Source organism: Marmota flaviventris, chromosome X (genome assembly GCF_047511675.1).
Source record: "Marmota flaviventris isolate mMarFla1 chromosome X, mMarFla1.hap1, whole genome shotgun sequence".
Taxonomy (NCBI): domain Eukaryota; kingdom Metazoa; phylum Chordata; class Mammalia; order Rodentia; family Sciuridae; genus Marmota; species Marmota flaviventris.
In genome coordinates this window covers 8,279,050-8,567,407 of record NC_092518.1, presented here as the reverse complement: position 1 = coordinate 8,567,407, position 288,358 = coordinate 8,279,050, and the positions used below count along the sequence as shown (strand labels likewise).

The 288,358-nt window shown below is 40.0% G+C and overlaps 4 protein-coding genes across 12 annotated transcripts; 2 read left to right on the top strand and 2 right to left on the bottom strand.

Annotated features, from left to right (window-relative positions):
- Positions 1-50,915: 50,915 nt before the first annotated feature.
- Positions 50,916-214,247, top strand: Gpm6b (glycoprotein M6B). 5 transcript variants are annotated; one of them, XM_027946542.2, is made up of 8 exons: positions 168,091-168,490; positions 176,963-177,082; positions 198,398-198,584; positions 200,395-200,551; positions 205,172-205,343; positions 207,672-207,745; positions 208,728-208,793; positions 212,213-214,247. In XM_027946542.2, exons 1-8 carry the CDS (start codon positions 168,430-168,432, stop codon positions 212,360-212,362), a joined length of 987 nt encoding a protein of 328 aa, XP_027802343.1. In that variant the 5' UTR covers positions 168,091-168,429; the 3' UTR covers positions 212,363-214,247. The 5 variants fall into 5 exon arrangements, with proteins under 5 accessions (XP_071462482.1, XP_027802343.1, XP_027802346.1 ...); XM_027946544.2 differs by lacking the exon at positions 212,213-214,247 and adding an exon at positions 210,684-212,185 and having other exon boundaries at positions 168,094-168,490; XM_071606381.1 differs by lacking the exons at positions 168,091-168,490; positions 176,963-177,082; positions 212,213-214,247 and adding exons at positions 50,916-51,044; positions 210,684-212,185.
- A 1,754-nt stretch (positions 214,248-216,001) lies between these two features.
- Ofd1 (OFD1 centriole and centriolar satellite protein) lies at positions 216,002-256,771 on the bottom strand. 3 transcript variants are annotated; one of them, XM_071606121.1, is made up of 24 exons: positions 256,596-256,771; positions 256,409-256,512; positions 256,173-256,271; positions 250,326-250,526; positions 247,659-247,727; positions 247,534-247,564; positions 241,757-241,864; positions 239,724-239,860; positions 239,224-239,397; positions 237,066-237,172; positions 234,401-234,520; positions 232,412-232,485; positions 231,559-231,650; positions 230,447-230,636; positions 229,204-229,334; positions 228,332-228,443; positions 225,932-226,585; positions 225,215-225,341; positions 224,188-224,288; positions 222,493-222,612; positions 218,132-218,289; positions 217,010-217,165; positions 216,540-216,607; positions 216,002-216,159 (listed from the first exon to the last, which is right to left on the bottom strand). In XM_071606121.1, exons 2-24 carry the CDS (start codon positions 256,418-256,420, stop codon positions 216,117-216,119), a joined length of 3,084 nt encoding a protein of 1,027 aa, XP_071462222.1. In that variant the 5' UTR covers positions 256,421-256,512; positions 256,596-256,771; the 3' UTR covers positions 216,002-216,116. The 3 variants fall into 3 exon arrangements, with proteins under 3 accessions (XP_071462222.1, XP_027802323.2, XP_027802324.2); XM_027946522.2 differs by lacking the exon at positions 256,596-256,771 and having other exon boundaries at positions 256,409-256,586; XM_027946523.2 differs by lacking the exons at positions 216,002-216,159; positions 216,540-216,607; positions 217,010-217,165; positions 218,132-218,289; positions 256,596-256,771 and adding an exon at positions 218,913-219,085 and having other exon boundaries at positions 256,409-256,586.
- Positions 256,772-256,856: 85 nt separating this feature from the next.
- Trappc2 (trafficking protein particle complex subunit 2) lies at positions 256,857-275,260 on the top strand. Of its 3 annotated transcripts, XR_011705572.1 has the most exons (6): positions 264,024-264,112; positions 266,577-266,704; positions 267,471-267,619; positions 268,327-268,408; positions 269,527-269,689; positions 274,889-275,260. XR_011705572.1 is itself a non-coding variant. In XM_071605990.1 (5 exons), the coding sequence occupies exons 2-5, from the start codon at positions 264,020-264,022 to the stop codon at positions 269,623-269,625; spliced, it is 423 nt and encodes a 140-aa protein (XP_071462091.1). In that variant the 5' UTR covers positions 256,857-256,963; positions 264,001-264,019; the 3' UTR covers positions 269,626-270,589. The 3 variants fall into 3 exon arrangements, 2 of the variants coding, with proteins under 2 accessions (XP_071462091.1, XP_071462090.1); XM_071605990.1 differs by lacking the exons at positions 266,577-266,704; positions 274,889-275,260 and adding an exon at positions 256,857-256,963 and having other exon boundaries at positions 264,001-264,112; positions 269,527-270,589; XM_071605989.1 differs by lacking the exon at positions 274,889-275,260 and having other exon boundaries at positions 269,527-270,589.
- Rab9a (RAB9A, member RAS oncogene family) lies at positions 274,101-275,187 on the bottom strand. Its single transcript, XM_034635251.2, has one exon. The coding sequence runs from the start codon at positions 275,185-275,187 to the stop codon at positions 274,582-274,584; it is 606 nt and encodes a 201-aa protein (XP_034491142.1). The 3' UTR covers positions 274,101-274,581.
- Positions 275,261-288,358: the final 13,098 nt, after the last annotated feature.

Sequence of the window (288,358 nt, the reverse complement as noted above, 5' to 3'; positions counted from 1 at the left end):
ATAGAATAATATTAGAATATGCCAAAACATGGGCTGGGTTTGTGGCTCAAGTGGTAGAGTGCTCGCCTAGCATGACGTATAAGGCCCTGGGTTCAATCCTCAGCACCAGATAAAAATAAAATATAGATATTGTATCCACCTAAAACTAAAATTAAATATTAAAAAAAAAGAATATGCCAGAACACTACTCCATGGAACAGTGAGAGAAATCCTTTCTCACTGAATGAGGCCTCATTTTAGCAGAGTTTATTGTAGGGGTCTTATTTGGTCACCAATGCCCTAGTAGTCATCCATGGGGCTTCAGTACAAAGAATTTCTCTCTGATGCCACATAAAGCATTTTTTGTAGTGAACATTTGTGAAGCATCTGCCATTTTCTAGGTCACAGGGAGATATGAAACAGATCAGAAATGGATATTACACGAATGTTATATAGTAAGAGAAAAAATGTAAATGAATAAAAATAGTGGAGAATTTGGGTAGTTAGAGGAATACAGCTATAGGATGCTACAGGAATTGAGGGAGAAGAGGGAGGATCAGGGGCTGCAGTGTGGGGGAGTCACATTTGGGCTCCACTTTCTCCAACGGATGGAGCTGGCAACTTAGAGGTGGCACAGACAAGCACTCCAGGAAGAGGGAACAGCGTGAGGCAGGAAATACCATTGCATATGGGAAACAGAATGTAGATCCATCTGCCAGACTCATGAGGCTCTCAGAACTGGTTCCATATTAGAATCATTTGGATTCCACCCCAGTGCAATAAAATCAGAGTCACTGGGAGTGGGAGCTCAGACATCACTATTTTTATTTTTTGTGTTTTATAAAGCTCTGCAGGTGATGCTAATACAGCTCCGCAGGTGATTCTAGCCACTAGGCCAAATCGTCTGTTTTCAATATGGTGTGGGAACCTACTGTTGTTCCATTTGAAGGGTGGCAAGAGCCACTATTTCACAAACGTTGGCACGTACAAGAATTTCCTGGGAAGCTCACTAAAATAGATTCTTGGGCCCCGCTGTCAGAGACTCTGGTTCAGTGAATCTAGGATGGAGCCCATGAATTTATATTTCCGTCCAGCCCTCAAGTAATGCTGCCACACTGGTTCATGAAGCCACATTGGGTAGCATGGATGTAAGAACTTTGATACATAGTAAAGGAGCAGGAAAGGAAGATTTGCAAGTGGTTTGCTTTCTTAAAGTGTATTTAATGAAGGCTGGGTGTGGTGGCACATGTCTGTAATCCCAGCAGCTCAGGAGGCTGAGGCAGGAGGATCCAGAGTTCAAAGCCAGCCTCAGCAACAGCAAGTCACTAAACAACTCAGTGAGACCCTGTCTCTAAATAAAATACAAAATAGGATTGGGGATGTGGCTCAGTGGTTGAGTGTCCCTGAGTTCAATCCCCAGTACCTCCACATAAAAAGTATATTTAATGATAGTAGATTAAAGTATTGAATAGGAGACAACATGCTGTCATCAGAGCAGCTATGCCACAATTGGCAAATATCCCACAGCTCATCATCTTTCATATCCTCTACATCATAATGGGGAGAGGGTTGTGAAGCCCTGGTCTAGAATTTGTTTATGAAGCAGATTAATAAGATAGAAATGTTGGGAGGGACCAGTTTCTGAAGGATCTTAGTCTGTTTTCTGTTGCTAATAAAATAATACCAGAGACCGGGTATATTATAAAGAAAAGAGGTTTGGGCTAGGATTGTGGCTCAGTGGCAGGGCACTTGCCTTGCACATGTGAGGCACTGGGTTCAATCCTCAACACCACATAAAAATAAACAAAATAAAGATATTGTGTCCATGTATAACTCAAAAAATATTTTAAAAAAGAAGAAAAGAGGTTTATTTGGGCTCAAGGTTCTGGTCCAAGGTCAACGGGCCATGTCTGGTGATGGCCTTCCTGCTGGCAGAATCCTGAGGCAGTGCAGGGCATTGCATGGTGAGGGACAGGAAGCACCCAAAAGATCTAGCCAAATGAACTTTTATAGCAGGCTTCCATGATTGGATTAATCCATTCATGAAGACAAAATCCTAATCACCTCTTAAAGTTTCTATCTGGTTCTACCTCTTAATCTCTCATAATGATTTTTCCAGCCTGAGTTTCAGAGGGGACAAAACATAGCAGGTCTTCCCTTCTAAACTGTAGACTCTGAGCAATGGCCAGGTCTTTACAAAGACCTGACTTGAACTGAACAAACCCACTTCTGACAAAATTTTGCAGCATCCATTTAAATGTGATTATAGCAATGAGAATCAAAGGGGCCTGACCCGGGGAAGTGGCAGTGAGAGTGGAGAGAGAAGGTGGGTGTGAGAGATGGAGTCAAAATGGCAACTCCAGCCTTCCAGGCAGCTCTTTCACTTCTCCAACCCACCCATCAGAAATCCTGTTAGCTCCCCCTACTACTCATATCCCACCACTGCCTCCATGCCCAAAGCACCACCATCTATCTCTTACCTGGATGATTTTGATAGCTCCGTAAGTACCTTTGCCCTCTTATAATCTAGTCTCAATCCAGCTCCTATAGAGGTACTTCTAGAACATAAGACAAGTCGAGTCCCTTTTCAGTTCCCATCTGATTTGCAACTCAATTTTCTACTGGCCTATAAACCATGACAAGATCTGGTCCTTTGTTATCTGTTGGGTGTCCATTCTTTGTGCTTGCCCACTATCTCATTCTGCTCCAGCCCGCTGCTCTCCTAACTTTTTCTAGAAACTTGCTACTCAAAATGTGACCCTGAGACCAGTCACATCAGCATTAACTGGGAGCTAGCTCATCAGAAAGGCAGAGTGTCAGGTCTAACTCTAGACCCAAGAATCAGACTATGCATTTGACATAAGTCCCCCAGGGGATTCCTTCATATCTTGGTATAAGGAACACTGATCCAGAAGAGCCTAGCATACTCTCAGCCCCAGGATTTTGCCCTCACTGTTTCTCTGGAAATGGTTTACCATCTAGGTGAGGAGCCATAGAAATCATTTCTTCCCTCTTATACTCAAATGTCACTTAGAGAGGCTGGATAATGGGAACCAAAACAGTCAAATAGGAGGAATTAGTTCTGGTATTCTGTAACACAGTAGGATAACTATATTTTAAAAATTATGATTTTATTACAATATAAATAGAAGATTCTGAAGGTTTCCAACCCATAGAAATGATAAATGTTTGAGGATGTGAAAATACTAATTATCTTGATTTGTTCACTACACATTGTATACATGTATTAAACTTGAACCGGTGTACTGTACCCCATAATTTAACATAATTTGTACAGCATTCTGTACAAATATGATGTCAAAAAATAAAATATACTTTTAAAAATAAATTAGAAATAGCAAGGCCTCCACCATCAGGGCATTCCTTAACACCTCTTCTCCTTTTATCACCCCTCCCCCCATGCCTATCACCACCTGAAAATGGTGGCCTCTAAGGGACACGATCAGGTGTGGAGAGATGGGGTAAGGGACTACATATTTTAGTCTGCCCTAAGTTATGTACAAGTAAATCTTTCATTCGTTGAGATTTAAAACTGCCAGAGAATAAAGGCATACACACTACAAATTGAGGACCCCATTTCCAAAAGAAAGTATCCCAGCACTATAGCTACTAGTCTACTGAAGCTATAAAGAGCCCAGGTGTCAAGTGCTGTGGAAACAGCCAGAAGGCTCAGTCTATTATGTCTTATTATTGTCTATTATGTAAGATTGGTAATGACTACTCCATCCCTTCTCAATGGGTTTGATGCAGACAGCCCAAATACATTCAGGGTCTATGCAGCCAAGACCTTCCAACTGAGGAAACTGAACATCTTTATCCAGTTAACTGTAGAAATAGAAATGGTTGGGTTTGTGAGGGAGAACACGCCTCAAGGCTGTGCACAGATTTCTGATCCTCTTCCCAGAGGCGGACTACACCAAAGGGTAGATGAACCCCATGACTTGCTTGGACCAATGAAATGCAAGTGAAGTCTTTGAGACCTGTGTATAATTTTCCCTTCCCTTCCTAGCAACAGCAGCTTTCAGATGATGTGTGGCCCTGGATGGTGAGCTCCATCAGGCTGTGCTAGAGAGGATGTGGAGGTCGGCCTCATCCCCAAGGTCAATGGCCATATAGTATGAGGAAGGAATAAACCTTAGCTATTTAAAGCCATTGACATTTCAGTCATTCCCACAGCCCAAACCAGCTTCTCCTGATGCTGCCAGGAGGGACCACAGGAGTGGGAGAATCTTGTTTTTTAAGAGTTAATAGGGATGATGCTTACTTAGTAAGTAGTCACAGCAGAACCACTTCTTTCACACAGGCTCATTACTCAAATTTATGGGATGCTAACTCTTGCTGAAAGGCTGCAAGTAGCCCACACTCATGCTTCATTTAAGATAGGATTTGTTTAAATATTTAAACAGGAGAGGCTGGGTGTGGTGGCACATGCCTGTAATGCTAGCAGTAGCTCAGGAGGCTGAAGCAGGAGGAGCTCAAGTTTGAGGCCAGTCTCAGCAACTTAACGAGGCCCTCAGCAATTTAACAAGACCCTGTCTCTAAATTTCAAAAGGAACTGGAGGGGTAGTTCAGTGGCAAAGCACCCTTGGGTTCAATTCCCAGTACCAAAAAGAAAAAAGAAAAAGGGAAAAATGAAATAAGTGTGTGTAATTTATTCTCCTATAGTTCCCACTACTCCCTGCTTCTTACAACAGCCTCACAAAATTCATACTTGCCTGCATAGACCCTGAATGTATTTGGGCTGCATCAAACCCATTGAGAAGGGATGGAATAGTCATTACCATTCTTACATAATAGACAAGAAAGCAAAGGCCCTGAAAGTTCAAGAGGCATCAAAAATGACACAAGTCAAACTGGGTACAGTGGTATATATCTGTAATCCCAGCAATTTGGGATGCTGAGGCAGGAGGATTGCAGTTTCAAAGCCTACCTCAGCAACTTAGGCCCTGAGCAACTTAGCAAGATCCTGTCTCAAAATAAAACGTAAACGGGGCTGGGGATGTGGTTCAGTGGTTAAGCACTCCTGGGTACGATCCCTAGTACCAAAAAATTTAAAAATTTAAACAAACAAACAAACACAAATCAGTCCAGTATGATGGCTCACACCTGTAATCCTAGTGACTCAGGAGGTTGAGGCAGAAGGATCACAAGTTCAAGGCCAGGCCCCAGCAATTTAGCAACCCTCTCTCAAAATAAGGAAAAAAAAAAAAAAGAGGCTGCAGATATAGCTCAGTGGTGGAGCATCTGCTTAGCATGTGTGAAGCCCTGGGTTTGATCCCCAGTGCAGAGTGGGGTGGGGGGGTCACACAAGTCAATGTCAGGGTTGGGCTTGAATTTGAGACTTCCAATGCCTTTGTACAGGAGATACCCTACCCTAGAAACTGCTGCGTTCTGCTGTGACAGTCATCCTGGGAGGCTAATGCACTGATTGCACACTCTATTGTCTAATCAGCCCACACACTGCCTGAGTCTATCACCAAGCAAATTCCCATTTGTTTTTAACAGGAAAATCACGCCATCCTGAAATGCCTTGAACCAAACTCCGCAGTCTCAACAAACAGCTTGCCTTTTAAATCCATAAGCTAAACACGAGGCTCTTTGCATTCTTCAGCCAAGCCATGGCAGCTCTTTTTCTCTTTCAGCCTGAACTTGTTTGTGATAAAGACAGCCAAGAAGAGGAAATTAAAGAAATGGCTCCAATGGAATATTTCCAAGATATGCTATTAAGTACAAAAAGTAAAGCACAGAAAAGTATGTATGGAATAAGCCCATTAGTCTAAATGGAAAAATATATATATTTACATATATACATATGCTAAAATATCCTCAAGGGCATGAAACAGTATGGTTGTCTGAAGAACAGACTGAGGGTCAGGAGCAGAAGAGGGCAGGCACTGTGTTTCCCTGTGTACTCAGGCCCTGCCAACCCAACCCTTCCTGCCCTGTGACTGAGGCCCTCTCAGGCTGCAGTGTCTTCCCCATCTATTTTCTGGACAGGTGGAAGTGTCCAAGAAGACACACCCCATTGGAGCAGCCTTTAATCCATGACTAGTAGGAATTAGTGGAGAGATACCCAACTCCTTCACCTCTTAGGCTCCATGTTGGTTCCCAGAATTCCCCAACCTGACTTAGCTCCAGCTGCCCCCAGGTCAGACCCACTCATTCATGACCCCTTTCCTGACTGTCTGCTTTTTCTACTCCCTTAGCCCTCCAAACAAATTCCAAGTCTAATCTCAGGGCTAGTTTCCCAAGAAACAGTACTATCCAATAGAACCTTCTTCAGTGATGAAAATGTTCACCCTCTGTATTGTCAAATACAGTAACCACATGTGACACTTAAATTTTAGTTTTTACAAATAAAAATTTAAATACAGTTTTTTAGTCACACTAGGCACATTTTGGTTGCTCATTAGTTACATGGACAGCATATCCATCATCACATGAAGTTCTATGGGACAGAACTGGTTTATAGTCAGCATTGGAGGAAATGAGTATTTGTATTATATGCATTGAGAAGCAAATAACTGTCTTTAAAGGGGAAAAGGATATGATCTACCTTTTGGAGTCTCTCTGAGGTTTGTGTGTGGGGTTTGTATGTGAAACCTGATTCAGATGCAAGTATTCCCTTAAATCTATTGCCTATACCTTAGCCTCTAGGTTACCAGCTAAGGGCAAGGGTGCTACTAGATCCTATGGCATTTTTATGTAAATAAGATCAAGGCGCCTCTCCCTCCCAACAGATGCAGCTCTGTGCCAGTGACTTCAGTAGGGTCAGTTGAGATGCAATGGGCCCACCTGACAATGCTGCACAAATCTGGCCTAAGGACCAGGCTTTTGAAATGAAAAGCCAGGAAGTGCTTCTTTATCACCCTGTGTTCTGCATCTCGACCCTTCCTCTTGTAATGAGCCCAGACAGAATGGCAGGGCTTGAATTTGGGAGTTAATAGGAGAGACAAAAGACAAAAGAAATACCAAGGACATTTTTTAAACACAACTAATAATACTGCAAGTCAAGAAAAATATGGGTTTTACCACCTACGTGTTAATTTTCATATAGCTCCATTATTTTTCTAAGGGAATTAATGGTCAGATCCCCCCTGTTTATTTATATGACTGGATAATAGTCTGGTTATATGATTATGTCCATTTAATGACAAATATGAGTCTCTAGTCTATTTGACTGAAGAGATGCTGCTCATGAGGATGATGAAATTATGGCCACATACAGTATCTGAATATTTTATTATTCCATCTAGTATATGAAATGTCTAGAATAGGCAAATCCATAGTGACACAGAGTACTGCCAGATGCCAGGGGCTGGGGGCTAGGAGGGGGAAAGAGGAATACATGCTAATGAGTGTGGGGTTTCTTGTGAGAGTGATGAAAATGTTCTAGAAGCAGTTGTGGTAATGGGGCAGAGGGTGTAGCTCAGTGGTAAAGCTTAGCATGTGTGAGGTCCTGGGTTTGATCCCCAACACCAAAAAAAAAAAATGCTGATGGTTAAGTAAGTCTGGATCTATACTGAAAACCATTGAGTGCTACACTTAAGCTGAATAAATTGTATGGTATGTGAATTATGGATTAGTAAAGCTATTACAAAAATACTAAGAAATACAAAGAAGGGCCCATCTATAGCAAGATGGAAATTTTACATTAAATCTATATTTGCATAGTCTTCAAACAATAAGCCAGGCACATTGGCGCATGCCTGTAATCCCAGCAGCTTGGGAGGCTGAGACAGGAGGATCGTGAGTTCAAAGCCAGCCTCAGCAACTTACCGAGGCACTTAGTAACTCAGTGAGACCCTGTCTCTAAAATAAAATATAAAAAGGGCTGGAGATGGAGCCCAGTGGTTAAGTACCCCTGGGTTCAATCCTCTGTACCAAAAAAAAAAAAAAAAAAAAAAAAATCTTTGAACAATAGACAATAACCTCTCAATCCTTTGTTAAGAGTTCTTTTCTTCATGTGTAAGCTTGAACTTTCAACCTGCTCTTACTCAGAGAATGACAATTGGCCTTAATTCAAGGGGTTCTACAACACAGTTTGTACGAGCCAGCTTTCAATTACTATAACAGAAACCTGAGCAAATCAACTTAAAGGAGGAAAAGTTTATTTTGGCTCAGTTTCAGAGGTCTCAGCTCACATGGCCACTTGGCCCCATTAACTTTGGGTCTATGGTGAGGTGGCACATCATGACAGAGGACGCTGCTTACCTTATGGCAGCCAGAAAGCAAAGAAAGAAGAAAGGGCTGGGGTCCCAAATCCCCTTAAAGGACACACCTCCCAATGATGTAACTTCCTTCCACTAGGTCCCACCTACTAAAGGTTCCACCACCTCCCAGTAGTGCCATGATCTGGGGACCAAGTCTTCAAAACCTGGGCCTTTGGGAGTCATTCAAGATCCAAACTCTAATACAGTTCTATTTTCTTTCAGGAAAATCAGAAACTTTGAAGAAGCAGAAACATCATCTCTCCAGACGTGATTATAAAGGTTAATATTCAAATCTGTTGACTGACTTGAAAGTTCCCTTTCCTGCTCCTAGAATAGGACCTTTACCTTTTTGGTGTGTTAGAAGCTGGAGCACTTGCTAAGTGTTAGTTGGGGCCTCACCCATGAGGCAAGATGCTCCAAAGTGTTCAACTATCAGAGCTATGAGGAACAAAGACTGGGAGAAAGAAGGTTCACGTGTCCCATCTCATGCTAACTCCCATGCTTAAGCTAGCTAGAATTTTCTGCACATTTAAATACTCCCCCCCCCTATTGTTTTGGCAAGGTAACTTCTCAAAGGTTGACTATATGGTAGTATGACTCCACTGTAGACTAGTGGATGATCCTTTGGGCAAACCTCAATTCAACAGAAGCCCACTTCACTTGTATTTTTCTTTGGCTTATAACTCCATCTTGTGTTTTACCTTACCTGTTAGAGAAAGTTAAGGGTGGACTGCTATCCAAAGGTAGTTGACTGAATAATAAGAGCTAGTCTTAACAAACTTTTATCAAATTTAATCTTGGGCCAGGGTTGTAGCTCAGTGGTAGAGCGTTTGCCTACCATGTGTGAGGCACTGAGTTTGATCCTCAGCACCACATAAAAATAAATAAATAAGATAAAGGTATTGTGTCCATCTACAACTAAGAATATATTTTTTAAAAAAATTTAATCTTGAGCCAGGTATGGTGGTATAATCCCACTGGCTCAGGAGGCTGAGGTAGGAGAATTGCAAGTTGGAGGCCAGCCTCAGCAACTTAGCAAGGTCCTAAGCAACTTAGTGAGACCCTGTCTGTAAATAAAATGCAAAAATAAATAAATAAATGACTGGGGATGTGGCTCAATGGGTAAATGCCCCGGGGTTCAGTTCCCAGTAACAACAACAACAACAACAAAAAAAAATATTTGAAAGCAGTCCTGAAACATATGTAGTATTACCTCCTACTTACCAACATTATTTTTTTATTTTTTTTAAAGAGAGAGAGAGAGATTTATTTAATATTTATTTTTTAGTTTTTGGCGGACACAACATCTTTGTTGGTATGTGGTGCTGAGGATCGAACCCAGGCCGCACGCATGCCAGGCGAGCGCGCTACAGCTTGAGCCACATCCCTAGCCCAACAACATTATTTTTTAAAAAGCAGGTTCAGAAGAGTTATATAACCTGTCTGAGATCACACAGCCAATGAGAGACTAAGATCTTACATAAGGCTACACTTCCAAACATTTGATCTTTATCCTTTACTCCCATTATAAACAACCATCAAGGAGCTGGGGTTGTGGCTTAGTGGTAGAGTGCTCATCTAGCATGCATGAGGCACTGGGTTCGATCCTCAGCACCACATAAAAATAAAATAAAGATATTGTGTCCACCTAAAAAACTTTAAAAATTAAATCAAAAAATTACATATAAAAAACAACCATCAATGATTTCATTGTAGAACTGGAAGTGTACTCAAATTCAGTAAATTGTAGTAGATAATAGAATAGGCTTTAGACCCAGACAGCTTGAGCTTCATTCCTAGTTCAGCCTCTCAATCAACAGTAACCCAGGAAAAGTAAGTTAATTTCACCTCTTGACTTAGTTTCCTCATATGAAAAATGAAGATAATAACATAACCTATCTCATAGAACTGTTCAGATATTGAGTGACAATATACCAAGTCCCAGGGAATAAATCATTTTTGTTCTAAACCAGCCATGGTCATCCATCCAGTGACTAAGTTCTACCCAGTAACTTGTTAAGAGGAGGGCAAACCAGGTGCTGTGGCACACACCTGTAATCCTAGCAGCTCAGGAGGCTGAGGCAGGGGGATCATGAGTTCAAAGCCAGCCTCAGCAACTGCAAGGCACTAAGGAACTCAGTGAGACCCTGTCTGTAAATAAAATACAAAATAGAGCTGGGGATGTGGCTCAGTGATGAGTGCCCCTGAGAGTTCAATCCCCAGTACCCCCCAAAAAAGGAAAGAAATAGAAATTGACATCAATTGCGGAAAATTTTCTTTTCTTTTTTTTAACATTTTTTTTAGTTGTAGATGGACACAATATCTTTATTTATTTTTATGTGGTGCTGAGGATCAAATCCAGGACCTCACATGTACATAGCAGGCGCCCTACCACTGAGCCACAACCCCAGCCAGAAAAATAACTTTTCATTTCTGTACATATGGACTGGAAAACCAAACTTTGAACTCACTACACAAGTAAATAAGCCATTTTATAGCATTACAGCCTGGAAATATTTGAGTGAGTTACCTCTCAGAGTCAAGGAATAGGTACAGCAGAATTCCTAGAACAAAAATAAATTAGAAATAAGGACTCAGAGTAGCTTATAACTACTAAATATTCTCATAATAATTTCAGAAAATAAACATTGGAACATGAAAAAAGAAAACTGTTTTAAAATCACATTGCACAAATGTGTTTACATTTCAATAGACTCCAATGAATACTTTGTTGTAGGTTAGCACCAATCCTAAGAAATGGCCTTTGGGAGCAACACATGGAGGGCACAGTTGTCCTCCAATACCTAATGTTCCATCTTCCATAGTAGTAGATGCGCTGATTTTTAGCTGGGTATGCGGAAAGACTACATTTCCCACTCGCCCTTGCTGCTAGATATGAATACATTCTGGCAAAAGAGTCTCATGGCTGCTGCCAAGCATCTCCCTTTAAAGACAGCTGGCACATGCCCATTGTGTAATTCATCCCTTCCTTCTGCTGCCCAGAATTCTTACATAGTGGCTGGGGTCCTGACCTTCACCTTCAACCACAGATGAAAGGTCACATTTTAGGAGTGGTAAAGCAGTGAGATGAAGAAAGTCAGGGTCTTCCAGGACTTCATGAAGCATAATAGCCACACCAACTCTGGGCTACCCTATCCTGATTTTTACATGAGAAAAATAAATTTCATTTGCTCAAGCCATTATGAATTGGAGTCTTTTACCTACAGCTGCACCTAATCATTTCTGACAACCACCAGTCATAATGCAAGAAAGCCCCACATCAGGACAGTCAGGATCTGAACTTTTCAAGATGGAGGAAAGCCATGGCAGATTCCTCCCCTCATGGACTCCCAACTCACGTCTCCTGTCCACCTCAATCACATTTATAATAACTTGCTCTGTCCAACTTTTCCATCTTCCCATAAGTAGTCAGTTTTCTTTCTATTTTCACTTAGAGCAATTTCATAAGATGTTGTAAGCTTTTTTTAAAAAAAAATGTACAGTAGAAATAGAAGTAATTACCAAATAGAAACAACACAAGAGCAGGGAATCTCATTATGCATGAACCTCGTTATATATCAAGTAAAAAACAAATGGGTCTAAGAATCAAGTTTCTAAAAAGAAACTATAAAAGGCATTACTGTTCTCTCATCTATGACTCCCTTCCGCTTTCCCAGGGCTAAATGGCACTCCCTATGCAAGTGTCTCTTTATGGTAGACATGCACATCTGTTATTTCTGTTTAGAAATGATATAGTGTCTCTCTCTAGGTCACAAAAAGCCATTGTTGCCCAAGTTATGAAGAGTATTAATCCATCATGATCATTTTCTAGTACACAGTACTTTTCTGTCATCTTTCCAGAAAAAGAGTTTTGTGTACTAGTTGGAAAAGCAGATTTCTGATACGATATTGTGTACTCTGTACTTGGTCTTGTTTCATATAAAGAAGTAAAATGTACTGAGCAAATATAGCCACAAAACATCCATTCTACAAACTGGGCATTGGTTGAGTTTTTCACAGTAATTTGTTAGGTTCTGTTAAGAACTTAAGGAAGTCACTCAGTCCATAGAAATAGTCATCTGTGCAATTTACGAGCGTAATAATTTGCAACCCTTTTTTCTACCCAAGTTCAAGGCTAATTGAAAAATAAATTCAGGTGTCCTACCAGTGGAGATGGAAATATCAGCTATGTTACTCATAACTGAAGAGTGTGGCTTTAAACACAGGTCCAAATGGACTTTCCAATACCTTCCTATTAACTTGAACTTAACTGTGGGCTCTGCTGTTTCTAGGCCAGTATTCATCCTGTAAGCTCCTCTCATAGTAGAGAGCAAGGCAGAATAAACCCTCTAAGTGGGCAGGCAAATCTGGAAAATAAATAAGCCAGGAAACCCTGACCCAAGCATGCTAATCTTCTTCTATTCACCAAATAGAAGTATCATCTTTGACTATGGAAGGAGTTATTAGGTGAGGGCATGGAAGGGAGCTAGACTTGTTCACATGTCCTCTTTATGCCATAGCAGACCTTGTTCTTACCCCAACTCCATCCATGAGGAGTTGTCAATTAAGGCTGATGTCCAACTGGCTATCTTTTGGCCCCAGGGCTTTTCCAAACCCATAATGCAGCAGCCCTCAACCAACAACTGACTCATCTTGATAAATACCCCAGCTCCCTTGCCCATCACATACGTGTATGTTCTATACTGTTTCCTAGAAGATTCTGACAGAATTAAAATCCCAGTCACTCACAGTGACAGACAGCTCAACAGCACATGCTTTTTGTTTGTTTGTTTGTTTGTTTGGTACCAGGCACTGAACTCGGAGGCACTCAAACACTGAACCATATCCCCAGCCCTATTTTATATTTTATTTAGAGACAGGGTCTCACTGAGTTGCTTAGTGCCTTGCTAAATTGCTGAGGCTGGCTTTGAACTCGTGATTTTCTTGTCTCAACCTCCTGAGCCTCTGGGATTACAGGTGTGTGCCACGCCACCGCGCCTGGCAATAACATACCCTTTATTGATTACTGCTTTCTATCTGTCTCACCTCTCCACACCCCTAGTATTTTCTGGGATCACCACCCAAGCAAACTGCTTGCAAATACTTACCTCAAGTTGTTGTTCTAGAGCAGGGCCAGAAAAACCTTTTCTGTAAAGAGCCAGCTAACGTTACAACTGCTCACCTCTAGCATTGAAGTGTGAGAGCAGTCATAGATGATAGGTCAACAAATGGACGTAAGCTGTGTTCCAATAAAATTTTATTTACAAAATTTGGTAGTAGGATGAATTCAACATGTTGGCCAGACCATGATTTGTTGACCTCTGTTCTAGAGAAATCCAGGATAAATATTCCCTGTATTGGTTTTCTATAGCTATAAAACAAATACTACAAATGTAGCATCTTAAATAAATTAATTGTCTCATTGTTTCCATGGGTTAGAGTCTGAGCACTGTGTGACGGGGTTTTCTGTTTAGGGTCTCATCAGGCTGAAATAAGAGCCAGCTGGGCTGCATTCTATCTGCGGTTCAGAGTTCACTTCCAAGTTCATGTGATTGTTGGCAGAATTTAGTGCCTTATAATTGTAGGACGTAAGTCCTAGTTTTCTTGTTAGCTGTCAGCCAAGGACCATTTTAGCTCCTGGAGGCCACTATTCTCTGCCATGTGGCCCTCTACATGATACTGCAGTTTGTTTTTCTTTCTTTCTATTTTTTTGGTACCAGGGATTGAACCCAGGGGCACTTTCCCACAGACATATCCCCAGCCCTTTTAATTAATCTATTTTATTTTGACACAGGGTCCTCAACAAGTTGCTGAGATGTGTGCCACTGTAACTGGCCTTTTTTTTTTTTTTTTTTTTTTGGTGGGTCAGGGTTGGGTGTGGTTCCTGGGGATTAAACCCAGACTGTTATGCAGTTTGCGTTTTTTAAGCCAACAGAACTCCTCTTTTAAAGGGCTCATTTGATTAATTCAGGCCCTCCTAGGATTGTAGTATCTCCCTTTTGATTTAGTGAGTCTACTGATTAGGGGCTTTACTTGCATCTGCAAAATTCCTTTACATTTGCCACATAATACAATCTAATCACAGAACTAGTATGGAACTAGGTAAGTTAAAGCCAGAATCTTGACTCTATAGCTTATGCTCTTAGCCATTTCTTCATACTGCCTGGCCTCTGAGCAGATTTTTTTCTTTCTTTCATTTTTTTAAAATATAAATTTATTTTATCTGATATATAAAAACAAAAACTGTGGGCTGGGATTGTGGCTCAGCAGTAGAGCGCTCGCCTCACACGGGCAGGACCCAGGTTCGATCCTCAGCACCACATAAAAATAAAGGCATTGTGTTGTGTCCATCTACACCTAAAAAATAAATAAATATTAAAATTTTTTTTAAAAACTATAAAATTATACATATTTTTATTTGTTTTTGCAGAGCTGGGGATTGTGCTCTATAGATAAGTGCTCTATACCCCCAGTCTCCAAAATTATATGTATTAATGGTGTTCCATGTGATGTTTCAATACATGTATATGTTGTATAATGGTTAAATCAGGTTAAACATATTTCCTCAAATATTTGTCATTTCTTTATGGTGAAAATATCCAGAATCCTTTCTTCTACCCTTATGAGATATTCAGCACATTATTGTCATCTACAGTCACCTTCCTGTACAATAGCATACCAGACTTCTTTCTCCTAACTGTAACTTAGCTAGGAGACTATCTACCTTTCCACACTCCCCAGCCTCGGGTAACCACTCCTATTCTCTACTTCTTGGGAGCAATTGTTTTAGATTCAACATATATGTAAGACTGTACACTATTGTCTTTCTGTGCCTGGCTTATTTCATTTAACATAATGATCTCCAGTTCCATCCATGTCATTGGAAGTGATAAGAATTTCATCCTTTATTTGACTGAATACTATTCTATTATGTATATGTAACACATTTCCTTTATCAAGTTGTCAGTTGATGGACACTTGGGTTGTCCCAATTCTTGGCTACTCTGAGATGGGTTATACAACTTACCCTCGATGACCCTGTAATAAGTGGTAGATTCATAGTGCAAACCTAACTTTCCCAGACTGCAGTATCCTTGGGGCTAATCATCTCTGAATTTTGGTTGGAAAGCAAGGATATTACTCTAGTTGGGAGACAAAGCTAATCTCATCTGACCACATAGACTTTAGTCAAGTCTCCATTTCTCAAATTCTCTTTTGATTCTAGTTTCCCTTGACCCACAAAGCTCTTTTTATTATTGCTCACAAAGATAATATGAATGGGGAATAAATTACCATCCGTAGTTGAGCCCTATTCCTTTACAGTCAGAACCATTTTTAGAGGGTAATTTAACCTGTGTTGTGTGGTTAGAATAAATGTAACGCATGCACATTAAATGAAAAACCAAGAACCATAAAGGGGGCCTATAAAATGAGAGGTGAAGTTTTTCCTATGCAAATACAGACTCAAGTCCCACTACCCAGAGGTACCATTATAATTCTTTCCAGGAAGTCTTTGTTCATATACAATAATATATATTAATATCCATTCTATTATAAATGGAAATACACTACATGTGTGGCTTGCATTTACTGTATCTTTTATCGTGTATCAAAACATATTGCATGAAAGTCGCCTGATCACTTCTCAAGTGGCTAGAGCATTTCTTTGCATGGATGCAGAATAGTTTACTTAAACCAGTATTTCCTTATTACTGGACAACTATGTTTTTATTTTCACATGCAAAAAGTGCTATCATATACATCCTTGGACATAAGTCTTTTTCACTCATTTGTAGGACATATTTGTGGACATGGAATTTCTATATCAAAGAGACATCCAACTTTACTTTTCTTTTTTTTTAAGTATTTAGTTTTTAGTTGTCGTTGGACACAATACCTTTATTTTATTTATTCATTTTTATGTGGTGCTGAGGATGGAACCCAGCACCATGCACGTTTTAGGTGAGCACTCTACCACTGAGCCGCAACCCCAGCCCCAGCTTTACTTTTCATAGACACTGCCAAAGTGCTAAGAGATGACTCTAAATTACAATGTACCCAAGGGTGGATGAGAGCACCTGTATCTCTTCTTTGCCAATATTGGCTATTGACTAATTGTTGAATCTTGACCAATCTGTTACTGGGGAAAAATGTATTTCATTGATAATTTAATTTGTATTTTTAAAAATATTTTTAGTTGTAGATGGACACAATGCCTTTATTTTATTTATTTTTTATGTGGTGCTGAGGATCAAACCCATTGCCACATGCTAGGCAACTGCTCTACCACTGAGCTACAACCCCAGCCCAATTTGCATTTTTAATATTATAAATAAAAGAATTTTGTCACTATTGACCATTGGAATTTCCAGTACTGAGAACTGTTTATTCATGTCCTGTTCCATTTTTCTATAGGGTCATCCATTTCTTATTATTTATAAGAGTTTTTTGTAATTGTAAGAAATTAATCTTAAATTAAATATGTTGCAAAGTTTTCCCCAGTATATGTTGTCCTTTGAACTCTATTTATGACAATTTCTCTGTAGGAACATTTTAAATTTTTGTTGAAATTTGTGTTTTCCAACCTCTCTCTCTCTCTCTCTCTCTTTTTAATTTTGTATCCTGCATAAAAAGGCTGTCTCTGTGATTGTAAATTAACTCCCCCAAATTTTAGTCTTGGAATTTTGAGTATGTGTTTTACTTATTTATTTATTTATTTAGGGATAATCAGTTTGAACCCAGGGGCACTTAACTACTGAACCATATCCCCAGTTCTTTTTCTTTTTTTTATTTTTAGACAAGGTCTTACTAAGTTGCTGAGGCTGGCCTTGAACTCATGAATTCTCCTGCCTCAGCCTTCCGAGTTGCTGGGATTGTATGCCCAGCTGAGTGTGTTTTATTTCATATATATATATTTGTGGTCCATCTGTATAGAGGGAGACAGAGAGATTTCCTTTTGTTTTTGCACAAATACCTAGACAGGTGCTTCAAAATCATTTTTTGAGTAATCCATCATTTCTTGTTTTGATTAATATGTGACTTGCCTCATATTTTAAATGATCATACAGATTTGGGCCTATTTCTGAACTTTCTGTTGTCTACTGCTCAATCTATTCTTGGTCCAGAACCAAACTGTTTTAATTATCTTTGTTGCATAATATATTTCACTACCCCTTACTTATTAATCATTCCCCCCATACACCTAGAGTTCTCCTAGCCCTTTTCACATGTTTATTTAGACTCATATATGCTGACTGAATACCTATGAAGTAAAAGAAAGTGGGAATAGAGCAGCAAACATAACAGGAAAAATCCCTTCCTGCAGGATATGTGCATCCATTCCAGTTGTGGGAGATGTAGATTTAATCAGCCAAATAGGTAGAGTGTCAGAGGGTTCTCAGCAACATAGAGAAACACAGAATAAGGAAGATAAGAGTAGGGGAAATGCAAAACCAGGTAATACAGGGCAGGCCTCAACGAAAACATGGCAGTCGAGAAGACAGGGTAAGCTATGCAGACATCTGGGGAAGACCAACAGGAATAGCATATGCAAAGGCCTGCATACCTGGAGCAAAGTGAAAGAGAAAGAGGGAGGAGGAAGAAGGAGATAAAGACAGAGAAGTAGCAGCAAGTGAAATCATAGAGGCAAATATAAAGATCTGGGCTATTTCTCCCCACCAGGTGGGGAGCCATTGGAGTAGGTTGAGCAGAGACATATTATGAGCTGACTTCAAGTTCCAAAAATTGATGCTATTGATATTTTGATTGGAACTGCACTGAAATCTTATGATAATTGATGGGGGATTGACATCTTTATAATCCTGTGTTATCCTATTCAAAATTAAGGTATGTGGCAATGTTATAAATGAACAAATTGACAATTGATCTACTTCTAGCCATGTATTCTACAGATGTCCACGCATATGTGCAAAATGACTTATATAGGAACAATGTGTATGATGGAAAAGATTGGAAACAATGTAGACATCCAGATTTCCACCAATGTGGGACTAGCTAAATGCATTTTGAAGCACGCACATGTTGGAACACTGTGCCACTTTTAAAAAGACTAAGGGGAATCTTTATATGCGGCTATAGAGAGATCTCCTAGATACACTGAGAATAAAGGACTGGGGTTGTGGCTCAGTGGTAGAGTGCTTACCTAGCATGTGTGAGGCACTGAGTTTGATTCTCAGCACCACATATAAGGAAATAAAGTCCACTGACAACTAAAAAATATATCCTTTTTTTTTCTTTTTGTGGTGCTGGGGGTTGAACCCAGGGCCTTGGGCATGTGAGGTAAGCACTCTACCAACTGAGCTATATACCCAGCCCCTTAAAAAATATATTTTAAAAAGAATAAAAGCAAAGTACAGAATGGTGTATATAGTACACTATAATTTGGGTAAACAAGAAAAGATATAATGTATGAATTTGCTTTTGTATGGATACAATATCTCTATAACTATATATCAGAAGCCAGGCACTGTGACTCATGCCTGTAATCCCATTGATTGGCGAGGCTGAGGCAGGAGGATTGCAAGTTTGAGGCTAGCCTCAGGAACTTAATGAGGCCCTGTATCAACATAAAAAATAAAAATGACTGGGAATGAGCTCAGTGGTAAAGCAGTCTGGGTTCAATCCATAGTACCAAAAGAGACACAGAGAGAAGGGAATGGTAAGAGGGTTATCGAGTGTGGGATGGGTATCTTGGATGAAAGAGAGGTATGCAGTTCTGAATTGAATGATTGGGAAGACTCACTAAGAAAGTGATATCTGGGGAAAGACATGAAGATGGGGAGGGAGCAGCCATGCTGGCATTTGAGAAAAGAGTGTTCTAGCAGAGGAAATAGCCAGTGCAAAGGCCCTGAGTAAGGAGCATGTCTGGCCTATTCAAAGGAAGCAAGGAGACTATTTGTAACTACAACAGGTGGGGTGGGGTGGGGAGAATCCCACAGGCTTTTATCAGCTCTCCTAAAGACACCACCTTAATAAGACAGGAAACCACTGGAGATTATTGAGTAGAGAAGGAAACATATTTGAAGAATGTCTCTCTGGCTACTCTGTTGAAAACAAGCTATAGAGAATCAAGTAGGAGCAGGGATGTCAGTACCAGAATGGTTCTCAGTTCACTCCCCCCTCACTATAATGGCTCCCTAAAGCACATTCTTAAAGCTATGCAAAGTGAAAACATGTGAATAATCTACATTTCATACACAAAGTCTTTACAATTCAATTGTTTCTGATTGTAAAAAATGCATGCTTATGGTAGAAAACTTGAGAAACTCAGAAAAATAAGGACAAGGCAAAAACATTTCAGTAGAATACCTCCCAGATACAACTACCATTGACATTTGCTATATTTCCCTGTCGTCTATGTGGTTTTCCATAGCTAGGTTTATAATATGCGCATGCTTAGATATTCCACTTAATCGCTTAACCTATTATAATAAGCATTTTACCACTAAAAGAATTATTTATTCTAATGAAAGCATAATATTCCATTTTATGAGTATATAAAATTTAACTCAACTGGTCCACTAAATTAATAGTCATGCAGGTTCTTCTCATTTTTTAACTGTTCTAAATAATGCTAAGTTATTTATGAATAATGCTTTAATGAAGATTTTTATGCATAAATTTTTGTCTGCATTTTGGTAGTTGCCTTAGGACAGATTCCAGAGGTGGAATTAGCAAGTCAAATAGAGAGCATATTTTAAGTTTTTGACACTCACTATCAAATTGCTCTCTAAAAAGGTCGCCTGCCTATATAAATTCCCATGTTTACTAAAGTCATAAACAAACTTTAAAAACCCCTCATTAGCATCATCCTCTTTATAAAGATTTCTTTTTAAAATGAGAAAGTGCTCGAATTTCACACATCATATGCATGGCACAGAGAGGGAAAATTAAGCTTTCTGAATATGAAAGAGTCATTAGGGTTTTTAGACCAAAGCTGTGGTTAAATAATGATCCAACTTGAAACCAAATGCACATTGGTATGCTTTATAGGCATAGAAGTAGTCATTACTAAATATATGTGGTTGCTAAGATACTGAACCGGAGACTAGGAATTAACTTTAACACATTCTCCTCAAATTGAGTCATTCCAGAACTAGCCTTCTCTTCTTTTTAAATGGTATAACATGGAGACATTTGTGACAAATGGGTGTTTAGCCAGATGGGGGGAAAATGTGCAGAATGAGGATAAGATAAGAAAAGTAGGAAGACAGTGGTTTCTAGAATAACTTGTTATTTGTAACTCCATGTCAGTCATTTGACCCTTTGAGTCAAATAAAGTAGAAATCATACTGACTGTATTGTCTACCTCACAGAGCTTTTATGAAGATTATAAGCTTTTATGAAGATTATAAGATGAGCAGAGGATGTTATAACCATATTAAACTCTCAGGTCCCCTGCTTTGGATACTTATATCAGAATCTTTCATTCTCCTCCAAAAGGTTTATTTTGTGCTTGATTATAGCAGATTTAACAATATGCTTTAGGGGAAAATCCATTCAAAAAGGGAAGAATGGAGCTAAGGTGGTGCCTGCCTATGATCCCAGCTGCTGGGGAGGCTGAGGCAGGAGGATGACAAGTTGGAGGCCAGCCTGGGCAATTTAGCCAGATCCTATCTCAAAATAAAAGTAAAAAGGGCTCTGGGTATGGTTCCATGGTAAAGGGCTCATGTGCAAAGCCATGAGTTCAATCCCCAGTACCAAAATGTAAAAAAGTAATAATAAAATAAAAAGGAAAGAACAGTAATCCAGGTCATAATCCTGAGCCCCTGACTAGACTGAAATGTCCCAAAAGGGCAAGGATCCACATTCACCCACATGAATAAGTGTCTCAAATCCATGTTAAGACCAAACAGGATTCACTCCTACTTTGTCTTGTTTCTCCATGGTGTATTATAGATTATAGATGAGGACAAGAAGGAGGTTCATGGAGGAATTCCTTTGCTGCCCCTGAACCTACCTTCCCCATCTTGCTTTTCCATCCCCTCCTGCACTGCCAAGCAAGCTACTTCTCATCTCTCATCTCAGGAAAGCCAGCTCTTCTGAACTTTTTCTCTGACCCCATCACTCTGTTAGCACCCAGTGGACTTCATTACAACACCCATTGAATGCCAGGATGTTCTTTTTCCCCACAGACTAGCCAGGCTCCACTAACTTTCCCTACTGTCCCATTCACCCTCCTATCTGCTTTGGTACCCAGCAGAGGCTCAGCACATATTCTCTGGAGAAAGGAATGGCTGGGTTTTCTAGAGCCCAGATCACAAAAAGAAGCAAATACCCACCTGATAAATATAAAGCCATTTTATCTTGGTTCCAGAAACATACATACATTATTATATACTTAAACATGTCTGTGCAAATGTATATCCAGTATTGTCTCCACATACAAAATGTGCAGAATAGTATAACAAGTTGGATTACTGAGGCCTGGTGCTCATCACATTGAGGTCTTATATTTGAATAGAATTGGAGTATACTCAGAAGAGCAGAGGATTTTTAAGATCTGCTCCTCTTAAATTCTCTACCAGAATTCTAATTCAGTGGTTCTCAGACAATCTGATGATTCTCAGTAGAAGTGGAAATTCTAATAAATTCTGAGTCCTGTGACTCACCCCCAGAGATTCAGATATAATTGATCTGGAGTAGGATGTGGCCATCTGTATATGTTAAAAGCTCCTCAGGGCATGGTGATGTGCAGCCAAGGCTGAGAACCACTGCTCTCAAGTGTCTGGGGTCGAGATGACTGATCTAGCTAATTAAACCTCAAGACCGAACACATTTGGCTCCTTGAACATCTGCATAAAGTCACCCGCTCACATACACAGTCTCCCTCAACTCTCTGGCTCTTCTATTTATCTGATGAATTGCTTTGTAATGATTCTGCTGTTTTTGAATTCAAGACAAACCCCGACCCTGATGGCTCAAATTGCAGCAACCTAGCATCTTTAAAATCCATAACATAGTAGTATAAATCATGGTCTATGAAAGGGCCTTTCCTCTACCTCAGCCTTGTGTTATATGGGCGGCTTTACTGATGGGAAGGCATGGGAGAAGCCCAGAAAGAATACCGATGTCCTGGGGTTTGTCAAACCTTTGTAATGTTTAGCTCTTGGAATCAGGCACAGACCAGGTGGGACACTATCTGACTCCCATGTGATGGATGCCAGGTAGTCAATAAGTATCCTAAGATTCTTTGAACCAATCCATTCCTGTCTTTTTATTTTGAGTCTCAAGTTCTAAAGGAGCCATGATTCTTGGGTGGAGGATGGACTGAGATATGTCTCAGTATCAGAGACGCAAAAGTGTTCTTTACATAAGATCATCATCCTTGCATGAAGGGAATTCATTGTGGGAAACTGATTATGAACTCCTGGAGGGCTGGGTTTCTCTTTCCTGTGGTTCTGATCTTCACTGCCTCTCATGGAGAGATGATCACCTAGCAGATGCTCAATAACTATAGAAGAAATACCTCTAGATCCTCAGTATTCCAATACACCACAGATACCCCTTGATTTGCTTCATGCCACCATCAGAAATGGTTTTCTTTGAGACTCACAGGCCCTGAGGTTTCTGCCATTGGCCTTCTTTGAGCTGCAAGATATGAACAACAAAGGTACAAGAGATAGGATTGAAATAACATGGAGCTTCTCTGGTGCCGTGTCACTTTGAGGAGGGACAAGATGTTCTTGAGATGTATTGATGAACACTTTGGGCTGCTGGCTGCCTGGTAGCCACCTGACTGGGTACTATCTAAGGTTCCCTACATGGATTGTCTCCCTGACAACCAGTATCACAGTATGATTCTGATAAACATTACTTTTAAAGCTCTGATCTCAACAATTCTCCCAGAGAGCTGCATTATCCTAGGAGCTGATTCAACTGGTACTCCACTCAAATTTGATTGCTACAATCAGGGCCTCAACCATCACAAGGATAAAAGAAGTAAAAATCCAGACAGACCATGACACTTTTCAGAAAACATCAAATAACAAAATTGTGCCTTGTCTTTTATCTCAGTGTCTGGATTCCATTGTCTTCTCCTGTTACTTTATTTCTTTTGTCATTACATCATATAACCAAGATATTTATGCTACTGTTTCCATTGCCTATAAAAGTGGAGGAGGCTGGTCCTAAGGCTTCTGCTGGAAGGAATCCTTTTTTCTATTTTCATTTGGATGGTTCTTCAAGTAAGCTAAGAGGATTTCTCTAGCCTACAAGGTTTGTCTTCTTGCCCCCCAGAAAGGCAGCTGATTCTCACGAAGATACATTTCATGGAATTTCATGAATTGAATTGGTGCTTTTTAATTTTTATTTTTCTTATTTTTTTTCTCTTCTTTTTTCTTTCTCTCTTGTTTCCTTTCAGTGGTGGAAATGAAATCCAGAGCCTTGTGCATATTAAGTATATATTCTACCACTGAGCAACACGCCAAGACCCTCATTTTTCATTTTTAAATATTTGGCTGAGGCTGGGGATATAGCTCAGTTGGTAGAGTGCTTGCCTCACATGCACAAAGCCCTGGGTTCAATCCCCAGCACCAAAAATAAATAAATAAATAAACAAACAAATAAATAAATATTTGGCTGAGTGGGTTGTTGGAAATTTGTATCCACTTAGAGTAGATACAAATCCCATGGAATTCCACGAAATAAATATAGTTCATCAGCCTTTTCCTGCAACATCATTTCTTGGTAGTGCTAGAACTCACCATTCCCCAGACAGATAAAAAAGACTTCTAATTACCCTGGACAGCCTGACTCAAAGCTGCACGTGCCAGGGCTGAGCTGCCAGAATGCCAACAGAGGCCTCTTGACATCCACACTCAATTCTGAATTTCATATTGCACCAGCTTTCCAGTTCCCAATTCGCATTGTAGCATCAGATTTTGGTTTTAATCATCTGCCAGAAATAAGCAGCAGTTTTCCAGGGTAGGAGGCTGTGGAGTTTTAGGAAACTCTGCCATGATGAGTTTTCAGAAATCTGTCAAACAGAGCAATGCATTGTTTCCTTTCTGTCTGCTGCTGAATTTAATTCCTAGATTTATAGACTGTTGAATTGGCCTGCATTAAACAGGTTTGCAGACATTGCTAATTGTGATAATAATAGTGACATTTAAACCAGGCGCAGTGGTGCATGTCTGTAATACAAGCTACTTGGGAGATTAAGGCGGGAAAATTGCAAGTTTCAGGCAAGCCTGAGCAATTTAGGGAGACACTGGGGACATAGCTCTGTGGTAGAGCAACACTGGGTTCAATCCCCAATACCAGAAAAAAAAAATCCATCTTTATGAACCAGCATTCCTATATCTAAAAATCCACGGACAGGAGCAAGAGCACTGGATACGGAGTTGAGACACAGGTTCTAGCCTTGACCTTGCCATTCCCCGGTTATATAGACAGACACTTTTATGAATCTACATTTTTTTTCCAGAGTTTGAACCCAGGGGCACTTAACCACTGAGTCACCTGGTCCCCAGCCCTTTTTATTTTTTATTTTGAGACAGGGTCTCAAAAAGTGGCTTAAGGCCTTGCTAAGTTGCTGAGGCTGACTTTGAAATTGCCATCCTTCTACCTCAGCCTCCCGAGCTTTGGGATTACAGGCATGTGCCAATATGCCCAACTTCTCTCCATCTTTCAACTTTTCTGAACCTCTATATCTTCATGGAATAGTTATGTGTTGGGCTGTATGGTCTGTTTCAAAACCTTTCCAACCTCTACAACTCTAAGTAGATCAAATTTCTAACAACCCACTCAGCCAAATATTTAAAAATAAAAGAAATGAGGGACTTTGTGTTTTGCCCTGGGTTCCTCCAGCACTGAAAGAGAGAAAGAAGAAGAGAAAAAATAAGAAGAAGAAAAATAGAAATTAGAAAGCCCCAAACTATTCAGGGTTTGCTTTTGCTAACCTTTTAGTTCTGTGACTATCATCTTTTTCTGTTATTTTAGTGAGAAGGAAAGAAGATTTTTAAAAGAAAAAGAAGAGAAAAAGGCAGAAATAGAAAGCAGAGGCACAGGAAGAGAAGAAACAGAGAGAGAAAGCCAAATAGCACAGTGACAGAAGCTGCGGCCCCCGGGCCTGCTGTTCCCCTCTTCTGCCAATAGCCCTGAGAACTGTGGCAAAACACAACCCCATGAGATGGTGGGAGCCCACCTGGCAGCAGTTCCCACTCTTAGAGGTCTTAATACAACTCACATCAACAAATATTTACAGAATCCCTTCTTGTATATGAGACACAACAGCCTCAGGCCTTAGGATCTTTCAGGGAGATGGCAAGACAAGATGTCACAGAGAAATAGTCCCAGGAAGCAGAGAATCCAGCCCAAAGCTGTATGGCGGGGACCGGATGCTGTGGGGTAGTCAGAGTGCAAGGGAACCCATATAGGCAGAGAAGCATCTGGGTAGGATATAGGGGAGAAGTGGAACTTGAGGTTTGGATGGTAGGGATGTGTGCAGGCAGGAAAGACAGGGAAGGACCTTCTAAATCCATCCATTTTTTTTCTCCTGACTGCTCCATCATATGCCAGGGGCCTTTGGGGTCAGTCTCCCCACTTCTGTTCAGATTCTCAGCTATCATTTTAAAGCAGTACCTTTTTCTCCAAAGGGACCATTTTTCCAACATGTGAAGCATTACTTTTTTTCTGTTAATGTGATACTCATTTCCTGACAATTTTTTATTATCTTTTTTTTTTCATTAAGATCTTATCCTGAAGTGGATTTCATCAAGCTCAATTGATAGAAACATTCTCTCATTGGGAGTTTTATATTGTTGTTTGCAAGATGATCCTGCTAATATGAATGATTTATTACCTCTTTTTTTCCATTCCTCCATCTCTTGAAGTCTGGGTTGAAAGACCAGGGGGCATAGAAGAGAGAAAATAACTCTGCTACGTGATGTTATTTCAGTTTCACGCACTGTAAGAATCAGATCCTCCCAGAGAGGCGGACAAACAAATGATCTGGTTTCTGTGCTGGAGGCCTGTTTTTAAAAGATGCTTAATGTCTGGATTTCACACATACACACACATGCATGCACAAACACACACAAAAAGAATTCTGGAAAAACATCAAAAATAAGTCTCTAAATTATATAGCTTCATTGATGTGTAGGCTAAAATTGTGCATCAGTGAAGACAACCCACAGAAATGGGAGAAAATCTTTGCAAATATACCTAAAAGGGAGCTAGCTGTGTGTTAGTCGGCTTTTTGTCACTATGACAAAATACCTGAAGAAATCACCTTAGAGGAGGAAAGATTTATTTTGGATCATGGTCAGCTGGCTCCATTGTTTCTGGGCTTATGGTGAAGCACAATATCATGGTAGAAGACTGTGGTAGAGCAAGGCTACTCAGGCAACCAGGAAGCAAAAAGAGAAAGAACAAGAAAAGGTCCTGGGACAAAATAAACCCTTCATGTACGTCTCCAGTGAATTCATCAGTGGATCGATGAGATCAGAGCCCTCATGATCCAAACACATCCCAGAAGCCCCACCTCTGAACATTGCTGCATTGGGGACCAATGAGCCTTTGGGGACATTCGAAATCCAAACCACAGCAAGATGGATCCAGAATACATAAAGGCCTCCTACAACTCAATAAGAAGACAGCCAAATTTCAAAAATGGGCAAACTATTTAAATAAATACGTTTTCAAAGAAGATATATAAACCATCAATAAATAAAGAAAGACAATACCATTAACCATCAAGGAAATACAAATCAAAACCACATTCAGAGGGCTGGGGATGTGGCTCAGTGCTAGAGCACTTGCCTAGCATATGTAAGGTCTGAGATTCAATCCCCAGTACTGCATAAAACAAACAAACAAGCAAAGAGGTACAAGGAATCCCCAAAACACCTCTCTCTCTCTCTCTCTCTCTCTTTCTCTCTTTCTCAAAATGATCTATATCCTCCGTTGAATGTGTATCTTCTTACCTACATAAATCTCGGTGCCTCTGACTGGTTGAGATTCTTTAATTAAAAAAAGAAAAAAACAATCAGATATCACTTCACACCCCCTAGTATGGCCATAATAAAAAAGATAGTGCTGGACACGGTGGTGTCGCCTGTAATCTCAGCAATTTGGGAGGGCAACGCAGGAGGATCAAGTTCAAAGCCAGCCTCAGCAACAGCGAGGTGCTAGGCAACTGAGTGAGACCCTGTCTCTAAATAAAATACAAAATAGGGCTGGGGATATGGCTCAGTGGTGCAGTGCCCCTGAGTTCAATCCCCAGTACTAAAAAAAGAGATACACAACAATAAATATTGGTAATGATATGCAGGAAATAGGACCTTTATACACCATTAGTGGAAATGTCAAGTTGTTTCTAACAAACACAAATACCAAGTTCGCATATCACCCAGCAATTCCACTCCCAGGCATGTACCTAAGAGAAATAAAAACATATTCATTCACAAACCTGTACAAAAATGGTCAAAGCAGCATTATAGCAGTAGCCTTAAACTGGAAATAATCCAAATGTTCATTGGGTCATTGACCCAAATGTTTATCAAATAGATAAACAAAATGCATTCTATTCATACTATGGAATACTATTCAGCCATCAAAAATGGATGATAGCTTTTGCAACATGGATAAAATTTGAATAAAATATGCTAAATGAAAGAAGTCAGACATAAAGAACCATGTTTTCTATGAATCCATCTATATGTAATGTCCAGAATGTGGCAAATCTATAGAAGGAAAAAGTGTATTAGTGCTGGCCAGGGGTTAGGATGGGGGACACTTGGAAGTGACTGCCATTTGGTCTAAGGTTTTTTTGAGAGGTGTTCAAAATGTTCTAAACTTGATTATGGTGATGCCTGCTATTGAAAACCACTAAAATTGTACACTTATTTTTTAAAACTACACTAAAAGTACACTAAAAAAATCTTAAATATTTGTCTCTCTTTTGACATGTGTGAAAAATGAATGATAAAAAATTAAATGACAATGATTTAATTGCTGTTACTTTTGACTACAATGCATTGAAATGGTTAAAAAATGGCACTCCTATTGGCATAAATAATCCAACGGCATATCCTTGAACCCATTTTTTTTTATACCGGGGATTGAACCCACAGGTGGTTAGCCACTAAGCCACATCCCCAGCCCTTTTTTCTTATATTTTATTTAAAGACAGGGTCTCACTGAGTTACTTAGGGTCTCACTGAGTTACTTAGGGCCTCACTAAGTTGCTGAGGCTGGCTTTTAACTCATGATCCTCCTGGCAAAGCCTCCCAAGCCACAGCCTCCCAAGCCACTGGGATAATAGGCATGCACCACCATGCCACCTTTCCTGAACTCATTTTGTTCATAGGGTAAGGCTGATGACTGAGGACACCATCCTAGGAGAAAAGAATCCCTGGTTGGGAGTGGGTCATCCCTCCCAACCATGTCATCAGGCATTTCATAACACTAGCTATTTTGTAGGCTGAGTTGTTCAGGAGACTGGGGAGAAATCATCACTCTGCTGTAGAATCTAGATGAAAAAGATTAGACTTCTGTGCTCAGAAAAACAAGTTCCCTGTTTACACACACACATCATCAACAATGTATCACTGAATTTGCAGGGCAGTCGGTATAGGGATTGAACCCAGGGGTGCTCTACCTCTGAGCCACATCCCCAGCCCTTTTCATTTTTTAATTGAGACAGGGTCTTGCTAAGTTGCCCAGGTTGGTCTTGAACTTATAAGCCTCTTACCTCAGCCTCTGAATCATTGGAATCACAGGGGTGCATTACTACTTCTATCTCACTCATTTCTTTCTTTTTTTTTTTTTTAAAGATAGAGTGAGAGAGGGAGGGAGAGAATTTTTAATGTTTATTTTTTATTTTTTAGCTTTCGGCGGACACAACATCTCTGTTTGTATGTGGTGTTGAGGATCGAACCCGGGCCGCCCGCATGCCAGGCGAGCGCGCTACCGCTTGAGCCACATCCCCAGCCCTCTCGCTCATTTCTTAACATTGTCTTTTTGGTTTTTTGAAAGTTTTTCCTCACCAGCAACCCAGCAATTCCACTTCTGGAAATCCATTCTAGAGAAATCATTAAAAAACAAATAACAACAACAACAACAAAAAAACCATGTGCACTAAATATTTATTAAAAAATTGTTTACATTAGTAGAAAAATTGCCTAAAATTTGGCAAAAAAAAAACAACCCCATAATCAAAAGGCCATTGAAGTAATGACAATACAACTTTGGTTTTTTTTTCTTTTTTTTTTTTTAAAGAGAGAGAGAGAGGAAAGATAGAGAATTTTTTTTAAATATTTATTTTTCAGTTTTCGGTGGACACAACATCTTTATTTTTATTTTATATGGTGCTGAGGATCGAACCCAGCGCCCTGTGCATGCCAGGCGAGCACATCCCCAGCCCCCAACTTTGGTTTTAATACAATGTTCAGTAAAAAAGCCTTTTAAAGGAATGTACAATGTAGTATAAATATACAATGTATATATGTGAAATATATAAAAACTGTTGACACGTGGGTCTTGAGAGGGCAAGCAGTATTTTCTGCATTTTTCTATAATGAGCTTTTATTACTTATAGAATAAAATAATTTAAATGTGCTAATTCATTAAAAGAACTAAAACAGCTTTTTCCAAGAAAATAATTTTAGCTATGAATTATAGACTGTATTTTTTGGTCATTTAGGACAGATACATCTCAAATTTTAATGTGTGTACAAATCAGACAGGGTACTTGTTAAAATGTGGGTTTGGACTCTGCAGATCTGGGGGGCCTGAGCACCTGCCCTTCTAACAAGCTCCCGGGGCTGCTGCTCCATGCGTTTGGGCCATGCAACACACTTTGCATTGCAAAAAGCCTATGAATTTCTTGGGGAAAATGGTCTAAAACAAAACAAAATTAAAAAAGAGGGGCTGGGGCTGTAGCTCAGTGGTAAAGCACTTGCCTTGCATGTGCGAGGCACTGGGTTTGATTCTCAGCACCACATAAAAATAAAGATACTGTGTGTTCATCTACAACTGAAAAATATTTTTTTTTAAAAAAGAAAGAAAAGAAAGTAGATTGAGGATTGCTAACATAAAGGAAAGGTTCCTATAAACTAGTACCATGGGGAGCTAAGTAGCCACTCTCCCGCCGAGTTTTTAAACCAAAAGACCAGGTTTTGTTCCTATTAAGTGACCTGAGTTCAGTTTGGATATTTCTGGAATCAATTCATGCTTCTTCCCCTTTCATCAAATTCACCCTCAGCTGTTGGCTTTTGTAGAATAAGGCAATCAAGAGTTAGGTGGCTTTTTCTGTGAAATGTACAATACTTGCTCACTCTTTCTGAAGTGCGTTTACTGGGCAATAACTCACCTGAACCTCCTCTAATCTCTACTGTACTAAAAAGCAGAAGTCATTTTCTGCTGTGCATCCCTCAAGTACAAAAACTCATGACTTCATAGGCTTATGGTGTAGCCCCATTATGCAGATAGTGATTGTATGAGTTTCCTGTTGCTGCTATAACAAATTGCCATAAATTTGGTAATTTAAAACAACAGAAATTTGTTTGTTTGTTTACATATGTGGAGGACATAAGTACAAAATCAAGGTGTTGGCAAGGCTAAGTATTTTCTGGAGTCTTTAGAGGAGAATTATTCTTATACCAAAGCTCATCATTCCCGACATCTGATTCCATCATTGCCTCTCCTTTTTCTGTCTCTGACCCTCATTGCCATCTGTGTGTGTGTGTGTGTGTGTGTGTTGCTGGAGATGGAACCCAGGTCTTGTACATGCTGAGCTGTATCCCCAGCCCCTGCTTCCCTCCTTTTTTTTTTTTGTACCAGGGATTGAATTCAGGGGTGCTTAACCACTGAGCCACATCACTAACCCTTTATACACACATACACACACACACACACACACACACACATATATATATATATATATATATATATATATATATATATATATATATATATATATTTGAGACAGGGCCTTACAAAGTTGCTTAGGACCACACTAAGTTGCTGAAGCTGGCTTTGAATTTGTGATCATCCTGCCTCAGCCTCCAGAGCCTCTAGGATTATGGGCATGCAACACTGTACCCAGCCCTCCTGCCTCCCTCTTATAAGCACTCTTGTGATGACACCTGGGCTCACCCAAATAACCAGAATAATCTCTCCATCTCCAGATTCTTTATCAAATCTGCAAAGTCCCTTTTACAATATAGACTAACATATTCACAAATTCTGGAAATCTTTGGGGATGGTATCGTTCAGTCTATCACAGTAGTCCATACACCCATAGCTACTTATCCCTTGTTGATTTTGTTTTCTTCTATTAATAGTTTCACTGATACCCAGAGTTAGCCATAGTCAAAGGTATCAACCACAGTGGTGTTATGTAAACTCAGGTAAGCACACAGCATTGATTTTCTATTGTGATGTAACACATTGTTACAAACTTGGTGGCTTAAAACAATGCCAGTTTGTGACCTCATAGTTCCCATAGGTCAAGAGTCCAGGCATGGCATGGATGGATTCTCTGCTCAGGGTCTCACTAGGCTAAAATTAAAATGATGGCAGGCCTACATTTTTTTCTGGAGGCTCTGTGGAAAAAAAACCATGCTTCTGAGTTCATTAAAGTTATTGGCAGAATACAGTTCCTTATGGTTGTAGGACTGAGGCCCCCTTTCCTCATTGGCATTGGCTGAGAGCCTCTCAGTTCTATTAGACAGCTCATATTCATTGTCATGTGATCCCCTTCATCTTCAAGCCAGCATTGAGGGTGTGAGTCCTTCTCAGGCTTCCAATCTCTTATTCTCCCATCAGCTGGCTCTCTGATTTCAGGGGCTCATGTTGGATCTGACTTTCCAGCTATGCCACATAACCCAATCATGGGAGTAATAGCTCATCACACTCTCAGGCTTTGGATTACCCAGGAGGTCTCAATGAGATCACAAATGTCCTTAGAAGTAGAAGGCAGGAACAGATGGAGGACAAGGCAATGTGGCTTCAGAAGCAGACGTTGGAGGGATGTGTTTCTAAGGTGGATCAAGGGGCCCCAAGCCAAGGAACATAAGCAGCCTCAAGAAGCTGCAAAAGGCAAGGAAAAAGATTCTTCCCTAAAGCTTCCAGAAGAAATCAAGCCTGCTGACACATTGTTTTTATCTCAATGACATTCATCTCAGACTCCAACCACCAGAACTAGTAGAGAATAAATTCCTGTTGTTTTTAGACACTGAGATAGTGGTAATTTGCAATAGCAGCCATAGAAAATTACCACCTGCCTTAACCCAGTCCATCAGCATACATTAGCATGCATGCAAGCACACCTCCAGAGTTTCTGATTTCAGAGGTCCCAGATGAGGCTGATCTGGGCATTGCCAATGAGCTCCTGGGTGATAATGAAGCTGCTGGTTCAGGTCCACACTTTGAGTAGCAATGGACCAAGAAACTTGTTAAAAGCTAGGTTCCCTGGCAGATACCTTTTGATTTGGGAGACAGAGTACCTGCCTGTCATAAGCATCCCCAGCTAATTCTATCATGTGTCTGTCAGTCACATTCAGAGATATAAATCAGTCTAAGGCCAGGTACAGTGACACAAGCCTGTAATACCAGCAGCTTGGAAGGCTGAGGCAGGAGGATGGTGGGTTCAAAGCCAGCCTCAGCAACTGTTAGGTGCTAAGCAATTCAGTGAGACCCTGTCTCTAAATAAAATACGTAATAGGGTTTAGGGTGTGGCTCAGTTGTTGAGTGCCCCTGACTTCAATCCCCAGTGCCCTGCCCCCAAAAAATAATTTAAAAAAAATAAAACAGCCTAAGAAACTCAGCATGGGGATATCTTGTTGTCTGGCAGGCCAATGGCAAGGAGAGACTTTGAAACTTCCTTGCACATAGAGTTCACTCCCTGTGCATTTTTTTTTTTTTTTTTTGTCTTTGTTATCTGGGGATGGAATCCAGGGCACTCTACCATTGAGCTACATCCTCAGTCCTTTTGAGTTTTTATTTTGAGATAAGATATCTCTAAGTTGCTGAGACTGGCCTTGAATTTACGATCCTCCTACCTCAGCCTCCCCAGTCGCTGGGATTATAAGGCTGCACACCACACTTGGTTCTTTTGTGCTTTTAAACCAATTACCCTGAATGATCATCAGATAGGTCACTGGGGGCCCCCAGTGTGTGCATATTGGACACATTTACAGAGAGCATGCTCTTTGGGACCAATAGACCTACTGCACCACTTGACCTCATACTAAAATGGTGGGAAGAATCAGGTAGTGGTGCCCTCTGACTCTGCAAGGAAAGGGCCCACAAGGGATGTCTGGCAATCTCTACAATGTGAGCTGAACCTGGTCAACACTGAGAATAGCATAAGAAAGGAAAATTGAGCCAGGTGGGGTGGAGCATGCCTGTAATCCCAGTAGCTCAGGAGGCTGAGGCAGGAGGATCACAAGTTCGAGGCCAGCAGTACCTTAGTTACACTCTGTCTCAAAATAAAAAGGACTGGGGATGTAGCTCAGTGGTAAAGTGCCTCTGGGTTCAATCCCCAGTACCAGAAATGAAAGAAACGAGAAAGGAAGGAAGGAAGGAAGGAGAAAGGAAAGGGAAAGATAGAAAGAAAAGAGAAGAAAAGCAGGGCAGGGAAGCAAACTGGGACTGGTGAAAATCTGAGGAGGAAATGGGAGCCAAAAAAAAGAGAGAGAGAGAGAGGAGGTGGTGGAGGAATAAGAAAAAGACAGATTGAGAACAGTCAGTGATCATGAGTAAGACATGAGAACAGCCAGGGAGACAACTGCTGTGGGTCCAAGCCAAGGACACCGTGGGGGTGGGAGAATGGGGTTTGAGCAGCTGGTGGCTTCTCTGTCAAAGCAAGCAGGCTGTGCCATGACACTCGTCCCATCTCGGGGTCCCCTTTCTACCCACGTGGACAGGCCTGGACCTGCAGTGAAGAGTGGCGAGCAACTAGATGGTCTGGACTCCTAGGAGAACAAACTCTCCAAAGCAAAATGATAGTAGTGCTGGGTTTAGAACTCCATTCCCGGCTAAAATGCTTGTGCTTGTGATAAAACCTTAATGAAAGGAGACGACCAAGAGAAACACCATTGGATGCTACCAAAAATGAAGAGCTGAGTCAGGCACAGTGGCGGCGCTTGCCTGTAATCCTAGCAGCTTGAGAGGCTGAGGCAGGAGGATCACAAGTTCAAAGCCAGCCTCAGCAAAAGAGAGGCACTATGCAATTCAGTGAGACCCTGACTCTAAATAAAATACGAAATAGGGCTGGGGATGTGGCTCAGTGGTTGAGTGCCTGGAGGAGGAGGAGGAGGAGGATTCTTTTGTACAAGTACATATACATGAATACTTAACATATATCTCTGCCTATCTATCTATCTGTCTATCTATATATACACATAAAGTGACAGTTTGGAAATCACCTTCCAGTTGGAAGGTGTCCTCAGGTCACACACACACAAGCAAACCCTCTGAAGCAGGCACAGGTGAGGAGTGAAGATGAGGTAGGATTCACACACTCAGGCCCTCCAGAGCGGCTCTGGCTGCTCAGAAACTGCAGTTATCCTGCCCTCAGCGCAACACCGTTACATGGCATTTACTCATCCTAACAAAGGGAAGTGTGGTTCCCCTCCCCTTCTACAGGGAAGAACAGCTGTTCAAACAGGCTCAAGTGTTACAAAGTGCCACTGCTGGGGTGAAGCCAGGGGCAGGATCTGAACCCCAGTACCCTGACTTTCAAGCCTGCCTCTCAGCAGAACCACTGAGCTAACTTCCCAGCTAAGCATTTTGCTAGAGCACACAAAATACCACCTGCTCTCCCTGCTTGCCCTTCTTGCTAGGATTTGATAATTAACTTCTCCAGGGAGGGAGCCAGCTCAAGTAGCAAAGGTGAGACCCACAACAGGCATCAGGAGCCTTCCTCAAAGGACCTGGCCCTGGAGCAGAACCAAGACACCAAGCCCTACCAGGCAAGGCTCAGAAACCCTGTTCTCAGCTACTGACAGGGGGCATCTCTTCCAAAAAGAAAAAGGAGCCAGGGTTTCTAAGACTCAATCTGCTCTTACCACCCACGCAAAACTCCTTAGCAAAGTATAAAGCAAATGCAGAGAGAGGCTTAAGCTTCAATAGCCGCACTCCTACATATTATTTCCAAGCCCTTTGCTATGCCACAAAGATGTACACTCTCAAAGGTCGATCAGCAAATCTGCTTCCTAAATGGCATTTTGTGTGATAAGTTTAAATCACAAAACCACCGTTTTCAAATGCAGGCACAGCAGAGAAACACAGGAGACAGGAAGGATAATGGGGGTGCTATTCAGTGGTGAAAAATAATGCTGTGCTTCATAATTGCTTCAGAATCAGTCATTTAACAGCACAAAGAAAAAAATTAACTGAGATAAAATTCCCTTTTGGGGATGTAATTATGATTATTCTCAAGCAATCATTATTCATTTTACTTATTAGGAAATTACTCCCCAAATATGACCTGTTTGGAGATAGAAAGCTACTTCAATGTAATTCTAATAAAGGATTCTGATTCTTTATCTCAAATTCAATTGCATTTTAAGAAATCAAAAGAAATGTAACAGATTTTCGAATTAGAGTTATGAAATTTGACTGCCTATTTAAAAAGGACATTATGTAGGTTGATTGATGGGCTCATATTTTATCCTTGTGTGTTCTATGCTTTTATTTGTGACCCACAAAACACAAGGGATATTTTTAAACTCATGATGAGACAAAGGAGAGACAAAAGATGGATGGAAGTAGGGTTTGGGGCAGATCAGGTGACAAAGAAAAGGCTATCTGCCTCCTGGTTAGCTTCTGTCTTTGACAAGGAGCGAAAAATTGAAAGAAAGAACAAAATGCAAAGTGGATAGCATTCTGAAAGGGGGAAGAATGCTGGAAAGAGAAAAATACCCAGTAGCTATTATTTAAATCTTGGTATCAGCTCTGCAAGGATGCTATTGTCCTCAACTTGTGGGTCATGGAACAAGCTCGGCTATTAGGGCCCAAGGCAGGATTTGATCCTGGGTCTGTGTGCTCATCATTCATTCATTCAACAAACATTTAGTGAGAGACTGAGGACACAGAGGATAACAGGAGAAGAGTTCAGCAGGGCTGGGAGCAGTGGTGCATGCCTGTAATTCCAGCAGCTTGGGCAGCTGAGGCAGGAGGCTGAGGCACTGAGCCAGCCTTAGCAATGGCTAGGTGCTCAGCAGCTCAGTGAGACCCTGTCTCTAAATAAAATACAAAATAGGGCAGAGGATGTGGCTCAGTGGTGAGTGCTCCCAATCCCTGGTACCCCTCTGCCCTGAAAAAATAAATAAATAAAAGATTTCAGCAGATATTTAGTGCAACTCCATGCAAGCTGGGAATGAACAACTCTGGTGTGGTGTGAATGTTTGTGCCACCCCGCCTAAATTTCTATGTTGAAAACCTAACCCCCAAGTTGATGAGCTTGGAAAGCCTTTAGGAAATGATTGGGTCTAAGGGCAGAACTCTCATGAATAGGATTAGCACTGTTCTAAAAGGAACTCCACAAAGTCCCCTAGCCTCTTCCACCATGCAAAGACACAAGGAAAAGACTGATTTTGAACCAGGAAGCAAGCCCCCAGCAGATACTGCTATTGCCTTGATCCCAGTCCCAGGCCCCAAAACTGGTAGACATAAATGTCTAGATTTTGTAAGCTACCTAGTCTATGGGATTTGACTATAATAGACTGAATGGACTATGACAACCTTCAATTCTTTTAACCCAAGTTCAAGATTTTGAACCTGTCAGTTACATCCCTGGATTTGCAGGACTTAGCAGACATGATTACAGATCCTTTGGGCCCCAGGGGACAGAAGATGCACCAGGAGACTGGATCGAAACGAGAGTCTACATCTTGAACCAAGTGAGTGAGATATTGATATGACACATGGTCATAACAGCACAAAAAATAGCAAGCATGGGGGAGGGGCCTTGCCTGAGCCACAAGTGTTCAAACACTCTCCAGTGAATCTGCTCACACCTGGGCAAGGGAGCATAGGCCAGTGCTATTCTTCTTTGCCTCTCAAGGATGAGGAAAGATTCAAAGGAATTAGGTGATATGCCCCCCCGCCCAAAAAAATAGCAGGTGGCCTAGTCAGTGTGTCTCTTTTTCTCTTCTATCCTTATTTGCTTCTTTTTCCTTTTTTGGTGCTGGGGATCCAAGCCAGGTGGCTGAAAACAATCATGCTTAAAGAATGTGGGTCAATGTAGGCAAGTACTCTACGACTAAGCTACATGCCCAATAGTTTTTGTTTTATATTTTGGGAAAGGTGCTTACTAAATTGCCCAGGCTGGCCTTGAACTTCAGATTCTCCTGCCTCAGTCTCCCAAGTAGCTTAGACTACAGGCATGTGCCACTGCACCTGGCTTTAATAGTCTCTTCTGCGAAGTTTTTTTGTTTGTTTGTTTGTTTCATATCAGGGATTGAACTCAGGGGCACTCAACCACTGAGTCACATCCCCAGTCCTATTTTGTATTTTTTATTTTAGAGACAGGTTCTCACTGAGTTGCTTATTACCTTGCCTTTGCTGAGGCTGGCTTTGAACTTGTGATCCTCCTGCTTTCAGCCTCTGGAGCTGTTGGGATTACAGGTGTGCACCACTGCATCCAGCTTCTGCAAAGTTTTGATTGTGCTTTTCCTGCTACCTCTGTTTCACCCACTGGGGAAATATTCAGTGTGCATCTACAGATGAAATATTCAGAGTGCATCTACGAATGTTTGGTAGATTTACAATTAAGGTTTGAGCATATTTTAAGACAGATGATCACAGAGAACTAGAACATATTAAATCATAGCAGTTTGCTCCCATCCACAACTTCATTGTTCTCCTGACTAGAGTTTCTAGATATTCTAGAAGAATAGGGACATGCTCAACATCCTGTCTGCACTTTAGGAGGTGCTGAGGCATACAGATAGTCATTTGCAGAAGACAGACCTGAAACTGCATCATATGGTCTTGTGGGAGTAGCAGAGACTGTTACATTGCACATGGTCCTTGACCTTGGTTGCAATGTGGCCTGAGAACCAGTTTCTTTTCCATGAGATGATTTCTGGGCATTGACATATGCAGTGAGTTGCATAATTGTTACAGCTGTTCCTCTTTCTGGGGTTTAAATGGGCCTTGCTCACTTGCATTTGGAAATCACCCCAGTAACAGGTGCCTTTCTCAGCTGCACAGCTGAATAAACCTAGGACTTGGTGTGTGCTAAACAGAGAGTGGTCTTTTTCCATAACAGAAGTTGTTATTTCCTTGTAGACAGCATAGAGAAGTGTGTGCTGCATGTCAGCCAAACATCAAGGATTATCCTGGTAGTTGAAAACAATTGTGTTTAAAGAATGTTGGTCAATGAATCAAGGTCAGCCTGAAGAGAGAATGTCAAGATTAATATCTGTATCTACAAGGTAGATGAAAATTGAGATGTAGTCACCAAAAATAGGAGGAGTAGCTAATATGTTAGGTAGAAGAATCAAGATGCAGAATGATGCCTATAAGGTGTCTTGATTTTTTTATATGAATGAAAATTTCCAAGATCTTTGTGTTCAGGCTGTGGATGCAGTTCAGTGGTAGAGCTTTTACCTAGCATGCCTGAGACCATGTTCCATCTCCATCACTGGAAAGAAAAAAGAAAGGAAAGAAAGAAAGTTGAGGTAGTAGCAAGACTGAGGAATTGCATCCACTGAGTTAGAAGGAAAACCAGGCATGTGTGGGTTCATGAGAGTCAAGATAAGAGCATGTTTCTAGAAGAACTGATGTGTGCAGTGCAAGAATCCCATCTTAGCACATGGCAGTCGTTTGTGGTTTTGACAAGAGCAGTGACAGCATCATGATGGGAACACTAGGCTTATTGGAGTGAGCTCCAAAAAGTGGGAGATGAGAAAAGTTCAGGAAGTATAGGTGACTCTTCCAGACGGTTTTTGCTAGAAAATGACACAGTGGCTAGAACATGGGTGATTCATTTGGAACCACCAGTTAAAAGGAAGCTATTGATAACCAGGCGCGGTGGTGCAAGCCTGTAATCCTAGCAGCTTGGGAGGCTGAGGTGGGAGGATCATAAGTTCAAAGCCAGCCTCAGCAATGGCTGGCAACTAAGCAAGTCAGTAAGACCCTGTCTCTAAATAAATAACAAAATAGGGCTGGGGGATGTGGCTCAGTGGCTGAGTGCCCCCTGAGTTCAATCCCTGGTACAAGAAAAAAAAATTAAGCTATTGATGGTGTAAGAGAGACAAAAGAATGTCATTGCAGGAGCAGAGTCTTGGGAAGGGGGAAATGGGACATGAATTTAGAGAACTTATGTCAAAAGGTTTTCAGATGTTAGCTACAAGTCTCATAGGTTTCTCAAAACATTTTTTATTCATTAATTTTTTTAAAATTTTTTAAGATGCTGATAGACCTTTATTTTGTTCATTTATTTATATGTGGAGCTGAGAATGGAACCCAGTGCCTCACACATACTAGGCAAGTACTCTGCCACTGAGCCACAACCCCAGCCCCTATTCATTAATTAATACTTTTTTTTTCCTTTTGGTGGTGCTGAGGACTGAACCCAGGGCCTTGTTCATGCAAGGCAGTCACTCTACTAACTGAGCTATATCCCCAGCCCTAACTATCACATTTGAATTACGTCCCTTAGAGTCATGGCTCAATAGAATCAAAAAACATATGTCATGCATTCACATAATCCAAAGTAGAATCACAAATGTGGCAGGTCCTAGGCAGGGGAGGTATTTGATGCAATGAAACCCCAATGGGTTATTGGACCCAGTGGGCACATCAAACAGGGCTTCCTTGGGGAGGTGATGTTCAGCCTGAGAACAAAATGATGAGGAAGACTTAGCCAGGCAAAGAGGAAGTGGGACTGGAATGCACAAAGGGCCTGCATGAGGAGCTGGGGGCAGAAGAGTGAGGCTGGAAGATTCAAGTCAGCCAAGGCAGAGCCTTGGAGGACACAGCAAGGAGGTTTTAAAATATAGATTACTAGGAATACCACCTCACACCCACCAGGATGGCTGTGATTCAAAAGACAGAAAATAAATGTTGGCAAGAATGTAGAGAAATTGGAACCCTTATACACTGACGGTGGCAATGTAAAATGGTACAGCTGCTGTCAAAGACACTACAGCAGTTCCTCAAAAAGGTAAATATAAAATTATCACATGATCCAGCAATTTCACTTCTAGGGAGGTATATGTCCCTCAAAATTGAGTCAGGCACAGTGGTGCATGCCTATAATCCCAGCACCTCCAGAAGCTGAGGCAGGAGGATGGCAAATTTGAGATCAGCCTCAGCAACTTAACAAGAAACTGTATCAAATTTTAAAATTTTTTTAAAGGGCTAGGAATGTACCTCGGTGGCAAAGTACTTCTGGGGTCAATTCCCAGTATTTAAAAAAAATTTAAAATCAGGGATTTCAGCAGATACTTGCATACCAATGTTCATAGCAGTATTGACCACAACAGCCAAAAGGTGGAAATGACGTCAGAAGGATGAATGGACAGACAAAAAGGACACCCATACAATGGTGTATTATTCAGCCAGAAAAAAAATGGAATAAAGTACTGGTACATGCTACAACATGATGTTAAATGAAAGAAGCCAAATAAAGACCACATATTATCAGATTCCATTTATATGAAATGTTCAGAAGATGCAAATCTACAGAGATGGAAAACAAGCAGATTAGTGGTTATCAGTGCCTGGGGAAGGGTTGAAGGAAGTGACTGTTTAGTGGGCTTGGGGTTTCACTTAGGGCTGATGAAGATGTTTTGGAACTAGACAGTGCCAATGTTGTTACCATATCATTAATGTACTAAGTGTCACCAAATTCTACATTTTAAAATGTTTAATTTTATGTTGCATGAATTTTATCTCAAAATTTTTAAAAATACATATTACCACAGTGTTTCCAACTCAAAGGAAGACAGAATTCTACCTGACCAGCTGGAGATTTAAACTTTACTCAGAAAAAAAAAAAAAAACTTATTCAGAGTTCCCTGAATTAAGTTTTCACCATAAGATAGCCAGGATGCTGAGAAATTATTTTAAAAAATTATTAAAGTTTATAAATCATAAAAGCCTTTTTTTTGTTTGTTTGTTTGTTTGTTTTTGTTTTGTTTGTTTGGTTTGGTTTGGTTTGGTACTGGGATTGAACCCAAGGGTGCTTTACCACTGAGTTACATCTCCAGCCTTTTTAAAATTTTTTATTTTGATACAGGGTCTTACTAAATTGTTGAGGCTAATCTGGAATTTATGATCCTCCTGTCTCAGCCTCCCAAATCACTGGGATTACAGGTATGCATCACCATACCTGGCAAAAACTTTGATTTCATAACAAAAGAGGTTGTACTAGCTTGGAATGAAAGAAACCTACCTCAGAGGGACAATGGAGTTTGGGAAACACAAGTAGCTTGGGATGGAAAGTGTTTTAACAATTACCATTGTTGGGAAATAATAGTAGTGAGCTCCCCATCCTGAAAAGCATTCAAACACTCCTGAATGACTATCAGCCATGGATAGAACACAAGGGATTGAACTAGAAGAGTTTTCATGTTCCCTTAAACCCAGAGAGATGCTATGACACATTTTCAAAAATCACTTAGGAGGATAGATAGCAAAATTCTAGCCCATACACACCTCCCAGTATCTTGGGAGGCTGAGACAGCAGAATCACAAGTTCAGAACCAGCCTCAGCAATTTAGCAAGGTCCTAAGCAACTTAGCGAGGATCACATGTTCAAAGCCAGCCTCAGCAAAAGTGAGGCACTAAGCAACTCAGTGAGACCCTGTCTCTAAATAAAATACAGTAGGGTTGGGATGTGGCTCAGTGGTTGAGCGCCCTTGAGTTCAATCTCCAGTACCAAAAAAAAAAAAAAAATCTAGCCCAAAGCAATGTTATTTTTGCCCAAAATGTTACCAAATTCATTATTACTAGGCAATTACGAACTATAAGAAGAGTAAGAGAAATTAATTGTGAACTAGTACAAATGGTGGGCTTGTTGAATACATTCTGAGCTCTGTGCACAGTTCAATTTTAAATTTCATCTGCAAAAACAAGGACAGAGTGTCAGATTAGCTATATTCTTGGGCATTCATTGTGAATTCCTAATGCAATGCCATAGAACCCAGATCTAAATTCACATATGTGGGTAACTCATCCCCAGTCGAAAGTATGGAATGGCTCATGAAAAACAAAAGCATTAGAGATAGACACAGCCTATACTTCTAGATTGAAATGCTCAATACAAATCAAAGAAAAATCACTTGCCAATTGCTCTGACTCACAGAAGACAGCATGAAATGACCTGTGTTTTAAAAGCAGGATCCACTTTCAGCCAGCTCTGAAATCTCAGCCCCCCTGGGCTGCTGCTGTTTTCTATTTTGACTGCATCCTCCTCATGCCTATCTAGTAGGCAATTCTATAAAACATAATGCAGTCTAGAGCAATTCTCCTGATTTTCTAAGTCACAGCCAAACTGGACACTGACTCTAAAAGGGGTGGAATGGACCCTTACACCTGTTCCCTGAAGCCCAGACTAGCAATTCTACAATCTGGAAATTTCTCCTATAGATAGTAACATGGTGGAATAGACATCTGGACTCAAATAAAAATGTAGAATTGCCATGAACTTAGTGTGTAACCTTGAATCTCTATGATCCAGTTTTCTCATCAAAGAAAACACGAGGAAAGGCCCCTACCCAATTCATAGCCAGGAAAGTATGAGGGGAATCTAGGGTACTCACTTGATGTGCACGAAAGTGCTCAAGAGAAAGCCAGGGACCCAGACACCCACAATACCTCCATCTGTCACCTTCACGTGACTGGAAAAGCCCACAGAAGAGTCACAAAGGGACAAACATCTTTTTAAAAAAATATTTTTATTTATACATGGACACAATATCTTTATTTTTGTTTTTTTTTTTATTTTTATGTGGTGCTAAGGATTGAACCCAGTGCCTCACATGTGTGAGGCAAGCGCTCTGCCACTGAGCCACAACCCCAGCCCACTTTTAAACATCTTGCAGGCAAATATAGAATATTCTTGTCTTCCCTCCATAAGTTGAACATAGTAAAATGTAGAAGGAAAAGTTCATCATCATAAGAGGGCTTTTAGTAATAATAATAAATAATATTAAATAATAATAATAATAAATAATAATAGTAATAATAATAAATAATAATAACTGTAGTACCAGTGGCTCGGGAGGTTGAGGCAGGAGGATTGTAAGTTCAAAGCCAGCCTCGGCAAAAACAAGGCACTAAGCAACTTAGTGAGACCCTGTTTCTAAATAAAGTACAAAAAAAGGACCAGGGATGTGGCTCAGTGGTTAAGTGATAATAATAATAGATGCTTTCAAAGTAATATCAGCTTCCTCTCCAAGGTCTTCCTAGGTCTGTCCCCCAAGCCCCAAACCCTGGCCCAGTGCTGGATTGCCTCCTGGGCCTCAGAGAGCTCTGTGCTTTCCATTGTATTTTCCATATCTCCTTCTTCCATTAATCTTGCCTACTCTCAGATGGGCGCAGTGGTGTACACTCATAATCCCAGCAACTCAGGAGGCTAAGGAAAGAAGATCACAAATTCAAAACCAGCCTGGGCAACTTAGAGAAATTCCATCTCAAATTTAAAAATAAAAAAGGATTGGTGGGAGGATTAAATGAACTTTAGATAGGGCAAAGGAGAAAAGGGAGGGAGGGGAAGGGTGGGGGCATAGGAGGAAAGACGGTGGAATGCGATGGTCATCATTGCCCTAAGTACATGTATGAAGACACAAAGGATGTGTGTTCTCTGGACATTCATATGGATGCAAAATCTGCTTCTAATGTTCAATGCCTAAAAAGTAACAAGATATTTTGGTATTGGCCAGGTGTGGTGGCGAACATCTATAATCCCAGCATCTCGGGAGGCTGAGGCAGGAGATTGCAAGTTCAAAGCCAGCCTCAGCAACTTTGTGAGGCTCTAAGCAATTCAGAGAGACCCTGTTTCTAAATAAAATACCAAAAAAGGCTGGAGATGTGACTCAGTAGTTAAGAACCCCTAGATTCAATCTCAGGTACCAAAAAAAAAAAAAGATATTTTGGTATTATGACATGTAAATTTACATGGAAGTTGAGGGAAGACTGCCATTTATTTTATTTTTATTTTTTGGTACCGGGGATTGAACTCAGGGGCACTCAACCACTGAGTCACATCCCCAGCCCTATTTTGTATTTTATTTAGAGACAGAGTCTCACTGAGTTGCTTAGTGCCTCACCATTGCTGAAGCTGGCTTTGAACTCCTGATCCTTCTGTCTCAGCCTCCCAAGCTGTTGGAATTACACGCAAGAGCCACCACTCTCGGCAAGACTGCTATTTATTTTGTGGGGAACTTTACCAAGTTGTTGACCATTTTACAACTGGTGGCTAGGACACTCTTGGTATTTGAATTATCAAAACATCACATCTTGGGCTGGGGTTGTGGCTCAGTGGTAGAGCACTCATCTAGCATGTGTAGGGCCCTGGGTTCTGATCCTCAGCACCACATAAAAATAAATAAATAAAATAAAGGTATTTAGTCCAACTACACCTAAAAAAAAAAAAAAAAAAAAAAACACACACATCTTGATCAGTAGTTCCATTAATGGGGATTGCACACTTAGGCTGTTCATTGAATGACTTCTGTACATCTTCCAATGGCACTGTGCCTGAGCATTTACACATTGACAAAGACACTATTACTTTCAGTTCTCCTTCAGAGTTACGAATTATATTGATTTTTTTCCTCTTTGGGTTCCATATCAGGAATACAGAAGGGATATTGCAAATGTTTATTCATACAAAATGTCGCATTCCGTGGAGTTGGGAGCAATGGCTCCCATTTTGAGAATATGCTTAATCCTTTCTTTCTTGATTAATCAATTTTAAACAATATCTACTGGTACCCTGACATGAAAGATGAGGATTATGTCACTTATATTATCCCTCCTCCCAAACCCCCATTCCTTTTTCCATCAAATTTTGGCAGTATCTTCTGCCTCCTTACTTGAGAGTAGAAGGACATTAATGAGTGCTGCCTATTAAACACTTTTGTACTTCTTTTTTTCCAGAACAGTTTTAGGTTCATAGCAAACGTGAGCAGAGTACAGAGTTCTCATGGGCCCCCAACCTCCACATCAGCACTGCCCACCCCCCACTATCAATATCCCACACCAGAAGTGCCATTTGTTACATCATTATTATCTAGTGTCCTTAGTTGCTGCTGTACATTCTGTAGGTTTTGGCAAATGTACAATGACATGTGTCTGCAAAACTACAGAATAGTTTCACGGCCTTAAAAAATCCTCTCGGCTCTGCCTATTCATCCCCTTCTCCCCACACCCCTGCAACCACTGACCTGTGAGGCCACTTTTGCTCATATTCTCCCGTATCCTGCTTGGTGTCAGCCATACTTTTATATTGTCAAGGTTTGCTAACATTTTCATGTAGTTGTAAACAGAGCTGTCATGACCAAATATTGAAACCCAGTTCACTGATTTTCTGTTAGGTTAAGAAGGCAGCCATTTTTTTGAGAGACAAAAAGAAGATATAAAAGAAAAAAAAAATATGTCTGATGTGCAGAGTAAGTAACTAGAGTAAGCGAGAGGCAGAGGGATTTTTTTAAAAGGCTTCCTTCTATTTTTTTTTTCTTTTTTAGTTGTAGATGAACACAATACCTTTATTTTATTTATTTATGTGGTGCTGAGGATCAAACCCAGTGCCCCATGCATGCAAGGCAAGCGCTCTACCACTGAGCCACAGCCACAGCCCCACAGAGGGATTTTTAAAAATCAAACATCAAGCCAGGTTTCTGCTCATACAGAGATTATGCTGGAGAGATAAGATCTCTAAGTGCTTATGAAGTAGGAAGGAATGAGACCCACACATGTGATTAAATGTTCCCCGAAAGACTATAGATAATACTGTACCTTAGACTTGCACATTGCTGAGTTTTAATATTTTCACTCTACATACTCACACAAAATGATAACTAGATGAGGTGATGAATATGTTAGCTCAATTGTGGTAATCATTTCACAATGTATACACACATCAAAACGTGTTATACATGGTAAAAATATACAATTTTAATTCATCAGTTATATTTCAACAATGCTGGAAGTAAAACATTGGAACAGATAAAATGTACACTTATGGTTCATAATTATTCTGTACTCCTTAGAAGAGACACTGAGGTTCAGTTAAATGTCAAATTCCAAGAAAAAATCTGTTGAATATGATTTTTATTTGTAGTTTAAAATTAAGCTGGGTGCAGTGGTGTATGCCTGTTTTCCATCCACTAAGGAGGCTGAGGCAGGAGGACCACTTGAGTCTATAAGACTAGCCTGGGCACCATATTGAGACCCTCTCTCAAAGAAAAAAAATCAAGTCAAACTATTAGGAGACTATCTTCATCATGGAGCCAGGTACAAATACATAAATGCATATATATTTCTACATATCTTTTCCTGATTATATAAGTAATACCATCCCCAGCACCAAGGGGAGTAGGGAGAATCTTGTTCATTGTTAAGTCTGGGAAAACACAAAAGGGTATAAAAATAAAAATTAAAAAAAACTCCATTAATCCAATATTCTAAAGATAAACCCTGTTAGAATGTTGGTATAGTTTAGTATTGTAAGGATAGGGTCACTGCTATAACAAATAAGCCTCCAAATACTCAATGACTCAAACATAATAACAGTGTGTTTCTGGGACACAAATGCATCCAGATCACCTCCAGGTTGTCAATATATGGAAGGGGAGAACACCCCCATTCCACAAAGTCATTCAGTGACCCAGGTTGACAAAGGCAATTCCACTTTCAGCATGTGGATTCTAGAGTTACCTTCGGTGTCAGTGTTTCTTTCCAGCCAGGAGAAGGGGAAATTACATAGAATCATGTGTGTTGGAGATTTTGTGGGTAAGAACTGGAAGCGGTAAATGTCATTTGGGATCTCATTGGTTAGAACTCAATCATGTAGTCCCACCTAACTTAAGGAGTCTGGGTTATATAGTCTAGCTGTGTAGCCAGACAGAAGAAATGTGTTTGTTGAAAAAATAATAATGCTAGCTGGGCACAGTGGCACACTCCTGTAATTCCAGCAGCTCAGGAGGCTGAGGCAGGAGGATCCTGAGTTCAAAGCCAGCTTCAGCAACTTAGCGAGGTGCTAAGCAACTCAGGGAGATCCTGTCTCTAAATAAATAAAATACAAAAAAGGTCTGGGGATGTGGCTCAGTGGTTATATGCCCCTGAGTTCAATACCTAGTACCAAAAAAAAAGGAAGAAGGAAAAAATAATAATCTCTACCTTAGTGTATTTTCTTTCAGCCATTTTCAATACATATATGTATATATGAATACAACTAGGATTATAATTTATATTATAAATATATTTAATATAATATATAATATATTTATATTAATTTAATATATAATTTTATATAATATTATATCATATAAATATATTTATATTATTTATTATAATATATATTTAATGTATAATATATATTTTTTATTTGGCTTAAAAAACTCTACAAGTAGCTGGGCACGGTAGTGCATGCCTGTAATCCCAGCACCTCTGGAAGCTGAAACAGGAGGATCATGAGTTCAAAGCCAGCCTCAGCAAAAGTGAGGCACTAAGCAACCCAGTGAGACACTGTCTCTAAATAAAAAATAAAAAAGTGATGGGATGTGGCTCAATGTCTAAGTGCCCTTCCGTTCAATCCCCTGTACCAAAAAAACAAAAAACAAAACAAACAAAAAAGCCCTCCAAGTCTTTCAGCATTTTCCCACATAATTCTTTACAAACTAGCTTACATTATATGCAATTGTATAGATCAGGGATTCTCAACCTCTGCATCATAGACATGTGGAGCCAAATAGATCTTTGTTGGGAGAAGGGAGAGGGCTGTCTTGTGCACTGTGGTTGTTTAGTGACATCCCTGGCCTCTATGTACTAGATGCCTGTGGCACTTGCCCACCTCCCCCATGATGATCAAAGTATTTCCAATTGGTTGAGGTGGTGCATGCCTGTAATCCCAGCTACTCAGGAGGCTAAGGTAGGAGGGTGCCAAGTTCAAAGCCAGTCTGGGCAACTTAGTGAGATCCGGTCTCAAAATTTTAAAAGGTGGAGGAAGGGATGGCTTACAGTGCTTGCCTAGTGTGTGTGAGGCCCTGGGTTTGATCACCAGCACTGCAAATAAATCAACGAATAAATAAAGAGACTCTCTCTACTGTAAATAAATAAACCATCTCTAGACATTGCAAAATGTCTCAGGGTTGGAGATAGGGAGGGCAAATCACCTTCAGTTGAGAATCACTGAACCAGCTTAACAAAAACTTAATCTGTTTCCTGTCTATTGAGCAATTGTTGCTTTCTTGTTTTATTTTGTTTGCTACTTTATCTTACCCTCTGATGAACACCCTTTCATATTAATTTTGGCTTTAACAGTTGTTATTTACTTAGGAGAGAGTCCCAGAAGAGGGATTATTAGGTCAGAGGCTATGAATATTTTGAAGTCTCTTAATACATACTGCCAAATGGCTTTCCAGAAAGCCCTGACCAATTTACTTACCCACCTGCAGTGCAGCTTGCTTTAATTTATAAACGTTTGGGCTATTTAATATGATAAAAATTATTATTGCTTTAAGATAGTATTTCTTTAAATAACAGTGAAATCAGTATGCTCATTTGCCCATCTTCTGTACGATACTAGTAGCCTTTGTTAATTTCCCAACTGCTGTTCTGTTTTTCTTAAGGATTTTAGGGACAATTGCTTGTTGAAATCAATCCACGAGGCTTCCAAAGTGAGGAAAATTTTCTATTAAAATGTGGCTTTCCTTTGACATTGTGTACACAATTGTTATAACATTTTTTTTTTCCTTTTAATCACAGCATCCCATTGTGACTAACTTCAATATTTGGACAGCTGTTCTTTCTTTTCTTTGACTAATAAAAAAAAAAAAAATCCAAGACTTCTAGGGAATGACAGAAAGAGGACCAACGGGTTTACTTTCTTCTCAGTGCATCAAATCTTCTAGTTCTTGGTTCCAGGGCGGTTCATTGAGGTTGTATCTTGCCAAAATACTACTTCAGACTGTCATGCCCAAATCCCATTCTGTCGTTTGCAGGGTCTCCTAAGAGCCTCCTAAAATGTAGGACCCAGTCAAACTGCTCTTCCCTAAACCAGGACTTAGCATAAATTCCTCTTCATCCTCACCTTTGCAGACAGTCTCAGTTACTGTCATCTGCGGCTGGATTCCTATATACACGTATACTCAGGAATTGTTCAAACGGATTACTTTCCTGTAATAGGAAGACAAAAAGTTAAACCTATGAACCCCTGCTGTTTTATTACTTCACAAAGATTGGTTAGGAATGATTATTCCCGTGGGATTGTGAAAATGAGCCAGTGATCCGCCTAGCACAAATCTCTGTCCTTTTATGTAAAATATTATTAGGCTTTCTTGAGCTCTGCCTTGATAAAATCTTTCCTAATCCAATAAATTTCAATAGATGAAATGTTTGCTTCCTCCTCCCTTTCTCAGTGCCAAATCCTCTCTATTCTGGCTTAAATGTCCCTTAAATGTACTATCTATTGTTACTGTTTATGTAACCCTCTGTTCAAGTATCACGATGTATTTTCAAAACAATAAAGGAGCACAACATAAAATATCAGGGGTAAATATCCGGCTCAGAAATGTCTCAGAAAGCATTAGCCATACAAAAACGGGAAGGGGTCTCATGGCTTTTCTAATTCCTCTGGAGACAAAAAGATTCTTCGCTAAGGAGACAGAAGGAATTCGAGCCCTGGACACTGTTAAACCATTAATTCACTTAAAGGCTCAAGTGCGAGGCCTGAGCTTCGGGAGCCGAGGTTGGCTAGAGTCTGCGAAGTCTCATCTCTAATATAACCTTCCGAAGATGAAGCGGACTGACTGACCATGGACACCACCAGATCTGGCCCCCTTCCAGATTGGAGGGTGCTACCTGTGCCCTTCCAAGTCATTTGTTATCCACAAGTAACTTAAGTCAGTGCTTTGCCACCTTGGAGTCACACTGGGGTCACCTGGGGAGATTTTGAAGTCTGATGCCTGATTCCCACTCGCAGAGGCCCTGATGAAATCGGCTTCCAAAATCTCCCCAATTGGTATTGATTCTAACAAGCTGCCAGGGTTGAGACCCGCTGAGTTAAGTCACCACTCATTCGTAGCCCACATGAGAACAAAAGGATCAGGGGATGCGAATTAAGGTAGCGCTGCCAAATATTGGGTCTTCTTGGGTCAGTGTCCCGAGCCTCAGTTTCTTTATCTGTACAATGGGTAGTGGTTAAGACCTCAAATCCCCCTCCAGCTCGAATAGTTTTCATCTGGGACGCGAATCGGCACCTCCGGGATCCTAGAACCCAGCTCCCCTCTCTCCCCATTGCCTTGCTGGCTCTTCCGGTTCCCGAGCCCCTTGCCTCCCGCTCGGGGGTCCCAGAGGAAGCCGAGAGCGTCGCGGGCAGTCTGGGAGTGCCCGCTGCCCCCGATCGGGCCCTAGCTCCGGGCTCACAAAGCCCCCGGCGCTGACGTCAGGGCCCCTCTCGGCGCGGCCGGCCCCCAGTGCAGGCGGAGCCGCGCGGCGCTCCCACCCCGGCCAGCAGCGAGCAAGCCAGCGGCCAGCCCAGCGCAGCCCAGCGCAGCCAGCCCGGAGCCCGGCCCGCGCACGTGCCCGCCAGACCTGCAAACTTGTGCCACCCGCTCTACCCGTCCCCGGGGAGCCCGAGAACCCGCGGCCCGCGCCCCTCCCGTCCGTCTCCAGCCATGGGTAAGCGAGCTTTCTGGCCCCGCGCCACCGCCACCGCCTCACGCCCCCGCCCCGCCGGGGGTCCCGCCCTACCCCGGTTCAGGTGGCACTTCCTAGCCTCCGCGGTGTCGGGGTGGAGACGGGTGTGGGGGGAATGGAGGCTGCAGGTGGGTGGGGCTTGGCGCAGGTGTCCAGATCGCCCAGGTGTGCCTCCCTGTCCCATCCCGGGGGCGTCCCCACTCCGGGTGCACCCAGGCTGCACCCCTCAGCGTGCGAAGCGCGGGGGGCCAGAGAGCTGGGCCCTCAGCAGGGCTCGCGGAGAGTGCAGACGGCGCGTCCCGGTTTGCAGGCTCCTGCTTTATTTCAAGGGGTTGGTGGAGTACCTTCTTGCCGGTTTCCCGGGACGATCTCCCTGTCGCTAGAGCTCCCAGCTCTGAGTCCAATCATGTCCCGCTCTGCCGTCCTCCTAGTCTCCTTAAACCCACATGAAACACAAGCTCTGTTCCCCAAACCCGGGGTCTTCCAAGAGCTCCTTTCGGAAACTAGGGAAGTGGGAGGGGAGGGGAAGGGAGGGGAACCCGGGTGAGTCTCTTCTTTGTCCCCTGTTCCAACTACCTAAATGCGGCCCGGGTGCAGGTGAAGAAGGTGTGAAGCGGGTTCCAAAGCAATTGGGGTAACGACTAGCAAAGGTGAAAGACTCGGCTCAGGAGAGTGAAAATCTTCAACCTGGCCCGAGGCGGGTGTTAGGCGGCTGTAGGATTCTTTCTGACACTTCTTAACACCGAGAAATGCTGCCGTCAGCAACATGTCGCTAAACGGGGACTCGATCGGAAGGAAAACTCGTGAAGAGTGCCTTGGAAATTAACCTAATTCCGCGGTATTCCTGGAAATGTATGTCTGAGAGCTGTGCTTGGGAAAGGTTTCCTCTCTCTTTCATTATCCTTCCCCAGTGACAGCTCCAGCCACAAGCGCCACAAAGACTGTGGAGCGCCCCTCTGAAGCATTTCTAATGAGGAAGTCTGTGGGTTTAACCTTTGCAGGTTAATGGTGAGGGCTTGGGAATTGCTTGCTGGCCCCCCTCCCACGTTCCTCATCTTCCCCCATCCCCTTGCCTCTGCAATGAAGTGGGGGGAGGGGGGGGAAGAGAGGTGGTAATTCTGTATTGATTATAATTTGGGGTGAGGCATAGTAAAAAAGGGCACTTATTTTGTTTTTAAAAAGAATCTCCAAGAATTTTATAGTTTAATTTTAAAAATTTACATTGCTCCAAATATGAAAGTAAGCCTCCTTCCCCCTCCCTGGAAAAAAAAAAAAAATCCGACATGAAATTTTCTTCCCCAAAAGTTAAGGATTAGATCCTTCTAGAAAGGACAAAATGTAGCTCTGGTTCCTGCTTCTTTTAATGCTCCGGTGTGAGTGGTGAGTAGTCCAATCACTCAAGGATCCCTTTTAGATGAGATTCCTTACACAAAAGTAGATGATGGCTATGGCTCACCCTGTGGCTGCATTTGCAGTAGTAGCAGCCAAAGATGTTGCAGTTCTGCAGAAGTACAGATTTGAGTAAAGCACGAATTAGTTGTCTTGAAATAAAGTTATTTTGGTTCTGAACAACTGGCTTTTACATTTGTATGTCCAATTTGAGCATAGAATGACCACATGGGGACCTTCTTCACATGCTTTCACAACACTCTGGACTTAATTGGGGCTGGGCTTTATTTTTCAATAGGTGTGGAAGGTAGATGAAATTCTCACGAAGCCAGTGTCCAAGCCAAAGGCCTGTTCTCAAGGAAGTACTTTGTGTCTTGGACAATTATTGGTTCTACACTTCAATCGCCAATTTATGTTAATTTGTGCATACTTCACTGGTTTTGGCAGTATCCTTGGTTTTTAGTTTTTAGTTTTACATTAAAAAGAAAGTTCCCTTCAAGCCAGAAAGGAAACATACTGATTTCCTTTAGATTCTTAGTAAATACACTGCAGGGCCATGAACTGGTTTTATTTTTCCAGATGTATTTAATTACTGAACATACCCTTCTGAATGTTTTAACTGAAATGATTTAATGTTGGGAAAATCCTGAACATGGGTCCATTGAATTGGTTTTTATACAAGTGACTTCCTTAGCCTGGTATGAACTGATCCACTGGTAAAATGGATGAGGCTTCTGGAAATAAAAGTCTCTCTGGAATCACATTTTAAGGTATTTGAAAATCTTTAAGTAGAAAACTAAAATAATGAACAGTAGTCTGTGTACAATTCTCTCTCGATGTATCTTAAAACATGCGTTTTCAAAATTGTTGAGACAATGATTTTCCCCTGGCTTTGTTTAGCTATAATTCACATACAGTTCGCACATTCAAGTCTCCCAGTCAGTGGGTTTGAATGTATTCAGAGTTGTGCAACTATTTCCACTATCTAATATGAGAACATTTTCATTGCCCCCCAAAGAAACCTTGTACCCATTAGTAGTCACTCCTCATTCTCCCCTCCCCCAGCCCTTAGCAACCACTAACCTACTTTCCATCTCTATGGATTTGCCTCTTCTGGATGGTTCATGTAAATGGAATGAACCAATTAATGTTTCAAGTATGTTTGACTACTCAGTAACTTTGGTTGTTTTACACAATGAGAAGATGTTGATGTATTGTTTGTATGTAATACACAACCTAAATGAGTGTGTTGAAACTATCTGGCTGAAGGGTTCCACATATCCCCCAACCTGCCTTCTCCCCACCAGTGTTAACTCTGGTTTTATCTGACAGAAACTCATTTAGGCCAACAGAATTTTGATAGTGTTACTCTGTTCACAGGCCTGAAGACATAGTAACTAAATGGATTCAATGCAGTAACTTCTTAGAAGGCATTTGTAGAATAGCCCTGATGCTTCCATATGGCTCATATATTCAGAGAGAAATGCTGATTTTGTTTCATTAGCTGCCCATAATTTTAAATTGAAAATTGCATATAAAATGATCAGATACAGAAAGCATCAAAATAATTGTTTTGACTCCTTTTGTAGTAAGGAAGATTTTTGTTTTGTTTTGTTTTTTCAAGATGGGTCTCACTATGTTCCCCAGGCTATTCTTGGAACTCTTGACCAAAAGCCATCCTCCTGCCTCAGCCTCCTGAGTAGCTGGAACTACAGGCCTGGGCTACCAAGCTCAGTTGAAAGGAAGTTTTTGTAAGGATTACAAACTTAGCCTGGAAATTTGGATGAAAAAGTGCCTGATTCAGTAAGCCTAGGCAGGGCCTGGGTTTTTACATTTCTTTGTTTCTTCTTTCTTTTTCTTTCCCCCTTTTTTTTTTTTTTTCTTTTGGTACTTGGGATTGAACTCAGGAGTGGTTTACCATGGAGCTATATCCCCAGCCCTTTTTATTTTATTTTTATTTTTTAATTTTGAGACAGGGTCTTGCCAAGTTGCTAAGAATCTCTCCAAATTGTTGGGGCTGGCCTCTACCTTTTGATCCTCTTGCCTCAGCCTCTAGAATTACAGGTTTTAGCCACCCACCCAGTGGTGTGGTTTCTGCAGTTCATAAAAGCTCTCAGGTGTGCCTGATACTGGAGCCAGGAAAGAGGGAAAAGCCTGGCAGGCCAGGGAGGCTTGGTGCCTGCCCCAGCTTACCCCCTAATTTGCTGTGTGATCCTGGGTGAATCATTTTTTTTCTTAACCGCAGTTTATTCTAAAATAAAAAAGATCCTGTGAAATTACTTCTTTGCACCCTTGCAAATCTACAAGTGTGTAATTTAGGAAAAAGAAATGAGAGAGTAATATTATGCTTGAAAAACATGGGCAAACAGCCTCCTAATTGTTTAAACACTATTTGGTTCCCTGAAGCCAGTATTACAAGCATCATTTTGTAGTTGGGTTAAATGCTGGCATTTTCCATGTGCCCGCCTACAGGATGGTGGGCTCTTCTCCAAGGAAACTGGTGGAGGAAGCCATAATGTGTACCCTTTTTAACACTTCCAGCTTTGGCTTCTGCCCTCTTTTCTTGAGAGCTGTCTGTACCAGAAGATCCTTCCTCACCACACATAGGCCTGTGCTCCAAAGGGAGTACTGCAGATGCATATGTGCAAGGCTTGAATCTAGAAATTTGCTCTGGAATTCAGATGCAGTTGGAAACAAAGGAATGGTCTCCCAATGAGTAAGGGCAGGATGTGCTAGCTGGCCTCCCTCTGAGTGTAAAGGTCTAATAAAGAGCCCACCCCTTGATGGTCTTGGAGAGTGTTCTTTCAAATCAGGGGGGCAGGCTGAAATTGTGAGTAAATCTCACAGTCCAATACCACAGAGTCCTGTTTGTCACAAACAGGAAATAATTAATTCTTTCCTTTATTTTTTTCTCTAGCAAAAGCTCTTGCCCAAACCACTTGGCCCTCCAAGGGCTTCCTAGAGGAGATGCTTCTCATCTTCTGCACTGGGAATCAAGGAACTGAATGGTTTAATGAAAATGCTAAAACGGTGAATCATAGAAGAGCCATATATATGTCCTAAACATTTGATTTAACTTGAAACAATCATTTGCTGACAGTTTGTTGTTGAGCCCTTGCTTTAGTGTGACATCCTCATTGAAGTTCCTTGGTTTTTCTTACATAAATCATAGCCCAGTTCATTGGCTTCTGATTTCCAGATTCAGATTCTTTTAAGGTAGAATGAGAACATAAAGGCATTGAGAATTGATCTGTGTACAGACACTTTATATTACCTACCCCAGTCCCCTTAAACGTTTATAATTGTCTTGCCCATAATTATTTTGGCAAAGACTTTCCAAAGCAATGAACATGATTTTCTTTTTTCTTTTTAATATTTATTTTTTAGTTGGAGGTGGACACAATATCTTTATTTTATTTTTATGTGGTGCTTGCTGAGGATCGAACCCAGTGCCTCACGCGTGCTAGGCGAACACTATACCACTGAGCCACAACCCCAGCCCGAACATGATTTTCAAAAAAAGAAAAACTTTGTTTTGGCACTCATTTTATTTATATAATATCGAATAAAATTTCATAATTATGATATGAATAAATTGGCCTGAACAGGTTTGGGAATGAACACAAGGGATTCTTCTTGAGAACATGATTCAGCTGGTGAGAGCACTACACAGACATCCTGCAGAAGAGTTTAGAACCCAAGTTCTGTGGACTGTGGTCAGTATGGTTTAGGAAAAAAAAAAAAAAAGCAGATACAGGGTAATTGGGCATGATACCTTAGGTGAATTATAGGTAAGAGAGCTTCTACTGTATTTTTGAGCCATTGTCATCCATTTAATAAATTTACCATGATTTTTCTGATTATGATTATTTGGCTTGTGTTTTTAAAATGCCTCCCTTTTGGATCAAATACCAAATTCATCAAGTGCAGAGATTGTTTTATTCATCATTATATCCCAGTGTTCATTCAAATGATTGGCGTATTGTAGGTGATTCATAGATGTTTGTTGAAAAAGTATGGATTTTGTCATATCAAATGCATTTTGTTAAGATCTCTCTATCTTATAATGTATTGATTGCAAGGTATATAAAATTATGCTTTTCTATGTATTAATTGTATGATAAACTAAAGTAAATGAAATAAGGTAGAAGACATTGTTGTTCTTGAATAATATTAATACTTTCATCACAGAATTTCACAGAATAACAGAATTTCAGCACTTGAAGTCACTTTAAAAGTAATTTGATGGCTTCGGGCATACACAGACCCGAAAACAATTTAAAGAGCAGCTTGAATGTTCTTCCATTACTTTTTATGCCTTTAGCTTTTCTACTTCTGATGTTATAAAGTATTTTCCTCCCTCTGGTGAATAGTACTTTCTTCTTGTCAGATTTTTAAAGTTAGGGAAAGCGTGGGGAGAAACACTTTGCTTAAATGGAACTCATTTTTGCCCTGGGGATTAAAAGGAAACAGAGGGCTGGGGATGTGGCTCTGCGGTAGAGCACTTGCCTGGCATGAGCAAGGGCCTGGGTTCCATCCTCAGCACAGCAAAAAAAAAAAAAAAAAAGAGCAACAACAAGCAGTTTTATGTTTCCTTCTTTACTGTGTGTATTAGAGTTAAATAAATATCAACTGCCATGCCATTGAACTTGGATGCACCCAACTCTAATTAGGGCTCTGTATTCCTGTTACATACCTATCACTGAGGCTCTCGAAGGAAGGAACATAACTTAACAAGCATTCACAGGGCCCTGATCAGGTGAGCCAAGGACTGTGCTAAGTCTCCAAGCAAAAAAAAAAAAAAAAAAAAAAAAAAAAAAAAAAAAATCAATAAGAAAGATTTTGTCCTCAAATGACCAGTCATTTCACAAAGGCAGATAAACAGTGAAAGTACAAGATCCTGTAGGAAAACGAAAAAGAACTAAGGACAAAAGAGGGAGGTGGTATTTCAGAGATTCCCTGGGAGGCGGTTACTTTTGAGTTTTGAAGGATGAGCAGGATGATGAGGATCAGGATATCTGGGGCTTTGGGAAAGAACATTCTAGGGTCTGGGTATAGATGTGCAGAAGTGGGACCATGACAGCAGCTGTCGTATGGGCAGCTTGAGGAGTTGGGAAGGGTCTGAATATGGGGGAACAGGGAGAGCTGAGGCCAGGTCATACAGTGACATGCCAGGAAAGAACTTGTTCATTATTCTCTTGGCTGTAGGGAAGGGATTTTAAGCGGGCAAGTGACAGCTGGAGGGAAATGACAATCTCCCAGAAGGAAGAAAAGAACCCCACTGAGATAGAGAATCCTTAGTGTCTGATTGTAAAATTCCAAATGAAAGAATAGAAACAGTTTTGGGAAGGGTGAAGCCTTGTGGCTATATGGAGCATCCCATAGGGATGAGAGTTATGTCAAGAGAATGGAAAAGACTGGGTAACCCGTGCAGAGAGGTAGGAGGGAGCAAGGTAGACTGGTGGGATCCTGAAGAAACTGGCCTGGACATGGCAGAGTAGGTGTGGGAGAGAACAGAAAATAAGATTTGATGGGAAGACTGAGAGCCACATGGGAGTAACAAATTTTAGTTGATTACATGGACACCCACAGATCAATCTTGCAAAAAAATGTTTAAATCTTATGGGTTGCCTCCTCCCTTTAAAGGATAGAGAAAGAAATGTGAGCTTTCTGGGATGGGAAGAGATATGGGTGATCTTTGATGTGCCTCCAGAAGGGATGGGGGTTGAAATGGAATCTCATCCTTATCTATTTGATTATTAATTTTAAAAGTGGCACTATTTGTCAGGCACGGTGGCACACGCCTGAAATCCCAGTAGCCTGGGAGGCTGAGGCAGGAGGATCATGAGTTAGAAGCCAGCCTCTGCAAAAAGCGAGGTGCTAAGCAATTCAGGGAGACCCTGTCTCTAAATAAAATACAAAATAGGGCTGGGGATGTGGCTCAGTGGTCAAGTGCCCCTGAGATCAATCCCTGGCACCACAAAAAAAAAAAAAAAAGTGGCATTATTTCGTCCTTAAATATTTGAAAAAAATTCACCCATAAAGCCATCTAGGTCTGGCATTTTCTTTGTGGAAATGTGATTTTTATTAATTATATTTCTTTAAGCGATTGAACGATTCGGATCTATTCTTTGTTTCAGTTTTGGTAAGGTGTTTTTTACAAGGACTTTGTCCATTTTATCCAAGTTGTTAAGCTTGTTCACACAAAGTTCATAATAATCTTGTTTAATAATCTGTTTAAGCTTATTGTGCACTGTAAGTGCACACTTTACCACTGAGCTACACCCCCAACCTCTTGCTGTTTCTGATGATCGATCTCATTTAAATTTAATTTTAGGGCTGGGATGTAGTTCAGCAGTAGAGCACTTGCCTAGCCTGAGTGAGGCTCTGGGTTTGATCCTCAGTACCGCAAAAAAGAAAAAAAGCAATTAAACTTGATCTTTTGAAATTTAATAGCTGTATGTCACTCGGTATATTTGAACTTGGTATAAGAAGATTCATGGTAAATGATCTTGGACTGGGAGTGTAGCTCAGTGGTACAGTGCCTGGGTTGATCCACAAGAAACATAAATAAGTAAATAACTGAGAGTAGATGTTCAATTGACCTTAGTATTTGTTTGTGTATTTATTTGGTTTCTGTAGGACTGTTAAATTCTACTTTCTTCTTTGGAACAACTGATGACAAGTACTGAAACAAATGAAGTCCCTTTTTCTTCACATTTAAATACACTTTTGGAGCAATATTTCTCAGTGTCAGCACCTTTGACATTTTGGCATGGAAGATTCTTTGTTATGGGGAGCTGTTCTGTGCATTTGAGGGCATTTAGCAGCATTACTGACCTCTACCCATTACATGCTGTAACATTTCCCTAGTTGCAACAGCCAAAAAACATCTCCAGAAATTGTCAGATAATAGGGAGAAGGGAGCAATATTCTACCAGCTCGAGAACAACTGCTTAAGAGCAGGAGAGATTGAAAACCTTCTGTGCTTCACAGTATTATAAACTCTGAGTAGTATTGTCACTGGGGACTTGCTTAAGCATATCTGTGGAATGGAAGGCTCTCTGATATAAGTCCCCCCCCCCGTTATAAAAAGGATCCTTGCCAGGTGCCGTGGCACATGCCTGTAATCCCTGAGGCTTGGGAGACTGAGACAGGAGGATTGCAAGTTCAAAGCCAGCCTCAGCAAAAGTGAGGTGCTGAGCAACTCAGTGAGACCCTGTCTCTAAATAAAATACAAAATAGGGCTGGGGTTGTAGCTCAATGGTCGAGTGCCCCTGAGTTCAATCTCCAGTACCAAAAATAAAAAAATAAAAATAAAAAGATGCTTGATTTTGCTAGCTAAAGAAAGTTTTGTTTTTAACCTTTTCCAACATCAATAGAGAATCTAGAGGTATCATGAGGAGTCTGGCAGACCACCTGATTTATTCTGTCTTTGGAGTTTTTTAAATGGTACCCAAACCATCCTGGATATCAGATGCTGTTTCTCTTGGTAACTTGTTCTAACATTTAGGATGCTTTCCCTCTGGAAAGGACTGAATCTATGAAGTTTGTTTGGTTACTAACATCATTTTCATCATCTTTCCTTCTCTTCATTAAGTAGAAAGACATGAAGGATCTAATCACATCCTTAATTACCGTGATGGCCTTTCCAAATTTAGAATTCATCTCCTTAGCTTTAATCAAATCTGCCCAGATTAAGCCTTTAAGGCAACCTTCCCACACGTTCTGTCCTTAGGTTATGTGGTCATGTCTTTATTACATTTTTCCATGTGTTTGAGAGATGCATGGATTAGAAGAGACAGGACTGATTTCCCCCTTGTTACTCTCAGAGATCCTTTTGTTATAGCCACAGATCTCTCTGCCCTTCCTATCTCCCTGCTCCTTCATCCTTAATTCCTCCCCACCAAATAGAGACCATTTGTTTTCTCAGGGATCTGAGTGCGTTTACAAAAGAGTGCTAGTGTGAGAAGAGAAGGAGCAAGGGCCTGGCATGGAGGCAGGAAGATCCCAAGTTCAAAGCCAGCCTCAGCAACTTAGCGAGGCCCTAAGCAGGTTAACAGACCCTGTCTCAAAATTAAAAAGGGCTGGAGATGTGGCTCAGTGGTGAAGTGCTCCAGGTTCAATCTCCAGTCACCCCCCCCCCCGCCCCGCCCCCCCCCCCAAAAGATTTTAAAAAGGGACACTGTTGGAAGTGAAGGTTAGATGGAACTTTGAAAACCTGCTATTTTATATGTATATCAGTCCACTTTTAGGTTTAAAAATGTGGTTTTTAGAGCAGCCTCCCTGAAAAGACTGTTTCAATGGCAGATTTTAAAATGGGAACTTAAATTCAGACATCTGTTCCTTCACACAAGGAGCGAAGAATGGAGGTGTAATTAGCAAAGTAATTCAAGCACTTAAGATAACTTTATTTGATGCAGCCCTTTATTTGATATTTTCCTTTTAGTTTTCTCATTTGGCATATTCTGACAGTTTCCATGGTAAGTAAAATAGAATTCAGTACATTAAAGGGATAAATTTCCATTACATGAATTATTACCATTTTGCAAAGCCATTGTACTGGATTCCCCCAAACTGTTTGGAGCTCTATTATATAATGATATCTTGTCACAAATATTTTTAGATGTTTTGTAAGAGGCATGATTATTATAAAATCATTTAAAAATTTGTTATTGAAATAGAATACATACACAAAAAGTAGGCAGATCATAAGCATACAGCTTGATAAATTTTTACAAATGTAACGAGATCTTACATTAAGAAACAGAACATGGGTTGGGTGCAGTGGCACATACCTATGATCCCACTAGCTTGGGAGGCTGAGGCAGGAGGTTCATACGTACAAAGCCAGCCTCAGCAATGGAGAGACACTAAGCAATTCAGTGAGACCCTGTCTCTAAATAAGATACAAAATAGGGCTGGGGAGGTGGCTCAGTAGTCAAGTGCCCCAGTACACCCCCCACCAAAAAAAAGCAGCAGAACACGGGGCTGGGGGTGTCACTGAGTGGTAGAGTGTTTGCCTAGCAAGCCTGAGACCCTGGGTTCCATCCCCAGCATGACATTTTTTAAAAAGCAAAACATCTCCAGGCCCTTAGACATCCCCCTCAAGCTGCCGTTCTGGTACCTATTTTAGTAATCACCCCTAATTTCTGCCAACACAGTTCTGCCTGGTTTTCCATTTTATATAAATGGAATTCTACATTATGAACTTTGGTGTTGGCAGCTTTTATTCAACATCAATAACATTATTTTAAAACTCGGGGATATTTTCTGTCACAGTAGCTGTGAGGACTTTGAAAATACTTGTCAAGAAATGAGATAGGCACATGAAAAACACCCATACAGCTGATTGTGAAGGTGCAGTATCTCCATTGTCCACATCAGAAATGGAAAATACATTTCCAAGGGTGGTGAATAAACAGGAAATGGTAGGGATTGCATATTTATGCAGGAAATGATCAATAAGAGTGTTTTTTGGCTTTAGGATATAAGGACATAATAGCCGTTGAGGCCTTCTCCTAGTTAGTCTTCTAAGAAGATGGAGTTCTAGGAGTTGTCTGAATTAACCATAGTGAGAAATTTTGTCTCCTTGTTGACCAGAGTGACTACAGTCAGTAAAATGAATCCTTGGTCTTCCCACCGAGCTGGCTTAAGTTTTATGCTATCACTGGGGCTTCAGTTTATACTGCCACCAGTAACATATGAGTACCCTAGTACCCTAGTACCCTGGCTCAGTAGTAGAGTACCCCTGGGTTCAATCCCTAGTACTGAAAAAAAAAAAAGATAGCTATAAAATGGTATTTCATTATCTTTTTTTTTTTTTTTTTTTGTACTGGGGATTGAACTCAGGGGCACTGGACCACCGAGCCACATCCCCAGCCCTATTTTGTATTTTATTTAGAGACAGGGTTTCATTGAGTTGCTTAGCACCTTGCTTTTGCTAAGGCTGGCTTTGAACTCAAGATCCTCCAGCCTCAGCCTCCTGAGCTGCTAGGATTACAGGTGTGCACCACTGCACTGGGCCCCTTTTGATTTTTCATTTTCAGACAGGGCCTCCTTAAACTGCTGAGGCTGGCTTGGAAATTATGATCCTCCTGCCTCCTGCTTTTGTGATATGATTTGATTTGATTTGATTTTCACAGTACTGGGAATTGAACCCAAGAACATTTTTACCAGTGAGCTACATCCTCAGCCCTTTTTATTTTATTTTGAGTCAGGGTCTAGCTAAATTGCTGAGGCTGGCTTTGAATTTGCAATCCTCCTGCCTCAGCCTCTTGAGTCACTGGGATTACAGACATGTGCCACTGTGACCAGCTTGTGCTTTTTATTTTTGCCTTATTTAAAAATTATTCCTGTCCCCAAGGTCATGAAGGTGTTCTTTTTTAAAAATTTTTTTTAGTTGTAGATACATACAATACCTTTATTTTATTTGTTTATTTTTTATGTGGTGCAGGGGATCGAACCCAGTGCCTCACGCATGCTAGGAAAATGCTTTACCACTGAGCCACAAACCTGTCCTGTGAAGGTGTTGTTTTCCTTTAAAGTTTTTCTTAAATTGTGCTTTTCATTGTTTAGTCTTTATTCCATCTTAATTTTATTTTTGCTATGAGGTAGAAATCTATTATTTTATATTTTCTATACATAAGCCACCACATACTTAATGATTCATCTTTCTGCATTGAGTTTTGTATGTTATGAATATATATATATATATATATATATATATATATATATATATATATATATAATATATTTCCTACTAAATGTGTGAGTATATCTCTGGATCCCATTCTATTCCTTTGGTCTATTTGGCCTGTGCTAATGTTACACTGATCTAGTTACTATGGATTTATAATAAGACTGGCTATCTCTTAGGACAAGTTTCTTCTTTAAAAGTGGTTGAGCTATTCTTGATCCTTGCTTTCAGAATCAGCTTTTCACATTTCACAAACATCCCTGTTAGAATTTTGAATGGGATTGCAATGAATTTATAGAACAATTTCCTGACAGTCAAGGTCATTACCATATTTATATTGAATATTCTATTTGTGTGTATGATATAGCTCTTCATGCTTTGACCTTTTACATCCCCCAATAATGTTTTTGCATACTCTTAAATTTATTTTAAGATCTTTTGTAGTTTCTGTAGCTTTATGTTTTTATAGGAAAAAATTAAATCCATTAAGGCCAAGTATAATTCTGTGGGATGTCATGCTTTCCTTCTGTAGAATTCAGAAAGTTCAGGTAGATAGAACATCTTAGTGAAATGAATGAAGAAACTTTAGGGGACACTGATTCTGAGTTCCCACATAACCATCCTGGTCATAAGAGCTGCAGATGGTAGCTGTGTGGCTATGTCCCTGGCCCTACTGATTAGCAAACATACTGGTTGTAGTAAATGCATGTACTTGCTTTGAATAGGATTTTATGTCTTTTAATTTTCTTTTTAAAAATTTTGTTCATTTTAGATATACATGACAGTAGAGCGTATTTTGACATATCTTACATACATGGAATATAACTTCCCATTCTTGTGATTGTGCATGATGTAGAGTTTCACTGGTTAGTATATTCATATATGAACATAGGAAAGTTATGTCTGATTTAGGCTGGGGATAGAGCTCAGTTGTAGAATGCTTGCCTCACACGCATAAGGCCCTGGGTTCAATCCCCAGCACCAAAAAAAAAAAAAAAGAAAGAAACAAAGTAATGTCCGATTCATTCTACTGTCTTTGGGTTTTATCTCTTTTTGAAAGAGAGCAGAGTCCAACCATCATTGAGGGTAAATTCAGTTTCTAAACAGTTTTTTTAGCTGCTTACTTACACTACATTTCCCAAATGGTATTATTTTCATCATCATATTGACACAGAATGAGAAGCCAAATCAGCTCTTCTGTTAATTTTAAGAAAGACTGTTTTACAGTGGAGAATATAAATAGTGGATAACACATCAATTTTTTTTTTCTTGCTGAGTATTTTCTCTAGGACTAGAGAGCCTACAAGTCTTGTTGAATGTTAAAACTCCTTTTTTTTTGGCAGTGTGGGGGTACCAGGGATTGAACTCAGGGGCACTCAACCACTAAGCCACATCCCTAGCCCTATTTTTTATTTTATTTAGAGACAGGGTCTCACTGAGTTGCTTAGTGCCTCGCCATTGCTGAGGCTGGCTTTGAACTCGCGATCCTCCTGTCTCAGCCCCCCAAGCTTCTGGGATTACAGGTGTGCACCACCACACTCAGCTTGAATGTTAAAACTTCTACAGCCTAAGAGTCACCATTTTACTAAGAAGGGACCTTATTAAGCTCTATGAGTCCTGAGGAAGGGGTCCCATTGTTTCAATATTTATGCAGAATGCAAGAAAAGAGGAAATAGAGTTTAAGTTAGATATAGAAAATTTCTCTCTATTGAAGGTGGTTGTGCACTGAGAGAGACTGTGAATTATAACATGCGAGTCCAGCTGGACGTGGTGGTGCACACACCTGTAATCCCAATGACCCCGGAGGCTAAAGCAGGAGGATCGTGAGTTCAAAGCCAGCCTCAGCAACTTAATGAGGGCCTAGAAAACTTAGAGAGACCCTGTACCAACGAAAAATCATCATGCACAGTAATGACTTTTATTGCTTTGAATAGGATTTTATGTCTTTTTTTCTTTTTATTCTATGTAAATTTTATCCATTCACTAAGTATTTATTGGACTAGTGCTGAGCTAGAGATTTAAAGATGGTTAATTTTTTTTTTTTAAAGACATGATTTTCACAGTAAGCAGCTTGGTCACATGATTACAAATTAAAGGTATGTATCCATGAACTTAGTATGTAGCAAGTGTACCTAGTATTGGCATTAGTAAGACAATCTCTCCCTTCAAGGTGCTCTGCTGTCAGTGAAGATGGTCAAGAAGTTAATGCCCGGAGCTAGGGATGTGGCTCACGCGGTAGCGCACTCACCTGGTGTGCAGCCCGGGTTGGATCCTCAGCACCACATACAAACAAAGATGTTGTGTCTGCCAAAAACTAAAAAATAAATATTTAAAAATTCTCTCTCTCTCTCTCTCTCTCTCTCTCTCTCTCTTAAAAAAAATAAAAAAGAAGTTAATGCCCAGCGCAAACCCATGTGACAAGTATTAAAGGGTACAACATAGGTAGGGACCCAAAAAGCTTCTCAGTAGAGGGAATACATGGAAGGAGCCTTAGAGGCTGAGCTAAAGTGATATGAGGTATTTTTATTTAATCCAACATTTGATATAAGATTAGAAAATAAAAATTCTCAGTATATTAAAATGTGTATTTTTGTTTGTTTGTTTTTAGTACTTGAGGTTTGAATTCAGGGGTGCTTTACTATTGAGTTACATCCCTAGCCCTTTTTATTATTTATTTTGAGAGAGGTGCTCACTAAATTGCTGAGGCTGGCCTCAAACTTGTGATCCTCGTGCGTCACCCTCCCAAATTGCTGGGATTACAGGCATGCACCACTATGCCTGACAAAATATGTGTTTCTTCTAAAAACAAATGTGACCCTATTTGTGTAATTACAAAGACCAAATTTTCATTGAAGATGCAAACTCTTAGTTAAGAGAGAAGGGGAAAAGTCCAATATTCCATTAATATCTTAATGCAATGCAGCTAAGGTAACCCAAGAGAGACTTAACTGTAGCCCTTCTGTTCAAGTATTCCTTCCATGTTTGGCAATGTTACTCATGAAAATGAAAAGTTCTTGGTTGATTTAAGCTTACCTAGTTTCCCTAAGTAATTTGATGGAGCACTTTTTGCTCCTGGAATATTTTACATAGCTGCTCACCCTGCGAAGAGGAGGCCAGCACTTGGGCTGTAGCACAAGCTTGATTTATTCTGGAAAGCAGCTTTAGTCAGCCGTCAAATGAGATTATGTGTGCGGCTGTTACCCATCACTTCACAGAAATATTCTTATTCCTCAATAAGGCCTCAAACTTTTATTTATTTATTTGAGGGCAACAATAATCACAAATGTAATTCTCCTACAACATGATTTTGGAAATGCAGTTTTTAATAGGGTGCATGGGTGATGAAGGCCAGGACCAAATGGTACTGCTAAATATTTTCTAAGTCTTGTCTGCTGTTGTACACAGCATTGCCCCTCACCAGTCCTCGTGTGTGTACAGTGTATATTTGGATCTCAGTAACCTTGAAAGGCTACACTCATAAGAATCCATTCTTACAATTAGCTTCTTTTGTCATATGCTTTTTTGTCTTCAGTGTAAAAACTTCAGAATATAAAAATGGAGTTTGAGACTCGGGGTGTAACCTTGGCAGAGCTTACCCAATTTACGTGAAGGCTGGAGTTCAATCCCCAGCACCAGTAAATAAGTAAATAAATAAAACTATAGTCTAAATATGGATGTGAAAGTTCTTTTTATTTCTTATCATCTTATTTTAGCTTTTAGGAATTTGTACAGAAACGGTAGTATATCTACTTTGTGATTGAATCACAGTTTCCCTAGCCTAGCATGACAAGTGACATATTAGAAAGAAAAACAAAGCTTCCGACAGAAGTAACTGTGACATAGAATGAGTTGCTGATTTGAAACCTCTACCTTGTTGGTGGCTTGAAGATGTGTGACTTTCTGCGGGTGTAAGCTCTTCCCTCTTACATAAGATTTGGGGATTCGGGACTCATTCTTTCAGAGATTGGGGAGAAATGGACATCTCAGATTTCTTCAGAAAGCAAAAAAAAAAAAAAAAATTTTTGTCTCAAGAGTTTGTCAGTTAGACTGATGGTTCTCAGCTGGGGTCAGTTTTGCCCTCCAGAGGACATTTGGCAGTGTTTGGAGACATTTTTCATTGTTAGGAGTGGGGGTGATGTTCCTGGCATCTGGTGGGCAGAAGCCAGGGATGTTACTGGAATTAAAGATCTGGGCTGCCCACCACTCAGAGGTCAGTGTTCAGTAGCTGAGGCATTGAGAGGAAGGAATCAGGCTTATTCAAGGATTGGCAATCTTGAGAAGGAAGAGGGCTACTGCCTCAAAGCTCTATCCCTTGTGGTTCAGGGTCACAAAGTGCTTTTGCAGGGAGGGCAAGGAGGAGCAGGGCAGGAAGGTCACAGCCTAGCAGGATCTTCATCATCCAGAATATATGTCTCCCTTTTTCTTGTCTGGAACATCTCAATGGACCTCACCATCCTGGGGGCCAGGTGTAAATTTTCAGTTGGTACCTCTCACATTAACACCTTTGTGAGAAAAATCAACAAGTTTTCACATACTGAGACTCCTAAATGGGCTGTTTGAAAAACTCATTTTAAAATTATTTCTACAAAATGGTTAAGCACTCATGAACGTTATTTGAAATGAAAATAATATTGTTCTTTGAGGGAAAAGTTGAGAATGCAGAAACCCATACCTTGATTTTCTAGAATTAAGAATTAATTGGAACACAAAACAGCAAGTACTTGTTATTCTAATACTTACTGATATTTGGAAGTGAGTATTTGTTCTTCAAAATATCAAATAAAAATCATAGGGCCACAGACAGGCCAGTCATCAAACTCTCTTCTTTCTCCCTCCCCCACCTCCAGTCCATTTGCCTAATCTCCCTTTGTGATGTGTCATCATGGTCTCATATTATTTGAAATCTCTCTGATAAAAAGTTTGACTGCTGTTGACCCTTCCTTGAAGGTTAGATGACTCCACCAAATAAGGAATTGAGGCAGGAAGGAAAAGAAGGTGTGCCCCACTGTAGATCACCTGCCCAGGGAATTGAGAGTTTTCTGTGTTTCTATTCTTCTGAGGAAGCATCTCAAAAAAATGCTTACAGAACGGCTCAACTGTTTTGTGATTGTCATAAGCAACTACAATGATACGTGAGGAAAAAGAAGATTGCTATAGCTGAGCCCAAGATCTGAATATCCACAGAGGTACTGTTTGAGGCATAGCTTGCTTTACTAGTCAGCTTCCCAAGTCTCATTGTGCATATTCATGGCCCAAGGGCAATTTTTCCTTCCTTCCTTCCTTCCTTCCTTCCTTCCTTCCTTCCTTCCTTCCTTCCTTCTTTCCTTCCTTCCTTCCTTCCTTCCTTTCTTTCTTTCTTTCCCAGGGATTAAACTCAGGGTCACTCAACCACTGAGCCACATCCCCAGCCCTATTTTGTATTTTATTTAGAGATAAGGTCTCACTGAGTTGCTTAGTGCCTTGCTGTTGGTGTGGCTGGCTTTGAACTCAGGATTCTCCTGCCTCAGCCTCCCAAGCCACTGGGATTATAGGCATGTGCCACCACACCCGGCCCCAAAAGGCAATTGTAAGTGCAGGGAGTACAGTGATGACAAGGCAGCCCTTGGCCTTGAAGAATAGTCCACAGTCTGGTATAGATATATCTGTAAGCAGAGAAATCATAAGGATGAAAAGCAAAATCATAGAATGTGTTCAACAAAGCATTTTCTTTTGGTGGCAGGGAACTCCTGCGTATGTATATGTTTCTCTCTTACATAGCAGCTGGCTATTTCAATGATTGTATTAATAAGTTTCAGACTTTCATTGTATATAAATGCTGCTGCTATTGGCAGTGAACATCCTGCTGGAACCTATTCAGTTGGGAAGAATCTGACCTTTTCAAAAGGGCATTTTCTGAGTATAGCAAATTATCATTGCTAGTTTAATGCAATTGGGAAACCAGAGATAGTTGGGAATAAAACTGATGAAATCCATAAGTTGTGTCACATAAATGATGTTAGTGACTATAATAACATGGTGAAACACAATCATCACCTGGCACCCCCTTCTTCAGAAGCCTGGCGTGAATTAAGGCAGTGTCTGAATGCCTAACAAATTCTGGTCTCATATATTTTAGTCTCAGATACAATGATTCATTTAACGATTGCAATAAATTTATTACCTGTGAAAAGTTGTCTCTGGGGTCTCAGAGACAGGTTATATGTTATTGTTCCCATGGTAACTTTGTACTAAAAATGGCAAGCTGTGCTTACTTGATTTAAAAATATCTACAGTTTGATTGCTATAAAAACCACTCTACCTAATTTGCTCACGTCCAGTGACTCACCCCTCATCTAACTGGCATTTCGGCAAATGACTTGATCACATAAGTTGTTTGGAGAACTCAGGTTATTGCAATAAAGCACTGAAGATATTTTAAATGACCATCATTGAAAAATTCAAATATTTAAAAATTAGTTTATGTGTCTTTGCCATGTAAACAGAATGAAATGGACTTGATGGAATGTTTCTCAATAATTTGTGGAAGCAGCACCATGATGAATTGTCCTTTGGTGTGACAGTGGGTATCTTCAAATCACAACGGTTATTGAGGCAGATGTGCCCATAGACTTTTCACTTGAGTCTGCACAAGGCTGTGTTTGAACAAGTCGGTCTACTTGGCTCTCCACTGTTATCCTGGAGGTCTCATAGCTCATCTGCTGCCATGTTTTATTTTTGTTTTTTAAGATGAAGTCTCTTTAACACACATAAATTAATAAACTAGTCCATGTTCATTCCAAATAAATTTAAGTGGTGCAGAAAGCCTCATTATTTTCCACTCAGTAGCCTGGAGAGGGTGCCCAGGAGTGCTTCTACCTCAGGAGGACGTGGGCTTCTTTGTGGTAAGTGTTGATCACTTGTTCTTTTTATACCTGACTATTTTGCAAATCGCTGAGGCCTGTAGAGCATTTCAAATTCTGGTTAAGTGGGGAATAATAATTTATGTAGGTATATATATGAGCATAAATTGCTTTGTGATTCCATATTGGTGTTATAAATATATCCTACTTTGGAGACATGAGCAATGACAAATCTGCTTCTTTTTTTTTTTTTTCTTTCTCCTCTTTAGATATCCATTCCCAAAATTTAGGGCAGCTGCCTGAGGCCCTTCCTGCTCTGCACCCACATGCTACATGCCCCTGCTGAGGCAGGGCCAGAGCAGCTGAAGATCCTGCTGTGCCTTTCAGAGCTCTTTGGGGGATAGTTAAATGGTAAATACACTTAATTGTTAGGTGTATTACAAAAGCAAGAGAATGAGCCCTGACAGTTTTTGAATTCAGGACAAAAGGACACTGGTTTTTTTTGGGGGGGGGTGGGGGGGTGTTATATTTTTAGTTGTAGATGGACACAATATCTTTATTTTGTTTATTTATTTTTATGCAGTGCCTCATGCATGCTAGGCAAACACTCTACCACTGAGCCACAGTCCCAGCCCTAAGGAGACTATTTTTATGAAGCAACTTGCTTTTCACAGAACTCAGAATATGTATGTGATATCAGTTAAGAAAAGGAGATATGTAGGGCTGGGGATGTAGTTCAGGGGTAGGGTGTTTGCCTAGCATGGGTGAAGCCCAGGGTTTGGTCCCTGCACTGGGGGAACAAAAAAAGAAGATATACATGTACACAATACATATAGACCTATTGTGCTAGCCAGCTTTTCTTTGCTGTGGTAAGTACCTGGGAAAAGCAACTAAAGGAGGAAAGATTTCTGTAGGTTCACAGTTTCAGAGGTTTCAGTCCATGGTTGACTAGCTCCATTGGTTTGGGCCTCAGGTGAGGAAGGACATCATAACAGAAGGGAATGATGGCAGAAAGCTGCTCAGCTCTTGGCAGGCCGAAAGCAGAGAGAGAGAGAGAGAGAGAGAGAAAGAGAGGGGAAGGAGTAAGAGAAAAGATATAGTCCCCAAGGGCATAATTGACTGATGAGGTCAGAGCCCCTCATGATCTGAACACTTGTTAAATAGTCCACCTCTAAACATTCCTGCATCGGGAATCAAGCCTTCAACACATGACTCTTTGGGGAACACTTCATATCCAAACCATACAACACCCATCATATAGAAGATGAGCATATATGACACATACGCATGTAGACATACATGCACAAATGTGTGTTGTGTGCATGACAGACACACCCACTACATATACACACATATGCATGCATGTATCGTACTTACATGATGCAAATGCATTTATTAAAAACATTTACTAAGTGTTTATTATGTGTAAGTACTGTTCTAAGTGTTCTACCCAAGAAACCATTCTAATCCTTACCATCTCATAGATGTGATAGTTAGGACGTGTCAAAGGCTATTATTTGAACTTGAGAACTCTGGCTCCAGTTCTGTGTTCCTTACATCCTTAGGGGAAGAGGTAGAGTTAATATCATTTAATAGCATGATTGATTTGGATTTTTTGAGTATTGATGCTATTGATTCTGCTAAGACACAGGGAGAGATAGAATGGAGAATGTAGTTTCTCCTACCTGTTTTCTCCTGCCATGCAGAGGAGGAAGTATGGGACCTTATTGCTGATTTTTAAGGTAATATTAATGGTGACACCTTCAGTGGTGAGTTAGATGTTTGGAAAGTTGACAGAATCACTTGGGCCAAATCTGATGAGTAAGCTGGGTGACCAACCTGAGAACTGCCATCTTGGGACTGAAAGATATTAGGTAAATTGTTTATCCTCTCAGAAACCACTTCCAAAAGAAGAGTGGCAGCACCATTGGATGCCATAATGGCTTGCAGTATGTTCTTTATATGGATGCTTTTGTAACTTTTTAAAAATAGAACAAAACACACATAGACAATTTTATTACTTTGTCCATATTGTATTAGCTAAAATATAGGTTTATTTGGTATAATAGAACTCCTCAAAATGTTAATAGCCTTCGCATGCCAGAAGTTTCCATTCCTCTGATGTAAAAGTGCTAACTGGTATGGTGGCACTCTTCCACAAAGAGTCAGAAACCTAGGCTCTGCCTTTCTTCTTCTATCATACTCAAGACTTGGCTTTAAAGACAGTTGCTGCAGTTCCTGCCATTGCCTTTACATTCCTGTTGAGAGGAAGAAGAAAATAAAGGCAGGCCCTTCTCTTTAAGGCCATTCTATAGAATTAGCACACGTCACTTCTCAAGTTCCAATGACCACAACTTGGTCATAGGATCACACTTACCTATAAGGGATTCTAGAAAATGTTACCTTTAGCTGGGCAGGCAGCTAAAAATATTATAGAAGAACAGGGAGGAAACAGTATTGAAATACAGTAAGCAGTGTTTGCCCCATTTACATGTTAAAAAGACAAGCAAAACTGGTAAAAAATAAATAAATAAATAAACCCTCAGATTTTAAAAATTCTCAGATGTTAAAATAATTTGATTTTTCTTTCAGGATAATACTCAGGCAATCCATGTTCCACATTAAAGCTGTTAATGTAAAACTTTTTAAAAATCCATGTAGCTTATGCTCTTAGTATTAGGAAATCCAGGATGGAGAAAAGAGTTTTTCAAGCAGTTGAGCATCTTAAAGCATTTCAAATATAAATTCCTTACTTTGTGAAATGCTCCAAAACTAAGACTTGTGAACTAGAGAGGACAAGTATGTGCTGAAGTCAAATGGTTAACTTTTGCAAGTGCTCACCTGCTGCTTTTGTATAACAAAATGTGTAAATTGAGGAAGGATGTGTTTTTGTGGTGTAAAATTATGCTAATAGGAATTTACATCCAACACTGAGGGCAAACCCTTCCTCAAAATCAGGTGTTTTGTAGTGATTTTAAAGGAACTGAAGCCAGGTGCAGGCTCACACACACACACACACACACACACACACACTTGCGCACGCACCTGTGATCCCAGTGGCTCAGAAGCTCCAGAGGCTCAGGCAGAAGGATCGCAAGTTCAAAGCTAGCCTCAGCAATTTACTGAGACCCTGAACAATTTAGTGATACCCTGTCTCAAAATTATAATAATAATGCTGGGGTTGTGGCTCAGTGGTAGAGCACTTGCCTAGCATGTTTGAGACCCTGGGTTTCATCCTCAGCATCACATAAAAATAAATAGAGATATTGTATCCACCTTCCACCTACAACTAAAAAAAATCCCAGATACCTAAAACCAAATTAATTAATTTAAAAAAAAATAAAAGGAATTGGAAGAGTAGGTTCTGCTGTGATTGTCTTGGAATTTGGGGGAGTGGGGATGGAACTGAGAGCCTAGTGCATGCATGCTAGGCAAGCGCTCTGCCACTGAGCTACATCCCCAGCCTGAAATTTTTATTTAAGGTAATAATTAACATCACCCTATGTAATAATTATATGTCTTTCAGCCACATAAACTTATCTGTTTTTTTTTTTGGGGGGGGGGGTTGTGTTGGGAATTGAACCCAGAGGTACTCTACCACTGAGCTATACCCCCAGCCCTTTTTATTTTATTTTGAAACATGGTCTCACTAAGTTGCTGAGGCTGGCCTTGAGCTTGCAATCCTCCTGCCTCAGCCTCCTGAGTCACTGGGATTAGATGCATGCATGACCATACCTGGTCCATACAAATTTTTGATTAAAAGTTTTAATACTTTTCATTAAAATAAAAAGTAACTAAAATATAATCTATATTTTCCTCACACTGATATAAGATGGAATCAGTGATTTTGCAGATCTTAAATGTAATTTTCTTCAGTCCAAGATATGGAACAAATGTAAACAGACTAAATGGGAAATTTTTAATTTTCTTCTCACAGTAGCCATATGAGGAGTCATTTTTAAGCAGCTAAAACTGTGTCAAGTACAGAAAGTGATAATTGTCTTAGTGGCATGTATAAGATGAATGACAGTTTCTCATGGTATCCTATTCTTCAACTGATGAGAGCAGGGATCTTGCCTTCTCTAAGCTAAGTACCCAAGTGTTTCTTTCATTGCTTGAGTTCAGCCCTCTTTTCATTCACATTTTTGGCTCTCCTGTTTAGATGAAGATTTAATTAATTTTTTTCAAATTTGAAAAAATAGTGACATTCTCCCAGTTGTGTCTATGAAAAGGTTTGCTTCAAAAGCATTTGTTCTCTAGTCTTTCACTGAATTGTTGTAGGCACAAGTCTCATATGAACATCAAAATAATGAGAAACAAAAGCAATGGAGGCCAGGTGCGCACACGTGTAATCCCAGAGGCCTGGGAGGCTGAGGCAGGAGGATTGCAAGCTCAAGGCCAGCCTCAGCAATTTAGTGAGGTCCTGAGCAGCTTACAGAGACCCTGTCTCAAAATAGAAAAATCAAAAGGGCTGGGGATGTGGCTCAGTGGTTAAGGGCCCCTAGGTTCAATCCCCTGTACCAAAAAAAAAAAAATTTTTTTTTGAAAGTAATGAAGTCAGGGCTGGGGTTGTGGCTCAGAGATAGGCACTGACCTACAATGTGTGAGGCACTGGGTTCGATCCTCAGCACCACATAAAAATAAAATGAAGATATTGTGTTCACCTGTAACTAAAAAATATATATTTAAAAAAATAAAAGTAATGAAGTCAGATCACTTTGGGGGTTAAAGTCGCTTTCTGCAATCTGATTTTAAATGCTAATCAATTAAACTTTCTGTGCAATAATAGCTTTAAACAGTGGAAACAGTTAAATCTTTTATTGACTCAGCATCCCTTTGCTTCCTGAACTGTAGAAAAAAAATTTTTTTCCTAACAGTAGGACATACATAAATACAGAAACTGCAGAAAAGCCATTGCCATGTTTTCTTTTAGCAGTGCTTTGCAGATGGGATTTTAGAGATGGGAAGGCACCATTTTGGATTCAGTTCTTAGCTTTACTTATGGATTACGCTCATGACTACTTGGTAAATTGTTCACCTTTATTCTACCTTGGCATTTGTTTTCTCATCTATGAGAAGACAATAGTGAGAGGACAAAGGAAATAATGAGCGTCCTATGTGGTTGGTGGCTGGGAAAGGACTTGACATCTTAAATGTTACAATTAATGGCAATATTTCGGGTCAATCAGGTGATTGGCTGCTGGCAAGTCAAGTTCACATTTGCTTTATCTTAAAACAGTTCCCAGCTCTTTGGAAACAAATTACATGCTCTGCTCTGGGAAATATGTAATGGTTTACGAGAGGTATTTTAGTTGACTTAGTTATATTTTGTGAGTCATATATTCCAACTTGCAGCAAAGCCTGCTCTGGTGATTTTACCAGGCGGGTCCCCAGTAAGAGCTAAAGCTTGTATAAACCCCTTGGTGGTATTTTGTTTCAATAGAGCTTGAGATAGACTGATGAATTGTTAAATGATTATGGAAACTGCCTGGTTTGGGAAGTGAATTTGGTTTGAAAAGTAATTGTAAAGGGTGAAAACGATAGAGCTTTCACAGCCTCCCTGATTTTCCAATAAAATAGTTACTAGCCATTTAAACTTTAATTAGTTAAATTAAATCCATTTCTCTACTCACATTTAAAATGTTCAGTGGTCACATGTGGATAGAGATTACTATATTTAGACAACCAAATACAGTACATTTCCATTATCACAAAATATGACACTGGTCGGTGCTTGTCTACAGGCACCTAAGAAAGGATTAATTATGGTGTAGCAAGCAGGAGCTTGGGAAGGAAGGTAAGAGATGATCCTGCTCTAACTTGGGTCCTTAAAAGCTGTGTGACCTCATCCCTAGGCTTCAGTTGAACACATCAATACAGCAACTGTGACTTCTGTATGCTTCTATAGAGTGATGTTACAAAGCTCAGGAGAAGATCAGATGTAACAGGGTCATTTTATAGTTTAGACAGTAGGCTTTGGAGACAGACTGTGGATTTAAACACAGTTGCCTACAAGTTAACTTCTGGGCCTTTTCTAATCTGAAAAACAGGGACTTTAAAGTACTTTATGTGATTGTGTGGTAGTTGGTTTCATATATGTGAAGTGCATAGAACAACACCCAGTCCATGGAAAATAACTTTTATCAAATTTAATCTTGGGCCAGGGTTGTAGCTCAGTGGTAAAGCGTTTTCCTAGCATGTGTGAAGCACTGGGTTCCATCCTCAGCACCACATACAAATAAATAAATAAAATAAAGGTATTGTGTCCATCTACAACTAAAAAAACATTTTTAGAAAAAGAGTGTAGACTGGGCACAGTGGTGCATGCCTGTAATCCCAGTGCTTTGGGAGGCTGAGACAGGAGGATTGTGAGTTCAAAGCCAGCCTCAGCAAAAAGTGAGACGCTAAGCAACTTAGTGAGACCTTGTCTCTAAATAAAATATAAAATAGGGCTGGGGATGTGGTTCAGTGGTCCAGTGCCCCTGAGTTCAATTCCTCAAAAAAATACCCAAAAAAGAAAAAGTATAGGGAGCTATCAAAAGCTTTTGCTATGATGTTTTTAGTTTGCTGGTATTTTTTTTTAACTCTATGTAATGTATAATACATGAATCTAAACGTACCATATTGTAGCTTCCCCCATCCCTTTACTGGAGATTGAACCCAGGAGTCCTTTACCACTGGCCTCCAACTTGCAATCCTCCTGCCTGAGCCTCCTGAGTTGCTGGGATTACAGGCTAGTACCACTGCACCTGGCTACATTGTAGCTTCTTACTGCTTATGTTGTTCCATATAAATTGACTCCCTTTGGAAAGGAAATTACAGTTCAGAATGACATGTTCAAGGTTTAGTCTTTTGATATGTCAGCCATATGATTGGTTCTTCCCAAAAGAAATTAACTAGCCTGATGTCAATGCTGAGACATTGTAAAGCCCAGGCTCCTTTGCTGATGTTTATGTTCTGGTCTCAAATTCATTAGATCATAAAGTCAATCACAAAAGCCAGGATTCTGTTCAGGAAGGTTTTTATCATACCTCACAGGTGGCTAGCATCTTTTCCCAGTGGGGCAATTTGACTTGAAGATGAGGGTGGTGCCAAGACAGTACTCAGTGTCCACCCCGTGTTTGACATAGTGGTTGATGGTCTCCTTTGATGAGGGTGCTCCAGCCCAGTGATTCTCAACCTAGCTGTGCCCTGACATCACCTGGGGAGCTTTAACAGTGTTGATGCTTGGTCCCACCCCCAGAGATTTCGGTTTAATTGTCTGGAGTGCATGAGGATTTTTTGGAGCTCCACATGTGATTCTAAGGTACAACCAGAGCTGAGAATCATTGGCCTAGCCCACACCTTGTGATAAGGACTGGCTACTTTTGAAGTATGACCCAGAATCTATGGTTAAAGGATTCACACCATCCTGGATGGAGAGAGCCAGGGCTTTTCACATGTTCCTGTCCAGGTCTGCATTTTTCTCAGTGCTGTGAATCCATTTAGAGTAGACCAATCAGAACCATGGACGACGAAGTTAAGCTGAAAAGAGAGAGTAGATGTCGGATGACAGGTGCTGAAGGCATTACTGACAAATCAGTGGAAAAGATGGGTGAATCTAAGGGGAAGTCAAAGAGGAAAAAATAGAGAACCTTTTGCTTACTTTAAATAAAACCAACTGAACATGTGTAGGACATGGGAAGCTTAGCTAAACAGCTGCATGGAGGTTTAGGTTGACAGACAGCTGCAGTGGCTAAGAGCATATATTTGGAAACCAGTCCTGAGTCCTTTAACCTTTCTGAGATTCATTCTCCTCCTCCATTCAGTGGGAATAAGAAAAGGCACTAACCTAATTCCATTATGATGATAATTAAATGAGATGATTTATGTAAACTGCAACTATAATGCCTGGCCCATCATCAGCACTATAATTATAAATAATGAAGACATGATCAGCATCAAGTTGGTCTTCGTCATTATCTGTGTAATGAGCATACCCAAAGAGCCAGCAGGGTTAGTGGCTGCATAAATACAAGTATCTGGCATGGGGCTTGTTAATAGGAGAAACTGGCAGCAGGACAGGGTGGGGGGGGGGTGTATGGGAACTCTGTGTACTCTCATTGCAATAATTCTGCAAATCAAAAAGAGTTCTAAAATGAAATGTTTTGAAAACTTATTGCCAAGGTATACTGTCTTGTTAAATGGGAATGAGATATTTATTTAATTATTTTTCAGCAAATATTTGTGTGCCAGCGGTATGCTCAGTAAATCCAAAATTTAACCTCCAAAATATTTTTATTTTTAATATTTTGGGAGCAGATAGTTTACAAGATACATATTTCCATATGTATGTAGAACCAGATTTGATCTATTAAACATTTTTTTTAATGATTTGAGAAAGAAACTAAGAAAATAGCACAAAGATCCTGTGTATGCCTCACCAAGCTGCCCCTAATGAAAACTTACATAACCAGAGAAGCGCGATCAAAACCAGGAAATTGGGGCCGAGGTTTGGGGCTCAGTGATGAAGCACTTGCCTCACATGTATGAGGCACTGGGGTCGATCCTCAGCACCACATAAAAATAAATGAAAGTAAAATAAAGGTATCGTATCCATCTACAACTAAAAATATATTTTAAAGAAAACAGGAAATTAACATTGGTACAATGCTGTTAACTAAACTATGGCATTTATTTGGATTGCCCCAGTGTTTTCTTCAATGGCTCTTTTTCTATCACAGGATCCACTTCAGGATCCCACGTGACATTGAGTTGTCAGTTATGTGTCCTTAATCTACTCCAACCTGTGACAGTTCCTCATTTTTTCCATTTCTTTTGACCTTGACTCTTTTTGGAGAGTACAGGTCAGATATTTTGTAGCACATCTCAGAATTTTGATTTGTCTGATTTTTCAGTCCTGCATTTGGGACAAGAATGCCACAGGTATGATGTTGTGTTCTTCAGTGAATCATTATCAGAAGACGTGTGATATCAGTATATCTCATTATTAGTGGTATTCACCTGATTATTTTAGTTAAGGGGTAGTGTGCAAGTTGTGATCTATTTTTTTAAGACTTAATTATTTTTTAGAACATTTTAGATTTATAGCAAAATTTTTTGTGGTACCTGGGATTGAACCCAAGGACTCACACTGAGACACACACCCCAGCCCCCACCCTTTTTTAAAATTTTGAGACAGGGTCTTACTAAGTTGCTGAGGCTGGCCTCAAACTTTCGATCTTCCTGCCTCAGCTTCCCAAACTGCTGGGATTACAGGCATGTGCCATCACATCCAGCATATAAATGTATTTGATAATGGACATCACTTGTATGCCATGTTACAATGTAAGAATAAGATGAGGGGAATTATGTCCAAATATTAATGAGTATAGCTGTGCTTTTGACTTTTTATGTGTAATTTCCATCATTTTCTCTCTGATCTCATTTGTGCCTCAATGATACCTGCTCACCATTTTCAGCATTCTTCCACCAATAGTGCTTGAGAAAGCAGATAATCAAGCTGTTTTAATTATGTATAGAATAAAACGGAATAGGCTATAGATCAGGACTTGAGAGTTCTTTAGAAAGAAGTACATTCACTTTTTGGCTTTTTGGGTACCAGGGATTAAACTCAGGGCCACTTGGCCACAGAGCCACATTCCCCGGTCCTATTTTTTTTTTTTAAGAGAGTGAGAGAGAGAGAGAGAGAGATTTTTTTAATATTTATTTTTTAGTTTTCGGCGGACACAACATCTTTGTCTGTACGTGGTGTTGAGGATCGAACCCGGGCCGCACGCATGCCAGGCGAGGGCGCTTACAGCTTGAGCCACATCCCCAGCCCCTCCCTGGTCCTATTTTGTATTTTACTTAGAGAAAGGGTCTCTCTCTCTCTCTCTCTCTCTCTCTCTCTCTCTCTCTCTCTCTCTCTGCCTAACTTTAAAAATAATTAAGTTCAATAATTTGGTAGTCCATCTTAAAGATTAGACAAGCCTAGGTTTGACACTAAGTGGTTAAGAGTAATTTGTAAAGTCAGACAAACCTGGATTTATGTGCTGGCATTATCCTCAGTAGTAACTTATTGAGCTTCTCCCAGCCATAGTCTCCATACCCATAAAACCTCCCCTTGGGTAGTCCTAAAGAGAAAATGAACAGATATAAGGGATGTGCAGATGTGCTGAGGCCTGTGTTAATACCGTCATGTGCTGCATAGTGACATTTCGGTCAATGACAGACTGCATGTACAATGGTGGTCCATAAGATCATAAATGAGGGGCTGGGGATATAGTTCAGTTGGTAGAGTGCTTGCCTCACATGCACAAGGCCCCGGGTTCAATCCTTAGCACCTCCAAAAAAATATGATTACAAATGAGCATAAAAATTCCTATCACCTGGTGACATTGTAGTTGTTGCAACACAATGTATCACTCACATGTTTTTTTGTGATGCTGGTGGACAGAAGCCTACTGTACTGTCAGATAAAAGCACAGAACGGATACTTGTGTACAGTCCATGAGGCTTAATAATGAGGATGAACAAATATGTTGTTGGTTTATGAATTTCCTATACTATACTTTTATCATTATTTTAGAAAATATTCATTCTACTTATAAAAACAAGTTCACTGTAAACCCTTGTGCTGGGATAAGCTGGCTGCAGACCCAGGCACAATAGTGTTTACCATGTTTTTTGATCACATCATTTCTCTTGTGCTTCATTTAATCTCGTGTTGTTTTGACCCTAGAAGCAATGGTCTATGCCATATATATACCGTACAGCCTAGGCATGTAGTTGGCTGTTTCGTCTGGGTTTCTGTGAACACACCTTATGATGTTTGCCTAATGGCAAAGTTCTCAGAACGTCTGTAAGTGACACATGAGTATATTTGATAAGGGCCCAATAAACATCAGTTGCTGTCTTTGATATCATCCCACACAGGACTCTTGGGGTGGCTCAAGAGTTGACAAAGCACAAAAGGATAAATAATTAGCTTTACATCCTAATTAATCTGCAACTGGGCCATAGAACTAATAGGAACCACAGAGGCAGAAAAAGTCTAAGACTCTTTTGTACATTTATTTCCTCATGTTAAGTGCAATTCAGTCATTCTCAAGTTAGTGGTCTTGCTTTTATGGCCATCATTCCAGAATCTTCCTGGGGATGACTACAGAACAAAAAGAACATTTCCCCCCCTTAACTACTACATAACTTAATAATAAAGGAGTCATATATGAGGTTTTAAAGCTTATTAAAATTGTTCTTCAGAGTCAGTTTGGGGAATAATCTGATCATTGAAAAGAGTTTATGAACTTGGGCAATTTTTCTTTCCCAACAGTTACTCTATTCTTTGAAGTACTAGATATTTCTAGTAAATTTCATCCTCAAATATGAAGGTCAATACACTGGGCATTTCTTAAAAAATAAAATAATATTTAAAAAAAAAGCTGGTTTTTGTCTTTGTCTAGTTAGGTTGTAGTTTGAAAGATATAAGAATTACAACATGCTTCATCTATTGAGTTTAAAATTTAATCTAATCATAAATTGTTAGTTCAAACTAATCTTTTTGTAGCCTAGCTCTATGCAAAAGGGTTTATTTGTAATATGTATCAATCTTCAAAACATAGTGGCCAGTAGAAGAAAATTCACCCCCTGGTTCCCACCCCCTCCACCCCAATAGGGACATGGTGTCCTAGAAACAGCCAGACCTATACTAGATTCCATTTAATGCTGAGCCTCCAAAATGGGTCTTTAGAATTAAATTTGGCTATTAGCCCAGATTTACTCGAATTTGTAACAAGCATTGCTTTGTATTTCAGCCTGCCCCCCGGCCCCCAACTTTGTAACTGGTTAGGGGAGGGGAAGTGGGAGGAGGCACATGGACAAAAAACAAAAGCAGCTGCTGGAGAGGGAACCCAGTGGAGGGAGAGAAGAAAAACAATACCGCCATAGCAGCTGGGCAGAGTCTCAAAAGAAGCGGCCCTCACTTTACATTTGATCACTCTGAAGTTCTTGAAGCTTTCAAGATGTTCTTTATTAGGGGAGAAATGAAATGAAGTATGTGCATGAAGCCGGTGGATTAATGCATAAATGAAATTAAGAGACCGGTGACTCTTGTATCAATACAGCCCTTGCCTTATTTTAAAATTCTGGGCCGCTATTTAATATCCAGCATCAAGATGGTTTCAGAGGGTTGTTGTTGTTATTATTATTATTTGCTTTCCTTTTTAAAAACTTTTTAATCTCCTTGTTTCCTGGAGGATATACCTGGATCAGGCCAAATCTTCTCACATCCAAGATCAAATAGGGTTTGTTTTTAATTTGGTGCCGGGGATTGAATCCATGGCCTTGTGCATGCGAGGCAAGCACTCTACCAACTGAGCTTCTCCCCAGCCCTCAAATGGGATTTTTTAAGTGTCTGACAGTAGAACAACAACATGTAATCCAAACTGGGAAGACAGGCAGCATGGTAGAACCTTGATCTAGTTTGTGGAATGCTATTATTGGTCAGAAAGATCAGGAGCAACCAGGGAATACAGAAGAGGCGGAATGGCTGGCTGGGTTAGCAGACTGTCCCTTGGAGGTACCATCTCCATGTTGTACAGATGGCTCATGTATATGCACTATTTATGTCATTGCTTGGCTTAGCACATGGGCAAGTTCTGAATTTTACAAGGTGGCTCAGCGGGCAAAAAAATTTTTATCATAACCTGTCAGCCACAGCATTTCAGAAACTGTAAAGAACAAAAATGAATTCTTAATACAACCATATTTGAGTACAGGAAGATAGGATCTGTTAAAGGCCACAGTACATCTTTAGGGCTTTTTTTTTCTTTTTACGGTGCTGGGGATAGGACCCAGGGCCATGCGGGTGCTAGGCAAAGGCTCTACTCCTGAGCTAAACTCCCAACCCAGATACTACATCTATTTTTTTTTTTTTTTTGTACTGAGGATTGAACCCAGGGATGCTCAACCACTGAGCCACATCCCCAGCCATTTTTATATTTCCTCACTAAGTAGCTGAGGCCGGCTTTTAACTCACGATCTTCCTGCTTCAGCCTCCTGAGCTGCTAGGATTACAGGCGTGCACCGTGCCAGGCTCAGATAGTACATCTTTGAGCATCAAAATTTTTGATTTTTTTTCTTGAAGGTAAAAGTAGGCCTGAAATGGAGGATGCCTACCCTGGACCTTACTCTCTCTTGGGTCCAGAGATAAACTGCTTGTTTTGTAAGTTTCTGATGCCTTAAATTCAGGCCTTAAGTGCTTACCCAGCCAAGCCTTAAGGATCCACTTGAACTCTTCAGACCTCCACCCCTGAGTGTAAGGCCGAGTCTCAACTGATCCCAGAGGTTTGAAGAATTCTCAGTTCTCTTAGTCTGTCTACTGTAGGGGTCAGCAAACTGTTTCTGTAGAGAGCCATGCAATGAACATCAATCCTGACTATTCAACTGTGCTGCCATCAGCACTGGACAACACATAAAGGAACTGTGTGGCTGTGTGGCTGTGTGCCAGTAAAACTTTATTTACAAGAATAGGCAGCAGGCTGAAGTGGGCCTTTGTGTTGCAGTTTGCAGAGCCATGATCTGAAGCAAGGGGCCTTTGGGGATAGATCCCAAGAGGAATTAAATCTCTCTCTCTCTCTCTCTCTCTCTCTCTCTCTATATATATATATATATATATATATATATATATATATATATATATATACAGTGTGTGTGTGTGTGTGTGTTTGTGTGTGGTGCTAGGGATTGAACCCAGGGCCTTGTGCATGCGAGGCAAGCACTCTACCAACTAAGCTATATCCCTAGCCCCTATGTATTTTCTTATGAATGTGGGCAACAAGTCACATTCACTTAGCAATCCTTTGCCATTAAAAGAAATCACAGGTATTTTCCTATCTCATTACAGTTGCTGTGCATATCTCATAATATCATTCAACTCATCACTACTTTGAAATTTTATATTATACCCCCACCAGCATTATCAGAACATATACATTCTATATTTATTATTACCTATATTGATTATAATATGTATTATATATATGTATATATATTTATATGTATGTGTATACATATTTCAAACTTTTTTGTGTTGTGCTAGGGGTTGATCCACAGGGGTTGTCTACCACTGAGCTACACCCCTGGCCTTTTTTGTACTTTATTTTTAGACAAGGTCTTGCTAAATTGCTGATGTTGGCCTTGAACTTGCGATCCTCTTGTCTCAGCCTCCTGAGTTACAGGCATGCACCACCACGCCTGGCACAAACCTTTTATTTTGATGTCCTGCAATTTGTTTTTCTTCCTAATTCTAGGTATTTTATTTCATTTATTTAAGAACATTATTTGGAGAAGGGCGTCCAGAGTGTTCAGTTGGCTGCCCAAGGAGACTAAGAAGCCCTGTCTTACAGGGAGAGCCTCATCTTGTGAGAACAACCCCTTTTCTCAAAAGATCCTGTCCCTCTCCTCTCAGCCACTGAGAGGCAGGCGCTCTTCTCCAGCTCTACCAGGGGCACCCTCCCCTGTTCTCCCCATCTGTGTTCCACCCAGCCTTCAAAGCCCTGCATGGATCCCTCTGGTCCTTCCTTTCTCTGACTCTACTACCCCTGGTGCCAGTCACAGACACTCTCCCCTGGCTCTGCCTTGTGGTAGTGTCGTATTTGTTTATGTGTATGTCCTGGCCCTAATGAGACCATCAGTTCTGAAATCAAATGGGTCCATGATTCCTTGAGGGAGGAACCTCTTCTGCACAGAGTAACACATTAGTATTGGATGGCAGTGACCATGAAGATGACCCTGTGTTGCCCTGACCATGCTGGCGTCTCTCTTCCTGGAGTCTGGCCTTGCATTGGAGAAGATCCAAGATCCTGCATAGCAAAATGATAATGAACGTGAGCTTAGGGCAGAATGCTGATGTGTCCATTCTGCTAACTATGTGCTTTGGCAGGTGCCTGTCTTTATTTCTCTGAGCTTCAGTTTCTTCATTGGTAAATTGTTGATCTTACTTACTTGATAGGATGTTGTCAAGAGTGAATAATAGACTGACTCTAAAAGAAGTGCCTGGCCTAGTGTATGGCAAATGTTCAGTACTTGGGAAGTGGTGTTTGCCTGAGTTGGTCAGTAGCTGGATGCTTGGGGTTAGCCTGGTGTAAATCTAGGTTCTGAGGCTAGCCCTATGAACCCCCACATATTCCTTGAGGTCCCTGTGGGAAACAAAAGTATGGAGATGTCTGAGCCTGTTATCAAGGGGCTTTAACTTTGTGGAATCAAAGTGGTCAGGGATGCGCCAGGAAAGAGGACTCATTTGGACTCTAGTTGTACCACAGTTAAGCCATTGTGGCAGAATAAAACTAATTCTTGGACATGACAGCCTGAGAGCAAATCTATCCAATCTATCATCCCTTATGATCCTGATACCCATGTCAGCTTGTGGTCATTTCTAGGACCCAGTGTCCAGCAGCAGAGAGCCCTGGAATGGTTCCAGGGGCACCTGGAAAAATCAAACTAGAGAGATACCCATTCATATGAACTGAATAACCTTCACTTGAGTCTCCTTCCATCTTTGTGTGTGTGTGTGTGTGTGTGTGTGTGTGTGTGTGTGTGTGTGTGGTGGGAGCACTAGGGATTGAATTCAGGGGCATTCAACCACTGAGCCACATCTCCAGCCCTATTTTTGTATTTAGTACCTCTCCATTACTGAGGCTGGCTTTGAACTCCCTATCCTCTTACCTCAGTCTCCTGAACTGCTGAGATTACAGGCATGCACCACCATGCCTGGAGTCTCCTTCCATCTTGATGGAGTCTGATCCTTATTAGGACCTTCTCTTTGAGGCTGGGTCCAATGGGCATCCTGTGGTTCAGGCTGTGGCACTACAGATCATGTGTATGGGGGCATCAGTGACTCATTGGGATTTGTTAGGGCTGTTGGAATGAGGAAAAACTGGGCTTCTCTGATTGGATTGGCATTAGGTTTTGTATGTGAGTCATAAGCCCTGACTAGGGTGGAGAGAGAGGTCTGAACTTCCTTTCCTGGTCTCCTTACTGACCTGCTGCTGGACTTCCGGTGACTTCTGTAGATGGGAGCTGTTGTGACAGACTAGAAGAAGCGCAAAACTGAAGGTCAGAGTCCTGGGTGTTAACCTGGGACTTCTGCTAACTAATCTGATGATCTTGGGCAAGCCACTGAACTTCTGTGTGCTTAAGTGACCTTGTCAAAATAGGATAATACTCTCCCTGATGAATAAATGAACTAATGTTGAGAAATCATTTCATGAGCAAGCCATTTTCATTAATGCAATGGGGAAGCATGCTGGCTCTGGCTCAGAGGGCTGAAGTGGTCAAATGAGATAATCAATGTAAATTCTAAAAGAAATCCAATTCACATTCGCAGAATTGCATTTAATAATAAATTAAGTGAGGGTAAACATTCATGTAGTGTGGCCTGGATTATTTCCCATTTGGTTTTGAAGGTACCTATTGTCAGAAAGGAATGAAGACCTTATTGAATAGAATTCTTACTTATATTTCTCCAGTGAAGAAGGTTTTTTTTTTTTTTTTTTTTTTTTTTTTTAAGAGAAGATTCTACCACATTGATAGTGGTCCAAGTTCATCAGGAAAGCCACACACTTAAACTCCTGCTGCTACTAATAGCCTGATGGTCATATAGGAAATCTGAATTCAGATCAACAAATGATGAGTCTTGAAGTGAGAAGCATACATTTCCAGTGTAACCTCACATTGTCACCTTTTGCTTCTATGTGACAATTTTTAAAATTTTTATGTAGCAATTCTGTAAAAATAAAATCCTTAAAGTCAGAAGTCGTTTAATGAATTTGTAATGAGAAATAAAATCAGCAGGTTGACTTAGATCTTCAAAGCATCTCTTTCCTGGTTGGGAAAGCTCCCTGGGGGCCTAGTTGCACACAGAGTAATAATAAGGAGAATTCACCAAAGGGCTTCCATGATCAATGATGCTGAGTTTCTAGACAGATTCTTGGTTCTTATCCTTGGTTCTGAAGGTTTTTATCCTTCAGTATAAGTCCATGTTCCCTGCTCCAGAAGTTGATTTGCATCTTGAGTCCCCAGTACAAGCAAGCAGTGTCACCTTGTCTAGCTGGCCGGACTTTAGGGACAAGTGGTCCTCGTCCCTGGCAAGTTTAGGGGAAGAGTGAAAACCAAGTCAGATGACTCTGAAGTTCCCTCAAACTCTACAACAGAAAGAATGGATTGAGCAAGAATAATATTTTAGGCTTGGGAAATTGAACCTTCTTTTTTAGACAAGGAAATGGAACATTCCAGACGGTAACACAAGAAACCAAGGAGACCAAGGCTAATGAAACCTCCAGGGAAGAAATGAAAATCTTTTGGGTTGGAAGAAGCCAGCTGCTTTCCCTCACATCTTCCTGTGTCTAAACTACATTAGCATTTGACATGTTTACTGTCTATTTTCCTTGTATTTCCATAGCCACCTCCATGATTATTTTATGTTGAGTCAGGAAAGGATGTTCCAATATGGTGCTGCCTACATTCTGCTTTCTTCATAATTGTTAGTCCATCCGGGTCCAGATTTATATTCAGTTGTTCTTTTTCAAACACTGACACAAGTAATTTCAAGATACACTATGTCATTTGATCCCCAAAGCAGCCTCATTTTAGAGAGTTGGATAATGAGGCTTAGAGAGGTGAAGGGACATTGCAAAGCACACAGGGGCTTGCAGACCCATGTGGAAGTGTGTAGCACCTTCTCCCCAGCTGCCTCCCTGTTCAGCACATTGTCTGACTTTTGTGAATTTTTTAACTCAATGGGAATTCAGAAATGGTATTCCATGTTATACATTGGAAGTGTTGTTATGGGCAAAAATGGGCCAGAAAGCTCAGTCTGGGGGCTTCCAACTGAAATTGATAGACCTGATTCTGATTTAAAACATCCTTCAAAATAAGGATCCCCCCTTTTTTTCTTTAACAGAATATCTAAGGTTAAGAAATTAAACAGTCTTGGAAATACAGTTGGTTCTGCTATAGTCTTCTTTTTGAAGCCATCAATAAGATGTACATGATTAGAATTTCACCTTTGTTATGTGCCATTTTCTCCTGGTGAAATGTTAGGTCAATGCAGAAAACCATCCAGCTGATCCAAGTGTAAGGTCACGTGGAACTATGTAAAACACACACATACACAACTTCATATGCCTATGAGTGGTGTATTAGGAACCACATCTGTCCACACCTGGTGTTACAACTTTCCCTCCAATTTCAGATCATCCTCCTGTCACTTCTCCCCAGTTACTCATAAGCTGCTCTCTTTCCAATACCACTTCACAGGTAAACTTCAGGCCTTTGTTCAAGGAGAAGTGACATATTTATTGTTATTCCTTAATCATTTAATGTGTATAAGAGGTGTGTGCTGCCTTTTTTACTAAGTGCCTATCTTTTCAAAAAATGTACATTGCTGATGAAGTTTTCGAGTGTTTAGCCCCTAACTCCATTTTCCTGATAAGCCCTGTTTTTTGTTTTTTGTTTGTTTGTTTGTTTTAATTGTACTTTTACAAAGAATGATGATTTTTAAGCCCTCCTATGTCACATTCTAGCACAAGCGTCTAGACAGTCATTTGCACTAAACTTTCCATCCGACTTCACCCTATTTAATGTTATTTTCAAGATGAGATAGGGCTCATTGCTACAGATATTCTGTAATATGATATATTAAAGTTCTATTTATGATTTATTCAGAACCCACACAAGAAGGAATAGATTTATTTGCCAAACGAACAAAATTAATGACATTTAAAAATCTTCTGAGTGGAGAGAATGATTCATGGAAAATGAGAAAGCTAACATTTCATGAAAACTAGCTTTATATCAGGTCTTATCATCCTCGTGGTAGCCAGCTCAAGGGCTAGAGAACTGAGGCTCTCAAGTGACCAGGCTGGCAGTCACAGCTCAGAGGCGGCCTCTCTCTCCACTCCAATGTGATCCCCAGATTGTCATCTGTGCCATTGTTCATCATCTTTCCCATCTATTACTCTTTGTGTCTTCTGACACACACATAGTTGTAGTGAGTTCCTGTGGGTTGTTGCTGACAATCCATCCATTTACCCAGGTGGCATTGGAGAGATTTTTTTTAAAATATTTATTTTTTAGTTGTAGTTGGACACGATACCCTTATTTCACTTATTTATTTTTATGTGGTGCTGAGGATCTAACTCAAGGTCCCACACGTGCGAGGCAAGCGCTCTACTGTTGAGCCACAACCCCTGCCCCCTGGAGGGATTTTTTTTAAATCCATTTTTCTCAACTCCCCCAACTTATTCTGCCCCCACCCCCTAGTTCTGGGAATGGAACCCAGGGCCTCAAGTATGCTAAGCAAGTGCTCTACCACTGAGCTATATCCAGCCCTTTTAATTAATTAATTTATTGATACCAGGGATTGAACCCACAGGCGCTTAACCACTGAGCCACATCCCTAGCCCTTTTTAAAAAAATTATTTTTTAGTTATAGTTGGACACAGTACCTTTATTTTATTTATTTATCTTTACGTAGTGCTGAGGATGGGACCCAGGGCCTCGCATGTGCTAGGCAAGTGCTCTACCGCTGAGCCACAACCCCAGCGCCCCCCAGCCCTTTTTTGTTTTATTTAGAAACAAGGTCTCCCTGAATTGCTTAGAGCCTCCCTAAATTATTGAGGGTGGCTTCAAACTTGCAATCCTCCTGCCTCAGCCTCCTAAAAAACCACTGGGATTATAGGCATGTGCCTCCACACCCAGAGAGGATGTCACTAAGTTGCCTAGGCTGGCCTCACACTTGCGATCCTCTTACCTCAGTCTTCTGAGTCACTGGGATTACAGGTGTGAACTACCAGGTCTAGGGTTAGAATGATATTCTTGAATTTGCAGGAGATAAATTTGGGTTGTATTTCCTAGTATTTTCTGAGGGAGCCTGGCAATGTAGTTCAGTTAGGTGACTAACATGGAGCTAATCCCAATGAGAATGTCAGGCATAAGAGCTAGTCTATGATTTCCCCTCCCTCAGTTTCCCTATAGAAAGAAAGAACACACATTTAGCCAGGAGCAAATGGAAAGTAGTCAACTGTTGAATGATAAATGATTCTTCTTTGTTAGCACATATTTAGTAGCTTTCATTACTAATATTTATGACATACTAAATGATAGATTCCAACCCAGGGTGGTTAGTGCTTCTCAAATTTTAATGTGCAACAGAATTGCCTGTGGATCTTATTAGAATATAAGATTCTGATAGGTCTGGGGTGGGCTCTGAGGTTCTGCATTTTTGGCAACCTCCCAGGACATACAGATGCTGCTTGGTCTAGGAACCATAGTGTGTGTGTGTGTGTGTGTGTGTGTGTGTGTTATTTAAGGATTGAACCCAGGGCCTTGTGCATGCTAGGCAAGCAGGCTACCACTGAGTCACAACCCCAGACCAGGAATCATACTTATGAACATCAATATCCTAAGAAAACATGAAAGCATTTCTAAGAGATCTCAAACTATTTTTAGAATTTACCAAAATCTAAAGCAGTAGTTCTCAACTGGGGGCACTTGGCTGTCACTACTAGAGGGTGATACTGACATTTAGTGAGTGGAATCTGGAGATGCCCCTAAGTACCCTACAGTACATAGGACAGCCCCCACCTTAAAGAATAATTTGCCCCATATGTCAATAGTGCTGAGGTCAGGAAACCCTTGCCTATAGAAATTACAGACCAGTAAGGCAGTACAGACTAATACAAATACCCCTTCTTTTTTTTATTTTTTGCAATACTGGGGATTAAACCCAGGGGTGCTTTACCACTGAGCCACATCCTTAGTCCTTTTTATTTTGAAAGAGTGTCTCTGTAAATTGATGAGAATCTTGCTAAGTTGCTGGCCTCAAACTTGAGATACTCCTGCCTCCCAAGTTGCTGAGATTACAGGTATGCACCTCCATGCCTGGCTTTACCCTTTCCCTTTACCAGGAATTGAACTCAGCAGCACTTAGCCACCGAGCCCTATCCCCAGCCCTATTTAGTATTTTATTTAGAGACAGGATCTCACTGAGTTGCTTAGTACCTCGCTTTTGCTAAAGTTGGTTTTGAACTCGTGATCCTCCTGCCTCAGCCTCCCAAACCACTGGGATTACAGGTGTGCACCATTGTGCCTGGCAAGCTTACCTCTTCTCATCAAGAATGATATTGAACCCCATGTGTTACACCAAATAGTTTGTGGTGGTGAATTGCTGCAATTGACATTATTAGGTATCTCTAATTGATTTTAAATGGGGAAGTAAATTAATTGTAACATAAATAAATGCAGTTAAGTAAATTAAGAGGAAAACACTTTTGGAATCACAAGATCTCCGAGGAAATCGACATGCTAAAGGAGACCCACAAGGGTGGAAGGATGGGAATGCCTGCTCTTCGTGGAGTGTGAATGTGGTCGGCTGACTAAGCTGCACATGCCTGGCCAGCACTGTTTATTGGGGTGGTATGTGAGTGAGTCCATCTGGATGTTTTTGGAACAAACTTGGGACATTCCTTGGACTCCTGAATATGTCTTGCAGCTGGGTAGCAATGTGGTGCAATATTATGACCCACAGATTGAAGATTCTTCTTAACAATAAAAATTTTCCAGAATTCTCTGTGGGAGATTTTCTCTTCCAGGGAATAAAAAATATAGATGGATGCAAAGATCTAGGTATGCTTATTAATAGACCAGTCTTGTTTGATGGGGCATAATGTGATAGCATCTGTATTTTTCAATGTATTAATATAATCAGTTTGTATTTGAGTCATTTAAAACAACAGTTGCAAAAGATAAGCACATCTCATCTGAAGATGGATTGTTTGAAGGCTTTTTTCTGTCAAGTATAATTTTCAGGATGGGTTAAAGAAATTTGATATGATGCATCTTGCTCCCCAGAGGTATTTATAAGTTAACTTCCATCTCTCTTAGAAGATAACATACTAATAAACTAATGTTAACTGGATAATATCAATCCATTTAGAGAAGGGAGAAAGATGTGTTGGATCAATTGAGACTCTCAAAGAAGAATCTAGAGAGCACAGTTCCAACAACTCTCAAGGCTGGTAGAATTTTGTAGATAGAGTCCAACTGTTGGGCAAAGATGTGTGGATCCTGTGTATTATAGTTCTTAAGAAAATCTAGACTTTTCCTATAAATGAAAACAGATCTGCTGAACAGTTGATTTCATCATCTGGAATAACTATTCTTAGTTTGTTTGCTCTTTCCCCATGAGTAAAATAAAATATATTAGCTCAGCCATCACGGTTTCATTTATTTAATGTTTAAAACTCCAGAATAGCTTATCTTCTCTCTCTCTCTCTCTCTCTCTCTCTCTCTCTCTCCCCCCTCCCTCCCTCCCTCCCTCCCTCTCTCTCTCTCTGTAATTCCTCTGTTAGGGCAAACTTGATGAAACTGCTGACATGTGTCCATGTTTTACCTACAAAAGCAGCAATTTCATGTAGTCCTGTCTAATATTATTTAGTATTTTTTTTTAATTCTTGTGTTAAAAGTGCTTTTTATAGCCTGGCACCATGGCACATGCCTGTAATCCCAGCAGTTTGGAAGGCTGAGGCAGGAGGATCAGGAGTTCAAAGCCAGCCTCAGCAAAAGTGAGGCCCTAAGCAACTCAGGGAGACCCTGTCTCTAAATAAAATAAAAAATAGGGCTGGGGATGGGGCTCAGAGGTCGAGTGCCCCTGAGTTCAATCCCTGATGCCAAAAAAAAAAAAAAAATCAAAAAAGTACCTTTATAAGAGTGAGTTGTAATGTGGTCTCTGAACAGCTGACTTTTGTAGGTTTCATCTCTATGGGATATGGTTTCACAACCTCATCCTTGCCTTTGTGGGTGGCACCTTTCACTTCATGATGCTGGTTCCTTTTAAAATTTTTAAGAAGATGAACGCCTTGTCTTCTAGTTCTAGTTATATATTTGCATTTTTATTCATAAGCACCATATTTAAGATCATTTTCAAAACCCTAATTTTAAGATTTTTTTTTTTTTTGCTTGTACTGGGGATTGCACCCAGGGGTGCTTAACCACTGAGCCACATCCCAGGCCTTTTTATTTTTTATTTTTTTTGAGACAGGGTCTCACTAAGTTACTGAGGCTGGTTTTGAACTCGTGATCCTCCTGCCTCAACCTCCTGAACTGTGATCCTCCTGCCTCAACCTCCTGAACCTCTGGGATTGCAGGTGTACGCCACCATACCTAGCTCTAATTTTAATATTTTCAAAAACCCTAATTGTATCTCAGCATTTCTATTCCATCAACCAGACACCCATATCTTGAGATGTGGGCAGATATCCCTTTGGATGAAATGGGGGTTTTGAGGTCATAGAAGTGTTTGGTGCACTCAGATTGAAAAATGGCTGCCTTAGCACTGATCTTGTAATGTCCTTTGTTATTTTCCACTATGGAGATGCCAATTGTGTCACTTTGCAATTTGATTGTTGAATACCTATTAACATATCATGAAACCAGGAATCTTCAACATAGTCAGGAAAATCCTGTTCCAAATTAGTCACCTTCCAGAAGAGTTCATTTATAATTTGTTATGATCTCCCCCGCTGCTGCAGAAGGATATCTGTTTTTGTTTTTGATTTTTTTTTATTTCCCCAGTTTTGGTTCATTCCAAAATCTACATGGGTTTGACTTAAGAATTTTGCTAAAGGAATATCATTCCCCTCCAGGGAAATGAAAGCTGCATGTTTCAACACAAGTTTGGAACTCTTAAAATAACTACAAGTGTGGGGGGGAAGTATCTATCAGATCATTATTAGATTGTGCAAAAAATTAGATTTGTAGGTTTTACTGCGGCCATTGTCAGTGCCTTACTGTAAAGCAGGATCATAGCAGGGGGATGGATGGTAAACAGCTTATTGTCCCCCCTGGGTATTGTGATTATGTGGGTATATTTAGAAGCTGTAAAGAAAGCAGAGCATCAGCCAAGAGGCCCCAGTAGGCATTCACAAATTAAGATCTCGCCCATTACGAGAAAAATCCCCAAAAGAAAAATATTTGCACAGAAGGAATGAGGAACACTTTCTCACCAAAATGGTGTTGTAACATTTCAGGGAAAACAGTGACTGCCACTTACTTATTATTGTCATTTATATCTCCTAGGGCTGAGCAGTTGTCCCAGAGGATGAGAGTGAGGGAGTATATGGGAAGCCTGCTTTGGGTCTCTGCTTAGATAAACCTCCACATTTTAGCAAATTTCTATTTTCTCTTTAAAATAGATAAAGAGGAGCAGGCCCTTTCATTGTAGGGGCAAGAAATAAAATGTAAAGTGATCCCACAGCAGGTCATTGTTTAGAAAAGAGCCTAACCTTATTTTTAACCAACTGTTGGAACTACTGTATTCTTTCTTCTCATGTGATTTTATGAATTTTTATTTAATTTGTAAGTAATCAATGGCAAATAAATGAGCGAGGCTCTGATTTAATTGGTAACAGGTTCTAGTAGAATGCTTCAACATATGACTGAACTATTTTAAGAGGAAAAATAGGCTAAATAGGAATATTCATTTCTCACCCTAAGATAAATGAAATACACTTAAGATCCACGGATGGAAGGAACTGCCTTATACAAATTCACAGAGTTCAATCATGGGTGACAATTACTTGATAAACTTATTGTCTAGCCTGTCTGGTTGGCTAGATTTCACAGCACTATGGCCAGATTGGCCACAATACTATAGAATAGCTTTATTCAAGTCTTTTGATCCAAGAGTGAGGGTTTGGTTGGGAGAGGAAGAGTTCCATATCATTCGTGCATGGCTGTAACACAGATCCATTTAATCTGTGGATTCACTTACTGGCTTAGTGGGCCAATATATATTTGGGTCATTTGGAGGGGTTCATGTGGAAACAGTGAGTGCTCCCTGAGACATCCTGGAGAGAGACTCTTCCCCAAGTGATAGTGAGTTTTTACCTTGGAACCAGCTCTGCTTAACCTTGGGGAGGATCTAGGCTTCAGGCCAGCAAATTCCTCCTATGAGGTCCCTAAAGACTGGAGAGATGGAATACCCTGCAGAGTTTCAGTCTGTTTATTGAAATCTCCAGATGTGTTTAAGACCTCGGGTTAAAGAAGACGGAGACCTCCTGCAGCACAGAATATCCTTGTACAGAGGCAATTTCTCTTGTCCTTGCATAGTGCCTTAATGATAGAGGCAGTCCTGCCCTGGGCTTCTTAATTACCTTCCACAAATGAAGTAAACCGAATCTATGCAAGGCTTGCCTTCACTGACTTGGGGACCTCCAGTTTGTGAGTGAAAGCAAAGCCATCAGTTAGTGGGTGACTTTCAGGGTTTGAGCGCTTATTTGTGGGGTATTGAAAACCTTGGGCTATCCAGGGTCCAAGAACACAGGGCATAGACTTTTGTGATTCCATTTCCCTCTTTATGCTACCTGCTGCTTTGGCCAGTCAGATAAATCTGGGCATTGATTTTCATTAGTATTTGCCCTCACAGAGCAGGGAAGAGAAGTAAAATTTAGGCTATATGTTATAAAACTGTCATCAACTTCAATAATGTGTTGGTCAGAGGAAGGTAGAAGCCGATATTTGACAGGAAGATTATTGCTTTCTTGTAGATTCAGTGTTGTCACTACAGTCTCTCTCTCTCTCTCTCTCTCTCTCTCTCTCTCTCTCTCTCTCTCTCTCTCGTAGGTAATTCAATTTAACCTAGCAGGAAAATCTGGTCATTTGAGAAACTAAGGTAATTCTATGCCTCTAAGGTAGAGTTCTTAGATGACAGATCTTGAGGTTCCCTAAGATTATATTTAACAATTGCTACATTTATAGTAAAAATAATGAAGTCAATATAAATTTTGGTAAACACAAATGTAACTTAGGGTTTAGGTCTGGTAATAAAATGGACATCAAGGTCAGAAATTGGCAAACTCTGACCCATGGACCAAATCTGGCCTGCCAGCTGTTTTCAAACAGCCCACAGGCTGAGTTTTACATTTTTGAAATGGTTAAAAGAAAAAAATCAAAAGAAGAATATTTTACCATACACAAATTAGATGACATTCAACTCCCATGCTGGGTGTGGTGATGCACACCCATAAGTCAGGAAAATCACAAGTTCAAGGCCAGCCTCAGCAATTTAGCAAGGCACTCAGCAACTTAGTGAGACCCTGCCTCAAAATAAAAACAAACAAATAAATTTTTAAAAGTGCTGGGGTTGTAGCTCAGTGGTTGAGTGCCAAAAATAAATAACTAGCAAATCCTAGTGCACATAAGTAAAGTTTTACTGCAACACAGCTGGTCTTTTTTTTTTTTTTTTTTTTAAGATATGGTCTAGCTCTATTGCTCAGGCTGGTCTCATACTCCTGGTCTCAAGGCACTCTCCTGCCTCAGCCTCCCCAACAGCTGGGACTATAGACATGCACCGCTGCACCTGGCTAAGTCCATTTATTTTCATATTATCTATGGCTGCTTTTGTGGTACAGTGAGCAAGTTGACATCCTGGGAGTTTCTAGAAGATAAAGGACTTGTCCTTCATCTCTGCTGGTATTAATAGCCTCATGTTGGTGTATTTTAATTTTTCATTTGTTCACTCGGGAACATTTGTTAATCACCTCTATATGCAAGAATGGATGATCAAAATATTTAACAACCATAGGTGTTGGTGAGGTCTCAGCCATTGCAAGGAGAGCCAAGTTTCCAAAGACAGAAGCTTCTCTTGGTAAATTTTCACTCCTCTTGAGTAGGCAAGAAGGAGTGTTTATTACTGGGGGAAAGTTGTTTCCTTTTGTGGAAAATCATTCCATTTGTGTAGTTCTAGAATGTCTGGTGTGACATTCCAATTCCAATTTCCTTACAGCACTTCACTGTATGATAAGAGCTTCATACCTTCATCTCTCCAAACCAGACATTCTAAAATGGAAAGGAAATGCTTGGGAATGTGTGTAAGGTTAAAAACAAATCTTCATGACACAAATCAGAGTAAAGCAGATTCATATCTTTTTCTCTCTTACCCCTTGGTACCTTTATTCTGTGGGACACACAGGTAGCACATGAGTGAAAAGAGGTGTCCTCACCAAAGTGAGATGCATAAAGTGGATCATTGGACATAGGAAGACAATACTGACACCTCTGTTGTTTTTGTTTTAAATAATGAAACTAGCCTGGCATGGTGGCATACTCCTATAATTTCAGTTAACTTGGGAGTTTGAGGCAGGAGGATCACAAGTTTGAGGCCAGTGTGGACAACTTAGTGAGATCCTGTCTTAAAAAATTAAATAAACAAACAAACAAACAAATAAAAGGGCTAGGGATGTCCCTCAGTGGTAGAGTGCCTCTGAGTTTAATCCCTAGTACTTCAAAAAAAATTTAAACTTTACTTGCATTTAATATATATCTACTTCTAGTACTTTAAGTACATAATCTGCACCTAAAAATAGTTACCTATACTGGGAATAGGGCCTTTTTTTTTTAAAACTAACAGAGGTATATCAATAAAAATAAACTATGGAGATTGTTGGGAAAAGGAGTTGAAGTACTTCTTAACCCTTGAGGCTGCATACGAGACCATTTATTTTAGATAAAAGCCTCAGGTTCTTTGTTGAACCAACTAGTACCTCATGGAAGATGCTAGAACTTCAAGCCTCTAGTGTGTCTGAGAACTATGAAAGGAGGATGGGAGGGAAGTTATCACAGATGGTTCTTGACTTCAAGAAAATTGGATGGACCAAAACTCTTGTTGCCTTTGTTTGTTATTTTTTGCTGGGGGAAGTTAGGGGTTCCAAAACTCTTCTTTATTTGAGCAGAGAAAGAAAAGGGTATTGGAAAGTATACATGCCTTTGTGTGTTTCCATGAAGGCTGTTCTCATTAGAGTTGCTATATCCCAGTCATCTTTTGAGTTTGTTGTCTCCCCAGAAATCAAAGTTTTGCTAGCCTTCAACAGTTCGATATTCACATGAGGAAATTGAGGTACAGAGAGGGAATGTGCCCAAGAGCACAGAGTTGACTAAAGACTCAGGGAATGTCTTTAACACAGATATGTGTGAATCTGACTCAAGAAGTAAAAAATTTGTTGTGTGGAAGGAGCTTTACAGAATAGGTACTAAAATGAAAATGCATCCTATATTTACTAGGGAAACATTTATTTAGACCCCACATTTTGCCTGAAGAAGTGAGTATTCCTGAACTTCTTGAAATATGCGAGTTCAGGCCTAGTGTGGTAGTGCACACCTGTAATCCCAGTAACTCAGGAGTCTGAGGCAGGAGGATCACAAGTTGGAGGCTAGCCTCAGCAACTTAGCAAGATGCTGTTTCAAAATAAAAAATAAAAAGGGTTGGGGATGTGGCTCAGTAGTTAAGTGCCTCTGGGTTCAGTCTGTGGTACCAAAAAAAAAAAAAAAAAAGCCAGTTCGGGGACAATCTTGATGGGCCACCTGGCACATAAGCACACACACACACACATTGGTGGCGTGGGTTGTGTTAGCATGCTACTTTTAGGATGTGTGAGAACTTATTTATGGGGATCCCAACATGACTTGTCAGTTTAGTAGGCACATACTGAGTGCTCAGAGGCCCTGTGATAACACCTAAACTGTGCTGCGGAGATGGTAGATTGGCAGGGAGAGTCTGGAAAGCCTTTTGGCACATCAGTATTCGGCTAGCTGGACAACTGCTGTTGTTTTGATCACTCACCTTTTCTTGAGAAAATGGTTTCCAGAAAGAGGAATTCTTTCATACTCAAGAACTATGCTGGACAGGAGGCTCAAATAGTCATTTTCCTATCCCTGAAGTGAAACGTTTTTTGTGCCCTCAATTTACTGCTCAGGTCTAGAGCACAGCCCAGCAAGAAAAATGCCCAGTGCATGGTAGGCAGAATTTTCTGCCTGTGGACATTCACAAGGCTGCATTGTGGAAACAGAGGCCACTCAAATTGTTCATTGTTCTGTGGCTCCTACTTTGGCAGCCAGAAGCGAATTCATTATACGGTGCTTGGCATACTTTTCTTCTGTTTGTTTCATGCCATGGGGACAGCGATGCATTTTGTGCTCTCTGCAACCTCTGGCTTCACCTCTTGCTGTTCTAGCCTTCCTCTTGTTTCCCATTCCTTCTGTCCCACTCCTTCCCAAATCCTGGAGACAAGCAGACGGTGACTGATGGCCTGAAATCCTATGGAATGGTTAGGTGGATCAATTTCCCCGAACTTCAAGGAAAATACACTTTGTTCTCAAATCTGGGCGGGTGAGGCAGCCAACAAATATTTGTTAAAGCACCCATGGGACACATAACAGTGTGCCAGGGTCCCTTTTGGGGACTGCAAGCCTAGACCAATGTCCGCAATGGCAAACAAACCCCGTTTGTCCCTTGGTGTTTCCATCCCTGAAAGTGTGGCCTCCTGGGCTCACAGGAAAGAAATTGAGAAGCAGCCCTTTCAAAATGACCATTTGCAAGTTTTTTGTTTTGTTTTGTTTTTGACTGAATTGTTTGTGCAATGGAAAGCACAATTAGCATGACTCCGCACAAGTCAAGGGACAATTTTTTTTTTTTTAAATTCCTGAGCTTTGTGGTCTCTCAAATCCCAAAGCGTATTGAGTGAGCTGGGCATCTGGCTACCATGCAGATTCTAATTCTGCATTTGTAACAACATTCCAGGTGATGGGAGGGTCCCCCTGGGACCACCACATTTCCGTGGGTCTCAGCCTTGGCTGAACTTTGAACACTACTCCTGCCTGAGCCCCCACACCCCAGAGATTCCCCTTGAACTGCTCTAGGGTGTGGCCTGGACACCTGCCAGTTAAAAATCCCTCCCAGGTGGTTTTCATATACGTGATTGTGGATGTGTTGCAGCCTTGCCAGTGGAAGAATTGAATTTGTGCTCATGGAAGGGGGGGGGGGTGTCTTCCTTTGGGTCCTAAGTCAAATGAGTCCTGTCTTTAGCCCTTGAAGAGGTGGCATTGAAGAAAGCATCCTTCCAACTTAACGTACTAGTTCTCAACCAGGAGGGACTATACCTCCCAGGGAGCATCAGGCAATGTCTATGCTTGGTTGTCACAGCTGGAGCAGGGGTGCCATTGGCATCACAAGTGTACAGGCCAGAGATGCTGCAAAGCAACCCACAGTGCAAATTGCACAGCTCCAAGCCAAAGAATGATCCAGCCTCAAATACTGCTGGTGCTCCCGCAGAGGAGCCCTGGTATAGCTTACCTAACACCTACCCTCACAGGCCGGAAGATCAACACTTCTTTCTTCAATGACCTTTCAGAGTAACTAGTAGTATGTAGCTAATAGCCTTTCTTTTGCGTCTAATTCTATTTTACAACATGCTACTGTGACAATCATTCTGAACTGTAAAGTCAGTTTTCCTCTCTAAAACAAAGCTACTGAGGCACAAGCCTCCAAAGTCCCTTAAAAATTCTATGATTGAATGAGGGGAAATAAGAGTAGTTATTGCCTAATATTTACAGATTTTCTCTTTCTGGGGGCAAAAAAAAATTCTGAAAACAGATGATGGCGAGAAATATGTACTGTTATAAAAGTATTTGGGGCTGGAGATGTGGCTCTGTGGTAGCGCACTTGCCTGGCATGTGTGACGCACTGGGTTCGATTCTCAGTACTGCATATAAATAAATAAAATAAAGGTCTATTAACAACTATAATATATATTTAAAAGTTATTTAATACCATTGAATTGTAAAATTTGTATTATGTATATTTCACCACAATTTTTAAAAAAGAGATGAAGTCAGACACAATGGTGCACACCTGTAATCTCAGCAACTTGGGAGGCTGAGGCAGGAGTTCAAGGCCAGCCTCAGCAATTTAGCAAGACCCTGTCTTAAATTAGCAAACAAACAAAAAAAAGGACTGAGGATGTGGCTCGGTGGTGAATCGCCCCTGGGTTCAATCCCCTGTAAACCCCCACCCAAAAAAAAAAAAAGAGAGAGAGACAGACAGACCCCCAAGGTTGCAAGGTTGAAAATAAGCCGATTGGTTGGACAAAAAAAAAAAAAAATATATATATATATATATATATATACTCTTCTACTTCTAAAGTGAAACCACCACCTGCTCCAGGTTTTCTTGTCACCCAGTCCTCCTTCCTCTCACTTAGGGCTTGAAATCTCTTGGGTTTCTGTGATTGACGCTCTTCCCCACCAAACTGCTAAGCTTCATGAGGGCAAGGACCAAGTCTGCTTTGTTAGTCATGATATCCCCAGTGCCCAGCCGTTTCCCTGGGATTTAGTAGGCATTCCACAAATATTTGTTGGCTGGATGGATCTATGAATAAGTATGTTAACCTCCCTGGGAACAGAACTTTGCCATACCCATGCCTTCATGTTTCAGGTCTTGTAGTCCTTTGCTATTGAAGGCATTGTAGGATGGAGAGATTGTAGTTAAGTATTTTTTTGAATGACGTTATTTTCTGAGAATTGGTTTTGATTAGAAATCACCTGGAGTCATTTTATGCTGATTAATGCCTGGGCCACACCCCACAGATTCGAATTGAATTGATCTGGGATGGTGTGGGGCATTTATAAAGGGATCCAGGTAATTCTAACCTCCACTGTTGTGAAGAAACACTGTCAAGGTTTCTGTCTCTCAAAATGTGATCCCAGGACCAGCAGCATCAGTGTCACCTCAGAGCTTTTTGGAAATCCAGAGTCTGGGACCCAGGAATCAGAAACTGCCTTTGAACAGAGGCCCCAGGTAAATTGTTTGCTTGTTCAAATCTGAGAAGCCTACAGGTTCCTTTCGTGCTAATGTTGTATTATTTTAGCCTGGAGAGCCATTGGCTCCACCATGAAAGACAGTGTTGTCCATTTCTGAAGGCCGGAGAGAGGTCTGCAATGCAAAAATAGTTGACAGAAAAAGAGGTATTGTTACCATCAGAATCAGTTGTGCTTCTATTTTAGATAATTGGCTTTGGAGACAAATGTCAAAAAGCACTTCTTTTTTCCTATTTCATTTCTACTCTTGGTTTTTAAAACCAAACAACAGGAGGAAAATAGCTGGGAAAGGATACAGGAACCAAATGGGTAGAAGAAAAATAAAAGACAAAAAGTTACATCTTTCACAGAAAAGAATGCATTTCCTGTTTGCCTTCGCTGAGAGCCGAGCATAATGCTTCAGTGTGTGAGGGCTGCTGAACAAAGAATGGAGAAATGGCTGAGAGGACAGAGTCTGAACTGCCAAATATTGGCTCAGTTAGAAACCATGTGACAAATACAGCTCTCGATTTCATTTACCAGGGCAAAAGAGAAATGTGTGCGTGTTTATATCCTTGGTGCTTCGTGTGAAAGAAAATTGAAGGCAACTAATTTTACCTTCTAGAGTTTTCTGTGTTATGATTGAAAGTGTTTTTCCCTACCAAGCTTGTAACCAAATAGCTTTCTGTGAGAAAGTGGGCTTTTATAATAATCCCTGGCTGCATAAAGAAATGTTTCAAAACCCTAATGTTTTCCCTTAGTGCTGATAGTGTTGTGTGGATGGTGTGAGAAGCTACTAGAACCACAGCAAAACAGTTCTTGGGTGCTGAAGAAAGGGATGTTTAGGGATCATCTAATTCAGTGGTGCTCAATCTGTTTTTGTGCCCCCATCATACCTGTGGATCATAAAACCCTGCAATTAGTCTCAGCTGCCTAACAGGAGTCTTTTCAAGCTGGATGGCATAGAGTGGAATTAAGGAGGCATAAAGGGGCCATTTTGGAGTAAGAAATCTTCTATAGACTACTGCTTCTCAGACTGCACTGTCTGTCCAAATCTGCTAGAGCTTTGCAAGCTATGGCTCTCTGGGTTCTGCCCCCAGGGATTCTGATAAAATAGTTCTGGGGTACAACCTGGTGTGAGGTAGGGGATTGCTCCCTGGTGCTATTAATGTGCAGCCAATATCAAGACTCATTTCCTTAGTCTCTTCCCCTCTTCTCTCTCTGTGTTGCCAATTGCTGGGGAAGTAAAGCAAGGGGACATCAAGTTGATGGCAGGTCTGTGATAGAAAGTCACATCTGCATTTTCTGTGGACCCTGCTGCCTCCACAGCCACCTTCCTACCAGCATCTCTAGTGTTAATTTCCAAAACTATGAGGAAGTTCCATGATGTTCACTCCAGCACCCTTACCTGTGTGTTCCCCCAGGATGGTTCCAAGGAAAAAGTCCAAACTTATGAACTAAACTCTTGACCCTGTTCTCACCATCAAGTTTGACTTATTTGTTACCAGAAGTGGAAACACAAGACATTGGTCAGTGGGCAAATAGAAGATGGCAGTGATGTGGTTGAAAGGTGAAAGGCACTATTCGAGTGGACATTTGCCTAACATCCATCCTCGTGCATCAAATATTGAGAAAAGAAGAGCGTGTATATTTTGGCCTTCCTTTCTTGGATCAGTGGTGGTTTGAGGGAAAGACAGGTGGGGCCGGTGTTGATATTGGTGGTCAGGCATGTTTAGCGCTGGGGGAAGTGACGATGTCAGCAAAGGAATGGCTACTGAGGGTTCTGTGGGGTCTTTTGTGTAGGCAAAGAGGGAAAATATCTTAGAATTTGAGGACAGAGGCCCGAGATGACAGGATTATATAGAGACCCTATCCCTTGCATGCCCTGTACTGTCAACAGTGCTGGGAACTTATAAATACTGCCTGTGTGTGTAAGCATTTTTCCCATGCTCCAGTAATACAGCTCGATCCTGATACATACAGTACTCTAAACATAAAGATGAAGGAATGCAGTGTTTAGAGGGAATGTTTTCAGATTTCACTGGAGAAAAATGTGGTAGCCTACAAAAACATCAGTTGAGTTCCTAACGGCATTGGATTAAATTAATCATTGATTAAATGTGGAACTTCATGGTGAGGCTTTGTTTTCTAATTCATTAGCTTACATTTGAATAAATTTGCTTCACTGCATAGGTAGACTATTAATTTAGTGAAGTCTTTGTAGCACATAACCCCAAAATCAATTATTGTTTTATGCTTATGAGTTGTAAAGTCAGGACAAGAGTGTAAATAGCAAGGTCAAAATTTTACTTCTGTTGCTAATTAAACACATGACAAGTGTTATCAGATACGTACATGCAAATTGTTGTATTGTACAGATACTCTCTCTGCTCTGTGTATTTTAGTTTTATAAGAATATTAGGTTTTAGCCGGGTGTGGTGAGACACATCTGTAATCCCAGCAGCTCAGGAGGCTGAGGCAGGAGGATCCAGAGTTCAAAGCCAGCCTCAGCAAAAGCAAGGCACTAAGCAATTCAGCGAGACCCTGACTCTCAATAAAAAACAAAATAGGGCTGGGAATGTGGCTCAGTAGTCAAGTGCCCCTGAGTTCAATCCCAGTTACTCCCCCCCAAAAGGTCAAGTTTTGGGCTGGGGCTGTAGCTCAGTGGCATAGCACTTGTCTAGCACATGTGAGGCACTGGGTTCGATCCTTAGCACCATATAAAAATAAACAAATAAAATAAAGGCATGCTGTTCATCTACAACTATAAAACAATTTTTTTAAAATGTCAGGGTTTTTTGTTTGTTTCTTTGGGGCTATTATGATAACATTGAGAAGCAAAAATGGTGAAAAACAAAAACAAATCCCTCAAAACTCAAACCTAAAATAGTGTCGGGCTTTCCCTTTTAATGCAAGCCTCTTCTCTGTGACTTTGTTGAGGTCGGGTGACTCCCTGTCTGCTCTTTCTTCACTCCATCACTTTTTTTCTTTTTGGTACTGGGAATAAAACCCATGGCGCTTTATCACTGAGCCACACCCACAGCCTTTTTAGCTTTTTATTTTGACAGGGCTTTGCTAAATTGTTGAGGCTCGCCTCCAACTTGCAATCCTCCTGCCTCAGCCTCCTGAGTTGCTGGGATTATAGTTGTGTGCCACCACACCCAGCTCAATCTTCAATTTTTTTGAGAAACCTCCATACTATTTAATGGCTGTACTTAATTACATTCCCACCAATAGCTTTTAAAAGTTCTTCCTTCTCCCCATCCTAGCCAGCATTCAATCAAACCCACATTGAGGTGCCATCTCACCCTGGTGAGAATGGCTGTTATCCTTCTATCCTCTGGTATGTAGCAGTGAATTAAGATAGACAGGGATGGGACCTCAAGGTCCTCCTGACACCTGGAGGTTGTTTACACACTGGTAGGGTTCTAAGAATCTTTCATTCTCTGAAGAGCCTGGCATCTCCCTGTTCCTGCTTCTGAAGATTTTTCTGAAAAGGGTTCAAAAATAACAAAGGACAGGTGGCAGGCAGGGCCATTCTGACCTACCCCCTCCCTTCCCTCTGCACCGTATTGTGCCCTTCCTCATTATTGAGAGACTGTAACTGCAGGGAAAAATTTTGGAGGAGTCATTTCTGAATGCCTCCATTTTCCAGGGAAAACTTAGTGAAAGAAAAATATTTAGCATAAACTTCCCAGACATCTATTTGAACAGCAAAGTATTCCTTTAAGGTAGCAAACAGGATAGTTGATGGACTATTTGGTGCTTTATGTTAACTAATATATTAGTTGAGAATGAAGTAACCACCCTGAAATTCCTTTTTGTGTGTGTGTGTGTGTGTGTGTGTTGGGAGGAGGGGTCCTGGGGATGGAACCCAGGGCCTCACACATTCAAGGTAAGCACTCTACCACTGAGCTACATCCCTAGACCTTTAAAATTAAAATAAAAAAAAAAATTTTTTTTTTGAAGCAGGGTTTTGCTAAATTGCTACGACTGACCTCCAAATTTGCAATCCTCCTGCCTCATCCTGAGTAGCTAGGATTACAGGCATGTACCACTATGCCTGGCTTGAAATTTCATTTTTTATATGATGCCGGTGTATTTTTTATTTTTCCACATTTTTTTTTTACTGGTGCATTTCAGTTGCACATAATGGGTGGGATTTGTTGCATATTCGTACATGCACACAATATAATTTGGCCAGTATCACTCTCCATCATTTCCACCCTCTCTCCCCTCCTCCCAACCCCTGGTCCCTTTCCTCTGCTCTACTGATCTCCCTTTGATTTTCATGTGATCCTCCCCACCACACACTCCTCTTTTTCCTCTCTAGCTTCTGTACCTTTATACTTCAGTAAATCAATTCTCCATGTGTACTTCATGATTATAGTTTTCTTATGCATAGTTTTGGGACTTTGGTAAGAAAAGTGGTACAAAGGTTTGTGGGGTTTTTGTTTGGTTTTGGCCCGTTCTGGGAATGCAGAATTGGGGAACAAGACTCCTGCATGAACAAGTTTCTCAATGTGTCCTTAAGTGAGGTGACATGCGATGCTGTTTTCCTCCACCTTTCTCTGGGTTTGTTTCCCCTCATGTACATTTTGAGAAGGGCCATCTGCTCCACTGGGGCCATTATCTGAGCCCATAGACTACGTGGATCTTCTTGATATTATGAAAGCTAAAGGTTGTGTATTTCTTTCTTTCACATTTATTTACATTTTTTATGTCTTTGATCTATAGTCCCTCCCTGGTCAGGAACCCAGGCTCAATTACCTAATGTCTGTGGGAAAACTCAACCTACTTAATGAAATACTGCATTATAGTTTGTAGCTCTCACGGCGGGGGCGGGGGGGGGGGATGTAGAAAGAAAACTGAGACTTATTATTTTCTGGCACCCCAATGCACTGTGTGTGTGTGTTTTGGGGGGGGGGTACTGGCAATGGAACCCAGGGACACCCCCAGCCCCTTTTATTCTTATTTTGAGACAGGGTCTCACTAAATTGCTGAGGCTAGCCTCCAATTTGGGATTCTCCTACCTCCACCTCCTGAGTCACTGGGATTACAGGCATGCATCACTGCACCTCCAAATGCACAACTCTTGAAATAGATGAAGTACAAACATCAGATTATTTAGTTTTGTGAATTTGACTTAAGTTGAAGGAGGCATGGTAGGTTAATTTGACATTCAGAATCTAGAGAAATCTTACATTTGATTCCAGATTAAGAATTTAATTGAGAAAGTATGCATTTCCAACATGGCAAACTAGATATTTGATTCAATAACAAACTGTTCTAGAATATTCTGGATCTATGCGGTGCAGTGGAAATATGTGAGCCACACATGTAATTTTAAAAAGGTTAGAAGGGTATTAAAATTATTTAAAAGTTTAAAATCAATTGATGTTAATTTAATAAAACAGCATATTTAGCCCAGTATATCCAAAATGTTATTTCAATGTGTAAAAATTAAAAGGATGGGGCATATGGCTCAGTGTGTAGCCAATATAAAAGTTATTTTGATATCTTTGGAGGGAAACAAACCCAGATATCTTATATTGTCTTTGTAGTAGGTCTCGTTGAAGTTCAATGTGACTTTTACACTTGGAGCAATTATTATTTGCGACCAGCCCCAATCAAGTGCTCACTGATGACATGTGGCTCCTGGCTGTCATATTGGTCTTCTCCAAAGAAGCTCCAGATCTTGATTCCCAAACCCAGATGGTGAGACTCTTGGCCTGATTAAGAAAGACTATTTGCGGGGCTGGGGCTCAGTGGTAGAGTGCTCTCCTAGCATGCATGAGGCACTGGGTTTGATCTTCAGCACCACATACATGTAAAATAAAGATATTGTGTCCACCTAAAACTAAAAAATAAATATTTAAAAAGAAAAGAAAGACTATTTGGACATTGAGAGGAGTTCTTTGAAATGATAGAAACGAGGACAGGTGACAATAGGAACTAAATCACTTTGCATATGAAATCTTTGCTTGTCTCCCTTATTGTAGGCCTCAAATAAAAACAATCTAGGCTGAGGATGTGGCTCAGTGGTAGTGCACTTGCCTAGCTTGCATGAGGCACTGGGTTCGATTCTCAGCACCACATGAAAATAAAATAAAGATGTTGTGTCCACCTAAAACTAAAAAATAAATATTTTTTTTTAAAAAAAAAACAATCTATATAACTTTTTCATGTGAATTGGAAGGATACCTATTGGGTTTGTACTTGTTTTTTTTTGTTTTTGTTTTTGTTTTGTTTTGTTTTTGTTTTTGTTCTTGGGATTGAACCCAGGGGTGTTTTTCACAGAACTAAATCCCCAACCTTTAATTTTGAGACCATATCTCACTAAATTGCTGAAGCTGGCTTTGAATTTGAGATCCTCTTGCCTCAGTCTCCCAACTCACTGGGATTACAGGGGTATACCACTGCACCTAGTCAGTTTGTACTTTTGAAAAATCAGAGGCAGGTAAACTGTAGTGTACCTTTTTAGGGCCTAATCTTTGCAGTTCAAATCCCAGCTCTACCTAATAAACTAGAAATGCAAATTATGCGGTCTCACCCTAGGAGGCCTATTGAATCAAATTCTGGAGGTGGGCCCACTAATCTGTTTTAACAGCCCTCCAGGTGTCAAAATTCAGAGAAATCACTGTTGTTTGTTGTCAGAGCTGTTTGCTCAGTGTAAAAAGTGCTACTAAAAGTGGCTGAGTAACATCAATGTTCCTTTCATTGTAATCATTTTTTTTTTTTTGACCAGAGATTTAATGCATCCCCAGTCCCTTTTATTTTTTTTATTTTGAGACAGGGTCTTGCTAAATTGCTTAGGGCCTTGCTAAATTGCTGAGGCTGGCTTTGAACTTACAGTCCTGCCTCAGCTTCCCAAATTGCTGGGATTATTGGCATGTACCACTGCACCCACCTCACTGTAATCTTTTAGAGCAATGTTGAACATTTGAACTTGAGGATTCCCACATTCAAACATTCAGTGTTTGAATCCAGCCTTTGTATTTGAGGCTCTTCATATTTTATTTAGGTTTTTCTGTAGGAAGCTACCTATGATGTAATATTTAGAAGGTTTCTGGGCTGGCTTCTGATTATTGAAATTTTCAGTTGTACAACTGATATAATTCTCCCAGAATCAAATTTAACAATGTAAATTGGCAGGAGCCAGCAGCATTACATTTGAAACTAAAAACTGTAGGCCAGGAAGCCAGTTCTCAATTGCCCATGGATTGACTAACTTCACTAGCCTCCCTGGGGTGCGTTTTTAATCCATGATGACCCTGCCACCTGCCAATCTATTCATATGTGAATCTTGGTCAGAGATCATGATCTGCTTAAGGAAAAAGACTTTTTTTTTAAACATTTCAGTTTAAGTACATCATAAAAGCAGTGTCTGTTGACAGGGGGAGGGAGGGAAATAAACATTCCAAATACTATTATAAAAGCAAAAAATGCCTTGCTATGGTGGCCATTCCTTTTTATTATAATTTTTAAATTTTATTTTAGTTGTTGATATACCTTTATTTAATTAATTTATTTCCATGTGGTGCCGAGAATCAAACCCAGTGCCTCACACATACTAGGCAAGCGCTCTACTACTGATCTACAACTCCAGCCCCCGTGGTGGCCATTCTTACACCCCTGCTGTATTAGTTTTTTGTGGCTGCTATAAGAAATTACCACAAATTTTATGCCTTACAACAACACAAACTTGTTATGATTCTGGAGGTCAGAAGTCTAGCTTGACTCTGGGCTAAAATCAAGGTGTTGACAGGCTGTGATCCTTTCTAGGACTTCTAGGAGGGAAATCCCTCTCTAGCTCTTAGAAGCTGCCTGCATGCCCTGGCTCATGGCCAGCTTCCTATACCTTCAAAGTCGGCTACTAAGGGTTAAAAAATATAAAAATTCTTTTGATATCTTTGGAGGGGAAACAAACCCAGATATTTTATATTGTCTTTGTAGTAGGTCTCGTTGAAGTTCAATTCTCTTGAAAGACTGACCTCTTTTGCTCCTTGTCCCATATTTAAGGAACAGTGTGATAACACCAGGCCTGAGTAGGTAGGTGATCCAGGATAGTCTCACTGGTCTGGCATCTAATTAGCAACCTTAATTCCATCTGCAAACTTAATCTCCCTTTGCCATGTAACGCAACATATTCACGGCTTCCACATAATAGAATGGGGACATCTTTGTGTGGGCAGAAGGTAGGAAGGCTCATGATTCTACTTGCTGTTGCAGGCTATGGAACTTCCCTACATATATGCAGATTAATTACAGTATGACTTTGTATTTTTAGTTCTGACTTTATAGATTTGCTTTTTAATTGTCCTACCTGGTACCACATCAAATCCTGGGTTCATCAAGCCAACTGTCAAGGTGTCAAGGACATTGGGACCTGGGGGGGGGGGGTGAGGAGATAATTAGCAAAATTTGTATATGGACAGGTCATAAATGATACTAAGAGATTGCCCTCAGGTCTGAAGAAGGTGATAAAAATATTGTGGTTATATGGGAAAATGTACTTATTTTTTTCAAGATACTGAGACACCTAGTTGTGAAATGTCAGAAGGGCTTTAATGTGCTTTAGAAAAAAGAGATAAGCAAATATGGTGTAATGACCTTTAAAATATGGTGTAATGGCCTTTTAAAATGTGGTGAAATAACCTTTCACATGGTATATACATTCAAGTGATACAAAAGACTCGTAGGGCCAGATGAATAGTTTCTGAAGTGATTCTTTTATTTTTTTCTTTTTTCTGGTTTTGTTTTGCAGTACTAGGGATTGAATCCAGGAACACTATACCACTGAGCCTCATCTCTAGCCCTTTATTTTTATTTATTTAGTTTTTGCTGATGGAGATTGAACCCAGTGGTGTATTACCACTTAGCTACATCCCTAGCCCTTTTTTTAAAAAATATATTTTTAGTTATCAATGGACCTTTATTTTTTTATTTACTTATATGTGGTGCTGAGGATTGAACCCAGTGCTTCACACCTTCCAGGCAAGTGTACTACCGCTAAGCCACAGCCTCAGCCCAGCCTTTTTTTATTTTGAGGAAGAGTCTCACTAAGTTGTCCAGGCTGGCCTCGAATTTGGGATCCTCCTGCCTCAGCTTCCCTGGTTACTTAAATTATAGATAGGTACCTGGCTCATCATTCACATTTTAGATAACCTTGGGATCTGTGTTTGCCTCACATGCACAAGGCCCTGGGTTCAACACCCAGCACCCCCCCCACCCCCCAAAAAAAAGAGAGAACCTTGGGATCTGGTTAGGTTTGTTTTCTCTCATACCACAATCCACTTTTCAACTTCTAAAGGAGGTCTCACTTGTGGATGGACAGCATGCCTTATTGGGACAGAAGGTGCTATCATCTATAGTTCTCTTTAGCTACCTGAGGGTGGCAAAGGATTACTTTGTGGGAGGGTACAGTCAGGGAAGTGTTTGTTCCTGCTCTGTGACCCAGGCCTGACCATGTCATTGAACATACACAGCTGGGAGCTGTTTGACCCAGAAAATAGTCCTGTCTGTCTATGCACTCACATGAACTCTAGGTCTGCTCTCCAAATTGGGAATTGAGATGGTGCTCCCAAATTACCCCAGTGGCTTGCCCATTATTCAAGAGGGTGACACAACATCATAGCATGTGTATGATGTCACTTCAAATGTTGCCAGATAACAGGCGCACTCATGTCGGACATGCGGCACTCCATCATGGAGGGCGAGTTCCACTGGGAACAGCTATTCTTTTGTCCACTGTCCCCAGTAATTATAGGTGGATGTTCAGTGACTCAAGCTTGCTCAAGCTGGCAAAGATTCTTTCTGCCTTTAGCGTCAGCTGCAGGCCATCTTCACAAACAGTAGATTGTTCCAGACCACCCCAGACCATTTGACTGGATCCCTTCCTGCATGGCCGCATCTCATTCACTAATGTTTCTGATAAACAGTTTGAAGTTCTCTGTGACATTAACTACTGAGGCATGGTTTTTGGTACCACTCCTGATGACACGGAATTTATGGATATTCATCAGGGAATATTTGCATGTAGAAGTTTTTTTTTTTGTTGTTTGTTTGTTTGTTTTGCAGTACTGGGGATAAAACTCAGGGCCTGCCACATGTTAGGCAAGTGCTCTGCCCCCTGTGTAGAAAGCCTTTTTTTTGGCAGGGTGGTTACTGGGGATTGAACTCGGAGCCATCCAACCACTGAGCCCCATCCCCGCCCTATTTTGTACTTTATTAGAAACAGGGTCTCACTGAGTTGCTTAGCACCTTGCTTTTTGCTGAGGCTGGCTTTGAACCCACAATCCGCCTGCCTCAGCCTCCCAAGCCACTGGGATTACAGGCAGGTGCCACCACGCCTGGCTAGGATGTAAACATCTTGGTAGACATCATGTACCTATGTGTCACCCTTGATGAATAACCCCTCAATAACAGTGTATTGGTGACCTTCTAAGGGCATACACTTCTGGTGACCCAGAAGTATTGCAGGACCCAGTCTCTAGTCTCGAGCTGTAGAGGCTTGAGGATGGCCATCATCTGTTGCTTATGGCTTCTTCCTGGATCTTTAGTTAAAGGAGGCTGCCTTTGGTGCTCATATCAGGTTACTCTCCTCTGTGTCAGATGAATCACCATTAGTTTTCTTCTTCCCACATAACACATCATTCTAACCTCACCATGGCTTTTTTGTTGTTGTTCTTGTGAAGTTTTTCCTTGCTTTTGTTCTTTATAATTTATTTTTACTTTTATCGTAGTAAAATGTGTGACATAAAATTGACCATGGTAACCATTTTAAAGCATAAAAATCCATTGGCATTTAGGATAGTGTTGCACAAATATCACCACTATAGAGTTCTAAGATATTTTCATCATCCCAAAAGGAATCCCCATTCCCATTAAACAGTCACTCCCTGTCTCCACCCTGCCCCATTCATACCCCTGGCCCACGAATATGCTTTTTGTCTCTGAATTTGTCTGTTCTGGATATTTCATATAAATAGAATCATACAATAGTGTCCTTTCATGTCTGGTTTCTTTCACTGAGCATCACATTTTTAACTTTCATCCATATCATGGCATGTATCAATATTTCATTCCTTTTTTTTTTAAGCTGGGTCATTTTTCAACAATTTTTTATTGGTATATATCACATGTACATCATTTGTGCACAAATATAAAATGTATAACTTGATCTTTTGTAAAAGCAATCCAGTTGTCCAAAAAGTACAACCACCACCCAGATCAAGGTACAGAATATGTCCCACATCCTATAGTCTGTTTGTACCCCTTCCAAGATGTCTCCGCTGTCAACTTTCTATCAAGTATATTAGCTTTGCTTATTTTTCAATTTTATATAAATGGACTCATACAATATATAATCGTTTAGAAATAGCTTCTTTTGTTCAAGATTCTGTGTGAGATTCACCCACATTGTTAACTTATCATAGTAGTTTTTTTTTTTTTTTCCATTTCGATGTAGCATGACACTGAGGATATGACAATTATTTTTACATTTCTCCCACAGATGGCCATCTGAATTGTTTCCAGTTTGGGGCCATGATAAGGAAATCTGCTAGGAACTTGCTTCACCATGTCATAGGATAGATGGAGATTTTATATTTTTTAGTTGTCAATGGATCTTTTACTTATTTATATGTGGTGCTGAGGATAGAACCCAGGCAAGTGCTCTACCACTGAGCCAGGACTCCAGCCTCCTAGATGTAAGTTTATCCATATTTATGTAAGCATAAAGTTTTCCAAGGTGATTTTTCAAGTTTATATTCCCATCGGCAATGACTGCTCCACTTTTCCCACTCCTCACTAATACTTGGAATTGAATGATTTTTAAATTGTAGCCATTGTGGTTATAATTTCAATTTACCTTTAAGGAATGATGCCGATTGTCTTTTTAATATGCTTTTTTGGACTCCCTGGATATCCTTTTAAGTCTTCAGTACATTTTTTAAGCTAAAAGAAAAAGCTATAGGAAAAGGGGATCCTGTGAAAATAGAAAGGAGATCCGTAGAGTAGAAGCCATCATTCTAACCTCACCGTGGCTTTTTTGTTGTTCTTGTGCTTAATCACTGAGCCACATCCACATTTCTAGCCTTTTTTCTATGTTTTTATTTAGAGACAGGTCTTGCTAAGTTGCTTAGGGCCTTGTTAAGTTGCTGAGGTTGCTTTAAACTTACGATCCTCCTGCCTCAGCCTCCCAAGCCACTGGGATTACTGGCATAGGCCACCATACCCAGCTGTCTGTTCTCTTTCAAACCCGTGTTGGGACTTGCCTTCACCTTGATTCCTTTTCCTGGCATCTTCCCATGACTTGTGCATCCTTGATAGTCCCACAAATGCCCCTCATTCAGCTCTGGCTAGAGAAAATACTTTTATCTTCTTATATCTCCATTTGGGCCCACCCAGTTTGTTTTGGCGTTGACAATGATGTTTATTCTTCTACCTGCATCCAGTTGTCAGCTTCTCAAGGACAGAAATAGGTACTAGTTCTCTGTGCTTAAAGGCACTTGTTACTATTTTTGCCCTTCTATTGTTGGGCTATTCTAGTAACAACTGGAAATTACAGAAATAGTTTATGGGGGTTGGGTATATAGTTCAGCAGTACAGTGCCTGCTTAGCCTGAGCAGGCCCTGGCTTCTGTCCCCAGCCACAACCCCCTAACAAAAACATAGGTTGTGATTCTACTGCTCATTAAGCTCAGGTTTTCATTGAAATACAGGCAGGATAGAGTTTACTGTTTTTGAAGTACTAAAACATCAGAGAAATAAAACATAGACCAAAGAGAGAAAGGTAGCTTGGGGCGGGGGGGGTCTTAAGGATATAAGGCACAAATAAAGATTTTCAGAATAACAATAATAGGATTAAGGCAGTCTTCCTGAGTTTGATCTCATTTATTCTTCACAACAACCATGTAAGGTGGATTCTCTATCATTATCCCCACTTAAATATGAAGAAAGGCACAGTTAGATTTAGCATCTGGCTCAAGGCCACATAGCTCTCAAGTGGCAAAATCAAAACTTTGAACTCCAGAGTCTGTCTCTTTGACCTCTCTTCTAGTCAGCCTCTCCATGGCCTTTGAAGAATGTATACCCAAGATGGCGCAGGTATTAATTTCCATTTGTGGCTGTAGCAAATGCCACAAATGGCCTGGTCTAAACAACAGAAATCTGTTCTCTCACATTTCAGGAGTCCTGAGGTCCAAGGTGTAGGCAGAACTGATTCCCTCTGAGTGCTTTGAGGAAGAATGCTTCTATTACTTTCTCCTGGCTTCTGGAGTTGCTGGCAATCATGATTCCTTGACTCTATTATAGACTCATGGCTCCAATTTCTGCCTTCACCTCCACATTTCCACGTGGGTCTCTCCTGTGTGTCCCAATTTCCTAAAGTCCTCAGTTACTGGATTAAGATCCACCCTAATCTATCATTTACCTCATTTAACTCGATTGCATCTACAAAGTCTGTATTTCCAAATAAGGTCACATTCTTAGATACTGGGGATTTGGGACCTGAACACAAAATTTGGGAGCTGGGGCACAGTTTAGTTCACAGTAGCATGTAGGCTCGTTTTTCCAGATTGGGTGATCTCTTGGCTAGTGCCATCCCTTTGCCACTTTGGAGAGTGGACTGCTGTCATTATTTCCTTGTACCAACAGTGCAGGGATTATCAGTGAGCCTCCAATTTTGAAAGCTGCTTGCCAATTTGTGTGTCCCCTGGCACCTTACAGAATGTGTTGGGTATACTTAGTGCTCAGTGAATATTCAATCTAATTACTAAGGAATATGCTGTGTATGATATTAATTCCCCCCAATATATGTTTGTTGTTAATTGTTCTCCTCAAGCCCTAGAAAAGTATAAGCTTTTTAAAAATAAAAATGTCCTATTCGCAGTTGGGAATCTTAATCTTTATTTTTATCTGTTTACAAACTGTTGAAACAAAGGTTTTGACCGCCTCACAATGCCTCACTTTTGGGATAAAAATAGTATAAATGTATCCATTATAGATTGCTGGCAGCTCAAGTTGAAATGTGTGGTTGCATGTACAATATGTACTGTTAAGTATTCTCATGTGTTGTTGCTCAGGGTAAGAAAAGATGACACAGTGGTTTTGTCGTTTAAAGCCACCCCAGTTCTTTTTTTTTTTTTTTCTTTTTAAAATACTGTATTTAATGTTTAAAAGACAAAGCACAGCTTCATGAAATGAGAACTTGCTATTTTGGTGATGGAAAATGTGAAAGTCCAGATACATCAGACACATTCTAGAAGGAAATGCACTCTTAAATGTAAATGTTTGGTTTTTAATCATTCATCAGGCAAAATTTGAAACATTTGTCTCATCCAGATCCCTAGAGCCCATTTTTATGGCACTTACATGGAATGAAGCAGCTGGACTGTGATATAATCAGTATCATTGGAGGGCTGAACGTATGGCTGGCTTCTTTCTAATTGGCCCATTTAATCCCAAGACTGCCCTACAAAGTTGATTCAATCATCCCTTTTTAAAAAAGAAAAAAAATTGAGATTAAATTCACAGAATATAAAATGAACCACGTTAAGGTGAGTAATTTATTCAGTGGTGTTTGCTGTAGTCAAAACGTTGTGCAAGCTCCAACTCTCTCTGGTTCCAAAACATTTTTTTTTTTTTTTGTAGTTGTAGATGGACAGCATGTCTTTATTTTATTTGTTTATTTTTATGTGATGCTGAACATCGAACCCAGTGCCTCACGTGTGCAAGGCAAGCACTCTGCCACTGAGCTACAGTCCCAGCCCTCCAAAACATTTTCATCACCCCAAAGAAGACATTGCCATTGCTCTTTTGAGAATCAGGAAGCAGACATGGAGATATTCAGCCCTTTTCCTGAAATTCTCTAACAGCTAAGCGATAGAGGCCATGTTGGAACTTGAGCACTGGGATCAAGGCCACCCTGTACCACTTTCAGAAGATCCTGCTTGTACCCAAGGTCTCTCCCTTGCATTCTGGAAAGTGTGGAAAAAGCACTTGGGCTCCCTGACTTCATGTCCCTCAGTGACAAGTAGGTAAGATAGCTGCTGGTTATTGAGGCCTCAGGGTTATACAGAATTCTTTACCTTATTCCATTTGAGAATAAAGGCAAACCTTTTCTTCCTTTGTCAAACTTCCAAACCCTAGTTCTACACAGCAAACAGTACTCCAGGTGGGTATTTCCCTCTGTTTCTTGATATTCCATCTCCAGATCTCTCTCCAAACTCTTACACTCACTCTTGAGAAAATTCCATCATCTTCACCAGGACTGGGACTAGGTTGAAGCAAGACAGATAGATGTAAAGGGGTACTTGCTCTTATATAAGCTGAGGGCCCCACTCTTTTTTATTTTTTGGCCTTACTCAGTCCTGGTCTTGCCATTCACCTCCTCCAAGATCATGTTCACTTGATACTCACTCTCATTCCTGGTCTTCCTTTTAACTTCCCCTTTCTGTTGAATTATAAGATCTTACTTATTTCTGATTCTTTGTCTTTTTCTCCTTTATTTCAGTTCTCTCTGAGGTTCCTTCTTCTTTGCCTACCCCTAAATATTTTCAGTTTATTCTTACCTGTTTTTTTGCCCTTCGAATCCACCTGGTCTTTTCATCTATTCTCCCAACATTGTGTTGATGACTGTCATACCTACAGTTCTAGCCCTGTTCTCTTTCCCACTCTCAGCTCAGAGGATCATACTTCTGGCTAGCCTGGACAGTTGATTGATTCCTGTTACCTTGGAATCATTATTGTCAGAGCCCCCAGTCACTCTCAAATGTGACGTGCAGTAATCCACTTTTATTCAGTTTGGTTTTCCTCAGTTTCAGTTATTTGTAAGCAACTTCAGTCTAAAAACATGACGTGAAGAATTTCAAAAATACAAAGTTTTAATTTTTGTTCCATCCTTAATAGTGTGATGAAATCTTGTACTGTTCTGCTCCGTCCCATGTGGGAAGAGAATCATCTGTTTATCTAGCATATCCACATATATAAGCTACCTACCCATTAGTTACTTAGTAGCCATCTTGGTTATCAGATTGACTGGTGTAGTATTGCAGTGCTTATGATCAAGTAACTCTTACTTTACTTGTGTGCTTTGGGGTCATTATTAAGTAATGATACTGGCAATTTGGATACGCTAAAGAGAGGTGCCTCCTTTAAAAATAGAAGTTCTTGACTTACTAAGGACCAAAAAAAAAAAAAAGTCTACTAAGTTTCCTAGGATCTATAGTAAGAACAAATATCTAGCCATGAAATTATAAGCAGAAAAAAAGAAATTTGTGCTAGTTTTTTCATGGTGCTAGGGATTGGACCCAGGGCTTCATGCAAGGTAGACAAGCGGCCTACCATTGAGCAACATCCCAGCCCAATTTGTGCTAATTTTGGTATTAAATTATAGGGCTTGGTACTATCCACAGTTTCAAACATCCACTGGGGGTTCTTGAAACATATCCCCATGGGTAAGGGGGAGCTACTGTATGGTTACATACTACCACCTCTTTTTAGTGCCCCTATTTTACTCGAATATGTCACAAGCATACGAAATGGAATAGATCAAAAATCAAATTCCTCAGTGTCTTGGCTAAAGGCTGTACTCCCTTGGTATTCTTCTTCTTGACTAATTGTATCTAGATTTCATTTATTCATGTCTGTGTTTTGTGGTTCTGGGGAATGGATCCCAGGAAGTGCTCTACCACTGAGCTACACCCCCAGCCCCCTAACTGATTGGATCTAAGGAAACCTGGTGGCCTTTGATGATCTCAGATCTTAGCGCTCCAAGGATTAGAGGTGATCACCATCCATGCAGGAATAGCTGGGCCCACTAACCTCCACCTCTGTTCCTTAACTTTCCCCGTGCCATGGACAGCAAGGGCTACTGCTCATTTCATACTTCAGCCCAGTGCTGCCCAACAGAACTTCCTTTTATTATGGAAATGTTCTCTGTCTATACTGTCCAATAGCGTAGGCCCTAGCCCTATGTGGCTATTGAGCACTTGAGATGGGACTAGCGCAACAGAGGAACTGACTTTGCAATTTAGTTTTTAATTAATTGAAGTAATCACATGTAGCTAGGGACTACAGTGTTATAGACCAGTTCTGCTTCATTACTTCTCAAACTTTCATGTGCATGCAAATCACCTGGAGATCTTGTTAGAAGGCAGAATTTGCTTCACTACATCTGCAATAAGACTTGAGATTCTGCATTCTAACAGACTGGGAGGGGAAAGTGAGGCTGCAGGTCTAAGGAGCACACTTTGAAAAGGAAGGCTCTTGTCTAACCCAGTGATGGCAACCCTGGCTCACATTAATCACACCTAGGAAGGCTCAAAAGTCTGCCAGATGCCTGGGCCCTGCCCCAAACCAATTAAGTCAGGATCTCCTGGAGTAACTTGGGCATTGGGATGTTTGCATAGCTTCTCTGGTGATTCTAATATGAGGTGAGCCCAGATGAGCTGCTCAAACAAGATTAACTGAAAGTTTAGGGTTAAGAAAATTGAATTAACCAGCGAACACAAGTCCAGCAGCCACTGGGAGTCCCATGGGGCACTCACTCCTCCTTAGTCTAGAGTCCTAGACGGGGTCTCTCTCAGCCTTCTCTCCCAAATCTCCTGAAATTGCAGAGGCTGCAACAGCTCTAACTTCTTTCAACACATTTGGAAGCTGCCAGACTTCGCCTCACAGTTGTAAAAGACTTTGCTTTTTGCAAAGAACTGTTCTAGACAACATAGTTTTTCTGATGAAATGCACACAGATGCTATAAAGAACTTTATACTTACACTTTGCACACATGTTCATTGTGCAGCATTTAAAAAGTAAATACAAAGGCCAGAGATGTCAAATAATCAAGTCCCTACAAAGACTTCATTCAGGGAATCGGACTCCCTAAAGCCATGTTGGAGCTCTATTTTCTGCACTTGTACACTCTGTTTGTATGTCAGAATGGTTGTCACTGCTTTGAGTTATTTTATTTATATATATAAAATATATATTTTTTTAATGTGGTGCTGAGGATGGAACCCAGTGCTAGTGCCTCATGCATGCTAGGCAAGCACTCTACCTCTGAGTCACAACCCCAGCCCCTGCTTTGAGTTATCTATGTGCTTGCTCTTCTTCCAAACTGAGAACCCCTTGAAAGTAGGATCACTGTCCTATTTCTCTCTACACCTCCAGCCATATCCTGGGTAACTTCCCACAATCTCACAGGGCCAAACCCAGGAATGTGTGTGTGTGTGTGTGTGTGTTTATTCATTGATACTGAGTATTAAACCTAGGAGTGTTCTACCACTGAGCCTTTTTATTTTTTATTTTGAGACAAGGCCTTGCTTACTTGCTGAGACTAGCCTTCAACTTGTGATCCTCCTACCTCAGCCTCTGGAGTTGCTGGGATGCACAGCGTGGGTTTAAAATTTCACAGATGATCTTGATTTGCAGGCAGGAATAAGCATTCTTGCTCAAGAGCCTAACATAGTCTCTGTCACATGGCAAACAGTGAATAAATGTCTTGAATACATGGAAATAAATGAGTTTTGAATTCGATTTGTCAGTGGAGAATTTTAGCAGACCATCCTAGCCCAGAGATCAGAGTTAATGTCACAAGAAATACATATCAACACCATTTGTCCCCGATACCATACACTCTAAAGGACACGGTGTCATCACTCTGGTTTCCTTCCCAGAAATTCATAACTTCAGCCGAATCATGAGGAAATATCAGACAAACCCAGATTGAAGATGTTCTACAAAATGTGTAAGAAGTATTCTTCAAAAAAGCCAAAGTCATGAAAAACAAAGACTGAGAAACTATTGCAGATTGAAGAAGACTAAGAGATGTTACAATTAAATGTGGTGTAAGATCCTGGAGTATTTGGGGCATTAGTGAGCAAACTGGTGAAATAAGTTCTGTACTTAATAACACTGTATCAAGGATAATTTTTTTAGTTTTGGTAAGTGTTGTATAGTTACGTAAGATATTAATATAATCTTGGTGAAGGATATACTGGAACTCTCTGACATTTCTGAAAGTCTAAAGTTATCTCAAAACTAAAAAAAAAAACAAAAAGAACCCTATATCCATTCAATGTCACCTGACATTCCTCCTAACTCTGCCTCTAAACAGCTCTAAGCAACCATTTATTTCCTTTCTGTCTCTCTAAGGTCACCTATTCTGGATCTATATTTTAAATGCAATCATGTAATCTTCTGTGTCTGGCTTCTTTTAATAGCATATTTTTGAGGTTTCTCCATGTTATAGTATGGATCAATACCCCTTTCCTTTTCATGGTCCAATATTCCATCATGGATATATATGTGCCACATTAAGATTATCCACTGATCAGTTGATGGACACCTAATGTCTTTTGAATCATTATTGTGATGGCTTTTGGTTAAATCCTAGGATACGGTACTCTCCCCAGCCTCCTGCATTCTGTGTGTATGTTGTTCCAGAAGATACATTTTTGAGATAAAGCATCTATGCCATCTCTAAGCATCCCACACAGTATTGTTTACTTCTGTATATAATTAGCCACTTTGGAATGTCTTCAGAATTAAAACAAGAAATGTCTCTGGGGTCCCAGAAAGGGGGGAAAAATGTGGGTTATGTTATGTGCAAATCAATAATCACCACTTCAGACGACCAAGCAGTGAATTGCTATATTGAATATGTGTGAGAAAGAAAAGATAACAGTTGTCCAAGAATGCTGTTGCCAAACTTTGTGGCAACAAACTTCTGTGGAAACAGCATACATTACTTTCTGTGCCATGGAATTTCCCCTCATTTGACCCAAAGGGTAAAGGAAAACTCTTATGCAACCATCACATTTTAAAACTTAATCTTTCACATGTAGGCTGGTTAATAACCAACAACAGACATTTTTATCTAAGAAAAGATGACTAAGATCCTGCATTTTGCTTTTAGTGAGAGCTGATTTACATATCTAATTCATGTTCTGTTAGCAGAGTTTTGGGAAAGAGAGGAAATGCAAGGAAAAAACCCGAGGCTTGTCTTGGACCCAAATTGAAAGTTCTGTAGTTATGTCCAGTTGTGTAGATTATCTTTCAAACTCTGTCAACTTATGCTACTGAAGTGTTGGCCTTTTCTTTTTGAAATCTGACAGTTTCCAGTTATTGCTCTCTACTGTCTATGAAAACTTTTCTAGAATGTTCATGTTCTAGAACATTCTTTGCCTAGCTCGAATCTTCCTCAGTGTTCTGATATCACTTGGATGCAAAATGGAGCCATTTTAACTGAGTCTAAGAGCTCAAATGAGGGGCTGTGCTAGATACTTGTGTGCATAGTTTCTAACCTGCCCACCAGTCCTTTGACAGTTGATAACTCCTTGGAGTTACTCTAGAAGTATGCATCCAGAACTGGACACAGATGTCATCTGAGTGGTTTTTGGTCATTTGGTGTAAGCTGTAACTGGCCTTTTCGAGGATCATATCATTTGAGCTTCTATTGATATTTATTATCAACTAAACTTTTTCAGTCTTTTTTCTGTTGCTGCTGAGTCTGTCCCATCTTGAAATCGTACATTTGTTTCCTAAAACCCAAATTTAAAATATAACATTTGTCCCCACAATATTTAACCTGTTCAGATTATTCTCATCTTTGTTTTGTTAAGTTCCTTTGGGCATCTAATGATTTTGGTTGATGAATGGGTTGGCCTCACTTCCCACCTTCATATCACCTGCAGACTTGATCAAGAATATATCAATAATTTCATCTGTTGCTTGATTAGCATGATGAAATGGGGAAGGGCTAACCCTAGACTGCCCTGTTTTCTGGAGACTGCCCATAGCTCCATGTTGTTATCACCACTTCTGGATCCAGCTTTGATATCTATTGAAATCAACCTCTCTGAAGGTCCTTTCTTCCACGTTCCCTTGTGAACAAGGGTAGGTTAAATACGTTTACAAATGTCTTATTGAAATCCAGATAATTTATGTCAGGCTGAGGGAATTCTCCAAACAGTCTAACCTTATCAGACAGAAGCAAGACAGACTGATCTTACATCTAATAGTCTCTGCATCTTCTTCTAAGTGCTCAGGAGACATTTCTTAATAATCTATTCCAGACTCTTGACTGTGATATATATCACATTCACCCATGTATGGTTTTTGAAGCATGTATCTCTCTTCCCTTTTGAAAATTGCAAATGCATTTCCCTGACTCCATTCATATTACAGGAGAGGATTTAGTTATTTTATCTCCAAGTGTCTAGGAGTATAATTTGTCTTCACTGTAGTACTTTGATTAGAAGATATTGTAAATTAATCTATCTGAGGCCTTAGTTGTCTCTTCTGCAGTTTTTTCCCTACTCTTTCCTGGCTGAAGGTCATCATTGCTGTCTAAGAAGTTAGATGCAAAATAAAGTTGAAAAGATAATAACAGGGTTTTCTTTTATCTGTTAGAATCCAAAGATTAGGGCTAGCCATATAGCTCACTGGTGAAGCGCTTGCCTAGCATGCATGCACAAGGCCCTGGGTTCAATTCCCAGTACTACAAAAAAAAAAAAAAAAGAGAGAGAGAGAAATATTAGTCCATGAATTTAGCCCATGACTTCTTTTTGATCCTAAAGTCATGAACTGCTTTACAGTTGATAAAATGCTCTCGTATACATGTGATCTTTACAAAGTAGGTTGCTGAGCTAGACCAAAAGCTGACTTCACACCCAGTGAATCAGTGATTTTGATGCTACCTTTCGGAGGTCACTGGGCCTGTTTCTGACAGAGACCTGGATGCCTCCTGGATTTTTCCCCTCATAACCTTGGTCACATTTATCACATGCTATACTATAAAAAACCTGGAAAACTCGCCTTTTTCACTTGATCCTCTGAAATTCTTGTTTGCCCTTCAATTCATGCCATTTCTATCATTCATATGTGTAGTGTGGGTAGGGCACTTCCCAAATACCACTCCAATTTCCTGTGTTTCTCTTTTGCTTTTTGGGGGCTCCTTGCTAACTGTATCCCTAGAGCATCATTTCTGCGATCATCCCAATCATCCAAAGCAGGAGTGGAAGCCAGGAGTGGTGGTGCAGGCTGGTAATCCCACTGACTTGGGAGACTAAGGCAGAAGGATGGTAAATTCAAGGCCAGCTTCAGCAACTTAGTAAGACCCTGTCTCAAAATAAAAAGTAAAAAGGGCTAGGGATGTAGTTCAGTGGTAAAGAGTCTGTTGGTTTGATTCCCAGTACAAACAAATAAAAAAACTCTGGCCCTGGTGGGAAAGAAAAAAAAAATGTCTTTGGGGGATGTTTTGGGAGGGCCTAAAGTCAAAATTGCTCCCTTTAGTATGCCCATGTGCCTAGTACCAGCCCCTTGTCCCCACCGCCCAATGTGAGAAATATAGCCACTGCTTCTCAACTTAGTGCCAAGAAGTCAGCTTTTGGTCTAGCTCAGCAACCTACTTTGTTTGCCATCTGCAAAAGGGAACTGGCAGCAGTAGTAGGCAGGCGATTCAGAATTTATCAGCTACTCTGCTTTTTTGCTGAATAAGACTCCACAGATCTGCTTCCCTGGTCTGACATCACTATGCATACCCTTGGAGAGATGGGCAGAGGGTTGAAGGTCAATATCAATACTTTCAGAGCTGTCTAGTCTCTTGCTGATTTCCCATGGTCCTTTGTACTACAAAGTGGGAAATCAAGCAACAGATGACCTTTTAAATATTACTTCATTGCTTCAATTTATAGCAACTTTTTCTCTTGCCTTCACTAAACTCTCACTGCTTTCCAGAACCACAATCTACAATCATTTATAATTAATTTGGGATATAATAAAATAATATAAAGAATTGCTTTAGGAGAAATACTAATATGCCCATCACATATAAAACTGCAACATGAGTATTTTTCTCCCTGCCTTCTTTCAACATTTCACTGCAAAATTGAAAAAGGACAGGGATGGACCAAAGGGAAATTATTTCTTTGTTGTTTTGCCAAAGACCTCATCTCTTTCCTTTCAAAATGCCACAGATCCTGGAGTTTTGAAAACTGCTATAATTATCACAAGGCAGCTCTTTCTCTGGGAAAAAAGTGAGTGAATTTCCCATTAGGAGATCATGGTTAAAATAATCTATCAGTGCTGGGACCAAATGTAACTAGAAAGTGTGTTCAAAAGCTGCATTCATTCAGGAGGAACAAAGAACAACCTTGTCATAATGAGCCCTGGGAAGCGGCCAGCCTGGGAAAAAGGCCACACAATTGCCATTTTGGCATCTGAGTAACTACTACCACCTTACTTTTGCTTGTGGTGTTACAGCTTTTGTGGTTTTCTGTGGGGCTGGATCCTTGGTGTCTTCAAGTGAAGTTTCCACTAAGTCCTGTCATCTTTTACTCATAATATTGGGATCTACCATTTTTATAGGAGGCAGAAACAAATAATGTCCTGAATGAGTGAAAGAGCTCAGTGAGTTTTTCATTTCAAATGGTTGTAGTGTGTAGATAAGACATTTGTTCTCATCTAGAAATGAGATGAATTAAGACCGTGTGCTATTATCTGTGTCTTTGCTGCTCATTTTTCAAGGATTGCCCCTAGAGGATCTTTTGATGAAATTAATTACAGAATATGTAAAAATGTGCAAGATCCTTTATCATCAGAGCAGAACAGAGAAGGAGACTATTCCTGAAGATTCTGCTTGCTGCCTAAACAAGACACAAAATACTGGTATGATGGGAGTGGGAGAGATTGCTTTAAGGCTAGATGGCTTTCTGTGATTATGCCAGTTTTTAAAGTATATTGCCACAAACTAAATGAGAAGTGAGGGCTGGGTATACGGCCTAGTGGTAGAATGCTTGAGGTCCTAGGTTCAATCACCAGCACTGTACCACAGAGGGGAGGGAGAGCATTAGAAGTGAAAGAGAGCTCAGGACAGAAGGTGGGAGGATTCATAATACTTTTCTCATTGGAATTTTTCAAAAGCTCTACAAAGTACAGTCATCCCTTGGTATTTGAGAGGAATTTGTCCTAAGGTCCCTCTCAGCTATCAAAATCCATGGGGCATAGCATTTGCATATAACCTATGTATATCCTCCTATATATTTTACATCGTCTCTAGATTATAATACCTACTGCTATGTAATGCTATGTAAGTTATTGTTGTATTGTTTAGGAAAAATGACAAAAATGTCTATGTTTGGTACAGACATAATTTTCAAAACATTTGTTGAATCTAGGGATGGAACTCATGGCTAGAGAGGGCTAACTGTAACTTTTTTTAACTTTTTATTTATTTATTTTTTATTTATTTATATGCAGTACTGAGAATTGAACCCAGTGCCTTACACATGTCATAAGTGCGCTACCGCTGAGCTATAGCCTCAGCCCATACTTTTATTTCTTACTATTTCACATCCCTTATATTGCCTACCTACCCACCACGTGAATCTTATTATGAAATTACTATTTGAGTTTAATTTAAAAAATAGAGCATGGATTCCAGAGGCTGCCACTGCAGACTGCTTTGGGGTCTTCATCAGAAGAAATGTCCACCAGGTCCACGGGGACCAGTGATGCAGTCAATTGCTTCTTACTTGCTCCAGCCATAAGGTCAGCAAAAGAGAGGCACTGCCTATGCTTTACCACATTTTTTCCCCTTATTCAACCTGGGTCTCCAGGAAGGGGAGGTCACAGCTGAAAAGCAAACAGAAGCCCTATTTTTGGCTTTTAACTTCCAAATATCAGGATTCACTTGATGTGCTTTGTGATTTTGTTTTTTGTGGTACCAGGGATTGAACCCAGGGGTGCCTAACCATTGAGCTATATCCCCACCCCTATCTATATTTTATTTTGAGACAGGGTCTCTCTAAGTTGCTCAAGGCCTTGCTAAGTTGCTGAAGCTAGCCTCAAATTTGCGATCCTTTTGCCTCAGCCTCCTGAGTTGCTGGAATTACACACATGCACCCCATGCTTGGCTGTTTTGTGGTTTTGACTTTATTTATTTATTTTTGCATTATCTAGTGACTTGAGAACTTGATCACCGAGCCTACCACTCCCTAACAAACACACCTTCCCACTCCTACTTTAGGCTTGACCCCATTGAGCTGTGCTAAGCCAGATGAACAAGATTTTGATTTTTTTTTAACCAATCTGTTAAAAATTCTTCCCCTGAAAAGTGTTTGAATAAAGTTATGCTCATTTTGTCTGTTTTCCAGGGTTTCACAGGCATGAAGCTCATTCTGGGAGATTTACTTTTTACATCTACCCTTTATTTCTGTTTTGAGTTTTATGTTAGTGTCTGCATATATTACTTTTATTAATTGAGTCTATCCAGGTTATTTTTCAATTAGAAAATTAATTAGAAGGCCAAGAACCTGAAACAGATTTTTTTTCTTATTTGATGAAGTACAATATTGAGTCCTGAGTCAATTTGAAAGCATACTGTTCATTATTGACTTTTTCAGTACCACAATATTTATCATCATGATTGCCAAGGAACATTGTTGAAAGCCAAAATGTTAGAGGAAATGATTATCAGTTGAATTCTTATCTGAACTATTTCTAACATACAATATGAAATCCACTCTATTTAAATACAAATACAGATACATTAAGGAATTCACTGTGTTAATTATCTCATATTCAGGTGGGAAAAAAAATCTTACAGTTGCCAAAATTGGTATTAAAAGGGTAAGAATGGGAGCTGTGGGTATAGCTCAGTTGGTAAAGTGCACAGGCCCTGAGTTCAATCCCCAGCACCCCCCCACACACACACACACAAACACACACACACACACACACACAGACACAAAAAGGGTAAGAATGCACAATTACAACATCAGGAACAAAAATTCTTGGGCACCTACCTACAGGGTTTTCAGAAGAGTTTATCTTATGTGACTTTTTTTTTCTTTTTCTTGACACTGGGAATTGAACCCAGAGGTGATTTGCCACTGAGCTATATCCTCAGCCCCCCCCCCCTTTTTTTTTTTTGAGACAGGGGCTCACTAAGTTGCTGAGGCTGCCCTCCAACTTGCTATCTTCCTGCCTCTGTCTCCAGAGTCGCTGGGATTACAGGTGTGCACCACTGTGACTGGCGGGACCCGTTTTTTAAGCTAAATCTTTTTTTTTTTTAATATTTATTTTTTTAGTTATTGGCGGACACAACATCTTTGTTTGTATGTGGTGCTAAGGATCGAACCCGGGCCGCACGCATGCCAGGCGAGGGCGCTACCGCTTGAGCCACATCCCCAAGCTAAATCTTTTACCATACCAGAGAGTGTTACAAGATTCCTGTGCATTTTAAATTACAATTTTTTCCTTTCCCAATGAGACTTATACAATATTTGTGTATGTGTGCTCTATTACAATTCACAAAACTGAAATAAGGGAGAGAAAGGTGGTGGCTGGAACGGGGGGGGGGGGCAGTCTAATAAGGATTATCTTGCTTTTCTTCTGAAATTCCACCTATAAGAACCACCTGGCCAGCTGATATTTTAATTTACTGAGAAGTATTTTTCTTAGTATGTGTGTTAGCAGTGAGAGCTATTTCAGTTGTTGCTACTATTGCGATATCAGTTGCCAAGGTGATAAAATATAGATTTCTTTTTTAACCTGGGACTGGAATGGAGGATGGGGAAGAAAAGAGAGCCAAGAAAAGCAATGATGCTGCCAACAGGCATATATTGGTGAGGTTCATTATTCATTTATTTCAGTAGCTCTACATCCTTACTTTCAAACACTATTGAATACTCTGTGGGTGGTAAGATCATGTGTGGGAAAGAGCTTAGTTATAATAGCTGACATTTATTGAACGCTTGCTATTCTAAGCACATTATATGTATTAACTCATCTAATCCCCATGACAACCATATGGACTAGCAGGGTTCAAATCCTGACTCCTCCACTTCCTGGCTGTGTAAACTTGTACAACTTAGTTTTAGTTCATCTGAAAAAAAAAAAAAAAAAAAAAGATCTCTCAGGGTTCATGTTGGCATTAAATGAGATTGTAGTTATAATTCACTTATAATTATGCCTGGTATATTGATAAATGATATAAAAAACAATAAAAATTTGTTTACACAAAGACTTAAATGTTCATAGCAGCATTATTCAGAGTAGCCCCAAACTGGAAACAACATCAATGTCTTTCAACTGATAAATGGTTTAAAAAGCAATAACAATAACAAACATGGCATATCCATACTGTGGAATATGACTCAACAATGAAAAAGAAAGATATGGATATGTTAAAAAAACATGGAAGAATCTCAAACATTAAATGAAAATATATACAAACATACCATATGATTTAATGTATGCAATTCTAGAAAATTCAAACCACAGCAACAAAAAATAGATCAGTGGTACTAGGACCCTTTGTAATGGGGGAGCTATTCTGCATCTTGATTGTGATGGTTATATAACTGCAGATAATTGCTAAATTTCATCAAACGTACACTTAAGAATGGGTGATCCCAGGCACAGTGGCACATGCCTGTAATCCCAGTGGTTTGGGGGGCTGAGGTAGAAGGATTGCGAGTTCAAAGCCAGCCTCAGCAAAAGCAAGGCCCTAAGCAACTCGGTGAGTCCCTGTCTCTAAATAAAATACAAAATAGGGCTGGGGATGTAGCTCAGTGGTCGAGGGCCCCTGAGTTCAATGCCCAGTACCAAAAAAGAAAAAAAGAATGAGTGAGGTTTAATTTGTGTAAATTGAAGTCAAAGTTAGAAAAACACATTTGCTACAAATTGTAAGATTGCCTAACATTAGACTTTCTTGTATTTTAGAGCAGGTGAATGAAAAATCTTAGATTCTATTTTCAGGACCATTTGAATTATTTCAAAGAAGAATTAGGCAGGATATTGAGCCCTTCTCATATACCTCCCAGCTATGAAAGATTCAAGGGATGATGCCAAAGAGCCCTGTGATAGTCTGTATTCTTATAAAAATCATAGGGATGGAGCAGACATTTTCTATACTCTAAACCATCGAGAAATCCCATGATAATTCAAGATATGTGGTATTAATAAATATTGAGGTAGATCAGAAAGAGGGAAAGGAATGGTCAGAGAAGGCCCCTGACAGATAAGACTTGAAAGGGTTAGATAGATGCTCTGGGAATAATTAATCATTTACCAGCTGATTGTGATCCTGAGTTATTATGAACTTGAGAGAAGGGAGCAGATGGAATGATCTAGAGGTGGCTGGGGAGGTGTAGCGAGAACAACAGCAACAAAAGATACTCCTAAGTGGGATGAAAACGCACAAATATTTAATGCTGAAAGAGCAAGTAGTATGTTTTTTCGTGTGGTTCCTAAGAGAACTTAAGCAGCAGGATGCTATATCCCAAGCACAGATGAAATCCACTTTTAGAAAAAGTGGGTTGCTTTCAGACCTTTAATAAACGGTGTCTGTTGCCTCAACTTCTTCAAGATACATGCAGCTCTTTAATCGCCAGTGCAGATCTGGATCCCCTTCTCTGTGCCTGCTGGTATTCTGCAGGTTTCCTGTGCATGGAAGGAATCACAGTGGTTGAATTCATGTGCTAATCCTTCTCTTTGGACTGCCCATACTGTGTGCTTTCAGTACAAAATCTTGCTCATCTACCTTATTAAAGTGCTGACTCCAGAAGAGCCAGGAATTTGTGCCTTTGTGTCACCAAGCACTAACTACTGCACAGTTGTTGCTCGAGAACTACTGGTTGAAGAAATGAATTCAGGCATTTTCAGGTTTAGGTAAGATGTAATTGTTAAAAGATCAATTAACGTTCTGTTGCATTAAACAAACCCAAGCCTTTCCTAAAAATTTAAAAAGAGGTATAATTGGGTTGTGTAAATCATGAGTTCAAATGCTGGTCCCTGTTGTTGGAGAGCATCTGTCTGCTAACAGGTCAGTGTCTTTGGACAGTACAAAAATTGAAGGGCTGGGGTTACGGCTCAGTTGGTGGAGTGCTTGCCTCACATACACATGCCCTGGGTTCAATCCTCAGCAACACACACACCAAAAAAAAAAAAAAAAAGTATGGAAATTGAAATACTTACCATCGAAGTTTCTAAGACAGAGAAAAGCTCACTTTGTGGGCTTAAAACCCAGAGCCTTTTATTGCTATTAAAATGAAAAGTTACACACTTAATAGAAATTTTCTGATCTTTTGACTTCTTTGCTTCAGATTGTACTATCTATGTAGGTGATAATTGATAAGCGATGCTGTCTAATAATTATTGCTTTATTCTGTCCTAATTTTCTCCTGCCTCATCTATAGTAGGATGAGTGAGATCTGAGGATGGAAGCAGAGATGAGAGCGGCAGACTTTGACAAGTGGCCATTAGAAACTGAAAAAGGAAAGGAAATGAATTCTCCCCTGAGCCTCCATAAGGATTCAGCCCTGCTGACTACTTGATACCTTGATTTCAGCCCATTTGTAAAACTCATTTCTGATTTCTGACCTCAAGAATTTGAGAGAATCAATTTGTGTTTGCTTAACCCATTATGTCCCAGCATCCCATTTATAGGTATATATAGGATTGGGAGACATAATGGCTTAAACCCATTATGATTTAATGGGTTAAGTCACTAAATGTGGTCATTTGTCTTAGCAGTCAGAGGAAACTACAGCATGGCTTCTTTCACACTTCCTTGTGCTTAGGGATCACCTGGGGATCTTATTAAAATGCAGATTCTGATGGGGTTTGGGGAGGAAGAGGAGGATTTGCAATTACTTGGAGCTCCCAGGTGAAGCTGAGGCTGCTGGTATCTGCCCACACTTTGAATGGGGAGGCTCTGCAGGGGGTATTCATTTTCTGTGCAGCTCTCTCTCTCTCTTTAATTGCCTTTGGTCAACTTCAGGAAAATATTGTATCCTGTTGGGGCTCCTTAGTTTCTAGGAGCATGTAAAGAATTAGAAACCCGTTTCCAGGCGAGCCACAAAGACTTGGAGTAGAGCCAATATGGGAAAGAATAAAAGGGCTGCAATTATTCAACCTCAAGAAAAGAAGGCTGAAGGATGATTTAATCATGATATGTAAGAAACCAGAGAGTTAATAAGTGGGAAATGGTGATTAACTGCTGCTCGTCTCTACTGAGCCAACTGGGGGATAAAATAACTGCAAGAAGGATTGGGGCTTAGGAACTTGGTACTGGCAGGGAAGATTGTGGTTTTTCTTTGACTGATAGAATTTTGCAGCTGCAAAGGGCAGGGGAATCCATCTAGCCCCGCCCTTTCATTTGCTAGATATTGAAACTGAGGCTGAGTGACCTTCAGAAGGTCACAAGCAAATGACAAGAGTCTGGAATAGAACACCTGGCTTGAGCATGACTGCACCCACCCCCCCCCACACCCGCCCCCCCCCACTGGAGTTTGTGCTGTGGATAGAAAGCTTTGGGAGTTGCTTTGAAATGATTTAAAATCACCGGAAGCCTTCCCTGGTGTTGGAAATATTCTATATCTTCGTCTTGTGTTTGGTTACCTAGGTGTGTTTTTGTGTGTCCAGCTCATCAAATTGTGTACTTAAGATTTGTGTGCTTGCTGGCATGGTGGTGCATTCCTGTAATCCCAGTGGCTTGGGAGGCTGAGAGGAGTTCAAAGCCAGCCTCAGCAGCAGCGAGGTGCTAAGCAACTCAGTGAGACCCTGTCTCTAAATAAAATACAAAATGGGGATGTGGCTCAGTGGTCCAGTGCCCCTGAATTCAATCCCTGGTACTCCCTCCCCCCCCCCCGAAAAAAAAAGATTTGTGTGTTTGTGTGCCTGCTGTTCAGCAATTTAGAAAATTTTTGCTAGCATTTAGAAAATGAACAAGCTGAACTCTTTATAATAGCTTCAAACTGGCAATGATTCAAATGCCTTTCAAAGTAAACTGGATAAATAAATGGTGTATTTCTATGATGGATTTCAATACAGCAGTGAGAGTAAGTAATATGCAGCTACAGAGGTCAATCCTGCAAGCATGTTGAACCAAACAAAGAAGCCAGGGACAAGAGTGAATATTCCATAGAATTCCATCTGTAGAAAAGTAAAAACTGAACGAACTTATCAGCAGCACTAAAAGTCAGCATAGTGGGTAGTTTTGAGGGTAGGCAGGGGGGCACATGGGATTCTGTCTGGGTATGTCTAATTTGTGAAAATGAAGTGTGGTATGTGGCTCTCTTGTATATTTTCTTTGTGTATTATACTTCAACAAAAAAATTAACTTTACTTGGGTATGGTGGCACTCACCTATACTCCCAATGACAAAAGACATAAGCCAGTCTACTATGAAGTTTTGGAGAATTTAATTTTATGATCTGTTTTAAAGAAGTATAGGAAGACTAGTTAGTTGCTTTAGAAAATATGTGTACTTTTATAGAATACCTAGAAAATACTTGTTACGGAGAGAAATCTGGTAAGGAATTCATAGGTTTAAATCTCACTTGTAAACCCAAGGAAATCTATTCTATGGTTTGCTTTCTCCCTGAACTTATACAGTCTTTCTTTCATGAAAATCTCTGAAGCCAGCACCAACCCTCAGTTCTTTTTTGGCCCTTTGTAGTGCCTCAGAATGAAAGAATGGGGTCATTTTTGAAAAGCAGCAGCTTGCGATAAATAGTAATTTTGTTAGGAGACAGTTTTGTCATGCCACGCACATTCTCCTGCAGCAGCACCCGGAGAGCTGCAGTGGGGCTCCAATGGTGTGAAGTGGTTCAAGGCAAGCAAGCAACCAATCAGAGCTCCTCAACTTGAGCTAGTCTTCACCCGAAGCCACAGCCACTTCTGCTATTGGTGACATACCTTCAAACTAGCCAGCTAGCTTACCTGAAATAATTTCATCCTGAGAGACTGTGCGGAAAAGAGTTGACATGGCAGATCTGAAAATGTTACCTTCATAAGACTGTTTGGCAAGGTTGGCCCTTGGCTGGCTGGTATCTGGGAATTTCACAAATCGTCCTCTGCCCTGCTGTAAAACTTTCCCAGATAGGGCTGGCTCAGGGTGCCTAGACTGTGCAGGCAGCATGGTTATGCCCAATACCTGCTTCCCTTCCTGGAGTCTGGAGTTTGGCTATGGTTAGGCAGAGGGTGCTTCTGTGAGCAGCCTGACTCTCTAATGGGCTTCCCAGGGCAGAAATATGCACGTGTTTTGTTTTCATTGGCTGAGTTAGCCGTGCATGACCCCTCTGGGAGGAAGGGATCATAAGGAAGTCTGCACATACATTCTTCCAGACTCCACGTATCTCATTCCCTTGTGATCTGTGTGACCTTATTATGTTGCTGTAATGACTGTTGGCTGTAAGTACAATGATCTGCTAAGTCCTCTGCGGCCCTCTGTCAGATCCTTGAACCTGGGGTGGTCTTGGAGATGTAGGTACCTAAGTGAGCATTTAAGGCAGTTTTTCAGCTTTTTCCCTCCAATGAAACAGAGCTCAAAGGCACCCTTGTGTGCTGTTGGTGGGAGTGCAAACATGAAATGTCCATATTGAGGACATGTCAATTTCTATCAAAATCATAAATTCATCCATCCTTTGATCCAGGAATCCTATTTCTGAAAATTGTTCCTATAATTTTAACTATTCCTGTACAAAGTGATGCGTATAAAAGCTTTTCATCATATTTTTCTCCCAGCACTTATTTATAATAGCAGAAGACTGGAAACTAGTGTGTCTGTAGGGAGCTGGCTGGATCTCCCAAGGTGTATGTGCAGCTGTAATAAAAGGATGACCAACTTGTATATTAATATGAAAGATTTCTCATGTGTAGTATATAAAGAACAGAATATAGAATAGTAAATCTAGTATGGTATTTTTGTGTGAGTACAAAGAATAGGAAGTGTGTTATGCTCAATAACTATTAAAAATGATCACCTGTAGAGGACAACTTAGACAGTAAATGAAGGCAGAAGTGAAAATTCTTGGTGTATAGTTGGTCATATTTTGATTTCTCAATTGTGTCAATGTACTAGGTTAGATTTTTTTTTTTTTTTTTTTTTTTTTTTTGGTGCTTGCTGGGAATTGAGCCCATCGCCTCGTGCATGTGAGGCAAGCACTCTACTAGCTGAGCTATATCCCTAGCCCCCATGAATTAGTCACTTGTTTTTGTTTTATATTTGTTTAGTTGTTGATGCACCTTTTTTTAAAAAAAAATTATTTGTATGTGGTGCTGAGGATCGAACCCAGTACCTCATGCGGGGTAGGCAATCGCTGTACCACTGAGCCATAACCCCAGCCACTTGTTTTTGTAAATGAAGTCTTATTGGAACACAGTCATGCCCATTCTTTCTTTTCTCTCTTTTTTCTTTTTCTCCATAGTAGGGATTGAAGGAGGATGGGAGAGACTGGGGTGGGAGGTACCACTGTATACTCATTTATTTTTTTATTTTATTTTATTTATTTATTTTTTGTGGTACCAGGGCTTGAACCCATGGGCACTCGACCATTGAGACCCATCCCCAGCCCTATTTTGTATTTTATTTAGAGACAGGGTCTCACTGAATTGCTTAGCACCTTGCTTTTTGCTGAGGCTGGCTTTGAACTCGCGATCCTCCTGTTTCAGCCTCCCAAGCCACTGGAATTACAGGCGTGCACCACCATGCCTGATTTATTTTTATTTTTGAGACAGGATATGGCTAAGTTGCTGAGGCTGGTCTCAAACTTGTGATCCTTCTGCCCCAACCTCCCAGGTCATTGGGATTACAGGCGGGTATCACTGTGCCTGGCACGCTCATTTTTTTATTGTGTATGGCTGCTTTTGTGATATAATGGCAGAGTTGAACAGTTCTAACAGAGACATTATGGCCCACAAAACCTAAAAGAGTTATTATATGACCTTTTCCAAAAACCTCACCCATCATATTTGGGGTCCATTATTGACTTATGGGCTATATGATTCTACTTCTTTATATTGCATGTCTCAAAAGCTATACATAGGGACTGCAGTGGTGGCTCAGTGGAGAGCATTTGCCTAGCACGAGTGAGACACTGGTTTCAATCCTCAGCACCACATAAAAATAAATGAATAAAATAAAGTGTCCATCTACAACTAAAATAAATAAATAAATACACACACACACACACACACACACACACACACACACACATATATATATATATATATATATATATATATATATAATTAAAGCTACACATAATTTCAATGCTGTGTTCCATTGTCTTTGTGCAACATGTTTAATGCTGTCTTTTTTTTTTCCAGAGAAGCTGAGAGCTTAAATATGTTGCCCACACTCACATGTGAGGTTTGGTCAACGTCCAGACTCCTATCCCTCGGACTCTGTTCTGTCCACTGTGCTACCCACACTTAAGACTTGAACTAATAACTGGGCAGACTCTCAATGAGAAAGACAAACATGCTGTTCAAAGTGTTCTTTGATTTTTTTTACCCCCACACACACCAAATATAAAATGTATCGAAAATGTTGCTTTGAGCTGACTTCCTGATTCTATTTCCTGTTCCCTTCTTGCTATCAATTATGGTGGTTATGTTCTAACAAATTGAATTTTACTCTACCATTGTGTTGAATGACTTTAGCGACTCCTGTGTGAAGGTAATTGGTAGTTTCATTGTCTTAACGTTATGATGACTGTTAGTCTAATTCAGAATAATCAATGATTTTGAGCCTCAGGCTGATTATGTTCAATTGTTTCACCACTCATTTGTTTGTATTTATAGTGCACCCATGTACACATCCGACCTCCTGGCAGTGACAGTATGCACAAAATAATCAACTGATAATGTAAGGCACTATGTGATTATGTCAAAATGAATAGCACAGGGTGTTGGTGGCATAAGAGTTCACAGAATGCTAAAGTGGTCAGGAAAGGGCTTATGGAAACCCTGACAGTTGATTTTCTCAGCATCTGTAGAATCAGTTCTCTTTTGTCTAATTCCATTTCTACCTAGTCCAAGCCACTGTTGTCTCTGACCTGAATTACTGTACAACTCTGACTATTTCTCCAACATTTTATTTTTTTCAACTCTTGTATTGGGGTATAATTTACATACCATACAATTCTCCAGTTTCCAGGGATGATTTAAATAATTTTTAATAAACGTACTGAGTTTTGGAGCCATTACTACAACCTAATTTAGAACATTTCCATTACCCAGTATGATCCTATAAAGCCAGGCGCTATGCCGCATGCCTGTAATCCCAGCTGCTTGGGAGGTTGAGGCAGAAGGATCATGCTGAGGTTCAAAGCCAACCTGAGCAAAGGCAAGGCACTAAGTAACTCAGTGAGGCCCTGTCTCTAAATAAAATACAAAATAGGGCTGGGGATGTGGCTCAGTGGTCCAGTGCCCCTGAGTTCAATCCCTGGTACCACACACACACACACAAAATGATCCTTTAAGCTTATTTACTGTTAATTCCGTTTGTCACCCTCAGTACCAGGTTCCCTTGGGGAATCACTGATCAAGTTTCCATTTCTGCTGTTTGCTTTTTCGGAGCATTTTCAACAAATGGGTTTATGTGTATTTTATGTCTGGCTTTTTTCACTTAGCATAAGCATGTTTTTGAGGTCCATCTGTATCCACACTTTGTTGTTATTGCTAAGTAATATTTTACAGTGTGGATAGACTACATTTCGTTTATTCTCTTAATGGTTTTGATGGACACTTGATTTGTTTGCATTACTTGGCTATTATGAATAATGCTGCTCTGAACATTTATATACAAATTTTTGTGTAGCCATCTTTTCATTTCTCTTACCTATTACATCTAGGAGTGGATTATCATACTATTCTTTGAACTTCTAAGAAATTTCCATATTTTTTTTCCCAAAGCAGCTGCACCATTTTGCCTTTTCCCAGCAGTATGTGTGGGGTCTGGCTTCTCCATATCTCCACTGGCACTTGCTACCATCTTCTCGATCATGTGGTCTGGTAGGAGACTGTACCTTTCTTTCTCAAAAACCCCTGCACTTGGAATTGTCCCACTTGTTTGACATCAGTCTTTCTCTATGGGCCAGAAACTTCATGAGACAAGCCTTTGTCTGCTTGTCACCTCTATATCCCCAGTGTCCCTAGAACAAAGCCCAGCATATATTGAGTGTTTGGTAAATACTTGTTGAATGAACAAATAAATGAATGAGCTGTCCCCTGACCAGACAACTTTAATGCCTTCTCTGTCTTCTGTCTGTCCTCAGTCTCTTCTAGCCCTTCCAGTTCATCTCCACAGTGCCGTCAGTTATCTTCCCCAAAAAACATATCTGATGTTCACAACAAAAAGTTCACCAATAGGGAAAGTTTTGCTCATAAAATAATGGCCAGTAAAAAAGCAAAATTGAGCATTTGTATATAGCTATGTAAAGTAACACAGAAGTAGAAAAATAACTGAAGAATTAGCTCAGCATATTAATCTTAGTAGTAGCCTTGAACTTTTTTTCTATTTTTCAGTGTTTCACAACCTGTGGGTTTTTTTTTTTTTTTTTGGTACTGGGGATTGAACCCAGGGGCGCTTAGCCACTGAGCCACATCCCCAGCCCTCTTATATTTTTATTTTGAGACAGGGTCTTGCTAAGGATCTTGCTAAATCTCTGAATCTGGCCTTGAACCTGTGATCCTCCTATCTCAGCCTCCTGAGCTGCTGAGATTATGTGTGTGCCATTGCACCGGCTCACAACCTGTTTTTATTCCGATCAGCTTGAGCATCTCTCTTAGGTTTCCATTGTGCATGGCTAGTCTTTCCCTTCTCTCACAACCCATTTCCACATTCAAGCTGGTGTTGTTGGCAAAGCCTATTCTAATACCAGTTGCTTGGAAGTTGAACTATATTTTCCAAGACCATCTTTGTGCAGCATCAGTTCCACAATGACAAGATGAACTGCAAGAAGAAAGTGTGTGTGAACACGTTTGGGGGTATAGGGGAGCCAGGCTGAGGACCATTTGTGAGGTGGGACAGATGCTGGAGTCACAGAAGACATGTTTGAAGTTCTTAGTTGATTTTTTTTTTGGTAGCTTAATATCTTTATAATGGCCATTGAATATTCATGTAGTTCCAGGCTTAGGCTATAGAAAGAAAATGTAGGTGTTTCTTCTCTGCTTCACCTTTTATATCTTGAAACAAATATGATTAAAAAGTGACAGGGAGGGCTGGGGGTGTAGCTCAGTGGTAGAGCGCTTGCCTAACATGGAACAAGTCCTGGGTTCCATCCTCAGCACCGTTTTAAAAAAAAAAAAAAAAAGTGACAATTTTAAAACCCAGTTACTATTTAAATCACTTATTAGTAAAGTTACTTGTTAAAGGACCTTGCTATTAAGCTAGTGTTTAAGCTATAATTTGTAAGGCCCTTTTGGCTTTGTTATAAAGTCCAATAGGGAATTACTCATTTGACGTGATATATAGGAGACATTTTCTAATGCACCAGCATTAATCCACTTATAGCTGAGTGGCTAACAGATTAGCAAACATTTCTATTTTCTCTAAAGAAATGCATATTGTGAGGGCCTGAGTGATGGCTGAGGAGGAGGGTGAATAGAATCATAATTCATGTATTTAAACTATACAAAAATACAAGTAGGATTAATGTTGTATTAGAGTATAGATGGGGATATTTATGCATTGTATTTAGAAATAATAAACTGAAGTCCATAAAGAACAAGTTTAAAGTAGACTTAGAGAAATTTATTGATAAATATTGAAATTTTGTTTCTGAATATTTATATACCTATTGTTTTTTATTAATAATTATTAATAAAACATTTCCTTATTTCTCTCAACTGAATTTTTTCCTGCCAGATTTTTCTGTTCAACCCTCAATGTTTTTTCTTTTTTTAAAATTTTAACCACCCACCCAGGCAGCAGAAACTTAAAAATAAATCATTTTATGTATGTATGTATGTATGTGCCAGGGAATGAACCCAGGGGTGCTTAACCACTGAACCTCATACCCAACCCCTTTTTTAAAATTTTGAGATGGGGTCTCACTAAGTTGCTGAGGCTGACCTAGAACTTCCAATTCTTTTGCCTCATACTCCCAAGTTTCTGGAACTACAGGTGTGCACCACATGCCTAGCTAAAATTTTAATTGTTTTGGGTTATACTAGGAACTGAACTCAGTGCCTCATGCATGCTAGCTAAGTTCTCTCTCACTAAGCTACCTCCCCAGCCCAACACTCAATACTTTGACAGCAACTTGTGTGTAAGGATGTTTGCAGTTGTGTAAAATGGTATTTTTTTCCTTTCACCTCAAATAATTTATTTATCTTTGTGTGTGTGTGTGTGTGTGTGTGTTGCTGAGGATTGAACCCAGGGCCTTTTGTATGTGAGGCAAGCACTCTACCAACTGAGCTATATCCCCAGCCCTCACCTCAAATAATTAAAAAAAAAAAAATTTTTTTTTCCAGTGCTGGAGATTAGACCCAGGGCTTCACACATGCTAGGCAAGCACTCTACCACTGAGCTATATCCCCAGCTCTTTTTATTTTTATTTGGAGATAGGGTCTCACTAAGTCGCCCAGGCGGACCTGTGATCCTCCTACCTCAGGCTCCCCATTTGCTGAGATTACAGACATAGAAGCTATCACACCCAGCTAAAAGGTCTCATTCTATATTATTATTGACTTGGACTTGGGGTTGATCAGGAGATGTGATATATAGATGTGGGGGAATTCATAGTTTCATAGAGGAAATAGAAGTAGGGAAAATAGATCCTAACTTCCTTGGGTACAAAGCTTTGAGTTTAGATGTCACAGAGAGGCAATCAAATGGCAGAGGAAGGGAGGATGGAGAGCAGGGTTTGGGCCTTGTTTTCTGTGGAATAGGGCCTCCCACCCTTTTGGCCTAAGAGGGAATTGGTGCCTTTTCATGGTCTGGTAAGAATCTTCAGAAGGACACAGCCTCCTGTAGGGAGTGGGTGGTAGTTGAACTTCAGAGAAAACACAGGATAAGGACCATTGATTTGAAGGTTGCCCCAGGTCTTGTGTGGGTGTATATCTCTTACAGAACATGTTGCCCCAAATTCAGCACTTACTAATGGAAAGTTTCCTTAGAAAGTTACTGGCTGTGCTTAGTCTTTAGAAGTTAAGGCATCCTGCTGGGCAAGATAGTGCAAGTGGGTAATCCTGGATACTTGGGAGGTTGAGGCAGGAAGGTCACAAGTTTGAGGCTAGCCTGGGCAAGTTAGTGAGACCTTGTCTCAAATAAAATTTAAAACAAGGGCTGGGGATGAAGCCCAGTAGAAGCAGCCCTGAGTTCAATTCCCATTACTAAGGAAACGGGCTGGGAAGTTAATTCATCCCATAGAAGCAGTAGATTGTTAAAGATTTATAGCATTAAAATTGACTTATAATTATATAAACTAATGGTAAGTTGAACTCTTAAGTACAAAAATATTAGAAAATTTTCTTTCTTAACTTACTCTTGCATGGAAAAATAAAATCTCTTATGTATATTGGAAACATTTTGGGTTTTGGAATAGGCTGTTGGAATAGGTTAGATGGAAGACCATTTCATTCAAATGAACAAAAATTCAGTGAGATGGAAATTGGCTGTTTGTCCTAAGTAAATAGTGAAAAAGCTGGAAGCCTTTCAAGTGCAAAAATTTCCACTGTAGTGAAAACATTCTGGCAAATACTAGAAGGTACCTGAGTAAATCCAGGCAAGATAAATCCAAGCTTTCTTGGTTTTACTTCATGTTAAAGACCGTGAATTGTCTTTTTGTTTTCTTAATGTTGTGCAGAGTATATAGTCAGTGGTAAAGTGTGGAGCAAGAACTGTAAGCCATAGTTAGCTTTGAGACTAGGAAATATGTTGGCAGATTCAGAGGGGAACCACCTGTAGCTACAGGCTACTAGAAAATGCTGTGGGCAACACCCTGAAATATTTTCTTAAGTTTGAAGATCTTTCTGGATCCCAGTATTGATTGTATAATGACATTCTCCATTTAACTCCAAGTTTGTTTGTTTCTTTCTTTTTTGTTGGTGCTGGAGATTAAACACAGGGCCTTATACATGTGAGGCAAGCCCTCTAACAACTGAGCTATATCCTCAGCCCTCCAAGTTTCTTTGTGTTCAAGACTTGGCAGTCATCATATTGTATCCAGCTGGAATAATAAGTCTGATACTATTTGTTTAAATAAATTCTGAATGTACCAAATTGATGAAGTTATTAAATGGGATGTTTGGCAGTCATAGGATGTGTATGTGATTAATTATGGTACGTTTTAACTGTCAGAAGATTAAGACAGTAATCTAACAACCATCAATCAGATGCAAAATTAAGTTTTTCCAGTGACTTTTGGTATACTAACATCTGTGTTAAAACAGTTCTATCAAAATGGAATTTGGGGCTGGGGATACAGCTCAGTTAGCAGAGTGCTTGGCTTGCATGCACAAGTCCTGGGTTCAATCCCCAGCACCAAAACAAACAAACAAACAAACAAAAAAGGAATTTAGGTACCCAAAATAGCAAAACTACAAAGCTACAGTGTGATACTGGCATAAGAATAGATTATATAGAGTTCAGAAATAACCCTTACTTTTACAGTCAATTGATTTTTCCACACCGGTACCAAGACAATTAAATGGGGAATGAATCTTAAACAAATTAACTGGGACAACTGGATAGTCACATGTATTAGAATGAAGTTGGATCCCTGCCTCGTACCATATGCAAAAATTAAAGTGGATCATAGATGTGAATGTGAAAGCTAAAATTATAAAAAATTACCCAAAACAGGGGTAATCTTAGTGCCCTTGAGGTAAACAGTGTTTTCTTAGATACAACACGAAAAGTATAAACAACAAAGGTAAAAAGAAGATAAGATTTTATCAAAATTAAAAGTCTTTGTGCAACAAGGGACACCATCAAGGAAGTAAAGACAATCCATTGAGTAAAATATTTAAAAATCATTTCTCTAAGGGACTTGCATCCAGAATATATGTATACATGTGTATGTGTGTGAACATTGTGTATATATGTGTGTGTGTGTGTATATATAATATGAACTCTCACAGCTCAAAATAAAGCTAAAGGATTTAATAGGCATTTTTCCAAAAAAAGATATATAGATGTCAAATAAGCACATGAAAACATGTTCAACATTATTGGTCTTTAGGGAAATGCAAATCAAAACCATAATGAGAGCCAGTTGTGGTGGTGTACACCTGTAATCCCAGCAACTCAGGAGGCTGAGGCAGGAGAATCACAAGTTCAAGGCCAGCCTTAGTAATTTAGCAAGGCCCTAAGCAACTTAGCAAGATCCTATCTCGAAATATAAAATAAAAAAGGCTGGGCATGTGGCTCACTGGTTAAGTACCCCTGGGTTTAATCCCTGATACAAACAAAATAAAAAACCACAATGAGATATCGCTTCACACCCACTAGAAAGGCCAGAATCAAAAAGACATAAAATAAATATTGGTGAGGATGTAGACAAATTGAAACCTTCATGCTACTGGTGAGAAATGTAAATAGTGAAACCATTTTGGAAAACAGGCAGTTCCTCAAATGTTTGAACACAGTTCCCATCAGGCTTGGCAATTCCACTTTTAGGTGTATACCCAAGAGAAATGAAAGCTTATGTCCATACAAAAACTTGTTCCCTAACGTTCATGGTGCTATGACAGTATTCACAATAGCTACAAAGTTAAAAAAAAAAAAAAAAAAATCCTGGATGGGGATGTGGTTCAGTGGTAGAGGGCTTGTGCGACATGCATGAGGATGTGGGTTTGATCCCCAGCACCACCAAAAAAAAAAAAAAAAAAAGTAAAAATTACCCAAATATCTCTCAACTAATGAATGGGTGAACAATATGTGGTACTCCTATAAGAGAATATGATCCAGCAGTCAAAAGAAAGGAAATATTGATACATGCTATGACAAGGAGGGTCTTTGAATACTCTGGGCTAAGAAGCCAGTCACAAAGGACTATATAGCATATGTCTAGAAAGGACAAATATATAAAGTAGATTAGTGGTTGCTTAGGACCAGATTGAGGGGGTAAGGTATAGAGTAGGGAGAAATGGAGAGTGCCTGCTAGTGGCATCAGGCTTTCTCTTAGGGGATAATATTTAAAATTAGATTGTGGTGACACTCCAACCATATAATTTGAACAAGTGAAAAGAGGGGAATATACTAAAAAAAAAAAAAACCCATTTAATTATACACTCTAAATAGGCGAATTACATGGCATGTCAGTGATATCTCAGTAAAACGGTTTAAAAAAAATTGGTTTGGCCTAATCATGCATCAAAACCAGTGGAAGAAATATGTTGAGTAAATGTTAATAATACATTATTTTATGCTGTATCTATTGATTTCATATTTTAATTCAGAAAATATGCATCTCTAATTACTGCCATTGTGTATCTAAGGCTAATGTGTTTGGATAGATCCTTTTGACCATGGCAATAGTTATTCTGTAATCAGGTCAATAAAACAATTAATGCTGGCAGATGGATATGCCTCCTGTTCAACATTGAGGTCATGTTGGGCCCTGAGGCTTCACAAACCATAGGTGGAAAATTAAAACTATTTAGTGTTTCTTTGTATTGAACTCTATCAGTGTATTTGATGTGTACATTTGCAGTTGATATTGTTGTTAGCCAATTTTTTCCTCCCTGGTATTGAAGTGCTGTTTAGTTAATAATTTGTTTTGTTTTGAGATGGCGTCTTGACATGTTGCCGAGGCTGGCCTCAAACTACTGGGCTCAAGAGATCCTTCTGCCCCAGCCTTTCATGCAGTTGGGGCTACAGGCACCTACCCGGCTACTTAACAATTTCTGGAAAGAGATGGTACTGTTTAATCTTTTGTTATTTAAGGTAGAAAAATTATACCTTTATTTTAAAAGCCAGAGGACATAAGCATTGTAGATGTTCTAATAGTTACCATTTCAAAAATCAATGAGTTGTTTTTTTTTTTCCCTGGGGGCAGGTACTGGGGATTGAACTCAGGAGCACTCAACCCTTGAGCCACATCCCCAGCCTTGTTTTGTATTTTATTTAGAAACACAGTCTCACTGAGTTGATTAGTGCCTCTCTTTTGCTGAGACTGGCTTTGAACTTGTGATCCTCCTGTCTCAGCCTCCAGAGCCACTGGGATTACAGGTGTGTGCCACCACATCAATGAGTTCTTAATGAATGTGACCATATTTTTTAAAAGCTAGGCCAGTTGCAATAGCATGGTACCAGAGAGAAAACATTATATTGTCCCTGACCCACCAGAGATCAAAGTCCTAAATATGTGGATGTTTTGGACAAAAAGATGGAAGGCCATAATGGTATATTGGTAGAATATAGACCTGAGATCCAGCATGGTTTCACAGGAGCTGTAGCCCTTGTTTGCAAATCAATAGAATGGAATTAGAATGGGGGGGGGGGGGAGTGAGAAGAAAATTGGCCCAAGAAGCAAAGGCAAGAAGGTACAGGTAAGTAACAGAGGAAGGTGGCAGATGGGCAGAGATACTTGGTTTGTCGGAAGGAGGAAGATCCACATGAGTCAGTGAGAGCCAATGCCATCGAGTAGGCAAGAGGTCCTTTGCAGACTGGGAGAACAAATCAAAGTGTTAGCTTGGGTCAGATAAGCATAGGTCTGGGATTTGAAATGGGGAACTGTAGAAGTAACCAGCAGTCAGCCATTGTTACCACCCAAGCCCAACATCAAGTGAGGTTAAAGTAAGGGATAAGGATGAATTTGAACTACTAAACCCCATCCCCCAACACACACATACCTATTTTGTAACTAATAAAATGTGGGGAAGTCATAGCGAAGTAATACATATTGGATAGAGATAGCACACGTGTTCACTATAGAGAGGGATTTGGTAAACTTTGAATGACTATTTCAAGCAGAATGGTGATGCAGGAATGTATTACCATGACCATCATACAGATGTAGAAATGGATGTCCAAAGAGGCAGAAGTGACTTAGCTGGCAATTGACAGAACTGTAATTCTGAAGTCTTAAAATAAGGATGCTGGGAGGGTAGTATTGCTTTTGGTGGGAAGAAGGAGAGCTTTGTGAAGGATGAGAGGGATCTGATGGGGATTGAGAAGGTAAATTCAGTTTAGCATATTTTGAGTTTGTAAGGATATGAGATATAAATTTTATAAAATACATATACACTTACATATAAAAGTATGTCTATATACTTGCATATACATGGACTTATGTACATTGCATTCATGCATGTGTGTATGAATGTATATATTGTATGTGAATATATGCATGTGTATACAATGCAAAACATGTACCATGAACATATATGTATCCATATACTTAGACTATTTTGAAGAATGTAAAATATTTAAGTTTAATTTATTTTCCCCATCCTCATCAGACACTTCCCCTGTCCTTCCCTTCATTTATGAATATAGGTACACATGTGTGAATATGTGTCTCCATATATACACATATGTGCACACAGCCTTGTGTGTGTTTTAAATGAGTGAATAAAGCATAGAAAAGAAATCACATCCTAAAATTTACAAGTGAGAGTTTTTGGCTTGGAGGAATCATTTAAATCTATTAGAAAGGGAGACTTCATGGTTGAGGAGCCTTTTACATATTGACATGGGGAGAATAGGAAGCCTAGCCAAAACCAAGAAAGACAGCCCCAGGCAGAAGAGGGAATCTGTCTTTTGGGCAACTGCTCTAGGCAGTGGTACTTCGCTGGAAGGAACCCAACAAATGTCATCTGAATGCTTGTTGGTGTTTTGTTTTTAATATTTATTGTGCCCCTGGCCACAAGTGAGGACATGAGATTGCCAGGAAATCTCAGACATGGTGCCAGCCCACTAAAGACCCCCAGGTTGGCAGGGTGATTATGTTTAAACTGCTAGTATAGCTGGGCATGGTGGCACACACCTGGAATCTCAGCAGTGTAGGAGTTCAAGTTCAAGGCCAGCCTGGGCAACTTAGACCCTGTCACAAAAATAAAATATAAAGGGCTGGGGATGTAGCTCAGTGGTACAGTGCCCCTGAGATTGATCCCTTGTAACCTGCCAAAAAAGGCTACTCACATAACACGTTGAGGCAAGAGAGTGCTATGGCTTCCCCGAACAGGGTAGCTAAGGATGTTGAAGGTGGCCGGCTGACTGCCCAGGCCACGGGGAGGATCATCAGCACTGATCCTGGAGGGTTGGATGGTGTGATACTCAGCCAGGTATTCCTACTTGGGGACAGTATTCCAGCCCTTCAATGGCCTTGTCCAAAATGAAACATTATACTAAAAATTGTTAGCAAGATGAGGCAGATGTAAGAATTTAAGCTACCATTTTGGTAAGGTCCAGGTTGGCAATTGTTTTTATTAGTGAATTGTGCTTTTGGTATTATAACTCAGTGGTCCTTGCCAAAACCAATGTCATGCAGATTTTCTCCCTGTTCCTCCAGGAGTTTCATAGCTTTACAGTTTACGCTTTAGTTCCACGATCCATTTTGAGTTATTTTTTGTGTGCCAGTATATGTCCAAGGTAATGTTTTGCATATGGACATGAAATTGTTCCAGCATCATTTTTCAAAATGTCTCCTTTTTCCATCAAATTATCTTTGTCAAAAGTCAGTTGGCTATATTTGCGTGGGTCTGTTTCTTGGGTCTCTTTTCTGTTCTAATGTATGTGCCTTTCCTTGGTAGCAAGGTGCCTTGATTAACACAGCCAATTCGAGTCCCTCCAACTTTGTTCTTTTGCAGAAAGATTCTGATTGTTCAAGTTCCTTTACTTTCTCGTAAGAATTTTACAATCAGCTTGTCAGTATCTACAAAAGGCTTACCAGGAGTTTGACTTGATGAATCGAATCTATAGGTCACATTGGGAAGAATAAAATCATCATTCTGAACATCAGTTTTTAAGTAGAGCTTTACTGCCTAGAAGACTTGGAATTAGGAGAGACCCAAATTGAGTGATGGTCCAGGTCCGTGAAATGTCAATTAACATAAAGGGGTAGGATATGTCTGTAGATGAGAAAGCAAGATGGAGGTATGAAACCTAGGGTTGGAGGTTGAGAAACAAAGAGGCTGAGCTTGGGTCAGTGTCTAGAGACTGGATCACACAGAGATGGGAGTATGTGGGGGCTTGGGTCAGAGATGAGCCTCCAGACACGGGACAGGGAGAACAATGTCTAGGCCTCCAGTAAAGGCAAGAGTCAAACATGGTCCAGATTAGTATTACAGTAGGAGACAAAGCACATGGCCTCTCATCATCATTTTCAGCCTCCCCAAGGGGAGGAGGAAAGGCAGGAATGTACTGACCTTCCAAAGGCAAACTTAGCCCCGACTGATGCTGATTCCATCTTAACCCTTAGGAGAACTCTAACACTGAATTTTCCTGGCCTCACCTCTGGGACCCGGGAACCTAATAAGCCTGGGTAATAGTTAAGGAGCTGGAGCTTCTGTGGACAAGGGTGCCATTTTAAGTATCCCTGATGGTTTTGAGTTGCCATTAAAGGGCTCAAAGCCCTTCTGAGCCAGATAAGTCTGCATTTCTCCTTCTCAGATCAAGAATTAATATTTTGTGGCCTGGGTTACAAATAATTTAGTTTGCTGGCGTCTTAGAGATTTACTAGATTGATGTTGTTTCTGTGACCTTTCAAATGTGCCAGTCTGGTTTGCTAGTGTGTTGTTTTGTAGGACTCTCCTTTAGCAGAGGCAGAGGTGACAGGGACAGCCTTCCAGAGGTGTGTATGAAGTAATTGTTCCCATCCCACAGGTATTCATGTTGCCTTTCGCTCTCCTTTATTCCCCTCTATTTATTCATGGAGATAGGAAACATACATAAATAGTGTGTCAGGAGTGTCCCCTCAGAACATCTACACTAGCTGGATTTCTTCATTTTTGTCAGTTTCTGCAGGAGAGAGGGGGAAGGCCTTGTTTCACAGTGGGATTGGAGAAAGGGTTTGGGGTTTGTAATTTTTTTTTTTTAATCAAAGAATTTAATTGAAATTTAATGACAGGAGGGAGGCTGCTTATTACATAGTGGTCCAATAAATACTTTCTAATAAGTTTTTAAGCCGTTTGAGAAGAGGCTTGCTTTAAGAAAATTGAAAAACCCACAAGCCGCTTCCAGGGAGGCAAATCCTGGAATTTCAGACACTGTTGCTAAGAGCAGCCTTGCTTTCCCCTCCCCCCCTTTGCTTTTAAAAAGCAGAAGCTTAAAAGCCTCTATTGTGTGTGTGGTGGGGGGGAGTATGCTAATTTGAGGCACATTTCCCATCAGAGTCTTTCTTAGGGCTGTCATAGCTGAGATATGAATGATGATAGAGAGAGGAGAAGGCAGCATTATGGGGGTTCTGGGGTTCATTATTGTGCAGGGAGAAAGGGGCTGAATAGTGTGGCAGCTCCAGTCACCCGTGAAGCCCCTCGGGTCTGCCCGCTGCCCAGAGTTGAGTGGGTTCTCATGGTATGCTTGGCCCTCCCCCTAGGCCCTGCCTCTTGTCATTTTTGCTAGACAGCCACATTCTAACAGGGGACTCATCCGGGCCCCCTTCAAGGCAGGCTGTGTGCTTAAAATTAATAAATGAGCCAAGGAGGGGGAGTGAAGCACTGGGGTTAGGCTTCCAGTTCCTAGAGGAAAAAAGAAGAAATCATAAAGTTGTTAGTTATACCAAGGCCATGATCAAAGGGATATTTAGATCTGTGTTCTTTTGAAGCCGTGTCTTGTCATGGTTTAATCCAATTCAAGTTGTGTTTATTTTGTCTTCAGCTTATCCATTTGGCTTTTTCATCAAATGATAAGCTAGATATATAGCCAGATTTTCGACTTATTTGGAGGGGGGTGCCAGGGGATTGAACTCAGGGGCACTCAACCACTGAGCCACATCCCCAGACCTATTTTCTATTTTATTTAGAGACAGGGTCTCGCTGAGTTGTTTAGCACCCTGCTTTTTTCTGAAGCTGGCTTTGAACTCATGATCCTCCTGTCTCACCCTCCCAAGCTGCTGGGATTACAGGTGTGCATCATCACACCTGGCTCGACTTATTTTTATGGGGCAAATATAGCCAGGATTTTTGTATAGTGAGATGACAGTATTGAATGTGGACTCCTATGCTCAACAATAGGAAAAACATGTTTTCCTTCCTGCCTTGAGTGGCTGATTTTTATGCAGGAAAGTGCATTGATTTAATTCCTTGTGGGCACATTTTGGTTCATTTAGTTTTTTAAATGTGTGAATTTTATAACTGAAGAATAATACATACATTAGCAAACAGCCATTAAGGCCAGCAAAACTGCTTCCAAATTGAAATTTCCCATGACTCATTGGAGGCAACTTGTACATTTGTCATGTGTATATGGGATATATCCAATGTTGCTAGTGAAAGGGAACCATTTGAAGCCAGTAAAAGAATGTTGATTGTACTCTAGGTTTATGTTGACTATTTGGTAGATATTGATGGTATGCTTTAGGTGTGAAAAGGAAAAAAAAACCTCTTTATTGCAATGGTATCTAACATTATGCTTTATGCTTTTTTAAAAAATTAAACATTGCATCTTTGCTTCCTGTGATTATAAAGTCTGAAAAGCTGAAATATGACAGATCTTGGCACTGTCAAATGGGAAGTTGTAGTCATGGGCTGCGTAATGATGTTTCTGTCAACAGAGCACATGTACTGTGGTGTCCCATAAGATTATATACCCTAGTGATGTTGTAACCATCTTGGTTTGTATAAGTATGCTAAATGATGTTTGAACAACAAAGAAATTGCCTAATTATGTACTTCTCAGAACATATTCCTTTCATTAAACATCACATGACGGTATTTATACCCAAAGAGCTTCATAGATAGAAACTAGGTTTAGAGCTCATTCATTCACCTGTACAAAGAAGTAGCTCATGTATCCAGATGCATGCAGGTATTAAATAATTTAGACAGTGTAGGTTTATTCCTTAAATTAAGTTCTAGATTCTTCTGCTAGGTGAGTCTGTTCACTGACATAGTAAGCATGCTTTAGCATTAGAATCACAGCCTGTTAACAGCATTCATTCTCTTTTTTTCTGATGGAAATCATAGCAGGTCAAGGTTATCCTAGTGAAGACACAGATCAGCCACCTATGAAAGTGATTGAAAGTGCCAGCTGCCACTGGTTGCAAGCACAAGACCTGTCTCACACAGATTGCAAAGCAATGGTTGGCATGTTTTGTTTGTGTGTTTAATCTCAATAGGTGCAGTGAGATACAAGTTTAAGAGGCACATGCTTCCGAGGAACATCTTGCGTTTGTTTCTGAGTCAGCTTTGGTTCACCACTAAGCTCCTGCTCTGCTCCTGTCTTGTATTGGCTTTTAGCATTCTTTGCATCTAGCAATGATCATGTACTTCTCTACTTTACTATAAAAATGTAAAAGTTGAACAAACAACTGAATATGAAAACTGCCCATTACCATCAGAGATTCGGATTGGAGTGCAGAGGTAAAAAGGAGAAAAAATTTAACCTTCTATTTTCTGGTTTCAACATTTTGTTCCATTGTATAAGTATTATACTTGTAACTTTTTTTAATAGTAGGAATTAAACCTGAACTACATTCTCAGCCCTTTTGATTTTTACTTTTGAGACAGGGCGTCTCTAAATTGCTGAGGTTGGCCTCAAATTGCTGGGATTAGAGGTGTGGGCCACCACCCCTGGCTTTATTTATAATTTAAAAAAATGAAGTGGGAGGGAGGTTGCCAGTGTCTTTATTAAACCCCTCACCTCATTCTGAGATTATTAGGAGACCTGAAACCATATGAGGAGGACCCAGTCAGTGTTCTTTCATTCTGAGTTTGAGAATCTGGCTGCTGTTGAAGACATGACTTCTTGCCAGTGATTAGAAACTCAGGGGTGCTCAGGACTTTTGTAGATTTATTGATGTTTCAAGCAGGCCACTAATGATGGAGCTACCTACTGGAAAAGGTTTTGGATAATTATAGTTCTCTTTTTTCTTTTCTTTCTCCCACCCTGGTGCAGCCTCCTGAGCAGTTGAGACTATACACACACGCCACCAGGCCTGGCTAGTCAGTGATATCTTTTAAAAATTCACCTGTAAATAGCCAGCTTTTATCTACACTAACATGTGTTCAATAATTAATGTATTCAGGAACTATTGTCATCACTTTTTTGGTCCTCAGTCTCCCCAATCACTTCAGCCACTTCCAATCGCTTTAAGGTGGGTACATCTAAATATTCTGCTCCACAGATGAGGATCTGAGGCACCGAGAAGTTAAGTAACTGGCCTCTGTGGTAGAGTTGGGGAAGATCTGGTCTAGGATTACTGAAGAAATGGTGTGAAATCCCCAAGTGTGTAGCGGTGGGGGGGACTCCTGTCCCTTATGCTTCTGGTACCCATTCAGATGGCATTTTTTCTATGAAGCCATTCCAGCCACTTCCCCTCACCCAGCCCTTATTTGCCAATTCTTGCCCAGAGTTAAGCTCTGCTATATCCTTGTCCCCATGCTTCCAGTCATCCTTCTGTGGATTATATGAGGTCCAGGAGGCTGAGGATCAGATCTCTTCTTAGTCATTTGTAAGCACCAATAACAACCCCTCCCTGCCATTATAGGTCTGGGCTAGCAAATGAATGAGCTGTGGACTTAGTAATCATGAGCTGTCCAGTTTGGTGATATACTCTGATTCCAGGTGTCATGACAGTGTCCCTCACCCAAGTAAATGGCTAAATAATTGCTGAATAATAAGTGAATGCTTGAGTTCCTTAGCTCCCCCAGTGATAACCAGCCCCATTTTGTTTTCGTATCTATAGCAACTGGCATGTGGCTGGCACTTGATAAAATATGCATTAAGTAAACAAATGAGTGATTAATTAACAGTTAAAATGTTAAGATCTGGCTTTAGGTCCTAATAGTAAATGGCAGATATTCCAAAACGTCATCTGTGTATTTTTGTGAGTCTTAATATGCTTTAATTAAGAAATAATGAGATATCCAGATTTGGGGGTGAGGAGAAGAACAAAGAAAGGGATGAAAATGTTTTCATGGAAAAGTTCAGAAGTTACAATTTTAAGCAGGTGTTTACATCGAGAATAGTTAGGACAGCCTATCTGTGACGTGTTGAATACACGAATAACCTGCTTTTTATTCACAGTAATAAAAATCATGAGTAGTGATTTCTATAAAATTATTCATCTTCCTTTACCAGTATATTAAAACAAGTATGGGGTTAACAGGTTTGAAATTCATTTCTTTTGAATACTTTCATTGGGGTTTAGCAGTAATTAGTGAGAAATAATTTATTTAAGAAGGAATAAATAGATTGCATAATTAACACATTGACCGATCAACTCTTTGATATGAACATGATTAATCACCTGTCACTTTCATCTGTGAAATGAACAACGTAGAGGCTACACAGCAAATCCTTCAAATAAGATTTTTGATATTTTAAATAAGCTAATTGTCAGGATGGCCAATTCTAAATAAAACTGTTTAAGCTTTCTAAATATATTCGAGTTTTCTTTTACATGACTGTGCCATGTTCAACTTATCCTTTATATATCAATCCTTAGGATCAGGTGCTTAAAAGAAAAAAGCTTCAGGGGTTGGGGCTGTGGCTCAGTGGTAGAGCACTTGCCTAGCATGCGTGAGGCACTGGGTTCGATCCCCAGCACCACACACACAAAAAAATAATAAAGATATTGTGTCCACCTATAACTAAAAAATAAATGTTAAAAAAAAAGAAAAAAAGCTTCAAACTCATATTTGGCTTTGGGATGAAGAATTAACCCAAACCAAGAATTTGCTTATTGTCCTGTTATCCCAAACAATAGTGAGCATTTCCTCTTTGGCAACATCATAGTAATAACAACAGCTTAGAGTCTTTTAGTGCGTTATCATTTTCAGTAGTCGAGGGCATTTCCTATTCCCCCAAAGCAGTGGAACATATTCCACTGGTGTGCTGCAGTTACTGCGGAATTTCCAATAATTTGTATCTCACAATGTGAAAATATGGACTGATTTAAAAAAAAAAATATGTGTGTATATATATATATATATATATATATATACACATACATACACACACACACACACACACACACACACACTTATTCTGATCATGCACAGCTGTCACTGCCATGCAGTCTGATAGAATTTCTTTGGGTGGGCAAGAAGGAGTGGGATCTTAGCTTGGGAGTGAGAATTGCCCATAATGCACAGTTCTCCCCTGAGAGTGGGTGGAGCAGGTGACCATTATCCATCCATTATGTTCTGGCAGAGGCAGGTTGACAAGCTCCATCCTGGAGTTTTATTGCCTTTTCAAGAAAGCATTTCAACCCCACTCTGGTCTCGCCTATTAATCACAGCAACTACTTTTTATTGAGTGTTCTAGGTCTTGTGCAAAGCCCATGGCATGCATTAGCTCACTTAATCCTATGGCATGGTTTATCAGTGGCTTTTCATTAAGAAGATAAATTGACGTTAACAAGTATTGATTTCCAAAGATTTATGTTGTCTTCTCTACTCTGTCTTGGCCCAATAAAATTGTATTTTTAAAAGGTATTTGATAAAAATACACTAATGCGTTTTTGCAAAGATATAATGTATAGTTTTAGAAAGAATTAGCTCTGCTTAGAGTATACACTGTACATTCGGTGTTTGGACCTTATCCTAAGAGATAATTTGCTTTCCTATTCCTCAGGTGAAGAAGACAAGAGCTTATTTGGCTATGAGTCAAGAACATAGCATTTTAGTCCTGTCTTTCCTGATTATAGACTGGAAAAGGAGAGAGAATTAAACACAATTCTTCTTACTATAGTTTTCTGCAAAGAAAGTCTAGATTGACTCAGTGCATTCATCTTAAATTCCTAGGTGGTTAAATGAAGGAATATATGTAGCCTGTCCTGTCAGGGCCCTAGGTGACATTGCTTTCTTCATGGCACAGAACAAGGACAAAGACTAAGGGTGGAGAATTAGAAACCTTCCTCTCTGTCATTCCATAGCCATTTGGAATGCACTGATTACTCTTCAGTGTGTGACTAAGTGACCTCAAGCTGTGTGTTGATTGAAAGCACTGAATGAACATGATTTTTAAAAGTACATTGGAGCCACATGTGGTGCTGAACCCTGTAATCTCAGTGGCTCAGGAGGCTGAGGCAGGAGGATTACAAGTTTAAGGGCAGCCTCAGCAACTTAGCGAGACTCTAAGCAAAAGTGTACTGGTACATTGCCAACATGGAACTCATTTCCAAAAAGGTAGAAAGGAATTTTATCAAATGGTTTGTGAGGTGAGCATAGGAACTCACCTGATCTAGGAATCCCTATTGCTATCTTTTAGATGTTGAATATCTCCCAAAGCCTGCCCTTGTGTTTAAAAAAAAAAAAAAAATTGGTTCCCAGGGTGATGGTTGGGAGGTGGTAGAACCTTTTAGGAGGGGGGGGTCCTAGTGGGAAGTCCTTTGGTAACTAGAGGCATGACTCTGAAGGACATTATGGGATCTCAGTTGCATCTTTTACTCTTTGATTTCTGGCCACAAGATGAGTGGTTTTGCTCTACTACATTCTCCTGCTGTGATGATCTGTCTCACCACCAGCCCGAAGCATCTGGGCCAACCAGTTTTGGACCGGAACCTCAAACTGTGAGCCAAAATAAACCTTTTCTCTTTATAAGTTGATTATCAAGGGTATTTTATTATAGTGCAGAAAGCTGACTAATATACCTATCTTAAAAAAATAGATTTAGCAATGCAGTATGTCATTGATATGGAAATTATGAATGTACAATTGCAAGAGAAACTAAAATTACCCAACCTATTTTAAGTTATTATGAGTTATGCAACTTACTTGTCATCTGCTGTACAGTTCTCAGTATCATATACAGACTTCAATGAAATGCTAGATGTCAGCTCAGAAAGAAGCAAAGATAGTAGGCTTGAGAACTGGTAGGTGACTCCAAATGGCATTCTGGAGATGACAAAGCTTCTGATTGATTGGACCTCTTCCAAAGAAAGATGTCTGGCACCTTACTCCAAAGAATTCCAGAAGCTCAGGGGAATCCATTCCAGACTGTTCAAACATCAGATAAGAGTAGGTAGAAAAATCACTTGACCTGAACAGTTAGCAGATGACTTAGGATGACAGGAGCAGTGATAGAGCTGGGCCTGGAGCCAGTGGCTTGCAGCAGTCCTGACCTGATGCTTCTTTCTTTCTTCTAACCATCCTGCTGAACGGACCATGTGACCTTAGAGCCAGGACGGCCTTCATAAAGCATCCTGACAAGTCATCTATGTGTTTGGGTCTGATCTTAAATAAACTGTTTCCACGTGGATCCTATAAACTATTCCTAGGTGCGCATGCTTGTACGGAGCTGTCTCACGTTCTCTTTACTCATTGCATCTTGGACCACAAGCATTTAGCTGTCTTACTTTACAGCACCCATAAATTGACTTGTGAAATGTGCTCAAGCCAGGGAGGGGAGGGCACCTGTTACCTGCCCCAGCAGCACACAGGTCAGACTCCTGTAGATGCATCCCCACCCCATGCCCAAACTTGGCCACAGTGGCCCCCACGCTCTTCTGTCTGTAGTGACAACTTATTGGGTCAGCCTTCTCAGGCAGGGCCAGTCTCCAAACTCGTAGACCCGGGTACAAAATGAAAACACAAGCTGCTTGTTCTAAAGGCTGGGAAAAGGTGGTGTTTGATGTAGTCCACTACAAAGCTTTACTCTTTCCTCCTAGCTTCTCTCTCTCTCTCCAATTGTCAGGGTTGGGTTTTTTTTTTTTTTTTTTTTTTTTTCTGCTTTTCACTTACTGTCATTCTAAGTCAAGAAAAATTGCATTTTAAATTATTCATTTGAAATCATTAGCATGAATCTTACTGATCATCCTTATACTGTGCACTGCAGGTTTTTGATACAAATCTGAGAGCATTTAACACATGTGGGATCTCTGAAATGGCGCAATTCATGTTTTGTAACTAGTACTTGCATTCATATGTTGTTCTAGGCAGAACTGTGGAAATGCTACACAAAACTAACTAGGCTGTTTTTTTGGTTTTTTTTTTTTTGTTTGTTTGTTTTTACTGGGGACTGAACCCAAGGACATTCTACCTCTGAGCTAAAGGCCCAGCCCTTTTTACTTTTTATTTCCAGAGAAGGTCTTGCTAAGTTGTTGAGGCTGGCCTTGAATTTGCCATTCTCCTGCCTTGGCCTCTTGAGTCACTGGTATTACAAGCATGTGTACCTGGCTTGGTTGCATTTCATGATATGAGTACATTCTCTCTCTCTCTCTCTCTCTCTCTCTCTCTCTCTCTCTCTCAATGCTGTATTATTTATTTATTTATTTTTATGTGGCACTGAGGATCTAACCCAGGGCCTCCTAGGTGCTAAGCCAGCGCTCTACCGCTGAGCCACAACCCCCCCACCCCAACCCCCCCACTGAGTAAATTCTCTTAACACTCCCTCCCTTGGCTTGCTGATGAGTAATAAAGAACTCAAAGAAAAAAACAACTCTGGGCTGCCCTGTCTTTCCTTCTATAGTGTCTTTTTCAGCATAAGTGGTTGGCCAAGTTATAGGGAAGCAATTTGAGTAAGAAAGGATGTGTTAGTTTCCTTGGGCATCCATGCCTTAAAACTCCATTACCTTCTTTTTTCATTCAAAGCAAGTTGTGGTTTGAACAGAAAGTGTCACCTTTTCAGACGGCTGGCACCAGTACCTTTACGGTCCTGGACGTTCCATGCTTCCGTTGTACTGACTTTGAATCTAACTGAACTCCCTGTGTGTCATGGGCCCATCAGAATTCTGGACTAATGGGCCATTGTGAATGTGATATGCAAATAGGGTGACAAGGAACACATAGCTCCTCTGCCTGGCATGGATGAAAACCCTGGCTTTCATCCCCAGCACTGCTCCAAAAAACAAAGCAAGACAAAATAAAAAAAAAAAAATGACCATGTTTGGGGGAGAAAATAATGAGTGGTGGCATAGTTGTTCTGAGTGTCGTTGGTGACCTACCTCCACTCAAGTGTGTGCTGCATTGCTCCATTGGACACTATGTGCAAAACACAAGTTTGAAGTGAAATTACTAGAAATTTCAGGACAATGGCATCAGAGTATTCGGCCCATGCTTGAGTTTGAGGGCAGAGATCTGTATAAGTTGCATTTCCGCGAAGCTGGACCTTGCTCATGTGGTTCTATGACATGAAGAATGGAATTCCATTGTAATTTTAAAACATTAGAGGCAAATCTAATTTGGTCTTGAGTGCCTGTAGGTGTTAGCAATGCCCTTCAGATTCCAGAAGCCAGTTTCATCCATGTTTTAAAGAGTAGTTAAGTATCCTTGGAGGCACATCTTTTTAAAATCCCATTGCTTTATCCATCTCAGTTCCATTTATTTCTTTGCATCTAAGACTTCACATCCAAGCTAGCTGTCCTCAGGGAGGGCTTTGGGATGTATTGAGGACAGACACACAGAGGTCTGGGGCCGGGAGGCAATGGGGGTAGGAAATGCCCTTACAAATCCAGTCAGGCCATGCAGGGGCACAGAAGTGAGCCCCTCAGGGACAGAAAAAGATCTGGAAGGATGTGAAATCAGCTAGTCGTCCTTCTGGCCACCTCTCCCTTGGACCTGTATGTTATTGGTGGGAGCATGAAGAACTTCCAGAACAGAAACAGCATTTTGTCAGTACCATGTAGGAGGTGTCGTGCTGAGACTCTGCAATATTTCACTTGTGCTTGCTAACAATAGCCTGCTGGGGGAAGTTCTCTTATGAGTCCTCTGTCAGTTGATGATGAAGCCACAGCTCAGAAAGGTCAAGTGGCATGGTAAGGCTGCTCAGAACTGAGCTGGAAGGGATGGTGGGTGAACATGAGGGTGTGATATTCTTACCCAGCTGGGGAGGTGTGCAGCCTTAATCCCCCAGAGGTTGTAGGGAGAGTGTCAGATGACCATGCTTTGTGGGTAAAGTAACGAATGTTGGGATGGCTGTTCTGGGTGAGTCATTGGTGATGTGGACTCTGAGTTTGATAGGTCATGGCTGCTAGCCAGGCCCAATCCTAGCAGCTTGGGAGGCTGGGGCAGAGGGATTGTAAGTTCAAAGCCAGCATTAGCAACTTAGTGAGGCCCTAAAAAAGCTTAGGGAGACCCTGTCTCATAATAAACTATAAAAAGGGCTGGGGATGTGGCTCTGTGGTTAAGCACCACTGGGTTCAATTCCTGGTATCCAAAACAAAACAAAACCCAGAACAGTTGATGGCTGCTGATCACCTTGTCACCTCACGTAGCTAGCTTTGGCTCCTGTACGGTGGTTTCGTGACTCTTAAGTTCCCAGCTTTAGCATCCAATGGTCAAGGTTCAGCTCTGACTTTGACCAGCTACATGACCTTGGCCAGGTTCCTCGGACTCTCTCTTGGTTTTTCCATTCATACAAGGGGGATAATGAGGCCCATCTCTCAGTACTGTCATGGAGGCAACAATATGAAAGAATATTGGGTGAAGTTCCACAACATTCTGATGCAGAAGGCACTCTCAGCCCCTGCCCATTGGCCTCTATTCAACTTAAAGAGCTACTGTCGTATCTCACATCTGGATGCTGTGAGTCCTCTGGAGACAGCACTGAACCCAGTCACTGGGCCACACATCTAGCCAGCACCTTTGCTTGATCCCTTGCTGGCATTTAGTTTCCTTGTGACTTCGTGGCAGTTGTGGAGGTATATGTATAAGGTTTGGGAAAATACAACTGGCCTTTCCATTGCTCAGATCAGTGTGAAGCGACCACAGTCAGAGGGATCCAGGGCCTGCCAGAGAGAACACCTTCCCCAGCAGCCCAACAGAGAGAAACTCGTTAATCTGTACTTTTTTTTTTTTTGGTACCAGGGATTGAACTCGGAGCCACTTGACCCCTGAGCCCCATCCCCAGCCCTATTTTGTATTTTATTTAGAGACAGGGTCTCACTGAGTTGCTTAGTACCTCACTTTTGCTAAGGCTGGCTTTGAACTCTTGATCCTTTTGTCTCAGTCTCTGAAGCCACTGGGATTACAGGCCACTGTGCCCCGCTAATTTGTACCTTGACTTGACTCTTTCAGGGAAAGATGACGGCAGCCTCTGCATGTACAGGGCAGGGAGCCAGCTTCAATGGCGTAGCGGCAACAAGGAGTTTTCTTGATGTGCCCTGAATTCTTAAAGGGATCTTTAAGGGTCGTAAAGAGATCACTCCATCTTTAGTCCTACCCTGCTGGTCATATCCCATCATTTTTCAACTTCTGAGGTTTTACAGCAAGGACATCTTGTGATTTACCCTTGAATTTGAAAACATCTGTCTTCCTTTGGCAAAGCAGGCCTTGAGGGCACACTGTTGAAGGTTAGGGTTGGTCCAAGTTGCTTTCTCCAACCTGAGTGGGATCCAGGTGTCTTTCCAGTGGAAAGAGATGACATTTACAGAAGGTGACATTGATCATGGAGAGACACAGGGGACTTAGACCACTATGAAGACACAAGAATGGAGTTCCCCTAGGAGCCTCGCTAAAGGAGACGGGCTTAGGGCTGTGCCTCGGGAGGAAAGTTGAGGCTGGGAAGGCACTATAAGTGAGGTTTTGGGCAGGTGACATAAGGGGAGTCCCCAGCAGAGCACCTCAGTTTCCCCCAACTTTGTACGTAAGATATCAACTCTGGTTAGGAGAACACTCCAGGCTCTGTGGTTTTTGGTGACAAACCACTCTGGAGGCATGAGTCGGATCCCAGTAGCTGTGGTTCAAAGCTAACAAAGAGAGGTTTGGGAGACCTGCCCTTGTTCATATCAACCTGGTGCATGCTGGGAAAACGACTTAATTGGGAGCTTTGGCAGGAAGAGCTTATTGATGGTGTTCTACTCTTAATGAGAGAATCTGAGTTCCCCATGGGCTGTGATAATTAATCAGGAAGATTGTTGTCGGTAGATGAGCTGTCTGTCTCCTGACCTATGCCTTGTGTACGCAGAAAGGAATGGAAACTTCCTTTCTTTATCAAAACCACTTAAAAAAAAATCATCTGGTCCTCATTTCTCTGGTTTTGTTTGAGTCTGGTTCTGTCATGTTAGGGTTCATTCCCAATATGATGACACGTAGAGGAAGGGCATTGTCTTGCTCATCCCCTGGGGTCTCTGATCCCCTGAAAATTCTACCTCATTTAAGTCCCCAAGCAACCCACACTCAGGGCAAGCTGTCTACCTTACTAAGTAAAATAAAGAACATAGTCAGGTGTGGTGGTGACACATACCTAGTCCTAGTGTGTGGTTTAGATGTGAGATGTCCTCCAAAAGCTCATGTGTGACACAATGCAAGAAAGTTTAGAAGTGAAGGGATTGAGTTATGAGAGTTTTAACCGAATTAGTGGATTAATGCACTGATGGATAACTGGGTGGTAACTGTAGGCAGAGTATGGCTGGAAGAGGTGGGTCACTGGGAGTGTGCCTTTGGGGTATATATTTTATTCCCTGGAGTGGAGCTGCCTCTGTTTTCTGGTGCCATACTCTGAGCTACTGACCTCCCCTATGGCCTTCCACCATGACGTTCTGCCTCACCTCAGGCCCAGAGTCGAACATCTATGGTCTGAGACCTCTGAGACCATGAGCCCCAAATATACTTTTACTCCTCTAAAATTGTTCATGTCAGGTCTTTTGGTTGCAGCAATGAAAAACTAACTAAAATACCCAGTGATTTATGAGGCTAAGGCAGGAGGATCAAAAAGTTCAAGGCTAGCCTCTGCAACTTAGACCCTGTCTCAAAATAAAAGGGTGGGGATGTAGCTGAGTGGTATGCCATTCCTGGGTTCAAACCCCAGAATGCCTCCCTCCAAAAAAGAAAACACCAGAGCAAGCATCATATTCCCATATGTCACCCTTAAAAATGGGGTTGATAATCCCTCTCTCTTTGACTGTGATGTAGTCCCAACCAAGTAATAAGAGCATCCTTCTCTGTGCAGGACAGGTTATGCTTTTAACCTGCCCATCACCACCTCTTCTAAGGTGTAATTTTTCAAATGTTGGAGTCCAAATAGATTTTCCTTTTCCATTTTCTCTTTCCATTTTCATTTCAGAGGGGGAAGTATCCCCTCCTGCCACCCGCTGCTGGCCGTCTGCCTCTCCTGTGATCTCAACTCATCATTTATCCACCCCCACTCGCATCTTAAATCTTTCTTTCAATCACTGCCGCCTTTTCAGCATAGAACATTTGGGGGACTTTTCTTGACTGGCTTCTTCCTTTATCTGCCTGCATCTTTCCCTCGCCTTCTCACTCCCACATTTCTTTAGAAAGTGGGCCGCCCTTGCTTCCTCTTCTTCACTTCCCAGCCCTTTCGTAGCCCCTCTATAAATTGGTTTCCATTCCAGTCTCAGTGCTGATGCTGGCAAGCAAATTGGAATTTTCCATTTCAGTGGTCTTTGCCAAGTCCTCGCCTTCTGGCTGCCTTGACTGTGGAACACCCCCTCCTTCTTAAAATTCCCTCCTCCTCTGTGACAGGGCCCTCTCCTGGATCTTCTCCAACATCCTCTACATCCTTTGAGGGTGGTTCTTCCCCCTAAATTAGGTGACACCTGCAAGGTTTTCTTCTCAGCACCTTTTCCCTTGGCTTCACACCTGCTCCCACGATAGCTGGTTTCTTTCTGCTGATAACGCCCAAGTCTTCATTTCCAAACTCGGCCCAGATGGAGCAGCTGCACAGCCATGGTCCACGTGGCTTCTAGCTTCCAAATGTGATAGTCTTTCTCTTTTTCCCCACCTGGTGTGGGCTGAATTGTGTCCCCCACTCCCCACCCCAAATATGTTGAAATCCTCACCTCCAGAGCCTCTGAATGTGCCCTTATTTGGAAAGGGTCTCTGTAGACTTAATCAAGATGAGATGAGGCCATATCTGGTTAGGTAGGGCCTAGTCCAATATGACTGGTGTCCTTATGAGAAGACTCACAGAGACACACAAGGGGAAAAGCAGACGATGCCACAGGCAGAGGTTGGAGTGATGTATCTATAAACCAAAGACTGTGCAGGATTGCTGACTGTGCCCCGAAGCTGGAAGATGTAAGGGAGGATCCTCCCTGAGGTGCCATCAGAAAAAACATGCCTCTGCCCCCATGTTGGTTTTGGACTTCCAGAACTGTAAGAGAATAATTTCTGTTATTTGTTGGTTTGTTTGTTTTTTGGTTCCAGGGACTGCACCCAGGGACTCTTAACCACTAAGCCACATCCCAGCCTTTTTAAATATTTTATTTAGAGACAGGGTTTCGCTGAGTTGCTTAGGGCCTCACTAAGTTGCTGAGGCTGACTTTGAACTTGCGATCCTCCTGCCTCAGCCTCCTGAGCTGCAGGGATTACAGGCCTACACCACCACGCCCGGCTACATCTGTTATTTAAAGTCATCAAATTTAAATAACTTTGTCACATCAACCCTAGGAAACCCGAACATCACTGAATCTTATGTTCCCTGTGGCACTCATTATCCTTTTAGGGATCCAAGCTGAAAGTCTGGGGAACAACCCTGAATCCACCTCACCTTAATGCTTGGTGTTTCATTTCTGCCCCAGCTGGGGGTAGAGTCTCCACTTCATCCTCAGTCAAGAGCATTTACCCTGACTCTGGCCTCTCTGGTCTCTTATCCATCCATCAAACTGCCCTCTTATATAATTTTCCTAAAGTCTCTGAGTGTGTCTCTGTCACTACAGCACATGTTTTGTGAGTGCCTGTCACCTACAGCAATTGGTATCACCTAGGAAGATCTTGAAGTCCTTGTGCCCACCACACGCCTGTCAAATCAGAATCTTTGGATGTGGGGCCCTGGCATCAGCATTACCCAGACTTTGCAGATGATTGTGGGGTACAGTAAAGGCTTGAGGACCACAGACTGGGAGGATTCCACAATAGTCAAAGAAAATGTAGGGAAGAAAAAAGAGAGATTTAAGGCAGTCATTCTCAACTGGTGGTGATTTTACCCAGACATTTGGCAGTGTTTGGCAACATTTTCAGAAACTGGGGTAGTGATACTAGCATCTAGTGAGTAGAGGCCAGGGATGTTCCTAAAAACACCCACTATATCCAGGACAGTCCCCTTAGCAAAGAAAGAACCAGCCCCAACTGTCACTGGTGCTGACATTGAGCAAGCTTGATATAATAGACAGGAAGGAAGCAACAACACTGACTTTTGAGACAGATGTGTCCACACCGAGCTGGGTGATGTAGCGCATGCTTATAATCCCATCGACTTGGGAGGCTGAGGCAGGAGAATTGCAAGTTCAAGGCCATCCTCAGCAACTTAGTGAGACTGTGTCTCTAAATAAAAAATGAAAAGGGCTGGGGATGTGGCTCAGTGGTAAACCATCCCTGGGTTAAATCCCCAGGACTTCCCCCACCACACACACATACATAAAGAAACATGTGTCTGCACTAGTGAAAATGTCAGGCCTTCTCCGGCCACAGGCCACCTGTGCTATGCTCATTCTTCAGCTCGGTATATTGAAACTTTCTGGCCATAACTGTTTCCATCCGTGAAGCCTCAGTCTGCTCCTGCCCAATTTATTCTCTTGCTTTTCTTTTGGAAATTAATTTGTTTCTCCCCCCCTAGGAGAAGGAGGCTTATCACACCTCAAGTTGGCTTTTGCCAAACTGGGCAGTCGCTGTTTTCGTAGCTCCTTGGAGCTCCTAATGAGGCACTGTCTGTCATTAAATAAACAGTCAATTAGATTGGGAAGAAACTGGCCTGAAAGAGGCTTTTCATGCGCTCATAGCTATTGACATTAGCCAGCTTTGCGACAGTGGCCTGCCTGGGAACCACCTCTACCATTAAAAAGAACAGTAATGAGGATGGCTTATACTTCCAGAGCGTGACAACCAGAGTGTTCATATACATCATTTGGTTTGATTTGTCATGTCAGCTGTTAACTGTATGTGGTGTCACTTTGTGCAAAGGAAAGTATAGCAATATACAGGAGGAAGGGCATCAGGACAGAGAATAAGAACAGGAAGGAGTCAGAAGGCTTTTTTCAAAGACCCACATTAGATGAAAAATTAGAAATTTAATTCTGCTAATGGAGGACAAAGGCTTTGCCAAATTGATAAAGCTTTGGGAAAATCTAGTTATGCAAGGATGCAATTCTAGGTGAACATATACGGACTTTCTGGCTCTATTCTGTATGTTTTAGTTTTTTAAAAAAAATATGTGACCTTTTAAACAACACAGATTATCATTTTAGCTATTTCTACTTTACATGAAGTATGTTTTCTCCCTTAAATGTACTACATAAGAATTCTTGCTATATTTTAATTTTGTTCTCACTAAATAGAAGGCCCAGATATTTATTACTAGAACATATCTTGGATTTTATCATGGGAAGTAATGTGAAAATAAGAGCCACTTGAATGAATTTTAAATTATCTTAAAAAGAAATTTTTGTTAAGTGGCTCTGGGTATTGATTTCCTTGGAGGGACAATGAGGAAGGATTATGCCAGAGCATATTTCACATTATACAAATGTTCCATGAAACAGGAAAATTGCAGAGGAATTAGTAGCCAGAAGGAATTTTAAAACATGCTTTCTTGGTGATGAGTGATTATTCACTGAGGAGTCATTCTGAGGACATAAGGAACCTAAAATATGATTTAGAAAGTTGTAAAAAAAAAATTAAATAAATAAATAAAAATAAGCATTCCCTTTTTTCCCTAGTACTGGGGATTGAACTCAGGGGCACTTTACCACTGAACCACATCTCCAGTCCCCCCCCTTTTTAAACATTTTTTATTTTGAGACAGGGTCTTGCTAATTTGCTTCGGGCTTTGTCAAGTACCTAAGGCTGGCCTTGAACTTATGATCCTCCTGCCTCAGCTTCCCAAATCGCTGGGATTACAGGCATGCACCATCCAGCTGGAAAGAAAATGGGCATTTGAAAAAAATCTTTGTTAGCTATGTGGCTGGAATAATCTGTAGGAAGATCATTGTGCAACTTGAGTTCTGTTGGCTGAACAGTCAGTTATATAGCACAGAATGGCTTCTTGATTTTTAGCATTCAGTAGGGACTTTATGAATCCTCCTCTGCTCATTTGTCACTGTAATGATACCACAGCACTTGTAGCAGGTAGGATCACCTTGGCTTAGGAGAGTTCTATGTGTCCCATTAGCCTTGGGTTGAATCTAATATATCCATTTAGTGTTAATCTTTCTCATCCTTTGATTTTTCAGAAGTATTCTTGCTGTCTTTTAGTATGGGACTCAAAGAAATATTTTCAGCTCTGAGAGATATTTCCCCTCCTATTTGTTCTGTATAGCTGGCTTTTCTGGCCAAAGATGGATGCATACCTCAAAAATACCATAAACATGTACTCCATTTTCAATGTTGTTGACAATTTTTCTTCTTTACTGATTCAAATGGATTATCATAAACATCAGTGAGACATTTGAGGCTGCTTATGAAGTGGTACAATGGTACTTTCTAGAATTGTCATACATCATTGTCCTAATGACAGTGATGAAGTTGTAAATAAGGTCAGAGTGGTGAATTGTTCATTTACCTACAGTTTTTCAGAGTGAAGTATCCGAAGGCATCTACTGGAGGGTTTGTGAATATTTTGTCTAATATCTTTGATTTCTGTCACTATGATACAGAACTAAGTTGTTTTTAAAATAAGAATATCTTTTCTATTGTGCCTTTACACTTGTATCATTATTAAAATAATATTCCCAACAGTGTGCAGTATCCTGAATCTGGGGCCCCAGCTATTGGGGAGGTGGAGGCAGGAGGATCATTTGAGCCCAGGGATTTAAAATACTCTAAAGTGATGGCCAAAAAAATTATTCTACTCTGCCAGTTCCAGAATTGAATGACTTTGTTAGACATTTTAAAGAAAAACCAATAGCATAGCTAATCACAATTCTCCTCTTTTGTGCCAAATTGAATTTTACTTTGGTTTTAATTTTCATTTTAAATACTGAAGGGAACAAGCCTGTCACATACCAGCACCTGTCACCTTTTTGTCTGAATGGGCCTACGTGTTCTTTGCAAGACATGATTTAAACTTTCCCATTAAGACACATCAGAGGTTTTTTTTTTTTTGTTTTGTTTTTTTTGGTTTTTTGTTTCTTTCTTTCTTTCTTTTTTAATCACAAAGGAATCTTTTTTTTTATCTAAAGTCTGCAGCTTTAGGCTGCTGTGTGTCTCACTCCCCTCACCAGAAGACAAAATTGGCTGGGGCCATACTGAAGGGAATAGTTGATTGTGGGTGTGGTCTTCTAAAGTGAAAAGTGAGATGTAAAATTAGTATCCAAACAGGCTTAACTGGTTTTCAAAATCTTCTCTTATTTAACAAGACAGAGGTATTGAATATAAGAAGGTTTGGGGATTATCTAAAACCAAAGTATTCAAAGATCAGGTTGTTAAAGGATTTGGATTCAAGATCTTGCACATTTTTTAAAGGTGTTAAACAATAAAGCTTCAAAATTTGGGAGAGCGTTTTAGGAGAGGGAGTCTCCAACCTGTTTCATATATGTTCCCAAGATGGGTGTTGAGCCCAGTCAGCTAACAGATTCTTTTTGCTCAGGGAATCCTTCACCCTGTAGTTATCAGTGGTCATCTTTGTATTTGAGTTGAGTTAAAGTTTTTAATAGGGATAAAGACGGTAGGTGGGCCAGCCAAATGCATTTTTAAAATGGGGCAGAACCAGGTGCCTTAGCCCACATCTGTAATCCCAATAACTTCAGAGGCTGAGGCAGGAGGATCACAAGTTTGAGGCCAACTTCAACAGTGTAGCGAGACCCTGTCTCAAAATGAAAAAATAAAAAGGGCTGGGGATGTATAAAGAACATCTGGATTCAATCCCCAGTATCAACAAACAAACAAACAAAAAACCCCACTATTGGTACAATAGCCTTTATGCCAAATATTTAGAATGCTTTTGAAAATGCCGTTTTGATTTTGAGTGAGGAGTTCTAATGAATAAATCACCATATGGAAATAATCACATCCAATTTAAAAAATGAATTTTCATGTCAAGAAACCACCAAAATGTCAGCTAGATATACTTATAACATATTATGTTTGTTTTTAAATAAGGAAAGTTTACCTTTTTATAAATTTTGACTTGAGTTTAGTTTGCTTTACTGTCACATATATTAACTATAGACAAAGGAGTGAATTCTAATACCAGATTGCTACATTGCTATTGCTAAATCCACGTTTGGGTTTTCTTCTCTCTTGCGTACATTTTCTTTCAGTCTTATGTGTGTGTGTGTGTGTGTGTGTGTGTACGCACGTGTGTGTGCATTATTTTTTTTTTAAATCAGCCTGTCTATCTAGAGATTCTGTGAAAAAGAAGTATTAAAAAAGCAAATAGAGACTATCGGCACATCCTTTGAATATGATTTCCCAGGGCTTGGGGATAAATGAAATAAATAAAACTGTGATGCACCAGAAAGGGGTGGCATGGGAAAAAAGCCTGGTGATTCTGGGAAGACGCGCATTCTCCTAAGACTGCATATATTGTGGCCAACCAACTAAGTCACGTGGTGGGAGGGGGCTCTTTTCTTTCTCTTCCACATCCCTTCCTCTGATGTCACAAATCTGTTCTTTCCTGGGAGAATTAATTAGTATTCATTGGGTGCAGTTGGCAAGAAGAAGGGGAGGGAGCGATCTTAAGACAGCAAGGAGGAAGAGCTGTGGGGGAGCAGGTCCTTCCCCTGGGAGCCACACAGAGCGGAGGCACAGTCGCGGGTGCAGAATGGTTGTTTTATAACTGGGATCCTCGGTGACGTATGGCTGCCTGTTCCTTGGCAGCTGTCTTTATGGACCAGTAGGCAGAGCGAAATTGACGCTGACAAGACTTTTGCATCTTGGAAGGGACTGTAATCTACTGTAGTGAAGAACAGAGCCTTTCAATCAGGCGGGTGTAAATAAGAGACGGAGGGGAGTCCAAAGAAAAGGAAGAGGAGGAAAAAAAAAGTGTGTGTTGGGGGGAGCAGGGAAAAGCATTTTTGGTGGATGGTATGAAGCCAGCCATGGAAACTGCAGCCGAGGAAAATACTGAACAAAGCCAAGAGAGAAAAGGTACCCAGTGCTCCGACAATAGCCGGTTTTAAAGCTTTTCACTGAGGGTGCTTGAAAAGGGGTTAGCCGGGTTTTGTCTCTTAAATGGCTCTGAAACAATCCCTATGGCATGATCTTGTTTGCAGGGTGGTGTTTTCCTGTGGGCTGATGTTAGATGAAGAGAGCAGCCTCTCTTTAGTCCATTCCTGTTGCACATCTTCCTATGGAATGTGCTATTTCATAGAAGGATGTCCATAGTTTGTCACCAAGGGGAGTTGAATATGGGAAATTGTCTTTTTATTAATGTAATTAATCACAATTTAGCTTTTACGTTGTGCATGTTATATTTCAGGGACACGGAATGTGTTGTTCTCTGCCAGTGCCAAGACGGAACTGGAGGGGCATGCATGCTAATTACACTTTGGTTCCACTAATATAGTAGTGATTTAGACATACCTTCATTTACTTATTCTAGTGTGATTGCTCTTTCTGTGTATCAAGCCCCAACTATGGCCCATAATGATCATTTACAGTTAGAGCTTCGGAGAGGGCATAGCTCTGTTGCCTAGTACTGATAGAACAGAAGGGGTCTTTTGCTACTTATGACTTAAAGATTTGAGGGAGGAAAATTGATGAAAGGTCCTGTTCCCTGAAGGAAATCTTAGACCATGTCACAATTTTGATATCCAGAATAGCTTTTTGAGAAATCAGTATTGTTGCAGTATGAAAATGACAGAAAATAGAAGCTGAAATTAATCTCTTTTCCTAAATAATGACTGATGTCAAGTTTGATGCCCCATGGAATCAGCTCAGCCCCTGTTAGGTTAATGGCATCTCACTGCATTGTAAGTGATCTCCCTCACTCAAAGTCATGGACTGTCATAATCGCACAAAAACATGTTCTATATCCGCAGTGGCTCTGATGTTAAAAGCTACCATGCTAAGGTTATTTCGCTCAACGGCCCTTGCGCTCAATGACAGTCACTAAACTGTAGTAATTCTCCAGAATAGGGGCACAACTATGTTTTTCTTATGCCTATATAGGTTGAACCATATGAAATTCCTGATGGTCAACCATTTTAAACCTACAAAAACTGGTGACTATATGTAATTCCACTTAGCATGTTGGGGTAAAGGCAGCTTGTTTTTATGCAGAATTTCTTCTGTGCACATTAACATTTTTATCCTGAACAGACCAATTTCATTTTAAAAATAAATTTCTTAAAGTATGATAATACACATAACATAAAATTTGCCATTTTAACCATGCAAGAATATAATCCAGTGGCTTTAGGCAAATACCAATCTAATTTTAAAGTTGTTAGTTTGGTTCGATCCTTGTGTCAGACCGACCTCCCTCCAACAAAAACCCACCCTGTCTTCTCTTATATGTGCCTCTTTTTTTTTTTTTCTTTAATCTACTTTAATGACTGAATAGTGATAAGAAAAACTCTTGAATATTTCTCACGCTGAGGAAGTGAGATAAAAGTTTAAAGATTCATTTCCATTATTAGAGACATGATTGCATGTTTGAGAGGTATAAGATCCTAACAGCATCATCCTGAGGAATTCTATCACTGTTTATAGCATTTTTTCTAAAGCAAGTGATTTTGTTTCATGTGTACTTTTTTTTTAATTAATATGATGATCTCTCGTGGCAGATATAAAATGTTTTGCTTTTTTTTTTCAAAAAAAAAAAAAAAAGCAAGCAAAGGACATATAACTGATACAAAATCCTTTCTAAATAATTGTGAATTTCATAATTTAGTCTCATGGATTGCTATTTTATGTCAATTAAATATTAATAACAGGTCTACAGATTGCCACTGCATCCCTGACAAACTGTATGTGAAAATGCATTAGCTGTGGATTTACAGGCAAAATTAGAAGTGGAAAGATCATTGTGGAAGAGCTTTTAAAATTACCAAAATTTATAAACATGAATTGTTTGTTCAATAATTCATTAGCACCAAACGACCAAAAGATAGCATCACATGTATGAAACATACTTAAATAAGAATACAGGCCAGGAAATTTATTTTTACTGATCTGTAGCAAAAAGAATTGTGCTTCATCTGGAGACTGGCTTATCTAGTGATCTCCATTTAGACGAACAAGTTCCCATGTTAGCTCCACAAAGTCAAACTCATACAAGTATCTTCCTAGTTCCTCAATTTGCTTGTCCATTGTCATTAAGACCCACATAAAATAATAGCCACCGATGGTCATGTGTACTTGTCACTTGAGTATTACAGATTTATTTTTAAGTTTATAAAACAAATGCTTATTTCATTGATATGAACATTTAAAAATTTGACATCATTACTTATAGAGGGCATTATATAATTCTGGAACTGATAGACCCTCCCTCTCTGCACTTTTCTTTTAAGGCTTTCAGAAAGGATTCTTATTCTGAGTTTAATTCTATACATTTTGTCACTTCATGCAGTTTTTCATGCTGATATTACCCCTCCCAACACACACACACACACACACACACACACACACACAAACACACACGTTTTCAATTGTAGGTGACAGGGAAAAAGCCCATCTCTTAATTTGAGGTATTATTGCCCTACCCAGTAGCTTGTGAATTAATAGCTTTGGATAATTATTATGCTATTAAGAATGTAAATTAAACTTAGATTTCTAAATTGACCTTAGCTTTTCTAGTTGTCCTTTCCTGGGCAGGAGAACACATCCCAGCTATTGTGATTCACAAACTCCCACAGAGAGAGCTGTTTATTTAAAAACTAAATCAGAATGGCTTTGTTCCTATTTTAGACAAAAATAATCCAAGGCTCCACAAAAGAAAAGCATTTGTGTTTTTGAAATGGTCTCATAGCTTTGCTCACAGAATGCTACTGGATGACCAAAATTCACAAAGAGTGTTTAGTATATATTCAGGAATTTTTAAGGAAAGCAAGTAGCAGGCTTTCTCAGATGCATTGGTAAAATGCCAAATTGTTACAAATGACGGTTTTTAAATTGAGAGCATTAAATTAAATCAAAGTGTGAGGATTGATTGAGTAAGCAGATTCACTGCAAATGAAATAAGTGGAGGAAATGAATAAGACAGAATCAAAGGAAATAGATCACGGGATCCAATAATAAAAAGATGGAGAGTTAGGTTTCCATTTATTTCAGTGGAGTATTACTTGATGTCAATTCATTTGTGAAAACAGATGCATCTGAAATTGCTGGGAGCATGTAATCACTGGGTAGAAAAACAATTGAATCATAACAACTCTGTATGCTCTATTATATGAAAAAAAAATCTGAGTAGCTGTGATGAAGGTTATTTTTATGACATATAGGAAATTGGATTCTACTGAAATAATTATAGTCAGGCTAGTTCAGTTCCTATGAATCGTTGCTGAAATAAAATCCAGAATCTAGGCATCAAATTAAGTTCCTAACCACATAGAAAGAAAAATGTAGTAAATTGGAAATAATGTTTAATTTAAAATAAATTGCAGGATATAGTCAAGAATAAGAAATGAATTCAAATTGACTTGTTTGTAAAATTAACAGATCCATTTCCATCTTTTTTTGATCAAGTAGATATGATTTTCTACATGTTTTTAAAATTTAAAAAAAAAATGTATACTTTTGACTCTCCTTTTTTTGTTTAGGAGGAAAAGCACTCTTTTAGAACATATGACTTGTATACTGAAAACCAGAGGGGTACATTTAACGTCACAATATTCTTAATGATCGATGAGTTATGCATTTTTATTGACATTTTTTAACTTGTATTTATGAATGTGGTACGGAGAAAGTTTTAGATGCACTTTTTCTCTAAGAATTTGCCAAGGTGGACATCTGAAGAGATGGTGTCTGGGGAATAGGCTATAGAGAAAAGTGCCTGGCCAGATGGTGTGAGACACATGTGGTAGGTATGATATGGTGTCATTTGATTCTTCTTCTTCTTTTTTTTTTTTTTTTTTTTAAGAAAATTTAAATGTGGAGAAAGGTCTCAAAGAGCCATTTGGTACATCTGCCACTTTTTACATTATCAGTTCCATAAGCATACTTTACAAGACTTGGTCATGCTAATTCATTAGAAAAGAGTTCTGGTCTATTTCTGGAAACTTACCTTTTGTCTTCCTTGGAACTGAGTGTCAACCCAAATTAAGATCGTACATTTTAAGATTATGTTTCTTTGTCACTTGGAAGTACAAGTCAATTTAAGGTAAATGATCTTAATAAAATATTTAGTCTTGCTATATTTGAGAACATGCAAAATAGCCCGTGTCTGCATGATGTAAGCTTCCCCTTCCCATGACTGGTGTTGGATTGTTCCAAAGATACTCCCCTCCTTTTTTCTCCCTTGGACCAAATGCATGCATGTGCACACACCCACACATACATGCACACCCGTGCACACGAACATACACACACACATGAGATGTTTGGCCAGGAGTAGGACTGGCTATGGGATGAAGAAAGAACAGGATGCACATTGACTTTTAAGAGAGGGAAGCTACAATTCCAGTTTTGCAAATGTGCTTTGTTGCTCCTCATTTGTTTATTCATTTATTCACTTCATTGTGTTCTCCTTTGAAATGTTATCCCCTGTCCTCTCAGCATTTGTTAGAGGAGTGAAAGTGTACTAACTCATTTTAGGCACTATCATTAAGAGTGGTACAATTTCAGCTGGGCATGGTGACATACACCTGTAATCCCGGCAATTTGGGAGGCTAAGGCAGGAGGCTCACAAGTTCAAGGGCAGCCTCAGGAACTTAAGGAGACCCTGACTCAAAATAAAAAAGGGCTAGGAATGTGGCCCAGGGGTTAAGCACTCCTGGGTTCAATCCCCATTACCAAAAAAAAAAGTAGTATAATCTCAGGTTCCATAATTTTGTTGGATTGGTGGCAAATAAAATAGAAGACAACAGTGGCATAGAAAATTTTGATTCTTAACCAGCCCAGTGATATTTGTCTTTGGAGAGTGTGTAATAGGAGAAAATAAAATAATATCATATTTTATAGGCTGACTTTATTAGTTATATTAACTGATTTATATAATCAAGTCTTACTATGCTATATTTGGCATCACAAGTCACACTTTTTTCGAAATGTAAAGGACCAGGTAGCAAATATTTACAGCTTTGCAGACCACAGGTCTTTGTCACACCTGTTGAAATCTGCCATTGTAGCATGAAATCAATCATAATATGAAAACAAATGATTGCAATTTTGTTCCAATAAAACTTTTTTTTATAAAAACAGCCAGCTGGGGATATAGCTCAGTTGGAAGAGTGCTTGCCTTGCATGCACAAGACCCTGGGTGCAATCCCCAGCACCAAAAAAACAAAAACCCAGATAGCCATCATTTGCCAACCATTACTATATTCTATATTCTATTGTATTGTTATGGCTTTCTTTTAATATTTTAGCTAATAGCTAAAAATGAAGGATGATAAATATAGCTTTGAATGATCAGTGAATATTTTCTCTCTAGGCAGCTTAGTGATTGTCACTTAATTGCTTCTAACATAATAAACAGGGGAAAAAAAGGAATGCAGCACTGTTTTGCTTTATTTTCTTTAGTTTCCCATTGTTCATGTCATGCCCAACTTTGGTGATGACCACTCACAGTTGTGTGTCTACATAAACCACTAGCACTCACCACATCCCCATCTTCTGATCTCAAAGGGGGACATTTTGCAGTGTTTCCTCCATAAGGCCTAAACCATTTCCTCATTCTTACCAGATGCCTGGAATGAACAGGGTGTTTTGATATACCCCTGGAGCTGAGGCTTTTTGCAATCAAGCTTTTTGCTTCTAGGTGTTGGGACCCTGTCCTCAGTATTCAAATATATATTGTGCTCTCTGAAAATTTACAGATAGCCTTATATTTAATGTCTCAATTTTATCTCAAGTTTATTTTATACTAAGTTTATCTCCGGGGCTGGGGAATATAGCTTAGTTGATAGAGTGCTTGCCTCACATGCACAAGGCCCTGGGTTCAATCCCCAGCACCAAAAAAACAAAAAGTTTATTTCTAAAATGTAAAATCCAAGTGATTTTTCTTTTCTTTCCTATTTAAAGATTTGCTGTTGTAACAAGACCTCTCCAGAAGTATCAGTTCAGGGAATGGAAAAACATCTATGCAGTTGCTGATCCCATTTGTGCATCTGCTGGGGTAGTTATGTTTGAATGATGAATTAAGTACCTCAGGCATGGCTGCCAGAAGACACACTGGTGTTAGGAAATCCATGGTTTTTCATTGATGTTGCCCAGCAGCTAGTGACTGATTCACCAAATGTCTGCAGACTTCCCCATCCATATAGAGAGATGAGGGCAGGACGGGTACAGATCCTCTGAATTGCATGGCCTGGCTAGAGTAGAAGTCTACAGGGTAGGGAACATGGAGGGCCATTCTGGGTCCATGGGCTCCCAGTGTGTTTCCTTACTTCCAACTAAATATTCATTCAGCTAATAGTTATTAGGCACCTACTGTATGCTGGGTGTGCAAAGATGAAATCTGAAAAAGGAAGATGAGGGGCTGGGAGTGTAAATCAGAAATAGAGCACTTCCTAGCATGCATGGGCCCTGGGTTCCATCCCCAGCACCCACTCCCCCCAAAAAAGAAGGATGAAAAATTTCACATTAAAAGTGACTAAGGTACTTAGAATCCTCTTGTTTGGGGGACCAACATGAAGGGCTCACAGCCACTTTGCTAAGAGGAAATTAGATTGTTCGATGAGGTGACTTGACCTTCTGGTTCTTTCTAGCCTCAAGAGTTCTTTGCTGCAGAGAACATAGCACCTTTGAGAATCTTCTTGAAGGCTGAGGATTATGAGCTTTTATAAACCTGAATTAACATCAGTAGCTGAGGACCAGGGCCATTTCTTTAGGAGGCATAGCACAGCTCACCTCAGCATGGACCTCAGAAAAACACTGCTGCCTCTGGAAAAAGTATAGAACAGCCGCAAATGCACAGGCTCAGGAGGAGGTTGCAGTGGTTTTTTTAAAGTGCGCCCTCTGGAGGCTGATCGCCCAGGTGCACACCCAGGCTCCTCCACCCACTGGCCAAATGATCTTTACCTTTTTGTCTCCCTCCTTTCTTCATTTATCAAGACAGAATAACAATTTCATAAGGTAGTTGTGATGGATAATGGAACAGGCACCATGTGCTCATTAATATGACAACTAGCGCATCATAAACACTTTATAAATTATAGCTGTCACCCTCAGCACTGATAACAGAAACAGCAGTAGCCAAAAAGTTTTGTTGTGCAGTTCTGATCTTATTCAAGTCTCTTTTATTTCTCCTTTTAGACAAAGCATTTTTATCTTACTTTGAAGTCAAAAAGGGTCTCTCTAAAGTGTCACCTAGAAAAGTAAGTCTTTGCTTCCCAATCTGAAAATTCTTAAAGAGTTTTCAGAGAGAGAGGAGCGTGGAGTTGGGATTCCATGCAGGCACTGTCAGATTTTCAGTGTACCCTGTCAGGGTGTTTGCTGCTTTGCCTCCCAATGTGGATATTTACTGGGTCTTTATCAGCAGCCATCTAAGGTGCCAAATGGAGCATTAAAACTGCTCTTCTGATGGAATCATTGCCCACATCAGTGCCAGAAGCATTTTTTTTTTTTAAATCTCTAAATATTTGTGATACCCAGAGGACATAACCCCTTATCCAGTTTATAGAATTTTCAGACATAAACTGGCCATGGTGACCTGAGTTTGTTAGGGATTTCAAGATTATAATTCAACTGTTACCAGAAGCTTCTTCTATGCCAGGCAAATTGGTAGGTATTTTCTTCTCCATTCTCTAAAAAGTGGGAAACAGTCATATTGACAGAGACCCAAGTCCTTTGGAGGCCAGTTGTCAACACCTGAGTAAGCTCTGACTTGAGCCCCAGACCTGCAGCCCTTTCTTCATACTGAGAAATCATTGAAATAGGATTTAATGTAGAATATTCTAGACTCTGATATTCTGAGCTGAAGGAGAGGTGACACAGAATACCACAAATGTCAGTGGAGGATAGATATTTTATCCAAGATTCAGCAGGCTACTGGGTTATGTGTCAGATTTTTAGGACTGAAACTGGGGACAATTATAGAGAGTGAACCTATGTTCACCTTTGCTTATGCAGCTGGCAAAAATTATAGTGCTCTTTTGGTCTGAAAAGGAAATAAAACAGAAAAATTGTGCAAAGCCAAATTTTAACTATAAATAGTGTCTTTTCCAAATGAGCATTTTGAGGGGTGGGTTGGAGGGAGGAGGTGGAGACATGAACAAAGGAAAGGAGATTTTGGTGATCTGTATAAATTGAAATTAAAAGACAAAGGAAGCGACTCCAACATTCTTAAATGTATCATGCAGAGTTGTTGAACTGATACTGAAGGATTACATTTCAATAGCATATATTTAAGCTCCCATTTCCTTGAAGTATATGGTAAAAGAATAAATAAAAATGCTGATATAGAATCTTTGCTGGAGATAGAGACACTGACTCTTTGCCACCTGAAATTGGCAGTGAACAGCAGAGCTGAAATGGAAATTGGCAGGTACCACTGGATGTACCCAGGCTCAAAGAACCACCAGTACCATCCTGTGCCAACCATGGGGGACAGGGCTAGCCCCTTGAGCAGTCCAGGTAAATACAGCCTTGGGGTGAATTCTAATAGCAAGTCAACTGTTATCTTTACTATGATTTGTAATAGCTCTTTCAGTTTCGTGATATTTTATGTTTTGCTTGATGCATTAATTTGTTGACATGGGCATGGGTGGAATTGGCCCTTTAAAAATTTTTTAATCATCTTTCATTTTCTCTCCCCCTTTCCATTCCACCCCATCTTTCTCTATTTTCTCTCCCTCTTTCCTCACCCCACCTCTTTTTCTCTAAGGGAACAGTGTACAGTAAGATAGGCCTTGGGGCTAACATAAAATTTTGGATGTCTGAACCAATAATGGGGAAGGGGGACCATATATGTCCACCACTGGGCCTGGAACAGGACCAGGGCAGACAAGGAGCCTTGGATGTAGGAGTTCTGAGCATGCCCCCAATATCTCTTCAACCTGGCTGTTTTGTGTCACCCTCTTTTAACATTGGTCAATGTCTTTGAGAAAGAGAAATCCAAGCATGTGAAATTAGGATTGGATCAGTGTGTGTTCAACTCCCACCAGGTAGGTCCCTTGAATTTAGTTTCCATTTTCCTTGCTCTTGAAGAGCACTGGTGTCTCAAACCACTAGGTACTGGGTCTGGATGAAATCCATGATTGGATTTGGGGATCTCGGGGAAGGGAGAATGCTGACCAATATGGGCATCTACCCTTTTGTATTCCCAAAGTTTACATGTGGCAATGTTCAGCTCAGGTGGCGAAAACTCAATGATTTAGCTAACATAGAACTGTAGTTCAAAGTATGTCGGATGTGACATAAAGGGCTGCTGGCGGGTCAGATAAACACAACAGCAGGCTTAAAGTATTGCCGTGATTTTTGTGTCACCCATAATGTCATCTCTCCCAAATGGCTGCTTGCTTTGTTAGGAATAAATCAGAAATGGCAGCTTAGCAAGTACAGCTCTGGAAGGAGCAATCCTGAGATACAGTGGAAGATACCTATTGAATGGCAAAGTCATAAAACCCTTTATTTCATAAAACCATCTTTTTTCTTCAAGACCTAGATTGTGGTGTCAGGTTAATGGCCATGAAATCTGACTTTCTGCCTTGGATCTGTTAGGTACCAGTTCTGTGTGTATCTGTGCAACGCTGGTTAGAAAAGGTGAGCAGAAATGGATCAGGCATCCATTCTCATAGATCTTTTAAAGAATGTAGGGGGTACCAGATATGGTGGTGCATGCCTGTAATCCCAGCAACTGGAGAGACTGAGGCAGGAGGATTACAAGTTTGAGGCAAGCCTCAGCAACTTAGAGAGGCCTGGTCTCAAAAAATAAAAGGGGCTGGGGATGTGGCTCAATGGTTACGAGCCCCTGGATTCAATCCCCAGTCCAGTAGGAAAAGAAAATTAAAAAGAAAGGGTTCTGGAATCTTGATTTTAAAAAATTGTCTTTAGACATAATATAACCAATACAATACTGTTCAGTAATAAAAAGGAATGAAGTATTGACCCATGCTGTGACATGGGTCAATGTCAAAAATATGTTAAGTAAAAGAAGTCAGACACAATGTTATATGGCTCCATTTGTTTTAAATTTCCAGAACTGGTGAATCCATAGAGACAAAAAATAGATTACTGGTTGTCAGAGACTTAGGAAAGTGGGGAATGGACCACAACTATAGATGGGCACAAGGAATGATGAAGATGTTCTGAAATGAGATTGTGGTGATGTAAATTTACCCGAAACCATTGAGTAGTACATTTGAAATAAGTGAATTTTATGAACATAAATTGTACTCCATGAAGGTATTTTAAAAAGTGCCCCCCCTCTGGGGCTGGGGATGTGGCTCAAGCGGTAGCGCGCTCGCCTGGCATGCGTGCGGCCCGGGTTCGATCCTCAGCACCACATACAAACAAAGATGTTGTGTCCGCCGAAAACTAAAAAATAAATATTAAAATTCTCTCTCTATCGCTCTCTCCTCTCTCTCTATCTTTAAAAAAAAAAAAAAAAAGTGCCCCCCCCCCCCAAGCTATTAGGCACGTGTAGTTTAAGGTTGGAGGGTATTTGTTAACAAGAAAGCCCCTGGTATCAGAAACTACTGCTTGAGGCAGGAGGGTGGTCATTTTAAGAATAAGTGTTAGGGGCTGGGGCTGGGGCTCAGTGGTAGAGCGCTTGCCTAGCATATACAATGCGCTGGGTTTGATCCTCAGCACCACATAAAAACAAATAAATAAATAAATAACGTATTGTGTCCAACTACTATATATATATATAAATAAAAGAATAAGTGTTAGATGACAGTTTATGCTGTGTAATACCACCACCAAGTGTTGGGTACTGCTTCAAATCCCATCTGGAGAGCCTGAGTCAGATGAATAATGATTGTCAACAGCCCCTTGTCCATTCAGGTCTGGTTTTGGCACCAAAGAAGTTCAGGCCAGCATAGGTCTTTCTGCCAGATAAGTTAGGCGATAATGGATTTTATCTGAGCATGCTGGTGCACACCTATAATCCAACAACTTGGGAGACTGAGGCAGGAAGATTCAAGTTCAAAGCCAGTCTCAGCAAATTAGCAAGGCCCTAAGCAATTTAGCAAGACCCTATCTCAAAAATAAAAGATAAAAGGGACTGGGGGTATAGCTCAGTGGTAAGCACTCCTGGATTCAATCCCCAGTTCCCTTCCCTCCAAATCCTCAATCTTGAAATGGTCTCAACCCACAAAAAAGTTTTAACTTTTTTGTGCATGAACTGCAATCATTGGTGAGAGGGGGAAATGCTGCTGACGCACAAAACATTGGGATCATTTGTGTCTGTGCTGGCCATGGAGACCTTACTCTTGATAGTATAAAGACAATGGTGTAGGCCTCAGAGAAGGGGGCTTTAAACCGACCATGCTGTCACCTTTCCAGGCGCTTAGAGGTTTTCTTGGCTCCAAAATCGATGCAGTTGCCATTCTGTACTTAGATCCTAACCAGATGGTGTGAGGGAAAAAATAGAGAATTCCATATGGCTCTTGTGTCTTTTTTTTTTTTTTTTTTTTTTGCATAGAGTTCTCAGTTTCTTTCCACTGGGGGAAAGAGGTTTTGATACAGCCTGACCAAGAAGTCTTTGCCAAAGGAAAATGCTTCTCTCACCCACATAGTCTTGTCTTGCAGCAGGGGCTACCATTCCTCCAACTTCCTTATTCCCCCACCACAAATGTCAAGGCTGTTCTAGTGTCCTTTGTCTTGATTTTTTTTTTTTTTTTGTCTTTTTTTTCCCCCCTGCTGCAGCTTCCTGATACAATGACTTTTTAAAGACCTAGGTAATAACTCTTTCACCCTTTTTTATCTTTTCATTTTTTCCATACATCTGGTCTAGGCCTACAAAGGTCAAAGGAGGAACCCCTTGTAAAACTGCCTGAGGGGCCTAGGTCTGAGATAGTAATCTGACGCTTATTGCAAGGGTGAAACAAGATCTAATGCTAGATCTGCATTCCATGGAAAATTGTGCTTAAGGTTTAGGAAACATTCCCAGGCTGCTATAAATTGTGTTACGCAGGCTTCAGAGAATAGTTTCAGAGAACTTAGATTCTCTGCTTCAAGTGTGGGCTGTAGCTCAGCAGAATTGGCATCTCCTGGGAATTTGGGAGAAAGGCACAATCTCAGTCCTCCCTATCTACACTGAATCAGAATCTGTATTTTAGTAAGATTTCCAGGTGATTCCTATGCACATGAAGGTTTGGGAAACATTAATTTACAGCCAAGTCCATGAAAAAGAAAGGCACAGACAGGAAGGAATCGAAGATGTGAAGTTACCTTCAAAATCTAGAAATTTGTCTTTGGAAAAGAGAAAAAATTGCTTAAAGTATTGATTCTTTCTTCTTTCTGTCTCTATTTATGGAGAGGTATGAGTAAGATGTGTCATGGTAATCATGAACATGAGTCCTGGTTGGTTTGAAATACTGTGACCTTTGATTCTCTTACCTGCTTGTCTGATGAAGGAGATTGGGAAGGAGCTGTGAAGGTGAAAAAGGTTCATTTTCTTGGGCAAAGAGAGGGCCAGAGGAGAAAGTTAGTAATGGGAGTTTGAGAATAGTTCTCAAATGCGTCTCATGTACCTCTTGAATATAATTTATGGCATATAAGCTGTATTTATTATTTAATGTAGGCTGCGATCCAATGGACCAAGAATGACTGCTCATATATACAGTGGTAAATCTGTAGTTGAGAATTCAGCCTGACAGATAAAGAACACAACAACCATTAACTTCACCAACCCATCCCCCTCTCCCAAATCTGAATAGCTCTGATGCTTACTTAGATTGAGATGGCTGTAGACCATTCCAGAAGTCCAGAAAAAGATGGTGCTCTCTCACCTATGGAACATAATAGAGGGGTGAAGAGAGGAGAGCTGTGGAAATGCTGGTGTTCAGCAAGATGCCCAAATGTTGTGCTTTGCATGGTCAACTATGGATTCCCGAGCAGCCATGGGGGTTGGTGACTGAGAGGGAGGGAGAAGTATCTTGAGTGAACTGCTATGACTTGGGTTCTACAGTCTTACTCTCAGGACTCTGTTCAAGGCTGTGTATGTGTCCAGGTGTGACCTCAGGCAGGCTACCTGAGAACGGCAGACTTCCTCTTCCTGTCCTCTGACTGCTGAGCCTGGGACTTTCCTCTCATGCAGTTACTTTATGGCCTGGCAGCTATGGGTGGGAGTCTTGGAAAAAGCTGTTGGTTTAAGGCCACCAAATTTGAGGTCTTTCTCCAAATCATTTTAAATGTATTTCAAGAGGAAAATGCCTCCTACTGTAATTGTATGCACCATTGGGGCCTGTGCTTGTGGTTGGGTGTCTGCCATAACCCACGTGCCAATCCTGCTGTGCAGGTTCTGGGGCACTGCCTCACTGTTCCCCAGAGCCTGGGTGCACAAGCTTTCTGAGCTTAGATGGCTCAATCCAGGGAAGCTCTCAACCTGTCGGATGCTTCCTGTCACTCTGGGTGTTTCTGGTGCGATGGAGGGAAATGGTGAACAAGCACACTATAGCCCAGGTTCATGCTGCCAAGTTCCTGAGGTTTTTAGGATTCTTTACATTTTGTTTTCTGCTATATAAATTATTTCATTTTCATATCACAAAAAGGTGGTCTATGGTACAGTAACTATTTTATAGCTTATTTAGCAAAGACTGTAATCAGCCATTTTATATCCATAAAACATTTCTAGGTGTTTACAAAGGTTCAATTTTTGGTCTGCTATGTTGTCATTAAATGATTAGCACTTGATTGTGTAAGAGTGACTTACTGTGTCTGTGATCTATCAGTTTTTTCTGCCTTTTGGTCCTGTGTCTGCCCCTCAGAGTAGGAAGACGAAGCAGAGATGAGAAGCAAATGCATCCATATTGAGTGCTGATCTGAAGCTTTTTGTCAGGCACAGCAATTGGTTTTAGGGACACAACTTGGATTACTCCAAGTTGAATAATTCTAGGTGTTTAGAAATTGTGGCATATGGTCTTTCCTTTCTTCCTGATCCCACTCACATTGTTTTCAGTTAGAATTACCTTATTTTGTTTTGAAATGTTTTGCTCCCCTTCCAGGTAACTGAAGTTACCCGGAAGTAGCTAAGGAAGCCACTTGAGTCTTCCTATCTCCCTCCAGGCTGTCCTTTTAGACCCCAGTTCACTCTCAAATTATCCACACACATCACCTGTTTCCAGTTCTGTGAAAAACTGATGTAAAATGGCTTTTGTACTAAATGGAGAGTCTTAGATGGGACAAGTATCAGAGAGTCATTTAGATGGATCGAGACTTTCTCTGAAGGTCATTATGCTTGCATTTTATCTGGAAGCTTCCATGGATGATGCTTTGGTCCCAAGAAGATTAACTAGTGCTGAAACAAATGTCAGGCTGGTAGGAGACAAAACAAATACTTGAACAACCTTGTTTATCAATGTAATCAATGGAGATTCCTGTGAGGACTTGACTTAGACCAGGATTGTGATGCCACCCACTATGCTTTTTGCAAATAGTTTTATGTGAACCAGCCATGCTCATTCATTTACAGATGCTTTGTGGCTACTTTGATGCTCCAATAGGAGAAATGAAAAGTCACTATGCAACAGTAATCTCTACAAGACCCTGAATCAGTGAAGTGCTGTCCCATCACCTTGGCCATATTCTAATCCTAAGAAGCAAGTTACTAGAACCAGCCCACACTCAAGGGGGAGGGAATTACCCAAGGACATGACTATAGGAGTGGGGCCTGTTAGAAAGCTGTCTGCCATAGTCCATGAAATACTTCACAGTGGAAATGCATCCTAAGTTCTCTTAGAGCACTGGCTTCTCTCCTGAATGATAATAGCCCCTTCACTTTCCCAAAGTCTCACCTTTGGGAGCCTGCATCCCAGTACTGGGTACCTAGTCGGTGCTTGATGACCCCTGAGACACTAGACTTTAAGAAACAAGGTCTTCGAATCTCACTGTCTGCTTTGTCCTGTCTTAGTGCCTGGGACCATTTATGGTATTGTGACAATTGTTTTATTTTTTAGCACTCATGATGTGTGGCTCCATGTGATACTGTACAGTTTTGGTGTCCTTTGTGTACTTACTTGACTTGCCTCCTGGGCCAGGCTGATGAGGACCTTGCACTCTCATTTGCACAGGAGCTTAATAGGTATTGAAGTAAACTGAACTTGACTGGCTAGTGCAGTTCTCTACAAAGGCTTGTGTACATTCTAAGTTGGGAGAAAGAATGTAAATGGTGTTAACTTTGTGGACTAAATTAGTTTTCTCTAATATGTCTTCAACCTTGGCTTATAGCAGAATCCTGGGGTCAGGGGGGGTGTCTTTTAAAATCTTGAGACCACCTCCATCCAGACCAACTCAAGTCCAAATCTTGGAATGGGGCTAGCCATCAGCCCATCAGCATTTTTATTTTTTGGGGGGGTGGTACTGGGGATTGAACTCAGGGTCACTAGACCACTGGGCCATATCCCCAGCTCTATTTTGTATTTTATTTAGAGACAGGGTCTCACTGAATTCCTTAGTGCCTCACTGTTGCTGAGGCTGGCTTTGAACTCGTGATCCTCCTATCTCAGCCTCCCAAGCTGCTGGGATTGCAGGTACACGCCACCGCACCCAGCTGCTATCAACATTCTTGAAAGCTCACTAAGAGATGCTTACATGCACCCCAGGTTGAAAACTACTGTACCAGACCAGGGTCTCCCAATTAGGGGAAGTTTTGCCTTTCAGAAATGTGCTAAGGACGTATACAACTGAGAAAGTGCTCCTGGCATCTATCTGCTGAGTGGAAGTCAGGGATTCTGCTAAACACCTGCAGGCCACAGGAGAGCTCTCTCCGTCAACAGAGAACCAGCTAGCCCCCAAAGTTGAGAAACCCCTTATCCTATGAGTTGGGATGTTGGTAGTAGCAGCTCATGCTAAGCTTTTTTCAGGCATGGATAGCTTGAGGTGTCTGGACATTATATACTGGATGATCTCCTCCCCAATGCTTTCTACAGAGAAATATGTGCTTTTAAAAGGGACACAGCACTTAAATCCATGAATTTGAGTCTACAGATATGTATGTATGTGATCTCTACCACATACATGCATGTACACATCTATATATGTGCTATGAATACCCTACCCATACAGACACACACATGGGATGTGGGGGGTGTTGTTCCAGTTAGAGGAACAGCTAAGTTTTAATCATCTCCTTTTACTTTTCTTTCTCCTAATTGTAGCCTCCTGTCCTCTACTTGTCTGGTAAAGGTCCTGAGTCCTTTCTGACCCTTTGCTGTCCTCAGCCCTCAGCACAGAGGAGGCCTCCTGCTCTGCCTTACTGACCTGAGGGCCCATCATCAAGTACAAGAGCCTGCTGGTTCTGCAGCCTCAGCATTGGTCCCAGCCCACCCCACCCAGGGTGATGTGCCACCAATCTTTAATTCCCTCCAAAGGTCCACAGCCCTTTTAATTACTATTGTCTTGTAGAAATTGAACTTAACAAGACATTTTAAGAAACTGGTTTTGGGGAATAATTGGTATGCATGTACTGCATCTATTTATGGTGTCTGTTTGGTAAACCTTAATGTGTGCACCCATAAAACCAACACAAACAGGATGGTGACATATCTGTCACATACCAAAGTTTCCTCAAGCCCCTTTTAATGCTGACACCCCCTCCCAAGCAACCACTGATTTGCTCTCTGCCTCCCTGGCAGTTTCCTTTTCCAGGAATGCCTCTTCTGAAGATCTGTTCACATAAATCTCACACCCTTTCTCATTTATCCTTTCCTATAAAACATCGTGACATTGATTGTACTGCTCCATGGCTTTGTCTGATTTTTATCCTTTTTGCTTCTGTTGAAGATGCCCTGCCCCCCTTGGAAGCCAACTCAGACCCGTTTTGCTACCACCTACAGCTGAAGACTTTAGTTTGCACCCACTTGGGTCCAGCCTACACACCGGAGCCAGATTCATCTCTTAAAAGTACATCTCAGATCATGTCACTCGCCTGCACACAAATCTTCCCTCTTTTGCCACTGCCTGCAAAATGAAGCTCAGAAGCTCAGAAACTTCAGGCTGGCTTGGATGCCTCCCACGGGGCAAGGGAGGGCCCACCTGCCTTTCTGGCACCTGCCCACACTACCCTGCTGTCCTTGAGAAACTCAGCCATACCAGGGCCCCAGCACCGCACTGGTCCTGCTTTCCTTCCCTCAAGCCTTTCATTGGCATCTGTTCTTCAAGCCCTATCATCCAGAAACCCTTTCCTTGGCTCGCCCTACTAACCAAGATCTGTGTCTACCTCACTCCCCCATGTCCCTGTGTCTCCTCTATTCTAATTAAAGGTTGTCTTACATCTTTGTATGTCACTACCTCATCCCCCCACCCCTCCAAGAATGGGTGCCAGGAAGGGTGCACCTGCAGTCCCCAGCAGTCACTCCCATAGCAGCAGGACTCCATAGACACTGAATGAATGGAATTCAGAAGAGTGGACATGCTGTCCCCTAGGTGGTCAAGGAAGCCAAGTGCCACTGGAGCTCAACATTACTTCTTACAGATCTCCCTCTCTTCCCCTAATCAGCACCAGTCTCCCTAATTCCTTGGTACCCCACTTGACCAAGCTAACAGCAAATATATGATATTCCGGAAAACCAAACCAGTTCCCACAAAAGGCAGAGGAAGAGGCTCACAAGTATCTGTTTCTTGAGTTTGCTTATTCCCAGCCATGTAAGTGTATCTTTACTTTTATATAATCATTCATCTTGCCATTTATCTTGCACTGCTCAGACCTTATTACAAATATTGGAAGTTAATTTATTTTACAATTTTCACAGAATGCCATTTCAGAAAGGAAAGCTCCTCCTTAAACAGATTTTAGGACAAGCTTTTAAAAGGGTTTGCTGAAAAATGCTTCACTTTATGGCATTAAAAAGGCTCAGCATTCTTAATGTTCTTATATAGTTGAATTTTTATGTCTAATACTGTAAGAAAGAAAGCTGAGAAGCAACCTATCATTTAAGTGATTTTTGCATTTAGCTCTTTAACAGGAAGCCCCTCTGTGAATTGACTTAATGTGTTGTACTAGTGGTTCTCAGACTTTGAGGTGTTTGTCCCTTTATACTTTTTTTTTTTTCTTGGTTAGGTCTCTTTATACTCTTAAGAATAATCAAGTCCTTCCCCAAAAGCTTTTACTCATATAGGGATTTATACCAATTTTTCTATATTAGAAATTGTAACTAAGAAATGTATTTCTTTAATAATGAAATTATTAGGGTTGGGGATATAGCTCAGTTGGTAGAGTGCTTGCCTCCCATGCACAAGGCCCTGAGTTCAATCCCCAGCACACCAAAAAGAAATGAAAGAAAAAGAAATAAAATAATATAATAAAATTATTAAAATAACAAACCCATTCTCTGTTATCCTAAATACTGAGAGTAGTAAGTACAATTTTACATTTTTGTAAATCTCTTTAATATCTAGTTTAATATTTGATAGCCGGATACTTGCCTGCGTCTCTGCATTCATTTAGGGTATCTTGCTTTATTTGAAGTATAGGAATCTCTCATCACAGGCACAGGTATGTAGTTGGAGAAGGGAGGAAGGTTTTAATGGCCTTTTCAAATACTTGTGGAGTTCTTCCTTTACAGTACACCAGAATTCAGTAAGTACCTATTTCTGTTTTTTCCTCTCTTCACAGTTTTTTAATATTGTTTAGTTGTTAATGGATCTTTATTTTTATTTATTTATATGTGATGCTGAGAATCGAACCCAGTGCCTCTCACATGCTAGGCAAGCACTTTACCATTGAGCCACAACCCCAGCCCCTCTCTTCACATTTTTATTGGTGTATTATAGTTGTACATAATGGTGGGGATTTGTCATTACATATTCATACATGCACACAAGAGAACCATATAATTTGGCCCATATCATTCAGTAGTTGTTTATTAAAGATTTTGTAGTGTGGAATATGAAACCATGTTGGTGAACTTTTTGTACTCTGTTCCATTAGAATTCATCACTCTATTTGTGCTTTGGCTTTTTATGTTCCAGAATGATTACAAAATGAAATTATATCATTTGCAGGAAAATGGATGGAACTTGAGACCATTATGTTAAGTGAAATAAGCCAAAGTCAGAAGTTCAAGGGTCCTGTGTTTTCTCTCATGTGGAAGCTAGAGAGGGAAAAGTAAATAAAAGGTGGTGAGTAGGGAGATCTCATGAAAAGGAAAGGGAGATCAATACAGGGAAGGGACCAAGGGGTGAGAGGTGGAGAGGGTAGGGGGAAATGCTGGGGAGTGATATTGGCCAAATGACATTGTTATATTGTGTGCATGTACCAAAAAAAAAAAAAAAAATTCCATCACTATGTACAACTATAATGCACCAATTAAAAAAAAAGTGGAAAGAGAAAAAAATGATTTTGTAAAAATCACATACCGGTTGTTTGGAAAACATTGGTTCTCTGAATTGATCTATTCAAATATTAACACATTTCATTAAACCATATTTTTAAAAATCCCGTTTGTTCCTATCACCACTGATTGCATCAAGAAGCCCTAGAGCTGTCAGTTTCACTATGGCAGGTACAATTTCCCCCAAATTCATTGGCAGCAGATACTACCAGTTTTCTTTGAAATGACAGACTGCTCACTTGGTTTTTCTTTTTAAGGAAATTCCTGCCAAATTCCTAAGTCTGAATAACTATAGCTTGTCATTTTTTTTTTTTTTTTTGTACTGGGGATTGAACTCGGGGGCATTCTACCAGAGCTACATCCTCTACTCTTTTATAAGTTTTTTTTTATTTTGAGACAGAGTCTCACTAAATTGCTGAGACTGGCCTTGAACTTGTGGTCCTCCTGCCTCAGCCTCCTGAGTTGCTGGGGTTACAGGCGTGTGTATGCTATCATGTCTGGCTTCTTCTTGTCAGTCATCTTCCAACAAAAGATAGTATTCTACAAAGAAAAAAAAAAAAAAAACCTTTTAAAGGGAAACTGGCTCTTTTGTATCTCTCTTCCTGTGAGTATATGGTGGGTAAAGAATGTGCTAGTGGGGCCAGGTGTGATGGGGCACACCCGTGATCCCAGCAGCTGGGGAGCCTGAGACAAGAGAATCGAGAGTTCAAAGCCAGCCTCAGCATTGGTGAAGTACTTAGCAACTCAGTGAGACCCTGTCTCTAAATAAAAATACAAAATAGGGCTGGGGATGTGGCTTAGTGGTTGAGTACCCCTGAGTTAAATTGCCAGTACTCCTCCCGATCAAAAAAAAAAAAAAAAAAAGAATGTGCTAGTGGGAAGTATATTTTGCAGCCACTGCTTGATATTGGCTAAGGGGTAAGCAGTTTTGTTGGGGAAATGTCAATGCAGTGAAGTAAATAACATCTTAGCACCATCATAAAAGAGTTTCGATCTCCCAGACCTCCTGAAAGGGCCTCCGCATCTCCCAGGGCTATGCAGACCATGCTTTTAGAACCCCACATTCTACCTCTTAGCTCAGTGTGGCGCTGGTGGACCTTCAGTACACAGGACGGAATCACCTGGGAGCTGGCATGAAATGCAGGAGCTCAGTCCTCTCCCAGATCTGTTTGAAAAGAATTTTGCATTTTAATGTGTGCAATTAAAGTTTCAGAGCCACTGCTGTTTAATGGGCTCTGCAAACTTTTCCTGCAAAGGGCCTGATGGTAAGTATCTGTGGCAACTACTCAACTCTGGCTCTGTAGCTTGAGAGTAGACCATATGTAAGTGAGCAACTGTGGCCGTGTGCCAATAAAACTTTATTTATGGACACCAAAATTTGAATTTCATATACTTTCCATGTGTCACAAACTATTTGAGCTTTTTTCTTTTCTTTTCTTTTTTCAATACCTTTATATTATTTATGTGGTGCTGAGGATTGAACCCAGTGCCCCATGAATGCAAGGCAAGTGCTTTACCCCTAAGTCACAACCCCGGCCCTCTTTTCTTTTTTAACTACTTAGAAATGTAAAAATCATTCTTAGTTCACAGGATGCATTGGAGAGCCAGATTTGGCCTGTAGGCTACAGTTTGCTGACCCTTGCTCTGTATCACTTGTTGTCAGCTTGGGTGCTCACTGAAATCACTAAAGGAACTTGAAAAGCCAAACATAACCTAATTCCTGAAGTCCCACCTCTAGGAATTCTGATTTATTGCTGTGGAGTGAAGCCTGGGCATTAGGATTTTCAAATGTTCTCCAGATGACTCAATGTGCAGGAAAATTTGACAATGTTTAATTCTATAATTTTCTCAAAGTAAATTTTATTTTATGCATTTCTTTTTACATTTTAGAATTTGGAGGTGTTATCAGAGGGCGGTGACGAGGATGGTGCATTGTAACCTCAGAGCAGGGTTTTTCACTCTGGATCAAAATGCCGGTAGTGTCCAATCATTGTTTGGGAGCAGGGTTGTCCTATGATATTTAACAGCATCCGTGCGTGGCTTCTACCTCCCACTTGTCAGTAGCATCCTTTGGGGAGGATTGCCCATGATTGAGACCCACTGGTCTGAATATGTGTAGGCATTTTGTTTCTGCTGTCTCAGGCTTTTCACTTTGGCACTGTAGACATTCAGGGCTGGATAAATCTTTGTTGAGAGGGGCTGTCCTATGCAGCGTGGGATATTGCGCATCATCCCTGGCCTCCTCTGACTAGATGCCAGTAGCACCCCTTCCCACAGTTGTGACTATCCAAAATATCTCCAGGCATTGCCGGATGTCCCAAGGGGCACAATCATCCCCTGTTGAGAATGTTCCTTAGCCTTCTCAGAGTTAGGAAGGCTTGGGTCCACTGACATTCACTTCTGCTTCTCTTAAGTAGGATTCTGTCCACCTCCATTTCCCTGTTACACCTCTATTTCCCTGTTGTTTCAAATAGCTGTTACTAGGTGTTTGAAAGTTGCAAAGCTTGGTTCCTCCTTTTTTTTTTTTTTCAATTTTGTGCTCATCAGGAATCAATAAAGTAGCAAAGAAGGACTCTGTAGAGGAGTGGGGGTGGGGGTGGGGGGTGTGTATGGGGGGATGGAGCGGGGAGAGAGAGAGAGGGAGAGAGGGAGAGGGATGGAGGGAGGGAGGAGAGAGAGAAACAGACATTCATTTCCTGGGGAAGAATCTGAGCCCTGTTCCCACTGACCCCGCCCCTCCCGAGCCAGCATTAAATCTACAGCCAAGATCAGGACAACTTGGGCAAATCACTTGGCCATTATGAACTCACGGCCATGGCAACGGCCATCCACAAGCCCGAGGACAAAAGGTATCTTATTCTGTTGTTCTGCACAAAAGGTTCTAGGGATGCAGGAGACAAAATGGCTATTGAGAGAGGCAATGATGTGTGTTTTTTTCTCCCTACTATGTGGTTTATATTTAAACTGTCTTAGGCTAATGCACATTGGAATTTTTGTGTGAATCAAAACCTAAAACTCTGTTTAGCTAGAGACTAGCTAGATGAAGGCTTAAAGCTAAACAGAGGTTTTGGGGTTTGGTGAGAGGTCTTGAGAATTACTCGTAAAATGTGCTAGAAAGCCTGGCATTGATTTTTTTTTTTTTTTTAAACTAGTAGGTCACCATGAAGCTAGAATTAGGCAGCCAACATAGATAAGTAAATTGAATCAGGTCAGATCCAGGAGGCCAATTTGAATGAGTCCAGGAAATTGGAGACTGCCCCCTGAGGGATTGAAATGCCTTCAGAGCCCTTCCTCCACCCTGCTCCAACCTGTTGCTAAGGTAACCTGTCCCCGGAATTGCCCCTCCCTGAAGGGAGCTATAAAGTTGTTAATGTGTCCTTGCAGGGCTCCATCCTGCCCTTCCCCCTTCAGCCCACCTGCTTCCCACCTTTTGGCCATTCCTGGGTCTAGTCTCCTAAGCAGGGAGGAGAAAGATAGGGGAAGAGGACAGGAGAACAAAGGAAACCTAAGACATAAAAAGGCAGAATACCCCGCCTCTTGAGATACCAGGATACCATCTATGGCCCCCTTCTCCCTCTCAGGAGAAGTCTGTTACTCCTTTTTATTTATTTATTTATTTTTATTTAAAAAAATTATATATTTATTTTTTTAGGTGTAGATGGACACAACCCAATGCCTTATTATTTTTATGTGGTGCTGAGGATCAAACCCGGTCCCTCCCGTGCTAGGCGAGCCTTCTACCGCTGAGCCACAATCCCAGCCCCTGTTTCTCCTTTTTAAATAAACCCTGCTTTATATGCTTGCCTCGGCATGCTTCCCAAACTTCAAACTTCAACATGTGAGGAAGCAGGACTTGTCACAGATAATCGGTGGTATTAACAGTTATCTAGAGAAAAAAAAGTTTCCTTGCCTCTTCTGGTTCATGTTAACCAACGCTGCCATTGCTGGTTTGAAGCTTGGGAAGATTCTGTCTGTGGGTTTGTAAGAATATCCAAGAAAAGCGCTGATCTTTCTTGGCTAATATCAACTTCTAATAGTATGATGCTTTGCTGATACTGGACACACCCCCAAACTTAAAAATCATCAGCTTGCCTATGACTTCTTGCACTACAGACAATCTGAATCAGAGGTCCACTTCCTTTACATAGGTGCTCCCAGTACCATGCAAGGTGTCTGCTTTCTCAAGTAACTGTGTACCTGTTTTCTCAGCCCCTGCATATGCCATGACACTAAAGCTTCTTGGATATGAAAAATCCCAAGGTTAACGGTATTGTTGGCTCCGAAAAAGCACTATAATTGCACTCTTTTTTCAAGACAGCCTTAAACAACTTGGAACATTTGGGTTTTGTTCCTTGCAGTCCCTGGAACTTGTCATTTGATTTGCAAGTGACTAGAGTATTGTGGCCAAACCCAGCAGGCTACCATTTTCTTAGGGAGAGAACACCAAACACCATTGAATGTGAAAGCAGACACTGCAGATGGACTCAGGATATACCCCTGAGGTGGGAAGATGGCACTGCTAACTAGCAACAGGCTTCTCCAATGTTCCTGTGCACATGGATCCTAGAGGGAAGTGCTTATAGTGTAGATGCCAACTCAGCTGGTCGGGGTTGGCCCAAGATTCTGTTTCCCACAACCTTCCATTTCTCACAAGCTGATGCTGCTGGCCTCAGGAAAGCATTTTCAATTGATAAGCAGTCCACTGGCATCTCTTTTTGACCAGTGATCATACTTTGAACACCAACCGGTGCTTTTAGATATGGGCTGCAAACCTTTTCTATAAAGAGTTACATAGCAGATGTGTCAGGCTTTGCAAGCATGTGAACTGTCACAACTATGGACAAAAACAGCCAGGTGATTTATAAATGAGTAAGTGCGGCTGTATTCCAATAAAATTTTATTTATGCAAGCAGATCATAGTTTGCTGACCCCTGGTTTTAGAAAAATTCAAGCATTGACGGTGATGGATACTGTGGTGGGTCATTGTTACTCCCTTTCATAGTAAGGGGGAAGTCATTAATTCTCCTGTGGTGATATTGCATTAATCATGGCTTGTCCCTTGATACAGAGTTTGATGGTCACTGTGGTTGGGATGACATAGTAGGTGAGGTTATGTCTGCCTTTCCTGGCTGGGTTTCTATCTAATAAGTATGAAATAAAACATTACTGTGGACAAAAAAGGTAAAAGAACTCCTTTAGGGCTGGGGCTGTAGCTCAGTGGTGGAGCACTTGTCTAGCACATCTGAGGCACTGAGTTCGATCCTCAGCACCACATACAAATAAATAAATAAAAAGATTAAAAAAAAAAAAAAAACCCCTTTCATCCCCTTCCACATAAATATAAAACTGGCTACATAGTTTGCAGACCTGGTATAATATTCTGTAAGGGTCCGGCGAAGCGTCGGAGGAAGAGACCACCAAGAGACTGACTTTATGCAATAAGCAGGAGGGGGTTTATTGAGATTCCAGCATGCTGGGGCTCCATGCCCACTCGAGAAGGGAGAGCAGCCCAGAGCCCAGAGCCGGGGTTGAACAATGCTTAAGTACCCTTTTTTTGGGGAAGGCGGGGACTTTACATACATCACAGTCTCCTTTAACAAATCACCATACACCAACAAAGTCAAACAACAATTCTTAGACTTGATTAGTACATACATTGGCAGGAACAGGGCTGGCTGGAGTGATAGGTCATTCCTAAGGAGGGGGTTACATTTAAACTGATTGGTTCGGGCCCTGAATGTCTACGTGACAAGCTGCACAGGATCTTAGGCTATAAATCAACTAAATGGCCAGTAGGGCATTGTCTTAACTGCCTCAGGAATTTAACCCATGCTTTGCAGTTTAGAAGCAGGTTTACAATGCCTGGTCCTTTACATTTTAACTCAGGCTTTGCAGCTTAGAATCTTTACCCTTTCAATTCATATGCTCTTGTTCAAAAATTAAAGAATTTCAAGGTGGCTGTAGCAGAGCATTAGGCCAAGCATGTGGCCCCACAAGACAGTAGAGGGAGCCGTTGCAGCCACTACCTCTGCTGTACACATACCTACCTATATTTCAACTTAAATGCTGTTTAATGTGAAGGTCCTAATATTGTAGAATCCAGTCTAAGAAAATATTTTGCTTTTTCTTACTGACTTTTTGAGGCAGTTTTGGGATGAGTGTGTACCAAGCCCAGTGTTTGGTGATATCTTGCCCACTGTTGATACAGGTGGCATCTAGACTAGCACAGAAGATGCAGTGGGGAGCAATCCATTTAACAGTGGTTGGATATCCACCACCCAGATAATTTTTTTAATATTTATTTTTAGTTGTAGTTGGACACAATACCTTTATTTATTTTTCTGTGGTGCTGAGGATCGAATCCAAGGCCTTTCACGTGCTAGGCAAGTGCTCTACCACTGAGCTACAACCCTGTCCCCCAGAAAATTTTTGATCTGGTGTTATGCTTGAATTCGGGACCCCCAAAGACCACCAGAGACCCAAGATCGATGCAAGCAGCAAAGAGGTGTTTATTGAGAGCTAGCTTGGTCCTCCGCACGCACACACAACAACTGGTGACGCTGAGAGGCCCCGAGCCCAGGGTTTGCAGCATTTTTATACATTTTTTGGAGAGGGCAGGGACTTCACATACATCAAAGCATCCCTTAGCAAATCATCACACACCACGGGAAAATCAAATAACAACTCTAAAACATGATTAGCACATTCACTGGCGGGAACAAGTTGGGTAGGGATGATTGGTCAGTGCAAAAGGGGTATTCATTTGAACTGATTGGTTTAAGGAAAGAGGGGTGTACGTGCTGAACTACATGGTTTCCCAATATGTTATCAACCACCATAAACTACTGGGAGGGTTATCTGGCATCCCAGGTATTTCCCTGTCTCATGCTGATTGGTGGCTGCTAGGGGGCTGCTATGGATCCCCACCTAGCCTGACTGAGTCAGGGACACCTGGCAGCAGATCTCTCCTGTTATTTGTAGATAAACAACTTAGCAGGGTGGGAATGTGCCTAGGAGTGCTCTGTGGGATTTTCCAAGGACAAAGGTCATGTCCCTTTCTTCGACAGGCTTTGCTCTGAGATAGAGGCTGGTTTTTCACTGGCCCACCAACCTAGAACAAGCTCTTGTAGAGTTTATTCTACAGCAAGTTCTTAATTGCTGTTAAACATCATGATGCATTTATAGTTCCATTTTTCTCCACAATATTCCCCAGCAGTGTTATTTCCTATCAAGTTTTCCCATACTGTGTGCTACCAGCTTCTAGACACACTAGCTGGCAGGGTCTGTAAGAGTTTTATCTATGCATGTGGATTAAAGATGACCAATATGGTGATTTCAGTTTTGTAGAGGTAAGGGTTCCTCCAGCCACAAATGAAATCATCTTTGAAAACATAAGGAAGTTGGCATCTGCTGTGACAGTGTGATTCATTAAAGTGATTCCCCAACTTCTTGAATCCTTGAATTCCCCTGCTGTTACCAAACTAGATCCACAGCACGGGGTATATGGAGTCCCTGGGAGATATAAATTGCAGGGAAACTTTAGCCTTGATCTACTGTTGAATTTGGGACTGGACAGCAGTGTTCTTCTAACCCCACTCATCTTTTTGAACCTGGGAGCAGCTGTGATGTTTCCTTTGAACAAAGCAGAACGTTCTAACCCTTTGGATGAGAGAGCCTTTTGAAGTGGCAACTGTGGATATGGAAGGATGAGTTCTGTTGTTAAAGGGCGAATGTGCTGTACCGGCACACCTAACCCTAACTGAATGATAAGAAAGGATATGGGTTTATTAAAAATATATATACAGCAAAAATATCCAGAAATTAATGGACATTTGTCAGGTAATATGTCGCTGTCACATTAGTCATTTAAGTATTTTGCATATATATCTTTCAATAGAAAGCCTTTCCTCCTTCCTCCTCCAGTGTGAGTTATTTGCTTCTATCGTTTTCTCTCCTCCCCTGACTCTCCAGTGGTCTGTAATCTGGTGGTCATCATGCTATATACTATGAATTTGTTCCTTGTCTGCTGGCTGCATTAGATTGATTTTGAAGGCAAAGACATCTTATTTCAGATGTGTATCCCTTGGTGCTAAGCAGCGTTTGGCACCCACCCAGTAGGTCTTCAGAAGGACTCAAACAATGAAATCCAAAGTACAAAATAAAACCTGGTTATGATCCAATTTATGTTATAGAAAATTGAATATTTGCCAAGTCAAAATGTGTCTTTTTTTTTTTTTTGGTACTGAGGATTGAACTCGGGGTACTCAACCACTGAGCCACATCCCCAGCCCTATTTTGTATTTTATAGTAGAGAGACAGGATCTCACTGAGTTGCTCGCTGTTGCTAAGATTGGCTTTGAACTTGAGAATCTCCTGCCTCAGCCTCCCAAGCCACTGGGATTATAGACGTGCTCCACCATGCCTGGCTCTAAAATGTGTCTTTTAAAGCAGCATTCTGTGATGATGAAACAATTGTTTTGTATCTGCATTGTCTGTCATGGGAGCCACTAGCATAAGTGGCTACTGTGCACATGAAACATGGCTAGTACAACCAAGGACCTGAATATTTCTTTTTATTTAATTTAAAATAGTCATGTGCAAGTGGCTACCTTATTGACCAGTACCATCCCAAGGCCACATATCTCTGTCCAAGAAAGACCAGACACAACTGGGTTAGCCAGCAGGCAGGCATTCATCTTGTTCTTATCACAGAGACTGAGAATGAGGGGAAGAGTGTGAATGATGACACACATAGGGATCTTTTCTCTTTACATAATGGGGTACATCAAGGCTAAGGATGTTGGTTTTTCTTGGTTTTGAAGCATGTAAAGAATTTGGACTTTAGTTGCATTCTTCTCACCCCAGATCCCAGAAAGTCTCATGACAATCCTGTATGAATCCTATATGAAGCTCCTATACTGTTCACAAATCTGAAATGTCTAAAACTCTTTAAGGTACTGACTTGCTAGTGAACCTGAACCATACTGTGTACTGCTCCCCACTTTAACAAGGTTTCATCAATCTATAGAGAGATTGGTCTTCTTGAAAACTGCTGATCATCTTTTGAAATAGAAGGAAACACAAAAGTCTTATGATGTCCTGACTCCCCACCCTCGCCCCCCAATGAACTAAAGAGAAAGGTCTATAGTCACTTTCCATGTTGGGTTTCAGCAGATACTAGTTTCAGATGGGATGCTTATCTACACAGAGAAGTTCATCTCTGGTGTGTTGCACGCGGTTTTCATTTCCTGGATACTATGAAGACCATTTGGGGGAAGGAAATTTAACTGGCTTGTCCTGAGTAATGAATTGCTTGATTGCTCTTAAACATAATAATGTGTTTAAAGTTCCATTTCCCCCACAAGCCATTTACTTAAGGGTTTGGCTAATATAAATGGGGATGGGCCATCAGGAGAGATCCTGACATTATTGGGAGGCCAACACTGCTGTATTGAAACATAAATGTCTCCAAACTGAAAATGTTACCTTTCTGCCTATCAGAGAGGCCTTTATGGACATCTTGAGCAAGAGTCTCATCTTCTCCATATTAAGAGTGAAGTTTGGCTCTATCTCATTCATTTCACTTCATGGATGCTCATTTTGTCTTTTTTTTTTTTTTTTCCTCCCCCTCCTTCTGTTCCTTTCCCCCCTTCAAGTACTATCACCCACCAGTTCTGGGTTTTGACTCTGAATGTGTGTCAAGGAAGGGGCAGATGGAAGCTGGGGGAGGGGGAGGAGGATTGTGAATGAGTTGCTTGTGCGAGCTGGGGTGGGGAGCACTTTTTTTTTTTTAAAGTTGGGGTAATTTCTGATTCCAACTTGAACGAAATTTGACCCCCTTGAGTGGATCTTGGTGACTTTCTACTTCAGTGAACTAGGTATCCAAATACCTGACTTTCCCAAAATAATCCTGTTGATATTATTCCAAACCTGGTGACAATATAATTTCTGTATGGGCTGCTTGTAGCTTCCCAAGGGGTCAAGGGCTTGGGGAAGGCCATTGGCTACTACAGCAATCTGTGTACTTGAAACCCCAAAAGGCAGTTTTGAAAAAAACTGTCACTTTTTCCCCAGAGCTGTGACTTTACTGCTGTTCTCCTTGGTTTTGTTAGTGGAATAAGTGCTCCTCATTGCCACTTGGGCAGGGTCCTTCCAACCCCAGTGAGTCAGAAATCTCCAGAATTGTGATTGTTGATCAGCTAACTGCTCTTCCACTCGCTACCCTTCTAGACTCCAAACAAATCAAGTTCTGTTTCCACTTGGAGCCTTGGGGTCTTCACCCAGAGAATGTGAGACCATGGGAACCTCTTCTCTGGTCCTTGGGATGTTGAGATGTTAGCCATAGAGCCTGAGGGAGATGGAAGAGTAGAAACTTGTGTGCTAATTGGTAGTGGTCTGGAAGACCAGAGGTGTCCCTGCCTATCACAGCTGCCTTTCTCTCCTTTGGGTCCAGGCTGCTTCGAATGCTGCATCAAGTGTCTGGGAGGAGTCCCCTATGCTTCCCTGGTGGCCACCATCCTGTGCTTCTCTGGAGTCGCCTTGTTCTGCGGCTGCGGGCATGTGGCTCTCGCTGGCACGGTGGCCATTCTGGAGCAACACTTCTCCACCAACACCAGTGACCATGCCTTGCTGAGTGAAGTGTAAGTGTCTGCTTCCCTTGCAAAAAGTATGTGATATGTAACTACCTCAACATGTTTTCTGGAAGATACCACATACTCTTCTGAAAGAAAACTGATGCTTTTTAAATTCAAGCTTACTATAGGCAGATAGAATAAAGTCCACGGAAGGGGGGCATATGGGCCCCAGGGTGGGATCTCACCTGGAAACAGCAAGGTAAGCACACAGGGAATTCTACACAGCAATGGATACAGGGCACTGTAACAAAGTGACAGGTAGGTGCTGCTGATCATCTTATCAGAGAGTTGACATTGTTCCTAGGTAACAGATACCATCTGGTTTTGTCATAGATGACTGCCATCTTTGGAATGATAGGAGCTCCACTGAGGACTAGCCCCAACTCTAAGTCCACAGGAGTAACCTTTTAATGTTAATTATTCTGGAATAAGAATAAATCCCAGGGTATCCTCCAGTGCAGAAAAGGAGATATGCCAAAGATTTAGCCCCAAATCTCTGCCTTCCTGTTCTGGAATAATTTTCAATGGAGTCTTAATAACTCCCAAGCATAGAATCTCATAACTGTCAAGCTCAGCAGCAATATACATGTTACCTTGAAATACATTCTGCCTTTCCCATTCATTTAGCATTTTTGTTTTCTTTCCTTTAATTCCAAAGTTTCAGTGTTTGTCTTGTAAGAAACCTCTCCAGCAGAATGAAAAAAGGGACGGCTAAATTTTTGTAGAATAAAGAAACCATGTTGGAAGAGTTCTTAGGGAATTATCTGTTGATGAATGTCCTCCAAAGAAATGAGCAGGAGTAGGGTGGGTCATAAGGAGGGATCAAACAGGACAAGGGGCTCATTGTATACTATTGTGCAGAGAAGAAATATTTGCCCAGACCGAACCTGGGAAAGGTGTATTGATTTAATTTGCCAGTGATCTCAATCCATGATTCTCAAACTTCTGAGCTTTAAAAAATGCCCAATGCCTCAACAGACCAATCAAGTCATCATCTCTAGGGATGTGATCTAAATCTAAATTTTCTAAAGCTCCTCAGGTGATTACAATGGTGGCCAAAGCCGAGGAACTGTCATTCCAGTCTCTCAATTTTCACAGGACAAGCTTAGTAGTGAATTAACTTTCTGTAACTTAAGTCTACTTGACGTACTATCACTCGTATACTAAGTATTTCAGTAAAAAAAAAAAAAAAAAAAATACCTGCCCAAGTTCCTTCTTATAGAGGCCTTAAGGGCTGGGTTTGTGGCTCAGTGGTAGGGCGCTTGCCTAGCATGTGTGAGGCACTGAGTTTGATTCTCAGCACCACATATAAATAAATATATAAAGGTCCATTGACAACTAAAAAATATTAAAAAAAAAAAAAAGAATAAAAAGAGGCCTCAAGTGCTGAGTTTTATGAGTAACTAGGTCTGGGTAGGAAGCATTTTGAGATGGTGGAAGGAACATGCTGTCCATTGAGCCTGGGTTCAAATGCCAGCCCTGTCATGTGTATCCTCAGGTAAGTAACTTAACTCTTTAATGCCTATGGTTAAGTTCAAAATTAATCAATCACAGCATGGGACTTGGAAAGTAGTCAGAGATTCTGAGTGGGCCCTGCTCCTGACCAAAGGAAATTTCTCCCATGCCTCACCCATAAGCCCATTATGGAAGGCAGGCCCAGGTTGATGAGGGTGGGCGGAAGTGCCTGCCCAGGATGCCCAACGAGGCTGCTAGGGCCAAAGGAGGCAACTTCGCCTCATGTCCTCTCTTCAGAATCAAGAAACAAAATTTCTAGTTGACAGTGAACTGAATGTTTCAAGATCTCTTCTTTTCCTAGGATACAACTGATGCAGTATGTCATCTATGGAATCGCATCCTTTTTCTTCTTGTATGGCATCATTCTGTTGGCAGAAGGCTTTTACACCACCAGTGCAGTGAAAGAACTACATGGGGAGTTTAAAACCACCGCCTGTGGCCGATGCATCAGTGGAATGGTGAGTGCGAACCTTGCTATTCTGGCAAAATTGACCACTGAGAGTGGCTGGGGGTTTGTGACACAAATATTGTTCTTCCAATGTAGAGTTAGGAACATGAAAACCTTCAACATGTCATTGGTGATAAATGAAAATTTATGGCTGCTAATGGTAAAATGTTTCCTTTATGAACATGCAGATAAGGGTACTGAAGATTCGTGTGGTGTTTCCACTATAGGAGGAGATAAGTTTCAGATCAGCCCAAGGTTCCCTTTTGTCTTTGAATATGACTAGAGAGGCCCTAAAGACATACATGTTTGCTGTGTGTGGTGGTTCACGCCTATAATCCCAGTGACTCAGGAGGCCGATGCAAGAGGATCACAAGTTTGAGGTCGGTCTCAGCAATTCAGTAAGGCCCTGAGCAACTTATACTATCTCAAGATAAAAAATGTAAAGGGCTGGGGATGTAGCCCCACTGGTAGAGTGCCTCAGATTTCAATCCCTAATACCAAAAGAAGACATGTTCTATGATAAATGTCACGATCCTTCTATTAATATTTATCAGAACAGACTGCACCAAGCACCTAGCTGTACTTCTCTAGTCACTGGGAGGTACAAAGGTTAAAACAGGTTCTTCCTCAAGGAGTTTATTTATAGTCTAAGGGGGTACAGGGAAAGGAGGGGGTTAGCCAAGAATGACCTGTGGGCCATATGAGGCCTACTGCCTGTTTTCATATGGTTCAAGCTGAGAAAAATTTTTTTATCTTTATTTCATGATATGTGAAAATTACACAAATTCAAGTTTTGGTGAATGTAGTTTTATTGGCACATAATCATGTTTTGTTTGCTTCTGGCTTTTGGCTGCTTTCCTGTTACACAGTGGTAGAGCCAAGTAGTTGTAATGGAGACCGTATGAGGCCCCCCAAATCTAGACCGTTTCCTATCTGACTTTTTATAGCCTTTGATCTAGAGGACAAATCTTGAAAAAATAATAATGGAAAGACAAGGTTAGAAAGTGCCACATCACAAAAGGTAACGTGGTGGTGGTAGGGGGGCTGGGAGGGAAGAAGCCAGTATTGGGTTTCATTTTTGACATGCTGAATTGCATTTTTTTGAAGATAAAATATTTATATATGAGTTTATAATGGCGTGCTCATGTCAAAATGTCTCACAGGAAGTTGGCTATGTTTGTGGCATTTGAAAAAACAGTCAGGTGTAAGAGCATTTTGGGAATCAAGAGAAGCACTAATGCGAAGGAATAAATGCCAGTCTCAGTGTTGAGCCTCCCCTAAGGGAAATACCTGCTGTCCCCACAGGGTGATAAGTTCCCTGGTAGGGGGAGCACTGACTGAGGGTGCCACTGTCATGGGTCTGGCTTAAAGCCTGGGAGAGCCCACTGTTTGTAACAGTCCTCCTGCGGGAGGCACACTAGTTGGGGTGGAATTCTCTGTGATCCAGTAGCACGGGCATGAGGGGTGTGTTGGGTCTGGGACGCAGAATACCTTAAGTTTCAGTGCAGATTCGGGGAGGGCTTTGCACCAGCACAAAGCAGAGGAAATTGACACCACACACGAGAAATGGGGGAAGAGGAACCAGCATGAACAGGACAGGAGGTCCAGAAAACAGATGGGGCTCCAGGGAGCCAGTCCTGTGACCAGGCTGGAAGGGAAGGTTCTGTTGGAGGAGGAGGGAAATAATACTGCTTGGGAGGGACAGGGATCAGATGAGGAAGGGCCTTGAGTGAAATTCAAGGATATGAATGAAATTGACAAAGACATGGGAGAGGGAGGGTTATGCATAGATCACCAATCTCCCTGTGGAGGGTAGATTTGAGAGAGGAAGGTAAGCAAGAGGGCTGAGCCACTGTGGAGATGTGAACTTGGCTCAGGAAGTAGGATGGTGAACAGGGGCAGATGCAAAGACAGGGGAGGTGGGCTCTGGGCTTGGTCAGAGAAGTGAAGAGGAGAGGAGGTAATGAGTGCCCAATCTCTGGCTGTGTGTGTCATTAGAGATGGGGAAAGTAGATTCATTGTGACACATTAGGGCTTGGTGTAACCATCAGGAAACAGGTGGAGTTACCTAATACATCATGTAGAAAGGTTAGGATGGGATTTCTGAGAATGCTCTAGGCCAGGGTGACCAAGAGTTGGTCATTTAAGAGTGGTGGCCATGAACAAGTTGACATCAAGGAGGTTTGTGGAGGGGGATAGTGCTGGGGCACAATGTTGTCTACTGGCTAGGCTAAGGAGAAGGAGCCCTAGCAGGGAACTAAGGAAGAATGGCCAGAGAGGTGAGTATTATCTTGAGTTCAAGAAGGAAGGCCATGGCCAAGGTGATGCTCCCAAAGGGTCCAGATAATTTAACGTAACCTTATGTCCTATCAGCATATCATTCTTCCTTTAAATGGCCCCTTTAAAAATTTGAGCCAACGTCTCAAAAGTTGTGGCAAATGGCACTTGGGCCAGGATCTCTGGAAAAGCCTAGGCAGCCTACCACATTGCTTCAATCTACACATAGGTCCCTGTGCTTCGGCCAGACCTGCTGGTTTTCTGCCTAGGCTCCAAACTTAGGCAGGTTGCCTTCTGCCATCTTGAGCTACTTTGCCTCAGGCTGCTGCTCTCCTGTACCACTGTCGTCCAACAGGGACCCTGCCAAGTCCTTAATATCCCCTAGCACAAGTAAGATAAGGCTGTGAACATCAAGTTTACTGCTGGAGACCAAAGATGCAGCCCCTCCCAGTCCTGCCTGTCCCTGTTGTTCCCTCACATCCACAGGTCAGGGACTAACTCCACAATCTGCCTTTCACCCAGACCTGCCCCTTCTATGAGAAATAGGCCCCACAGGGAGCAGAGTATACAACCTAAGCTGCCTGGGGCTGCATGCCAACCTGTAATTTTGTCCTGAGTGACACCATTTGTGAGACCTCAGAATGGCTCTGCTGGGCCTCTTTTGGATCTGTTTGCCTAATCTCCTGTGTGAAAATGCTTGAACAAGAATTACAGCACTTGCAAGGACAAGTCGGTCTCCACAGGGAGTGTCATTCAGAAGTATTTCTGAAAACTGTGTTCCTGCAGGGATGAACCACTCATCTGCTGACTGTTTAGTCCTTTGTTGATCTGAGCATCCCTACTCCCAAATGGGATTCTTGTGACACTTTTTGTTTTTTGTTTTGGGTACCGGTGATTGAACCCAGGGGTGCTTAATCACAGAGCCATACCCCCAGCTCTTTTTGTTTATTTATTTTTTGAGACAGGGTCTTGCTAAGTTGCTTTAGGGCCTCACTAACATGCTGAGGCTGGCTTTGAACTTGCAATCCTCCTGCTTCAGCCTCAGAAGTTGCTGGGATTACAGGTGTGTGCCTGGCACACTTTGGCTTTTTAAGGTTAGGCTCACAATACAGAGGATAGGGCTGTTAACAGGCACTGAAGCAACAGGCTGAGGTCAGAAAGTTGTATGAGGTTGGGGAGACAAATGAGCGCTGACCCTGTTCAAGAAGGCCTTGCTCTCCTCAGTCTCTGTGGGAGGCTATCCCAATAGCTCACTGAGGAAGCAGCTCTGAATGCTGGAGGCCACTGACAGGAACAGCTCCCAGCAGGGCACTGGCCTTCTCTCTGAGCCCTGACCTCCTCCGGAAGGAAAGACTCACCAAGACCAAGAATCAACAGTCCCCTTTGAGTCCTTGTGGTGTTATTAGAAAGATTGTAAAGTTTTCTTTTGAAGGGGAAAGAAAAAGAAACCTTAGTCTGAAGCAGCAAGATCCCAGGCACTGGGGAGGAAGATGAAACTGCTGAAATCGGCTTCTTTGAGTATTTTTAGAAATGCAAATGTTTCTGGAACTGTAAATGTTTCTGGAACTATACTGAAAAAAGGCCTTGTTTCTGCAGTTTACCGGGCTGACCAACTGGAGGTAGCCCCTTTGAGCCTAACCCCCAGGCCAGCCTCTCACTTTCCAGGTGTTCCCTGCAGTATAAAAAGTCAGGTAGAATCCTCAGGTCTCACCATGAGCTTAAAAAATAACAGTCAAAGTAGAACTCGAACCTGCCCACAGGCCCTGTGGGTGCACATTCTGCGAATAGAAATACCATAAGGTGTTTGAGGCAGCCTTTCAAAGCTGTCTGAAAATTGGTAGTCAAGATAGGTTACGAAAGTTGAGTACTGCAATTACCCTCTTCCTGGAATTGCCCATGGTGACTTGTGGGTGAGGACCATGAAGCTTTTTTCCTAAACCAATTGCTTTGCTTGTAAAGTTGCTGTGAATCTTAGAAAACTAGAAGAAAATGGGTATCTTATCAGATTCAGAAAGAGTGCCTCATGGGAGGCCCTGTCACTAATTAGTTCTGTGACCTTGAATAAGTAAGGTCACCTCTTGGGGTTAAGACAGAGACCTGAAAAAGCCCCCAAGGTGGCTCTGGGGATTACCATTCAAATCCTCTATGTAGGGGAATGGTCAGCTCCAGCTTCCCCTGCTCCCCTACCCTGGCCATTTCTTCTAGCTGCCTTAGCAGGGTGTGGTTCCCAGAATGCATCCTGCATCCGTGGCTTCTGTACTGGGTGGGCCCAGAACTGCACAGTCCTTCCTCTGGGAGATGACCCGCTGGTGCAAACGATGATTCTTTCTCCTTCCTTTTGTTTTTGGCCTAGTTTGTTTTCCTCACCTATGTGCTTGGAGTGGCTTGGCTGGGCGTGTTTGGTTTCTCGGCAGTGCCTGTGTTTATGTTCTATAATATATGGTCAACTTGTGAAGTCATCAAGTCACCGCAGACCAACGGGACTGCGGGTGTGGAGCAGATCTGCGTGGATGTCCGGCAATATGGTACTTCTTTTTAATTTTCTCCCCCTTAATTTTTTGTCGTCTTGTTGCATATATCTGCACCTTAATTATTACAGAGGCATCCCCTTTACCCATGGCCTGTTTCACACATTCATCTATTGAATAGTTTACACTCTTTCCCTTCATATACTGTTTTCTGGATGGAAGCATTGCTGAGGCTTTTAACTTGCTAAAGGATGTCACTCAATAGTTTTATATTTTTAAGTGTTTAGTAAAAGATGTTTTTTTTAAAAAAATATTTTTTTAGTTGTAGATGGAGACACAATATCTTTATTTACTTTTATATGGTGCTGGGGATCAAACCCAGTGCCTCATAATACAAGGCAAGCACCCTACTACTGAGCCACAGCCATAGCCCCAGTAAAAGATGTTTTTAATGTAACATTACTTTATAATGCAATTTAGTCAGACTTCTGGGTATCTACTATAAAAATATTTTTCTTTGTTTTATAACTGACTTTTTATCTAAAATGGTACATACTGTACAATCTAATTAATTTCTATATCCAACTCTTAAAGTTTAAACAATTAGTCATTTAAAAAAAGACTTTTATCTATACCAAAACACAACATAAATCCAGATGTATTTTTAAATCATCAGGATATATGCTGTGGAAACTGCTTTAAATGGCTTATTCTCATGAATGGGATCCTCAAAATAGGGAATGAAGGTTGGTTCCTTGTGACAAGCCACAGAAGGGGCCGTGGGTTCCTCTGGTCAATTAATTTGAGACTTAACTTTCTGCTGTGAGAGAAGGCAGCATCTCAAGGAAGAAGTCTAATTACTGCTTCTAGCCAGGATGCTAGGAAATCTGTTCCCTGGCAGAAATAGGAAAAGAGATCTTCATTAGAACTGAAGAAGTAACTATCCTTCTAGAGCTTTTCTGGAAACAGATGAATATTTCATTTTTGCTTGTTTTTCTCACGTGTCTTATTCTCAACACCTTGTTTTACAACATAATATGGAAATAACTTAAAACTGCCCATCACACTAACCTCTTCTCACCAAAGTCCCATGCCAGACAACACTGTTCTTTATGATGGGTTTAGAAGCAGATCCTGAAGTTGGTTTTTAAAGCATTTGTGGAAAAATATTTAAATATGTATCATTTCCCTCTTCCTTAAAAAAAACTTTTCACCACAAATTTTTGGGGGTCCATAATTATATTTTTAAGTCCTCTGTATTTGCCCAGCCAGTTAGCCTTGCAATCACTGGCTTCACCGATAGTTTCCCATCCTTCTAAGGCATGAAGATTTACTATGGGCCATCACAGGGATGGAAGGAATAAGGACTTTTTATGTTTTTTAAATACTCTTTCCTTACCTCCTGGGAGAAGTGTAAATTGAACTGTGCTTAATTTTTAAGTGCACACTTAAACGCATTAAAGAGGTAAAAGAGCAGTATCTCAAGGGACAACTGTCACTGTAGAAGGGACTCAGGATTACAAGAGAGATATCACAGAACTAGACTGTTTATCCAATCCTCTGGGATGAGGGGCACTAGTGTTTTTTTTTTTTTTTTTTTTTTTAAGTTTCCAATTTGATTTTCAATTTAAAAATATTCCCAACACATATATACAATTTTTTTTTTCCTGGTGCTGGCAATTAAATCTAGATTTTGTATATGAAGGCAATTGCTCCACCACTGAGCTACATCCTCAGCCCAGGCGTCCAAAATACACATCCAAAACTTTTTATTAGATTTCAATAAACTTAAAGTTTCCAAGTTTGTACTCTCAATTTTGACACTTCTCTCAGGTGGACCACTAGCCAAGAGCTTGAATAGTCAGGCCACAGCACAACATTCATATGGAAATTTATCTAATGTAATGCTTTCTGATGGGTCACCTTGCAGATACAGTTAATAAATTCACTATAGGGAAAACCTAGTTTTGAAACAATCTTTACAAATATCAACTCAAAATTGAACAAAGCACAATTTGTAGGAGGAAAAAACACCAAGCTGTTTAAATCTCTTACAGACCAGGTGACTTTGCTCTTGACCTATTGTCCAAATAGGGCTTACTCTATTCCAAAAAGCCTGTTCTGTAGACAGCAGACACCTCAGCTATTGCTGAGGAACAGTCTACAATTATGTTACAATTGGCAGCCAAAGTGGTGGGGTCTGTTAAGAACATGAGGTTGGCCGGGGATGTAGCTCCATGGTAGAGGGCATGCTTACCATGTGTGAGGCCCTGAGTTCCATCCCAGCACCCCCCCCCCCAAAAAAAAAAAAAGCCAAAACAAAACAACAAAAACCCACCCAAGGCACTAATTGGCACTAACTTTCTATTGGGATTCACTTTGCAGGTATCATTCCTTGGAATGCTTTCCCGGGAAAAATATGTGGCTCTGCCCTAGAGAACATCTGCAACACAAATGAGGTAAATCTGCCATGGGTTAGGGGGCTCATAGGTGATGGCCTCATAGATTAGACTGAGATAAAGGGTTCTCCCAGCTGTAAAAGGCAGGAGAGATGGTCAACATGCTATCATGGACAGCTCTTTTATGCAGACTCTTTAGTGAACTCTGTTACCATCACTATTCAATCAGTTTTGGCCTACAAAAATGGTCATTTCATATGTTCCAGCCCCTTCCATGAAGGGCCTTAGGAACTGATGAGCTTTTCCTTCTGTCAGTAATTTAGGAGTGATCCCAAATCTACAAATCTCAGAATTGATTCTTTCTGGAAATTTTTAAAAAGAATACTTGTCACAGAAAAAATACCAATTAATTTTCATAGACAATTTCTCCTGAATTTGTGCATATACCAAGTTTTTAATTAGAGTTCACCATTAATCATTTCAGTTTCCTGACAACTTGCTGTTATTTCCTTATACACTCATCCTTAACTGGCAATATATCATAAGACTTTGGTTTTAAATTATCTTGATCCTACAATATTCTTTAGACATGGGCTTGTAATTGTTAATAAAGCAAAATTCTTAAATGCACCAGTGGGAACTTGCATAGTTAAGAAAACACCAATGTGATGTGCTTTTGAAAGACAACAAGTTAAGGGAATAGTCAGCCCCTACCCTAAAATGGATTGGCTCAAAGCAGAGTCTCCTATCCTAACCTTGGCTGCATATTGCAGTCACCAGGGAGCATTAAAATATACTGATGGCTGAGGCCCAACCCCTAGGTGTTCACATTCAATTGGTGTGGGGTGCAGCCTGGACATCAGAAAGTTTTTAAAGCTTCCCAGGTGATTCCAACGTGCAGCCAGAGCTCAAAGGGAACACAAGCTTGCTTCCAGCCTTTTAGAGAATAGGTACCAAGGAGAAGGATGAGGCAGCACCCCAAAATGGGTGTAGACAATGCAGTCCACAGAAAATGCTTATGCTTGTGCCTGTTCTTTCCTAGTTCTACATGTCCTATCACCTGTTCATTGTGGCCTGTGCTGGAGCTGGCGCCACCGTCATTGCCCTGGTGAGTAAGTGCATCAGGACCACCCTAGTCTAGCTCCCCTCCCCCCAGCCTCTAAATGACAGATTTCCCTTCCAGCTTTTGCCAGCCTACTGAAGCAAAGGATCCTGGCACTCAGCCTTGGGTAACTGTTCCTCGTATAAACTTACCTCATGTCTAGTTTATAGGAAGTAGTAGTGGCTGCCTTGGTATTGATTGTAAGCGATATAATTTGGACTCTGGAAAGAAGAGAGGGTACCAACACTGGTTGACTGGGCCTAGCATGCTTAATTTAGTACTTAGTATCATGACTTCATTCATGGACAGTTGTTCAAGTGAGGCACTGCCCATTTCTTTGTAAAGAAACCTTCACTTGCATATGGAAATATGCATATATACAGATGTATACATATATGATTGATCTCATTATATGTGTGGTAGTTCTGTTCTATAAAGTCATTTCAAACACTGAAATATTGAATATTGAACCAGGCCCCTAAGGGGGAATATAGAGTAGGGTTGATATAAGCCTCTGGTCATATCTTCACCAACTTGTCAGTACACAACCTTGTTTTGTGTGTTTTAGTGTAAAGACACCTTATTTAATATATATTGTTGCTGGGCGTGGTGACACACGCCTGTAATCCCAGTGGCTTGGGTGGCTGAGGAAGAAGGATTAAGAGTTCGAAGCCAGCCTCAGCAAAAACGAGGTGTTAAGCAACTCGGTGAGACTCTTTCTCTAAATAAAATCCAAAATAAGGCTGGGGATGTGGCTCAACGGTTGACTGCCCCTGAGTTCAATCCCCGGTACCCCTCCAAAAAAAAAAATATATATATTGTTGGCCATGAATTCAACATTAATGAATCAACAGCACCACCACTCATGCCTGAATGAAGTCTATCACGCAGATTATCTCTGAGGTACAGCACAGTCTATTTGTGAGCCATCTTAAATGGCAGCACTTGCTAGACCTTCACAAGGACACTTGCTTACAGTTTGAGCTGAAACAAGGTGGCAGAGTGTCACCTTGTTCAACCTCAGCTCAAATCTTACACTGCTCTGTATTTGTCCACTGACTAAGGAAGTGCCTCAAGTGCCTATTGTTTTGGTCACAAATAAATTTTAGTCAGCAGGCAAATTTTATTTTTAGGAATCTGCTCATAAAAATCAACTGTATAAAACACATAGGCCTTATGTGTGTAATTCTGGGATGCTACCTGGTTTGTGATGTGAAGAAAACCAATTAAGATTGGCAGAGCAGGGGCTGGGGTTGTGGCTCAGCGATAGAGTGCTTGCCTAGCACATGCGAGGCCCTGGGTTCGATCCTCAGCACCACATAAAAATAACTAAATAAAATAAAGGTATTGTGTCCACCTACAACTAAAACATAAGTTAAAAAAAAAAAGATTGGTAGAGTAAGGGGAGATCTCAGATGCTCGGAAGTGACTCATTCCCAGTTATTCTAACCATTAAGTCATTCATTCCCATGATATACTACAAAAAGCACAACTTATGAATTCATGGTGGTGACTTGTTCTCTTGGCTGAGCAACAGGCAGGAAGAGAACTAATTGCTGCTGAGCAGGCAGTTTTGGAAAGATGAGGGGAAATAAGATGTTGAACTTGATCTTTCTCATGCTGCTGACCCAGCTCTTCATCTTATTATTCTTGAAACACATCCAAGGCTTTTTAATAAGCTTACTGAGGGTAGAGCCAAGGACTTAACATTGTATATGTGTGATGAGAAAAAGTTTGTGTGCTAGATGTGGAAACCATCTGTTGTGATTGGAAGTGGGGCAAAAAGAAACGCCGTAGACTATGAGATGGCATCCATCCCTGCCCAAGCTTAGAAGTGTTGGGACATTGGCCCTCACTGCCTGTATCTTACTGTCCTGTTTTGTTCTCTTCCACCAGCTGATCTACATGATGGCTACCACATATAACTATGCGGTTTTGAAGTTTAAGAGTCGGGAAGATTGCTGCACTAAGTTCTAAATTGCATAAGGCCAATAAGGAGCTTTAGAGAGCTCTACTCTGTAGCGTGAATATCACTGACACTTCAGACTAAAGCAGAGTCTGTTTCTGCAGTTTTGTTACAGTAATTTGTAAATAGCTTCAGTTAACTCATTCGCATGTTAGAATAATATGACTTACTATACATGAATTACAAAATAATGATGTGGCTATTTCCACATTTTGAAAAGCATTCAGTTACTTACTGACATTGGTGAGCATCCTTTCAAAAACTTTCTTGAAAAACGTTGAGCAGTATCTAAGTGAAGTATTAATGCTTTGACATACCTGCATTTTCCGTTACTTATGCTTGCTTGATAACCACTTTCAGTGATGAAAATGCGAACAAGTGCTGAAGATGAAAAGAAATGTTTTAATCTGGATTTTGTTTTGTTACTGTAGAAGATATTTTGCAAATTTTAAATTTGACTTAAAACAACTTTTTATGATCATATGGTTCACTACCAAATAAATGCCCCCACAAATAAAGCAGATGAAAATTTGAAGGAAAAGGGTGTCACCCATCTGATTTCTCTGAAAAAGGATCTATGAATTATTATTTTTTTTTTGCATAACACAATCATTCCTTTAGAGCCTACAAAATTGGTAACCTTAAATGGTTGTCTTTTGGTGAGTAGTAACTGTTTCTTCATAGCTAGTTGTCAAATGGCATGTAAGATTTTAATGGGAAGAGAAATTGGGCCTGAATCTGAAGGTCTCAAATATGTTGTGAAGGAAGTAAGAAATACAAGGAAATTGAAATAGATTTATTTTGCAGGAAATATGGGGAAAATGGGAAAGAAGTATGTGCCACATCAATTGTAAAGAAGGATAATGAGGATTTTTACATTTTGTGAAATGAAATAATGGCAGTTATAAAATGAAAAATATAGTTTCACTACTAAAAATTTGTTAATTAAGAAACTGCATGCTTTGCTTATATAGTTCTTAATTTTGGTTTTGACATTTAATTTTTCCATGTTAAATATGTAGTTTAATTACTCAAAATAAACATTGTTCACACTTTTAGGTCTTTGGGGGAATTGATTTTTTTTATCCACAGGTGGAAAAGATCTTTGCATTATACTTAATTAAAATAAACAACGGGTTTCTGAACTTCTGCATTAGTCTTTACAGTTATCCTCAAAATGGTAAAAAGCACTCTTATGTTTCATTTTTGCTTTTTCTTAACAATAACTTCGGCCATTTTCCCCCCAAGTTCACTATATTTGTGTACTAACTTTTCTTCAGCCTTTTAATATGAAGCCAACTAGTAGAGCATGCTCTGTGTCTGACAGCTCTGCTAGCAGAATGAGTATTAATACCGAATAACCCTTGCCCCTTTACAGTTGAGTCCATCTAATCTGACTAGCAGCTTGCTTTGCCTTCTCACGTGCTCACTAGCCATCATGCTCACCCTTCTTTTCCAGATCCACTTCCTCATGATACTGTCTTCTAACTGGGCTTACTTAAAGGATGCGAGCAAAATGCAGGCTTACCAGGATATCAAAGCAAAGGAAGAACAGGAACTGCAAGATATCCAGTCTCGGTCAAAAGAACAACTCAATTCTTACACATAAAATGTTTGCCAGAGTGTTTCTGCCGACGATTTTACAGCTCTGACAAATCATCAGCTGCTCTGCAGTACAGATGTGTATCCCACCAAACTAATGTAGACGTACCAACATTTCACTGTCTGTCTCAAGCTACTGGGATGTATCTCTAGGAAAACCTTCCAGTGGGTAAATCTTTTTCTTTAGGACAAATATTGGAGGTTTCATGTCAGCCATTTTAAAAGGCAACACTTTTGACAAACTGTTCATCCTTTGAAAATTTGTGGCATGTATGTACTTATTGCTAGAGCAGTTCTATCAAGACAGGCAATGGGAATACATCATACTCCTTGATAGGGACCTATGACATGCCAGCATCAAGGGATGTGACCATAAATTCACATATGCTATCTGCCCTCAAAAAATAAAATCTACATAGGAAATAAAATGGAATTGGTGTAAAGTTCCAGTTCTGACAGCTGACATTTATTTAACTTGGGCTCAAAGATAATGTGATTCCTATGACTGACTTTAAAAAACAAATTAGCACCCCTCAATTCCAGGACCCATTGATTTCCTCAGCTAATGAGAAACCTATTTTTCAAAAATACTACAAAACGAGAGCTTACAACAATTGTGCTGAACCTAACACAGAAGAAGCTGAATTCTGACTTGGTGACAAGCTTTCCAGAATCAGTTTTATAATAGATTTCATTTACACAATGATAATGACAGTTTTCATTCTTCCTGGGAAATAAGCATCAGCTCTGCCTTAATGAGTATTTACCTGAAATTTCTAAGAATTTATATAACCAGAGGCCCCAAACTCCTTCACAGAATTTTGTTCCATAAATATTTTTAAGAAGTGTTACCTTATTAAAATGACCACCATTCTAAACCATTTGTAAGTGGTCTGAATGGTGAGTTTACAGTTTCATAGCAACTATCTAAAACCTAACTGCAAATTGACCACAGACCTCTAACCTCCTACTTTTATAGACTTGAATACATAATTTAAGTTAGGGTTGGTATTTATTTCATTTCAATTCTTATCTTGGTTTCCTGGAATAATGTTTAATGTTCGGCAAGAAAACTGCTTGAGTTTAAGCCATTTCAAAAGAAATTTGCCTTCTAAGTCATTGTGTTCCAGAACATTAAGTGACTATAGGTACTGGGTTTTAGTGATGGTAAACTTTGTGTTGTTCTTTTTGAAATGATCCATATAGCTGTTGGGTGCATCAGTGCTTTTCAAAGGGGCTGCATACTATAGGGTTAACTATGTATATTCATGTTAAGAGTTAACTTGTGGTTTGGCTGTTTCCTGGATTTAAAAACATACATGTGCAGAAATGTATTCAAATGAAAGGAAGCATACCTTTATCAAGATGCTATTAAAATTGAACATCAAGTATAATATTTCATTTGGATTTTTTTTTTTTTGGTTCATGCCTAAAAATGCCTATTTGGATTTTTGTTTTTTAAATTGGAAGAAGCTCTCTTCTGTGTAGAACAGTTCCAAAGTAGCTTAGTGTTTTGTTTTCCTGTTGCATGACAGACTTAAATATTTTTTTTTCCAGCAGTGAGGGTGCTGTTAGAGTCCAGTGTTTTAGAAGAGGCAGTGTCTAAAGCCTAATTTTACTTTTCTAATTCTGGTAGCTATTACCAGGAATTTTTGAAAGTTTTGTTGAAGTAGTCTAATATTTTTTATGTAAAGAGCATTAAATTTTGCTATGTATAAATTTTTGTAACCTAACAGTGAATCAATATTTTCTATCAGTGCCAAGGGCTTCCTGTAGTTCTATTCAAGTGTTACAATAAATATTTGTAGATAATAGTCAATACTTGTGTATGCTTATTTTAAAGATCTATTTAGGTGGAAATAGTTGTGGATGTACTAAGAGTAATGAAATAAAATTATGGCTTCATTTGCTTGCCTTTTTACCATACATAAATCCTATCTTTCTCTGTCCTCAGTATGGTGTCATTTTTAAATATGCATTATCAAGATTTCACATTTGCACAGAAATCTAATCTAAGAGTGCTGTTTTATTTCTGACAAAACTCTTCAGCGAGAGCATTTTAAGAAAACATTGGAATCCACTGGGCTATATTTTGCATAAAATGCCACTAGCACTTTATAGAGTTCTATGAATGAAAAGTATAGAATTTTTCTGACTAGCTTCTTCAATAAAATAAATAAAAGCCATCTACCGATAAGATTAACACAAGGCTTACTCTTGGGCAAAGTAGAAATGGGGAACCTTAACAGGGTCCATGTACCCTTGGCTAATTTTCAAACCCAAAGTATGGAAGTTGAGTGAAAGAAGAATTTATTTGGAAATGTAACAATCTAGTTGTAACAGTTACTCTTTGAAGCAGCAGAGCTAAATTTGTTACTAGGATTTCATTTTATAATTTTTTAAAACTAATCTGTCAGCATGCTTATGCATTTGGATATTCTACACCTGACCTTTCTCAGTGAGGACCAGCCTTTGTCATTATTGACACACTGACATTCTAAATGAGGTGCTGACTCTGCCCTTCATTCACGCCTGGCTAACACCCTGCAGGAGAACAAGTGGGAGCCCAATTAGCCTGCTATTTGTCACCGTACATAGTACCTTCTGTTTAAACAGCATTTTGTACAATTAACGTAAGTCACGTGAGTCTCCTGAATAAACTAAATTATGGTCTGATAAGATCACAAGCAGTCTCTTTAATTATTCAAAGTAATCGGGCCACCAAATGTAGAAACCTCTGGGGGGACAGATTTTTCTAGTTACATCTTGTAAAACTTGACTTTTAGGAGATGAAAAGTTAGAGTTACTGGGGAGAATCTACTCATTTAAAAACCAACAAGTATATTCATTAAAAATGAAGACCAGCTGGGCATGGTGGCATACACCTGTCAATCCCAGCAACTTGGAAGTCTAAGGCAGGAGGATTGCAAGTTTGAGGCCAGCCTCAGCAATTTAGCAAGAGTCTGACTCAAAAAGGACTGGGGACATAGCTCAGTGCCCCTGGGTTCAATTCCTAGTACCCCTTCCCCCAACAAAAATAGACCAAAGATTCCACAATAAAGATGCTATCTCAGTCTTCTATTACTGCTGTAACAAAATCTCATAGACTGAGTAATTTATAAAGAACAAATGCATTTCTTACACTTTGGAGGTTGGGTAGTCCAAGATCAACGGGCTTGCATGTTCGCGGTCTGGTCTCAGATTCCAAGCTGCCCCCTCCAACGGGGATGAATGCCGTATTCAAACTGTGGAAGGGCAAAAGGGCCTACTTAGTTCCTTCTAGCTCTTTCTAGCTTCATCACATTGGGGTTAAGTTCCACCATATGAATTTTGGAGAGACAAACATTCAAACCATAGTAGATGTGTTATTTCTAGACCCCAGAATGGAAAAGTCTGACTTTATATCAGAGGGAAAACCTGAGCATATTGGGGAAGATAGCCTCCTGTTCTATATGTGGAAGCCTCACTTTGGAGAGGACTTGAACTTCCAAAATGTAGGCCTGTTCAACCACAGTAAGATAAGTATAACCCAAGACAAAAATGGGGAGGGGGGGAAAAGAGTTCATTTTAGTGTAATGAATGAGAAACTATGGCTGGAGAAGAGATATCACTTGATTAGATTAGTTTAAAAAAAACAACACTCCAGTGGATTAATACAATTTTTATTAAGAATTTTATCTGGTTACAGAGAAACATTTAGAAAGCACGATGGGTTACATAATTTCACTGTTGTATGTGAGAAGTCTGGGCAGCTAACATGATTACCAAATGTCATCTGGTTCTTCATGAGAAAAGCCTGTGGAACTAAATTAGGGAAAGAACAAAAATTAGACACTTTTATGATTCCTTCCTAAAGTTCTCATCCTTCCTTGAGGAAGGTTTTTGCTCTCAGAGTTTGTGTCAGGATCAACATCACAAGTTTAAAAAAAAAAAAAAAAAATTCACAATCTTATTTTTTAACCCAGGGGCACATAACCACTGAGCCACATCTCAGCCCTTTTTATTTTGAGACAAGGTCTTACTAAGTTGCTGAGGCTGGCTTCAATCCTTCTGCCTCAGCCTCCCCTGGCTATAGTGCCCAGTTCAACTTTTTAAAGGCAAGTTCAAGTATCTGACCATTTCTGTTGGGCTGACAAAATGAGCACTAATGGTTTGCTAAAGAGCAATGTTTAGGAAAACCATACCTTTCATCCTTGTCACTGGATAGCAGCGTGTCCACTACTGAGCATTCTCTGGTTATCTTTTTTGAGCTCTGACACAAAAGAATTTTGAAATTAGATATGAATTAATTTTATTAAACATTTTGATTTCTCTGAAGTATTTTTGCAATGTTGAGTCTCAAAAGAGTTGACTTTTAAACAGGAAATTTAGCAGCACATCAAAATAAACTGGTATACACTTTCAATACCTATAATTCAATCTTAAAGCAAAATCTCTTCAATGTTCTACCTAAACACAAACTATGAAATTTTGCCAAAAGAGCATAATATATTGAAGGGTTGAGGGCCCATTTGAAGTGTGGATTTTCTGTACTTTTAATTTTTGTCTTCAGTAAAGAAAACAGATTCCTGTCCCTAGGAGTTAAATCACAGAAGCCCTTGGTGCCATCCCCCAACCCCTCTGTCACCTAGATTCCCCTCCAAAGCATAGGCACCTTATCTGCAGATAACTCTTGGTCTTTCCCCTGCTGGATGATTTTCATATATTTCTCTAAAAGATTTTCTCCATGAGTAGATTTGTCTCTCACATCTTGAACAGTCATTTCTAATTCATTTTTCATTTCAATCTTCAGTGATTCTTCAATCATTCTCTATAAAATAGATGGGGGCCCAAAGAGGAAATAGATATATTTCAAAAGTTTTCAGTGTTTAAAAACCATAGTAATATAAACCTGATCCTGTAAAGTAAAACTGGATTCTAGAGTACCATATATAAAAATATATACATAAATATAATTATACCTATAAAATATATATCTTTAAATTAAAGTAACTGCTACCATCAAAGGGAGATGAACATATCCCAATGAAGGAAGGCATTAATTTGCCTAAAGTGTACTGTGCTTTTAGACCCATATTAACCAGGAGTCCAGGGAACATTCATATGGAAGATTAATTTAAGCAAGACTTGGCAAGCATGCTAAATGGCCAGAGTAATCCATCTGCCTAGAACTAAAATCAGGCCACAAAAGGCAAAAAGAGAACTATGGGAATTATGTATGTCTGGAAGCAGTTGGGGCCTGGCACCTGTCTCCCCTGGTTCTTCTAGTCCTAGCTAGCTGACTTAGGAAGCCTCTTCTTTAAACCCCATCTATAAAGGGAAGCTCCACAGCAAAACATAGTCCACCTCATAGCCCTATGAGTTTAAAGATCAGATGAGCATGTATGCAAAAACTGCTTTCAAAAGCCATCCTTGGGCTGGGGTTATGGCTCAGCGGTAGAGTGCTCGCTTAGCACATACGAGGCCCTGGATTCAATCCTCAGCACCACATAAAAATAAATAAAATAAAGGTATTGTGCCCAACTACAACTAAAATAAATAAATAAACAAACATTAACCGCCCCCCCCCCCGCAGCCATCCTTTATCATCACACTCAGAAGGTGTATGCTCTCCAGCCTTTCTCGTGATAGTATGACAAGGAGAGGAGGGGAGGCCTCTTCCATTACCTGCCACTTAGGATTTCTGGACACCACTGGCTCACCTCTGAGCTCCAGGTAACCTTCTGAAGGCATTCAATGGAGAAACTACTACAGAGACCTTAGCCAAATATATTACCCTTCCCTGATCCAGTTTTTCCAGTTCTCTTCGTTCCCTTTCTAGAGCTTCTTGCCGTTCACTCTGCCTTCGTTCTTCTCTTTGCCTTCGTTCTTTCATTTGCTGCTCCCATGATTTTTCATCTTCCTTTTGTTCTCCAAGTTCTTTCTGATCAATACCTAACAGAACATAAAATAGTGAGTAGCTTCCAGCATCAGATTTTCTAACGACTACGGGACTGTTGGATTTCTCGTGGACTGTTGACCTGCTTCAAGCTGCTGCTGTTACACTTTCATGATTTGCAAGCCCCTGCACATTCCTAGCACCTCACCTTTTACTCTCCCCAAGACAAGTATGACTTGACTTCACCATGAAGGACTCCAACTGTCCTCCCTGAGTGCCATGTTTTCTCTTCCTTTACTTATCTCCCTCCTCCAGCCTTTCTCCTGCAATCCTACATTTCTGCCTCTGCATTTGATTTGGATTCCACCCCTATCTTCAGGACCCAGACTGAACCACTAGCCCCTATTTATTTATGCAGCAGTTTCCTAACTCTTTCTTCTTCCCATAAACATATTCAGGTCTCTGATACCCCAAAGAGGACACAACAAACCCCCCACTCTCCCCTGGCTGCTCTAGCCATGTTACACTGTTCAGTCCTTGCTTGCTCTACACTGATGGTGGCCCTTCCTGGTGTTTTAGTGATCACGTCAGCACTGATAATTCCCTTGTCTTTCTCTAGCCCCACACTCTCCCCAGACTCACATGCATGTTTCCAGTGGATTCCCTGACAAAGCATGTGGAAATCCTACAGCATGGGCTTCATCCTGAAGTACTGGTAGCCCTTTAATCATGCCCTTTCTAGGCCAGGAACAGTGGCATATGCTTGTAGTCTCAGCTACTTGGGTGGCCAAGAGACAGGAAGACTGTAGGAGCCCATGACTTTGAAGTCAGATTGGGCAACACATCAAGACCCTGTGTTGTAAAAACAAACAAACAAGCAGACATGCTCTTCTTACTGTCTGTCCATTGGGCCACCAGGGCTGGCAGATTCAAATTCCTCATCCTGGTGCTATAGAGAGGGTCCTTCCTTCTCACCACTTCCAGGGAATACTGAATAATGCAATCAACACTCAACCTGCTGTGAGTTTCAGCACTAGGCATTTCCTGCAGGGAAGCCCTGGATTTGCCTGTAATGTCTCTACTCTGGCAAAGTCCAAACCCGCGACAGTCTAGGGGCAAGAAAAACCTGCCTTCTTCTTCTCAGGCCTACTTCCCATCTACTACTGCCTTTGAGCATGAGAACAATATACGTATGGACACACTCACTGGACCCGAACTGCAGCTGTGTTCTCCACTCTCTGTGCCTTTGCCCCCACCCCATGGTTTCCTTAACCTGAGGCACACCCTTCCCCCAACCCCTGCCTCTCCCACAAAACCACAATGCTGTTTGAGAACCAACTTAAATGCCACCTCCTCTGAGGAGGACAAGTAAGCAGTTCAGCACCTTTCTTGTATAGCTTTGTCAAAAATCACGAGTACTTTTCTCTCCTCCCACTAAGTTCCTTCCCGGCAAGGCCCATGTTTTAATTACTAGTCTGGCCCCTCTCTCCAGCTCCTGGCATAAGTCCCTACATGTCGAAGCTTTAATTAAATCTCAATCCCACAGATGACCATGCTGGTCTTTCTCTTCTAACTCTGGCCCACAACCTACATATTTTTACCCAAGCAATGCCAACAAGCAGAAAAACCCACAGGTTCACTAGAGGACTTCAAAGCTTTTTGCTGTGCCTTGTCCTGAAGTTGTCAGCAGGAACTGAGTTAGTTTTACTAATGGCAGAAAGGCAACATGGGCATCTCTCAATCCTTGCCATGAAATTAAAATATGAGAGCAGGCCATTAATCATTTCCACAGATAGAACTACAGTGTCCTCCTTGCTGGTGAAAGAAAGGTTACTTCTAAATGCTACCACTTTCCTATACACAGTTGTGATCTCAAAATAGGAATGTTGTCTGGGGCCAATTAACAAAGAAGAAAAAGGGCTGCTCTCTGTTCTGGGGTGTATTTTGTAGCTGCAGGGTGGATGCAAAAGCCAGGACAAGAAGCATGTCCACTGGGCACCTCAAAGTCACAAAGTTTCAGGTTCTTCATTTCCCTCTGCTTGAACTAAAGAGGTAAAATGATGAATATAAGAGTATTTCTCAATAACCCAAACAACTGGGGCTGGGGATGTGGCTCAAGCGGTAACGCGCTCGCCTGACATGTGCGGGGCACTGGGTTCGATCCTCAGCACCACATAAAATAAAATAAAGATGTTGTGTCCACGGGGGAGGGGGGAATAACCCAAACAACCATGCTGCTTACTAATTATTTCAAAAACTATTATGATCACCACTGTGTCTCAAGGCAGAACACTTAGTGCTCACTAATTTCCTTTTATTTTGATTTCCTCCCTCACTCAGGCCTGTGTATATGGACACTGCCCCTCATCAGTTGGTACAATTCCTCCTCAGAGCCGCAGTATTGGCTTGCTGACTGCCTGGGTCCCCCAACCCCTAGAAACTCCATGAAGGAAGGGGCTCTGTTTGGTTCACTGCTATATGCCTAGTCTCTAGAGTAGTGCCACAGAGAGATTGCTCTGGATCAATTCTGGTTGAGTGAATGCCTTTCAAAGCAGATTTACTCAGGAGTCAGCAAAATCAACCCTCTTGAAGTCTTGCTTCTTTCAGTACTTCCTCATATGCACTGTGATTTAAATTGAGAAACTGCTAACCAGAGGCTTTGAATATGTTTGGGAAGGACTAAAAGGTAGCTTTACTTGAGACACTTCTTTTCAGGTATGAGGCTTAAGCATTTTGGACTAAGGAGAAAAGGCCCAGGCTGTACTGTTCCCTGATCCCTCCACCAGAGAGGCAGGTGGGTAAGCTGGAGAGACATGGGCAGACAGTTTTCCTCCAGCACCAATTGTTATGGGCCAGGCTATATGGGCAGTGACCAAACAGACTCCATTTTATCCTGAGACTCCATATCATGTAAGAAATGCTTCTCCCATGGGAAAGCCCCGCCTCTGAACCCATTAATAGTTACCTAGCATATCATACTTGGCAACACAAAATAGCAATTCTTATGCAATGTAAAATTGTTCTCTTTGGTTTCCATTTCTCTTGGGCAATGTACCTTGTCAGAGATTGATTATCTACACATTAGTAACCATTCTCTAACTTGTACTGAACTAGGGTCATTTTGACCCACTTCCCTTCTGCTTGCTTGCTGCTATGCTAACCTGGAAAGTCCTGTGGGAAATACCAATGTACATACACAATGCATTGTCTTGCTAACTGCCCAATTCAGCTTCTGTACCTGCTTGCTTGCAGCTATGTCAACCCAGATGCAGTTTTTGCCATTAAATATCCTAAAATGCTCAGGCTTGGGCCTGTTCCTTGCAGAGACATTTATGGGTCCTGTGGGAAATACTTGCCAGCCGGCTGGCTAAATAAAGAGTCTTCAATTTGGACAAAACTGGGACTTGGTGTGTTTTCTGAGCGACCTGCCCCACAACACAATCACCTTAGTGTTATCAGCTTTCCCCAAGACTGAAATATAGTTTTTAGGTTCTAATCTCTTAAGACATAATGGAAGCAACCAGATAGAAAAATAATAATATTAAAATGTTACAATCACATAAAGATAGAGAACGTGAGTTGACCATTGTTTCAGTTGTTCAACATTGTTTCCCAAGATGCTAAGGCTCCTACGGAATGATTTTTGCAGAAGTGTATGATGGAAAAGTGTAACTGTTCTGTCAGACTCAGAACAGGTAAAAAAATACATTTTTAAAAAGCAACTCTCCTGAGCCAGGGCTAGAGTTGTGGCTCAGTGGTAGAGCGCTTGCCTAGCATGCATGAGGCACTAAGTTCAATCCCTGGCACCACATAAACAAATAAAATAAAGATATTATGTCCATCTAAGACTAAAAAAAAAAAAAGGCAACTCTCCTGAGCCGGGCGCAGTGGTGCACACCTTTAATCTCAGAGGCTTGGGAGGCTGAGACAGGAGAATCGCGAGTTCAAAGCCAGCCTCAGTAACTGCGAGGCACTAAGAAACTCAGTGTGACCCCATCTCTAAATAAAATACAAAATAGGGCTGGGGATGTGACTCAGTGGTCGAGTACCCCGAGTTCAATCCCCAGTACCCCACCAAAAACAAACAACAAACAAACAACAAAAAAACGCCATCAACAATGATAACACTCCAACTTTAAGACTGAGTAAGTTATGCTTATAAAATCCTTCAATGATATAGGAAATAATTTATATAGCACAGAGGCTGGCATTCAATATATGGCTGTGCTAACTGCTAGTTTAAAACAAGAAAAACTTACTTGAGTTATGATGTGGGACAGGTCTTGTAGGCAGAGTAGCTGCAGCAGCATCCACATGAGGCATATCACCAGCAGGGTGTAACCCATCTGCTTCAAACTGTCTTGACCTGTTCCCTGCATCTATGGGAGGTACAAGCAATTGTGTCATGAGTCCTTAAGTAATAGGAGAAGGGAGGGGAGGGCAGGGCAGGGGGATTAAACCATGGAACACATGAACTATAGCTAAAGTGACTAGGGGAGCCCTGCCTACAGGATTCTAATAATTTTTTTTTTTTTTTTAACTTGCAATCTTCCTGCCTCAGCCTCCCACATGTTTTTTTTTTTTTCTTTTTTGGTACTAGGGATTGAACCTAGAAGTGCTTAACCATGAGCCACATCCCCAGCCCTTTTTTATTTTGAGGCAGGGTCTTGCTAAGTTGCTGAGGTTGGCTTTGAACTTGCGATCCTCCTGCCTCAGCCTCCTCAATTGCTGGGATTTACAGGCACACACCACTGTGGCTGGCCAGGATTCTAACAAATTCTCAGTCACTTGCCAACATATTTACTTTTTGAGGCAGTTTTTGTTTTTATTTTGCAGTGTTAGTGATTGGGCCCAAAGGGTTCTTATACTTTAAAGAATTAAATTTGCTGGGGCTGGGGTTGTGGCTCAGCGGTGGAGCGCTTGCCTAGCATGCTTGAGGTGCTAGGTTCGATCCTCAGTACCACATAAAAAATAAATAAATTAATTAAATAAGTGTATTGTGTCAACCTACAACTAAAAATATTTTTTTAAAAAAGTTTTTTAGCTGTAGTTGGACACAATACCTTTATTTTACTTATTTTATGTGGTGCTGAGGATTGAACCCAGTGCCTCGCATGTACTAGGCAAGCACTCTCTTGCTGAGCCACAACCCCAACCCCTAAAAAATAAATGTTAAAAAAAAAAAAAAAAAGAATTAAATTTGTTTACAAAATTGGATTCATTACCTAGCAGGAAAATCAATCCGTTTTAAGAGTTCACTTGATTGATGATAAACCATTTCCATTCAATTTAAATATTGAAGATTCAACTGGCCAGTTAAAAGAACTTCACAAAATTTACTAAGTATCTCATTTAATGGTTCAAAATATGATATTTTCAGATTTGATGATAAGTTTGATAAGGTTAAATGATAGATTGTATACAAGTAGATTTCTCAAGCTGGAGAAAGCCTCAGAAAAGATGGACCCTACATCCTATTTTATACTTATAAAGTGGACTATGTGGTGAGACAGTCCAAGAAAAGGCTGTAGCCAGGACATCTCTTCCTGGACTCTTATTTTAATATTCTTTTACCTCCATTCTTTTACTAAGGATGGGATTTTCTTAATCTAAACAGTCAACATCTTTATATTCCATAAAATTTTTTAAAAAACCTACTTATTTTAAACCTGAGATAATCCCAAAGTGGGTAAATTAAGTATTCATTTATGGGCTTAAGCCTGTAACCTCAAAATGATGAGTCATCCTGAAATTTTTAAAAAGAGAACTCAGCTGAACCCCTGAAAATCTTCATGACAGAAAAATGAGGATATATATATCCATGTTTTTGGTCTTATCACAAAATAAAAATGTCCTAGTTTGTAATTACTTTGCTTATAATAATGGTTGTTTCAGTAAAACTAAACTTTCTACAATTTTAACTTATAAAAACCCGTACTTATATTTGAACTTACATTCAAAAGATGATTCAAATTCCTCATTATCCTTAAAAGCTAGCTTGTCCAGATTCGAAAATTCACTTTTTTCTTGAATTTCAGTCTGTTTCTGATGAAGACTGGATTGGAAGAATAAAATTCATGAATGTGAATTCTTAGTAATGTTAAAACCTAACAGCAGAGGATGACAAAAAGCTGTCTGTGACTCAAAAAAATAATTTAAAAAATTCATTTTTCTATGGCTTATTAAAATATAGCCCTAGTGCACTGAGTACTCACCAGGCATAAGGTATTGTTCTCTTAGTTTTCTAATAACCACAAGAGACAACCTTTCATACAGCACCAGCTCAAACCAACTGAAGATACAATTCCATGAGCCTGTGTGTGTCAAATTGTACTAACTCAGGGTATGTGTGGGTCTGGTCTTTCCTTTTGCCTTTATTACAAGACAGTACAATATTTTAAAAAATTAAATGCCCTAGGTCCATGATAGGTACATGTAAGTTTTCAACTTTATACAGGAGAACTACATAAACATCAGGTGCCCAGGCTCAAACCCGAAACTAAGGAGTCAAATTTCCTACTGTGGGGACCAGGCACGGATGGGAGTCCTGCCCCCACTGACCTAATTTCCAAAACCATCCACTTCCTCCTGCTTCAATAATCATATTCTAGAACCCACTATCACTTCGTAATTTGTTTTAATGATACATAAATCAGAACCTTATCTGTTTACATTTAAATGTCATTTTTTAAAAATGGCTTTTTAATGATGTATGAAATTGTTCCAACTTTAAAAATAGTTAGTTGTTTTGACAAATTTCAGACATCTCTTTATACATCATGCCTATTCACAGAACTTGCAAGGTATTACATAACATTCCCCCCGGGTATTCAGATGATTATCAAAGATCACACATGATTTTACAATCTGACTACAAATTCTATAGTATCACATCATCTTTAAGATCTCCTTAAAAAAAAAAAAGGGCCGAGACAGCAGGTAACATGATTCAAATGAAGCCCATCAAACAATGGTACATACCTGGCCTTCTGTTCTGGAGGGCTGGAGGAGGAAGGGGCAGAGAGGCTATGCCCAGATTCCACGGGTGATGGCTGGGACATTCTGTCAGGACAAGAATTGGGGGAAGCAAGAAGTGATTTGCCCACACCTACAAGGCAGAAGGAATCAGGGCAAGAATATTAAAAATTGCATGAAGAAGACACCAACGTAGATTTTAAAAAGCTCTATTAGTGAAAATAGGTTATCATCTCTGAATATGAGTATGATGTTTCAGATCGTAAAGGCAACAATTTGAACACTTAAATTATAACTCTCGAGTTAATACTAAAATGTACAAAACTGACCAGCAGCAAAGGAATGGCCACTCTCACCCCCTGAACACCTCTACATGCTAAGTGAACACTAGATCTTGACTTTTTTTTTTGGCTGTATTGGGATTGCACCCAGGCAGGGCCTTGTGCATGCTACATCCCCAGCCTTATCTCAACATCCTTTATGACACTGATTCCCATAACAACCCTGGGACATGGGAGGGATGCCACTATTATTAACCAGGAGATGGTAGGTTCAGAGCAATCACAGCTGCTCCAGCAAGGGCTCCCCCAGGCTCACTGCTACATGTGCTATCTACCGTTTCCTGCTGTCTAGGGCCTGTATAAATATTCAAGAAAGACATCCCATGATGACCAGGTCTGCCCAACTCCCAAGCATCCTGTGACCCTTTGGATAGTAGCTTACCTTCCAAATACATTTCATTATTGAGGCTTCTTCTTGCTTTTGGAAGGGGCGTGGAGGAGAGACGTCTGGAAGAAGTACTCTTGCGTGCCCGCGAAGCTGTGCTGCCTGTCTGTGCCTCAGAGGCGGCACTCTTTTCCTCGTTAGGTGTGCCCACCTGAGGCTGCCCAGAGAAAACTCTGTCCTCTGCCAACATCCGTCTTTCTGGGTGCTCAGGGATAACTCGGTCCTCTGTAAAAGCACATCTTTCCAGGGAGCTAGAAGTGACAGTTTTGAGGGTTCCCCGTAAGTGCGAAGACGGTGGACTCTTTGCTAGTGGTGAGCTCTTAACCGGGTTTCGAAGAACTCTTCGATGGTAATCTCTGAAAGCTTTCTCCAAGCGTTCGGCCTCTTGCTCTAGCTCTTTTACCCTGGCTTTTGTACTAGCTACAAACTCAAGGTCAGAGTCTGGGGAACCAGCCTCTTTTCCTGTATTTGGATAACCTGTGATTCTTGGTACAACTGCAACTGCCGTAACCTTCTCCTGTCCAAGAGGGCTGTTTGAGAAATCCCTGCTTGTATCACAACTGTGAGGCACCATCTTGCCATTTATTAGCCCACTCACAGACCGATGGCTCAGAGACTGCTTTGGGTTGCGGTACACTTCATTCTCCAGGGCTGCAGATTATAAAAAGGTAATTTGAGAAATGAGGACAAAAGGCAGTAAGCAAAATTAAAATATACTTGAGAATAAAGGGCAAACTTCACATTAAACAACTTCTGAGGCCACGGTAAGAACTGTTAACATTTGTTGAGAGCTTATATGTACCAGTCACAGATTCATGTGTGTTCCTTTATAATATAAGATAGAATTTCACAATCCTTTATGCATGATTTTGAAAGCCAAAAAGCTCTAAGAATTAAAAAATCTATTTACAATTTATTTGGTGGCAAAGTACAACTAGATTTGAATTCATTTGGTTGAAAAGCTTGACCCGTACCAATGTAAACTCATTCATAATCTTTATTAATCCCAACCAGCATAAATATTCATAGATTTGACTTCAAAGTAATTAATGTGCTTCACAATAGGATGTGGGTCCAGAATTTCCAGGGCTGTAGCAAAATTCACAGCATATGGTCGAGTTTCAGATAAGGGAAAAGAATTTCATTCATGACAACACTATGGCCAAGGAATTCTCACTGCTCCCATTTACAGATGGGGGTTGGAGGCTGGATCACACAGTTAGCAAGTTTTAGAACCACTGGGATTTCCTAAAGCAAAGCCAGTGCATGTACCAGCTCCTCTCCTACAATGCCTCCCTATGATGCTATGAGACAGAAGCTTGCAATAGACAATACATGTATGCAGAAGGGCTTTATGCTCAGTGAATTTTTTTTCGTTATTCAAGACTTCTATGAGTTTTGCTCTAGATACTGCGGCAAACAGAATTGCTAAGCAAAAATGAGAAATAGGAAAAAGTAGAGAGATGGAAATAAAATTAGTGAAGGTAGAAAGTACTAGGGACTGATAGGGAAAGATTGCAAGTGGGAAGCAAGGAAGGCTCAGACCAAAGGGACCATGAGAAACCAGCTGAACTGGTAACACATACACACTTTGAGTTTGAAAGCAACTGGAAAATAAAGTATCTAAGCTTCAATATCCTTCTTAGGAACAAGGGACAGATATGCATCCACAGAGAAGGCATTTTAATGAAAGAGCAGGAACTATTTTCAGAGTGTCTTTTATGTCCCATGAGCTGAATTGGGACCCATCTCATTTCATCTTTGTTTACTATGGCCTGGTAGGTATTATCATCCTCATTACAAATGGGGGAACTGAGGCCCAAGAAAGTTAGAGCACTGTACCCAAAATCAAACAATTACCTTCAAAATTGGGGTCCAAAACAAAACAATTCTTTAAAAGAGCAGCAGTGTTCTTTTTGCCAAGCCAACCTGCTTCTCCCATATATTTATATACATTTCTGTTAAGGAATATGTAAAACTACTGAAGAGCCAATCAATCTTATCAGGGTAACAAAAAAAGGAATGCCTATGATGGATTTGGGGACTTCTGTGTTACCACCACAACTTTTCTATTTGGGGCACCTGTGAAAGCCACTCATTCTGGTGATCAGCTGGTATTTCTGAGATAAAAAAGTTTACTTCAAGGAATGTACACTTTTTTTTTTTTGGCAGTGCTGCGTATGGAACCCAGGACCTCATACACGCTAGGCAAGTTCTCTACCACCAAGCCACACCCCCACTGTAGGATGATACTTATTCCTATGAACCACCCCCCCCCCCACCCCCCGCGAAATACAAGAAATACTATGTGGTTAATAAATTACAATCATTACATTTCCACAAATGTCAGAAGCTTTACATGCACAGAAATATTTATGGTTTAAAAACATCTCTAACCTGTCTGAGTGTGTTTCAGTTGCAATTTTAAATCACCAACTTGAATATTTAACCTCTTTACAGAAGCATCATAATCTAATATCTGGGCCTTTAGCTGTGCAGAATGTTCAATCTGAAAAGATTCAGAGAAGAAAAAGAAATCAATGTAGAACACATCACAGCTTGCTTCAAAAGGAAAAAAAAAATCTCTTATTGTGCTTATCCTCTTATTTTTTGCCAATTCTGGGAAGCTTTATACCAAGTAATCAATGGGTCTCTGTTTAAAAAAAAACAAAACAAAAAAAAACGAACACAACACACAAATGAATTTTTCACTACCTTTTTCATTCAAAGAACAGCTACTTTAGGGCATGCAGGCTGAAATCAGAAAGACACAAGTGAACATTTGTGAGTCTCAGGGTGGGAATCAAGACACTAACATGGTACTATCATGCACTCAGAAAATTTTGTTTGAGTTAGCTTTTATTTCAATTATGAAAGACAGTTATGAATATGAAGTCATATAATCACTAGAGAATTTTCTCAGATGAGAAAGAACCCTTTATCATATTCAGAGGGTAATTTTTTTGTTGTTGTGGTTTTTTTTTTTGCTTTTTGTAGTACTGGAGATTAAACCTTGGGGTGATCTACCAATGAGCTACACCCCCAGCTCTTTTATTTTACTTTGAGAAAGGAACTAAGATGCCCAGGCTGGCCTTGAACTTGCAATTCTCCTGCCTCAGCCTCCTAAGTAGCTGACATTATAGATGTGTGCTACTGCAACCAGCTTGAGAGTTAAAAGATCTGATCTCTGCTGGTGTGGCTTGTGCAAAGTTTAGGTATCTATAAAGTAGACTGGTGTAACACTGGCATGAGTGAAGAACAATACTCACTTCACTTTGCAGCTGTTTTTGCAGAACTTGTCTATGAGTTTCAAACTCTTTATGCTCAAGTGCTATAGTACTTTCTGCTTTCTTCAATTCTTTCTGAAGAACCAGAAGCTCAGGAGACGGCTGAGCTATGCCTAAGAAGGTAGAAAAATTCTGGTCATTATCAACTTTATTTCACTTAACAAAAGTAGCTAAAGAGATTTTAAATTGTTTCCTTTCTTTGTACTCATGCAGTTAATATTCTATCAATTCCATTAGTAGACCGAGACCAATCCTGATTCACAAGCTTCAGAACAAAAGAATTTAATAAATGTTACCACACTTTATTACTCTTGGAGTTTTATTGTAAGTGAAAGAATTCTTTCAAATCCTTGAATTATTGAAAGCCTGCCTCTATCCTCTGCCATGCACACAAGGCCTAGAAGAAGCTCTCCAGCCGTCTACCCAATGATGACTAACTACTTTAAGCTCTCATTCGACCTGAGCAACTGTCAGTGAGTTGGGGTCCAGGCAGAAAGCAAACAGATGTTTAGGTGGGTCACTTTATGCAAGGTAACCAAAAAGGATAGTGTGGTTCACTGGACTTAGAAACAGGGTCATATTGTTAGCTCCCCCTTGGGCCTGGAGGGCCAGGGAAGGAAGACACTCACAGAACTAGATAGAGTGAGTGGGCACAGGTGCAGAGCACTGATGAGAGGCTACCCATAGGTACACTGAACCTCGCTAAGCTGACAGGAGCAGTGGGTAGTCTAGGGCCGCTGTACAGAAGTTGGGGTGGCAGTGGGATATCAACAAACTCGACCTTCTCTTCCTTCCTCCAAGTGCTTGTTGCAGTCCCCAGTGTCAAAACCCAATTGGCAGTCACCCGTGATACCACCCAGAAAGGCAGCACAGCTTAAAAAAAAAATGTTCCTCCTCCTTTTTTTTTTTTTTTAATATTTATTTATTTATTTTAGTTTTCAGTGGACACAACATCTTTGTTTGTATGTGGTGCTGAGGATCGAACCCGGGCCGCACGCATGCCAGGCGAGCGCGCTACCACTTGAGCCACATCCCCAGTCCCAAAAAATGTTCCTTCTTAAAGTGACACTGCTATGCAACAGCAAGCAATGGAATTCCAATGCCAGAATCTTATCAAATCTACCCAAGTTATGCCTGTTTTATAGACACAATGCAGAGTTTCTTAACACTGACCTAATGTCAATTACAGAAATAGGTAAATCAGAAAAAGAAAAAAAGGACATACGATTTAGGAGATTCAAATTTTCATTCTTATTCTCTTCCAGTTGTTGTTTAAGTACTTTATTTTGTGCCTGAAGTTCTAGCTTCTCTTCTTTTAGTACTGAGTAATCATTCATCTCTTTAATCTTTTCATTCAGCAAGTGGTTTTGTTGTGTTATTGTCAAAAACTGGGCTTTGACAGACTCTAATTCAAGCTTAAATGAAAAAAGAAAATTTACATTTGAATGATTTTATTACAAAAGTCAAAGCCAGAAGACTGAGTTAGGCTATGCATTACAACTTAGAGGTTGAGTTCTCTCCAACCATAAGACCTAACTATGGTAAAAAAAGTCATTTTCTATACTAGAGTTGGAACAAGGTAAGTTCATAAATTCTATCTATAGACCCTAGAAAGCCAGTGCTTCTGAGGAAAGTTATCACTCTATTTTCCCAGTGCAACCAGGACCCAGCGACAATCACACACATTGTAGCAATACATCTTTACTATGAGAGGTGAGACAGTAGTAATCTCTCACTTGCTGTGAAGTGTTTTCCTTTCCTTGGTATAATATATCTGATATTAAGATATAGAAGCCTACAATACTGTCAAATAAATCATCATGGTTACAAAAGCAAATTTTATATACAGAATATACTTCACCTAAAGTTCCAGTTCTACCTTGCCAAAAGCAAGCATACCAGTGAACAGAAGTAACAGTGGCATGCGAAAAACATGCCTCATTTTGTTTTAATTTGGAAGATAATGATATAATGATAGGAATTTTTACCTGCTGCTAATGGGATAGAAGGGGCTGAGGTAGAACAGATATGTATTAGTTATATGCTATGGGCTAGATGCATAAGTTAGCTCACTGAATTCCCTCAAAAACCATATGATGTGGGAAATATCCTAAAGTCTAAGTGAGAAACAGATTTGCACAGAACTCTAGGACCCAAAGCTCTTTCTTCACTTCTTTATGGGACTTTGAAATGAAGAAATATTGAATTAACTTCAGTCATCACCTTCTTGGTCCTAGAATAATCAGGCCAAACCTATCCAGATAAGATATGTATGCCTAAAACTAAAATTTCATGTACTGCCTAAAGTCTGCTTCAAAAAAAGGGGATAACAATTACCTCAAGTTCTTTTATACGATTTATAGATTGACTTAGTTCTTCCTTTTTTGAATTAAAAGCTATGAGCTCCTCTTGCAAATGAATAGCTTTTTCTGAAAGAAAACGCCCAGCAATTAAACAATGTTTTCCTAATGAATCCAAAAGACATTTAATAATTTAAGGCAGTCTGCCAGACCTAATGACCATTATTTCATAAATAAAAATAGCAGATGTAGGAGTAAAAATTTAGTGGGCAAGAAATAAACCCTTTACCCAGTTCTGATTTACTCTGAAGAAACTGTTTGAAATTTCCATCAAAAGTTCAACTTCTTGATACAATTTCCTGGGTGTACACTGAAATGAAAAATATCTGAAAATTCTAAAATTATTCAACTTCCACAGTCTTGGATCAATGTAAATGAGGTTTCATAAGGTTGAATGTCAAGTAAAAATACCATATGGTGTCAAAATATATTAGAAGAAAAAAACAAAAACCTTGGTCACAGAGGACAGAGAAGTTAAAAATTTCCATAAGTAAAATCTAAAGTCTCTCATGGTTAAGAGTAATGTTTACCAGGTGGCAATAAGTTGCTGTCACCTTCTTGATAATCACAGATCAAAATATATTGAAATAAAATCAGATATAGTACTAAAGATATGATAGTGATCTTTGTGAATATACAAAATGTTAAACATGAAGATTTCCAAAAAGACAGTGAAGGACAATGATTATTTTAAAAATTTTATAAAACTAGAAAGACAAAAAATGTAATTCTATAGAAATTTTTAGAATATACAACAGACCCTACTCAGGAAACTAACAGACTACATCAGAACTGAAAAATAAAACCCCTCCCTGCTCCCCAAGAGTCACCTTTATTCCTCCTTTCATCTTCAATCAGTCTGTTAGTTCTATTGATGTATTCATCCTTTAGTTCAAGTTGATACCTGAGAATCAGAATGACTAAAAATGAGTTTCTTGTCATCTCCCCAGGAGGACTGCTATGAATGTAAGAGATCATCTCTGGCACAGAGCACCTAAGGGTGCTGAACATGACAATGTTAAACTTCAAAGTCTCTCAGCATTAAGGCCAGGGATGTGAATTCTAAACATAAAAGGTCAGGTAAAAACCCTGCCTTAATTCTGTAAATTGGGTCCCAAAACTCAGTCGCACAAAATGAAGGATGTTAACTGGAGATTACTGCAATCAATCACTTTCAATTAGTCTCGACTAGCATAGACAGCAAAGAAGTAAACTAAATTAAACCTGCAAAGCACACAACAAACCAACTCGCCAGTGATAACAAGGCAGTTATTTCTGATCCACCTGCTCCATCTTCCCAACCCCAATCAGAATAAGCACTCTGCCCTCAGGCTCTAAGCATAGTATTGAGAGACCCCCAACAGCATTACATCCAGATCAGTGATACCAAAAGGCACATTTTCATGGAGTTTTACCTATCTTCACCAGCCATTACCAGTTGCATTCCTGGTTCAGAGATGCGAGAGCAAAGAAACATTCTCCAAACTCCCACACTTGCCAAAGTCACAAAATATACCAAAATGATACCACACAGTTCCCTGTCTCCTATGTAAAATCAATATACATGCTTTTCTTCATGTTCAACAACTTCGGACACTTTGGTGCTTCCTATTTTAGTAAATGAGCTAACAAAATATGTGGAGAAACTATCATTTCAAAGATGGGCTGGGGAAATAGCTCAGTTGGTAGAGTGCTTGCCTCGAATGCACAGGGCCCTGGGTTCAATCTCCAGGACCCCCCCGCCACACACACAAAAAAACAGTTGGAAATCTGCTGTATTTTTTAAACAGAATTCATTTAAAGAACAACTACAAGAAGCCTTTGTAAACACTATATTAGAGATTACTGATGACAAATTATGGGCAAGGTGGTAAAAAGAGCCCAATGATTAAGAAAAACCTCAAGCAGCTATGTTGAATTGTCTCCTTGCTACATGTTTACTCAATAAATACTCACCAAACAGTTATGTGCCAATTGTAATACCACCCCTGAGCAAAGTTATCGCATGGGTGTAATGTCCTGGCACTAAAATAGCATTTATTAGTACACAAGATTCAGGCTACAGAAAACTCAAAGTAACCACAGGTGCCCATAATTTCCTTCTTCCTATCACTTTTTGCTTCATTTTAAAAATTCTGACATAGCAGAATCTTAAAGGAATATAAAACATGTTCATGGACAAATTCGATAATCTCTAAGTAGAATAATTTCTAAATCATCAAAAATTTCTACTTTAGTGGCAGTATGAGTAAGGTAAAGGCAAAGGTAACTAAAAGTGATTATAATTCCAATTTTGTAGCTGATCAGCAATATAAGCTGAGCAAGTCAGAAGGTGCCTTCAGAATAAAGCAAATGACAGGCCTTCAACAACTGTTAGAAAAACCATGAGTAAGAAGGGCAGAGGATGTAACTTTCTATTTCATATTATTTTGCCTTGGTACCAGGGATAGAACCCCAGGGCCTTGCACATGCTAGGCAAGCATTCTACCATCAAGCTATATCCCCAGCACCCGTTTTCTAAGAAAACTGAGATGTCTCACTTAATTGCTCAGGCTGGCCTTGAACTCGCAATCCTCCTGCCTCAGCCTCCCAAGTAGCTGGGACTACAGTCATGCACCACCATACCTGGCTTATGTGTGTTTTAAAAACTATTCTAACTTGAGTACTCATGAGAAAGGATTAGTCAATTGGAAAAAAAAAGGACATTTTTTAAAAATACTAAATTTAGTCATAAAATGTCAGTTTTATCTTTTTCATCAGCATTTGCAACATCTCCACCAACTTAATTCAAACATTATTTCTTTAAAAATGCCAATTACTTTAGAAGTTCATTCTTGAGCTTTTGATCATAGCTCTCTTCAATACTCTTTATATTCTGTTCTCGTCTCTTAAGTGCTTCAGCAGTACTTTTATTTTTTTCTTCTTGCAGTTTCTGGGTCCTGAAATTAACAAAAATATACAAAGCAAAAAAACTATAATATCTGAGGATAACAAATTTAAGAAAAAAATAAGACATATTTATAGTTCAACAGACAAACTCTTTTGTAGTGCTCACTACTGGAAAGTAAAAGCAAAGAGCCAAAAGTTCTCCCTATATTTACAAACTGACCTAGTTACTGTGCATCAGAACTAGCAAAGGGAGCTGCACAATGGCACCTGGCTAGGGGAGTGGGAGAGTCAAGACCAAGGTAGTTTCTCAAAGAAGGTAATTAACACTTAAAAAACCAGTTACAGTGGGTTATATATTCACTTTTGGGGGGGGAAATGGAACCACCGTTTAACCCAGCTATACCACTCCTTGGTTTATACCCAAAGGACTTAAAATCAGCATACTATAGTGACGCAGCCACATCAATGTTTATAGTAAGCAGCTCAATTCACAATAGTGAGACTATGGAACCAACCTAGGTGTTCCCCCAATAGATGAATGGATAAAGGAAATATGTTATATATGCTCAATGGAATATTACTCAGCTTTAAAGAAGAGTAAAATTATGGAATTTGCCAGTCAATGGTTGGAGTTGGAGAATATCATGCTAAGCAAAATAAGCCAATCCCACAAAACCAAAGGCCAAATGTTTTCTCTAATATGCAGATGCTAATTCACAGTTAGGCCCCCCGGGGGGGGGGGGGGGGTGTGTGCACTAGGGAAGATTAGGTAGAAGGAAGTGATGGGAGGAGAGGGGAGGGATGTGGGGATAGGATAGGAAAGAGAGTAGAATGAAAAGACATTATTACCGTATGTATATATGTGACTACATGACCAATATGATTCTGTAACATGTGCACTCAGAAAAATGAGAAATTAAATCCCATCTATGTATATCAAAGTGCATAAGTGCATTCTATTGTCATGTATAACTAATTAAAACAAATTTAAAAAATTAAAAACCTGGTTATAACTGATAAACAGCTGTAACCAACTTAGCTGGATAGAATAATGATATTATTAGTTACAAAGTTAAAAAACTTGTTACTGTGCTCATGGGCTTATCTCTTCTATAGTATGTTTCTAAAAACCACAAACACAAGTTTAGTGCTTGTCTCTTCTATAATATTGTCTCTAACTGTGGGATCTAATCCATTAGCCCAGAGATAATAAAGGTATATTTGTATTTATAATTTATTTTTATTAAAAACAGTGTTTTTAAAAATTTTTTTAATTGTAGATGGACACAATACCTTTATTTTATTTATTTATTTATATGTGGTGCTGAGGATCGAACCCAGTGCCTCACACATGCCTGATGAGTGCAATACCACTGAGCCACAACCTTAGCCCCAGGTAGATTTGTATTATCATTTAATAATCTATCAATTGAATACTGAAGAGTGTGTCAAAAGAGCAAGACAGAGTGATCAGAGCTTTCAAATGCTAAAGAGTCATCTCCTTGTATGATTTTACTCAACATGGTCTTCATAGTGAGACCTTAAGTTAATAGTAATGCCAATACTTGAGTCAACTGGTGGGGTTCACAAGTACCACTGAGCATACTACAGAACCCTGACCGGTCCAAGAACACAGGAAAGGCTCCACGTATTAGCTCCCTCTGCTGGCTGATTTGGAAAGGCACAGTACAGTGAACTACATTTACTTCACTTAGATGCTTAGAAAGGAAGGGTGGAGGAAGCGGAGGTAAAGAAATAACTATAGGGGCTGGGGTACAGCTCAGTGGTAGAGCACTCGTCCAGCACACGAAAGGCCCTGGTTTAATCCCCAGCTAAAAAAAAGGGTTTATATAATCATGAACTCCCTCTGCCCAAATTTTGTTCCTTTTCTCTCTTTTGATCAATTTACCTCTTCAGTATTGCTGCAAAGAGAGTAAGGTAGATAGAGAAATAAAATGAATTTAGCCTACAGAAGTGAGAAAACAACATTAATGAAGAGGGAGACAATTTCCTCAATGTACTAAGATTCCTAGATTATCTACAAGTATTAATAGCAGACTCCAAATGGGGAAAAAAGTTATTGCAGCTTGTTATCAATCCCATGTTAAGATTTAAAAGATGAAACACTGTGAACATTTAGGAAAAGTAATTTTAACACATACATTTTGAGATACAGTTTCACCTAGTACAAATCAAGTCAGATTGCCTATTTCCTTTCCTGAGTACACAACAGGGAAATACGGAAGGTCTGGATATCTGGGATTCACAACATTCATTAAACTACCAGACTTGAATGAATGAATGAGTAACTGCAAAAACATACCATGTGTTCAAGAATTATTACCTTCTCCAAAGTATCTGTCTGGTCTTATGGCAGCCTGATGATGGTGTTTTATCCTGTTTTTCACCTTAAGGTCTAATATTTCATAAGCAAAACCCTAGTCTTTCTCTTAACTTGTACCTTTTAAAGCTACGTAATATCACCTTTATAACCAAGAAATCTACTTGCAATTAACATTAGAATATGTGGATATATACACTTGTAAATCTTTTTCACCTCATTCTGAATATCCAAAATTAACATACATTACTTACAATTCAAAAGCATCAACTTTTTCCTTCAGCTTTGCTTCTCTGCCTCTTAGCAGATCTATATCTTTTAGTAGAAGCTGCCTTTGAGCATAAATTTCTTTTGCTTCAGTCTGTATAGGAAAACATTAATTTTTAGCAAGCAAGCAAAAGAAAATAGACTGAAACTCATACACCGCTTTCTAAACTCCAGAAAACAATGAAAGTACAGACATTCCTGGTGACAATTTCACCTTTGATAGATTTCATCTCAAGGTATGTTTGTTCTATTTGTATAAAAATTACTTCCCCAATGACTGCTAAACTATATTACCCTATATTTCTAATATCCCTTGTCTAATTAGTTCTTTATTATCTGTCAGTCCCTTATTTAAAATTTGAATAAGTTCTTCAAGCAAGAAAAAACTTAAACAAATGTACACTCAGCAATGAAACTCCCCAAAGAGTAGAATCCCATGGTAACTTGCTGATGGTGGAGCCATCTGAATGTTTCAGTTCATGGGTCATTCTGACTCGGTGCAAGTTCATATGAACTTCCAAATGAATGGGCCATCCTTCCACTTACAAGTTCACTGAACAAGGATATACCATTTGCCAATCAAATGTCAAGCAGTGTACTAGAAGCTGGACATAAAAAGGCAGACAGAGTTCCCATCTTTAAGAATCTCATAACTTGGTCAAGAAGAGAGACAGTCACATGAGGATGTGATGATCTTAAAGCTGAAATACATGAGAACTATACGGGAATGAGGCCTGAACGAGTTATTCATTGGGAGTTAGGAAAGACATAATGAGGTGACATTCATGCTTAGGCTCTGAAGGACAGAATGGTCAAAGAAACGGAAGTAGACAGCATTCCAGGTGAAAAAAATAAAGGCACAATGTTTTAATGTGAATGGCAATCTTCCTCAATACCCTCAGATCATAAGTAAATGGGAATTTAGTCAGTTACCTGTCTATAAAAGGAACCTGTTAGTCTTAAACCCAATCCAGTATCTTAAAAATCTGTGCTTCCAACATTTATTATTACAGCCCAATTCTCAAGAAATGCTGCACAGAATTGTAGAGGGAATCCACCTAGTACTAAATAACAGGGGCCTAAAGACAAGCCTGATGCCAGGGTGGACCCTATCCTACTTGTCTCCTGACAACAGCAGTTCTGGATGCACACTGGAAACAGTTTTGCAAATCCAGACTGGCCTAAGACATGACCTTAAGAAAGGAACATGTTTTCCTAAAGAAGCAGATCCAATCCCTCCTACAGACACACATTCCTGCCATTCCTTAACTTCACCTCCTGTCCCATCACTTTCCCCGTTTTCCTGCATGGATGACCTTGTAGCCCTGGATGACTCTGCTCCAAGGACTTTCACCTTTGCTCACTTCTGTAGCTTCCTCTGATGGCTGCACACTGCATTTTGTTTCTAGTCTCCACCTGAAACCTCACCTTGCAACTCTGAACACTTGGTCTACCTTTCTTCCACCTACCAGTCTCTCTGGCCTATTCTTTGGATCACTTCAAGAATGCTTCATAGCCCTCCCTTTTCCCCTAGGTCAGAAGCCACCAATTATCCTGACTCCCTTCACCACCCAGTAGAGTCACAAGATTTTAATTCAACAGGCTGCCTTTCTCAAGTCAATTAAATTAAGCTCTGCACAAACGCCTCTGTTTCTATCTTCACCAAAAGGCATAGAAAAATAAAGGTGCTCATAAATTATAAACCCTCTAGAGAACTAGAATAGAAAACTCACCTCCAAGCACATGTTTTGGTCTCTCTCACTTACAGGCTCCTGTTTCAGCTGGGTCTTGGGCAACACAAACCAGTCCTCCCTGCTTTAAATAGCTGCTCCCCTTTACCCACGCAAACGTCTACCTGAGCCTCTCCTTGAACTCCTACCTAACCCTACACTGTGCCTGAGAAGATGAGTGTCTCCATCTCAGAGTGGATGTTCACCCTGCAACTCTTTCCTATCTGCCATCTGGGAGGAAAAAGTCTCTGTAGCTTGACAAGGCTGGTGCTTCCATTTGCACCCTTGGTCATGGTCCTAACTACTTATCTAGGGCCTTGTTCCATCAACTGTCCCCACCTTGTTTCTCGCTCTTGAACCAACCTACCAACAGCTGCAGGAAATAGCCACATGGTAAACTACTTTCAAATATTACCTCCTGGTGCTTCTGAATTCTTTCAAGAGCATTCTTTGAGCGAGAAATGAGGGCTTCATTTTTTGCATGATAAGTCCTCTTAAATTCGTTTCGGAACTCAGATAATTCCTTCTCGTACTTCCTTTTCTCATCCATTTTAAGTTTTGCTATTTCAGTTTCTTTAAAATACTTCCACTGCAAATTGATCACAAAAAAATAAAAAATACAGTTACTATCCTAAGGAAATAGTAACAAATTCTTTTAATGGTTAGGTTTAACATTAATGTTCTGTCCAAACTATAATATACTTAGTTTTATTCATTTTATTCAATAACTGTACCTGTAGGAGTCAGTCAAAAGGCATGAACCAATGACATCAACTGGAAATAAAAATAATATGCCTAACGGGATAATATCCCAGTCTTTCCAAAAGGTTCTAGATGTTTTCCCCACATACCTAAGACATTAGAAGACAAGCAAAAACATCATGCTTGTTAACAGCAGCAAGAGATGCAGCTTACCTTTTGACCCATCTCTACTCGAAGATGCTGTTCTATTTCTTTTTTATATTCATTTAGCTTCATTTCTAAAGACTCTAGCTTTGGATGCTGAGGATGAGCATTTGCAAACTGATCATCAATAAGCTGAAGCTTCTCAGCTATTAAAAAAACAACACATCAGATTAGGATACATAAACTTGGTCAGGTGTGCAAGAAGCCAAAAACAAATAGTATCAATGTAGGGATGCTGACATTTACATTGAAACATATAAAAAACTTGAGATAGATCAATAACGATATTAAGCAAGTATAATATCAATTTCTTGGTAGACCGTGGGTATGCAAGTGTTCACTGTAAAATGCTGGGGGGGGGGGGCAAAGAGTAAGTCAGAAATTACTGTATTCTTTTTCTAGTTTCTAAGTGCCAAAGCAGACAGCTTTTATTGAACTTTTGATTCAAGTTGACATACACATTTAAAACAGCAACTTAAAAAGAATGAAAGATCATGTATTTCGTCCCCTCCACTTTATAGATAAGGAACAACTGCCCAAATAGTTTAAGGGACTTCCAGAGGGTTAAGCAACTATAGTATAACTGGGACTAAAGCAAGGCCTGTAGCCCTCAAATCAAATATGGAGCAAAATCAGCAACAGAGCAGAGTGCAAATCTGAAGCCTAGAGTACAATCCCACCCCTGTAAGGTCCCAAGAGCACCAAAAAAATCATGCACAGGGGAAATAAGGCTGGCAGAAATAAATAAAAATATCAACAGTATTTATCTCTGACAGGCATATCTTTAGACATGTTTTTCCAGCTACTTTTCTGTATTTTCCAAATGTTCTGTAACTTAAAAAGTCCAAGACACGACCTTCTAGCCATGTGTAGCAACTGAGTACTTGAAATGTGACCAAGCTAAATTGAGATTTGCTTTATGTGTAAAAAATATACTAGATTTCAAAGAATTCACATGTAAAATAAGTGAAGTATCTCATTAATTTTTTTCTATATTGAGTACATGTTGAAATATTTTGGATATGCTGGGTAAATAAAATACATTATTAAAATGAATTTTACCTTTTTTAAAAATTTTATTCTATTTTTTGTACCAGGGATTGAACTCAGGGGTGTTTAACCACAGCCACATCCCCAGCCCTTTTTTTATATTTTACTTAGAGACAGGGTCTAGCTGAGTTGCTTAGGGCCTCACTAGGTTGCTAAGGCTGTCTTTGAACCCTCGATCTTCCTGCCTTAGTCTCCTGAGCTGCTTGGATTACAGGCATGCACCACTATGCCTGGCCCATTTTACTTTGTAAATGTAGCTACTAGAAAATTTAAAATTACATATGTGGCTCATGCTATCAGACAGTACTGCTTTATAATGTGTTTCTAATGAAATGAAACCTACACTTATTTAAAGGCTTACTCATACAATACAGTTTTTACAAATTATGAATTTTTTATCTTCTTACAAGGTAAGAAGGACGGACTAAGAAGCTGATTGAGTGCATCAGTTTAAATAGCTGTTTTCCATCACTAATAAGTACCAAACTAAAGGACAGGATGGTATTGCAGAAATGCTGTATAGTGACAAAAGGTCTAGATCATGGACTGGAAAAATTGGAGTTCTTACCCAGTCTGGGAGTTTCCAATTGCTCTTTCTTTGAAGACCTTGGATTCTTCAACTACAAAGGGAAGTGATGGACCAATGATATCTCTAGTCATTGGCAAAGCAAATACTCTATGACGGTCCAACTCAATGGCTGTAGTATAAAGCTAGTCAACAAGCAAGGAAGAACCTCCCAGTTAAGAGAGGTTAAACCCAACAAACAAGGAAGAAGGTGGACCTTGGGATCCCTGCATGATTTTGGCATTCATGATAGAGAACATGACTAGAGAGCAATTTCTGGTCCCTTCCAGCAACATGATTCCAAAAGAAATGAATTTCCTTGTCACCTACAGGTTCCATCTCTCCAGTTCAAGGAAGAACCATACAATATGAGGTCATTTCCTTTATTCCAAAAGAAAACAACAAAAATTAAGAAGGCTATAATTACCAAGTGAGTCTTTGTTAGGACATGTTGAACTTGTCTGAGTTTCCATATCACAAGTCTCTTTAGCTTGATGATATTCTGCCAATTCTTTCAAGAAATTAATAAGAAAACCTAGAAAACACCAACATATAGTTTTCTTTCAGAACTTTCATTCAACCATTCCTCAGTTATTCAGTTACTCTTTACCCAATCTTGGCTTTATAATGTCAACATTTTTTACATGTATCTTTTAAATTTTTTTTTTAAATATTTATTTTTTAGTTTTTCAGCAGACACAGCATCTTTGTTTGTATGTGGTGCTGAGGATTGAACCCGGGCCGCAAGCATGCCAGGCGAGCGCGTTACCGCTTGAGCCACATCCCCAGCCCTAATTTATTTTTTTAAAATTTTTTTTTTTAGTTGTTGATAGATCTTTATTTTATTTATTTATATATGGTGCTGAGAATTGAACCCAGTGCCTCACATATGCCAGGCAAGTGTGCTACCGCTGAGCCCCAGCCCCAGCCCCTTTAAAAATGATTGAAGAGTATGCATTTACAGACATATAACAATGAATCCTACTATTATATATAATAGTGTGCCAATATATGGGAAAAAAAATTTCTAAGAAAATGTCTTTCCAAACATGATATAAAACCTAGAAGGAATAAGGAAATTTATCAATATAACCATATGAAATTTAAAAATATATATGGCATGAAATAAATTCAAAGGACAAATGTCATATTGGAAATTTCAGTGCTTATATATATTCAAAATGCATATGTCCTTTAACCTAGTCATTCTACTTCCATGAATTTATACAGCTGGATTCTCTTTCACAAAGGCACAAAGGGTGCACACTGATCACTTTTAATGGCAAAAAAAACAAAAAGCCCTCATGAACTGTATCTCCATCAACAGGGAGTTAAATACTTTCATGAAAAATAATCAGTTTAAATATACCATGGTAGATACTTGAAAAGACTCATGATTCTGCATCCACTAAGTTACAGGTCTTTCTTTCCTGCTTGGTTTTAAAATTCGACTCCTATACTTTTAGCTTCCCTTACATAGGCAGAATCACCCCAAATTTTCAACTTCTTATGAAGTGTTCATCCCAAACCCCATGTAACAATCACATAGCTGGGCTACTTGATGTGTCACAAACCACTGCATGTACTGGCCACATTGCCTTAGTGTGAAATCTTTAATCATTATTTCTCCTCAGAAATTCCAGGTCAGTTATTTCTTTGGAAAGAACTGTTTTTTCTTCCATAATATGTTTAGGATTTTTAAGTTTTGAAAACTTGTGATACAAAAACTTAATGACATTCACTGATGTTTGCTTAAACCCAAGGCTCCCCTTTCTAATCCACAAAAACATCTTTCTCTCAGGAAAGCTTTCTTCCACTAAAAACATACTTGACTAATCTTCAGAGATGTGCTATTCCACTGGAGTATTTCTAGTGCAGTTACCTTTCCTCAGGTTGGTGGTACTCTTCACAGGCCTCTGATAAGTCCCCCTCTTCCTCTGCCCCCTCTCAGCACACAGTGAACCTCTAAGGGTTTGCCTCCCCTACTTACTGATTCAATCATTTGCTTGTATCAGCATGGACTCACTGATATTTTATAATTCACTTTTGTTTAGATAATCCAGAATTTCATTTTGTTGCACAAATTGTTCCAGCTTTGGCCTTTGGGAACCCTTTCACTGTGGAATTTTTTAAAAAGCACTTCCTTATAATCTGGCATTATAAGATGCTCCAGGCTCATCTTGTATATTTTCTGCTTTAGTTCTAAAATCAGCCATTTCTCCAAGGAGTCCTGGTTCCTTTTACTAAGGAATGGTAAGAAAAAAAAAAAAAAAAAAAAAACTTCCCCAAACAGGGCACTAGTGTGCTTGCTCACTGTTACTGGAGTATCTGCTTCTAGGCCCTCCCAGCTGACACAGCAAGAGAATAAAGCCATGTATGTTAAAGCATGTATAAACACATTTCTGAAAACTTTTGTATATAGCATCTGTATCTATATTAAGCTAAATATGAATACATACTGATGTCTCCAACCACATGGATCATTCTAACCTCCCTCCTTGTTTATATCTGTGAATTACCAAACAGTGAGAAACCTGTTTCCCTATCATCTACTATCCATTGCCTTGTCAATTCTAACATACAGTGGTTCCAAAATTGTTAACCAGTCCCTCAATGGGAAATAACTATCATCTAGAGTAGTTAGGTCCAACTCTGTTTGCCTTTATTCTCCACTCATTTCTGAAGTTAGCCCAGTGTCCCTCACCACAACAGTTTGATCTGTCACAGTCTGTATTCCATCCTGGGATCACCTGACCTCCTAAACTTGAATTAAGGTTCCCTTTGTTCTGTAAAGTTCCATAAGTTTTGGACAAATGTACAATGTCACACATCTACCCCTGCAGCATCATACAAAACACTCTCACTATCCTAAAAATCTCCCGTGCTTCACCTATTCGATTTCCCAAAGTGATCATATTTTCCCTTCCCCCCAGATCCCTGGCAATAGCTGATCAGTTTACCATGTCTATAATTCTGCCATTTCTAGAATGTCGTATGTATATATACACACACACACACACACACACATATATACAATCATAATATGTAGCCTTTTCAGAATGGCCTCTTCATGAACAATATGAATTTAAGATTCATTTACGTTTTTTGGGTGGTTTCATAACACAATCCTGAGAGATGACTAATGTTGCATTGTATGGATGGAACAGTTTGTTTATCCAATCATCTACTGAAGGACATCTTGGTTGCTACCAATTTGTGGCAATTACAAATAAAACTGCTACAAACTTTCACATGCAGGTGTCTGTGTGGACATGAATTCTCAAATCTGCATGGAAATACCTAGAAGCACAACTACTGGATCTTAAGACTAAGACTGTGTTTAGCCTTGTAAGAAACAACCAAACTGTCTCCCAAGTGACTGTACCATTTTGAATTTCCACCAGCAACGAATGAGAGTTGTTTTTGCTTCACATCCTTGCCAGCATTTGTGTTATCAGTGTTTTGGATTTTTAGCAATTCTAATAGTTGTGTAGTGGTATTTCCTTGTTTTAATTGGCACTTCTCTAAAGACAAATGATGCTGAGCATTTTTTCATATGCTTACTTTCCATCTGTATATTTTCTTTGGTAAGATGTCTGTTCAGACCCTTTGCCCATTTTTGAATTGGGTTATCCGTCTTTAGGGTTGAGTTTTAAGAGTTCTCCACATATTTTGAATACAATTCCTTTATCAGATTTGTGTTTTGCAATTTTTTCCCCCAGTTTGCAGCTTGGCTTTCATTCTAATAACACTGCCTATCATGTTTTTTAATTTTAATAAAATCACATTTATTTCATGTATCATGCTTTGGGGGTAACATCTCTCACCATGAAACCCAAGTCATACAGATTCTGTTTTTGTTCAAAAGTTTTATAGTTTTGCATTTTACATTTACATCTGTGATTCTCTTGGGTTTGAGTTAGTTTTTGTTTAAGGTACAAAGTCTGTGTCTAGGTTCATTTTTGTTCATATGAATGTCGAATTATTATAGCACCATTTATTGAAAAGAATATCCTTCCTCCATGGAATCATTGTAAACATTTAGTTGACTGTATATTTATGGATCTACTTCTGAATTACTCTTCTGCACTGATCTATGTTCTATTCTTTTGCGATAGGTAAAGATTTAACTTCCAGAAAGTAAAGGACTAATGTCCAAATTTTCTACCCATGATTCCTAGGCATCTTTATCTTGAAAGGAAAAATTAGGGGTGGGAAATATGAGCGAGTAGACTCTAGGGGAAAACTATTATGGCCATTCAATAGATCAGCACCTACTGCATAAAGACACTTTAAAATAAGACAGGGACAGACAAAAGATACAAAATATTTTCCTACCAGTTTTTTGATGTTCTTAATCTCCTAATTAGAAGCCACCAACATTTAAAATCATGTTAATAGTAGCTGTTTTACAATTAGCAAAGGGTTCTATCCAAACTTTGGCATTATGATGCCTAATGTGTCTGATACTCAGTTTTTCTGACTTCCAGAAGTTTTAGTGGGATGCTGGGTGAAGCTAGTAAGGGCTGAATAATACGAATCTAAGTAAGTGGATTATTTGTTTAAAGATCCCTTCAAGTCCTAAATTTCATTTTTAAATAATAGTAAAGCACCAGATATTAGCTCTATATTTTTGGCCTGTGCTGTCCAATATAGTAGCAACTATTCATGTGTGGCTAATTAAATTTAAACTAAATTAAAAATTTAGTTGTTGAGTCACACTAGCCACATTTCAAGTGCTTAACAGTCACATGAGGGTAGTGGCCACCACGTGGGACAGCACAGAGTAAAATATTTCCATGATTACTGAGAGTGACATTGTATGGTCCTGCTTTAAGAGTCCAGAACACAGGATCATTTACCATGCCGTACTTCAGCAGGGATGATTTATTTTGCAGGCAGCATCCCGTGATCCAACTTAGTTATCTTCTGCAAACATTACTCCCAAGAGCCCAGGCATTAAGTCACAGACTCAAATGTTTGCTGAATACATTCTGATTGAATGAATGAATGAATGTCCTAGTGGGGATGGCAGTAGTTCTGGCAACAGACAAAAATCCAAAAGCAAACTAACACAGAAGGATCATTATATAATATCATAATCATTTAAAAAGACTAAAAGATTAACTATGGATCAAAGGTAAGTTTTCAGCTTATGTTCAAACTACAAAGCAGTTTATCAGTTTATCAGGTCTGTATAAACACTGAAGAATAAAAATAAAGTACTTATTATTTGAAATGAAGCTCAAAAGTCAAAGTCAAAAGACATCAAACTAGTTTCAGTGTCATGGCTAAAATGAAAAAATAAAGGGTTAGGGTATTCAAGTAAAAAAATTTCTGCTAATTTTAAGAATCAAAAATCTTATTGTTTTCAAAGGGAAGGAAAAGGTAAATACTGGAAATTATACTGACCAAATTATATCATTGTATTGTGTGCATGCACAAATATGCAACAACGAATTCCACCATCATGTACAACAATGCACCAATAAAAAAATGGATACTTTGACAAAAAATTAATACATTTAATACTTTACATACATGTTAATACATTGAATACTCTGTCAATTGTACTTCAATGGAATACCTAGTACACAAAGATAGCTATCTTAAATGCTATTATTTTTTTGGAGTACCCCCCTCCCTGCCAATAATGTTCCAAACAGCAGATTTTTTAAAATAGTTTTTAGATGTTAATGAACCTTTATTTTATTCATTTATTTATATGCGGTGCTGAGATTTGAACCCAGTGCTTCGTGCTACACAAGTGCTCTACCACCAAGCTACCCCAGCCCTCAACAGTGGATACTTGTAGGGTTCTTGATTACCATCACTAGTTTACTTATTTGAGTATCTAGGAGTTATTAAAAAGGCACTACGTGGGAAAATGACCTGCATTTTTCTGAACAATTTATGAACCATTGCTTATTTTTTAAGGCAAGATTTTTTTATTTTTTAAGCAAGGAAAATCAAATGACTTAATTCAAATTAAGTTTCTTAGGGCTGGGATGTAGCTCAGCAGTACTGCCCTTGCCTAGCATGCATAGGGCCCTGGGTTTGATTCCTAGCACAAAACAAATAAATAAAACAAAAAAAATAAATAAATTTCCTACTCTTCCCTCTAAAAATTATTAACTTCATACTTTTATAGGAAAAAGTACATACAAAAATGTTGTTCTTCTTTACAAAGATGAAGGTTCCTACCTTTTTGGTTTCCTTTATCAAATCCTGAGACCTGCAAAAAGAAAATATTTTACTTTTATTCAACTATCTAGTTATAATTAACAAGACAAAAAACAGGTTATTAAAAAAAATAATAATAATCTTACCAGTGATTTGTAGAGACTGGACGTGGGGTTGATTTTAATGAGTTGTAAAAGATCCTGCATAGTATATACCTTAAGGGGGGAAAATTAATTAGTCATATTTTTACACCAATGTTTAAGTGACAAGTTGGGATATATTTTTAAATATAACATTAAGAATTATGATTCAGATTAAATAAGATTATAAATATAGTAAAATGCAAAATTAAGGCTGTTTCTTATTCAATAGATTGAGGTTAAAAGGATAATTTTTTTTAATCATATAATTAAATTCCAAATACTTTTACATTAAAGATGGCATACTAAAAAGAAATGACAGAAATGATTAATACCTTAGATGACAAATATCTGATGAGCCAAAGAATATGAGCAAATTCTAGAGTCTTTACAACTATTTAAAAATGTAAATGAACTAGATTTTTTTACAGTCCTTATAACTATAAATGATTACTGTATCTAAAATGTTTTTAAAAAGATATTTTGGATAACTGTGTGTGTGTGTGTGTGTGTATATATATATATATATATATATATATATATTTTAGTTCTAGTTGGACACAACATGTTTATTTTATTTATTTATATGTGGTGCTGAGGATCAAACCCAGGGCCTCACATGTGCTAAGCAAGTGGTCTACTGCTGAGCCACAACTCCAGCCCTTGGATAACTTTTTGTGGTTGTTGTTTTGGTACGGGGGATTGAACTCAGGGGCCCTCAAACATAACACCAGCTCTTTTTTTATAATTTCATTTAAAGACAGGGTCTTGCTAAATTGCTGAGGCTGGCTTTGAGCTCATGGTCCTTCTGCCTCAGTCTCCTGAGTTGCTGGGATTATAGGTGTGTACCACCACACCTGGCTGTATAATTATTCTTTTTATTTTTTGGGGAAGGAGGTACCGTGGATTGAATTCAGGGGCACTGGACCACTGAGCCACATCCCCAACCCTGTTCTGTATTTTATTTAGAGACAGGGTCTCACTGAGTTGCTTAGCACCTTGCTTTTGCTGAGGCTGGTTTTGAACTCATGAAACTCCTGCCTCAGCCTCCAGAGTTGCTGGGATTACAGGCATGCACCACCATGCCCGGCTGGATAACTATACTTCATACATACTTCTACACTTTATATATATATATATATATATATATATATATAATATATATATATATACACACACATACACACACACATGTGTATGTGTGTGTGTGTGTGTATGTATATATTTCCTGATAATTTTTCTCAAATGGTGTTCTTTTAAAAGAAATATCCTGAGCCGGGCAAGGTGGTGTACTCCTCTAATCCCAGCGGCTCAGGAGGCTGAGGCAGGAGGATCTCGAGTTCAAAGCCAGCCTCAGCAACAGCAAGGTGCTAAGCAACTCAGTGAGCCCCTATCTTTAAATAAAATAGAAAACAGGGCTTGTGATGTGGCTTAGTGGTTGAGTGCCCCTGAGTTCAATCCCTGATACAAAAAAAAAAGAACTATCCTTCATGACATTTTATATTAGCAGAAACCATTAAATGTATGAACTGGATTAATTACTGCTATAGCTGACTACATAGTAAACAAATTTGTAATGTATCATTAGGAAGCTAGAGAATGAATTAATGTTAACAGAATTAAAAATGAATTCTTAATGTTGATAAATAGAATTTAGTTGCTAATGAAGAAATGTAGCATGTTTAAATTTCAGGCTTTCATTCAAATACTGACATTGTTTTTATTTCTTTAAAATTTAATAATATTAAACTTATGGGCAAGAATAGATAAAAGAGTAAAAACACAGGGACACTATCAAGAGTGAACTCTAATGTAAAGTATGGGCTTGGAGTGATTACAAAGTGTCAGTGTCGATTCATTGACTATAGCAAAATGTACCACTGTGTGCAACATGCTGATAGTAGGGAAGGCTATGGGGAGGGGCCAGAGGTGTATGCGAACTCTTTCACTCAATTCTGCTGAGAATCTAAAACTGCTCTGGAAAAAAAAATTCTATTTAAAAGCATGCACAAACATGGAAAGTTTGTTAAGTCTGCCTTTGAAATAATAAAATATGACTAATATGTTCAATAGTAATGAGGAAAAATAGTTACAATCATTAAAGTGATACAACATTTCAAATGTTTCAGAATTTTACAGATTTTCTTCAGTTTTGCATTTCTCACTTCTCTTATATAATTCTAAAGAAAAATATCTGAAGAAGCTATTGCATAGTAAAAAAGAGCGCATTTTAGAGATCTATAGATTTAGTTGAACTGTATTGCCAATTACAAGTTATATGACTGTGGGCAAATCACTTCTCCAGGGTCCAGTTGGTTATCTGTAACACGTGACACCTGCATTGGTCCTAGCACAGTACCAAATTCACAGTAAATGTTCAACAGAAATGGCATTTATGAGTTTCATTAGACTACATTGAATATAAGATCAATGCTAGCTCCAAAACATTTAGTGATTCCACGTATCACTCTTTAACAAAAGACTAAATGAGCTACCAATCAAATTTAGTAGTCATTTATTATATAATAAATTATGTGCAGGACTGATGTGCATTCAAAGATGAACAAGAAATGGATATAAATAGTTCAGGAACACTTAGCTACTATGCGGCACTTTACAATTATCAAAGGAAGAAACTGTTAATAGAAAATTCAAAAACAAGAAAGACTTTACCTTTTCTTTTGCTAAACCACTTTCTGGAAAGAAAACAGAAAGTGAATATTCATAGCCACATCTCTGTAAGTGATCTGCCACTAGAGAGTTAGAGGCACCTATTAAGAGAGCACTCCCTTCCACTGAAATAGACTGAGGCTGCAGTTTTCCACTCAACACAGGGTGCATCAATTTGTGAATTAGCTGGTTTCTGAGTTGTGTCTAATGAGAAAAAAAAAGGGGGGGGGGAAGAGAAAAAATTTCAGTAGAACTGTTTTACTAGAGATATACTTGGACATGTTGCACTTGTTGCAATTATGAAGAACAATTTTCTCACAATTTATAAATGCGGCCACAAGTTAGAAACCATTTGTCTTACCCTGTGAGACCAGCAAAAGCTTTCTTTCCCCAGCTCCCAAGTAAACTGGTGGTCAGCCAGACCACTTATAGACTCTAACTTCACTTCCCTAGAAGCCCATTTCAGCTGCTTGTGATCAGGATATCAAGTAAAGGAGAAAATTCTGCCACTTCAAACCTCTGGATTGTTGGAGGCTATAAAAATAATATTGGATCAAACCAGTTTATTGGGCACACTGATCAAAGTAAAATTGTTTTTTAAAAATTTTTTTAGTTGCAGATGGATAGCACCACATAAAAAATAAATAAATAAAGGCATGCTAAGAATGGAACCCACTGCCTCACGTATGCTAGGCAAGCACTCTGCCACTGAGCTACAGCCCTAGCCCCCAAATTGTTTTTTTTTTTTTTAAAGGAAATACCATATGCAAGAGAAATTAAATAAACCCCAAGGCAGCTTATTAAGAATGCACTTTCCATAGAACCAAATTTCATCATAAAAATTTTCCCCTAGAGTAACATTGAACTAAAATTAGTGAAAAAGAAGATATCATTTGAAGTTATATTAGTTCTCTCATCTTTATCCTTTCATTTTTCTATCTCCTTTCTTGATCATCTTCCTCTTTTTCTTTCCCTCTCCCCTTATCTTCGCAACTTATAAATTGGAAGACGAAAGCCCATTAGAACACCTTACTAACATATTAACTTTGCACACACACATGCACAAAGATCCATCCACAATACCTGAGCCTCTCCTTAGAGTTTAAGCATAGGGAAGCATCCCAGAGGTATTAGCTTATGATGTAGCTCCCACAGTACACCAAGTTAATGTGGGTCTAGAAGGGCTGTTAGGATGACCTTGCCTCTACAACTCCATGGTGCTGTGTGGTCATTGTGAGATTTGTCCTAGAGCAAAAAGTGCCATCTTCTTTATACCATTCCACTGAGGTCATATAATGTTAGCATTAGTAGTCTGCCACTGTCCCAAGTACTTTGTATTTTGATTTGCTAAATCCTTACAGCAGCCCTAAGTGGTAGATACTTTACTCCCAACTTACAGATAGGGAAATTGAAGCACCTGACATTAATACAGAAATTAATCAAGGAAATATGAACATTAAATACAGAATTTAATCAAGGAAATCTGACTCCAAAGCTTATTTTTTTTGCTACTCTGCCACACCATCTTGAATCAATGTGTTGTTTTTTTCCCATATTTTTTTAATTGGTGCATGATAGTTGTACATAATGGTGGGATTTACTGTTACATATTTGTATGCACACAAAATAACTTGGCCAATATCATTCCTTATTGGATCAATGTGATACAGCTTGTAAAATAAAATATTTTGAAGGAAAAAAAAAAGAATGCACTTTCACAGTATTTGCACCTCAAGCAATCATGAAGGACAATTTTCTCACAATTTATAAATGCGGACATTTAGACTCAAAGTGGGTAATTTTCTCAAGATCATAACACTAGCATTACTAGTCATTTGGGTTTTCAGAAAATACCCTAAATTATCAGACTAATGGAAGCTTGTTTTAATCTACTTTAAAATTTATTTTCTAAAAGTTTCTGGTATTGGGAGATTGAACCCAGAGGCACTTTACCCCTGAACTACATCCCCAGCACTTTTTAATTTTAAGACAGGGGCTACGTTAAGTTGCCAGGGCTGGTCTCAAACTTTTAATCTTCCTACTTCAGCCTCTTGAATTGCTGGGATTACAGTCTTGCTACAGTCACAAACAGGCTAAGTTTAAGAGTAAATTGCCTAGATTCTTAGGGTTTAGCAGGAAATATCTAATAATTCAAATTATCTATAGAATACTAGCAAGCAACAAATAAAGTTTATGTTTTACCTATTTCTTACATCCTTTAACTACAGGAGAACAGTATATAATTACCAGGATAGAACAGGACTTATTATACACCGGAAGTCCTATATTTAAAAAGACATTTATACTGAACAGAATATACATGCTCAGCCTCATTTAAGACAATTCATTACCTGAAATAACAAAGAATACAGCATACTCCACAAATAAAATTTCGAAGTAGTTTAATTACATTTATAACATATAGAGGAAGTGGTATATTTAGATCCAGCTGAATTAATAAAAATATTTAGAGTGTCTTGCATACACATACACATAGTGAAAGGAAAATAAGAACAGGAAAAAAAAATGAAATGACATTTATAGACCAATTTCCATCTTGACAGACAAGAAGCATGTCATTTAATACTTGCTAAAAGAAGTGACAACACTGGCCTGGAGTTTCTCAGCGGCCAATTCAAGAGGGAAATCCATTCAGAATTATATTCTGCTATATCCCTAAGATAAAAAAATCAAATAGTATAAAAGGACTACTACCACGGGGCGTGAGGATAAGGGAAGGAAGTGGGAGAGAAGAGACACATCTCCAAAATTGACTAATCAGACCCAAAATAATGAATCAGAAGATTTGAAATGTAAGTAATTTTATAGATATCTAAGTATCTATGGATATGTAAGTAATTTTTATTTAACCATAGATACAAACTATCTTCAAATACCCAACAGAATGATAATTAGGCCACTAAAAAACTCAGTAAATTTTTAAAAATCGAAACTCACCTATGCTAGTTATTGAACTGAAAAAGTAAACATCAGTTCAGCCTGAGAAAGTAAAAAGTCTGCCCTGCCATTGATCAAGTTGAAATTATAGAAAACCAAATGGGAAACCATATTTCTCCCATGACTACACTGTAGCTATAAAGTGAATAGGCTAGCATTATCCAGACACCAAAGTCAAAGAAGAACAGCTCAAAAAGAGTAATGATTGGTTCATATCAATTATGACTGCAACAACGAAGTAAAACACTTTAGGATCTACTCCAGAGTAAGACATGGGCTGGGGATGTAGCTCAGTTGGTAGAGTGCCTGCCTCACATGCACAAGGCCCTGAGTTCAATCCCCAGCACCACCAAAAAAAAAAAAAAAAAAAAAAAAAAAACACCAAAAAATAGAATAAGACATGCCGAAGAATACAAGGGTTATTCAATATTAGAAAGTGTATTATTAATGAAGCACAACTAATTCTAGGTGAGTTAATACAGTTCACTTAATTCCAGATGGGTTAAGGAGTTAAATGTCAAAAAATAGTTTTTCTAAAATTTAAAAAGTGAAGATTCATTCTCTTAGTGGAGTATTGAGAATAAGAAGAAAATAGTTTTGACCATATAAAAACATAAGAACATTCAATTTTAAAGCCAAATTAAAATTGAATACTGAGATAAATGAGAAAGGAATATGAACTGTCAATCAATGGAAAACATACAAATGGCCACAAAAGATAGACAACATTAATAGTCAAAAGTGAAATAACAAATGTGCAAACAAGGTTTTTTCCAATCTTAGACTATGAAAAAGTAGAATGCTGGGGATGTGGCTCAAACGGTAGCGCGCTCGCCTGGCATGCGTGCGGCCTGGGTTCGATCCTCAGCACCACATACAAAGATGTTGTGTCTACCGAAAACTAAAAAATAAATATTAAAAAATTCTCTCTCTCTCTCTTAAAAACAAAAATGAAAAAGTAGAATGACAGCAATAGTGCTATGAAACAAATATTCTCAGACTGCTGGTGGAATATAAACGATTATAATCTTTCCAGAACAAGAAATACACATCAAGCCAGTACAAAAAAAAAAAGAATCTTACAAATGCTCGTGTCCTTTGACTCATTAATGAAAGTCAATCTATGCTAGGCAAAAAATAAGAGATGTAATTGACAGTTCTTTGTAAAACATTCAACAACTGGGAACTACTACATAAATTACTCATACATCCAAAGATTAGCCTGCTGTCACTGAAAATAAGGATTTCAAGAAATTTAAGGAAATAAGGAAATGTTCATCAAATAATTTAAATTAAAAAAAATAGGGCTGGGGTTGTGGCTCAGAAGAAGAGTGCTCGCGTAGCATGCATGAGGCAGTGAGTTTGATCCTCAGCACCACATAAAAATAAAATAAAGGTATTGTGTTCATCTACAACTAAAAATGTTTTTTTAAAAAAAGATACACACACATTGTACCAAGTAGTGGTTATATTAGACGATTTTTCTCTTCTGCTTTTTTGTATTTTCCAGATGAGTGTTAAGTATTTTCATGAAGTTACAAGAAGCAATGGGGAAGATGGCGGTGGTGGTGGTGGGGAATCAGGCTCAGTTTTCATTAATTTCTTGTTATTTTAAATGTAGAACATACTTCTGAAATGTATATTATCAAAAAAACTAATGAGCCAACTCTACTCCTTGATGTTAATCTACATATATAGTGTAGTAATACATATTTGCTACCCATATTAAAGTATATTAGAGTCCAATATGGTGGTACCCAGTAGTGGTGTGAACAGTGAGGAGTTTGTGGGGCAGAGAAAAATCAATGCCAACCACACCTATAAACACTAGGGCCAGTTTATAATAACTGTAATGCCCATGGGCTGGGGATATAGCTCAATTGGTAGAGTGCTTGCCCATGCACAAGGCCCTGGGTTCAATCCCCAGCAACACAAAACAAACAAAAAACTGTAAGGCCCAGATCTCAGTGTAGTAAAAAACCTCTGCAAAGAGAGAGAGAAAAAAAATTTTTTTTTGTTGATTTCATGTTATTAAAGAAACAGACAAAGTTGAAATGGATGTAGTCAGAATTGAATGTTGAAGAAGTGGGAAATGATAGGAGCTGAAAGGTGTTTAATGAACATTGCATTATTCACTTCAATCCTCCCATGTCATCTCATTAGAGCCAAGCACAAAAGACATCAAGGTAGGCTTCCTAGGATGATTTCTGAGCCAACAGTCCAAGACATTTTGTTTTCTGCCCCACTTAGCCAAGACTCAAATCTAATTTTAAATTATAAAATAATAAACTGCTGTTTTACTGATTTTGTAAAAAATAACTATCAAAATAATTTTCTGGGGCTGGAAGTGTGGCTCAGTGGTAGAGCACTTGCCTAGCTCGCATGGGGCACTGGGTTCGATCCTCAGCACCATATAAAAATAAATAAAGGTATTGTGTCCATCAAAAAAATTTTAAAAAGTATAATTGTGAGAAAAATAAATCTCTGACAAAATATATTGAAACATATGAATATTTAAAAAATTTTTTATTCCTTAAGCTATTCTATCATAAGCAGTACACTTAATGTTTTCTATATAGTGTTAATGCTCCTCTTCAATCAAACTTACTACAAAACCACTTGTTAAGGAACCTGTAAACTACATTTATAAAACAAACCTAAATTAAAAGGTGTTCATTATATAAATATTACTTACTTAATGTCAGTTCAATAAATCTATTATTTGAATATTCTTTTTAAGACTACTCAATATTTTCCATATAAAAATGTAACTCATTAATACAATGTGTACATCATACTACTTTAAAAGCCCAAGCTCTGGATAAATTTAAATGTGGACTGTTAAACGATTACACTTGTAAATTATGACACAGATATGCCTAAATCTGATACCTTAAGCGTGTCCAGTATACCCCGATCCTTAAACGTCTGGTACAGCTTTTTTCGCAGTTCATCTTGACTCAATACATCACACTTGGGGGACATGGTAGACTGGAAGAGAAAATTGTTATGAGTTACTTGGTGGGCAAAGGGGTCACTAATTTTTGAAAACAGACCAGCAGCCTCCCCGGAAACCCAGAGACTTCATTTCTGCCAGTACCGGGGAAATGGCAGGTATAGCTAGCTACCTGAGCCATCATCAGGTATCTGCTTCCTCCAGAGCTCAGTCGCCAGGACCCGAGTTCCAAAGTTCAGCCCAGGCTGCAGGCTCAGGACAAGAAGGAATCCCGGCCTGTTTGGGGGGAATAGGGAAAAACAAGAGAGCTGAATGTTCTGCCTAGCACTCGAACTAGGAACTCGGAAGAAGATGCGTACTTCCTTTCTCCGCGGTTCTGAAGGGTGGGCGGGGCCGTGACCCTAGAGGGGCGGGAACTGTGAAAGGCTGCTGGAGGGCAGACGCCGGGGCGGGGTGGCAGGGCAGCACCCAGAGATTTCATGGCTCAGAGCCCACATCACCCCTCCTCGAGGCCCGCCAAACTGAATCGCCTTTGTCTGGACTGTTACGGCACACGCGTCCATCTGCGCACGCGCCCAGTGCTACCGGAAGCTCCACCCACATCTCGCGAGAGCGTACCATTAGGGTCTCGCGAGTACTGCTCCTGGAGTCCTGACTGAAGCTGGGGAGCGCGGGTCTCTGTGGCGCGAACTGACTGGGCGTTTCCATTGTCGGCCTTTCACTACAGGTAGGGGTTGGAGCGAGTGGGGGGCGGGCGCTCCGGGTCCTTGGGGGACGTCCCAGGCTCCACGTGAAGCGGATATTGGTCTTGTACCTCCACCCCGCCCCGCCGATTCAGTTAGCCCACCAAGCAATCCACACTGTGTTTCGATCTGCAAACGTCCGCCTTTTCGGAGGCTTGGCTCTCACTAGGTCATTCAGCTAACCCAGTGTTTCTTAACCACGGCATTATTGCTATGTGGAGCTGGAAAACTATCTGTTGTAGGAGGCAGTCCTGTGCATCGTAAGATAGTCACAGCGTCCCCGGTCCGTACCGTCCAAAAGCCAGTAGCTCTCGGCCCTCACGCTCACAGGTATGAGAACCAAGTCTCCGGACATTGCCAAACAACCTCTGGGAGGCAAAATCGCCCCCAGTTTTTGAGAACCACGGAGCTGAGCTTTCATAGAATTTCCGCCGTTGTGTGCTCTGAGCAAGATTGAAAAAAGGTGAGCTCGATCCCCAAGATGCTCAAGTGTAATTAGAAAGAAAAGGAACCAGATCTCTCAGCAGTAAGAAAATATCGCAGCCAAAGAATTGAACAAGAACGAAGATGCTTTGTAGACTGGGTAAACAGTTTAGAAAAAGGGAGGCAGTTTAAGATGAAAGTAATCAAGGACATATCTGTGGAAGTGTGACTAATCAAATCTTTGATAGAGAGGATTTGAATGATGAGCACTGAGGAGAGCTTTGCTGGAAGGGGGAAATGTGCAAAGGAATGGGGTGGGGGTGCGGATTATGTCCTGGCTCCCAAAGTCGTGCCCTGGGGAAATAAGGAATTTAAGTCCTATGAGGACAAAATTGGTCAGTGTCAGCTTTTTGCACAGTACTGAAGAGTACAATGAGGTTTGATCCTTGGCTGTGAAAAGTTGTAAGTATCTAAAAGCCAGCAGGAGTAACACTTCAGAGGAGGTGAAAAGCCTATAGGTTTTTGTTGGAAATAATTGTGGAAGAGGGACTTAGTTGTACATTAAAGAATGGGAAAGGGTTGTACAGAATCAGGGAGAGCATTCCAAGCACAAAGAAGTAAGAACAGTCTGGAGTGGATGTAATCCAAAGTGAGTTTTAGAGGAAAAGTAAGAAGGCTGACCACTCAGCTCTATCAGAGGTGAACAATAAAGTTGAGAAAAGACGTGGAACAATGTGGGAATCTGTTTGGGGTATTAGTACATGATGTTGTAGTTAAGAAACATTAAGGCTTTTGAGCAGAGCAGTGAAACAATGAAAACAGTGTTCTGATAAGTGTTGATATGTTACTGTTAAAAAGTAGAATCACATACTCACTGTTTAAAAAAGCCTGAAGACACTCCCAACCCCATCTTTTGATCCCGGAGTTGAATAGGATTAGGTAAAATGTTCTAAGAGTCAGCATAAACCCACTTAGGGGTGGGGAAATTGCTTATAAATTAATGGAAGATTTCCCATTAGATACTTATCAATAGTATTTTTTTTTTTTAAACCCATTTATTGCAATAGTCAGGTCCCTTGCCACACCGCTTGAGTCTTGCAGCCCCAGGTCTATGGAACAACTGAAACCACTGCTCTCAGGAGCACAGGGCAATTAAGTTTGTCTATAGAGGCTGTAAAGAAATTTTTTGTAAGAAATGGTTGGCTTTGGAACTGGGATGCATGAGTTTTGCCTTGCATTTCCCTGCAGTTTAAAATTCTTAAGAGTTGGAAAGGAATTTTAAGTTAATTGAGATCATCCTCCCACTCTAGCACTGGTCATCTTCTAACCACCCCTTACACATTTCTAGCTTCCTTGTAACTTCAGAGTAGCCCTGAGCTTGGCCTACAGAGCTGTTTGGAATGTCTTTCCAATCCAGAGTCTAAATATTTGGCACTCATGTAGGCACTGCACTCCCTATAGTAGACATGAATAATTGATCACAGCAATTAACTGCTGACATCACTTTGTCTTAGTTTCTTTTGCAGCACCAGTTTCTGGTTGATAGTACCAGTTTGTTAGAATTCATTCACTAGAAGAAACCTTTTGCCATCTCTAACTCAAATCCCTTTTCTATTAGATAGCATATAGTATTGTGCTGCACGCGCACACACACAAGCAGTCTCCCCCTCACCGCAACATCTTCAGTTCCTCTTGTTTCCAGAGCATTCTCTAGCCTAGATCCCACCCTCCCTTGTCCAAGTTAGTTTAAATGCTGAGCTAGACTAGGTTAAGGTCAACCTCAAAGCCTCCTTAGAGACCCTGGGCCATAAATTGACATAGAATAAATATGCAGTGTTCTTCAGGTCCTGACACTCAAGTCAGCTGTGAATCATCCCTTATTCAGCAAATAATCAATGCTTACTCGACCTCTGGCACTTTTGTAGCTCTGGAGTTACCACAGTGAATAAGACTGCATCTGTTTTCATACTGTGTATCATTCTAGCAAGACTACTGTCATCACCCAGGCTACAGGTCTCCAGTTTGTTCTTAGATACTGGCAAAAAGTGGTTTACTTACTGTCTACCTACCATATTTCCCTTCCAAAACAAAACAATGTAAATTTTGCATGACTTGTTCTCAGTATAAGTGGAGTATGTGAATAAATAATAACCTAATCTATTTCTTCTAGGATTTCATATTAATGAACTTATAATAAAAGCTCCTGACACAGTATCTGATCAAAAATGGGAATTTAATACATATTTCTGTTGTATTAGTCTCTTTGAATGTGCCCAGTTATAGACTAGGAGACAACTTTTTTCCTGTTTCTGAAAATAGTAGCATTTATCTGTCTCTGAGGTTATAACACTTTTATATACCAGGGCTTACTCAAATGTTACTAATACACAATAACATTTGTTAATCCAAGCTATATAATTTGTTAGGACCTGAAGACGTAGATTTATTGAAATGCCTATTTTCTTAACATGCCTACCTTGAAATTTGCATCCTGCCTAACTTGCTTTCTTCCATGCTTGCTGTTTGAAAGTTATTCTCTTTAACAAAAAATGGAAGTTAAGCAGATCTGTGTCCTCTTCAGTATGTACCATGTACTTGAAGCAGTTGACCTTTTTCCCCTACTCTTTCCTCATCAAAACCTAAAAATAGGCTTTTTTAAAAAATTTTTTAATATATTTCACACTTTTTCAGTTTCTTGTGGGCTTTTGCCCTTCTGATTCTAGCCTCACAGATTTCTGGTCCTGTTATGTTCATTACTAGTTAGTGACCTGCTTTCGACATCATTTATCTGTTCTCTTTAAGGTAGCCAGAGAGCACCTCATATCACCTAGTTGATTTCTTTAGTTGTCTCCCTCTCAAAAAGAGGATCAAGTCTCCCTAGCCACCAGGGACCCTTTCTACCACAAGTGAGAGTTCTGGCTCTCCTCATCAGCCACCAAGTCTAGTCCCTTGTCAAACTTTAGTAACCTTTCACAAACAGTGTTGATCACCTGAGAGTCCTGAGACCCCTGTGATTTCAGCACTAGAGCTATCAGTTCATTTCAGTGTTGAGGCTACTTAATGCTGAAATCCCACCTTGTCCCTAATTCCTGCATTCCAGCACATCTGAAAAACTACAGCCCCTTCTCTGCAGTTCCATTCTGCAAGCATTGGGCATCCTTGTGATTATAGATATGTAGTGGAAAAAATATAGGCTGTGTTTATTTCCACATTGTCTTTCCCATGTTGCTGTGGTTATCTTCACATTGGTATATCATGGCCTCCCACAATATCTTTCATGGTATTTTGAAACCCATGCTCCTGGTAAGTGAACTCCCTTTGTCCCCTGTCTCTTCGTAAAACATACCTTCTACTTATGTGCTGACACTGCCTTTTTTCTTATACCCACAGGTTTCCTACTGCTGCCTTAATATTGCCACAACTTCAGTGGCTTAATATAACAAATATATTACCTTACGGTTTTGTAGATAGAAATTTGACACAGGTCTCACTGATCAGCAGGACAGTGTTCCTTTTGGAAACTCTGAGGAGAATCTGTTTCCTTGTGTTTTCCAGCTTTAAGAAGTCACCTGCATCCCTTGGCTTTGGCTTAATCCTCCATTTTCAAAGCCCTGAACACTGTAGCTTTGTGACCATCTGTGTGCCTACATTTCCCTCTGACTTTCCTCCTCTGCTGCCCTCTTCCGTATTTAAGGATGCTTGTGATTATGTTGGGCCCACCTGGATAAGCCAGAATAATCTCCTATCTCAGGGTCACTGATGAGCAGCTTATTCCATCTGCAACCTTAAAGCCTCTTTGCCAGGAATACTAACATACAGGTTCCATAGATTAGGACTTCTCAAGAGAGGGGCACTGTTGAGCATGATCACCTGAGCAAGGCATTTGGAAACCATGCTAGATTCTTCTCTCTTCCTCAGCTCCCCAGTTTAATTCCCAAATTCTGTGTAGCTACCTCCTTACCTCTAGATCTGGCCTTCCTTGGAGATGATTCAAGGGCCTCTATTAAGGTGATGGGAAAATTGAGCAGACTCATGCCAACAGGCACTTTAACCATATTGATTGCTTTATATAATTTATTTTATATATTGGAATTCTGAGTAATACTTGCTTTGTGGGTAGAAAAGATTGCTGAACTTTTTATAAGAGTTTGCAGTCATTGATCTGTAGTTGTGCTGTTCTGTATTGTAGCCATTAGTCACATGTGGCTATTTATGTTTAAATTAATTAAAATTAACTAAATTTTCAAACTTAGTTCTGCAGTCACACTGGCCACATTTCAAATGCTACTGGCTCCCATATTGGACAGTGTAGTTATAGAACATTTCCATCCTTGCAGAAAGTTCAGTATATTGGACAGCAATAGTTTGTCTCACCTTTACCCATTATTACCCAGTGGTAGTGAGCCTGCAAGTAGTTGCTAAGTAATTGCAGGTGTTCTGTTCCTGAGACAACGGGGTTATTTTCTCCCAAGGTTTTCAGTTCTTCTGCTTCACCTGGCAGGTTTTCTTCAGTAGAATTGGGTGGAGAACTACAACCCTTCTTACTTGAGCAGTTTGTGAAATCAAATTATGGTCAGCTCAAGTCAAGAATAGAATGTAGGTAAGGAAAACTGTCTCATCTGCTCAACTGGGTGGTTTTTAACAGAACTCTTCATGCTATGCTCAAACACTGTGCATCTCTCCCATTGGTGGATTCCATAAATGGGCGAGAGTCTGGGGAGGAATGTATACATGTATTTCCTTCTGCTGCTTAAGTTTGGTGTTTGTGTGTTTTCTCCTATTGCTATTTAAATGTTTGTGCTGAAGAAAGTAAGCCCTTCCCTTGGGAAACTCCAGCTCTGAAGCCTCTTCCAACAAGAGTTTATGATATCATTATTGGTTCAAATTTCAAATTCTTTTTGCTCTTCCTGCACTTCCATTGGAGATTTGTTGCCAATTCCCCTAGTTTTGCATAGCTTTTGTATCATTCCTGCTTATCTTTGTTATTCAGTTTTATTATTTGAATCTTTCATATCTTTCCCCTAAAACAGGGACAAACTTTTTTTGTAAAGGGCCTGATGGTCTCTATTGCAGCTGTTCAGCTCTGCCATTGAAGGGTAAAAGCAGCCTTAGACAATAGTAAGAGGATGCATGAGGCTAGATTTGACTAGCAGTCTACAGCATGTCAGCCCCTGCCCCAAATAACATTTAAAATCCTACTTCATCATGCCAAAGGAGTTTATCTACCTTTTCTCCATAGTCATAGTTAAAATTACCAAGTCAAGTTAAAAGTGCCAACTAGGCCCTGATTTCCTGATTAGGAAACAGATTTCTGATTTCAGTGCATGTTCTGTGTGAATCAGCAGAAGGCCTGGTGAGGTTTGGTGAGTCTTAGGCTCTATCTGTCCCAGATGTCCAGGATGCTAACTGGATACTCCCAGTTAACTGGATTCCCACCACACATTGAGGAGTTACTAGATGCTACCTCCTGGTGTGTATATACTCTTCCATGTTGTTCTAGATAATCACTGTGAACCAGACAGCATGCATTAGATTGTGGCATCCTTATAAGCACACCATGAGGAAACTGATGTTATCCCTGTTACACAGATGAGGAAACAGAAACTGGGAGAAGGAGGACCATGCCTGTGGTCACATTGCTAGTGAGAGGCAGAGCTAGACTTGAACCTGGCTTTGTTTAACTCCAAAGCTCTTCTTCTAAAAATACAAATGTGTAAATCCACCCCCACTCCTCTCCCCACCAAGCCATCATCTGTCTTTCTGTGCATCTAAAGCCTGGAATCACTGACTATCCCTGCCCAGTTTCTTAGTTTTGTTTTGTTTTCTTTAGTCAACCCTTAACCCTAGTTCCAAGATCTCAATGCCTCAGAATTTTTTCCTTTTGGATTATTTCTTCCATTTTTTTCCTAGAATACAGAATTGTTTCTTCCTTATAAATTGGTGTATGAAGAGGCATATCATAGGCTCTTGCATTTGCAGACTTAAATTTGTAGCACACATCCTTTAGGTAGAAAGAAGACAAAGTATACAATTTGTAGACAAATGCTATAGTGTCTCCTTTATGTATACATGTGTGTGATACAGTTGTTTTTAGCTTCTTCTGAAGGATGCCTCCTGGAAATTTCCAAGGCAAGCTAATTATTGCTTTCATCTTTTCCACATTCCATTGTACTTAACTATTCACCACCCTCTATTAATCTTCCCAGGTGTTGATGTGCAGGCTAACTGGTTCAGTCCAAATTAAATGTAACTCCGTCAGATACAGGGTTCCTTGAGCTGAATGTTCCAAGCTTTCATATCATAAAAATGTTATCTTTGTGATTTCATATTAGAGGCTTTTCAGTTTCCCTCTGGATATACAGTATATTGGATTCTCAGTATATTATATTCTATAGGACATATCATAAATATCTAATTTGTATAATCCAAAAGACACATATATATGATAATATACTGGAAAGCATGTCAAACTGAGTGGCATTCTCCTCTACAATGTGCAGTTTAAATTTAAAAAATTCTAGAGTTTGTGTTAATCATTTTTGGATTTCATTCAGTATTGAGTACTAAAAGTATATTATTTTTTATTTAATTTAATTAGGAGCCATATATTGAAGATAATGTCCGGAAGCTTCTACTTTGTAATTGTTGGCCACCATGATAATCCAGTTTTTGAAATGGAATTTTTGCCAGCTGGGAAAGCAGAATCCAAAGTGCGTATGAAAGCTTAAATTCCACATGAAAATTTTTATGCTCTTGTAATAATATGGTATAGTATGATTTTAGAAATGGAATCGATCTGGACAGATGAAGCAACTCAAGTCCACCACTGTTAAATGAGGGTCTCTCTGGAGGCCCACAGACTGATAGAAGCCAGCTAGGAGATGTCTTTGAAATTATTTATTCAACCTTCAATTCAGCATACACTTAGTACAGACTAGCATGATGCCCAGGTCTCTTTCCTATAATATTAAGTTCACTATGTCACCCTCTATGAAGTGCTGCTTCTAAAGTGCATGGAAAGACAATCCACCTGTAGTGGGTCTGGATGAATAGTCCTTGCTGCCTGGAAATGCCATGGAAGTCCATTCTGTTTCACTGAATCACATTTTTCCATCAGGACAGACATAGTAGATCAATTTATACACCTGAGAGGGTTAAAAAAGACACTTGCTCCCATGTCTTGCTGTCACTGAATCTACAGCACCTTGTTTTCAGTGCCTGTAGCACTGCTGTGCTGGGTAGTGTCTGTGTGGTCTCTTCTAGAGACTACCTGGCTGTGTGCAGGTAATTCTGAAAGCAGTACCAGAGGTTAGGCCCCTTGACTTTCTTATTGTCAGGGATAGGTCCAGAAAAATAAGCTTGGGCTGGGTACAGTGGTGCATATTTGTAATCTCAGCAACCTAGGTGGCTGAGAGAGAAGGATTGCAAGTTTGAGGCCAGTCTCAAAAAATAAAAAAGACTTGGGGATATATCTCATCCCCATGATGTAGCTCAGCAACCTAGGAGGCTGAGAGAGAAGGATTGCAAGTTTGAGACCCTGTCTCAAAAAATAAAAAAGACTTGGGGATATATCTCATCCCCATGATGTAGCTCATCTTGGGGATGTATCTCAGTGGTTTCAATCCCCAGTACCAAGAAAAAGAAATAAGCTTGGTTCAAGAACATATTACCAACCATTCAAACAGCCGTAGAGTCTTGAGATGAGAGTAGCCCAATCCTTCTGGGCATGGTGGCACACACGTGTAATCCCAGCTACTCTGGAAGTTGAGGCAAGAGGATCACAAGTTTGAGGCCAGCTCTTATTTGGGCAATTTATTGAGACAAGACCCTGTCTCAAAAATAAATAAGGCTGGGGAGGTACGTAGCTCAATGGTAGAGCACTTGCCTAGCTTGTGTGAGGCCTCCATTCAATCCCCAGTACCATTAAAAAAGGAGAGAGAAAACAGTTCAATCCCCTCCATCTTTTTGTAATAGTACATATTCCTAATAAGTTGCTGAGAAATACACTATGTTTCTCCCGGCCTCCACAAATAGGCTTCAATGTCCTTTAGGACGAGCTGATTTTTAAAAATTAATCATAATGCACACTCTTAAGCATAAGATACTTTTTAACCTGTCAAATCTTGCCACCAAAATATGAAATTGGAGGTATTTTCTACCTCGTATTGTTGCAACATTGTTTTCCCACAGTCTTATGAGAATGTTGTACATTAAAATTTTGGAGGTATCTCTACAGCTATAATTGCTTTGTGGGACATTGCTGCTTCTATACAATTTTTGTTCTCTAGCGGACCTGTGATGGACAGAGTAGCATATATAAAAACACTTTATCGCTTCACTTGGTCTTATTTCTTTCTCCTGTGACCACTTATTATCTTAAAGCATTTCTACCATTCATACCCATTCTTTCAAGTGTGATCATTAGTGTGAAGTCATGGAAAACACTGTTGTGAGCCAGACACAAAATACATCCATTACTCTAAGGATTCAATTAACTTCGTCATGGCAACGTGAGTGAAGTAAACATACTTTAGCTGTACAACGGATTCCAAGGCAACTGCAACCTTCCTCCAGCCTATCCATGGGAACGGTCTTTTTAGCAAGAGGGTTGTATTACTTTCCTGTAGCTGTTGTGACAAAATACCAGAACTTAAGGGGCTTAGAACAACAGAAATTTATTGTCTCACAATTCTAGGAGGCAGAAGTCTGCAATTAAGGTATTGGCAGGGCCATATGCCCTCTGAAGGCACTAAGGGAGGGTCTTTTCAGGGTCTCTTTCCTAGCTTCTGGTAGTTCCTTAGCACCAGTGTTCATGTGGCCTTCTTCCTGTGTGCATGTCTGTCTCCAAATCCCTTTTTATAAGTGCCCTGGTTATATTGGATCAGAGGCCCACCCTACTCCATTATGGCCTCATCTTAACCACATCTGCAGTCACCTTCTTTCCAACAAAAGTCACATTTTTAGGTACTGGGGCTTAGGATTTCAATAAATGAATTTTGGGGAAGATACAATTCAGGCTATAACAGATATTCATTAAAAACTGCATTTTCAAAGAAAGAATTCCACCAGAGTAGGCTGCATTCCAAATTGTGAGCTTCCTCTCCACATTATGGTGGATCAGTCCCACCCTCTCTGCTGTTAAGCCATTTCAGTTTACCAACTGGACACTCTTAGCTCTGACAGGATTATACTCTGCTGTTAACATGATGACTGCTCACAAGCTGGGGCTGAGTGTGGCCTCCTACCACTCCCAGATTCCCATGGCACATAAGTTCCACTCACCTGAAAGAGGCCTCTGGCAGGTAAGCACGAGTGCCAACTCTTCAGCTATCTCTATGGCTTCCCTGGTGCCACTGCTCAGGAAGCCCAGCCCTCTCTGCTGTCTCCTGCCCTTGAGATGGTGTGTGACACCCATTTTCTACAACTGTCCTTTGCCATCTCCATGGCCCTAGCCTCCCTAATATGTTCGCCTTGATCCACATTCACCTTACACATGTTTTTCATGTCTTTCTCTAATAAGATGTGAGCTGCTTTTTTGTTTGTTTTTGTGGTACCCAGTATTGAACCCATAGGTGCTTAACCACTGAGCCATATCTGTAGCCTTTATTATTTTTATATTTTGAGGCAGGATCTTGCTTAAGTTGCTGAGGCTGGCTTTGAACTTGTGATCCTCCTCCTCAGCCTCCCAGGTTACTGGGATTATAGATATGTGCCACCAACCTCAAGATGTGAGCTTGAAAGCAGGAGAATCTAACCCCCCGCCTCCCTGTTCCCCCCCCTTAAGTGTATTCTTTCACATGCTTAAAGGGTTACAGAATTTGGTAACTTCCTTCTTTTAATATTAAAAATATAGTTTCTTGGAAACATTTATTGGCTATTTCTGTTATTGTTGAGTTTTAGGTATCAAATTAAAACATGAAAACAAGTTTTTATGTCTCTTGATAATAAGTGAAGTAAAAGCAAATGGTGTTTTTCCCTACAAGAAAACCACATATAGAATTTATAGAATTATTGGAATTCCTGATACCACATTGCAATGTTAATCTGTTGCTTCTCTCTGTCATTTAGGATGATCATCGTCATCTGAACCAATTCATAGCTCATGCGGCTCTTGACCTTGTGGATGAAAACATGTGGCTTTCAAACAATATGTATTTGAAAACTGTGGACAAATTCAATGAGTGGTTTGTGTCAGCATTTGTCACTGCAGGGCATATCCTTAACTTATTAGTAAAGATACTGAACTAAGGTTGGGTTAGCAAATAGAACATGGAGCACAGATACAGGCTCTGAGTCTATAGGTTTCAAAGAATCAGGTAAAAATTTTCAATTTATAGGCTACTTTTTTTTAATAGTTTTTGTAATTATAGTTGGACACAATACCTTTATTTTATTTATTTTTTCTACCACTGAGCCACAAACCCTGCCCTAGGCTACTTTTCTTTTAGGAAAAACTGTGTTTTAACAGATCATTTTAAAGTTATCATCTATAAAACTCAGGTTTAGCCAGGTGCAGTGGTGCACGCCTGTAATCCCAGCAACTTGGGAGGCTGAGGCAGGACGATTATAAGTTCAAGACCAGCCTTAGCAACTTAGTGAGGCCCTAAGCAACTTAGCAAGTCTCTGTCTCAAAAAAGGGCTGGGGATGTGGCACCCCTGGTTTAAATCCCCAGTACCTCCCCTGCCCCCAAAAGAAAAACAGGTTTATCTGAATCATATTGAGGATGATTTTACTTTGTATGTATTTCTGACTTAAAGATTATATTCTCTTTAAGGTAAAACTAAGTTGACTTTAGACCCAGTTTATGTATTTAACTTTTCCATCGCAAACTACCATGCATGTGACTAATTTGAGTAACATAGCAATTATTGCTTTTTCACTTTTCATTTCTAATAAAGATTATACCTTAATTATTTCACATATGAGATTTATTATGCTTCATGATATAAGGCAAGAAGATGGAATCAAGAACTTCTTTACTGATGTCTATGATTTATATATAAAGGTATGGTATCTTCTACAATTTTTAAAAATCTGATTATAAAAAAGGATTCTAGCTTTGACAGGAAACTGGACTGTTTAAGTAACTCCTTTTTGCAGTTTTTCATTTCACACTAGATTTTCCCCAATTAGAACTAGCTTTGGCAACTTTCTCAGCAGGCAAGTCTTCACTGACAAGTTAAGATGTGTTTGGGAAAACAGCTCTTGGTAGGCTACTTCCCTGATAAATTCAACTATATTCACCAAAGGAAGAAGAATGATACCTTATCAAGTGATTGTGGTGTGATGGTCAGTAGCTTCTTTCCTTATTAGTAATTTCATTTAATATTAATTTTTTCCTACGTATGTTATAATGTGCTTACTTTAGTTAAGGAACTGATCATTTAGCTTTGTGTTAAAGAATATTAAAACCCCAATTAAAAAATGTTACAAGAATAACTTTTATTAACACTGAACATATGACAAAAATTTTTCCTTTGTTAATGTAGTCCAAAGGACCTTACAGATTAATCCATGTATTTGTAATGTATGAATACAAGTAGGTTTGTGTTTCTCATACAGGGTGAATCTGGAAAATTAATTTAATTTACACCCACAATATCTATCCTACTACCATTAGTTTTGCTACAGGTACTTCTCAAAACTAAAACACCAAAACAAAAAATTTTCTCAAGGGGACATTAATGTTTAACAATGGAGCATTTTCAGTGAAACCTAAAAATGTGGTATTCAGACTTGTTTTGAATATCTTTGATGAATTTTTTTAAATAGATTTTTTTAGTTAGATGGACACAATACATTTATTTTATTGATTTATTTTTATGTAGTGCTGAGAATCGAACCCAGTGCCTCATGGGTACCACTGAGCTACAACCCCAGACCAATCTTTGATGAATTTTTTAAAAAATATTTTTTAGTTGCCAATGGACCTTTTATTTTTTTATTCATATGTAGTGCTGAGGATCGAACCCAGGGCCTCACACATATCAGGCAAGTGCTCTACCACTGAGCCACAATTCTAGCCCCTCTTTGATGAATTTTAATTTAAAAGTTTTAAATAATTTAGAGACTTGATTTATCAGCCTTTTTGCTTTGACAAACCAATACCTTCTTCTTTCCTAGTTTGCAATGAATCCATTTTATGAACCCAATTCTCCAATTCGATCAAGCGCATTTGACAGAAAAGTTCAGTTTCTTGGGAAGAAACATCTTTTAAGCTGAATGCAGAAAAATTCTGAAGTAAACAGTGTCACCACAATGGGGTATGCTCAGGAATGTATACATTGTAAGTAACTTGATTAAATAGTCTGGAAAACTTTTACTTGTCTCAGTTTATCTAAATCTAATAGAATTTCTTTATAAAGTAGTTACATTCTGTTTCATGTGGATTATCAACAATTTGTTTGTGAAATGTTATTTATAAAGAGCTTTTTATCAATAATCTTAATAAATCGAAAATAAGCTTTTGACTTTCCTGATCTTGATATAACAATTCATTAAAAAACAAAAAAGTCAAGATTGGGTAGACAAAAAGATTCTCCAGAAGTGAATGAGCTTGATAGCACATACATTGACTGTATATTTGGAGATGTTATAAAACTTTATAGTACATAGTATTACTCAAGAAGCTGAAGCAGAAAGATTTGCAGTGCTAAATGTTGCATGCCTGCCTCTGTCAGAGGGTAGGAATAGGATCCTACTATAGTTCTAGAATCCTGGACCCATGTATGCAAAATAGACCAGTTATAGGCCACAGTGAAACATATTGCCTCCATGTCCTTATGTTCTTATAGTTCCTCTCTCTGAAGACAGTAAACTAAGGGTTAAATGGACCTGTTGATCTCTATTGTAAAAAACTGTAATGCAATTTAAGAAATGTTATTAAAGAAAAGTTTAGATTACATTAACATTTGCAGTTGGCCTTTTTGGCTATACACTGGGGGGACCAGGAATGGTCTTTCCTGTCCTTTAATAGTGTCTGATTTGACTGTAAAATAGTAAATATACAAGGAAGAGCAAGTAATAGAACTGGAGTCTTTTTTTGTGTGTGTGCTAATTGTGAGCATATCTGAATAACTTTTGAGCAAGTAATTCTAAGCTTGGTCTTATATTCTGTTATGAAGTTGCTACTGGCATTTTTTTTTACTCTATTTATTTAATATCTTAAATAAAGCTGTATGTTCAATATTGTGGTAATTTTGCTTATTTCTGGTATTGGAATTGAACTCAGGAGTGCCCTATCACTAAGATAAATCCCCAGCTTTTTTTATTTTGTATTTTGAGATAAGAACTTACTAAAATTGTCCAGGCTAGCCTTGAACTTGCGATCCTCCTGCCTCAGCCTCTGAAGTATAGATGTGTGCCACTGTGCTGGCAATTGAGGTAGTCTGATAACCAATTTTGAAGGGCCACCCAACACAACCAGTTTTAGTCCTATTTCCCCTATTGAAAATCTGCAAAGTAAAATAACCTAATCCAATGGACAGATCACTTCTGAGTAGGCACCATAGCTTTGGGAGCAGGCAAAGATACTCATAGAAAACTAGGAGTAATTCCAGCCACGCTAATAGGAGACCCAAGCATGTATTTATTGTGTATAACTTGCCCCACCCTTAGCATATAATCCTGAGGGCTATAAAGTGAGCCAGCTAGGAGCAGCAGTGTGTTAACAGCAGGAAGTCATAGGGCTGAGAAGATCTGCGTCAGGCTCTGTCTCAGCTACATAGGAGTGGTACCCTGCAAATAGCCTTCCTTTTCTCAAGCCTTGTGAGGGTGAGACTATATTCCCAGAGTTAAATGCCAATTTTCATATGTGGCTGCATCATTGAAGGAGCTCAAAGGGAAGTCCACCAGAATGGGACTTCAGAAGTGGGCCACATAGGGAAGCAGCATTCAAGAAAGGGGCATGGAGAAAACACAAGAGGCTGACAGGATAGAACAAGGACTGGTTTAAGGGGGAAGTCAGGAGCTGAGCATTAGAAAAACAAAGGTGTTTAGCTTGAATCTGGTAGGTGATGCCTTGAAGATTCTGGAACACAAGAGTAAAAGGGGTGAAATCAATCATAAGAAAACCATACTGTACTAGGCACATGCATGTCAGCACTAAATTGTTAATATACATTAGTACTCCCAAAGTGACCCAGATAAAATAAACAAATCTGGTTTTGTCCTCTCTAGCTGAAAATTTCCTAGGATGCTTCATTCAACATCCATGTTTCCTATGTGTAGAAGAGTTTCTGCTCTGCCCATGCTACTACCCTAATAACTCTGTTACTTCAATATTTCTGGTTGACAGTCCTTGGCATCCTGGAAACCACTGACTATACGAGCTCTACCTTTCACTGGGTGCATGTGGTCGTCTTTTTTTCTCTTCAGTACTTTACTGCTTTATAAGATATACTGTGAGAGAACTTATATCATGGTGTCATAATAATAAAAGTGAGAAGTTTGCATAGGAATGCAAAAAGTAAGGTTTTCTTTTAAGATAAGGAACATGTGTGTTGTTTTAACTTCAACTAGGGAATTTTTCACAAGGGTGAAGAAAAGTGGCAAAAACTTTAGTCCACTGATGGTATTGCAATTTTCCATCTCATGTTCCAAGTTCAGCAGGTTGCCTTTTTCTTAAAACACTCTTCCAGGGATGGGGATGTGGCTCAAGCGGTAATGCGCTCGCCTGGCATGCGCGGGGCACTGGGTTCGATCCTCAGCACCACATAAAAATAAAGATGTTGTGTCCACCGAAAACTGAAAAATAAATATTAAAAAATTCTCTCTTCTCTCTTTAAAACACACACACACACACACACAAAACAAACAAACAAAAAACCACAACTCTTCCTGCCTCAGCCTCTGAAGTATAGGTGTGTGCCACTGTGCTGGCAATTGTGGTAGTTTGATAACCAATTTTGAAGGGCCTCCCAATACCACCACTGTTTTAGTCTTATTTACCCTATTGAAAGTCTGCATTCATATACAGCTTGAACTTAGTTGGATGTATGACTATTGTAATGATAAGACACCATGTGGTGAGCAACTCCTTTACCAAGGGGCTGTGAAGCATGACCTACAGTTCTTCCCATCTGTTCACTGGGAGGCTGGGCAGCTGCTTCTCACCACTCCTGCTACCATAGTCCACTTGTTCCCCATTTCTATTCCCTTTTCCATATTGTTCTAATTTGTATAGGTGGTACCCGCCATTCGAGTACCTTTTACTTTCTTTAAACAAAAGAGAATCAGATTTCTCGGCTAATTTTTGCTGCTGGTTGAAGTGCTTTTCCATCAGCTGCAGTTTGTTTGAAGGTCAAAGCTATTCTGTAATGTTCTTCCTCCTCTTGTTTTTACATTTCAGTATCATGTTTGGTAAATTAGTGTTCACCAAAATTCTTTAAGACAACATGAAGCTGGATTATTCTCCCTTCAGCCTTTCTCTGTGGACACAAAGATCTGTTCCTTTGATCATCTTTTGTTGCACAGGTCTAAAATTTTGGGAAGCCAAAGAAATGATTTGTTACATATCCATACAGTTAATGGATACTCTATATACAGTAGAAATACTCCAACTATATATATTAAGAAAAAATGACAAGGCACCATATAGTGGGTACACTTTTGATTTAAAAACAAGTTCAGGGGTTGTGGTTGTGGCTCAGTGGTAGAGCGCTTGCCTAGCATGTGTGAGGTACTGGGTTTGATCCTCAGCACCACATAAAAATAAATAAGGTTTGTGTTTAACTACAACTTTAAAAAATTGAAAATTTAAAAAGTGCTGCTCAGCTGAGCGCCGTGGTGCATCATGTAATCCCAGCAGTTTAGGAGGCTGAGGAGAGGATTGCAAGTTCAAAGCCAGCCTCAGCAAAAGTGAGGCACTGTCTCTAATAAAATACAAAAAAGGGTTGAGGATGTGGCTCAGTGGTTGAGTGCCCCCAAGTTTAATCCTCGGATACCCACCCCCCAAAAGTACAGCTCATTCTAACATGAGAATATGAAGAAACCACCCCAAATTTAAAATGTTCCCCTATGACAAAACTATCCCTTATGTTAGGAAATCAGACTTAGCCTGCTTACTACAATGATGTGTGATTCTCAATGGTTGAGGAAAAATTTATTAATCTAGTTTTTCAAATTTTACTTCCCTACATGACAATGGGCTCCCCTACTCCACAGCTCCATAGCTGAGGGTCTTGTCCACATTAATTGCAGTCTAGATTTGAATTGTCTCCACAGGATAGGCACAGCATATGAACTTGACCCATGAAAGACCACAATCTGCTTTACCAAGTCTGGTCATTGCAGCAAGTCCTCTTTTTTTTTTAAAGAGAGAATTTTTTAATATTTATTTTATGTGGTGCTGAGGATCGAACCCAGCGCCCCGTGCATGCCAGGCAAGCGTGTTACCGCTTGAGCCACATCCCCAGCCCAAGCAAGTCCTCTTTTTAGAACAAATAATCTTCAGAGCAAAAAAGTATTGAGTGTTTCCTTAGAGAAGGCACTAAATAATACCTTATCAAAGATGTCTTCATTTACCCTCTCACAAAGTACAATCCTTACTATAAAGTTGGCTTCTGTGTTGGGAAGATGGGGTTGCATGCGCTGCACAAATGAGCAACTGTAAGTCAGATTCTAATATGTAGAATGAGAGAGAATGATTAAATCATTTTAAAGAGATGAAGACAATCAAAAAAGCAATGCAATGTAAATGCATTAGATTTTAATCTTTAATATTTAACATTATTGCTTTAGGAAGTCATTTCCCTGAACCAAGAATACAATGCTAATTACATAAAAATATACAGATATAAAAAGTAGTTCTCCATTTTCCTGGGGAGGGGGGGGGGTGGGGGACGGGCACAGAACAATCCAAGTATAACTTCTAGAATAGTCAAGTTTTTTGTTTTAATTAGTTACAATTGTGGTCATCTCATTTATTAGCTCTAACTTACATATTTAAATTAAAGAAACATTATTAGGCAACCATTACAATTTATAAATGTAAGGTGCCATTATTGAGTAAATAGATTTCCTTCAGAGTGGATGTGTCCCTTCTCCCACCAACTAATGAAGCAGCAAAAACATTAGTTGAAATTTATTAGTAGATGATACACTGCTGCAAACACTAATTCTCTTATCCACTCTTAAGTGCATGTATGAATTGGTTAGAACGCACTGATAATCTAACAATCAACAGCAAGATGAGCTTGTCTTGGGCTTTCGGTGGAGATGGACCGTGTCTGTCTGAATCAAGTGATCTGACCTATCCTCGTTAGCAAGAACTCTTCGAACCGCTTCCTCAAAGGCTGCTGCAACATTGGTGGCATCTTTTGCACTTGTTTCAAAGTAAGGATAGTCGCCGTTGTCTCTGCACCAGGCTTGGGCTTCTTCAGTGGACACCTGCCGCTCATTTATGTCGATCTTGTTGCCTAAAATCACAAAAGGAAAACTTTCGGGCTCTTTTACCTCTGCATAATATATGAATTCTTTCTTCCAGTTACTCAAGTTCTGGAAGCTCTGTGAATCATCAACACTAAAAGTGAGCAGGCAACAGTCAGAACCTCTGTAAAATGGTGTCCTCAGGCTTCGGAATCGCTCTTGGCCAGCTGTGTCCCAAATCTGCATGGTAACAAAATGTCCATCCACCTCCAAATCTTTGTTTAAAAATTCCACACCTATTGTATGGAAGAGCTGGGCATCAAACTTATTAGTTACATATCTGTTCATAAGGGAACTCTTCCCAACTCCACCATCTCCCAGGAGAATTACTTTAAAAAGCGATGATTTTCCTGCCATTGTTAATCTTACAAGTTTTGACTTCAGAACCCTGTAAAATAAAAAGGTACCATTAAATTCCTTCACACCTGAATACTCTGCATTATTCTAGAAATATTAGCATTTAAGTGAACTAAAATAGCCCCAATTCCTTTTTGCAAGGAGCACACCTAAATAATAATTGTCATTACCTGAGCATTAAACCATGTGCCAACTTCTATCCTACTATTTATTCCCTAGAACAGCTAGCAGGGACTCACTCTTCCTCTTTCTTGGGTCACAGCTACAAATCTCTCATTCAAGACCAAATCTGACCCCAAAGACCTGGCTCTGAACTATTGATCTATTAAGCCCCTCCTTGCTCACAATAAGCCACCTCATCCCTTGTTAAAGAGGTGGTTAAGAGACCAAGTCTTCAGCTTTCTTTAGTATCTTCAAACAGCGCTTCAGTGCACAGTGATGGTGTTCATGAATGGTGCTCCTTGTGACCGGGATTTTTTTCTATTGCCCACCCCCCTTTACTCTGCAGACATAGGCACTGTTAAGCAGGAAAGCCAGAGACTTCCAGAAGCTCACTGATCTGTCTGTGAAAAAGAAGTGAACCAACCACTGGTAAAGGGAGTTTATTTCTCTTCTTTAGGAACACTTTTTTGAGTTTGCTGAAATCAATGTCAGCAGCAATTGAGGAGGGGGGTACTGGGGATTGAATTCAGGGGCACTCACCCACTGAGTGACATCCTCAGCCCTTTTTTGTATTTTATTTAGAGACAGGATTCCTCTGAGTTGCTTAGGGCCTTGCCAAGTTGCTGAGGCTGGCTTTGAATGTGATCCTCTTGCCTCAGCTTCCTGATCAACTGGGATTATAGGTGTGTGCAACTGCACCCAGCATAATTAATATAATCTGGCATATTCTATTCATAAGACTAATTTGGGCAGCTCTACCTCTTAGAAAATATGAGCCTGTGTTGTTACTTGTGTGTTTTCAAGTGGAATGAAATAAATGTAGATGTGCTATATTAGAGGAAGTCCTGGGGCAGGATTAAAAACTTTCTTATACTTAAAGAGCCAACCTGCGGGTTGAGATTTCTGATGCCTATTGACAGCTACTTCTAAGTGCTTATGGGAACACTTTCCTATTCGATGCTTTTCTTTTCTAAATTATGGAAAATTTCAAACATACACAAAACTTCTAAATAATGAAAATAATATAATGAATACCCATGAACTCTAAACCCAGATTTACCAACTGTCCATGTACGGCAAATCTATTTTTTCCTCAACTGCCACTCTCCTTTGTCCTGTTATTTTAAATCAAAATTATATCATTTAGCCTGTAAATATTTCAGGATTAAATGGCTTTTTAAGTATACTACATTTCATTAAAGAAAATAAACTGTAGAGAAGCACTGTTAAAAGAATTGTATACAGTCCGATCAAAATGTCCAATATGGCAATCATTAGCCAGATGTGGCTGTTCAGCACTTGACAAGTAGCTGGTGGGAGTAAGGAACTGAATTTTACCGGGCACTTAATCACTGAGCCACATCTTCAGCCCTTCTTTGTATTTTATTTAGAGATAGGCTGGCTTTGAACTCGCGATCCTCCTGTCTCAGCCTCCTGAGACAATAGGATTACAGGTGTGTACCACCACTCTGGACTAGAAAAATGTTTTGGGGGCTGGAAATTAAACTCAGGGCTCAGCACACATTCTACCACTGAGCTATACCCCCCAGCCCATTTATTTTAGACTAATTTAAATAGTCACACTTAAACAATAGCTGCACTGGATGGCACAGCTCAAGAGTAAAGATGGTCATTAACCTTAATGTTAAAGTAAATATTGTGAATCCGTTGATAGGAAGATAATAAAGACACAAATGACAATTGTTATTATTGACCAGGATAAGTTTGCAAAACCACTGCAGTTAACATTATCTGGCTGTTTCCTTGTTATATGCCAATGTGACCCAGTATAATGTAACCGAACACTTCTGTAACATTAAAGAACCATGTAGTATTTCACACCACATAATCATCACAACCACATTAATGGTTAACATATATTCATGACTATTCTGTGCATCCTAACCTTGCATCAAAAACAATTTAGTAATAAATGATTTTGCTTAAATAACTGCAACATAAAAAAGATCAACAAAACCAAAAAAGCAAATCAGCTATACAGGCATGGGTCACATAAAGACTTCAGTCAACACCACACCACATTGGAACAGTGCTCCCAAAGATTAAAATGGAGCTGAAAAATTCCTATCATCTAGTGGCATCATAGTTATTATAGTGCAATGAATTACTCATGTGTGGTGTAAACCAACCTACAATGCTGCCAGTTGTAGAGAATGTACAGCACATACAATTATGTACAGTACATAATACTTGCTAATGATTATATTACTGGCTTATGTATTTATTAAACTATACTTTAAAAATATTTTTAAATTTATTTATTCTTATTAGTTATATGACAGCAGAATGCAATTGATTCATTACACAAATAGAGCACAATTTTTCATGTCTCTGCTTGTATACTATACTATCATTATTTGAAGGTTTACTCCTACTTGTTAAAAAGTTTACTGCAAAACATATGCCATGTTAGATCAGAGCAGTCTCATACACCTCATGTTTACTATGTTTATTGATGGCACCAAGAGGTCATGTCTAGTGATTGATTTGTACCACTGAGGTTTGTGTAACCATTGTCACACAAAGTAGAAATCACCTTATTATGCATTTCTCAGAATGTGTCCCCATTGTTAACTGTATTTCAATGTAGGGAAAGCATCTGATGCTTCCTCAAATGATTAATATTCTTCAATGGTTTATCTCAGGACTAAGGTCAATTTCTAAGGCAAAAGAGCTCACCTCCCACCTTGCTTCTTTGCTTGAGTCATTCTGAAATGCATTGTCACATGGAACTGACAGCTCATCTTACACATTCATTACACTGGCATATGCTGTTCCCTCTGCTGGTGGTCCCCCGACTCCCACCCCAATGAACTGCTATGCTTTCAGACCTGCTCTTGGCATGGTCATCAACTCCACTGGGAACCTTTTCCCAGCAGCCCCCCCTAATGTTGTTCCTTTCATACAATTTTTAACATACTGAAACACAAAAGTTCCATGGTGTGTTATGAGGAAATAACAGATGTGCATAATTCTATCATTTATCCTAGTATTTTAATAAGTCTACTAATCTAACTGCCTGACCAGACACAAAGTTTTATTGTACAGCATTGCATTTTTAGAATCATTAAATGAAACTGAAAGCCAGATTCTATAATCAAACAACTCCACCTAGATTAAATCATTGAGATTTCTAATTTATAATTTTATCAGGACACTCTAATAATTTTTTTCCTTTCTCATAATCATGTGGCATTTCCTACTTTGTGTCATTATTCTGACCAAACAAATTTGGCTTATGCAAAACCCATATACCAGGAAACAGGGTATAATTTTTCAAATTTCCTAACTATAGTTTAGAAATCAACCTCAGATACTATTTAGGAATATGTTGGTATTTTCTACAATAATTAATAATACATATGAATACCTCTTTGATTCTAACCTATATACAAACATACATGGTGGTATAACTAAATATGCAAACCATCTTATTTCCCACTGACATCTAAGAGGCCAGCTTCACTAAATCAATACATTAACATAATCATAATTTATGGACATTAAAAATGTTCCCTTTGTTTTTCTTTAAAACCAGAATTGTTTGCAAAAATTTTAACATAAGTTAAATAATTAAAAGTATCCTACTAGCTGGGTGTGTAATACTTGTCATCCCATACAGGAAATCCAAGCGGCTCGGGAGGCTGAGACAGGAGGACTGCAAGTTCAAAGCCAGCTTCAGCAAAATAGAGGTGCTAAGCGACTCAGTGAGACCCTGTCTCTAAGTAAAATAAAAAATAGACTGGGAATGTGGATCAGTGGTTGAGTGCCCCTGAGTTCAATCTCTGGTACCCTTCCCCGGGGGGGGGGAAAAATCCTATTATGTCATTTTAAAAATTTACCTAAAAGTGTCGGGCTCAGTAGCACACACCTGTAATCCCAGAGATTCAGGAGGCTGAGGCAGGAGGTTTGCAAGTTCAAAGCCAGCCTCAACAACTTAGCAAGGCCCCAAGCAACCTAACAAGATTAAAATATGAAAAGGGTTGGGGATGTGGTTCAGTGGTTAAGCACTCCTGGCTTCAAAAAAAGCCTTATGTTCCTTATGTTTAGAATGACTATCCAAAGGCAATAATCTTTACCAAGGTCAAAATTTAGTAATTTAGCTAAATTCTACAGATAAAAATATCTGGGAAAAGCATAGTCCCATCAACTTTACCTTAGTAGAAGTTCAATTCAAGCATCATTACCTGCAAAAAAATTAGAAAGCTCACATTAGCAACTTGAACTTGTTTGCATAATTTTAAGACTAAACACAATAATTAAAATATGAAAGAAATAATGTGATTTCTATTAGCAGCCAGTTTCTTAACCTAAAACACCATATCTAAGTGCAGTCCATGATCATCTTCAGCCTAAAAAAAGGCCTACATCAAATATTACACTTTAATTGTTTTTTCCAAAAAAACTGTTGCCTGCCAACCCTTCTAAGTTTCACACACCACAATACCTATAAAATTATATTAAGAGGAAGTAGAGAATATCTCATTTATTCTTTAAAACGCCCAAATTTTCGGTGGATGAGAATAAGTCATTCTAGAAAACAATATAAAGACAACACAAACAAGGAAAACAAAAGGGGAGGAGGGAGGAGGCACCAACATGATACAGGAAGAGTGTGGACAAGGCTAAAGGTAGCACAGTGTCATGAAGCTCCTGTGCAACCAAGGCAAAATGAAAACTTCCTTCTAAGTGAACAAGGGCACAGGTCAGAAAGGAGAGCTTATTCCCAGTACCATAGCCAGGAGCACAGCCCCTGCATGAGATACTTAACCTCTTGAAGTCTCATGGAAGCAGGGGTGACAACAGAGGGCTGGGGGTGTAACTCAGTGGTAAAGCACTTGCCTAATTATGTGCAAGGCCCTGAGCTCAATCCCCAGCAACACAAAAACAAAGTGGCCAATCTTATAGGATTGTTGGGAAGATTCACTCAGATCATGGGACAAAAATGTTTTGTCACAGTGCCAGGTTCATAAGAACAGTGAAGGAAATTTCTGTGGAATAAATATATGAAGAAGTCTTTACTGGCAGTTTTACATACAGGTTCTTTAATGGCCTTTTCTTACCTTGAATTTCAGCAAGAGCTATGTGCAGAACAAGTAAGAGGGTAGGCAGGCCTACATTAGACACCAAAGGATCAAATTCAATTTGAAGGTTTCCCAGTGATGCCAATGTAGAACTGTACTAGGTACTAAGTCTCTTAGTCTAAACCAATGGTTTCAACTCTATACCCACCTTTGTAAAGCAAATAGCATTTTTGTGGGGGATATATATATATATATATATATATATGTGTGTGTGTATGTGTGTGTGTATAATATATATAATCAGTTCTTAACTCATATATAATTCAATCAATGAAAAAAAAATACTCTTCAAAATGCTAACATTTAGGATTAAGGATAAAACAGCAGCAACTAACACTGATGGAGTTCTTTGTGCCATTTACCCTATGACACTGCATTTATGCCTCACAAGTCTCTTATTACTCCTACATTACAGATGAGGATGCTGACTCAGAGGTTACATAGCTTGCCCAGGATCACACACTAGCAAAAGGCGGGAATAAGACATACATGTGACAGACTCTAAAGCTCAGGCACTTAATCCACTAGGCTATGACAAATGCAACTGATTCTGCATTTGTTTGAGGATTTTAGTGTTGTTGTTGTAGGTATAATGAAAATAAGCATGGTCAGATGCGGCATGCATGCCTGTAATCCCAGAGGCTCAGGAGGCTGAGACAGGAGGATTGCAAGTTCAAAGCCAGTCTGAGCAACTTAGCGAGGCACTAAAGCAACTCAGCAAGACTGTCTCAGAAAATAAAAAGGGCTGACGATGTTGCTCAGTGGTTAATCATCTCTGGGTTCCATCCCTAGTACCAAAATAATAAACAAGTTTTTTTTAAAAAAAGATAAAAAAAATAAAAAGAACTGGAGATGTAGCTTAGTGGTAAAGTGCACCTGGGTTCAACCCCCAGTACCCCCCTCCTCCCCCAAAAAGCAGTTGCAAAGTCAGAGACTTTCAACCGTTTGCTTTATTTCAAGATCTGCACAAGAAGGCCAGGTGTAGTGGTGCACACCTGTGTAATCCCACCAACTCTGGAGGCTAAGGCAGGAGGATGGCAAGTTTGAAGCCAGTCAATTAACTTAGCAAGACACTATCTCTTTTTTTTAAAAAATTTTTATTGTTGGTTGTTCAAAACATTACATAGTTCTTGATATATCATATTTCACACTTTGATTCAAGTGGGTTATGAACTCCCATTTTTACCCCGTATACAGATTGCAGAATCACATCAGTTACACATCCATTGATTTACATATTGCCATACTAGTGTCTGTTGTATTCTGCTGCCTTTCCTATCCTCTACTATCCGCAAGACACTATCTCAAAAAAAAAAAAAAAAAAAGTGCTGAGAATGTAGATCAGTTGTTAAGTGACCCTGGATTTAATCCCCAACACCGAAGGTGGAGGAGAGATCTGCACCACGAACAAGTTAACCTAACAGAACTAGTAGTTGCTAATCTTTCAATATGTAGTAAAAAGCACATATTGTACCATAAAACAAATGAGTGTGCCTGTTTTACTAGTAAACCATTTATTAGAGTTTAAATGGTTTAAAACATATTTTAAATGAAATGTGAGCCAAATGTGTGCAGAACTCTAAAGCATCTCCACAGAAGGCTAGTTTTCCATAGGATGAATGGGAAAGTTGTTTCTCAAAAAGGATTTATTGAGTGCCTACTATGTGCCACACACTGAGGATACAAACCACACACACATAATCCCTCTGTGGGTGAGCGTGACTTTCATACATAAAGCCACTTAAGTCACAACTGTGGCAAGTCCTACAAAATGAGAGGTGAGAGGTACATGGTGTATAGTACTATAACTACTCACACTCAGCCCAAAATAAAAGAACAATTTAAAATAGTGTAAGGGAGTTTCCCCCCATCTCCCATGGTGAGTGAGAGGCATAATGTGCAAATCTAGGGCTCCTTCAATCAGATCCAAGCCCTGCATGCAGTATCTCATGGAGCTGGTCCTGATTCCAGCCATCAGGACTTACTTTGCATACAACATAATCCTATAACATAAGCCAGCTGTTTCACCTGCCAAGCTACAATTAAGAAAAAAGCAGTACTTTCAATGCCAGAAGGAAATGGCTGTGTCACAATTTTAATGAGAGACTGTACATTAGTCTCCAACGTGGTATCTCAATGATCATTTTAGCTGCATGCTGTCCTTAGGACACAGCCCTCACCAACATGACTCGAAGAAAGGGGAATCTGACCTGGGGGAAGTGGGTTTGACCATAGGCTAAGCTCAACAGGAGGGGAGAACCTAAAAGAAAGGAGGGAGCCTGAACCAGGAAGAGGGACCACCAACCCATGTCAAGACCCTGCCAAGAAAGCCTGGCCCTGCCAAAGACTGGGAGAACCCAAAGTAAGCCTAAGCACCCAGAGGCTAGAGAGTAAGGAGTGTGCTAGAGAGATGGGACTGGAAGGAGAGGCCTTGGAACAGGCAGGGTCTTAAAAGTCACAGGAAGGATTTCTATCTGTACACTAGAGTACCAGAAAGTCACCGAAATAGCTTTAGCAAATGCAGAGTCCAGAAATATAATTGGCTGCAGTAGGAGAATGAGCTGCAAGCGAGAAGACTAGGAAGGCTGCAGGTAAGCGGGGATGGATGCCATTATGATCCTTCTCCAATGCCAATGAATGGTGTCAGCTAGGCTTAGGATAAAAAACTGAGGTGTTTATGTCTCACACTTGATCCTCCAGTAAGATGTTCACTCTGACTTCAAGTTTCACCTTCACTCCTTTGAATCCTTCCTTTTGAAGTCCAGCTACCTCCTACACCCCTTGTAGATGCAGCTAACCTCATCCCTCCTGCATCTCTGACTAAATCCTCTTACCCCAGAGCTCCTCATACCTCTGCACGTATCTACCATTTGCCATATGGAATTCTGTAATGGGCATGCCTATTATGTGTAATAAAAATGAAACATGTTCTCTAAAAAGGTTCACAATATAGGGACATGTATTATATACCACTAAAAATTGCTTTTCCTGGGTTGGGGTTGTTGTTCAGTGGTAGAGCGCTTGCCTGGCACATGTGAGGCACTGGGTTGGATCCTCAGCACCACATATAAATAAATGAATAAAATAAAGGTCCATAAACATCTTAAATAAAATACTAAAAAAATACTTTTCCATTTGTCCATTTTTTAGACTATACCACAAAATACATGCCCATAGTATTCTAAAGCCACCTTCCTCAAAAAAAAAAAAAGAAGAAAGGAAACTTTGTAAGAATGTTAATTGGGCAAATGCAAATAATTTAAATGCCTAATTAGATGATGCTCTAAACAACCTGAGACAACATGGAGATATGAGATTATAGAAACACACTATTAAGTGATGAAATCAAATAAAATGCACACTGAAATCACACCATGTAAAAGATCACAGATTTATATTAAAGTCTGTAAGAAAACCTAGAATAATCAATGTTGAATTTAAAGTTTTGATTTGGTTGCAAAGTCACACTTTTTTAATATCAAAAGTGTTTTTTAAAGTTTCATTTCACTCAAGGCCTAGCTTGACTGAATCCTACCATTAAATGAAATGGAAATCATTTTCTTCAAAAACCCACCAGACAGCAAGAATATCACTTTCTAAACTGGGCATAGTGGTGCACACCTGTAATCTCAGCAACTCGAGAGCCTGAGACAAGAGGATTCCAAGTTCCAGGCCAGCCTAGGCAACTTGTGAGACAGTGTCTTAAAATAAAAAACAAAAAGGACTAGGGATGTGACTCAGAGGTAAAATGCAATGGCTTCAATCCCCAGTACCAAAAAATCACCAAGATATCACTTTCTGAATTCTTCAGTAACTCATATTAAAAATAAGATTCAATATGATACCAAAAGCACAAGCAAGAAATAATAAACTGCATTCATCCAAATTTCAAACTTTTATGCCTCAAAGGACACTATCAAAAAAGTGAAGAGACAATCTATGGGATGGGAGAAAGTATTTATAATGTGTAAGCAACTTAATCTAAAATATATAAACAATTTTTATAACTCATCAATTTAAAGAAAACCCAAATAACCCAATTTAAAAATGGGCAAAAATGTTATCATTAGTTGTTAGCAAAATGCAAATCAAAACCACAATGAATTACTCACACATAAAGAAGAATAAAAACTTTCATTTGTAGGAAAATGGATGGAACTGGAGATCATCATGTTACATAATATAAGCCAGACACAGAAAGACAAATATTGCATGTTCTCTCTCACATGTGCAAATTTTAAAAAAGGAATGACCTGAAAACAGAAGAGGGACGGTTAGGGACTGAGAAGGGGGAAGCAGAGGAGGAAGAGGATAAGGAAGGGTGGACATAATCAATGTAAGATATATGCATGTACCATAATGTCACAGTGAAACTCATTAATTTGTACAATTAGTATGTATTAATAAATATAATAAAAACACAACAACGAAATATCACTTCATATCCGCTAGGATGGCTAAAATAAAAGACAATAATAAGGACTGACAAGGATCTGAAGAAACAAGGAACTCTCATATATTACCATTGAGACTAAAACACTGCATTGATAACAAACAAGTCTGGCCATTCCTCAAAAAGTTTAAAATAGAGTTACCATGTAACCTAATTATGCCTCTTCTAGGTGTATATTCAAGAGAATTGAAACAGGTTAACAAAAACATTTGTTCATTAATGTTCATAGCTACATTGATCATGGTGGCTCAAAAGTAGAAACAACTCAGTTGTCCACCAATTGATGAATAGATAAAAAATATGTGGCATAGCCACACAATGCTGCAATGTGGACGTACCTCAAAAATATGCTAAATAAAAGCAGACAGCTGGGTGCAGTGGTGCATGCCTGTAATCCCAGCAATTTGGGACACTGAGGCAGGAGGATCACAACTTCAAAGCCAGAATGATTGCTTAGCATGCACAAGGCCCTGGGTTTGATCCCCAGCATTGCAAAGAATAAATAAGAATTTCAAAGAAATCAACCAGGGAAGCAAAAGCATACATAATTTCAAAAGTGTCTTCCTGGCTATGCCACTGAAATGTATGAGCAAGAAGCAACAAGGAAAGTCATTAAGCCTAGAGCAAGGAGAGAGAGAGCGAGAGAGCGAGAGAGCGAGATTGAGATTTTAAAGAGAACACCACAAGAAAAGATCAACTTGGCAAGACTTGCCAGATAAAATAAATAAATTACCTAGTCATATCAAGTCAACCACTGAGCATTACCTCACAAATGGAAATAGCTACAAAAGGGGGGGGGAAAAAACCTGTTTAATTCAAACCACACCATCACTGTCAGAGCACATGCCCTATCCTATTTAAATAACTCATTTCAATAAGTACTCTTTTTTTTTTTTAAAGATGAATCATCTAATTTAACTGTTAAAAAACATGTTAACAATTTTTCGTAAAACAAGTCACCTCAATAGTTTGGTATGGTAGGCAGAGTAGGAAGGGAGGAAAAGTGGAGGGAAAAAAATTAAAAAGAACTAAATCTTCTGAAACCAATGTGAAGTACGGAGCAGCAGGATCCCACAGAGCTCAACCCTGGAAATGTTCTGCACACGCACTAAGGAACCACACGTGGCACTGAACACCCGAAATGTGGCTGGTCTGAAGAATTGGATTTTTCATTTCATTTTATTTTACTTTAATTTGTTTAAATTTAAAGTGCTGCACAAGGCTAGTGGCCACTATACTGAGCAGTGCAGGCCTACAGTGTGGTTAGGTTGACAGTCCATGAATGAAATTGGGGGTAGGGGGAATGCACCCCTTTTAATCACATGTGGAATCAGGATGTGTGTGTGTGGATGGAAGCTTTTGTGCTTGAGTTTTTTTCTGAGAAGACTAAAAAGGGTTTCTGCAAATTCTAGAGAGTTTGGATCTCTAAGAAATGATCAATACATGCTAGTATCATCTCTATATCACATGTGATCCATTTATGTGCCTCAACACCCTCAATACTTTTCCACGTTCACTCAGCACCACCATTTCTTCTTGTCTCCCTCACCCTCTCCTTGCACACTTTGACCATAAACTGAGAGTTCAGTGAACAGCGGTATGCATGGGAAGCATCTAATTCTGGAAAGTAAGGATAATGCTTTGTTTTTTATTTTGTTTGATTTTTAAGAGCTAAGCATAAATCTACCTGTAATAAGGCACTTAAAGTGGTTCTTTTTTTTTTTTTTTTTTTTAAATGGTGCTGGGGATTGAACCCAGGGCCTCGTGCATGTGATGAGGCAAGCACTCTACCAACAGACCAATATCCCCAGCCCCTTAAAGTTTTTTTTTTTTTAAGTTGCCAATGGATCTTTATTTATTTATATGCAGTGCTGAGAATCGAACCCTGTGCCTCACACATGCCAGGCAAGTGCTCTACCACTAAGCCACGACCCCAGCCCCTAAAGTGGTTCTTGATAAAAGAAAAGTTGTACTTTGAAGGGCAAAATTAAAACGCAAAGAAATGGATAAAAGTCACAAGACAAGAATATTGGGAGTTATGATTAGGTACTTCTGGAAGAAAAATAAACTATAAAAGGAATGAATTTGAATGTTAGAAAAACATTAAATCATCAAAATAACCAAATGTGACCTACAATGTACATGTTCTGCTATCATATATGGAAACACTAGTTTTTTCAAAAAATATTTATTTATTCTAATTTGTTATATATGACGGCCAAATGCCTTTTAATTCATATTACACATATAGAACACAATTTTTCAAGTCTCTGGTTGTACACAAAGTAGATTCATACCATTCGTGTCTTCATACATGTATGGATATGGAAACACTAGTTTTGATACTTCTCTTCAAGTTAGATAAGAAAGCAGGTGTCTGTAATTTACAGCAGACAAGGATAAGAAGCTGGAGAACTTTTATACAAACCCTGGGAAGAGCCAGTACACAAACACTGTCCACCAGGCCCCAAGACACAGCAAAGAACTTCACAGCTGGAGAAGTCAAGTAAAAAGAGTAGGAATTTCCCAAAAAGGTAAAAAAAAAAAAAAAAAAGGAAGGAAGGAAGGGAGGGAGGGAGGAAGAAGGGGGGAGGGAATAGTAGCTATATGTCCTATATGTTTGGCATATAGGACTCAACTAGAGTAGAGGCTCTCAAATACCATCTTGCAGGGAAGTTGTCACCAGCTCACAAGGAAATGCTGTGTAGGTAACTCTTCACAAAGGTCAGTTTATCTGATATAACTGTCACTTCTCTGTCAATGACATCCCAGTTTGCCACTACTGAGGTGTTGAAATTGACTTCTCTCTCTCTCTCTCTCTCTCTCACACACACACACACACACACAACACCTTTCCCAGCCAAGACTTAACACTGCCATCACTACTACCCATCTCTCCATCTGCCCCCCACCCCCCGCCAGATTAACCCTGTACACAGACTCCCAATACCTCCATTACCCAGAATATCAGCAAGCCATTGAAGAATGCCTATTGGCCAATCCAATGACTTCTGGTTCCTCACCTGAGTGCCCTAAAGCACACACAACCCTAAAGTGATTTGACCAGTTTCTCCACCTGAGGCCCAGCTAATACACATTGAATTCTCTCAGGATGTACATGACATCAAATCTTGGAAGGCAAATCAAGTACCGACTAGGGAAGTGTTTAGTATAGTAGCATGAATCTAGCCAGAGGCACAGGAGATATCCTCAAGTCTTGGCTAGAACTCACTATCCATTACTACCTCTATTAGGTCAAACAGTCTGGCAAGTGACCCTCTGGAAATGTTTCCTATTTAATGGGCCATAAAACTACTCTGACAATAGCTTCTGCTTTCTTTCCTTGTGTCTCCTTAGCTTTCTTCAACCAGATGGTTCCTTTTCCTAACAGGCTCTTAATGAAGGTATTTTGCAAGGTTAAAGTCCATATGTCTTCTCATACACAACTTCC

Bases quoted from the DNA above. Each gene is read 5' to 3' on its own strand.
- Gpm6b (XM_027946542.2), top strand. From the start codon at position 168,430: ATGAAGCCAGCCATGGAAACTGCAGCCGAGGAAAATACTGAACAAAGC. The intron at 198,585-200,394 runs GTAAGTGTCTGC...TTCTTTTCCTAG, and splicing joins CATGCCTTGCTGAGTGAAGT to GATACAACTGATGCAGTATG. The intron at 207,746-208,727 runs GTAAATCTGCCA...GTTCTTTCCTAG, and splicing joins ACATCTGCAACACAAATGAG to TTCTACATGTCCTATCACCT.
- Ofd1 (XM_071606121.1), bottom strand. The intron at 250,527-256,172 runs GTATCAGATTTA...TTTTCTCATTAG, and splicing joins GTATACTGGACACGCTTAAG to ACACAACTCAGAAACCAGCT. The intron at 229,335-230,446 runs GTATGTCCTTTT...CTACCTTCTTAG, and splicing joins AAATTTGAATCTCCTAAATC to GCATAGCTCAGCCGTCTCCT.
- Trappc2 (XM_071605989.1), top strand. From the start codon at position 266,606: ATGATGACTGCTCACAAGCTGGGGCTGAGTGTGGCCTCCTACCACTCC. The intron at 266,705-267,470 runs GTAAGCACGAGT...TCTGTCATTTAG, and splicing joins CTGAAAGAGGCCTCTGGCAG to GATGATCATCGTCATCTGAA. The intron at 268,409-269,526 runs GTATGGTATCTT...CTTCTTTCCTAG, and splicing joins TCTATGATTTATATATAAAG to TTTGCAATGAATCCATTTTA.
- Rab9a (XM_034635251.2), bottom strand. From the start codon at position 275,187: ATGGCAGGAAAATCATCGCTTTTTAAAGTAATTCTCCTGGGAGATGGT.